We start from the raw sequence: 276,344 nt of genomic DNA on the forward strand, positions 1-276,344 counted from the left end.
CCGAGAGCGAGCACCGTGACATGCTGGGTCTCTGGGAAAGCAGAGATCCCCAGTGCTGCTGCGGCTAAAGATTGGCTGCAGAGGGATAGTGCAGACCTGCAAGATCTTTCAGGGCTGGCAGCTTCCTTGTGGGAGAAGGAGTCAGACGTTTGCCTTTTCAGAAAAAGTTTCTGCCGCGAACAAGCAGTGTGACATGCTGAGTCTCTGGGAAAGCAGAGATCCCCAGTGCTGTTGTGCCTGTGGATAGGCTGCATTGGGATAGTGCAGACCTGCAAGAGATTTCAGGGCTGGCAGCTTCCTTGTGGGAGAAGGAGCCAGACGTTTGCCTTTTTAAAAAAAGTTTCTGCCGAGAGCGAGCACCGTGACATGCTGGGTCTCTGGGAAAGCAGAGATCCCCAGTGCTGTTGTGCCTGTGGATAGGCTGCAGAGGGATAGTGAAGACCAGCGAGGTCTTTCAGGGCTGGCAGCTTCCTTGTGGGAGAAGGAGCCAGACGTTTGCCTTTTGAGAAAAAGTTTATGCCGCGGACAAGCACCGTGACATGCTGAGTCTCTGGGAAAGCAGAGATCCCCAGTGCTGTTGTGCCTGTGGATAGGCTGCAGTGGGATAATGAAGACCAGCAAGATCTTTCAGGGCTGGCAGCTTCCTTGTGGGAGAAGGAGCCAGACGTTTGCCTTTTTAAAAAAAGTTTCTGCCGCGAACAAGCAGTGTGACATGCTGAGTCTCTGGGAAAGCAGAGATCCCCAGTGCTGCTGCGGCTAAAGATAAGCTGCAGAGGGATAGTGAAGACCAGCAAGATCTTTCAGGGCTGTCAGCTTCCTTGTGGGAGAAGGAGCCAGATGTTTGCCTTTTCAGAAAAAGTTTCTGCTGCGAACAAGCAGTGTGACATGCTGAGTCTCTGGGAAAGCAGAGATCCCCAGTGCTGTTGTGCCTGTGGATAGGCTGCAGTGGGATAATGAAGACCAGCAAGATCTTTCAGGGCTGGCAGCTTCCTTGTGGGAGAAGGAGCCAGACGTTTGCCTTTTTAAAAAAAGTTTCTGCCGCGAACAAGCACCGTGACATGCTGAGTCTCTGGGAAAGCAGAGATCCCCAGTGCTGCTGCGGCTAAAGATAGGCTGCAGAGGGATTAGTGAAGACCTGCAAGAGATTTCAGGGCTGGCAGCTTCCTTGTGGGAGAAGGAGTCAGACGTTTGCCTATTCAGAAAAAGTTTCTGCCGCGAACAAGCAGTGTGACATGCTGAGTCTCTGGGAAAGCAGAGATCCCCAGTGCTGTTGTGCCTGTGGATAGGCTGCAGTGGGATAGTGAAGACCAGCAAGATCTTTCAGGGCTGGCAGCTTCCTTGTGGGAAAAGGAGCCAGACGTTTGCCTTTTTAAAAAAGTTTCTGCTGCGAACAAGCAGCGTGACATGCTGAGTCTTTGGGAAAGCAGAGATCCCCAGTGCTTCTGCTGCTAAAGATTGGCTGGAGTGGGATAGTGCAGACCTGCAAGAGATTTCAGGGCTGGCAGCTTCCTTGTGGGAGAAGGAGCCAGACGTTTGCCTTTTTAAAAAAAGTTTCTGCCGAGAGCGAGCACCGTGACATGCTGGGTCTCTGGGAAAGCAGAGATCCCCAGTGCTGTTGTGCCTGTGGATAGGAAGCAGAGGGATAGTGAAGACCAGCAAGATCTTTCAGGGCTGGCAGCTTCCTTGTGGGAGAAGGAGCCAGATGTTTGCCTTTTCAGAAAAAGTTTCTGCTGCGAAGAAGCAGTGTGACATGCTGAGTCTCTGGGAAAGCAGAGATCCCCAGTGCTGTTGTGCCTGTGGATAGGCTGCAGTGGGATAGTGCAGACCTGCAAGAGATTTCAGGGCTGGCAGCTTCCTTGTGGGAGAAGGAGCCGGACGTTTGCCTTTTCAGAAAAAGTTTCTGCCGAGAGCGAGCACCGTGACATGCTGGGTCTCTGGGAAAGCAGAGATCCCCAGTGCTGCTGCGGTTAAAGATTGGCTGCAGAGGGATAGTGCAGATCTGCAAGAGATTTCAGGGCTGGCAGCTTCCTTGTGGGAGAAGGAGTCAGACGTTTGCCTTTTCAGAAAAAGTTTCTTCTGCGAACAAGCAGTGTGACATGCTGAGTCTCTGGGAAAGCAGAGATCCCCAGTGCTGTTGTGCCTGTGGATAGGCTGCAGTGGGATAGTGAAGACCAGCAAGATCTTTCAGGGCTGGCAGCTTCCTTGTGGGAGAAGGAGCCGGACGTTTGCCTTTTCAGAAAAAGTTTCTGCCGAGAGCGAGCACCGTGACATGCTGGGTCTCTGGGAAAGCAGAGATCCCCAGTGCTGCTGCGGCTAAAGATTGGCTGCAGAGGGATAGTGCAGACCTGCAAGATCTTTCAGGGCTGGCAGCTTCCTTGTGGGAGAAGGAGTCAGACGTTTGCCTTTTCAGAAAAAGTTTCTGCCGCGAACAAGCAGTGTGACATGCTGAGTCTCTGGGAAAGCAGAGATCCCCAGTGCTGTTGTGCCTGTGGATAGGCTGCAGTGGGATAGTGCAGACCTGCAAGAGATTTCAGGGCTGGCAGCTTCCTTGTGGGAGAAGGAGCCAGACGTTTGCCTTTTTAAAAAAAGTTTCTGCCGAGAGCGAGCACCGTGACATGCTGGGTCTCTGGGAAAGCAGAGATCCCCAGTGCTGTTGCGGCTAAATATTGGCTGCAGAGGGATAGTGAAGACCAGCGAGGTCTTTCAGGGCTGGCAGCTTCCTTGTGGGAGAAGGAGTCAGACGTTTGCCTTTTCAGAAAAAGTTTCTGCCGCGAACAAGCAGTGTGACATGCTGAGTCTCTGGGAAAGCAGAGATCCCCAGTGCTGTTGTGCCTGTGGATAGGCTGCATTGGGATAGTGCAGACCTGCAAGAGATTTCAGGGCTGGCAGCTTCCTTGTGGGAGAAGGAGCCAGACGTTTGCCTTTTTAAAAAAAGTTTCTGCCGAGAGCGAGCACCGTGAAATGCTGGGTCTCTGGGAAAGCAGAGATCCCCAGTGCTGTTGTGCCTGTGGATAGGCTGCAGAGGGATAGTGAAGACCAGCGAGGTCTTTCAGGGCTGGCAGCTTCCTTGTGGGAGAAGGAGCCAGACGTTTGCCTTTTGAGAAAAAGTTTATGCCGCGAACAAGCACCGTGAAATGCTGTGTCTCTGGGAAAGCAGAGATCCCCAGTGCTGTTGTGCCTGTGGATAGGCTGCAGTGGGATAGTGCAGACCAGCAAGATCTTTCAGGGCTGGCAGCTTCCTTGTGGGAGAAGGAGTCAGATGTTTGCCTTTTCAGAAAAAGTTTCTGCCGCGAACAAGCAGTGTGACATGCTGAGTCTCTGGGAAAGCAGAGATCCCCAGAGCTGCTGCGGCTAAAGATAGGCTGCAGAGGGATAGTGAAGACCTGCAAGAGATTACAGGGTTGGCAGCTTCCTTGTGGGAGAAGGAGCCAGACGTTTGCCTTTTTAAAAAAGATTCTGCCGAGAGCGAGCACTGTGACATGCTGGGTCTCTGGGAAAGCAGAGATCCCCAGTGCTGCTGCGGCTAAAGATTGGCTGCAGAGGGAGAGTGCAGACCTGCAAGAGATTTCAGGGCTGGCAGCTTCCTTGTGGGAGAAGGAGCCAGACGTTTGCCTTTTCAGAAAAAGTTTCTGCCGCGAACAAGCAGTGTGACATGCTGAGTCTCTGGGAAAGCAGAGATCCCCAGAGCTGCTGCGGCTAAAGATTGGCTGCAGAGGGATAGTGAAGACCAGCGAGGTCTTTCAGGGCTGGCAGCTTCCTTGTGGGAGAAGGAGCCAGACGTTTGCCTTTTCAGAAAAAGTTTCTGCCGCGAACAAGCAGTGTGACATGCTGAGTCTCTGGGAAAGCAGAGATCCCCAGTGCTTCTGTGCCTGTGGATAGGCTGAAATGGGATAGTGCAGACCTGCAAGAGATTTCAGGGGTGGCAGCTTCCTTGTGGGAGAAGGAGCCGGACGTTTGCCTTTTCAGAAAAAGTTTCTGCCGAGAGCGAGCACCGTGACATGCTGTGTGTTTGGGAAAGCAGAGATCCCCAGTGCTGCTGCGGCTACAGATAGGCTGCAGAGGGATAGTGAAGACCAGCAAGATCTTTCAGGGCTGGCAGCTTCCTTGTGGGAGAAGGATCCTGACGTTTGTCTTTTCAGAAAAAGTTTCTGCCGCGAACAAGCAGTGTGACATGCTGAGTCTCTGGGAAAGCAGAGATCCCCAGTGCTGCTGCGGCTAAAGATAAGCTGCAGTGGGATAGTGAAGACCAGCAAGATCTTTCAGGGCTGGCAGCTTCCTTGTGGGAGAAGGAGCCAGATGTTTGCCTTTTCAGAAAAAGTTTCTGCTGCGAACAAGCAGTGTGACATGCTGAGTCTCTGGGAAAGCAGAGATCCCCAGTGCTGTTGTGCCTGTGGATAGGCTGCAGTGGGATAATGAAGACCAGCAAGATCTTTCAGGGCTGGCAGCTTCCTTGTGGGAGAAGGAGCCAGACGTTTGCCTTTTTAAAAAAAGTTTCTGCCGCGAACAAGCACCGTGACATGCTGAGTCTCTGGGAAAGCAGAGATCCCCAGTGCTGCTGCGGCTAAAGATAGGCTGCAGAGGGATTAGTGAAGACCTGCAAGAGATTACAGGGCTGGCAGCTTCCTTGTGGGGGAAGGAGTCAGACGTTTGCCTTTTCAGTAAAAGTTTCTGCTGCGAACAAGCAGTGTGACATGCTGAGTCTCTGGGAAAGCAGAGATCCCCAGTGCTGTTGTGCCTGTGGATAGGCTGCAGTGGGATAGTGAAGACCAGCAAGATCTTTCAGGGCTGGCAGCTTCCTTGTGGGAGAAGGAGCCGGACGTTTGCCTTTTCAGAAAAAGTTTCTGCCGAGAGCGAGCACCGTGACATGCTGGGTTTCTGGGAAAGCAGAGATCCCAAGTGCTGCTGCGGCTAAAGATTGGCTGCAGAGGGATAGTGCAGACCTGCAAGAGATTTCAGGGCTGGCAGCTTCCTTGTGGGAGAAGGAGCCAGACGTTTGCCTTTTCAGAAAAAGTTTCTGGCGCGAACAAGCAGTGTGACATGCTGAGTCTTTGGGAAAGCAGAGATCCCCAGTGCTGTTGTGCCTGTGGATAGGCTGCAGTGGGATAGTGAAGACCAGCAAGATCTTTCAGGGCTGGCAGCTTCCTTGTGGGAGAAGGAGCCGGACGTTTGCCTTTTTAAAAAAAGTTTCTGCCGCGAACAAGCACCGTGACATGCTGAGTCTCTGGGAAAGCAGAGATCCCCAGTGCTGCTGCGGCTAAAGATAGGCTGCAGAGGGATAGTGCAGACCTGCAAGAGATTTCAGGGCTGGCAGCTTCCTTGTGGGAGAAGGAGCCGGACGTTTGCCATTTAAGAAAAAGTTTCTGCCGAGAGCGAGCACCGTGACATGCTGGGTCTCTGGGAAAGCAGAGATTCCCACTGCTGCTGCGGCTAAAGATAGGCTGCAGAGGGATAGTGAAGACCAGCAAGATCTTTCAGGGCTGGCAGCTTCCTTGTGGGAGAAGGAGCCAGACGTTTGCCTTTTCAGAAAAAGTATCTGCTGCGAAAAAGCAGTGTGACATGCTGAGTCTCTGGGAAAGCAGAGATCCCCAGAGCTGCTGTGCCTGTGGATAGTCTGCGGTGGGATAGTGCAGACCAGCAAGATCTTTCAGGGCTGGCAGCTTCCTTGTGGGAGAAGGAGCCAGACGTTTGCCTTTTTAAAAAAAGTTTCTGCCGCGAACAAGCACCGTGACATGCTGAGTCTCTGGGAAAGCAGAGATCCCCAGTGCTGCTGCGGTTAAAGATTGGCTGCAGAGGGATAGTGCAGATCTGCAAGAGATTTCAGGGCTGGCAGCTTCCTTGTGGGAGAAGGAGTCAGACGTTTGCCTTTTCAGAAAAAGTTTCTTCTGCGAACAAGCAGTGTGACATGCTGAGTCTCTGGGAAAGCAGAGATCCCCAGTGCTGTTGTGCCTGTGGATAGGCTGCAGTGGGATAGTGAAGACCAGCAAGATCTTTCAGGGCTGGCAGCTTCCTTGTGGGAGAAGGAGCCGGACGTTTGCCTTTTCAGAAAAAGTTTCTGCCGAGAGCGAGCACCGTGACATGCTGGGTCTCTGGGAAAGCAGAGATCCCCAGTGCTGCTGCGGCTAAAGATTGGCTGCAGAGGGATAGTGCAGACCTGCAAGATCTTTCAGGGCTGGCAGCTTCCTTGTGGGAGAAGGAGTCAGACGTTTGCCTTTTCAGAAAAAGTTTCTGCCGCGAACAAGCAGTGTGACATGCTGAGTCTCTGGGAAAGCAGAGATCCCCAGTGCTGTTGTGCCTGTGGATAGGCTGCAGTGGGATAGTGCAGACCTGCAAGAGATTTCAGGGCTGGCAGCTTCCTTGTGGGAGAAGGAGCCAGACGTTTGCCTTTTTAAAAAAAGTTTCTGCCGAGAGCGAGCACCGTGACATGCTGGGTCTCTGGGAAAGCAGAGATCCCCAGTGCTGTTGCGGCTAAATATTGGCTGCAGAGGGATAGTGAAGACCAGCGAGGTCTTTCAGGGCTGGCAGCTTCCTTGTGGGAGAAGGAGTCAGACGTTTGCCTTTTCAGAAAAAGTTTCTGCCGCGAACAAGCAGTGTGACATGCTGAGTCTCTGGGAAAGCAGAGATCCCCAGTGCTGTTGTGCCTGTGGATAGGCTGCATTGGGATAGTGCAGACCTGCAAGAGATTTCAGGGCTGGCAGCTTCCTTGTGGGAGAAGGAGCCAGACGTTTGCCTTTTTAAAAAAAGTTTCTGCCGAGAGCGAGCACCGTGACATGCTGGGTCTCTGGGAAAGCAGAGATCCCCAGTGCTGTTGTGCCTGTGGATAGGCTGCAGAGGGATAGTGAAGACCAGCGAGGTCTTTCAGGGCTGGCAGCTTCCTTGTGGGAGAAGGAGCCAGACGTTTGCCTTTTGAGAAAAAGTTTATGCCGCGAACAAGCACCGTGACATGCTGAGTCTCTGGGAAAGCAGAGATCCCCAGTGCTGTTGTGCCTGTGGATAGGCTGCAGTGGGATAGTGCAGACCAGCAAGATCTTTCAGGGCTGGCAGCTTCCTTGTGGGAGAAGGAGTCAGATGTTTGCCTTTTCAGAAAAAGTTTCTGCCGCGAACAAGCAGTGTGACATGCTGAGTCTCTGGGAAAGCAGAGATCCCCAGAGCTGCTGCGGCTAAAGATAGGCTGCAGAGGGATAGTGAAGACCTGCAAGAGATTACAGGGTTGGCAGCTTCCTTGTGGGAGAAGGAGCCAGACGTTTGCCTTTTTAAAAAAGATTCTGCCGAGAGCGAGCACTGTGACATGCTGGGTCTCTGGGAAAGCAGAGATCCCCAGTGCTGCTGCGGCTAAAGATTGGCTGCAGAGGGAGAGTGCAGACCTGCAAGAGATTTCAGGGCTGGCAGCTTCCTTGTGGGAGAAGGAGCCAGACGTTTGCCTTTTCAGAAAAAGTTTCTGCCGCGAACAAGCAGTGTGACATGCTGAGTCTCTGGGAAAGCAGAGATCCCCAGAGCTGCTGCGGCTAAAGATTGGCTGCAGAGGGATAGTGAAGACCAGCGAGGTCTTTCAGGGCTGGCAGCTTCCTTGTGGGAGAAGGAGCCAGACGTTTGCCTTTTCAGAAAAAGTTTCTGCCGCGAACAAGCAGTGTGACATGCTGAGTCTCTGGGAAAGCAGAGATCCCCAGTGCTTCTGTGCCTGTGGATAGGCTGAAATGGGATAGTGCAGACCTGCAAGAGATTTCAGGGCTGGCAGCTTCCTTGTGGGAGAAGGAGCCGGACGTTTGCCTTTTCAGAAAAAGTTTCTGCCGAGAGCGAGCACCGTGACATGCTGTGTGTTTGGGAAAGCAGAGATCCCCAGTGCTGCTGCGGCTAAAGATAGGCTGCAGAGGGATAGTGAAGACCTGCAAGAGATTACAGGGCTGGCAGCTTCCTTGTGGGAGAAGGATCCTGACGTTTGTCTTTTCAGAAAAAGTTTCTGCCGCGAACAAGCAGTGTGACATGCTGAGTCTCTGGGAAAGCAGAGATCCCCAGTGCTGCTGCGGCTAAAGATAAGCTGCAGAGGGATAGTGAAGACCAGCAAGATCTTTCAGGGCTGGCAGCTTCCTTGTGGGAGAAGGAGCCAGATGTTTGCCTTTTCAGAAAAAGTTTCTGCTGCGAACAAGCAGTGTGACATGCTGAGTCTCTGGGAAAGCAGAGATCCCCAGTGCTGTTGTGCCTGTGGATAGGCTGCAGTGGGATAATGAAGACCAGCAAGATCTTTCAGGGCTGGCAGCTTCCTTGTGGGAGAAGGAGCCAGACGTTTGCCTTTTTAAAAAAAGTTTCTGCCGCTAACAAGCACCGTGACATGCTGAGTCTCTGGGAAAGCAGAGATCCCCAGTGCTGCTGCGGCTAAAGATAGGCTGCAGAGGGATTAGTGAAGACCTGCAAGAGATTACAGGGCTGGCAGCTTCCTTGTGGGGGAAGGAGTCAGACGTTTGCCTTTTCAGAAAAAGTTTCTGCTGCGAACAAGCAGTGTGACATGCTGAGTCTCTGGGAAAGCAGAGATCCCCAGTGCTGTTGTGCCTGTGGATAGGCTGCAGTGGGATAGTGAAGACCAGCAAGATCTTTCAGGGCTGGCAGCTTCCTTGTGGGAGAAGGAGCCGGACGTTTGCCTTTTCAGAAAAAGTTTCTGCCGAGAGCGAGCACCGTGACATGCTGGGTCTCTGGGAAAGCAGAGATCCCAAGTGCTGCTGCGGCTAAAATTGGCTGCAGAGGGATAGTGCAGACCTGCAAGAGATTTCAGGGCTGGCAGCTTCCTTGTGGGAGAAGGAGCCAGACGTTTGCCTTTTCAGAAAAAGTTTCTGGCGCGAACAAGCAGTGTGACATGCTGAGTCTTTGGGAAAGCAGAGATCCCCAGTGCTGTTGTGCCTGTGGATAGGCTGCAGTGGGATAGTGAAGACCAGCAAGATCTTTCAGGGCTGGCAGCTTCCTTGTGGGAGAAGGAGCCGGACGTTTGCCTTTTTAAAAAAAGTTTCTGCCGCGAACAAGCACCGTGACATGCTGAGTCTCTGGGAAAGCAGAGATCCCCAGTGCTGCTGCGGCTAAAGATAGGCTGCAGAGGGATAGTGCAGACCTGCAAGAGATTTCAGGGCTGGCAGCTTCCTTGTGGGAGAAGGAGCCGGACGTTTGCCATTTCAGAAAAAGTTTCTGCCGAGAGCGAGCACCGTGACATGCTGGGTCTCTGGGAAAGCAGAGATTCCCACTGCTGCTGCGGCTAAAGATAGGCTGCAGAGGGATAGTGAAGACCAGCAAGATCTTTCAGGGCTGGCAGCTTCCTTGTGGGAGAAGGAGCCAGACGTTTGCCTTTTCAGAAAAAGTATCTGCTGCGAAAAAGCAGTGTGACATGCTGAGTCTCTGGGAAAGCAGAGATCCCCAGAGCTGCTGTGCCTGTGGATAGTCTGCGGTGGGATAGTGCAGACCAGCAAGATCTTTCAGGGCTGGCAGCTTCCTTGTGGGAGAAGGAGCCAGACGTTTGCCTTTTTAAAAAAAGTTTCTGCCGCGAACAAGCACCGTGACATGCTGAGTCTCTGGGAAAGCAGAGATCCCCAGTGCTGCTGCGGCTAAAGATTGGCTGCAGAGGGATAGTGCAGATCTGCAAGAGATTTCAGGGCTGGCAGCTTCCTTGTGGGAGAAGGAGTCAGACGTTTGCCTTTTCAGAAAAAGTTTCTTCTGCGAACAAGCAGTGTGACATGCTGAGTCTCTGGGAAAGCAGAGATCCCCAGTGCTGTTGTGCCTGTGGATAGGCTGCAGTGGGATAGTGAAGACCAGCAAGATCTTTCAGGGCTGGCAGCTTCCTTGTGGGAGAAGGAGCCGGACGTTTGCCTTTTCAGAAAAAGTTTCTGCCGAGAGCGAGCACCGTGACATGCTGGGTCTCTGGGAAAGCAGAGATCCCCAGTGCTGCTGCGGCTAAAGATTGGCTGCAGAGGGATAGTGCAGACCTGCAAGATCTTTCAGGGCTGGCAGCTTCCTTGTGGGAGAAGGAGTCAGACGTTTGCCTTTTCAGAAAAAGTTTCTGCCGCGAACAAGCAGTGTGACATGCTGAGTCTCTGGGAAAGCAGAGATCCCCAGTGCTGTTGTGCCTGTGGATAGGCTGCAGTGGGATAGTGCAGACCTGCAAGAGATTTCAGGGCTGGCAGCTTCCTTGTGGGAGAAGGAGCCAGACGTTTGCCTTTTTAAAAAAAGTTTCTGCCGAGAGCGAGCACCGTGACATGCTGGGTCTCTGGGAAAGCAGAGATCCCCAGTGCTGTTGCGGCTAAATATTGGCTGCAGAGGGATAGTGAAGACCAGCGAGGTCTTTCAGGGCTGGCAGCTTCCTTGTGGGAGAAGGAGTCAGACGTTTGCCTTTTCAGAAAAAGTTTCTGCCGCGAACAAGCAGTGTGACATGCTGAGTCTCTGGGAAAGCAGAGATCCCCAGTGCTGTTGTGCCTGTGGATAGGCTGCATTGGGATAGTGCAGACCTGCAAGAGATTTCAGGGCTGGCAGCTTCCTTGTGGGAGAAGGAGCCAGACGTTTGCCTTTTTAAAAAAAGTTTCTGCCGAGAGCGAGCACCGTGACATGCTGGGTCTCTGGGAAAGCAGAGATCCCCAGTGCTGTTGTGCCTGTGGATAGGCTGCAGAGGGATAGTGAAGACCAGCGAGGTCTTTCAGGGCTGGCAGCTTCCTTGTGGGAGAAGGAGCCAGACGTTTGCCTTTTGAGAAAAAGTTTATGCCGCGAACAAGCACCGTGACATGCTGAGTCTCTGGGAAAGCAGAGATCCCCAGTGCTGTTGTGCCTGTGGATAGGCTGCAGTGGGATAGTGCAGACCAGCAAGATCTTTCAGGGCTGGCAGCTTCCTTGTGGGAGAAGGAGTCAGATGTTTGCCTTTTCAGAAAAAGTTTCTGCCGCGAACAAGCAGTGTGACATGCTGAGTCTCTGGGAAAGCAGAGATCCCCAGAGCTGCTGCGGCTAAAGATAGGCTGCAGAGGGATAGTGAAGACCTGCAAGAGATTACAGGGTTGGCAGCTTCCTTGTGGGAGAAGGAGCCAGACGTTTGCCTTTTTAAAAAAGATTCTGCCGAGAGCGAGCACTGTGACATGCTGGGTCTCTGGGAAAGCAGAGATCCCCAGTGCTGCTGCGGCTAAAGATTGGCTGCAGAGGGAGAGTGCAGACCTGCAAGAGATTTCAGGGCTGGCAGCTTCCTTGTGGGAGAAGGAGCCAGACGTTTGCCTTTTCAGAAAAAGTTTCTGCCGCGAACAAGCAGTGTGACATGCTGAGTCTCTGGGAAAGCAGAGATCCCCAGAGCTGCTGCGGCTAAAGATTGGCTGCAGAGGGATAGTGAAGACCAGCGAGGTCTTTCAGGGCTGGCAGCTTCCTTGTGGGAGAAGGAGCCAGACGTTTGCCTTTTCAGAAAAAGTTTCTGCCGCGAACAAGCAGTGTGACATGCTGAGTCTCTGGGAAAGCAGAGATCCCCAGTGCTTCTGTGCCTGTGGATAGGCTGAAATGGGATAGTGCAGACCTGCAAGAGATTTCAGGGCTGGCAGCTTCCTTGTGGGAGAAGGAGCCGGACGTTTGCCTTTTCAGAAAAAGTTTCTGCCGAGAGCGAGCACCGTGACATGCTGTGTGTTTGGGAAAGCAGAGATCCCCAGTGCTGCTGCGGCTAAAGATAGGCTGCAGAGGGATAGTGAAGACCTGCAAGAGATTACAGGGCTGGCAGCTTCCTTGTGGGAGAAGGATCCTGACGTTTGTCTTTTCAGAAAAAGTTTCTGCCGCGAACAAGCAGTGTGACATGCTGAGTCTCTGGGAAAGCAGAGATCCCCAGTGCTGCTGCGGCTAAAGATAAGCTGCAGAGGGATAGTGAAGACCAGCAAGATCTTTCAGGGCTGGCAGCTTCCTTGTGGGAGAAGGAGCCAGATGTTTGCCTTTTCAGAAAAAGTTTCTGCTGCGAACAAGCAGTGTGACATGCTGAGTCTCTGGGAAAGCAGAGATCCCCAGTGCTGTTGTGCCTGTGGATAGGCTGCAGTGGGATAATGAAGACCAGCAAGATCTTTCAGGGCTGGCAGCTTCCTTGTGGGAGAAGGAGCCAGACGTTTGCCTTTTTAAAAAAAGTTTCTGCCGCTAACAAGCACCGTGACATGCTGAGTCTCTGGGAAAGCAGAGATCCCCAGTGCTGCTGCGGCTAAAGATAGGCTGCAGAGGGATTAGTGAAGACCTGCAAGAGATTACAGGGCTGGCAGCTTCCTTGTGGGGGAAGGAGTCAGACGTTTGCCTTTTCAGAAAAAGTTTCTGCTGCGAACAAGCAGTGTGACATGCTGAGTCTCTGGGAAAGCAGAGATCCCCAGTGCTGTTGTGCCTGTGGATAGGCTGCAGTGGGATAGTGAAGACCAGCAAGATCTTTCAGGGCTGGCAGCTTCCTTGTGGGAGAAGGAGCCGGACGTTTGCCTTTTCAGAAAAAGTTTCTGCCGAGAGCGAGCACCGTGACATGCTGGGTCTCTGGGAAAGCAGAGATCCCAAGTGCTGCTGCGGCTAAAATTGGCTGCAGAGGGATAGTGCAGACCTGCAAGAGATTTCAGGGCTGGCAGCTTCCTTGTGGGAGAAGGAGCCAGACGTTTGCCTTTTCAGAAAAAGTTTCTGGCGCGAACAAGCAGTGTGACATGCTGAGTCTTTGGGAAAGCAGAGATCCCCAGTGCTGTTGTGCCTGTGGATAGGCTGCAGTGGGATAGTGAAGACCAGCAAGATCTTTCAGGGCTGGCAGCTTCCTTGTGGGAGAAGGAGCCAGACGTTTGCCTTTTCAGAAAAAGTTTCTGCCGCGAACAAGCAGTGTGACATGCTGAGTCTCTGGGAAAGCAGAGATCCCCAGTGCTGTTGTGCCTGTGGATAGGCTGCAGTGGGATAGTGAAGACCAGCAAGATCTTTCAGGGCTGGCAGCTTCCTTGTGGGAGAAGGAGCCGGACGTTTGCCTTTTTAAAAAAAGTTTCTGCCGCGAACAAGCACCGTGACATGCTGAGTCTCTGGGAAAGCAGAGATCCCCAGTGCTGCTGCGGCTAAAGATAGGCTGCAGAGGGATAGTGCAGACCTGCAAGAGATTTCAGGGCTGGCAGCTTCCTTGTGGGAGAAGGAGCCGGACGTTTGCCATTTCAGAAAAAGTTTCTGCCGAGAGCGAGCACCGTGACATGCTGGGTCTCTGGGAAAGCAGAGATTCCCACTGCTGCTGCGGCTAAAGATAGGCTGCAGAGGGATAGTGAAGACCAGCAAGATCTTTCAGGGCTGGCAGCTTCCTTGTGGGAGAAGGAGCCAGACGTTTGCCTTTTCAGAAAAAGTTTCTGCTGCGAAAAAGCAGTGTGACATGCTGAGTCTCTGGGAAAGCAGAGATCCCCAGTGCTGCTGTGCCTGTGGATAGTCTGCGGTGGGATAGTGCACACCAGCAAGATCTTTCAGGGCTGGCAGCTTCCTTGTGGGAGAAGGAGCCAGACGTTTGCATTTTTAAAAAAAGTTTCTGCCGCGAACAAGCACCGTGACATGCTGAGTCTCTGGGAAAGCAGAGATCCCCAGTGCTGCTGCGGCTAAAGATAGGCTGCAGAGGGATTAGTGAAGACCTGCAAGAGATTTCAGGGCTGGCAGCTTCCTTGTGGGAGAAGGAGCCAGACGTTTTCCTTTTCAGAAAAAGTTTCTGCCGCGAACAAGCAGTGTGACATGCTGAGTCTCTGGGAAAGCAGAGATCCCCAGTGCTGTTGTGCCTGTGGATAGGCTGCAGTGGGATAGTGAAGACCAGCAAGATCTTTCAGGGCTGGCAGCTTCCTTGTGGGAGAAGGATCCAGACGTTTGTCTTTTCAGAAAAAGTTTCTGGCGCGAACAAGCAGTGTGACATGCTGAGTCTCTGGGAAAGCAGAGATCCCCAGTTCTGTTGTGCCTGTGGATAGGCTGCAGTGGGATAGTGAAGACCAGCAAGATCTTTCAGGGCTGGCAGCTTCCTTGTGGGAGAAGGAGCCAGACGTTTGCCTTTTTAAAAAAAGTTTCTGCCGCGAACAAGCACCGTGACATGCTGAGTCTCTGGGAAAGCAGAGATCCCCAGTGCTGCTGCGGCTAAAGATAGGCTGCAGAGGGATAGTGAAGACCTGCAAGAGATTACAGGGCTGGCAGCTTCCTTGGGGGAGAAGGAGCCAGACGTTTGCCTTTTCAGAAAAAGTTTCTGCCGCGAACAAGCAGTGTGACATGCTGAGTCTTTGGGAAAGCAGAGATCCCCAGTGCTGTTGTGCCTGTGGATAGACTGCAGTGGGATAGTGCAGACCTGCAAGAGATTTCAGGGCTGGCAGCTTCCTTGTGGGAGAAGGAGCCAGACGTTTGCCTTTTCAGAAAAAGTTTCTACTGTGAACAAGCAGTGTGACATGCTGAGTCTCTGGGAAAGCAGAGATCCCCAGTGCTATTGTGCCTGTGGATAGGCTGCAGTGGGATAGTGAAGACCAGCAAGATCTTTCAGGGCTGGCAGCTTCCTTGTGGGAGAAGGAGCCAGACGTTTGCCTTTTTAAAAAAGTTTCTGCCGAGAGCGAGCACCGTGACATGCTGGGTCTCTGGGAAAGCAGAGATCCCCAGTGCTGCTGCGGCTAAAGATTGGCTGTAGAGGGATAGTGCAGACCTGCAAGAGATTTCAGGGCTGGCAGCTTCCATGTGGGAGAAGGAGCCAGACGTTTGCCTTTTCAGAAAAAGTTTCTGCCGCGAACAAGCACCGTGACATGCTGAGTCTCTGGGAAAGCAGAGATCCCCAGTGCTGCTGCGGCTAAAGATAGGCTGCAGAGGGATAGTGAAGACCTGCAAGAGAATACAGGGCTGGCAGCTTCCTTGTGGGAGAAGGAGCCGGACGTTTGCCTTTTCAGAAAAAGTTTCTGCCGAGAGCGAGCACCGTGACATGCTGAGTCTCTGGGAAAGCAGAGATCCCCAGTGCTGCTGCGGCTAAAGATAGGCTGCAGTGGGATAGTGAAGACCAGCAAGATCTTTCAGGGCTGGCAGCTTCCTTGTGGGAGAAGGAGCCAGACGTTTGCCTTTTGAGAAAAAGTTTCTGCCGAGAGCGAGCACTGTGACATGCTGGGTCTCTGGGAAAGCAGAGATCCCCAGTGCTGCTGCGGCTAAAGATTGGCTGCAGAGGGATAGTGCAGACCTGCAAGAGATTTCAGGGCTGGCAGCTTCCTTGTGGGAGAAGGAGCCAGACGTTTGCCTTTTCAGAAAAATTTTCTGCCGCGAACAAGCAGTGTGACATGCTGAGTCTCTGGGAAAGCAGAAATCCCCATTGCTGCTTCGGCTAAAGATAGGCTACAGAGGGATAGTGAAGACCTGCAAGAGATTACAGGGCTGGCAGCTTCCTTGTGAGAGAAGGAGCCGGACGTTTGCCTTTTCAGAAAAAGTTTCTGCCGCGAACAAGCAGTGTGACATGCTGAGTCTTTGGGAAAGCAGAGATCCCCAGTGCTGTTGTGCCTGTGGATAGACTGCAGTGGGATAGTGCAGACCTGCAAGAGATTTCAGGGCTGGCAGCTTCCTTGTGGGAGAAGGAGACAGACATTTGCCTTTTCAGAAAAAGTTTCTGCCGCGAGCAAGCAGTGTGACATGCTGAGTCTCTGGGAAAGCAGAAATCCCCAGTGCTGCTGCGGCTAAAGATAGGCTGCAGAGGGATAGTGAAGACCAGCAAGATCTTTCAGGGCTGGCAGCTTCCTTGTGGGAGAAGGAGCCAGACGTTTGCCTTTTTAAAAAAGTTTCTGCCGAGAGCGAGCACTGTGACATGCTGGGTCTCTGGGAAAGCAGAGATCCCCAGTGCTGCTGCGGCTAAAGATTGGCTGCAGAGGGATAGTGCAGACCTGCAAGAGATTTCAGGGCTGGCAGCTTCCTTGTGGGAGAAGGAGCCAGACGTTTGCCTTTTCAGAAAAAGTTTCTGCCGCGAACAAGCAGTGTGACATGCTGAGTCTCTGGGAAAGCAGAAATCCCCAGTGCTGCTGCGGCTAAAGATAGGCTGCAGAGGGATAGTGAAGACCAGCAAGATCTTTCAGGGCTGGCAGCTTCCTTGTGGGAGAAGGAGCCAGACGTTTGCCTTTTTAAAAAAGTTTCTGCCGAGAGCGAGCACTGTGACATGCTGGGTCTCTGGGAAAGCAGAGATCCCCAGTGCTGCTGCGGCTCAAGATTGGCTACAGGGGGATAGTGCAGACCTGCAAGAGATTTCAGGGCTGGCAGCTTCCTTCTGGGAGAAGGAGTCAGACGTTTGCCTTTTCAGAAAAAGTTTCTGCCGCGAACAAGCAGTGTGACATGCTGAGTCTCTGGGAAATCAGAGATCCCCAGTGCTGTTTTGCCTGTGGATAGGCTGCAGTGGGATAGTGAAGACCAGCAAGATCTTTCAGGGCTGGCAGCTTCCTTGTGGGAGAAGGAGCCAGACGTTTGCCTTTTTAAAAAAAGTTTCTGCCGCGAACAAGCACCGTGACATGCTGAGTCTCTGGGAAAGCAGAGATCCCCAGTGCTGCTGCGGCTAAAGATAGGCTGCAGAGGGATAGTGAAGACCTGCAAGAGATTACAGGGCTGGCAGCTTCCTTGGGGGAGAAGGAGCCAGACGTTTGCCTTTTCAGAAAAAGTTTCTACTGTGAACAAGCAGTGTGACATGCTGAGTCTCTGGGAAAGCAGAGATCCCCAGTGCTATTGTGCCTGTGGATAGGCTGCAGTGGGATAGTGAAGACCAGCAAGATCTTTCAGGGCTGGCAGCTTCCTTGTGGGAGAAGGAGCCAGACGTTTGCCTTTTTAAAATAGTTTCTGCCGAGAGCGAGCACTGTGACATGCTGGGTCTCTGGGAAAGCAGAGATCCCCAGTGCTGCTGCGGCTAAAGATTGGCTGTAGAGGGATAGTGCAGACCTGCAAGAGATTTCAGGGCTGGCAGCTTCCATGTGGGAGAAGGAGCCAGACGTTTGCCTTTTCAGAAAAAGTTTCTGCCGCGAACAAGCACCGTGACATGCTGAGTCTCTGGGAAAGCAGAGATCCCCAGTGCTGCTGCGGCTAAAGATAGGCTGCAGAGGGATAGTGAAGACCTGCAAGAGAATACAGGGCTGGCAGCTTCCTTGTGGGAGAAGGAGCCGGACGTTTGCCTTTTCAGAAAAAGTTTCTGCCGAGAGCGAGCACCGTGACATGCTGAGTCTCTGGGAAAGCAGAGATCCCCAGTGCTGCTGCGGCTAAAGATAGGCTGCAGTGGGATAGTGAAGACCAGCAAGATCTTTCAGGGCTGGCAGCTTCCTTGTGGGAGAAGGAGCCAGACGTTTGCCTTTTCAGAAAAAGTTTCTGCCGCGAACAAGCAGTGTGACATGCTGAGTCTCTGGGAAAGCAGAAATCCCCAGTGCTGCTGCGGCTAAAGATAGGCTGCAGAGGGATAGTGCAGACCTGCAAGAGATTACAGGGCTGGCAGCTTCCTTGTGAGAGAAGGAGCCGGACGTTTGCCTTTTCAGAAAAAGTTTCTGCCGCGAACAAGCAGTGTGACATGCTGAGTCTTTGGGAAAGCAGAGATCCCCAGTGCTGTTGTGCCTGTGGATAGACTGCAGTGGGATAGTGCAGACCTGCAAGAGATTTCAGGGCTGGCAGCTTCCTTGTGGGAGAAGGAGCCAGACGTTTGCCTTTTCAGAAAAAGTTTCTGCTGCGAACAAGCACTGTGACATGCTGAGTCTCTGGGAAAGCAGAGATCCCCAGTGCTGCTGCGGCTAAAGATTGGCTGTAGAGGGATAGTGCAGACCTGCAAGAGATTTCAGGGCTGGCAGCTTCCTTGTGGGAGAAGGAGTCAGACGTTTGCCTTTTCAGAAAAAGTTTCTGCCGCGAACAAGCAGTGTGACATGCTGAGTCTCTGGGAAAGCAGAGATCCCCAGTGCTGTTGTGCCTGTGGATAGGCTGCAGTGGGATAGTGAAGACCAGCAAGATCTTATAGGGCTGGCAGCTTCCTTGTGGGAGAAGGAGCCAAACGTTTGCCTTTTCAGAAAAAGTATCTGCTGCGAACAAGCAGTGTGACATGCTGAGTCTTTGGGAAAGCAGAGATCCCCAGTGCTTTTGTGCCTGTGGATAGGCTGCAGTGGGATAGTGCAGATCTGCAAGAGATTTCAGGGCTGGCAGCTTCCTTGGGGGAGAAGGAGCCAGACGTTTGCCTTTTCAGAAAAAGTTTCTGCTGTGAACAAGCAGTGTGACATGCTGAGTCTCTGGGAAAGCAGAGATCCCCAGTGCTGTTGTGCCTGTGGATAGGCTGCAGTGGGATAGTGAAGACCAGCAAGATCTTTCAGGGCTGGCAGCTTCCTTGTGGGAGAAGGAGCCAGACGTTTGCCTTTTTAAAAAAAGTTTCTGCCGAGAGCGAGCACCGTGACATGCTGAGTGTCTGGGAAAGCAGAGATCCCCAGTGCTGCTGCGGCTACAGATAGGCTGCAGAGGGATAGTGCAGACCTGCAAGAGATTTCAGGGCTGGCAGCTTCCTTGTGGGAGAAGGAGCCAGACGTTTGCCTTTTCAGAAAAAGTTTCTGCCGCGAACAAGCAGTGTGACATGCTGAGTCTCTGGGAAAGCAGAGATCCCCAGTGCTGTTGTGCCTGTGAATAGGCTGGAGGGGGACGGTGAATACCAGCGAGATCTTTCAGGGCTGGCAGCTTCCTTGTGGGAGAAGGAGCCAGACGTTTGCCTTTTTAAAAAAAGTTTCTGCCGAGAGCGAGCACCGTGACATGCTGGGTCTCTGGGAAAGCAGAGATCCCCAGTGCTGCTGCGGCTAAAGATAGGCTGCAGAGGGATAGTGAAGACCTGCAAGATCTTTCAGGGCTGGCAGCTTCCTTGTGGGAGAAGGAGCCGGACGTTTGCCTTTTTAAAAAAAGTTTCTGCCAAGAGCGAGCACCGTGACATGCTGGGTCTCTGGGAAAGCAGAGATCCCCAGTGCTGCTGCGGCTAAAGATAGGCTGCAGAGGGATAGTGAAGACCAGCAAGATCTTTCAGGGCTGGCAGCTTCCTTGTGGGAGAAGGAGCCAGACGTTTGCCTTTTTAAAAAAATATAGACAGATCTTTGGACTGATTTTTGTTATCTCCACGAACAACTGGAATGAAAATAAAGTAGCATTGCACTGACTGGAAATTTCTTGGTAAAACAAAGTTGGACTACACCATGAATAGATGAAAATTGGAATACTGGACAGAAAATGAGATGATGTGTAGGGCAAGAGCAGAAGAAACTGGTTGCAGTACCAATTGTAGCTTCGGTTGCTTCACCTCTGCAAAACCAGGCTTGTTTTACCATAGGATTCATCTCTCCCTAACCTTTAAATTTTTTAAAGCTAAGGTGTTGCCTACGGTCCCTCTGCAAGACATGGCAAAAAGACCTCTATGATGGTTCAGAGTCTGCTGGCGATAGAGGTAGCCTAACCTATTAGCAGAGGCTGATCTTTTCATATGGCTTAGAGCAAGGCAGATGAATCCAGCCCATTGGTACCCCATAGACCTTTCCGATTTTATACAACTGGACAGAGGAAGAAGCAGCAAATGCCTGCCATTCCACTCACCTGCGACATCCAGGTCAACCACCGCTTCATCATACCAATTCTCAAAAAAGACACTGCAGGTGTATTTCCCTTTGTCTGAGAGCGTGACATTTTTCAGGTGAAGAGACACGTTTCCCTTATTAAATTCAGACCAAAAAAAATTTGTCCTGCCCCAGTATGTCTCATCCTCGTGAACTGGATTGCGTGAGTTTTTTCCACCATAAGTGGTCACATCGATTTTTTTTGAGTGTCCAGTAAACACCCAGTGAACAAGTAGTCTCTCAGGGATTATCTTAATTTTCAGCTGACAGGGCAGGATGACTCCTTTTCCAATGACTCCAATGACAGGCTTGTCAGGAGTAATAATTTTATACTGGCCTGCAAGAAGATATAGATGTAAATCTTACCTGTCATAGAATCATAGAATAGTTTGGCTTAGAAGGGAACTTTCAAGGTCATCTAGTCCACCCTCCTTGCAATAAGCAGGGACATTTTCAATGAGATCAGGTTGCTCAGAGCCCCATCCAACCTGACCTTCAATGTTTCCAGGGATGGGGCATCTACCACCTCTACCAGGCAGAGACTGATGGGACAACAGGACTGGAGAGGAAGATACCCTGTAGTCACATCACATCTCTGTAGGTAATGAGCATATACAAGCACAGTTTTGTAACCGAAGGCCCCTGCCATCCTTCACCACTACCACTTATCCTAAGAACATAGCATAACTTCAAGCAGATGCTGCTGAAAATACTGAGCTCGGTCTGTAGACTGGCTCAGAGGTAGAAATGCCAGAAAGGCTAGCTCACTTTGTAAAGCTGGAGCTCACAAAGGCAGGACTTCACCTACCTAATTTCAGATGTCCATAATCTTTTCACCCGGACGGCCGCTTTCAGTGATGAAACACACCACCAGAAGTGTATTTCATTTCAAACGCAGGCGACTTGTTGCAAAATGGCCGTTAGTGAAAAAGGACAAGCTTAGTGTTGAGGTTTAACAGCAAAAATAGTAATGGCCCTTTACTGAGCTTATTTTGCCCTTCAGTTCAGTACTCTAAAGTGGGAGACCCAAAAAGAAACCTAGGCTTTCTCAGCATGACAAAGTGACAGGGTCAGCGAAGCTGAAAAATTACTTCAAAACAGAGAAAGGACGCTCCCTGAAAAACAGTTATGGGGGCCCTCTGAATCTATAATCCCATGTTGAAGGTTTAAGTGAGTCTTTTGTATTGCCTAGGCCTTCTGCCATCTGCGTGATTGAAGTGTATTGAGATTTCATATAGTACTACTGTTTCATTCCGGCTTCAGAAAATGAGTGGAGGGAATGGTGAGTGTATATAGAAAAAATATGTATATCTAGATATATTTTTTATATATATAAAAATCAGGTAATAATACAAATATGTTGCAAATAAAATATGTATTGCCAACCCCCCTCACCCTCCCCCCCCCCCCCCCAAAACTTCACTTCTTTTTTTTTTGCTTCTGTATCGGAAATTAGGTATCTTTTAAAATCAAATTGTGATTAGAACAGAACCTAGATTTACCTGTGACCAAACGAATTATCTGTAGGAAAAGAATGATGTGAAGAGTTGTTGCCTGCTGAAATCTGGAACCCATCACCTTGCAGTTTTGTAAGACATCAATAAGCAAAACTTCTAGGGCCAATCTTACCAGACTCCTGTAATCTTTTCAAGCACAGAACAGAAAATGGGAAGAGCAAATCAAACTAGAGCTGTATGTTTCTCTATATACTGCTGTATATGGAGTGACACAAGGACAAATCCGCAGAAGTGTTTAGGTACCTTCGAGTGAAATTAGGAAAATGACAGAATAAGCTGTTTTTAATGAAAGTCAGTCAATTAAGTTGTAGATTCTGAGACTTACACTTGGCCATCAGAGAAAAGAGAAGTATTTCTGAGAGACTTAGAACAGTATATTAGCGCTTAAGGGCCCCTCTCAGGCCTGGTCCCCAAGTGTCCATGAGACACACAGTGTTCAGGAAACTTCTAGCCAGGATAGCAACATTTTTCTAGATGACATAAGGCTAAACCTAAACCCAGTAGGATGTGTCTAACTTCAGACAGATGAGACCCTGAGGCAGACAGAAGTCTTTAAAAAGCTCCTTTATTTCCAAGTTCTGCTAGAAAGCATCTACTGTGCACTGAAACTCCATATGTTGTTTCTCTTATACTTGCTTGGTCAAAACTTCTGGTGGTCGTGGTGGTTGGAGGAAGAAGCTAGGATTTCTAGAAAGGATCTTCAAAAATGGCCAAAGACAAAAAAAAAAAAAAAAATCTACATCATTCCTGTTTTGAGTAAAATGCTTACATGTTTCTAAAATTAACAGATGCACGTGCCATTTGAAACCATGGATTGAACTTGGGAAATTCCTGACCTAAGTAACACACATTGGCATGTCAAATGATTATTCCGGGCCCATATCAGTCAGTACGAGCAGCAATGGGTGAAATTCACCTGCTGTACATGAGTTAAGTAAGTACGTTTGGATACTTGGAGAGAAATACGTACGTAAGGTGAAGTGACCTATTGATTGCTGTGAAGAAAGTCAGGGAGGCTACACTGGCATGTAGATTCTAGGGATGTAAATTTAGGCACGCAGAATCTCACCCAATGTTTCAACAGCTTTTTAGTATAAAATGTAAGTGATTCCCTCCGTCCAGAGACTGGTTTCCTTAGAGCCCAGCAGCATTTCTGTTCATATGTAAGATCTACAGAACACACTCGGTGCTCGCTTCCTTGTGGAGGCTAACCCACATGCATCTTTGCTTTCCTAAAAAAGGAGAAGCATGAAGCAGTAAAGAGTCAAAAAGGAAGCTAGGGATTGTGAGTGCAGAATACCAAGCCCACTGTCATAGTCTGCACTCATTCATTGCTATTTCCATTGAAAAATTAACTGTTTACTCAAATGCAAAGTTAGCTTTTCCAAGATCTAGAGTGAAAAAAGGATTAAAAACTGCAGCAAAGCTACAGGGCCTTTCCTGTCTTGCTTTGATTTATTTCTGTTTTACACTCCTCCAAATAAAGCTAAAAGCTCTCAGACACAGGCCAACTATTATTTTTAAAAAAGGAAAGACAGAAAATAAATGCCACACATTTGCACCATTCACCAGCTGGAAAATTTAGCCAAGATTTATTGCTTGCACATGCATGAACGCAAAAATCATTATCCTTTATATCAATTATCATCAGAATAATTTTATACCTGCATGATAATTCATTAATTAAGATTACCTACATCATGGTATGTATAATAAGTCATATTGGTATATACCTACCAGACAAGCACATAACAAGTCTATATTTCTGACATAAAAAGAGCAAATAAATTTGCTTTCATCAGTGCAAGTATGTTTCAGAATCAGCACATTGCAGTCCTCAAACCAACCCCATCCATTACAACAGTTTCAGCAAACTCTCTCTTTCAAGCAACCTACCAAAAAACAATTAGCATTTCAGTGACTAATTTCTTTAATAAAGGTTGCTAGCAGGTAGCATCTGATTCAAAATCAAAATCATAGATCAGATTCAGGCATTATGCACTCTTAAGCAAGCAGGCTGTTTTATTCATTACAGTAAGGCAGTAAATAAAGAGAAACTTAAATGATTTCTAACAAGTTCATTAAAATGGGACACGCAAATGACTACTGTATTCTCACTGATTCAGGCAAGAAAGAAGCCTTTTTAATTCCAAACTGGAATCATTCCCTGGGGACTGTAAACAGCAAACCACCAGCTCAATATTCATGCAAACTCTTCCAAAAACCTAATCGTGCACAATTCTGTTTCAGGCAGACTTTAATTCCTTACCTGAATAGCAAGATCCAAAGTATACACTTTAAATTCACAATGGATTATGGAAGTAAGGAACCTTTGGCTTGTATCGCCTGAACACACACACTTTCCTTTTCCATATCTATAGAGGGGATAGAATTCACTAAAGCTTCCAAGTATTGAAAACCGAACTTTCACCATGAGCAATATTTTGCCCTTGGGTGCAAGATTCCAGCCGTTACCAACACACCTAGATCCAAAGTACAGCAAGAGGATTATGATGTTTCAAATCCTTTGCAAGTCATTTTCTAGTATGGCTTTCAGACAATTAAATAAAACTGAGAAAACAGTGTGAATGGGAGGTAGATAAACCAAAATGGGGTGTTGCATGAGCCCATTTTACCCACTAGGATGATTTGAAGTTAGAAGAATGAATATACAAGACAGAGACCAGGTAGGAAACCACAGAAATTTTAAAACTGGGCAATTTAGAACTTTAAAGTGCAAGACCTTCTCATTCAATTACACCAGCTTGCTTTATGTGCTAGAGAGAGGGGAAGCTTAAGATCTGCTGTGAGCAGGAAAATAACTTGATTTACAAGACTCAGACCCTTCACAGAGGAAAAGACTAATGAACATCTAAATGGGGCTCAATTCCTCTTCACGTAAAGGTGGGATGTATCCTGCATACAAAAGTGTTGTAGGCATGAGGCCATACCTAGAGTTAAAACTCTGGGTTTTTTTATGGCCCCCAGGCAGGATCAATCATGTTGCAGAGCTGCCTGTCCCGAGGGAGAATAACCATTCAGCTGAGACCCGAAACGTCGTCTTCAAACAGCCAAGCTCACAGCAGCTTAATTGCACCCAGGAAATCCAGGACTGGGATTCCTTTAATCAAATATGGTAGTTTATGACACCGTGAGATGAATCATAACTCAAACTCCACTGTCTTTCACAGTCTATGGGAAATAAATGCTTGTTTCACGTGAAGATTATCTCTGAAAATGCAGGCACCTCTCTCCACAGACATGGTATTCAGGCATCCTGATAAATTAATGGAAAGCTAACCTTGACACATGGAGGTGGGCTCCCATTATCAAGCTTCTGACCAAAACCTGCAGTTTTTTGTGATTATTGCTTTGTCCCTCACACACTACATCCTCAAAAATATACCAGCAATGTTTTTAAAGTTACACGTACCCCACCTTTATGCAACAGAGAGATGGAAACTTAGAAAGAGATATTGCTTTCACTGGCTGTACTGTAAAAAAAAAAGCTGTAAATGACAACTTTTTTTCCTAAAGAGTAGCTCCTTTCCTGTGGAAAAGAAAGCACTGTCTTAACTGCCTCATTAACTTGAAGGGTTTGGTTATTTTCTAATTATGCTCCAGTATGCCGTTGCAGTTGTCTTACAAAACTAGCCAGCTCATATTTTCAGAAGCACTGCTAGATTAGGCTCATATTAGATGATACCAAAACAGCACTTTGTTACCTATCTCAGATAGCTTCTGATAAGTAACAATAAAATCTTCTCAGAAGTGACATGTTAGTTAGGCAGAAAAGACCTGCTGTCAATACTGACACTATGGTGATCTCAGGCAACCCTTCCTCCACCTGCATCCCTAACAAAGTTAATTCATGCTTTCTATGTGCCCATTTTCTAGATGGGCTCATCACTCATGAGGCTGCAAGATGGACCTGCAGAATTCTCCTCGTCAACCATGACTCCATCTAGGAAATGTCAAGATTCACATGAGAAAACATCACATTTTGCATTCTTGATGTCATCATAGGCTCCATCACTCAGCAGGTTCATTTTTGAGCAATCTCCTCTGTGCTTTCTTCAGTTTTGTCTCTGGAGAGACCATCTTGCAAAAATGTTTCATGCTCCTTCAGAAGTCTCCTTTCCTATGTGACTGTAGGATTTAACACAAATGCACTAGTCCCAGATGTCATGGTGTAAAAATAAAAGAAATTTTTTCTTTAGTTATCTTGGAGGGAGTTTGAGCTTAGGTCCAACTGAGTGTTCAGCAGAACTCAGCCTTGAGTGATGGGGACACTCTTTCTCTTTGTATCAAATGTGCCAGTGGAGGTTCCTAGGAGTTATTTTATTCTATTTTATTTTATTTTATTTTCCCAGACAGCATTTCAGCTAGTTTAAGAACTCCAGCTATGCAGTTACTACAGGGAAATAGATTGTGACTGTAGCCCTACTACAGAGGTTAATTCCCTTGGAATAGCACAAATACTTGACTTTCCCTAGACAAATAAGCAACTGTTTTCATAGCCCTTACAGAAACTTCGCAGCCCTGAGAAAATCCACTGCTCAATCAAATTCAGATCAAATTGATCAAATTAGCCTCAAGAGTTAGAAGTATAGAATCACAGAATCATAGAATGGTTTGGCATGGAAGGGGCCTTAAAGATCACCCAGTTCCAACCCCCCTGCCATGGGCAGGACACCTTCCACTAGACCAGGCTGGTCCAAGCCCCATCCAACCTGGCCTTGAACAGTGCCAGGGAGGAGGCATCCACAACTTCTCTGGGCAACCGCCTTCCAGTGCCTCACCACCCTCATAGTGAAGATTTGCTTCCTTATATCTAATCTAAATCTACCCTCTTTCAGTTTAAAGCCATTACCCCTTGCCCTATCACTACATGCCCTTGTAAAAAGTCCCTCTCTGGGTTTCTTGTAGGCGTCCTTTAGGTACTGAAACGCTGCTAGAAGGTCTCCCCAGAGCCTTGTCTTCTCCAGGCTGAACAACCCGAACTCTTTCAACATGTCTTCATAGGAGAGGTTCTCCATCCCTCTGATCATCTTCGTGGCCCTCCTCTGGACTCACTCCTACAGGTCCATGTCCTTCTTATGTTGGGGGCCCCAGAGCTGGATGCTGTACTCCAGGTGGGGTCTCACAAGAGTGGAGTAGAGGGGCAGAATCACCTCCCTTGACCTACTGGTCAGGCTTCTTTTGAGGCAGCCCAGGATATGGTTGGCTTTCTGGGCTGCAGACATATATTGCCAGGTGACATGGAGCTTCTCGTCAACCAACACCCCCACGTCCTTCTCTGCAGGCCCGCTCTCAATCCACTCATTCCAGCCTGTATTTGTTTTTGGGATTGCCCTGACCCATCTGCAGGACCTTGCACTTGGCCTTGTTGACGTTCGTGAAGTTTGCACGGGCCCACCTCTCAAGCCTGTCAGGGTCCCTCTGGATGGCATCCCTTCCCTCCACACAGCTTGGTGTCATCGTCAAACTTGCTAAGGGGGGGCACTCAATCCCACTGTCCATATCGCCAACAAAGATGTTAAAGAGCACCAGTCCCAGTACCTACCCCTGGGGAACACAACTCATATGAAAGAGATGGGTACAGTTTTCCTTTGTAGTCTTTGTTTCCACAATCATGCCTTTGTTTCAAGAAATAAAAAAAAATCTGGCAAAACACCTAATCAGTAGGTTTTGAATTTCCATGACAAAAAGAATGAAAACAGGACAAAAGATGCCCCCCCTCACCCCCCCAAAAAAAACCCCAAAAAAACGAAAAAAACCCCACCACAAACCAAAACAAATCCAAACCCCCAAAACAACAAAAAAAATCCCAAAGCAAAACATAGCATTATACTGCCACACACAAAAGCTCTGGGACATCCCTTTTTCAAGGATCTTCAGTGCAATCTGGATATAGAAGGAGAGACAGCAATCTCCTGAGAGCACTAAATGCTTCTTCACAGGATGGCCAGGAGTCAGAAAAACTGAAGGATAAAAATGAGAGGGAAGTTGACTGAAATTGTTTCTGATCTTCAACAGGACATAAAAAGAACAATATGGGGAAAAAATTGCAACACTACCAAGATCCAGATATATTTGCAAACAGAGGGAAACACCTGAGCATGCGATAGAAAAGTACCCTGCTAAGTTATCCATGACATACTTGTAAGTCTTCCTGCAGTGATTTCTGGTTAAATGCTGGTTGACCAGAGAATGATTTTGCACAGGAGGATGAGGAGGAACATCCCTACCTTTTTCCAGCTAGGAGTATAGAGAAATTGGGAAGCAAGAAGCTATTTTGGCCCTGCAACATGCATCTTGACAGCTACCTTTTCCCCAGTCATACTGTCCAATCCTCTCTAGCTCTATTGGATGTGGAAAATGCAATCACAATCTCCAGTGGTAATAAAGATATGAGGACAAAGGTTCACCACAACCATTTCCCATAAAGAAGTCTTAAGGTTCTTACTGTTCAGCTAAGAAATAATACTTTTGCTAAATCCAAGAAGAAAACCCATTGCATTTACTTGAATTAACAGGGATGGATTTAATCGGTTACACTGACAGGAATGAACCTGCCTGCTGTAGATGCATTTTCAGATGGGAATACCTTTCTCTGACAGCACTTGATTTTATCTGTGATTGGAGATGTGAGAAAAAGCACAGAAAATCAGAGGAAATCAGGAGCTCTTATATCTATAATAAAGTTGTGTTGTGCCCTTTCAGCTCACTAGTCAGTTTGAGTTACATACCTTTGCTGTGAGTATGGATTAGTTCAGCAGTGAGTTGAAAGCAAAGATCTTGGGAGGAAGTTGGAGGAGTCATATTTGTTAAATCACAAGTTTCTCTTTAAAATGCTGGTGTAAGTCAACAGAGAGATCAGTATAGTAACATTGCTCCTGGGACTTTATCCATGAAGTTGTTTGCAGCTTTTTACTATACAAAAGGCAGGAGGAAAAAAAAGAAAAGAAAAGAAAAAAAGACTAGTCTGCTAATATCAAAAGACAAGATGAAATTATTTAAACTCTTCACTGAAAGGAAAAAAGAATGCCAGTGAACATAATAAAGATTTTCTGGAAGACAAAGGTAAATATAGAGGAGGCAAAGGCTATATTTCTTTTGCACCATTTACGTAGTTAAACTTGACAGGGAGATGAGGAAGGAAAAGATGTCTTGCAATTCTCTTTGCCTTTGACAGCATCAAACCCATTATCTGTAAGTTCATTCTTATTTTTCCCTATCATTCTATCTCTGCAATTACGCTTGCTATTTTGCATTGAACATTTGAAGAGACTGAAGGAGTCATACGGGAATTTCAGCTGGAAGCTTTGCTTTTGGTCCTGTGGATGATTAGGAAGCCTGGATATTGATGGGTTCCCCCTTTTGGTGGCTGACAGCTATTCACATACTCACCTTTCAACACAGATCATGCCTCATTACAGGTAAAGATAGTTCCATTTTGAATATATTTTAATAAAACAGGTTATTTCTGCCTAGGTTCATAGAAATGTAGAAGTCAAAAATAATGAGTACACATCTTTTTTCTTTTTAACTTAGATGACATAAAACATCAAGTTAAAACACCAGATAAGACCCTGGTGCTGTCTGATATGTGTTAAGGTACCTGGGACATCTGCATAGGCTGGAAGATATGCTAGGGCTGCCGGACACCTATAACCCTCTAGACTGGTGAATGGAGGGCAGCTGGGAAGCTCCAAGGTAACTCAGCCCTAGACACCTAGGTGTAGCCAACTGAACTGTGCCCAAGGTTTTGGATTTGGCTCGTGGATTTAGCTGCTTACGTTTAGCTTCCTAGAGGCAGGTGTCTGCATGCAAGCTCAGCATCTAGGGTAAGACTCAGAGGCTCATGCATTGGCATCTACTGGTATTTCAGATGCTGTAGGGTCTTCTTGCTTCTTGATGTTCCAATATAGAACAGACCGGTATACCATGTAGCCTGTGTCACATTTGCCAATCCTGTGCCTATAGTATCTCAGGGCATCAAAGATGGATGTTGAAGGAACTCTGTCCTACCCAATGAAAAGACTCACTGCCTGCTGTAGAATGAACTGAACAGATTATTGGCTAGATCTCCGTTGACTGTAGCAGGAATGTAGTCAATTCAACAGTCGTTAACTGGAAGTGGCAGGTCAGTGGCATGTCTCTCTCTGTTTATTCAAAGGTGGAAGTTTTGTTTTTAGTCCTCTTGATGATTAGGAAGCCTGGACATCTGTTTTTAGGTTCCCAGTTTTGGACCTGAATCCCGCTCCCTGTGAGTTATTCAGTGCCTAACCACAGACGCCTGGTGCAATTCTAAATGCTTTAGTGTATCTGAGATTTCCTGTTAAATGGAGCTGGCAGATGTGATGGAAGATCAGCACAGACTGGGGCTCTTGGGGCTTGATCAGATGCAATCCCTTACAGCATATGAAGAGACATTATATTTAATATTAACTATTTCCTACATGTTTCATGGTAGATTTTTTAACTTGCTGTAGAATAAAGTCTAGTTGCTGTGATATGACTTCTTTGCAAGTGCATGTTGGTTGCTATTTATTTCGTTATTCCCAAGAGCCTTCTTTCCATTCTGGTATCCTCCTTGGAACTGAAACGAGAATGACCGCTATAAAATGTCCTGGTTTTCCCTTTTACTCCCTTTCAAAGATATACATTGTGGGTGGGATTCATCTCGTGTATCTTTAGAAATCTGAAAGCTGCACATCTGACTTGAGTATAGCATCACCAAGGGTCCCAACACACAGCCCTTCCCCGTGACAGCAAACCCCAAGTAAGATCAACCCGGACACACTAGCCGCGTTTTACCAGTGTCGTTCGTGGTTTAACGTCAGGCAGCAACTAAGCACCACGCAGCCACTCGCTCACTTGCCCCCCACCCAGTGGGATGGGGAGAGAATCAGGAGAAAAAAAAGAGAAACGCATGGGTTGACATAAGAACAGTTTAATAGGAGAGAAAGGAAGAAAATAATAATAACAGCAATAATAAAATGAGAATAATAATAATAAAAGAATTGGAATATACAAAACAAGTGATGCACAATGGAATTGCTCACCACTTGTCATCCGATGCCCAGTTAGTTCCTGAGCAGTGATCCACCCCCCTGCCCCTGTTCCCCCCAGCTTATATACTGGGCATGACATCACATGGCATGGAATACCCCATTGGCCAGTTTCCGTCAGCTGTCCTGTCTGTGTCCCCTCCCAACTCCTTGTGCCCCTCCAGCCTTCTTGCTGGCTGGGCAGGAGAAGCTGGAAAATCCTTGACTTTAGACGAAGCATTACTTAGCAACAACCGAAAACATCAGTGTGTTATCAACATTCTTCTCATACCTAACTCAAAAACATAGCGCCATACCAGCTACTAGAAAGAAAATTAACTCTATCCCAACCAAAACCAGGACAAAAGAAAAGATCTGGAAGAGAGAGTCATTTGCCCTTTAACAAAGGCTGGTTGATGTCTGAGGCTGCCTGTTTCTCCCCATTCATTGCAAAGGGAACCTAGGACATCTAGCTCAGATGTAGGTGACCAAACCATCATATATGTGATTCAGGTGTCAACACATAAATATCTAGTGTCCTTTCTAGGCACTGCTGTATTCTGGTCTGCTCTCCAGCTGGTCCTTCACATGAGTGCAGATCTGCTGCAGGTCGTACGCCACATCTACCAGCTCCATCGGGATGTCATGCATACCCTAACGACATTTCAAATGATACTAGGTACCAATGTTTGGGCAATTGAATCTCACCTTTACTTTTTTGTTCAATAGGTCCTGCATCCTGTGTTTGACCTTTTATGGACTTCTCAATATTCACCCATTTTCCATGATTTCTCAACAGCCATCACTTAATGGCCACGAAATTGCTTAAGTTAGTGTTCAAAGTACTGAAAGATAAACTCCATGAGCCTCACACAAAGTGGACATTACTCATCTAAGTAATCTGCCATGTTATTTTTTTTTTAGTTTTCTTCTCAATTCCTCTCCTACTGACAGTGATATTGGTGCTATTGGTTGCCTGATGTAATGCCATGAAAAATGAGATATGGACAAACAGAAACAACTGCCATTTTATTTTTACCCAGGTCAACTTATTAGCTCTCCTCCTATTAGTTCCATCATTGGAGTCATCGGAGAAAGTGTGGTTCTGCCCTGCCATGTTGTAGCAGATAACATTCCTGAGGTATTCTCTGTCCAGTGGATATTTCATGAGCAGCCTCAAAAAATAACTGTGAGCAGATATGATGGAAAGAATAAAATGGAGAAACAAGATGAGAGATATCAAGGCAGAACAGAATTCTTCCACAGTGAATTTAGAGCTGGCAACATGTCTCTGCACTTGAAGACTGTCAGGAGCTCTGACAAAGGTTCATACACTTGTGCGGTCTCTTTCAATGACACATATCATGATGTGTTGGTTGAACTGCAAGTGGCAGGTTAGTGGCAACTCTCTCTCTTTTTATTTAAAGATGGAGCTGAACAGAAACATGTATATCCATCACTGACTGAGGGAATTATAATTTTAATATAATTTGACACATAAACTGTCTTCATGGAGGGTTGTGTTTGATTTGAGTCAGTTTTCTCTAAATTAATGGCTATAGCCAATATTTGAGGTAAGTTTTAGTCCTAGTTTGATATACCTGTATTTAGGTAACCAAACACATGCAGCTGTGTGCGACCCGAGAGTACAATCTCCCTTCATACTCAATGAAAGCCCAGTCAGAAAGTTCAGGGAACCCTGCAATTATTCAGCTGATCAATGTAAAGTTGAATTTAGATTTCTACTGTGCAATCAACCATGACTGAGCTGATTGTCCAGAGTTTCTCTGTGGTCACCATAATCAATTGGTCCCATCCCAATACCTCGCCACTTAACATTGCTGCTTGCCCACAGCAGGAGAACAAAGCAGTGGGTAGGACTTCATTGCTCCTATTTCTATTTCAGTACGTTAATAGATACCATCTTCATGGGTTTCTTCAGTTAATGTAGTTGGCTTGGAAGTGGACAGTGTTCCTCCATGCTTTCCCTGCTTACACAGGAACCAATTTTTACTCGACAGGTATTGTGGCATCTCATATTGCAGCCAGATTCTGCTGAAGATGTCCTCTTAGCTTTAAAACTCCAGATGAAGCAAAGATGTAACATCTAAGTAACACTGTAGTTTAGTCTTCAGAGACCCTGAGTATAAACGATACAATTTTTTTGAACTGTAGACCAGGTGCATACCATGTCAGTAACAGTTTTACTTGAAATCATTAGCCTGAGACACTAATACATTCTGTTTTCACGGACAGATTGCACTAGTTGTTCATAGGCTTCCTGTAATCTGTTAATCATCGCAAGGATATGGATTTTTTTTTATTTCTTTTTTTACAAAATTCTAGGAAGTTCCACTGGCAACTTCATTCCAGACTAGCCATCCCCAGCTAGGTCTGTTTGCTGTAATTTCGATTAAATTGTTCCTTATTCTCAGTCTGATAGACTCTGAATTGCTGACCATTAAGAAACTTCAGGGCCTCAGTCTCTGTCACAGTTTAAATTCAGAAAAGTCTTTCTATGTATTTCCATACAAATATACATATAAAAAAAAAGTGTTGAATTCAAGCTAAGCCAGACAATTTCCCTTTCTCAGTACTGGTTGATATGGACAATACGCATTCTTTTTCTTAGCTAGAGGTGGTGTGCCTTCCATTTTCCTGAGGAGTCACATGAAGCAGGGCATTGGCCTCACCTGCCATGCAGTCGGATGGTTTCCTAAACCCGAGGTGATTTGGCTGGATGGCCAAGGACATGTCCGGAAGGAACTATCAACCACAAAGATGACAATGATGCCTGCAGGTCTATACAGTGTTGTAACTTCCATGAACCTAAAGCCGGGCTCTGACATGGAAGTCTCCTGCAGGATAGTCAACAATGTGCTAAATACAACGAGCGAGTCCCGAGTCCTGATCTCAGGTGGGTGAGCTCTGTAGTCACCTGCTTGTAAGATTGAAAAGACACTGTCTAAATGGGATGGGTCCAATTTTTATGTCATGAGCTGACCTGAAGATGTATTTCCAGAATCAGTGCTGGAAAAAAGTTCATGAGAACTGCAGTCTTCTTCCACGTTTATTTCTAGTTGACTGCACAGCCTTTGACAGTACCCAGTAAATCAGTTTTTCCTCTCAAAAAGCAGTCAGGTAGTATCAAGACTTTCTGTGTTCAAATTTACACAAATCTGTGTTCAAAGGCAGTCAACTTGTCAGAGCTGAATTAAAACAGATTAAGACTATAACTGTATGCACATACAAAAATTACATATTTCCTTAGCAATGGTCGAGCACTCCAAAAGCTTGCATTATCCAGAAACAGGTTACAAGGCCATTTAATAAGATGTGTGCTGATGGGTTTCATAGAGCATAGCTGAAAACAACAGTTATGGTCACAAGTGTTAAAGTGATAATTCCAACAGCTCGCAAATGTTTTTAGTCTGTGTTTTTATCTTCCTTCTTTTTAATATGTGCTTTACTGTGTGATCGTGGTGTGGATAATGTACTCTGTAGAACTTTACACATTTCTTTTTGCTAGGTATAGAGACAAGCATCAGGTAGTCTGAAACAAGCCTCATAGTGCTGGACCCCAAAAAGAACTTCAGCACCACAAAGCCAGTGTCTAGGTCTGGAATGGGAATTAAAGTGCCATGTAAAGCTCTTGGGGAAGTCCCTTTTGGGATGGCATCACGAAATCCCAGAACATTGAGTGTGGAAGTACTTGGAAAGAGGAAACAGGAAAAAGCCAACGTGGGGAATATCTTAAGTCTTATTCTCCTTCTTGACTTACACACTATACTCAGCAGGATGAATCAGACATTCATTGAATCAAATTAAACAAGGGTGAACATGTCTCTCTTGTCCAGTGGTGGTGGTTTCTTCCATCATCTGCTCAGTTTAGTATGAAATGAAACACATCTGTGAAAAAACTGAGAGCTGGCATTGCCGCCTTTCTTGTGATTCATGAACTGTGGAAACCTGTCTACTTCTATCTGACATATCTTTCATAATTCTGAATCTGATAGCCAGAGAAAGAGTGTCCCTGGATTAGTCCTGTTGGGGAGGGCTAGATCTCTTCTTCAGCAACTTTACTAGGAAACTTCAAGTAAAATACAAATTCACCATCTCCTCAGAATTATCGACTGTATCCTAAGATATAACTGTCATTATGTTTTAATCAGTAATAGAATATAACTCCCTTTGGTCATTTTTACAGATATTTTCTTTCCCTCCATTTCAAAATGGCTGATTATCTTCCTCGTAATTTTATGTCTCAGCATGGTCCTAATTTCCACTGTATTTTCTAAGCTGAGAAGTAAGTATTTCTTTGTATGTTCTTTCAGTCAACATATAGAAATATCAAAACAGTTCATATTGAAATCCATGACTGTAACAAAAGCTAACAAGCAAAATCACCAGTGATTGTTTAATGACCAAATTCAGGAAATGGAACAAAAAAGGGGTGGGAAAGTACATGGTCTGAACAAGGAGGAAGGCAAATTGCATGTGCTTACCTCAGATGGCTTTAAGTCTGACAAGAGGAGCTCTGTGACCTAAACTACGCATGTAGTTCCCTTCCTATAGTTATTGAGGAGATAACTCCATAGCGTTGTCAATAACACCAGAACCTAAATGACAAATCAGAGAGCTGATTTCTGTCAGTATTACTCTACAAAACCATGCAAAAAAGGGTGTTTTGCTCTTTTTTTAACCAGGTAACCACAAGAAAACAGTTAGATCGGGTAAGTAATGAGCAAGATGAATGTGAAGATTATGACAATTTGTAAGTTGGAAGGTTTATTTGTACAAAATTACAGAACTAAGTAGCAGTTCCAGTTGCATCCAAATGTTTTGTAGGTTTTAATTTTACTTTTGCACAGCACAATGTAATAAGTTCCTGTATGAGTTTTTTTTCTTTTGTGTCTTATAAACAGAATCTGTTTCCTTCTTTCATTAAGCTCTAGTCATTATTATATGCTGACTGACATACTCTACCATGTCATACATATTCAAGGTTTGTTTGCAATTGTTCAAGAGTTAATTAATTGATCAGAAGCATTCTTTGGATTCCTTAGACTAGGAAGAACTAAATGAATTAACCAAACAGTCAAGAGCAGTTCAAGGATCCTACCAGAACAGGCCATCTCAAGACTCTGAGAGCAGCTTACTCTTTGAATACATCTCTTTGGTACTCACCACCTATGTCTGTACTTGAAAATAAAATGGACCAGTTGTCATAGAATCATAGGATGGTTTGAGTTGGAAGGGACCTTTAAAGATCATCTACTCCAACACCACTGCAGTGGGGTGGGGGGACATGGCATAGCTCATGTGGATTTTGCTGAACTTTCCTGCTCACCAGGACAGCGTATTTACAGTTAAAACCATCTATTGGTAATGGCCCTCAGCTCATGTTGTCACCCAGATGCTTACCTGCTTATTGTTTGGGAGAGTACTAATTGACCCATGCCATAACCATAGCAGGGACAAATGAATTGCATGAATAATTTTATTCTGAGGCACATCTGGTTCTGTTCCCTGACCAGGTTTGGCAGTTGAGGATACACATATCCATAGGACCAGAAGGGATTTATGCCTGGACTATGAGCCTCAGTCAGGCTATGGTTGGGCAAGACTCAGCTAGGAAGGACTGGGTGTCTCAGAATGCTACCTCATTTTTTGTGAACTCCATTAGAGATGAGACATGTCTTGGTATAAAAAAAATAAGAATTCTTTGGACTAACAAGAAGCCTTGGGAAATTTATTAAGTTAAATTAAATTAAAATTTTAACCCTACTTATTTCTGTTTGTACATAAAGTACACTGTTGTATGACAAGGAAAGTTTACAAGAATAATTAACATTATGATTAATTTTCTTTATTTTTTCAGTGAAAGTGAAGATGGAGATGGAAGAAGGTAAAAGTCCTTTGAATTTGAAATGATGCTAAGATGTTCAGAGATCTCAAAGATGTAAATTCAGGGAAACAAGATTCGAATGTTGATTATCAGTATAGTAATTGCGAGAGTGGCAGCCCTTTTCAATATTAAGGAAACAGTGACAATGACACATCATATCCCACGCAAGGTCTATTCTCTAGTGAAGATTGCAGATGTTTACAAGGAAGTAACATGGGCCAGCAGTGATCTTTTTGAAAACTCAAACCAAATCCCTGCTGTTGGATGGAAAGCTCTTAGCAAGCTTCTAGCACTCCTTCTCTTTCTGGTGACTACTGTTCTGCCTTTTTCAAGATTATTCAGACCTATCTTTCATCAGCTATGAACTTTATTCATGGTCCCCTGGAGCATTTGTCATGTTCTTGGTCATCCCATTTTTTCCTAGGTGCCACCCTGGAAGGAAGCAGTTACCTCATTGATCTTTGTATCTGACAGATACAATTTGAACTAACAGAGCTTCTATGGGAGACCCTAGGTCTTTTAGAGACACCTACATGGCACTTGAGATACTCCAGGGCATCTCAAATGCACTAGGTGCCTATGCATCTGAATAGCTCTCTTAAATGTAGTTAGTTAAGGCATGTTTTAAACAGACTTTGAAAGAAGACCTCTACCAGCAATACATATAAGTCTTGTTCCCACCCTGCTTAATGAGTTTTTAAATAACTTAATGAGTTTTCTAAATATAATAAAGTTGAAATAGTGTGATACATTCATGCATTAAATTGTTGACTTGGATTTACTCAAAGCAGCTGACAGTGTAATCCAAGGATACACTTGCTATATGGTTATGCAATTTGTGTATCGGTGTTGAGTGCATTAAGCCACTCTATCAAAGAGCTAATACAGATATCTGTGTACTTTCTTTTCTAGAAAAAAAACGACTGAAGTCGATGTTAGGTAAGGTGCTCTTCTTGTTCATTGTGTTTAATTGTCTTTGTGTTAAAGTTGTGCCCACTTTGGGGTTTTTTTCTGGGTTGGTTTGTTTGTTTGTTCTGGGTTTGATGGCACCATTTAATGTGGTTAAGCATTTAAAATGAAATGCAAGGCTCAGCTGAATCAATGTGAAAAACTCCAGGCACAGTCCGAGATATTTATTTATTTTTTTTCTTCCAGAAAAGAAAGGCTTTAAGTATTGTAGAATTTGTGTGTGAATGCTTAGCTGTAAAATGAACTAACAGAAAGCGTGTTGGAATGATGTGTTTCCCACAGAAGTGACTCAAGTTTAAGGCTTTACAGAATGCAATGTGAAAGTCCACTAAGTAACATTTAACTTCCAGTATATATCCAATAAGTACTCCATTAATATTCTTTCTTTTATTCTACGTGCTGAATTTTCAGAAGGAGAGAAAACCAAAAACCAAGCAGGTAAATCTCGTTTTCTTAAAATATTCATTGAGAATAGATGCTGTCCAGCCTCAGTGAAAATAAGCTACTATGTTTAATTAGCTTACTTTTCTTTAAAATGACTTCTCAGTAATGTTATTTGCCATGTTAATTACCTGGCAAAAAGGTCAATGATATTTACTTCACACATGTGCAGGATGCAGTGTGCCTTAGACCCTGATTACGGTCCACTTACACATCTCAGGACTAGGCATTAGGTTTCTTCTCTCCCTTGTGGTTTCATAGAATCATTAAGATCAGTGAGTCCAACTGTTAACCTAACACTACCAAGTCCACCACTAAACCATGTCTCTAAGCAGCATATTTCACCTGGACACAACTGCAAATTTCACAGAACCAAAACTCTCAGTTCAGCTTTCTCATTCTCTCCTTCCCCTCTTCTCACATTACTAAGAAAAAACTGTAACTGCTTTTATCCTGCAAATTTAATGACAGAAATCTCCCACACTGCTCCCATAAGGAACAACTGGTGATGTAGTTCTTAATATCTCTCTCACAAATGTTTTTTCGTTTTTGCCTTGAGTTTCTACATCACTCATTTATGCTATTCCTTTTCAGCAAAGAGCAAACTCAAAAAACGCTTTGGTAAGAAAACACATTTTATGTAAATATGACAATCTTGTCAAGTTTAGAAACAGTACGACAAATCTTCAGGTTAGCATGTCTATGTTATCCCTGGATTTGAAGCCAAGTAATATAATCAAAGATCAGATCAACCTATGGAGAGGAATAGTCTCCTAATGCATGCTTGGGGGTTGTCCTATTTGGAAAAACTGGAACAAAAAACCAAAAAGCAAACAAATGTTACTGACTGGAATATCTATATCTTTCCTTTTCAGGTCAACTGAAAGCAGAGCTGGGTAAGTGGGTTAGAAATACTAGTGATTATACAAAACGCTAGTATTGGTGGCTTAAGAGAAGAAAGGCCAAAACAGATGCAGAATCACAGCAATGACAAAAATCGCACATTAGTAGTCCTCTCAGTCTGAGAAGTATCTAACTGCACTACTAAAATATAATACAGTAATGTCCATTTTCTTTCTCTAGATTTCTGGGAAGCCCGGAGCCACGCAGGTAAGCTGGCAGGAGGAAGGGTGAGAAAATGCAGTGGCCAATGTGTCCAAGTCACGTTGAAATGACAATGCCATGATGCTGGAGATAGACGGACTAGCTGGAGTCACAGGAATATGCCCGGCTCGGTTAACAGGCTAATTAATGAAGCTGGGATGTGGCTGTTGGGAAGACTGAGAAGAGGAGCTGCTGAAAGGCGTCGAGGTCTGGGGTGGGATGTGGACACAAATCTGGAGAGGATGGATGATCGTGTGGAAAAGAGATTTGTGGTGGAGTGTGTGGACTTGTGCCCCAAAAAGGACACGGCTGTGACAGCTCTGAGGTGCCTCCCAGTTCATCAGTGATTGCATGCCCTGTTCTGGGGAATGCTTAAATTCTTTGCTGAATCGCACCAGACCCTCAAACACTTCAACACATAGCCTCATGGGGAGAGAGATCCCTGGGCCACTCCGCTCACTGGATGATTCCCGTTTTCCCCTCCAGTTCCCATTACTGTGGATCCTGACTGCCGAGTCCTGGAGCTCCAGGTGCTGGGGACTCCAGATGTGGAGAGCAATGCGTCTGAACCTGCTGGCCCAAACGCTCCCTCCACAGTCCCTGTCCTGCTGGGGAAGGAAGGGTTTGTAGCTGGGAAACACTACTGGGAGGTGGAGGTGGGCCAGCAGCACGACTGGGTGCTGGGGGTGTTGAGGGAGAAAGGGAGAGAGGAGGAGGAAGGGACCCTTCCCGGGGAGGACTTCTGGGCTCTGCACAGGTCCCAGAGGGAGATTTTCTCTAGCGAAGGAGACCACAGGATGGCGAAGCAGCAGATGGGTAATTCAGTGATCGGCGTGCTGCTGGACTTGGAGGAAGGGCAAGTGAACTTTTATGATGCAGAGCAGATGGGCGTCATGGTGAGAATGCCTCTAAGGCTTGGGAAGGAACCTGCAGAAATGTTTTACCCATTTCTATCCAAAAGGAAAGGGACGCTCACACCTCTTATCCGCCCGGTCTTAACCCCTGTCCCATTAAAGCTTCTTGAAATATGACTGTGAGATCTAATGGCTTAGGGAAAGACAGTTCAGTGGAAAGAAGAAGGGAAAAGTTACATCTCAGACACCAGGAATGTAAAATTAAAAAGAAGAAACCTGAAGCTGAAACAGGGGAAAAAAACGAGAAAGGAAAAAAGAATCATCTAGTTGAAAGAAGATTGGGATCAGATTCAGAAAAACCTAGGCAGGAGTCTGAGTTCCCATTCCAGGTCATGAAAGTCTTATCAGTACAGCAATGGTTTCATTTGCTTAAAGATAGAATTGTAATTTAGGTGATGTCATATAGCCTGTCTTTCCTTCTCTAGGCAACATGACTCACTCCATGTTTGCTGTTTATGTTAGGTGGAATGCCATCCCTAAAGTTACGCAAGCTAACTGCTACCATTCTTGTATCAAGACATGAAATAAATGTGTTTTGAAGGCAGAGAGTGTTGTTTTGAAAACTTTCCAATTTTAAGCTCGTTGGAAAATTCAAGGTAGGAAAAAGAGTAAAAAGAGGCATTGTGTTTTCCAAGAAGGTGCTAACATTTGGCAGGGTACTGAGCATACCTTGGTTCTCTGCATCATTGTGGTGGGTTGACCCTGGCTACCAGCCAAGCCCCAGCAGAGATGTTCACTCCCTACTCCCCCAGGAAATCACTTACCAATTGCTGTCACGGGCAACAGAGATTAGACTTGGCAATTTAACTTAATTGACTGCCAGTTGGCAGAAGGATTCAATGACTGGTTTGGGAATTGGGAAATGAAAAATAGACAAACATTTCAATCACCTTTCGCTCTTTCCCAGGCTCAACTCCACTCCAGACACCTCTCCCCTCATGTTTCTATCACCAGGGGTTACACTCAGTCTCTCCTGTTGGACAACAAGCAGTGCAAGGGTTTGGAGTCATGACATAGTGGTTTCTCTTTGCCATTCCTTCCTTCTCACTCTTTTTCTGTGCTCCAGCATGGGTCCTCCATGGGCTGCAGTCCCTTCAGAGGTGTACCTGCTCCAGTGGGAGCCACAATCCCTTCGGGGGGGTGCCTGCTCACGGACCACCTCCTCCTCTTCTGACCTCCTGTGACTAAATGCCTGAAGGTCTCACCATGCATGAAAACGTTACACAAAACCTTCATAATAAATTGTACGCCAACTGATCTTAATACCATCTGCACTTTCTTTTCATTTTATTTCATGTTTTCACGCCTGTCTTGGTTAAATTTTAGCTGCCTGAGGGGAGAGTAAAACTTCTTTTCAATCTCTGAACTATTTAGTTTGAAAAATATTCAGAGCTGTTTGCGTCAAAATGGTCAGATTCCAGTTAGAAATTGTTTCGAGTTTACATGGCAAGGTTTTTTTAGCTGGAGGCGGTGAGGCTGCAGGGGTGGCCTCTGTGAGAAGAAGGTTCTGGGCTCCAGAGCAGAGACTCCCCTGCAGCCCATAGAAATTTTGGAAGAATCCACGACGGAGCAGGTATTTCCCTGCAGTCTGTGGAGACATCATGCTGGAGCAGGTATTCACACTGCAGCTTATGGAGAGCCCAACTCCGGAGCAGGTGGATATTCCCTGAAGGAGCTGTGGTCGCTGAAGAGCCCACACTGGAGCAGGTTTATCCTGAAGGGCTGCAGCCTGTGGAGAGCCCACCCTGGAGTAGGTTCTCCTGAAAGGAACTAAATCTAATGGATGATCCATACTAGAGCAGATTCATCCTGATGAACTGTAGCCCATGGAGAGAACCGATGCTGGAGCAGGAGACAAATGTGAGGAGGCGGGAGAGTGACAGAGCAGAATGATTATGAACTTTTCAGAAGACCAAAATGGGTTGTTATATGAGTTAATACATGAGGAGTAGACGATAATGAGTATATGATAATTAATATGAGCTATACATGGAGGAGTACTGTTCAGAATGTAGAGTGATACAGAGATGCTTTGGTTTAGGTGCCCTCAATTTTGCCTTTATTCAGTGTCTGTCCAGTAGAAATCTCCAGCTGAGCTGGTCACCTTAAGTTATTACCTTTGCCCAATGCATCCTGATTTTCCAGTGGGGCAGCAAGGAGCCTGCTCAATGGGATTCAGGTGTCCAATGGATATGTTCCCTTCTTGAAGAGGGTGCATCAGGCAAAACGTTGGTCCAGGAATAGAAGGGTAATGAACAGATTTACACCAGTGAAAGGAGCTTAGAGAATGCAGAGTGGATTCAAACCATGGCATGCCATGTCATTACCATGTGATGGCAGGATGTAGGCAAACTTTTGCATGATCAGCAAGACTGGAGGTATCCATAATCATTTCTCATAATCATATGAGAAAAGGGCAGCCTGTAGTGTGTAGCAAACCTCTTATACTCCACAAACTCTTTGATCTGGGTGGATGGCATGGAGCAGGCTCATGGAAAATGGTAACAGGATGCCTCCTACCATGCATGGGTCTTTACACCATCGCTAGTCAAAGGAGTCTCAAAAATCCATGGAAGAACCTGCCTCCTGGTCTTTTTCATGCCTTCAGAGTCTTTCTCCAGATGGTCAATTCTGATACCACTATGAGAAAAACAGACCTAACTTGGGGAAAATTAACTTAATCCAGTGCTATTTAGATTTGGATAGTAAGAAACAAAGACAAAACCTCAAACACCTTCTCCCCATGCTCCTTTCTCCCAGGCCCAACTTCACTCCTTCACTCCTGACTTCTCTACCTCCCCCCCCCCCCCCCCCCCACAAGTGGCACAGAGGGATAGAGAATGGGGGGGGGTCATGGTCAATCCATAATGGTTCCCCTCTGCCAGACCTTCCTCCTCACACTTTTCCCCTGCTCCAGTTTGGGAAACCTGCTCCCACGTGGGGTGTCCACAGGCTGCAGTTTCCTTCAGAGAATATCCACTCTGCTGCAGGATAGGGACCTGCTCCACCGCTGTCCACAGGCTGCAGGTGAATTTCTGCTCTGGCACCTGGAGCACCTCCTCCCCCTCCTCCTTCTCTGACCTTGGTGTTGGCAGGGTTGTTTCTGGCACATTTTTCTCCTTACTGTCGTGCTGCATTTTGCCCTGTCATAAATGTGTCTTCTCAGAGGTGCCGCCAGCTTGAGTCAGCTGTGTCCGACATGGGAGCAGCTCCTCACTTTTTACCACAGAGGCCACCCTTGCAACCCCCCTGCTCCCAAAACGTGGCCACAGACACGCAATACACCCCCAAAATAAGTCTCTCATATTTACCTATTGGCTTCTATCAGACTTCTTGAGTTCACCAACAGGTGAAAGACATTTTTTATCATTTTCTTAGTAGTGCAGAATTGGTCCTCCTACTTCAGTGGTAACTTGAGTCATCTTGTTCCTTCCTGTATTTTTAAAAATCTCTGGCCAAGACACTCCTTCCCATAGGTAAGAGCACAAGACTTTTTTAATGCTACATACACTTCATACACACAGTGAAAATAGCAAAAGAATATATTCTAGATGTCTTTTTGGGTAGGTATATCCTATTTACTACTTCACAAGTGAGATCTGAGGATTAATGAACGAGAAGGAATAAAGTGGAGGATACCTTAGCATTAGTAAGGAAGGAGTATTTTAATAATTAAACCTATGAGAATTTGTTAGTTAATCAGGTACTGCTCTGAGATTTGTACTGTGGGTTTAGTTACTTTATCCCATTGAACTGGTACTTTGTTGATATATAATGTTCTTCCAATGTGGTTGATTGAAAATGTAAAATATCCTCTGCTTTGGAATGGTAAATATCTACTAGAATGATCTTTGTAATATAGGTATAAATATTTAGCATAGCAGGGAATTAAGGGTTGTAGAAGAAGAGGGCAAACAGATACAAAACAGTGACAGCCAGATATACATTTTGCTGCTTTAATTCATTCACAATGTTGAATGGTTGAAACATAAATGTTAGTATTCTGTCCCTCAAATAGACTATTATGAAAAGATGTTGTAAATGCCAGTTGGTACTCAGAATGTGGGTAATTGTGCATTTTGATATGTAGTTGAGCTTCTGTGCCAAGCAGCTCAGTGTGACTCTGGGTTTCAGTAAAGCAAAGGGAGGGGGCTTCCCTGGGCATGCCTTATTGTCCTCTAACCTGCCTTTCAGGTGATTAGTATGATGTCTGGTGTTCTCCTGCACTGTGCTTGCATTGCCTCCCTCTGTGCATTTAGAGTAAACGCTAGACCCTTGCAAGCCATGGTGTACTCCCCAGATGCTTCCTTACAGCACTAACAGTTCCTCCAGTTTTATTGCCCTACCAAACAACTCTTTTTCTGCCCTTCAGCAGTTCACCAACATTTTCTGCTAAGAGAGGACAAGAGTGCAAGTTTGTTGGGAGTTAAGATAGGCTGCAGGTGCAAGATAATGCAGCCATAGAGATAGGGAATGGGGTGCGCTGATTGATTTAGCCAGGCTGTGTGGGGAACTGTAAAAGACAGAAGAGAGTGGCTGCTGGGAGTAAATTCACAATTGACCGGGCACAGATGAGCAGCAGTCTTGCACCTTTGTGGAATACGTTGCTTTTCTCAGGCCTTCTGAGGTGGGACCCTGGAAAAGTTTCCAAAGAGACTGGGAGAACCAGACCAGGCAATTCTCCCTCATTTATGCATGAGGATCACAGCTGCTCATCTGTAATGAAGCAAAAGCAACATTTTCTGTTATTCTTTGTCACATCCTCATCCAGGATAGTGTTCTTAGCCAAGTGATGCACTACTGCATAATCAAAGTAGGCTGGGAATTATGAAGCACAGCCCAGTTTCCTAGACACATCCAATAAGAGATTCATTGCATGAGCCGAGTAATACGCGCACAGGACTGGTACTGGGCATCCTGGACCTTCTGACCTGCCACCTAAATCAGTTTGAAGTCAAACGTTCCTGTGCTGAAGAGTAGGGACTGCCAGGGAACGGGAACGGGCAGCTTTTCCCTCAGAGAAAGGAGCCAAGAGCTGTGGGTGAACCCACCAATATGATGCAGTCCCACAGGAATCTGAACACAGCAAGCAGAGCCAGGTGCTGCCTTTGTGTTTGTCTTTAGCAAGATTCATTCCTTTCTGTTTCATTCCTCTTGGGAATTCTTTCTCATTTTCACAGCACATCATCCATTTCCAGGGGGAATAGAAGCAATTTGACTTGACCCACAGGATGTTTTTGGAGGATTTATGGAATAAGTGCTCAGGAAGGAAGCTCATACTAGTCCTGTTCTTTGCTCTTCCAACATGTGTTTTAATTGGAAAATGGTTTACAGGTAAGAAACTCCCTCCTGTATCCAGCTAGCCAGTGCACTTCAGCTCATAGTCCCTAAAGGAACAAACGCACTGTAGATCGTATGTGGTGTCTCACACCTCCAAGCCCAAGTTTGGGGTAACTTCAGCCATCTTGATGATGTGAGATATCCCAGTCCTGCTCTGGGGTGTCAGCTATTTCAGGGAAGCAGCGTAGGTGTAATATCTTTCTGCAGACAAAAGGGAGGCATGTTCAGTCTCTCCTGAGTCTCTCAGCCAGGGTCTGTGGAGAGCAAGAGCCTGTGCAGATTGCTTTGCAGGGTGTAAATCTGCGGAGTGCATAGATCGTTGCGCTTCATGTGTGGTGACTTGCTCCTAGCTCCGTGAGCTTTGGTTTGCAGTCCTCTCACCAGCGTACCTATTGTCTTCCTGAATAAAACACTGCCCACAGTGCTCATGGGTATGCTCCATGGGTACGTAACACAGCTGATGTATATAAACCCAGGAAATTTGGTAACTGTGAAGTGTTTCTGTGCCTGGAGGAGGTGGTAGCCATGACTCAAGACCCTGTCCTCACTGTTGTAAGGGTCTATGAGACTTTAACCTAGAGCTCAGCTTTCTGTTTTGGATTCAGCTAACACATGTGGCTTTCTCCTGTCCATGGAAGGATTACACTCGTGGGGAAAGCCAGTGCATTTGCTCCCACCTCTTCCTTGCAGGTGAAGTGCCTATCACCATCAGCATCGAACTGGTGGTTGTCCGTGTTGGAGACCAAGTGACTCTGTCCTGCCAGCTGACAGACAGTATCCCCTCTAAAACGAGAGTACTTTGGTAAAAAATGGAAAAGGGGAGGGATGATCCACTGTGGTCTTCCTCCATCCTGGGTGGGGTGGTGGAGCAGTGCCAGGATGAAGAACAGTGGAGGATCGTGCGACACTGGCAGAGAAGAACACTCCTTCTGGTTATCCGTTAAGTGCAAATAACTGACGAGGGGACATATGTTTGTGCAGTGAATGGCAGTGTTGTCACACAGGAGGCTACTACTCACCTTGATGTTACAGGTAAGCAGGGAGATTTTCACAGTGAAATGCAACCTGCTTGTGACCACGTTGAGTTCAGTTCCCATCACGACTCTGTGGCTTTGCCTGTTCCTTGCTGGACAGCTGAGGCTTTGTCATGGTTTAACCCCAGTAGGCAGCTAAGCATCACACAGCCACTAGTTCACTCCTTGCCCTGGTGGGATGGAGGAGAGAATCGGAAGGGTAAAAGTATGAAAACTCATGGGTTAAGATAAAGACAGTTAAACAGGTAGAGCAAAAGTTGTGCACACAATCAAAGCAAAATGAGGAATTCATTCACTACTTCCCATCAGCAGGCAGGTGTTTAGCCATCTCCAGGAAAGCAAGGCTCCATCAGGTGTAACGGTTACTTGGAAAAATGGGGAAATAAGCAAAGATGGAGGAAGTAGCTGGAAAGACTTGCTTCAATTCTGAATATCTAAAAGCTGGGCACTGAGGGGGACAGAGCACGTGGCTTGTCTTGTGGGAAATAGTGCAACAGGGAACTGTGTTACAATGCTGAATATCCCTAGATAAATCCCTATATAGGTGCTGAAAACCCTTATATAAACAACCTAGAGTTGTTTTCTCTTCTGGGATTATGAATTTTCAGCCTCTCCAGTTAGGGCTGTTTTGCTTTGTAAAATGAAAAAAACAATTACTCAGAGCTATTAGGGAGGGTATTCACCAATGTGCAGTGCACATAATGATATGGTAAAGGCCCCTTTCCCCTCCTCATTAGAAATCCTCCTTCTCAGAAGATCTGTCTGAAATGCAAAGGAAAAGTTTTGGAATGCGAACACATGCTTCCAAAAAACACCTTATCAGATCTGATCTCCCGTTGGACAAGTCACACTTTGGAGCTTAGTGTGAGTGTATGAGAACATCTAGCATCCACAAATCTGGCATCAGTCTATTCCGCAGATCAATGCTATGGGTGAAGGCCCTTTTAATTTCTTTTCAACCTATCATGACTTGATACCTCCTCTTTTGGTGTTGGACAAGACAGGGAACAATTAATTGCTGTTCTTCCTCTCCACCGTTCCTTTTTTATAGACCTGTATCATATCCCGCTCAGACAGGTGGAGAGTGGTCATCTATCTTGCAAACTCCCAGATGTCCTCCTGACCTTTGATCATCCACGCTCCCTGGGATTCACTGTATCTCTGTGATAAGATGCCTTAGTCCTCACCATTGTTGGAGTCCAGGTAAATGGCCCCTTTGATGTGACCACGTGTGGTTGGTTTTATGAGCTATGAATTTTTAGAGCAACATACTGAGCCTTTCTGAGTTTTGTTGGTTTATTTTGTTGTTGTTGTCATTGTTTTGCAATAACTCTAGCTCTGTTTCATACTCATTGACTAACTGTTACAGCAGTTGGGTATAAACTGACTTTGAACAGGGATCTGCAAGAGGAGAGTATGTGTTGCTTACACATGTGAGTCAAAACAATGGTACCCAAAGCCTGGAGTCATTTGGATGAACTATGGAGGAGATACAATAAATGTGGGGGCCAAGACCAACGTAACCTGGAGCGAGAGAGACCATTTCATGGTGCAAAGCATCATCACAGTGCCCCGTGATAATGTGTTCTAAGGTTTGGTTTTACTTCTCGGTATTCTTGTTTTGATTTGATTTGTAGTAAATTGAATTGATTTTGTTTCTTCCCCAAGTTGAGCCTGTCTTTTGCCCGTGACCATAAGTGGTGAGTGATCCCTCCCTGTCCTTGTCTCGACCCCCACCTTTTCTTCATATTTTCTCCTCATCCAACCAGGAGGAGTGAGCATGAGGCTTCATGGTGCTTTGTTACCGGCTGGCATTAAACCACCACAAGAGCCCATTTAGGAATGACTGTGAATGTCGTGTAGATCTGACTGCCTGGAAACCTATGGTGACTTCAGAAATAGTGTGTTAAAATATGGCATTTCAGGATATGGCTGAACTTTGGTATTAATAGAGTGATCTGTATCCAGAGTCATCCTGTAGTGCTACCAAGTACTGATTTCTAATCCATAGTACGTTTTATTTCTGTGCTTTTATCTTGTTTGGAAAGAGTTACAAAGTTGGTAAAGTCATTATTGTCTCTTAAGTCCCTTAAACCCATTGAAAGGGAAAGTCTGAAGAGAGAACGGGATGGTTCTTCTTTTACAGGACAACGAATTTAGAGCTTATAACATGAACTCCTGGGGCTTCAAAGCCTTTCCTGCACACAGCTCCAGGTGCACATCTCACACTTATCTGTTCACATGCTCAGAACTTCATCTACAATTTAAAGTTTTTCACATACATATGCTTGCCTATGAGGTAACCTCTTAAGCTGACATCCCATGACTTCATGATCCTACCCTGCTGGGTCATCTTTTCATCTCTCACACATGAAAGCACAGGCCCAGCTGATTCTGCCCTGGCAAATACTTAATATTTACTCGACTGATTTGACTCCTCAGCAACTTGGTTTGTACAGTAGATTCTCTGCCACATCTTCTCCGCTATCCTTCCCTGCCCGGTCACTGTTGCACAAAGCTGTCACAGTTGCACGGACCCAGAAACTCACCAGAAAGTGCACTCCCTCCTCCATTCGGAAGATTAGGGAAAATTCATGCAACCTGTTCCTTTGTATCCAGCCCCGCCTGAGAAATTCACAAAATGTGGCTGAAATTTATTTCCCTGAGTGTCACAAAGGTGCCTGTCTCTTTCTGTCTCCCTGAAAATGCTGGGGTGATGACCAAGGATCTCACATGCTTTGAAATGTGGTGTGTGGCTGGTGGGGCATCTGTGTAAAATGCTGGCAAGGCAACAAATTGGTACCTGAGACAGAAAGTACTTGCCAAAGAGGAAACTCATCCCAACTTCAGATCCTTCTTCAGACCTCTCAGGTAATCACAGGGCTTGAGAAAGCAAGAGGGAATTTGAGTATCAGTTGACCTGCACAGCTTAACCTTAAACTCAGTCTGAGATTTTCCAACTTGGAGTTGGAAAACTTTTTCAGTCAATGTTTGGAGTTTGGTTTTTCTTACCTATTCTTTTTTCTTTCTCCCCCCCCTGCCCCCTTATTTGCTCTCAGAATTCAGAATGGCTTATGACAGTGCAGGTAAAATAATGTATTTACTTATGTCTGTACTCGATGGCTTGCAATCTGTGAATATTACAGAAACAGTGCTGAGCATGGACTGAATTGTGAGTCTACAAATGCCTTTTATTCCAGGGATACGGAGATATTTCACTTGGCAGTGAAATATTAGAAAGTTAAAGTGTAATTTATATGTCAGTCCTTCTTCACTCCAGGCTTAGAGGTCCTTCTAGACTAGTTGTAGGGAGATTTTCAGAATGAAATGCAGTACAGTACAGTTTCCTTCTCTTTTTGTATATTTGTTTTAGAGGAGTGTTTATAAAGCTCCAAATATCTGTTTGTTGTAGATGACATCAAGGTTGATGAGAACACAGCCCATTCAAACTTATCTATTGCTGTGGACAAGAAGAGCTTTACGCATAAATCAGAGGCCCAGAAGGTGACTCAAAATGAAGGGAGTTTTGATTCGTTTGTCTGTGTGCTGGGCTCAGAAAGTTTCTCCTCTGGGAAGCATTACTGGGAAGTGGAAGTTGAAAAAAGCAATGACTGGGACCTGGGAGTAGCCAGAAAATCTGCTCCAAGGAAAGGAATAATGTCTCTGTCACCTGAAGAAGGATTTTGGGCTCTGGGCTTCAGTTTTAAATGTTACTGGGCAAGAACTGAGCCATGGACACGGCTAGCGGTGCAGAAAAATCCCAGGAAAGTTGGAGTTTACCTTAATTGTGAAGAGAAAATGTTGACTTTTTTTCGATGTTACTGACACGTCTGTGATGTTCATATTTAAAGACTGTGCATTCTCGGAAGAAGTTTATCTGCTCTTTAAAAACTCACACGAAGAATTAACCATGAGAATTTGTTCAGTTAAAGAGGAATAATATATTTTTTTTTAACATGGTAATTTTTGTTGTGTCATGAAAGATCTTATTATTTTCTTAGACAAATTTAATGCTTAATTGCAATTTATATATTACACATTCCTGTTCACATTCTATATTACACATAGTTTAATACCTTAGCATAAAATATTTTCCTTTCTGTACACATTTTGTCCAATACTTGCAGCATGCATGCAGAAGTGAGCCACCCCACGCCACGATTTGATAAATTATATGTTCACCTCAAGAACAATTTCTGTAGAGTCTTTTTTCTGAAAATAATTTCACTCCTTACAATGCATTTCAGTCATCATCATTCTCTAAGATTTTGTTCTGGACTGCTGCACTGTATACTTTGTACTTGCATACAAAGTCCAACTTCATACCATGAATTCAAATACACACACAACAAATGCACAGCACCCCATAAAGGTAGCCTCTCTCCATTACTCTTCTGGATGGAATTCTAGAATTTTGGAGGAAAAGAAAAAAGAGTTTTAAACCAGAGTAACTTAAAACATAGTGATGTGTCTACACTTCACTTCTTGGGTGGAGAACATGGCATCTGTGCTTGAAGAAGAGTCTGAGAGGCAACATAAATTGACTTAATGCAGTGCTACATCTCTCTTTGAGATGTAGCTTTGAACCCTTGTGGTATAGTAATATGCTCTTCTACTCCATAAATAGCCCTGACAGAGCCGTCTGCTCCACAAGATCTTTTGAATCCCAAACTCTTGCCAGGTAAAATGCAATTTAGTTGCCTAAACATAGACACCCATTGTTCTTTAAAATTCTTTAGGGCATCCAACACGTCTACATGGGTCTGTCATACAGCACAAAGCTTGTGGGACATACATGTCTTTTTCAAGTGGCAGCTGGAGACCTCCTGAGACAGAAACGACAGTGGATGCTGAAAGATCTTTGTTTCCATGCTGTCACGGTTATTTTCTGTGAACAGTCCTTTCTTCCGTGGAGTTTAAGCTTACCAGCTTTTGTCCTGTGCATCATGGAGGTGGAAGGTAATTTATTCCCTCATTTTTGCATCAGTGATCTCAGAGTTACGGTTACATTCATACAGGGGGTGTAGACCTCGGTGGAGCCTGATTCAATACCAATCTTGTTTTTTAATGACTGTCACTGGTTAATTTGGAGTCAGTTTTGAACCAGGATTTGACTTGCATTAATATTCCATCGCCACTTCTCTTTACACAAATGTCTCATGATACAAGTTCAGTCTTTTCATCAGGTGAGATTCAGTTTGAGACAAAGATCTAAATGTAGGTGTCCACGTATGATCTAGGTAGGTATGTTTAATTATAGTTAATGGAGTTCTAAATTGTGATTAAGTTTCCTAAACATAGTTGTCCAGTGCCAGTTCAGACCCGTCAATGTATCTGAGACTGGCAGGGTTGACACAAGACTCATGGAAGATCCATGTCCTTTTGAGTCCCCCGGCATTGTTTCCTGTACATCAGTTTTCAGCTGAAGTTTGTCATTTTGTTCCTACTGAACAGAACTGAACTTTGATTCACAAAATACCCATTGGACATAAAATGACTAATGAGCAGAGTGTTATCTAAGGAACACAGAACATGCTAATGACCTTGAACCAACAGACAAATCACTCGAAACCCATGGCATAACAGACAGAGGAAAAGCAACCTGATAGTCCAGCTATGCTGAGTCTTCATTCAACTCTCTAGTTATGAAAATGCCTCCAATTTCTTATTCTTTGTCATTAACTCCATAGCATTATTAGGAATGGGAGTCAGACAGCGCTGTAGTTTCCAAGATTCTTTCTAGAACCCTGTTTACAAATAAGATTTACAATGGCAGCTTGCCACTTCTCCAGCAATGTAGTTCTTTGTAGCAAGAGGTTATGCTGCTCTTCTTCTTGTGACAATGTAGCTTAATCCACCTCAGAAACAGCAAATACAGTGGGCCAGATTCTGATAAAAGCAAAGCTCCCTAATTCATGGAGTCACAGAGAAAATTAACTTTGAAGACATCTCTGGAGCACTCTACTCCAGTCCCCCACACAAAGAAAGACCAGATTGCTCAGGGGCTGTACTGAACTAGCAGCAAATCTGAGTCCTCTGAACTGTCCTTCTAGTAAGCCCCCATGAAGTATTCGGTGATTTTGTAGGTGCTGTTGTACTTCTGGCTGGTGTCCAGCTGCATTGCCAGAAGTGGAGAGTTCTCCATCGGTCCTGTATCCTCTGTCAGGCCTGAAGAGGCATTTCCAGGTCTCTAGGACATCTGGAATGCCTGTAAGGGTCTATGGTTAGGCAGCTAAATTCTGCTCATGCTCAACACAGTCAACTGAGTGTAGGGAGTGATTTATGACTTGCTTCATCTGCCTAAACCGAGGCATCACATTTCTTGTGTTTGAGATCACATACAGTGCCTTATGCCAAAAAGGGACAAAACAGCCTGAGATAACAGAGGGAGATAGCAACCTTATCATTGACTGATAAAACTGGTCTTCCTCAGCTCCTTAATGTTATATGTTACTGAAGTCTACACATGGATGTGCCCATGGGCTCATTCAGAACAAGCAACTAGCCTAACACTGTCAACTGTCCTTTGGAAAGGCCTCTCTCATCAGAAACATATTAAAAAAATTCTGTCCCTCCCCGCTACATACAGATGTTTCAATGAAAAATATTAATGAGATAGCTGAGTGTTGTGGTTTAATCCCAGTAGCCAGCTCAGCACTGCACAGGCATTCTCTCACTCCTCCACGGTGGGATGGGGAAGAGAATCGGAAGGGTAAAAGTGAGAAAACTCATGGGTAGAGATAAAGACAGTTTAACAGGTAAAACAAAAGCTGCATGCACAAGCAAAGCAAACCAAGGAATTCATTCACCACTTCCCATCGTCACACAGGCGTTCAGCCATCTCCAGGAAAGCAGGGCTCCATCACGTGTAATGGTATCTTGGGAAGACAAACAACCTAATGCCGAATGTACTGCCCTTCCTTCCTTCTTTTATTCCTAAGCATGACATCATGTGGTCTGGAATATCCCTTTGGTCAGTTGGGGTCAGCTGTCCAGCTATCCAACTTCTCTTGTTGGTCAGGCGGTGTGAGAAGCAGAAAACATCTTGATGCTGTGTAAGCACTGCTCAGCAATAACTAAAACAACCCCGTGTTACCAACACTGTTCTCATCACAAATCCAAACCATAGTCCCATACATGCTACTATGAAGAAATTTAACTCTATCCCAGCCAAAACAAGGACCCTGAGTGGGCAGGGACACTGGAAATGGAGAAGTCATAAATCATAGCTGTTCAAAAGAGCTACATAGCCTTGCTAATGTGGGTTCCCATGACTTTGCGGACCATGTCAGCTCTGTCCATTGTCCCAGTCATATGTAAGCAAAATAATGAATGACTTAAAGCAGTTACCACCTACAAAGTTAATCTAAACAGACCTTGCAGTGAACTTTCACGTTGACCATGCTCAGATATTGTTTAGTGTTGATACGGATACATTTTATTCGGCTTAGGGTATAAACAAATGAGTTTGTGCAGAGAATTTCTAGTTTGATTCACCTTGCAGGCATCCCTAAAGAAAACCTCACTTCTTCCTCAGCACTCCTCTTCGTGGATATTTGCTTGTGGTCTTGGCTGTTCTTTACTTTTCAAGGTTTTTTTACTGTTCAATGGTCCTTCCCTGTAACCATCAGGAAGGTAACAATGACCCTCAAAACTGATTTAGTCACATACCCTAACTTTGGGGTGCTTCTCTTGTGCATTTGAATCTAGGAAAGCTGGAGATATCTGGTCTTGGAACACAGACCATACGTAGAACATAGAATGGTTTGAGTTGTAAGGGGCCTTGAAGACCATCTAGCCATGGGCAGGGATAAAGGGATATCTGCTTGGAAAAGAAAAAAGAACAGCAAGGTGCTGAGCTGAGCTGAGCTGCCGCTGAAGGTATTAAGCTAGAGCAAATCACCTGGTGTTTCAAAGGTGGTAATAATAGCATCCATGGGAAACAAACAGGAATGTAACTGTTACCTCTGTGGCTAGCTAGAGGTCAGGCAGAAGCAAGCAGCAGCCTTTACATCTTCTGTTTTCTGCAGATGAGGAACGTGAGAGTTTATCTGAGACAGAAGAACTAATCAATGAGAACTAACCAAGACAATTTCATATCACATCCAGTTCAAAGGCTTCCTCATGTCGTTTTTTCCCAGAAGACACCAGGCAGATATAAATTCCTGCATCAGACAGCTGGATGTCTTTTAGTAGTAAAGACAAGACCCCTCTGCTTGGGACCCATTGAAGAAGCTGTTTTTGTCCCCAGTGCCTTTTGCTTTGAATCTTTTTCCCAGTGCTTCCATTGTAGGAGATGATCTGTATCAGTTCTGAGGGTCTGGAAAAAAACCATTCCATAGAAATGTTTGCCAGAATGCCGGTGGCTGGCAGCCTGCAGTCCAGGAGCACATCATTTCCAACAGCTCCAGCAATGTATGTGGAAGTAAGAATGTTTGGAATAGCAACTGCACACAAAATATAAAACAAGACATGTCAAGCCACAGTGATCCTGAGGAATACATGAAGCTGTGCAGGGAATGAATTAATTTCATGCTTAGAAAAGTCTCAGGTTCTGACGGTACAAACACATTACCACAAGAGAAGCGACAATGCCACCTTGTAGGGCTTGGATTATTGTCAGGACTTGTATTCTAGTCAAAGAGACCTCAGCTGTCCCTCTCCCTTGCTGATCCAATATATGGTTTTGTATCTTGGCCTATACCATGAAGTTGCATTCCTCTTTGGAAAGTATGTAAACCTGCAGGTAATTAAGTTGTTTAACTAAACCTTCAGGTAGTTAAGTTGCTTAACTACATTTGTGCTTCCTGACAGCTGGTTCATGGAAACTGCCTATGAGGGTGCACTTACTACAAGACTACAAGATATAGTATAGATAGTTAAGTACCCTGGCCTTCCTACTCCTCCATGTTGATATCCTCATCCTATTTGCAGCTATCATTCTTAACCGGGGTGTAACCAAGCACAATGCAGCTCTGAATAAGCAGCGTTAATTGTTCCCCCAGCCATGCCATAGCAACACACTTGCCTTAAAGTGTCTAACTCCGTAAGCGGCTTCTTTGAGTGACTCTTTCTTTTCCCCCTCAAAAATTCCCTCCCACTGCCAGTCCATCAGCTGTGGGCCTCTTGACCAACCCTTGCACTCCTGATGAAAGAAGAGGTGACACTGACCTGTCACTTCCAATTCAATGGCCACCTGGTCATGCCATTGTCCTGCTGTCACTCTGCAAATGTATTTCCCTTTGTCAGGGACCTGGGCGTTCTTCAGTTTTAGGGACAAGTTGCCTGTGCTCCACTGGCTGAGGAAGAGCTCTGTGCCTCCCCAGCTTCGCTCCTCTAGCCAGCTATCTTTGACTGCTTCATTATAGGAGATCTTCAGTGTCCTGAAATGCTGTAGGGCAACCCACTGAACCGTGATGCTCCTGGGTAAAACGGTGAGTGACAACTGGCAAGGCAAAATGACATCTTCCCCAATGAAGCCGATGATTGGGTTGTTTGGAGGAAGGATGTGGAACTGGCCTGTTTGAAGACAGCAACATTTAGAGGAACTGTTCAAGAAGGCTTAGAGAGGGCATCCGAGTCACTCAGTCTGGGGAGAGGACATTCTTCCCTAAGGGACCTCCAGAAGCTGGAGGCTTCTGGGCTGCAGCCCCTAGAGATGTCTGGACACAAGGCGTGTCCATACTGTGCAGTGGAGCTAAGTGCAGAAACACTGAGCCTGATCCACAGAGTTATGAAGTGAGACAAGGTTGATCAGACCAAAACCAGTTCAGCAGTGAGTAGCAGGTGAATGCAGTGATGACATGTAAACCTACTCTGCAAATCAGCCTTTATTGGATGCCTTGTAGGCACTGGGTGGCTGAAGGTGTTTATGTCCCAGACCAGTTCAAAATTAATTCTTTTTTCTAGCTGTTCTGCTCCCAGCGGTTCTGGTGTTGTTTGCCTTGTGTCTGGTCCTTCAAGGGTCCCATACTCAGGCAGGACACAGTTCACACGAACTCAGAAAACATTTCACTGACCTGTCACATCCAGCTCCACCACAGTTTCATCACGCCAGCTCTCAGAGTCCAGGCTGCAGACGTACTCTCCTTTGTCAGTGTACGTGACATTTTTCAGCACTAGAGACAAGTTCCCATGTTTTAGTTCAACAGAAGACAGTTCTGTTCGGCCCTTATACCTCCTACCTCTTATTTCTGACTGGATTCCCCCATTACAGAAAACCTTGTGGATTAATTCTGAAGAATGAAGCAACGTCCACTGCACTACAAAATTTCCAGTAAAATTAGTGAAGAACAGGCAGGGCAAGAGAATATCTCTTCCAATTACTCCAGTAACAGGAGAAGTCAAAGGCAGGCTTCTGTATGGAGCTGTCAAGACACAGAGAAAATGTATTTATACACTTAGGAGATCAGGATCCAGTGGAAAGACAAAGGTAAGCACTTTTATGGAGCATAGCAAGACCAGTGTCATAGTTCTCCAGCCCCTGAACAAGTCAGCATCCCATAAAACACCTCAAGTGACCTTATAGGTAGACATTTATCCGGAGGCAACTGAAAAGACTCTTAGGTGTGCTCTGAAGAGCACTTGAGGCTCAACTGTCTCTATCGACTAGATTTCTGTTGGCTACCATGGCAGCTTGGACACTGTTCGCTTAAATTTAGATGCAGTAACTGTAGCCAAATCTCACCCTGGTTTAGGAAAAGAGAAATCCTTCTCTTTCTCTGCTGATTTTATTGGTTACATCTCCACTGATCATAAAGCGTGAAATTGTAGTTAAATGTCAGATGAATCCTCCACTGGACAGCTCACACAGGTGCTGATGTCCATAAACCCTATGTGGCTTTGCCTTTCCTTAGGAGCAAATTATTCTTTTCCATGTGCTTTCTTCTCCTAAGAAGGAGATACAAGCAGATGGGGATAACCTGGTTCATAGCTTAGCTGCCCAAACTTTCTGCCTAGAATATTTTCTTTATCATATTCGTTTGACTGATTTTCAAAATCTGGTTGCATTTCACATGGGCACTCGGCCTACTGCCTGAAGTAATGTTCCAGTCAACCCATTTTCACATTGCTGTTGGAATGAAAAGAAGCATCTTGAAAGATAACAGATCATTCTGGAATTCACCTTAATGTGGCATGGAGAGACTACTTTCATCTTACTTACAAGAAATGATACTCAGGCACTGACCTGTCACATCCAGTTCCATGTAGGTCTCCCTGTACCAATTGGAATAGGCAACCTTACAGATGTATTTCCCTTTGTCAGAGACTCGGATGTTCCTAAGCTTCAAGGAGAGGTTTCCCCTCCTCACCTGGGGTATGAAAAATGCAGTTCGACCCTTGTAGCTTTTCCCTTGCCTCTCCACCTCAGTTCTTCCATTGAAGGAACTAATTTCTATTCTCTTCAGAGCTCTAATAAGCATCCATTGGACAGTGAGGCTGACAGGGATGCTAGGGGCAGAGATGTAGCAAGGCAGGATGGCATCTTCTCCAACAGCTTGGATAACAACATTGTTAGGGGAATGGACTGTAAACTGACCTGAGGAAAACAGATATGCACATGTTATGAGTTAGTGCTGACTCAGTGTGGGAATTGGTTTCAAAAGAGAAGTGGTTTTTTTACAGAGCTTCTGCCATTTCTGCAGTGAACCCCTTAGGCAAGGGGCCAAAGCATGTACTTCGTGATGTATCCAGGATAGTGGCACTTGAACTGCTCACCAGAGAGATGCATGCACTTCAGTAAGATTTAACTCCAAATTCAGACACCTGAGCTTGGGTCTCTGTATGTAGGGGGCTGCATGCACGCTGGGAACCAGAACGGATTCCCTAAGCTTAGGCGTTTGGTATCACTGGAATCACCCTAGCAGAACCACAAGATCCACGTACAGCTGAAGGAGATGGTACAGCACAAATGGGAGCCCTTTCAAGGAAATGCATTGGAGACCAGACTGGATACTTTATGCTGTCTTAAGTGGCACCAGATGTATGCCTTTGGATAACTGAATAAGACTGTAAACGTCTACATTAACGTGATGTAAATGGATCTTTGTTGACGAGATCTCCAGTGCCATACTGCTCCAATGATGAGCGGCTGAGGACACTGGATTTGTCTAGTTTGGAGAAAAAGAGGCTGAGGGATGACTTCATTGTTCTCTACAGCTTCCTGAGGAGACAAAGTGGAGAGGGAGGTGCTGATCTCACCTCCCTGGTACCCAGTGACAGGGTGCGTGGGAATGGTTCAAAGCTGCATCAGGGGAGGTTCAGGCTTGACATTAGGAAACATTTATTTCCTGAGAGGTGGCAAACACTGGAACGGGCTTCCTAGAGATGTGGTCGATGCCCCAAGCCTATTAGTGTTTAAGAGGCATTTGGACAATGCCCTTCATAATGGGCTTTAACTTTTGGTCAGCCAAGAAGGGGTCAGGCCGTTGGACTAGATGATTGTTCTAGGTACTTTCCAAATGGAACTCTACTCTACTCTACCCTACCCTAGTCTACTTTACACCTGTTCTTTTTATTCTATTCTATTCCTAGGCATGTATAGGCATCTACACTTAAGTATTTTAACCTGGAGCAGAGTGAAATGGTGTCAAGCTTACTGTATACACTCTTCTCATTCTTACCACAGATGCACGGGAAGTCCAACATGGTCTGTGCTTATGAGCTGTGGACACCTCCCATTTGGCCATGTGTGTTCAACTCCTGGATATACTAAAAGTCAGATTCAGGGCTTTTGGGTTTGATTTGGTTTTGTCTGAGAAAAGGGATATCTCTCTTGGTACTTTCATGACAAATAAGTAACTGTTTTTAACAAATACATAGGGATGTGTGTATAAATCTTTATGAATATTTCCATATGGATGCCAGATGTCTGAGGGAATGTGAGATATCCATAGGGGGCTAGCAACAGAACGTATGGAATACCTTTGGCCTTATGAAAAGGCAGCTGGAAGACAGTTATGATCTCCTGAGACATTTGAGGTGGTTCTAGATAACAACATTAGGAATTAAATCCCTACTTGAGGGGAGTCAGGGAGCTTAGATACCTCAGATGCTTAATTGACTGAATATAGTTGTCTCCAGTATGATTTGAGCTAGTCTAGGGCATGCGTTCTCTCAGAGGACTCCCAAAGGTCTTCCTCAGGGCCTGGGTTGTTTATGCTTGTCCTCTGATAATGCATGAAGTATTCTAGGCTTTCTCAAACAGGAAGAGAAATGTCTAGGTAGGTACCTTTATCAAGTCCCTCTAATCAATGCAAGTACTTCAAGTGACACATCTCACCCTACAGCAAGAAATACAAAATATGGAATATAGTAGAATATAGTATATGTCTTCCACATAGACTTCATCAGTAAACTTCCATCTGAGCTTAATGAGGCAGATAACTTCCTATACATTAAGTTATGTTTTCCAGAATTTGGAAGTCTACAATTTTTGCTATCTATATATATTTATATGCATCTACATACATATTAAAAAATATATAATTACAGATTACTTGTTTTATATAACCCTATGGCATAAATTCTGCTTACCACTAGCTTTCTGAAGTATTTGCAGAACAATCAGGATATGTATCAGTGCCTGCCACATGATGAAGAAAGCCATTGTTCAAGAGCGGCAGAAGTTCAGACTCTTCAGACAACTGCACAACAGCCAGGAAAAGACCTTGGGGGCTTTTCCTAAATGAAAAGAAGAAGGTGAAAGCAGGAAGTTTACATATTAGCTTAGCTTATTAGAAAGGACACCAAGGTAACTTCTGAAAAGGGTTATGTGAATTGTTACAACACCAGTGACCAGAAACAAGCTATGTCTTTACAGGACTAGTCACTAGGTGTAGCAGAGAGAACTTCCAGTCAATGAGCATTGATGCTAACTTAAATTACCTAAATGCCTTAGGGTATGAACCCATTCAGTGATGTTGCATATCTTTTCCCCTAAAGTCTTGTCCTTTCAAAAATCTTTACATACATTTGCTTTTATCTAATGCCTACCAGGGAGACTTACAAATAATTTTCCAGGGAGAGAATGATGGGGAAGGGATCTGTTCAAAGTACAATGGCATTAACTCAAGACACAATTTTATGGAACAGGATGTTTAAGAAAAAGCTCGGCTCTTTCAGGCATGCATATATCACACCCATTCCTAGAGGTTATTGAGCTTCAGCAGGAGTCTGTTTTTCCATTTTCAAGTTCATTTAAAAGTAGCAGACCAAGCATGCATGAGATAAAGAAAAGGAGGTTATAAGGTCATTAACTTTTCAAATATGCATAAATACTCACATCACAGTGAAAAAAGAAACAGAGGAATGACTAACCCTGAGAGCTTTCATCTTACAAGTATTTAAATGGCTATTTATGGCATTCAAACTACAAGATAGTAGTGAAACAGTAACAATAAAATGGAATACATATTCCTAATACTCACGTTCTCCAAATTATTGGCAGATGTAAAAAAGAGAATTAAAATTAAAAAATTATTTCAGATGCCCTGAGTCTTTTGAACCAGAAAATTGCATGTTCCCCACTCAAAGCTGTTATCACTTGGTGGTTTGTGTTTACCACGCCAAACATGCAGAGAAACAAGTTGGCCTCATGGCTACAAGCCAGCACAGGCTGGAGAGTTTTAGCAGCTCAGGAAGAGCAATGAGGTTTTCAGGCACTGACTGGGATCAGAAGCAATGAAACTACTTTTGTATGATACGGCCCTTCAAGAAACAGGTTCTGTGAAGACATAGGGTGGATTTCACTGGGCCTATTTCAGACGAATGTGATGAATGGTATCATTTGGATAATTTTTTTCTTGCCATTCACTGTAAAGAAAACCAAAATTACTCCCCATCACTGTGCATGTCTAAGACTAGGTAAAAAGAATCCTCCATCCCTGGTCCCTGGTGAGCACTGGTGTCAGGAAACCACTTGTGGTATAGCTTGTCTTCAGGGGTTCAAGGAAGTCCAAAACCAGCTCCGATTGATTGCCTGACAATGATGAGCAGACAACTTCTCCAAAGCCAAAAACTCCCTGTGGACATTGCAAAGCCTTGCTGAAGGTTGGTCTCTACACCGGCTCTGCTGCTATAACAGCTTTTGAGGAGAAAAAACATCTCTGCAGCTCATGACTGGGTTCATATTTCTCACCATGGTCTGCGGTTGCCAGCCATACTGATTCTCAAGCCTCACTTAACCTTAAGAAGCTTCACACGGAAAAATGACATTAAGAGCTTGTAGCACACATGAGATGGATCTGGCTATTTCTGGAGATTGATCCTGACACCTTAACATAGTGGAGAAGCATTTTCATATCTTACTCTTGCATTATGATGAACATTTTCCATTTTCCAAAAAGAAAGAAGTCATTCTGTGAGCATTTGGGTTTTTTTAAATGGTCAACATTATTGATGAAACAGGAGCAATTCAACTCAGGCCAGTACGTTAAATAGGCATAATGCCACTAGCGTTCCCAAGGAGCAAATGGGCATAGCTATGCCTTTTGGATGTTGAAAGACAACTGTTGGTACAAACCACAGCTTTAGCTAGAAGAAAACTTCATTTTCTCACTTTTCTACTAAAGGCATGGCCTTTTGAGAGACGACAACATCCCGTTCTATGTCCTATAAATCAAAACAGTTTCAAGGTAACATTGGCGCAGCAGAACAAAGGAAGGAAATTCTCCCTTGTTCTGTTTCAGGTAAGGCAGAATCATATAAAATTATCATACTTGCAGACCAGAAATATGTCCATATCTTGCTGAAAATATGATCGATTTAATTTCTTAGCTTGAAGGTGGTTTCTTACCTGGAGAGCAGAAAGGAAAACAGCCATCACAAGTTTTCCTTGGGTTTGGGAGAACTGGACTTTTGTACTGAGAAATAGATTGACATTATTACCATTTGCTCCTTTTGCTTTCATACCTTGCACAGTCATAGAGTCGTTTATTAACCAGGGACTTGGGTAAACAGATATTACTCCAATAAAAGCAATACCTTTGTTGTCACAACCGTGACACAGGGCTCCGTTCATCCCAGCTGAAATCTCAGGCTACGAGGTAACACAATTGCATCCTTTCATACTATGATCTTCCCCCATACCTCAAGACATGGACTATTGCTGCATGAACATGTGGCTTCAACCAGAGTGAACAATACCATGCTTTGTGTGAAAGGCATATTATGAAAGGCAAGCCTAAAAATACAACTTCGAATTTGGTGGCTGGAGGGAGAGCTGAACTTCATCTCCCCTGTCCGAGGTGTATGTCTTGACTGTTGAGCTACCTTCTACCTAAAAGTGTGTCATTGTCAGTCAGCTTTTTGGTGATTCTCAAATAGCAGAAGGAAGTTTTCTTGGTTCTTTGAGACAAAGGGCAAAGGACACAGATAAAGGAGGACGGATTTTTATATCCCCTTCTTTCCATGCTGAAGCTACAAGCCTACTTTCCACAGAGCCCTGCCTTTATTATTTATTTACTGTGTAGTGTTGCATGGAAGAGCGAGTTGTCTTGTTTCCCTCTGGAGCTGATGGAGAAAGACAGGCTTCTCCAGAGCATGATTCATCCCAACAGGCTGAACAGGGAACTCCTGGCTCAGTTTGAGCACAAGGAACAAGTGTATAGCAGGTGGAGAGTAGTCGGGCAAACCAGGAGGAATGAAGCAGCATTGTCTGGGCTTGTACAGATGGAATTAGGAAGGTCAGAACTCACCTGAAGTTAAAACTGCTGTAGAACAAGGCCCCTTGGCAGCAAAAGGAAGACTCAGAATAGTGTAGGGTCACTGCCAAAAGGGGTGGGAGATTTCCAGGCCCTGAAAGGACCTTTTCCCCAGTTCTGAGACAATCTATGCCAGACTGTGGTGTGAACCTTGTCAAAGACTGGGTGTGTTGGTGGTGGGTTTTTTTGTTTGTTTGTTTTTGTTTTTTTTTTTAAATCCATGTGCATTCTACCCACTGGATTACTTTTATCCACATGCTCATTGATAATTTACAGGAACTCCAGGCAGCACAGAGAGGTGGGATTTCCCTTTTTACAGGACCTGAGCAACTCTTCTCCGACAGATTGCATTTGTCCCTGCACCAAGAGTTCTTGTTTTTAAAACAGCCTCTATAACCTCATTGAGGCTAGAGTAAGATGGCACTATAGTTTCCAATATCTTATCCAGAGCCTTATTTATAAACAGAAATTATATAGACAGCCCACCAGTCCTCCAGTGCATGGTTGTTAAGTAAATACTTGGCTGGCGGTTCTGCAGTTTCCTTCAGGACTTGTGTGTGACACTATATAATTCTAGTGGCTTAGTGATATCTTATTTGCCCCAGTCCCTTGCCAGCTGATGGAATTTTCACTGTAGTCTTGAACATCCTTTGCAAGGTTGTCTTGGTATTACTGCTTTTTTGAATCTTAGTTTTTTGATATACATTTGACCTTACAGCCTTTCCTCTTATTCTGATTTTCCACTTCTTTTACGCTGATCTTTTCTGTGTGACATGCTCTTAGTTTTCCTACTGAATCAGGGACTTTTTTTAAACAAGGTTTCTTTCTGTCTGAGTTGAGGCACACACTTTACGAGAGCTTCTAAAGCAATGTACCTCTTAGAGTCTCCGGGCAGCCTGTGGGCTCTTCCTTTCTGCCCTGTACCTTTAAGGGTTTATTTGCTTGTTTTTTAAAGACATATGACTCACTTTTACATGGTTCCCTTCCTTCAAATGGAATATCTGTGTGCTGAACTTACCTGACTTGCTTTTCAACTACAGCATTAAATCTAATTGCTTCGTGGTCACAGCTTCGGAGCAGCTCACAGGGTAGCACTTCTCCAGTTAGGTCCTGTTCATCAGCCACGTGCAGTCTCATTTGTTTTGTGGTGGATTCTTATAATATCCATACAGACTCCAGTGACAGGGTAAACACCTCACTCAAATAGAGACACCCTCGCAGGCAATTGCTGAAGGGTCATAATCCAAAGCTGAAAACTTTGGGAAAAAAAGCTGAAACTCACTTTCCAGGGTGAGCTGCTGTCTCTCCCCTTTGAGCTAGGTTGCTAAGAAGTAATCTGAATAAATTCTTTTGAGATTTTCCATCTCCACCTCTCAGTTCCATCTCCTTGATATAAAGAGTAAGATCATCCAATTAACAGTGCTTTCTTCCCATTGGAACAGGTTTGTGAATCAGTTTTTAACTGGAAGTTTTTTAGAGAAAATTTGCTACGGGTGTAGTTAATTGACTATTGTTGTCCACCCCTGATTTGTCCCCAGAAGTTCACTTTTATTAAAAAATAATTGGGAAACTGGGCTTCATGAATCAACAAAACAAACCCAGAAAAATAAAGGTTGTTCTTTCTTTTTCTAAGACTCCTAATCATCATAGAAATTCTTAGATTTTTTCTCCAACATCACCTTCACCGGCAGAGAAAGTTTCAGAGAAGTTAAACCAGATTGCAACTGAGAGTCCAGCTACACAAATGAGTTAGAAGTTTATAGCAGAAGTTAATGACCACCTTTTACTCACAGACCAGGGTTTCAGGTGTCTGTGACTGAAGGTAAAGACCAAGCTTCCTTTCTCTCTAAGAAGTACTCATCTAAGTTTAAACTAGCTGTCTGCAGGCAATAAATCTGTAATTGCTCTCTCATTCCCAACGTCCATCCTTTGGGGTGTAACGAACATGGAAACGTGCCAATCCACAGCAAGAGTGCATTGAGAAAAGACATGGTTTTTCAACTGCTGCCACAGCGGAGAACTGATCTCAGGAAACTGTGGCTCCCAAAGGGATGAGGAGGATCACAGGGCTAACAAGCAGATGTTAACTGATCCTTTTAATCTGCTTCCTGGAAAATTGACAGAGAGGGATGATTGCCTGGTCTGCCACTCTGGAGATATCCCTGGAAACATTCCCAGGCTCCTGTCTCAGGAGACTTCAGACAAGCAATGCATCCCACAGATCTGCAGCACTCCAGCTCCTCCGTGCATGTGGTCCCAGTCATGACTTTCTGTCCCTGGCCATTGTGTTTCTTCTGTTATAGTACTTCTCATGGCTGGGCTAAATCCAGACCTTTGTGTCCTGGCATGTACTGAGACAAGGGGAGTCAAAAGAATCTCAGCAGATATAATAAAGGGGGATGAAAGATGATGTTTAGCACTTACATTGTTGAAATTAGCTGAGGCTGAGACAGTCCTTGATAAGAACTGGCCCCAAGAACCAGCCAATGAGGCAGAGACGGTTCCTGATAAAAAGCAGGAGCTGGTCCCAAAAACCAGCCAAGACTGGTCTTGTGGCTTGGGTGAATACCAAGAAACCACTGAGCCTGCACAAGAAAAGAGGTTAATAACGGTGATGAAGAGGAGTCATCTATCTTCATCTCTGCGACCACCAGATGACCACCATAAGGAGGCACTGAGCAAGTGCAGTTGAGAGCAGACTATGGAAATGACTTCTTGAAGCTAATTTTAATATGAAGCTAACCTAACTTAATTGCTAACTTAATTGCTAATGGTGGCTTCAGCTCACCCTGAATTAGAGGTGATATTCAGCTTGTGAATTAAGTCACTTAATTGTAGGGTGGCAAGGTTTTGGCAGTGGGGGGGGGGGGGGGGGGCTACAAGGGTGGCTTCTGTGAGAAGCTGCTAGAAGCCTTCCCTATGATCAATAGATCAAATGCCAGTTGGCTCTGAGATGGACCTGCTGCTGGCCGAAGATGAGCCAATAGCAAAGTTGGTAGCACCCCTGTGATAACAAATTTAAGAAAGGTTAAAAAAAAGTTGCTGCACAACAGAAACTGCAGCTGGAGAGAGGAGTGAGAACATGTAAGAGAAACAGGCCTGCAGACCCCCAGGCCAGTGAAGAAGGAGGGGAGGAGATGCTCCAGGCACCGGAGCAGAGATTCCCCTGCAGCCTGTGGTGATGAAGACCCTGGTGAAGCAGGCTGTCCCCCTGCAGCCCATGGAAGTCCACGGTGGAGCAGATCTCCACCTGCAGCCCATGGCAGACCCCACGCCGGAGCACGTGGATGCCTGAAGGAGGCTGTGACCCCGTGGGAAGCCCACACTGGAGCAGGCTCCTGGCAGGACCTGTGGACCCCACGCTGGAGCAAGTTTTCTGGCAAGACCTGTGTCCCTGTGGGGGACGCACGCTGGAGCAGTGTGCTCCTCAAGGACTGCTGTTCATGGAAGGGACCCACGCTGAAGCAGTTTGTGAAGAAGTGCAGCCCATGGGAAGGACTCACGTTGGAGAAGTTTGTGGAGGACTGTTTCCCATGGGAGGGACCCGAAGCTGGAGCAGGGGAAGAGCATGAGGAAGACGGAGCAGCAGAGACAATGCATTATGAACTGACCACAACACCCATTTCCCGTCCTTATGCGCTGCTTGAGGAGAGGAGGTAGAGAAGCCAAGAGTGAAGTTGAGCCCAGGAAGAAGGGAGGGGTGGAGGAAATCTTGTTCTAAGATTTGGGTTTATTTCCCATAATCCTACTCTGATGTGATGGGTAATAAATTAAATTAATTTCCCCTAGCTGAGCTTGTTTTGCCCATGATGGTAATTGGTGAGTGATCTCTCCCTGTCCTTATCTCGACCCATGAGCCTTTTGTCATCTCTTCTCTCCCCTGTCCAGTTGAGGAGGAGGAGTGATAGAGCAGCTTGGTGGGCAACTGGCAGGCAGCCATGGTCAACCCAGCACACTGCCTACATGTGAGCATGAGTTTTATGCTCCAGTTACAGACAGTAGAGAACAGGATGGCATTCAGTTGCCTGAAGACAGACATCTATTGCCACTTGAGGTGCCATGTCACATCTTCCTTCATCTTCATCTTCTGCTTCAGGAGGCTGTGAGAATCCTGTAAATCCCATGCCCCGATAGCCCCGTGGGAGCTCAAATTGCATTAGGCTTCCACATCTGGGCAGCAGAATCTAACTCTTGACTCCCATTCCTTAAGTCAAACTAACTTAACCAACTGCTTACAAATAAGCAATTGTCCCTGGGTTTTATCACATCCAGTATGTGACCTATGGATTTCACCCTTATCACTTAATAACTCTTAGAAGCAGACTTCCAGAAAGACTACTTGCATTTCATAGTTCACAATCTGATTAATAGTTTTCCGACTTTGTATAAAATTTGAAATTCACATTCATACTCTTCTTGGTAAACCATTCCAATGGGTTTATTAGTCAAAAATGAATACACAACAAATGCAACAAATACTGAAATAAATCCATGTTTCTTTAGTCCAGGCAAAATTAAAGAAAATCGCAATATTTGTCAGGTCTGGGTTTTCACAAAATTATTTCTTAGTACAAGACGGATCCCTAAGAAGTAATTAAGAGACTATTTCTTTCTTGACCATGGTTTTAAAAGTTGAAATTACTTTTTTCCTTCCTCTCTGCTTTCACATCCTCTGTGATTCATATTATTAATTTATTAGTCTCCTCCTGGCCTTGTGAAGGATGTCACAGAGAGGGTAATGTGTTTTAAATGTATACATTGGTTGGGCGTACTCCCAACCATTTGCCGTCAGAGCCAGGACTGAAGAATGGGTACAGATTCCCAGAAAACTCAAAAGAGAGAGACTCGAGAACGCACTTTTCTTCAGCATCAAAGAATGAAAGCTTATGAAGTTCCTGATCCAGGAAAACACCTACCACGCTGCAGGGCTTGCAAGTTCTTACACCCTTCCCACCAGTTAAGCTGTATTCTCCCTGAGAAAACTGCAGGCTGAATAAATTCCCCTTTGGGAAAGTATTCATCGTGTTGCTCCTCAGTGTATTTCTAATCTCCTCACACACCACACCCAGCTCCCATTCTGATTTGTCCCCCACCTCCACTTCCCAGTAATGTTTCTTTTCTGAAAACCCTTCAGTAGCTACCACTACTGCTTTGGGCAGGATCTCTTTCTGGGTGGAGGACATGACTCTGTTTTTCTCCTTAATGGTGAGGCTGGGATGTTTGTAGTTCTCATCCAGAGTGATATTAACTTGAGAAAGAAGGCAGGGGGGGGGGAGAAAAAAAACACAAAGCAGCAAGTTATTTCTGATTTTCAGGAAAATAAACAATTATCTGAAAGGAAGTGAATAAAGGAGAGAAATTATTAAAAAAAAACCACAAAACAAACCAAACAAACAACTCACGAATATACAGTGTGGATTTGTCAGACAAAAACTCAATAACAGAAACAATATCCAGCAGGGCATGCCTGTTCTCTGGCTTCACTGTGCCTTTATTAATTCATCCTTACTCTGACTGAGGAGATCCAGGCTCTCTGATCAGACCCATCTGGCAGTCTGTTTTTTTGGAATAAAACACAAAGCTGAGTCTCTGCAAGCCAAATAACATGTAAAAAGGTCCTGGTTGGTCCAGAAACGATCCACCCCAACTCATGACTCCAAGAACTGTGTAAATGGGAGAAGCCTAAGAAAACCTCTGTGCCTGTTTCAACCAATGGGCTGCAAATTTTTCCCAAATTCTGACAGCCTTTGAGTTTTTTGTAATACAAGGGATAGACTCTGGTATGTGCATGGAACAACATGAGGTTAACGGCAGGAGAAACTTGGCTTACCTGCATTTCTATGAGCTCTCCTGAACTCTGCAAGAAAAGAAATGAATGATTAATTAAAATTACTGCAGAGTGTTAATTTACCCAATTTCAGTACAGTATGGGGCTGGAGGGGTGTAGATTTGATAAAATTGTTTTCAGCTTTCAACTCACCCAGTTCGTTCTGGATTTTTTCTGAAAAGGACAGGAAGTTACATTATCTTAATGCATGGCAAGGCTCTTCTGTAGGGTATCTGTGCTAATAAGAGTATTTCCAATACTACGTTACGTCAGTATGACTTGGCCTAGGACTAAGGAAAGGATGCCAGCTTAACTCTGGAGAGCTAGAGGTTATCTAAACCCAAGCTAGTCAACTGGGTTCTGTGTAGAGTCAGGAGAAAAAGAATGGCACATCGGAAAGTGTTTCTTCACTGCTGTTTCAACCACCTATCTGAAACTACTCTTGGATGCCTTCATCTCTCAACAAGGGAACCAAGAACTCTGCCTTAGCCTCAATGCCCAAAATTTAGTTAATTAGTTAGGTGAGCTGAATCACCTGTAGGTACATACAGGAGCTGTTGCCATGTCTCCTGTTAGGTGACAAACAGGAGCTTCACATGGCCAAAAGTCAAAATGCCTATAAAAGTTTGGGGTTTTTTTCTTGCTTTCAAAAATATCGGTTTGTTAGTAGGAAAGGAAATCTGTTTTCTACTCAGCTACAGCAAAAATTAAATCCTTAAATGATTGAAATGATGTACCCTTGTTATTGAAACAGACATTCTGGAGTTCAAGATTGTGTCAGAAAAACACTTTTTTTAGGGACAACTAAGTCTCAGTGTGGAAGGGAATGTAGTGCTGCAACAGCCGACACATGGTGACACAGTTCAGTTCCAAAATGGTGTTTCTAATCACAAATAATATAAATTAATTTTAAGGACCAAAGTTAACTAAATATCCTTACCAATTTTGATTGACATATCCAGATTTTCTACAGGGGAAAAAAAATTAAATTAAAATTTTATACTCACTATTCATTTTGGAATACTAATATATAGGTTATTTATATATACAGGCTTAATCTGTTTATATATATTAATAGGTCTAGGATTAATCTGTTTATCTTTGTAGAATGATATGCATTACATAAGTTTTCTCTGGTATTAAATAATGTGTTGCACAAATATTCCTGAGCACAAGACATGACAAAATAAATAAAGGAAACTATCAGAAACAATGAGGAAGTGATTCAGAACAAATAGCTCCCAAGGATGTTTACAGTTCATAGAGCATCATAAGAGAAGGAGAGTAAAACCTTTCTCAGTAACACAAAGCTTGAGATTATATTTGTCTCTTGTACACAAATAAACCCCAATGTAACCTTTTTATGGTTCTTAGCTTCACCTGGGGACACAGATTGTCACAGCTGCTTTTTGAGAACTCTTTTATTCTCAAAGTTCAAGAGGAATTGCGCTGGGGTTTTTTCCCATTATATTCATTTTAATGCTGTGATCAGATGCTTTAGTCATTATTTTGTTCTGAGATGCAATAAATAAAATGTTCCACTTAAATATTTTCTAGCAGTGGAAAAATAACTTTATATACATATATACTCTCTATCTGTAGATATATAGTTATGTAACTATAGCTAGAGAGACTGTGTGTACACAGACACATAACATAACTTTTCAATTATCTTTCTGGTTAGAATCGGGGAGTTAATCTTTGCAAATGTGAAGTTCTGAGAATGTTTTTCCAACTCTAGTATTCAAAATTGCATAAAACACCATTGTGTTATTAGAATGGTCACCTGCAAAATGTCTTTCAGGGTATGGTTAAAAGAATAGTGTGCGGTACTAAATGCAGGGTAGAAAAAAAATAGTTAGTTTACCCTTCTGAAATCTGTCCTGCTCCTCAGCTGAAAAACAAAGACACAAACTGAGAAATAGCAGAGGATGTTACATTATTCAAGACAAAAACTTACAAAATGTGACTGAGAATTTCAGTGTTAAAGAATGTGTTCATTTAGGGAACTGAGGCTTGCCATTAAGTTCAGAATATGATTTCAAAATAGGTGGGAGATACATTGTCCTCTGAAGATACCCATGCTGTAGAAGGAGTCTAGATTATTAGCTTAGACTAGATGTGTAACATCCACTGGCTAAAACCAGGTGACATTGAAGATAATAATACCAGATACCATTAATGCAATTGAAAACTCTACCTTTATAATAGAAGGACATTTTCAATACGGGCCCTCTTTCATGATACTATAACTTTTGGAAATATAGAGGCTTCTTCTAACCAAGGGATACTCCAAACCAACATAACAAGGAAGTCAAAATATGCTCTTACCCAGTTCATCCTTGAGTTGGCTTATCTCTGAAAAAGATTATGTTTAGATATTAAAACACGATTTCCTTTCCTTTTTTTTTTTTTGTTTTTTAAACACAAATACGTTGAATTTTCCATGTGTTCCACTGTGTTCTGTATAGCAAGAGCGAAGATAAAATGAAATTATCTGAGCTTCATAAAAATGACCAGATGTGTATAAAGCATAGTCTTCATTGTGCTGGTACTTTCCCTTAACGTGGGAATAAAAAGACTGGTCAGGAAATTCACCTTAGTAAAATGAAGTACTTCAGGTGACTAAACTAAGGGGAAAACCCCAAATGACTACTTTGATGAGGGTGTGCCTGAATGGCATTAGCACACCCATCTGCTGATGGTTCTTAGTACTTACATTGAAACAAGAGAACTGTGTCCAGATAATCTCAAACAAGGCTTTATAAAAGCTATAACTGATGTTTCTCCACGGTGCCATAAGGGCTATTAAAAAGGACTTCAAAAAGTTTTACTGTATTTACTACATCTCTGGCATAATTTCCATACCCAGCACACTTGCTCTTCACAGTAAAAGCAATCTTCTTGTTCTACTTTTGTACAAGGCAGTCCTAACCAGTCTTTAGAAAAAGATCAGAAAAATGATTTTTTAAATTATTTTTCAGACTCTAGAGCTTAATTCTTTTTTTTCTTACAGACTGAAATTCATCACGAACCATGATCCCAAATTAAGAACACATTAACTTACCCAAATTAAGCAACAGAACAATTTGCAGGCTCAAATACTGAGCAAAAAATACCAGCCATAGATCAGACTTCTCCATGGAGTTAGTCATCATCTTTGCAATGGGCATTGATTATCTTTAAGTGGTCAATATAAAAGGTATTGCAAAGATTTCTTTTTTAATTTTATTTTGCAAAAGCAAAACATTCACTAGTATTTCCTGAGCTCAGCTTTTATCTGGTTCTAAAGGGCTAGAGAGATTTGTAGATAGAAATCAATGAAAAAAAAAAAGCTGTTACACTTACTTTTTTCAATTTCCTTTTGTGCATTTTCTGTGAACAGAGAAATATTTTAATATCCTAAAAATAATTCTTCAAGCACGTCACATTCCATTTTAAAGACTACAGAAATGATTAAGCCACAACGATTTATATGTATAGTTGTATGTACATATTTGCATGTATATATACATACACATAAATTATTGAAGAAGGGGACCTCTGGAGATCCAACAAATCCACCCACCCTGCTCAAACAGTGTTGACCCAGGGCTGTGTCCAGTTGTGTTTTGAATGTCTCCAAGGTGGAGACTCCACAAGCTCTCCAGGGCAACCTGTGCCAGTATTCAAAGATCTTCACAGTAAAAAAGACTTTTTTCTGTTCTCTGATAATTTAGTATATACTCAGTTTTATTTCACAAGTCATACTGACATATCAGCTGAGAGGTGGCAAGATTCTGCAAAATGGATAAGTGGATGATTGGATGTGAATTTTAATAAAAGTCTCCATAGATTTGTTCCCACATACACTTTTTTTTTTTTTTAATTCCAAACCATTTTTATTTGTATACAAATTGCTGAGTTTAATTCCTTGGGCAGCAGTTGACTCCCTCAATTATTGCAAAAGGGTATTTTCTTTCCTTTAGAGTTACCATCAGTATAAAACAGCCACTAGATACATTCTGCTTCTCTTCTGTAAGTCAGAAGTCCTAAAAAAAAATAATAAAATCTCATCCTAAAGATTAAACTGTTCAGAAATTGATGTAAATATTCGGACAGATAATCAGATTTTTATTTAAAAAAATGAAAATAACTTCCTAGCCTGTGGTATTTTTCAAACAGAGTATGTTGAATTCTCCAGAAGTTTACAAAAGCTACCTTTAGGCCAGGAAGCTTATTTTCTTTTAATTATTTCTGTAGTCATTAGAGAGTAAAAAAAATAAAAATCCATGTACAATTCAGAGGAATAAGTTGAGTTTCTGCTCTAGAACTGGATCATGATTTCTTTCATTGCTGGTGAGAGATGAAAGATGCAAGCTATCTAAAAGAAGCGATATAGTTGTCTCTTTTTCCTAAGACTGTTTTTAAAATTAAAAAAAAAAAACCTAGAAAAAATGTTTTATAAGTACTTCCAGTTTTCACATGAAACAAAATTTTGTATTGAAAATTTTGCACCTACTGAAAGGTGGAGTGGGTCTTGGCAGGGAAAAACTGGTCTGTGGACACACCTTCCAGCCAGAACATGCTGTCACTTCTGTGCCCTGCTCAATCACATCAGTGTGGTGGTTTTAACCACGTTCTAACATGGTATTCAGGGTGTCCAAAGAGTCTTTCTATCACATTTTTGCATAACGGCATTAGAAAATATTCTACTGCTTTACGGATCCTGGATATGACAGCTTGGAGAATTGTCAAAAAGTCATTTTTCTGGAAATGGTAAATTTTTAGAGAGATAGTGGGTCAGGGGACAGAAAACCTATCAAAGTTTTTGCACAAAAGATGACTCGTACCAAAAGTATTTTACTACTTCTTTCAACATCTGCAGGCAGAAAAGCCTATATTAAGGGGGATGCAAGAATTTCCTCGTTTCTCTTCAGGAACAAGAATCAGCAGTGGTCCTGTCTTTCTGTATTGGCTGCGTGTAAGGTGATGTACTCCCCAAAGGCACCCTACCTGGAGCCTCCAGGAAGATAGGGTCAGCTAAAGTCCCAATCTTTGAAGTCTTTGTCATAAAACAACTTCAGGAATACAACTAATTCACCCCAAGGGCCACTGGCCAGCATTTATACTGTTGCACATATCTTCCAAGATGTTCATGATGAAATATAATATTAATAAGACTTTTAAATATGGTATTAATGTGACTTACTTTCACGAGTAGTTGTCTTATTGTCCTCTGAGAGAAAAAGAAAGCAGAGAGAGGCAGGGAGAAGGAAAATGTTATCTTATTTTCTTCTTACTTGTAGGTTTTCAAATGAAAAATTTCATATTTCATGGTGGTCACGTTTGGTAAGGAAGCAATTTAATTTCAAAATGTCTTGATTTGCATATACTTATATCTTCCATTAAAATAATGAGAAATCACACAGGATTTAAGGAATAAAACTAGGGATGCTGAAAGCAGAAAAAATGCAGACTTGGCATGCTGTCTTGGCAACAGATTTGTGTTGTAGAACTGTCTTAGAAACTAGTTTATAAAGCAATAAAATTACTTGCAAATAAATTAAGCCAGTGGACACATTTGGGTACACTAACATATTTCAGTTATTTGCAAGAATTGCTTTCTTTCAAAAATGGGATTAAGTTCCAACAATAATTTCACTGTAGTAATATGTCAAATCATATTGGCAAATGTGATTGTATAGGTTTATACCCAAAGTGTTGGAGTAGTTAAGAGATGCTTAAAAATGAATATGCAAGGAAAGCAAACACAGAGTAAAAAGCCATGGTTGAAGAATCACGAGGGTGATTGTTCATAATCCTGTACACTCCCCAGATAACTCTGGACATGGTGGCATTTTCTTTCCAGTAGGTTGTATGAAGCATTCATCACTTCAGCATTAAGAGTGGAACTTACTTCTGAGTTTATGAATTGCAGTGATAACCAGGAATATGCTCAAGAGCAGGATCACGACAAAAGCCGCCAGCCAAGGAGAAGTGTTGGGAAAGAAGACATCTGCAAATTATTTCAGATGACCAGTTATAACTTTCCTTAACTATCAACTTTACACTTTGATTACACGCCTAAAGTGAAACAAAATGAATTTGGATCTAAAGCTCTTTCCTAGACACCTGTAGGAGCAGGTCACTGTGACTGTTACATCCCTAGACTATTTTACAAAGCACCATCAGCGATTTGTGTAAACCACTGCGTTAGGTGTTATAGCAATAGAAACAGAAGCAGAAGAAAATGAGAGAGAAAGATGGAACAGCATCCTCCGTCCTTGCAAGTGAGAATAGGCAACACCCAATAACAAGATTTCATTTTCCCCAGATGGCATCACACCCATAGAGAAGTATTTCTACTATTAATAATTTGACAACATTTGGGAGTTGCCCACAGTGGTTCAGTGTAAAGACCAAGAAGTATTACAGAAGAAAACGTCCTGTGAAAACTGATTATTCTATTCCACTAGAAATAGGAGGTTCTGGGGCAATCTGCTTTGTATGTATCAGCTCACTATTTTTTCTCCCAGGCCACAAGGACACAAGCTCATACTCACCTGCAATGACAACTGAAGATTCTGTTGATGTTTTCAACAATTTATCAATTATTTTGCAGGTCACAGAGCTTCCAGATCCTGGTTTTAGAATGATAGAGCTGCTGGCATTAGCAGTGGTAGTGCCAGTGGTGAGAGGAGTCCCAGTGACATTGTCTCCTCTACCATCTGTCCACAACACCTGGACTTCAGCAAACGACCTCTCAGACAAACATTTGAGATGAATACCATCAGCCTCATAACCATCCAAGACAAGCAACGGATCGTGGCCACCACCTACAGAAGAGGAAGACAAACAGGTGAGCTGTGCTCAGCAGTCACAGTGGTTTTAAAGGCTAAGGGGGAAGAAGTCCATGAGAAATTTTGCATTTGTGGTGCCCTATAAGTGCTTTCCCCACTGATCCTATGACATTAGCACATCCTCCGACAGCTCTGATCAGAAGCAGCAGCTGCAAATTCCAGGATGAAGAAAAGTACGTAGATGCATTTGAAACACAAGTTGTTAAAAGTCATCCCCGTTTTAAATGAGCAGCATCCAATACATCATGCAAGTCAAAATTACCTATCACCTCCCTTTGTAGCGTTGACAACATTGAGTTATCTAGGTGTGTTCATCTCACAAAATTTTAGCCACCTAAAAGATAAGTATTTGTAGAGAAACTATGGAGAAACTGCATTCAGCGATTCATTCCCTGGGGTGATGGGAATCTGAGATAAAGGAGCTATGGTCTGGGAGGGCCCATCTTCTCCTATTGACTGTACACATACCTTAGCTCTCAGATGCTCAATTTTAATGCTTACAGTTGAGCACACTGAACCCAAGAACATACATCCGTGTTCACATGAAATCCAAAGAAATAATCTAAATCTGGACCTCCTTCAGTGGAGAAGAAAGCCATAGGGGGCATCAGTTCAAATCTAGCCATGGGCAGAGCAAACCTAATCCATTACAGAGCAAAATTACCTGCAGCGGGATGGTGTGTAGATACCACTACCAAGATGAAGGTGACTCCTCTCAGCTGGACCAAGAACCCCATACCTCTGTGGAAGACAAAAGTCTATGTTTGAATGCAAAATAAATGACACGGGGTCCTGCACAGGTGAGTTATGTCATAGCCAGGTTAACAGGACTTGAGATGGCTCCTTGGAGTTAAAAGACAAAGACAATTTTGATACAAAAGCCGAGAACATAAATTCTACCTTAAAAAAAAAAAAAAAAAGGACACATAGGTATTTTCTAAATTAAATATTTCACTTTGGAAACACTATAACCATTGTATTCCTCAAATATTTTTAATGAAAGTAGAAATAAAAGTTTCTAAATTAACCAGGATTTTAAAGCAGAAGTTTCCGAGATTCATATAACTAAACCCACTTTTTTTCTCTCTCTCTCTCTCCATGTATAGATATAAAACCATATAAAAATATATTTTATACTATAATAAACATAACTCAAATAGAAAAAAAAAGGTAAGATCTTCATTTGACTTTGACCTAGCAAACCAAAATAAGCCATGCTTTGAAGTGCACCACATGTCCAGGTGGGTCATGGATTTGCTTCTCTCCTCCCCACCTCACATTTTTGTGATACAAAATGGAACCTCCCAATAGTTATGGCTCATCCAAACTTCCCTAAGGATTTTCAGAGTTTTCACTGGTTATAATAACTGAGACAACTGATGATAAACTCTCAACATGTACTTTCACAGGAGGAGAAAATATATCCAGAGGTGGCTGTTTTTCTTCACTGCTAGTAAAGGGAGACCACGAAACTAAAATTTGTTAGAAGCCTAACACTTAGCTAGCTAATGATACATAGTGTGCATCTTACTTCTTTTATCTCTTTGAGGCACAATATAGTCCATTCCTATAGCCATTAAGAATGTCAGATTTTGACATATTTTTTAGTTGTTTTCATAATTTTCCTCTCTTTTTGAGCCTTCATACACCATCTTCAGGTCTTCCTCTGCTGCCAAGATAACTAGAGAAATGGTTTCACTTTAGTTTTGTATCATAGCTGAGTCTGATAGAGCTACAAGAACTGAGACGCAGAGGCAGAGAGAAGGATGAACAACTAAAATGAAAGTAATGCATTACACCATAGGAAAAAACCACACCAAACCCCCCCAAAAAAAAACAAAAAGGAGAAGTGGAGCAAGGGATCTGTGCCCATTACATGCTATCGGTGCCCATCTGGGGCTTCCCAAAGGGTCTGTACATGCACATCTCACTGTCAGAGCATGGATTTCTCTCCACTAAATCCAGCCCTGCTCGACCCCAAAGCCAAATCTAACAGTAAGCATGGCTTCAGGATAGATAGATATAAAGGTATTTTGGTTTTTTTTCTCTCTCTCCCAAGCAGCAGTTCACCATGCAAAAACACACACAAAGCAGAGCTCAGCAAAGATGGTTCCCAGATCTTTCAGGATAACACCCAAAACATCTACCAACCAACACAACACAACACAAAACAACACAAAGCCTGCGGGAAACAGAGGGCTAAGAAAACATTCAGAGCTCTTCCCTAGAGAAGCAGCCAAATAAATCATTGCTTTAACAAACACAAACCTGCTTTTCAGTAACACCACCCTGGATTTCCAGAAACGCCGTTGCTCCTTAAAGAAATCTGCATGCGGGTGCTTACATCTGTTGGTGATGCTCAGAAGACTGCTCGTACCTTTGGACCCTGTCAGCCACTGCAATCCTGACCATAAAAATAACCCTTTTATTTCCAAAGGTTAGCTATTAACCTTTGCAATGCAGTACAGTGAGAGTGAAAGAAAATAAAAATGGGTGGGACTGGGGATTTATACTGTTTGTGGTCAAATACTCTATAATAAGTAAAAAGAAGTGTAAAGAGCCCTTAGAAACTTCAGACAGCGGAAGCTTTCTGTAATGCTGTGGAAAATGGACCCCAAGAAACTAGTAGGGCTGGCCAATAAATTACAGTTAATCTAAAAGCAGAATAATTTCTGGGAAAAGGAATTACTATTATTGATTAGGTTGTAAAAAATGCATTGTTTTACCATCCTAGTAGTTACCTGATGTTTGCCTTAGCCCTGTTCCAAAGTGTTTGTGCAGGAACAGTTTTAGAAGACCTGGAGGTAAAGCAGGTGGGTGGACTGTCTCCCATCCTGAACTACTTTTAATAGAAAGAAGAATCAGGGTGAGGTAGGAGGAGAAAAGGTGACGGGGGATAGTAGGTTCTGCTAGGTGACAATGTGTGCTTGACACTGGATGTGCTGGAATAGGTCTCTTTGGGAAGGAAAAAAATCCTTCCTACTTGTAGTCTGGTATCTATGTATTCACTTGCTGTGATATCAGAAGATAAAATATGTGCCCTCCCCAAACTAACATTCTCTGTCTATCTGTAAATCAATGTTAAATATTTTGCATAAAACCTCGTCCCTCTGGAAGTCTTGCATTCTTCTGAGGCTATTTCCATGAACCAAAAAAAAAAAAAATCCCTTCAATGAAAACATGGACACACTGCAGAGGGGGAGTTTTAGCAAGTGAAAAGGCATGGGGAAGGGAAGTCGAACAGAATAAGCTCATGCTGTTGTGTCTGATGAAATACTCCATGCAAGGATAGTGTCATCCCACCAGAGGGAGTTGCGACCTCGGCGGACCTGCATGGAGTTCGGTGTGAGCCAAAAGGCAAGCTCTACTTCTTCCAGTACTTCTCCTTTCTGTAGATTTGGAAACCAAGAATAGCCTCCCTTTCCTTCTACAGGTCATGGGAAGCTTTTGGATTATCTCTGACAAATGGCTTATTTTCCCTAGAAATGTGCAGTTCCCTTTATGAACTGTTCACTTTCATCCCCCAGCCGCTATGACTGTCCATCCCTGATGACAAAGACAGTAAATATTACCCTCTATAAAGCATGAATTTTGTATAGTGTCTATTGTTCTGTGATCACATTTGCTTTTGGAATTATGTCACCTGCCCAAAAAAAGGCCTTAGTACCCAAAAGTATGACACCATTAAATGTCTTACCATTAATTTTTTCTTTTTTCTTTTTTCTTTTTTTTTTCTTTCTTTTTTAATGCTACAAAACACATACATGTGTAAATATGTTGACAAGGGAAGTTGGAAAAATAAGCTGTACCTGGACATCTGGCAAAATACCTGGTGAAATGAAGGTCCAGAGCTTGAACACCTCCAGGTCTCTGATCCAACAGGATTTGGAGCTTGTGTCCGTAGCCACTCATCCCTGGGTTTCTGTCCTGGTAATTCCAGCCTGTGGTGGGCTATCTGCAAGCAGGACTTTTGCAGTAAGAGTGTGGAGAAGCATCTGAGGAGCTTCTTGCTCTTCAGCTCGAAGAAACTCTTTGGCTTCTTTTCAGGGCAGAACTTCTGTGTGAAGGACTCCATTCATTCTGCATACAAGTCAGCCTAATCACAGATTCCCATTCACATAGAAAAGACACGGGGACTTCCTAGAAAGTGTCTGCAGCCTTAGAAAAGCTCACCTCATCCACGACCAGACTAGATATACATATGCATACCAAAGACCTTACCTTTGGGTGTTGCATCAGCCAAGAGTTGGAGCACCCTGGCCTCCATCACCACTATCCTACAACTTCACCTCTTGTGTGCCTGCTGTGACCTCCTCCCATGACTATTTTTGGATATCGGTCCAGTTGTGCCTCTCAGAGAAGAGAGTGATCACAATTTGATCTGATGTAGAAAAAGAGGCAGAGACCTATTAACGGAGTCTGGGAATTAATGAGCTGGTGGATAACAAAAACACAATGTTGATGTGTTGGATGGTCTAGACACACCCCAGGCAAACATTATGCCTTACTGTTTATCTAGGGCCTTTCTTCAGTCATGGCTAAATGTTTCACCACATCCCAGTACCAACATACCTTCCTGGTATCGTCCTCCATCAGAGACTGAGAATGGGCTGTTGTTTGCAGACAGGTATTTCTAAATGTTTGGCAAGATCTTTACAGATGTCTCTTCCCTCACCCCTTTTGCAGCTTGCAGATGAGTCCTCACTCTCTCCATCTACACATAGATGTCATCCAGGAGGTGTAACATGGCGTAACAGCTACAACATGGAACATCTCATTGCTGGTCTAGTGCAGGACAATGGAGATGAGAGTGACACCATGCTGGTCAGGATGGCCCTCCAGGTGCTCAGAGGAAAAAAAAAAAAAAAAAAAAAACAAAACAGACTGTGTGGCTACAATTATGTTCTTGAACAGCTCCTTCTTGGCAACTTTCTTCTTCGTGCCCCAATTTAGCTTTGGCCTCTTTTTGCTGTCATCTCAACACATAGAATCATAGAATCATTTATGTTGGAAAAGACCTTCAAGATCATCGAGTCCAACCATCATCCATCCCCACTAAACCATGTCCTGTGGTACCTTGTCTACATGCTTTTTGAACACCTCCAGGGATGGTGACTCAACCACTTCCCTGGGCAGCCTATTGCAATGTTTGACAACCCTCTCAGTAAAGAAATTTTTCCTACTATCCAGCCTAAATCTCCCTTGCAGCAACTTGAGGCCATTTCCTCTTGTCCCATCTCCAGCCACCTGACAGAAGGGACCAGCATCCACCTCACTACAACCCCCCTTCAGGTAGTTGTAGAGAGCGATAAGGTCTCCCCTCAGCCTCCTCTTTCCTAGACTAAACAGCCCCAATTCTCTCAGCCGCTCCTCATAAGACTTGTGCTTCAGGCCCCTCACCAACTTGGTTGCCCTCCTCTGAACATGCTCCAGCACCTCCATGTCTTTCCTGTAGTGAGGGGCCCAAAACTGAACACAGGACTCGAGGTGCGGCCTCACCAGGGCCAAGTACAGGGGAACAACCACCTCCCTGCTCCTGCTGGCCACACTATTTCTGATACAGGCCAGGATGCCGTTGGCCTTCTTGGCCACCTGGGCACACTGCTGGCTCATATTCAGCTGGCTGTCAACCAGCACACCCAGGTCTTTCTCTGCTGGGCAGCTTTCCAGCCACTCTCCCCCAAGCCTGTAGCGTTGCCTGGGGTTGTTGTGACCAAAGTGCAGGACCCGGCACTTGGCCTTGTTGAACTTCATCCAGCTGGCCTTGGCCCATCGATCCAGCCTGTCCAGATCCCTCTGTAGAGCCTTCCCACCCTCAAGCAGATCAACCCTGCCTCCCAACTTGGTGTCATCTGCAAACTTGCTGAGGGTGCACTCGATCCCCTTGTCCAGATCATTAATAAAGATATTAAACAGAATGGGGCCCAACACCGAGCCCTGAGGAACACCACTTGTGACCCGCCGCCAACTAGATTTCACCCCATTCACCACTACCCTCTGGGCTCAGCCATCCAGCCAGTTTTTCACCCAGCAAAGAGTACACTTGTCCAAGCCATGAGATGCCAGCTTCTCAAGGAGTATGCCATGTGAGACAGTGTCAAAGGCCTTGCTGAAGTCGAGGTAGATAACATCCACAGCCTTTCCCTCATCCACTAGGTGGGTCACCTGGTCATACAAGGAGATCAGGTTGGTCAAGCAGGACCTGCCTTTCGTAAACCCATGCGGACTGGACCTGATGCCCTGGTTGTCCTGCACATGCCATGTGAGTGCACTGAAGATGAACCATTCCATAATCTTCCCTGGTACCGAGGTCAAGCTGACAGGGCTGTAGATCCCCAGATTCTCCCTCCGACCCTTCTTGTAAATGGGCATCACGTTGGCAAGCCTCCAGTCCTCTGGGACCTCCCCTGTTGACCAGGATTCCTGATAGATGATGGAGAGTGGCTTGGCAAGCACCTCTGCCAGTTCCCTCAGTTCTCTTGGATGGATCCCATCAAGTCCCATAGATCTGAGTGTCCAGATGGCATAGCGGGTCACTAACTATTTCCTCCTGGATTAAGTGGGGTATATTCTGCTCTTCATCTTCACCTTCCAGCTCAGGGGGCAGAGCACCCTGAGGATAAGTGTTCTCTCTATTAAAGACTGAGGCAAAGGCGGCATTAAGTACCTCAGCCTTTTCCTCATCACTGGTGGCAATGTTCCCTTCTGTATCCAATAAAGGATAGATATTCTCCTTGGCTCTCTTTTTATTGTTAACAAATCTGTAAAAACATTTTTTTGTTGTCTCTTACAATAGTGGCCAGATTGCATTCTAGCTGAGCTTTTGCCTTTCTAATTTCCTCTCTGCATGATCTAACAAGATCCCTGTACTCCTCCAGAGTTGCCCGCCCTTTCTTCCAAAGATGATAAACTCTCTTTTTTTCTTGAGTCCTAGTAAAAGCTCCGTGTTCAGCCAGGCTGGTCGTTTTCCTTGGCAGTTCGTCTTGCAGCACATGGGAATAGCCTCATCCTGAGCCATTAAGATTTCCTTCTTGTAGAATGTCCATCCCTCCTGGACCCCTTTGCCCTTCAGGACTGTCTCCCAAGGGACTTTTTCAATCAGTGCCTTGAAGAGGCCAAAGTTAGCCCTCCGGAAGTCCATAGTGGTGGTTTTGCTAACCTCCTTCCTTGCCTCACCAAGAATTGAGAATTCTATGATTTCATGGTCTCTAAGCCCAAGACGGCCTCCGACCATCACACCTCCCACCAGTCCTTCCCTCTTTTTAAACAGTAGATCTAGCAAGGCTCCTCCCCTGGTTGGCTCTCCTACCAGCTGTGTCAGGAAGTTATCTTCCACACACTCCAGGAACCTCCTAGATTGTTTACTCTCTGCTGTGTTGTATTTCCAGCAGACATCCAGAAAGTTGAAGTCCCCCACAAGAACAAGGGCATACGATTGAGAGACTACTGCCAGCCGCTTGTAGAATGATTCATCTGTCTCTTCAACCTGGTTGGGTGATCTATAACAGACTCCCAGCACAAGATCTGCCCTATTGGCCTTCACTCTCATCCTTATCCATAAGCACTCCACCTTGTCATCACAATCGTGTAGCTCTGTAGAGTCCAAACACTCCCTAACATAGAGAGCCACCCCACCACCTCTTCTACCTTGCCCATTCCTTCTGAAGAGCTTGTAGCCATCCATTGCAGCACTCCAGTCATGGGAGTTGTCCCACCATGTTTCCATGACGGCAACTAAGTCATATTGACATGCGCAAAACAGACTCCACAATCAGTGAGATTGTAAAGTAGGTATGTTCATTCAGCGCTGGGCGGCACGGGGGGTAGTCCCACCAAAGTTGCGTGCACGCGACTCGGCAGTTCGCCTCAAGTTTCTACAGTCAGGTATTACATATTTACAATACGCCTATACATATGCATGACCTATCCCCCGCTTCATATTAAAATTAGCTCCGAGAGGTCATTTCCATAGTCCCCTCCCAACTGCGCCTGTGCAGAGCCTCTTTATGGTGGTCGTCTGGTGGTCGCAGAGATGAAGATAGATGACTCCTCTTCGTCACTGCTAGTAACCTCTTTCTTTGCGCAGGCTCAGTGATTTCTTGGTATTCACCCAAGCCGCAAGACCAGTCTTAGCTGGCTCTTGGAGCCTGCTCCTGCTTCTTATCAAGGACTGTCTCTACCTCAGCTAATTTCAACAATGTAAGCACTAAACATCATCTTTCACCCCCCTTTATTATGTCTACTAAGATTCTTTTGACTCCCCGTGTCTCAGTATCTATCCTGCTGCACAATGGCTTCCAGCTCCTCCCGTTTATTGCCCATGCTGCGTGTGTTGGCATAGATGCATTTGAGCTGGCCTATCGAATCCACCCCTAACATTGGCACGCTGCCCCCAGGCTCATCTCTGGTGCACTTAGTTTTATCCCATTCCCCCTTCAAACCTAGTTTAAAGCCCTTTCTATGAGCCCCGCCATCTCATAAGCGAGGATTCTTGTACCCCTTTGAGATAGCTGGACACCATCTGTCACTAGCCGTGTAAACTTCCCCATGATCCCCAGGAAGAGGGTGAGTATAAATGTGCACTAGCTATTCCTTTGAGGATTAAACCTCTCTGAGCAGAAAGGGAGAGGGGGGTTTGCTGTCACTACTGCAGGCCTAAGCAATGGGACCCCCAGAGCCTTGCCCAAAGCAAGATGCTCATGGAAAGGATGTGGCACTGTTGATTTCTCCCCAGATATGCTTCAAGAATGAGGAACCCATCTTGTTTCTGCAGAGCTGTTCTGTATGTGACTAGTGAGCTGGAAGCTTTCCAAGAGCTGTAATGAATAATGAGGAGTCTGTTCTGCAACAGAGAAAGCCTGAGGCACCTCACCAGACTGATGCTGGGAGAATAGGGAGGAATTCACAAGATAGTCACCTTGACAAAGAAAACATTTACTTCTTGGAGCACCTGAAATGACCCTCTCCACTGCAGTTCTACCCTTAGGAACTTAAGGCAGCAGGAAGATACCTCAAGCACATCAAGAAGAGGAAAGGTCATCTCATCTGAAAGAATGATGAGCTTTTGGGTAAATGTGTATTTTGTTGAAGGGAACTAGGTGGCATAGAGACATTTAAAGCAAATTCAGTAGCAGAACTGGTGGGAAAATGAATTTCAAACAAAAGAACACACTAAGAGGCTTCAGGAATTAGAGTTAACAGTTAAAGAAATTAAAACTTATGTATTTGAAGTGAGAAGGAAATTCATTAATTGAAATTAATATCTTATACTAGAGACCTTTTTAAAAAAGGTGAGCAATTTGTTCAATAGGTAACTTCCTCAAATAGAAGATAAGATGAAATATTAACACAATACTATTTTCCTGCATAGTCATCTAGCACATTATTTTGTATGCAAGGAGATGATTGCACCTGAACTTAAAGAAAGAAGCCTGTCATCAAAACCTGGCTGAAAATATCACTCAACAAATGTTTACAACTGAAAAAGCAAATGAACTTTACAGCCCTAAGGAAAAAAAGTCATAACTATTGATACCAAACTTAAAGAAGTGATAAGAGTTGGGCCATTGTTAGCCCTTGGCAAAGTTGTACGAAGTTGCCTTATCTCAGTCAGCAATTGGACAGCCTCATCAAAATCTAGTCATCAGTAAACAGCACATACCCCCAACAGTTGTAACTTTTGATGATCAGTTCCATCACCCTTACAAACTGATGTTTATAGAAAAAAATCCTTTTCTATTTTGCCTGAGGGATATAATGTTTGCAATGACTAATTTCAAACAAAAATATGCATGCCTTAGACCATGATGTTTTTATATGAAGGATCAAGCATTTTGCACTGATCAACCCCCTTTCTGTGTGCAAAGCCATGTCTTGTAAACAAATTAATGTCTGCTTAAGGCTACTTTTACAATTACGCTTGTCCTGGGTTCAGCTGGGATAGAGTTAATTTTTACAGGAACCTGGGAGGTGGGGGCATAGCCGGGGCAGCTGACCTGAACTAGCCAAGGAGCTATTCCATACCATGTGACATCCTGCCCAGTATATAAATGGGGAGCGGGCCAGGGGGTGGTCTCTGTTTTCGGTGGGGGAAGTGGTGGAGCGTTGGGTCCCGGGTGGTGAGCAGTTGCACTGTGCATCACTCTTTTTGTATACTTTTTTTCATTAGTGCCGTTGTTGTTGTTGTAATCTCTTTGTGTTTGTCCCAGTAAACTGCCTTTATCTCAACCCTCGAGGTTCCAGTTTCTTTTTCTTTTCTCTCCTCCGTCTCCTCCCCATCCCACCGGAGGGGGGCGGAGGAGTGAGCGAGCGGCTGCGTGGTCCTTTGTTACCAGCCGGGTTGAAACCACGACAGTCCTTTTTGGAGCCCAACGTGGGGCAGAAGGGTTGAGATAACGACAGATCTGGCCAGAGCGTGTTGAAACAAATTTGCCAAACGCATCTCTTAGATATATAGATGTTAGTCACAATGTTGTTTCATTTGTTTACATGGTGGCGTTTTGTAAGCTCTTATATGCTCTATGTATTGCCTGTAGTTGCGTATCTCATCTCTGGGAGAGTGATTGGGATTATCATTTTGCTGTACTGGGCAATGTCGACTTATGAAATGATTACATCACTGGTCATGAGGTTAAGCTGGTATCTGTATGAGGCAGTGATATCATTTCCATACTTTGGGCGCCTTCTGTCGGATTTTATTGGTAATTACACCCAATCCATGGGGAAATTAGGGGGGGATACCTCCCCCTGTTCGTTCACCTCCCTCTTCTCCTTCCGACTAATTACAACAGCTTTTGAGAATTTTGAATATCCTTGGGATGCGCAAGCCAGTGTGCTGTTAGTGCTATGCCTCCTGAATATGTTTCAGGTCTTCTTTAGGGCAACAAAAAGGCTTTTTAAGAGTACCACTCAGAGATCTCCCCCAAAGCTGGATACTCATGGGTGGCACGGCATGTGGGAGCATATGGGCAAGTATCTAGAGAACTTCTCACCGCCAGTGACTTGGAAGTTCACTCCCGAACAACTACAGAACCCTTATGAAGTGACAGAATATTTGAAAGAAAAATGCTGTGGCTATTCCAAAGACATACAACTCGTTGCACTGTGCTGGGCCCTGGCCAGTATCTACCAAACACTGCTTGATATTATGCAGCACCCTCGGGGGGAAAAGGGGGAAAAGATGGAAAACAGGACAACATGTACCGTGGCTACCCAAACCCTGACAACAGACACCGTGGCTGCCCCTACCCCGACAACAAGCACCATGGCTGCCCCTACCACGACAACAGGTACCATGACTACCCCTACCCCGGTGACAGACACTGCAGCTGAACCAGAGAACCAGCCTGTGCCAGTATGTCCTGGGTTCAGCTGGGATAGAGTTAATTTTTACAGGAACCTGGGAGGTGGGGGCATAGCCGGGGCAGCTGACCTGAACTAGCCAAGGAGCTATTCCATACCATGTGACATCCTGCCCAGTATATAAATGGGGAGCGGGCAGGGGGGTGGTCTCTGTTTTCGGTGGGGGAAGTGGCGGAGCGTCGGGTCCCGGGTGGTGAGCAGTTGCACTGTGCATCACTCTTTTTGTATACTTTTTTTCATTAGTCCCGTTGTTGTTGTTGTAATCTCTTTTGTGTTTGTCCCAGTAAACTGCCTTTATCTCAACCCTCGAGGTTCCAGTTTCTTTTTCTTTTCTCTCTTCCGTCTCCTCCCCATCCCACCGGAGGGGGGCGGAGGAGTGAGCGAGCGGCTGCGTGGTCCTTTGTTACCGGCCGGGCTGAAACCACGACACAGTATCAGTCGCCCCTGTACAGAAAAAGAAACACACAAAGAAATCAGTTCGCTTAGCGAGAGATGAAGATGAACCAGGGTCATCGCGAGAACAGGAGGTAGAGGCAGAACCTGAAATAATTACCCGATCTCTATCCATGAGTGAGTTGCGTGACATGCGAAAAGATTTTAGCCGCCACCCAGGTGAGCACATTGTTACCTGGCTGCTCCGATGCTGGGATAGCGGGGCTAGTAGTGTGGAATTAGAGGGTAAGGAAGCCAAGCAGTTGGGATCTCTGTCTAGGGAAGGGGGCATCGACAAGGCGATTGGGAGAAAAACACAAGTCCTCAGCCTCTGGAGGCAACTTCTGTTAGGTGTAAAGGAAAGATACCCCTTCAGGGATGAAGTTACATGTCACCAAGGCAAGTGGACCACCATGGAGAGAGGTATTCAGTACCTGAGAGAATTAGCCATGCTGGAGGTGATTTACAATGATCCAGAAAATGCGCAGTCACCCACAGATCCAGATGAAGTCCAATGCACACAACCCATGTGGCGGAAGTTTCTACGAAGTGCACCACCAACCTATGCCAACTCATTGGCAGTAATGTCCTGGAGAGAAGGCTATGGACAAACGGTGGATGAATTGGCTGTCCAACTCCGGCAATACGAAGGGAGTCTCTCTTCCTCCCTACGGGCCTGTGTCTCAGCTGTAGAGGAGTTGTCCCGAGAGTTCCAGCAATTCAAAGTGGATCTGTCCTCCTCCTCACCTGTACAGGCCCGCATCGCAGTTATTGGGAGTAAGCGTTCCTCTGCCCAAGAGAGAGGAGAGAGAAAGTACACTCGACGGGCTAACCTGTGGTTTTACCTGCGTGACCATGGAGAGGACATGAGGAAGTGGGATGGAAAACCCACTTCAGTCTTGGATGCACGGGTACAGGAGTTGCGAGAAAAAGCAACCAGAAAAGAGAATTCTTGGAAAACTGCTGCTCCAGTTTCCCGTGAGCAGTCCCCCAGACGCAGTAGATGGGCTGATCTCATTTCTGATCCCCTTGAAGGGACTTCTGATTTACGTGTGCAGAAAGTGAGTAACGGATGTTCTAACCAGGATTAGAGGGGCCCTGCCTCCAGCCAGGTGGAGGAGAGGGACAACCGAGTCTACTGGACAGTGTGGATTCGATGGCCTGGCACATCAGACCCACAGGAATATAAGGCTCTAGTGGACACTGGTGCACAATGTACCCTAATGCCATCTAGTTATAAAGGGGCAGAACCCATCTGTATCTCTGGTGTGACAGGGGGATCCCAAGAGCTAACCGTATTGGAAGCTGAAATGAGTCTAACCGGGAATGAGTGGCATAAACACCCCATTGCGACTGGCCTGGAGGCCCCGTGCATCCTTGGTATAGATTATCTCAGGAGGGGGTATTTCAAGGACCCAAAAGGGTACCGTTGGGCCTTTGGTATAGCTGCACTGGAGACGGAGGAGATTGAACAGCTGTCTACCCTGCCGGGTCTCTCCCAAGACCCTTCGGTTGTGGGGTTGCTGAAGGTTGAAGAACAACAGGTGCCAATTGCTACCACGACGGTGCACCGGCAACAATATCGCACCAACCGAGACTCCCTGATCCCAATCCATAAGCTGATTTGCCAACTGGAGAGCCAAGGAGTGATCAGCAAGACTCACTCACCCTTTAATAGTCCCATATGGCCCGTGCAGAAATCCAATGGGGAATGGCGACTAACAGTAGATTATCGTGGGCTGAATGAAGTCACGCCACCGCTGAGCACTGCTGTGCCAGATATGTTAGAGCTTCAATATGAACTGGAATCAAAGGCAGCTAAGTGGTATGCCACAATTGACATTGCTAATGCATTTTTCTCCATTCCCTTGGCAGCGGAGTGCAGGCCTCAGTTTGCTTTCACTTGGAGGGGTGTCCAGTACACCTGGAATCGACTGCCCCAGGGGTGGAAACACAGCCCCACCATTTGTCATGGACTGATCCAGGCTGCACTAGAAAAAGGTGAAGCTCCAGAGCACCTGCAATATATTGATGACATCATCGTATGGGGCAACACGGCAGAAGAAGTTTTTGAGAAAGGGAAGAAAATAATCCAAATCCTTTTGAAGGCTGGTTTTGCCATAAAAGAAAGTAAGGTCAAGGGACCTGCGCAGGAGATCCAGTTCTTAGGAGTAAAATGGCAAGATGGGCGTCGTCAGATCCCTGTGGACGTCATCAACAAAATAGCAGCTATGTCCTCACCGACTAATAAAAAGGAAACACAGGCTTTCTTAGGTGTTGTGGGTTTTTGGAGAATGCATATTCCAAATTACAGTCAAATTGTAAGCCCTCTCTACCAAGTTACTCGGAAGAAGAACGATTTTAAATGGGGGCCTGAGCAACGACAAGCCTTTGAACAGATTAAGCAGGAGATTGTTCACGCAGTAGCTCTTGGGCCAGTCCGGACAGGACAAGATATTAAAAATATGCTCTACACTGCAGCTGGGGAGAATGGCCCTACCTGGAGCCTTTGGCAGAAAGCACCTGGGGAGACCCGTGGCCGACCTCTGGGGTTTTGGAGTCGGGGATATCGAGGATCCGAGGCTCGCTATACTCCAACTGAAAAAGAGATCTTGGCAGCATATGAAGGAGTTCGAGCCGCCTCAGAAGTGGTTGGTACTGAAACACAGCTCTTCTTAGCACCTCGACTGCCAGTGCTGGGCTGGATGTTCAAAGGGAAAGTTTCCTCTACGCATCACGCGACTGACGCCACGTGGAGTAAGTGGATCGCACTGATCACACAGCGAGCTCGCATAGGAAACCCCGGTCGCCCAGGAATGTTAGAAGTGATCACGGACTGGCCAGAAGGCAAAGATTTTGGAATGTCGCCAGAGAAAGAGGTGACACGGGCCGAAGAAGCCCCGCTGTATAATAAACTGCCAGAAAATGAGAGGCAATATGCCCTGTTCACTGATGGGTCCTGTCGCATTGTGGGAAAACATCGAAGGTGGAAGGCTGCTGTATGGAGTCCTACACGACTAGTCGCAGAAACTGCTGAAGGAGAAGGTGAATCGAGTCAGTTTGCAGAGGTGAAAGCCATCCAGCTAGCGTTAGACATTGCTGAAAGAGAAAAGTGGCCAGTGCTCTATCTCTATACTGACTCATGGATGGTGGCAAATGCCCTATGGGGGTGGCTACAGCAATGGAAGAAGGGCAATTGGCAGCGCAGAGGTAAACCCATCTGGGCTGCCGCACTGTGGCAAGATATCGCTGTTCGGATAGAGAAGCTAGTGGTAAAAGTACGTCACGTAGATGCTCATGTACCCAAGAGTCGAGCCACTGAAGAACATCGAAACAACCACCAGGCAGATCAGGCCGCCAAGATTGAAGTGTCTCAGGTGGACCTGGACTGGCAACGTAGGGGTGAGCTATTTATGGCTCAGTGGGCCCACGATACCTCAGGCCGTCAGGGAAGAGATGCAACATATAGATGGGCTCGAGATCGAGGGGTGGACTTGACCATGGACACTATCGCACAGGTCATCCATGAATGTGAAACATGTGCTGCAATTAAGCAAGCCAAGCGGCAAAAACCCCTGTCGCATGGAGGGCGATGGCTGAAATATAAACAGTGGGAGGCCTGGCAGATTGACTATATCACACTCCCACGAACACGCCAAGGCAAGTGCCATGTGCTTACAATGGTGGAAGCAACCACTGGGTGGCTGGAAACATACCCTGTGTCCCATGCCACTGCCCAGAACACTATCCTGGGCCTTGAAAAGAAAATTTTATGGCAACATGGCACCCCAGAAAGAATCGAGTCGGACAACGGGACTCACTTCCGAAACAACCTCGTAGACACCTGGGCCAAAGAACATGGCATTGAGTGGGTGTATCACATCCCTTATCACGCACCAGCCTCCGGAAAAATTGAACGGTACAATGGACTGCTGAAAACTACATTGAGAGCGATGGGGGGTGGAACTTTCAAGCATTGGGATACACATTTAACAAAAGCCACCTGGTTAGTTAATACTAGAGGATCCGCCAATCGGGCTGGCCCCGCCCAACCAAGAGTTCCACATACTGTAGAAGGGGATAAAGTCCCTGTAGTGCGCATGAGGAGTATGTTAGGAAAGACAGTCTGGGTTAGTCCTCCCTCAAGCAGAGGCAAACCCATTCAAGGGGTTGTTTTTGCTCAAGGACCTGGGTACACCTGGTGGGTGATGCAGAAGGATGGGGAGGTTCGATGTGTACCTCAGGGAGATTTGATTTTGGGAGAGAATAGCCAGTGAATTGGGCTGTATGATATTTAACTGCTAAATAACCTGCCAATGCATGTCATTGTATCTATAGTGTCTATATGCCATATCAAGGGTATTATTGTGAGAATTATCCAAATGACTACAGGATGGACTTTTGAAACTGAGCCAAGTACAACAGTGATAGAACTTGAACTGGCACCCACCAATTTCCTCAAGATCAACATCTTCGACCTGCAGACCAGGGGCATGAGTTACACCAAATGTACTAGCGACAAGTTCCAGAGGCAGCGTACAACAACCCAACATCTCACACCATCTCTCTCTTATCCTGAAGAACTGTTACAACAGATAGAGCCCCAAAATCGATGGACACATTAGAGAGATAGCCCATAGGCTAAAGGAACACCGTGTGTGTGTGTGCGAGGTCAGGGGGTGGAGTCCATATACTTATATATAAGACAAGGAAAGTTGTAGTGGTTGATTGGAAAAAAAAAAAAAAAAAGTAAGATCTGGGCATGATGTAGATGGTATAGAATAAGGGGTGGATAATGTCCTGGGTTCAGCTGGGATAGAGTTAATTTTTACAGGAACCTGGGAGGTGGGGGCATAGCCGGGGCAGCTGACCTGAACTAGCCAAGGAGCTATTCCATACCATGTGACATCCTGCCCAGTATATAAATGGAGAGCGGGCAGGGGGGTGGTCTCTGTTTTCGGTGGGGGAAGTGGCGGAGCGTCGGGTCCCGGGTGGTGAGCAGTTGCACTGTGCATCACTCTTTTTGTATACTTTTTTTCATTAGTGCCGTTGTTGTTGTTGTAATCTCTTTGTGTTTGTCCCAGTAAACTGCCTTTATCTCAACCCTCGAGGTTCCAGTTTCTTTTTCTTTTCTCTCCTCCGTCTCCTCCCCATCCCACCGGAGGGGGGCGGAGGAGTGAGCGAGCGGCTGCGTGGTCCTTTGTTACCGGCCGGGTTGAAACCACGACAACGCTATACAACTTACCCTTTCATGAACTATTTAATGCCTCAAACTGCCAATGTTGCAGAACAAGTAAAAGTCTTGACTATCACACAGCATGTCCAACTTAAGGTAGCTAAAGCCTTCAATGAAACAAATTTACAGCCATTTGTTCCTAATGAAAAGGGGTTTGGGGGGTTTGTTTTCTTTAAACAGTCCCAGAAGCTCCAGGATTTTTCCATGCAATGCTCCTGTTTGATGCAGGTTAAGTGTTGCAATTGGTAATCATTGTATCATACACCTTTCTTCTATACATGGCAGAAAAATATTGCAGCTTGAGGCCCCTGATGCACTGTTTGACGTGACTGTCTCTCTTGAATGAGAGCATCACTGAGCTCCCACGCAGCTCACAAACAAAACCCAAAGAGAGAAGAAAGGTGGAAGCAGAAAGATGCAAAATTGTTGAGACAAGAATGATGGAGAACCTGCAAAATTAGAGCTGGTTTGACTCACATATGTCCTTAGCAGGGCTGTGGCACACCACTTAAGGACTTAACAGCATAACTATCTTATTATCTCAATGACTTGCTTTCAAACATGTTCTTTGAGGGTGTTAAAAATAATTATAAATATTTCTGGGTGATTTGGCCCTGTATTACACTATGCACAATTATGAGGCCTGAGAAACAAAGATAATTTCATTTGCTTTAAAATACAGGCAAGTATGAATGCAATCTTTGCAAGATTTTTGTGAACTATTATTGCATTTAATTGCCGCCTTTATTATGGGCAAAGAGGGAGAACATACCTTATAGAGAGAGCTGAGAATTTACGGTTAGCTTAATTCATGTTTTAACACTCCAAGGATTACTGGCAACAATTATTGGTGACAATTATTGACCTAGTCAATAATTGGCAAAAAATATAGACCAACAATTTTTCTCTATATGGGCAACAAATATAGACCAACAATTACTGGTCTAATTGCAATTATATTCACACTTATAGCCCTAATTATATGATTATTACAGGAAAATTAGTAGTAACAAGTGGTCTACTACATAAACTTCACAACGCATGTACACGTTCAGCACCAATAAATTACACAGTAGCCCCTCAGCTTCAGTGAACATACAGTGTTAATATTTCTCAAAGGCTACAGAGTTTGGTGTTTGGTGGGGTTTCTTTGTTGTTGGGGTTTTTTTTAATGCATTTCCTATTTGTTTATAGCTTAGCTGCACAAATACCACTAGACAAAATTTAAGTGAGCATTAGAAAATCACCGCCACAGCTAAAACAAGCTAAAATCTGCTTGCGTCAAGGCAAATCCTGTGCCCTACATTGGTCTATTAATGCAAACCCCATGGTTTTTACTAGCAAGTGCAAGGCTCTATCTACCGGATCTACAAGGCTGCAGCGTGCAAATATCACAGCTGGGTGGACCGTATAGACACATCAGGTGTTTCCAGTCTCCCTGCTGCAGACGCTGAGCTTCTTGTAGAGCTTGGGTAAGCCAGCAAGAGCAGGCAGGCTGAGCCCTGCCTCCCATAGTGTCCCACTGACAAACATCCCTGTCAGCTTGTGACCATAAAGCCATGCATTAAATCAGCAAAAGCCACAAAGAGCCTGAATTTATACAAACAAAAAGTATTTCAGTGAAAGGTCAGGGTGGCCTCAGCAAGAGAAAAGCTGGCTAAGCCAAGTCTGAGCAGCCACCTCAAGTTTGGCTGAAAAGTTGGGAAGCAAAAGGCACAAACAGCAATGCAAGACAGAAAAGTTGAGGAAAAGCAACACTTGCCCTGAAAGTCTGGGATTCCCAAGGGGCCAGGAGGGACAGCTAAAATGGGAAGGGGTCAGCAAGCGTTTCTGAATGTGCTGGTCACCCTGAGCTGTGCCACAATTACCTGTGCATGGAGGAACAGTCTGGGAGCTTGTCTAGATGAGAGGCAGAAGAGATCTCAGGCAGCCTTGACAGCACTCCTGGGTGGAAGCAAGGGAGCCAAGACCACCAGAACAAGCAGAAGAGATCATGGACCTGTAAGAAGAGCACTTGTCAGAGAAGCTCCTTAGAGATTCCACAAAAGAAAAAAATATCAGATAGGATACCTCAGACAATAAAAATCAGTGGTGCGGTATCCCCCTAAGGTCAAGTGACTAGGTGCCTTTATTTTTCATAAAAATAAGAAAGAGGTGTTCTCTACTTTGGTGATGAATACTATAAAAAAAGATAGGATTAGAAAAGCCTCCTGCAGTCTCAAAGCTACACCCCCCCCACCCCACCCTCCTCCCTGGCTCCAACCTGCAAAACACAAATACCCACTGATATGACTACTAGCACTACTGGAATATCCCCTCTGCTTTCCAAGCCAAGACTGGGAACTCTTCAAATGCATAGGACATGTCCAAGACAGACATGCACAGTCAGTTCTAGGGCCAGGGATGCTGTACAAGAGTTTAGGAAAGGGTGTGCAGCCAAGACAGCGTTGCCATTGTACTTCTCTTGATCCAGCCTGATAGAGCCTAAACCTAAACCAGGTGATGGGTTTCAGTGAAGCAAGGCCACTTGTGCAAGATGTGGTGGGATTTAGAAGCATAGCCTTGTCCTTGTGCTGAAAGAGGCGTAGTGCAGGATGGGACCTCCATGGGGACCACAGCCAAAAGCATCCCAGATAATCAGCCTTCTACAAGATTTAGATGATTATGCCCACAGCGGGACTTTGGGGAATCAAGAAGGGGATGGACCTTTGTGAATCTTGGCCAAGAGATGGCTCTGTGGTTTGTGCTCCACAGAGCTCTCAGGGAAGACCAGCTCCTTCAGCTGCCAAAATACTGCTTGTAATTAATGACAGCCTTATTTCCTGATAGAGGCAGCCAGAGACACCTGGATGGCTCCAGGCTTGGCAAGACACTGTCCAGAGAGGGAAAGCTGTCCCAGGGACAGGGAGCAGTGCCATGGTTGGCACGTCTGTGTTGAGGTCTTGAGCAACGTCCCAGCCAGAAGGTGACCTGACTTAGAGAAAGCATTCTAGCCCTGTTGGCAGTGAAGGCCAGGCCATCTTTATTGTACACCCATTCATGGCCAAGCTCCCTAGAGACGATGCTGAGCAATGGTCCTGTGGGCCAAGCTTGCCCAGATAGCTAGTGCAAATGCAAAGAGGGGGTCGAGGATTTTGCTGAGTGGTGGAGGGTGCAGTGCTATTCTCCCAGCATCACATCACCTACCCTTCAGGATGTCCACCTCCTCAGCCAGCCCTGGGGAATCTTCCCCCTTAGACATCTCCAGTGCGGGTGTCTGAATCTGACACCTGACTGCAACTGCTGCCTAGGAGTGCCTGATGATCTCTGCTGAGCATACAAGGTATCTAAATGCATTTTCCAGATAGAGAAGTTGGCACGAGGTAGATCCCACCCACGATAGCAGCAGCATCATATCCCTGCTCAGCAGTGTGACTATTGCATGGTTCAGCCTTGTAGGGGACCTGGGAGCCTGGCTGTGCCATCCAGGGACAGAGCATCCTGCCACTTGCACATCTGGCTTTGTTAAGACCGGGAGGAGGTCTCACACCAACCAAAATAAACAACTGGATTGTGAACACACACAAAGCTTGCAACCAAAAAACTTTCCCTGTTTGAAGACGCTGCTTTCAGCAGTGGGAAAAGGTTTCTTACGTCTACTCATGCTGCATTACCAGCATGGGATCATACCCATTTTCCCAGCTAAGCCTGGGCACTGATGCCCTATTCCTGCAGCTGCAAGAAGCCAGTCGTGGAAGGCAACTTGCAAACCCCTGTCTCCCCCCATCGCTGCCACTGATGGTCCAGAACCGGCTGTCCCGAGAGGACTTGTTTGCTCTGCAGATTCCCGAAACAGCCCATTTTCACAATCATGCAGCTTACGTGAAGCTCATGGCACAAGAGTCACTTCCTGGCAGAGGCTTGGCTTTTCATACTTGTTGAGCACCTGCCACGGGGCGCAGAGGGAGTTTTTTGAGGTGGAGGGGAGGAGCTGTGACAAGGGGGACTTCTCAAATAGCCAGTGCCTTGGGCGCATGTCCTGCCTCCACCCTGCCCTGCTCTCCTGTGGAGACAAGGAGCGCACAGTATCTTTGCCACCAACATGAGGCTTGTCCTCCTGGCATGTCTCTGGGGTAAGTGAGGTGGGATTTTGTTTCTCTGCTTTTGTCTTGGCATCTCTTTGTCAGTGGTTCTCCTCTTCCACTATTGCTTCTTCTACAGCCCGCAGCACAAAGCAAATGGGACATTGCGAGGAACTGAAATGCAATTGGTGGCATTTGATAGCTGAGTGTGGACACTCAGATCCCCTCAGATGTCACTGCCCCACCTTGGCACCAATACCTAGACACCTTGAGAAGTGTCTCATTCGGGAACTGAATCCCAGTACTCGTGAGCAAAGACAGCAGCACACAAGGTGGGCTTCCCTGCCCCTGTTTATCTGCTGTGGGTTCCTAGCCTCTGTGGGTTCATAGAATCATAGAGTGGTTTGGGTGGGAAGGGACCTTTCAAGGTCAGCTAGTCCAAGCCCCCTGCAATGAGCAGGGACATCTTCAACTAGAACAGGTTGCTCAGAGCCCCATCCAAGCTGCCCTTGAATGTTTCCAGGGATGGGGCATCTACCACCTCTCTGGGCAATCTGTGCCAGTCCTTCACCACCCTCATCATAAAAATTGTCTTCCTTGTATCTTCCTTCGTTCCTGTGCATCAAGGATGAGACCAGACCTGGTGGCAATGGGCAGAGGCACTGAGCGTGCTCAGTGGCTACGGTACGTGGGTAGGCACTTCAGGCTCCCAAGAGGATATGTTATCTGAATGCCACTGGAATTTACAGAGAAGGGGGATAACCATTAGGTACCTCAGCCCATAAACCTTAGAAGGAGCTAAACCCCCCCCCCCCCCAAACAGGCAGATGGGTAAATGACTTGTCAGCAGTTCTGCCCTTGCCCGAAGCTGTTGGTCAATGCTTGGGATCTTGCCAGATCGCTGCATTTGGGAACAGAAATTGTTGTTTGTCAGCTCTTCTTTGCTGTTGACCTTTTACAGTGGGCACAAAGTCCCCTTCTCCTGAGTTTCCAGGAAAAACATGTCCTAGCAAGTTTTTCCTCAGGCTTTCCCTCCCAGGGTTTGCCTCCACCTCTAGTTAATCCTCAGGGAAATCTGCTGAATGGGAATAGCCTTTTTGCACAAGTCTCCAGACACATTCCACCTTGAAGCTGCTTCTTTGCACAACCCCACTAGCAGGCCCATAGCTGTTCCCATGGCATTTCATTGCTGCCATTAATGTCTGCAGGACTGACAGCAGTCCTGGGGTTAATTTTGTCTGGTGCCTGCCTGAAGTTCAGAGACAGCAATGCTTCTTCATGGTCTGGCCCTGACCAACAGGCAAGAATAAAAATGCTGTGCTGCTTGCAACTCATCGCATTTTCAGCAGTTTCATTCAGTGGTGTACCTCTTGCCTGGCTGTTGATGAGAGCTGGGTGTCAGTCACACCGAGAGTCTCTAGGCAGAGACAAGCACCTCCAGCCCCAGTTCGACCCCCTGCTGCTCTGGACACCAGCCCTAGGATGAGATTGGTATGCATCAGCCATGACTCAACTCTTTCCACTGGCTGTCACAGGAGTCTAGATAATCTAATCCTAATCTAATCTAATCTAATCTAATCATCTAACCTGTCTGGACACTGACTTTCAGGTGACTGAATGTGGACAAGAGAAACCCCAAGTGCTCTGAAGCGCAGCCTCATCCTTGTGCTGGAACGGTACAGTGCAGGATGGAATCTCCCTGGCGACCACAGCCAAAAGCACCTCAGACAATCAGCCTTCTACAAGATTTAGATGATTGTCCCCACAAAGTGGCTCTGGGGAATCAAAGAAAGGGAAGAACCTTTGTGGACCTTGGCCAAGAGATAGCTCTGTGATTTGTGTACCCCTGAGCCTCCACAGAGCCTGCAGGGAGGACCAGCTCCTTGCAGTGGTGCACCTGCCAAAGTACTGCTTGTAATTAATGACAGCCTTGCTTCCTGATAGAGGAAGCCAGAGACACCAAGGAATGGCTCCAGGCTTGGCAAGACACTGTCCAGAGAAGGAAAGTTTTCCTGGGGCAGGCAGCAATGCCTTCCCTCCTTGCCAGTGTGGTTGACACATCCATGTTGAGGTCTTGAGCAATGTCACAGCTAGAAGATGACCTGACTAAAAGGAAGTCTACTAGCCCTCTTGGCAGTGAAGACCAGGCCTCCTTTATTGCACACCCGCTCATGGCCAACAGATTCTGCCCAATGAACACCAGGTCAGGAGCTAAGACATAAAAGGAGAGATATAAAACTGCAAGATATTCTCTAAACCCACTAAAATTAGGACCAATTTTTATTCCCTCTTTTATTGTCAGGATGCTGAGTGCATCAATAGGTTTTAATTGTTTGAGCCTGGATTCAACACCCACACCCTCTGGCCAGGGGGTCAAGCTCAGGGTTGGAAATTCAACCCTTACTTGAGCTGTGATGTGGGTATGCCTGTTTTCAGCCTTGTTCCTGAGCTCAGGATTGTTGTCCTGGATTGACCTTGGTGCTGGCTCACTACCTTGTCTTCACCTGATGATTATTGTACTGTTGGGAGGTCCCATTGCTCTCATTGTCCTTCTCTGCTCTTCTGGTGCTGTGGGACCATTCCCTGTGGGTGAGCTCATTGGTTTGCCTGTGTGGTGGCTGCCCTTAGCTCCTGTCTTTTATTTCTTTAGAGAACAACTCTGTTCTAATAGGCGATAGTCAAATGCCTTCACTCACATGCTGTGCTCCAAATGTCTGTCTGCCCTGTTCAAACACTTGCATTCAAGCCACATGTGGCTTATCCTGCACCTAGCACAATGTTCCTTTCCTTCCCATCCTGTTAACGCCACAGATTTATGCCAATGCTGCAGCACAGCTTTGCATGAACAAATTATGTTACATGCTTCTGAGAAGACTTCAGGAAAGAGCAATGCAGCAGACTCCCTTCCTCCAAATACAGGGAGGGGAAATAAGCCAAGGCAGAATGTTTTCAAAAGCAGAGGGAGATGTAGGAGCAGAGGAATGCAGAGCTGCTCCACTACTTGGCCAAAGGCCTATTGTTTCCAGTAAGTGGGGACAAAGAAGATATATAGGGTTATATTAAAGGTCAATAGGAATAGGATTGAAGGGTAAACAAGGAACTACAAAGCCAATTGAAGTTGAAGCAAATAGTAAATAGTAGGCTGAAGGAACAACGGCTACTTGAGAAAGACATATCTCAATTGAAAATGTGAAATATGAAGGCAGAGCAGGGAGACTAATTGGCACCTCTGCCAAAGATCTGGGCATGAGGACTCAGTGGTTCCCTTCAGAGGCATAGAAGGTGTTGCTGATATTTTATCCACAGCAGATAAGATTTGTTCATTGTTGCTCCGATATCTCATGGGGTCTCTCCTCTTGGCATATGGTCTCTGTCCCTCTTGCAGCCTGCTCTGTTCGTTTCAGTTGCTGGCTCATCTGCTCAATTTTCTTCATGGCATGTGATTCAGTAAGATTCACCTCTTGATACTTTTACCGTGCAAATATGACTCAAAATGTGCTTCCTCTTCCATCTAGGAGTCTTCCACATTTGCATAATGCGGGGGCGGGGGGCGAGGGGGGAGAAGTATGAAAGACCAAATAAATTAAACAACCTGAGTACCTGAGTATCTGGTATGATCTAAAGGGTTTCTGCATTTAGCCTTGGTCTGTGCCATGGTTTGGCTCAAAGGTAAGAGCTACCAAGATGGCCAGGGACCTAGAGCACATGATCAATAAGGAGAAGCCAAAAGAGTTGGGTTTGTTTCTTCTGAAGAAGAGAAAGCAAAGGATGATGAATTAGAAGCTTAGGATCACTTGAAGGTCAGCAGTAAAGATGAAAAAGCCAAAAGCTTCTTGACAGGGGCAGGACAGATAACAAGGCAATCAGACAAGCCCTGCAGCTTATATTGTTTCTCATGACTCTGAATGTTCATCCTGGACATCTTCTAGAGTCAAGGCCAATCATACCATCACAGATGTCCAAGAATTCATCCATAATCTGTGGCCATGAAAACAACTGGTCCATGGCATAGAAAGCATCTTCATCAGGCTGAATATGAACTGATGACTGAGAGTTTGGCGCTGTAGGTCTCAGAAAGTCTGCTTTTCCCCAGGAGTGCACCAGTGAAAACCACTTCTCTAAGGGAAGACTTAGTCCTGAAAATAAACAAACTGCAGGCTAACTTAAAGTTTTTCTGAAAACAAACATTATTTTAATCACCAGTATTAAATATCAGAAGTGTAGGTTCACCAGTGTTATTTATCCAAGCCGACATTAAGCAGACTCCTTGCAAGCCATATCTCCAGGGGCCATGTTTATCTTCTGCTCCCTACTTCAACCTCTTACTTGCCCATGCTGCGTCCCTGTCCTGGGACAATGTCTCTCATGGTACACTTTGATCCTGAAGTTCTCATTATTGAAAGTGGTTTACAGTGACTTCATGAATGTGGGCCCCATCCAGTTCCTGACACCCTTCCCCGTCACCACTATATGGAGACTGTGTTTCGCTGTCCGCCAGTTCAGGCAGGAGTTATCCACAGAGTCAATGAGGTAGGAAGGGACCTTTTCTTGTCCAGCCCCCTGCTCAAGCAGGGTCAGCTAGAGCAGGTTGTCATGGACAATATTAAGTCAGGTTTTGGATATCTCCAAGGATGGAGACTCTATAACCACTGTGGGCAGCCTGTTCCTGTGTTTGAGCACCCTCACCGTAAAAAAAAAGTGTTTTCTTGTTTTCCATATGCTCTCCATTCCTAGAGAGCATTTAAGAGTCAGAGGAACAGGCAGACACAGAGATCACTCCTGTCTTCTCCAAGAAGACTTCCTAGGGCACTGCCAGGAGAATGGCAGTTTTAGAAGTGCCAGAAATGGTTTACTTTTTGCCAAAACAACAGAGGAAGAAAGATACAGTGCTTTATAGCAGGGCCTATTTTTCCTTAATATGTTGATGAACAGAAGAGCGTGAGAGGATGGAAGTAGCATAGGGAGATGCAAGGAACAGGAGAGAGGGGGCCAGCATTGGAGGTTGAAGGGGGAGAGGCCAATTAAGGGGAGAAGTCAGGGTAAGAAATATTTGTCATCTACCTCCCATCTTGGTCCTTACTGTCTTCTCTCCTGCTTCCCCAGCCAGCCACTGAGTCTGTCTCTCCAGAAGGACGATCCTCCTGCTCTACCCTGCCAACCAGGTCTTCAGAAGCTGGACTGTAGAAAGTCTCTGCTGGTACCATGGGACCACTGGGAAATCTTCTCCCACCCAGGGTTACCCACAGTGGAAGCCTGGCTGCCTTTGCTGGAACCAGGATGGAAACTGTGCTCTTCCTCTTGGCATGTCTTTGGGGTAAGTTTTCTCCTTTGCTCCTGGAGAACAGGGTTCTGGATACAGCCCGATAAATGGGACTCGTGATGGATTGACCCCTCTTGTATCCCCAGCCTTGGCAAGGAAATGGGTTTTGTGTCTGGAATAAGTGACTGAAGATCCAGAAAGCTTGAGTTTTAACCCCTGGCACTGGAAAAGGGGTTGACGTTTCTGAGACAAGAGAAGACTTTAGTAGAGCTGATAGTTTGGCTTCTGAAGGTCACCTAGAGATTTAGAGGCATTAACAATGCAAACATGCAGAGGCAAACCCTGGGAACAAACAAATGCAAGCATAAAGACAGAGCTTCCTTTGACTGATCTGTGTAATCCAGAATGTAGTCCTGTTTTTTTCCTCCACCCTAGAGTCACAGTCTGTGCTGGAGCCAGGACCTAAGAGTGAATAAGCATAGCAGACCTCTGTTGCCTCCCTGTGAGAGTCAGTGCTTAGTGCAGCTGCCTTTGTGTCCTGCAAATCAGCATAATCCAATAATTTAAACTAAAAAAGTAGTAAAAGAATTGGATAGGGATTATCCTAAGACAGTGATGTTGGTTTTTAACAAAATCTGTTACAAGTTGAGGCTGTTTTAGGGGCTACGATGAAGTAAAGGCTGTGCCAGATCTGCAAATGATGAAGGAGGATGATCTGGGAAGTTAAAGCTTGTTAGAAAAATATCCATGCTTTCCAGCAGCATAGAAGGGTGGACCTGGCAAGCCTTAGATGGCAGCCCTTTCTCTAAAGCCTCTGATATAAGCGTATAAAGGCCGTGGGGAGCAGCACCCAGGATGAAAGATTTAGACACAGTTTAAGCATCTGACAGGGCCTTTCTGAGTAAGGAGGGATCTTCAGCATCTTCTGCCAGGCTTAGATCCCAACAGTAGCCTGGATTTTCCTTATACTCATAACGGGAAAGAGGCCTTTCTCTACCTCAAGTCTTCCTCCCTTATGGATGGATGTTGATTGGAAATTCTTTTCTGCATTGTATGGGAGTCCAGTTGTTTAGCACGGACAACACTGCAACTGTCAGCAGCTGGGAGGTGAATCCTACCCTATGGACTGTAGGTAGTTGCCTCAATGTAGGTGCCTAGAGCCATTGGAGTTGCCCTAGTTTCTCCATCCTGGACTCCAACTACTGCTCTGGAGGCTGCAAGCCTACAAATGGCACTAGAAACCTTCATTTAGGTGAACAAACTACGCTCCACATAGCACCAGGTGAGCTAGCTCTGGATAGCAAAGTTCTGACAAGCATCTTGGACAAGGATGCGGATACCCTAATTTGTCCCCAGAGAAGTGACCTGAAAGCTTCCTTCGATAACTTGCACAATACAGGGAGAGTGGCAGAACTCAGGAGGAATGGCCACAGTCTTGTGCATGGAGCAGGGAGCTGCACAATGAGGGTGGGGAGGGATGATCTCAGCCCCATGGTGCCACAATAAGCTCAGGTTGTGTGGAGGCATATACTCCAGGACCTCCACCATCTTCCTAAGGACCATAATCTGAGGTTTTCCTCTTGTCTTCCGTGCAGGGTAGAGTCTAGTGTCTCCGTGGTGTGGAGCTGTCACACATCATGTCGGAGGGCATGTTGGGACTGCTGCGTGGCTGGCAATGATTGGTTCTCATTCAAGGTTTTGAATATCTGGCAGAGACATATTAGTAGGAATCCCATGATTGGATCTGTTGTAGGTGACTAAGATCTTGCAGCTGCTTATAGAGATGCAGAGATGTGTTAGATGTCCTAATACCATCTGTGCAAGAAATTTACACCACTAATTAGCCATCAAGCTTTTCTTATAATGTTCCTGCTGGAAAAAAAAGTGGTGAGCATTTCAGCAGTCCTTCTCCAGACAGACCCAAAATGTCATTATTCCTGCAAGACCAAGATGTTACATTCTCCACTATCAGCCAAAACCTGGCTTATGCCCATTTTCCACCTTGGCTTCTTTTGGGATTCAGGTGTTGCCAACTCAGCTCCCATCAGACTTGCAAGTGGCCCCAGCCGCTGCGCAGGGCGGCTCGAGGTGCTTTGGAAACAGCAGTGGGGAACCATGTGTGATGATAGCTGGGATCTGTCTGATGCCATGGTCGTATGCAGGCAGTTGGACTGTGGGGAAGCACTGTCAGCCCCTGGCTTGGCTCACTTTGGTCAAGGAACTGGTGATATCTGGCTGGATGACGTGAACTGCACCGGTACAGAAGCTGACCTTACTGCCTGCAGGACCAGACCCTGGAGAGAGCATAACTGCAATCATAAAGAAGACGCAGGCGTTGTGTGCTCAGGTAATTCATGTTTCCACCCCTCCCCTTGTGACCCCAGGAGGCTGTGTAGAGGGATGTTTTTAAGCCTGTTTGCAGAATTTTATTTCTCCATCAGTGCTACCCTCAGGGGTCAGGATGGGGATGGCTGCTTCAGGGAGTGGTCTGTACCATGCCAAGGACAACGTTATCCAGCTTGGTTAAACAGTGTGTGTGTGGGCGGTGGTGTTTGTGCTCATCCTGTTACTGGGACAGAACAGAAATCGTAGGTTTTTTTCCCCAATCCACATTATTCTTGCCTCTTATGCCATCACCATGAATTTAACAGGTAAGGAGACTGAAGAATCCCCACAGGGACGCACATGTTTTCCATGCACATATTTCATGGCTGAAGTATGCCAGAGAAGTTGAGCATTTATGTGGCCTCTTTCCATTTGTATTTTGTGACAATACTCTCTCCCTGTGGATGTGTTTATTCTCCAGACTGGGACTGGGATGACAGATTTAATTGTGGGTCACTTGCCTGTGAGCCAGTCCTAACTTGGATGTCACAGCACGATGCTGATGAATGCTGAGCTCCAGAAATTGGTTGGGGAAGGCTTGAAGTTGTGCCCTACCCCTCTACATCATGGTTAACTGGGGAGTAAAGCTTAATCAAGCGGGTCATGAACCCCAGGAGGTAGAAAGGGGATTGGGAGGTTGACGGGCCGCCCATTGCCCTCTTTCATGTCAGTATTTCCCAAATGCTGCTCCACTCAGCACTGAACAACAAACCAAATTTCCAAACTGGAAATCCCCTACTTGGATCTGGCATGGGATTCAGGGCCATATTAAGACCCAGACATATATATGTCTAAATGCAGGTGTCACCACTAGGGCTGGGCATCCTCCTGTTGCAAGCAATGGAAACCTAGGGTGGAGTCAGCTCCCCACACAGAGTTGCCAAGTGCAATTAGAGATGCCCTGGGTCATCTCACAACCTAGCAGATGAGATACAGGTCCTAAGGGAGACTCTAAAGGGGAATACCTATGGCATCACAAATGCTGCTGGATGCTTATTTGGGCAATTGAATCACATGCCAATATTTGGCCAGCTGAGCAGCTCCAGAGATGTCACTGACTAACTAGAATTTCAAGATCCATCTCACATGAAGACACCAACAGGTCTACAAGACATGTGGGTGCCTTGATCTGTAGCGAGCCCCACCCCTGGAGTAACATCACAGTGGGAATCGCACAGTCCTATTTCATAAGGGATTCCCAATCTATGTTGTTTATCTCTCTAATTCTGAACTCTGAAACCACAGAGAAAGATACTGAACTTGATCCTCATCAGCCTTTACCTTGAACAGTCCTGGGCAGTGCTAGTGGAGGTCTTTCCTTCCCTTTGATCTCTAGGCAATCTTTCCATATGCAATCCCATATCATGTTCTTGTTGTTTTTTTCCTTTTTTTAATGCAGAAAGTAAAAAACCAGTTAAGCTGCAATTAGTGAATGGTTCAAGTCGCTGTGCTGGGAGAGTGGAGGTGCTTTATGGCCAGCAATGGGGAACTGTCTGTGATGACAACTGGGATATAATTGATGCTGAAGTAGTATGCCAGCAGCTGGGCTGCAGGACCGCTCTATCTGCTCCTTCCTCAGCTTACTTTGGGCAAGGCCCTGACCCCATTTGGCTTGATGATGTGAACTGCAAAGGTACCGAAGCTGCCCTCTCTGAATGCAGTGCAAAACCTTGGGGAAGCCATAACTGTGTGCATGGAGAAGATGCTGGTGTTGTATGCTCAGGTAAATGCCACTCTGCGTGACATGAGTGGGTTTTGCGGGGTGTGGAGAGATGCTGGAGGTGCTGTTGGAGGCCCTGTTCCCTTTGGAGCAGCGCTGACCCCAACACTCAAGAGAATTGTAAGATAAAAAGTGATTCATACTGTTAAGCCCTAAAGTCGTCTTGCCTCTTCTTAATTAAAATCCACCACCACAGTAGCCACTGGTAAAAGACAGCGGTGCTGCAGGAGTTATTTGTAGGGCTCCCCATGCACATGGCCAGTGGGTGCCTTGGTAAAGCATCCTCTCTCACTGCAGACATCAGTGGCTTTGGCAGTCCCACCATCCCACCCTCATGGCAGTAGACTTAGTTCCTTCTGAAGTTTCCCAAAAACTCTTGCAATAAGTGAGGTTCTTCCCATGGCCCACAGCGTATTAGTATCAGTTCCTCCCATGCAACCAGAGCCCCGAGGTTACACCTCCAAGTCTCCCTTCATGATTCCCAGAGCCACCTACTCCTTCCTAGTTCACCAGCTGTCTGTTCAAGCAAGACGCAGCATATACCACAGCTGCTTTACCATTAGGCCTTTGCTGGTGGTCCAGTTATTATGAATACGCTGATTGCTTGGACAACATTGGAAGAAGAGTTGGTTTCCATCTGCCTTTCCTGTAATGAGGTACTAATTAATGTCTTTCTTCTGTAGCCACGTACAGACTTTTGCAAAGTTTGTAGGGTCTTCATATATTGTGAAATCCACATTTTGTTCATTGACTTGTGGATAAAAACAGCATTAACATGAGGTTGAAGAGAGAGTAGGAGAGTGATTCTGGCACCTCTAGGTATCTAGCAATTTCTGGGGCCTGTTAAGGTTCACAAGACATCTATAAGGGGCTGGCAGCAAGACACACGGCAGACCTGAAACCCCTTGCAATGGCAGACAGAGGCTAGAGCATCTTAAAAGCACTGGACATCCACATTTAAGAAAGGGTGGGGCTTGCCCTCTTCAATCCCAAGTAAATTTAAGCTTGTAAAATCCGTTGATGAACATTGAATGCTGTGATGGTGGAGCAAGTGCTTGTGTTGCCTCTTTTTGCAAGGTTTTCCCATGCAAAACTGTGAGAGATGCTATGTTCATTGCCAGGTGGAGGACAGACACGCTAGACTCGGCACCAGCTACTTTCCTGATTTTCTTATTTTTCCTTTTTTTTTCCCTGTAGGCTTTGCAGAACCCGCCCCACTTCGATTAGTGAATGGCTTGACCCACTGCTCTGGGAGAGTCGAGGTGTTTTATGGCCAGCGCTGGGGAACTGTGTGTGACGATGGCTGGGACTTGGTCGAGGCAGAAGTGGTGTGCAAGCAGCTGGGCTGTGGGGAGGCCTTGTTGGCTCCCCATGGGGCTTACTTTGGGCAAGGATCTGGTCCCATTTGGCTGGATGATGTCAGCTGCACAGGCACAGAAGCTGCTCTTTCCCAGTGCAGAGACCCTTCTTGGGGAAGCCGTAACTGTGGGCATGGAGAAGATGCTGGTGTGGTTTGTACAGGTACCCATCACTCATGGCATGTCATGGGGGAAGCTGTTAGTGGGTGACCCTTTCCGACAGATCCTGAGGCCCAGGTCCCTCAGGACAAATAGGTCTTCCAAAGAAAGTGACACAGAGTGCTTCAAAAGTGCTTTGGAAAATGATGTGTCTAAACCTATAGACAATTCTGACCTCTCTTTCCTCATTGAAGCCTTTTCCATGAATTGCTTCTGGAGGCCAGCTTGCTATAGCAGACAGAAGAAACACTCATTTTGGGGTGTTTTTCTCAGTTCAGCTACTCTTCAACTCAATAATTTTGCACTTCTTTCTCATAGTGCAACAGAGAAGAGCACGTGGAGTAGGAGGGATCTTCTTGCTGGTTAAGTCAACTACTGCCCAGGCCATCCATGGCTGGCAGTTCTGGGTCTCTACCATCATTCTTTCTCTTGTTCCTCTTCCTTCACACAGATTCACAAAAATACATCTGTCAGGGATGTCCACTGCTCTGGCCAGCCAGTCCTGAGCAGTTCCCATCAGCAGTTGCATAGTCTGGGGAGGAGGGATTCATATCTCAGACCTTAGATGTGAAAAATGCAGATGATAAATCTAACAATGTGGGTTAACCTCACACCTGTGAAGAAAACAGGCACCTCCAGTGAGATTTGTCTGACCTGTGTCATAGTCCCCAGCACCACATACCTGATGTTCACCAACACCAGAGCTAGAAAATTTCAGCATCTGATATTAGCAGTCCTAAATGAACTCTTTCTGCTTTACCAGAATTCTGATTCCAGAGGCTAAGAGTCCTTAACACAGCCTAGACCATAAGGCAACCTGGTGCTCCTGGACCAGTGTTAGTCCACAGGTCCCTGTCCCTTCCCAACTCAACTAGCCAGCCCAGTGATACTCCCCCTAGCCTCATCCACCACAATAACAGGCTGCAGGCATAACTGTCATCTTCTGATGATGGTTCAAACAGAGCTGGCTGATTTTAGTAGGTGCTAGTCAACAAGAGACGTCCACAGAGACCACCGCTCTAAGGGACTGAAATTGCTGCAAGGGTCTACTGAGCTGATATGAAAAAATGAGCAATGCCTGTCTATGCCAGACTGATGCAACCCAGAAGTGAGCAGCACAGTGCAGTGCTCTACCCTGTCAGCACAGACCAAAATACAACAGAGAATTGAGGTCTTAATTTTTCTCACCACAGGGTTTGCTGAGCTGCTTCCAGTCCGGCTGGTGAATGGTTCGAGCCACTGCTCTGGTAGAGTCGAGGTGTTTCATGAGCAGCAGTGGGGAACCGTCTGTGATGACAGCTGGGATTTGACAGATGCTCAAGTGGTGTGCAGGCAGCTGGGCTGTGGTACAGCCGTCTCAGCCCCCGGCTCTGCTTGGTTTGGACAAGGAACCGACCAAATTTGGCTGGATGATGTGAACTGTGCTGGGGCTGAAACCATCCTCCATGAGTGCTGGGCCAAGCCTTGGGGAGATCACAACTGTAACCACGGAGAGGATGCTGGTGTGGAATGCTCAGGTACCACTAATGCATGTCATGAATGCGGGGTATGAGAGATGGCCTGTATTTGTAGGAAGAGTGCCAACGGCCCTGGACATCTCATGGGGACTAGGGTGCTGCCAACTTTGTTAGCCAGTCCTGATGGCCAGGCTTGTAGAGGCTCACAAGTGAGGACTCAGCACTCTCAAATGCACTGTTTCCACCAGTGCTCCGTTCTCTCCTCCCTATTTCAGTGCTCTGCTGTTAGGGAAGTAACCTGGGTACTCATTTATGATCACCCTGCAGGTGATTGATTTATTGCAAAAGCTCCAGTCAAGGAATGTTGGATCAAGCTGTGAGGCCATAGACATCTAGTGCCAGTTTAGAGATCATGGACCCAAGCCCTGTTGGCTTCCAGAGCCCTGAAAGGAGGGATTTTTGCCCTCTGCACAGAGCTCTGAAGCATGCAAGGCTCCCCAAACACTTTGCAACTGTGTTTTGGTCCAGGTGTTACGGAACCAGCTCCTGTCTGGCTCGTGAACGGTCTGAATCATTGTGCTGGGAGAGTTGAGGTGTTTCATGAGCAGCAGTGGGGAACCGTCTGTGATGACGACTGGGATAGAGCTGAAGCCAGTGTTGTGTGCAGGCAGCTGGGCTGTGGGGCAGCGCTGTCAGCCCCGGGTTCAGCTCATTTTGGGCAAGGGTCTGACCCCATCTGGCTGGACAATGTGAATTGTGCAGGGAATGAAGCTGCCCTCTCTGAGTGTAAGGCCGAGACTTGGGGGTCCCATAACCGCAAGCATGGAGAAGATGCCGGTGTTGTGTGCTCAGGTAACCACCGTCTGTGTCCGTCTGCATGACAGGGAAGGTTTTCTATTACCAAGAGGGGTATTTATGTACCACCCCAGCAGCAGGCTATCTTGAAGTGCCCTGAATCTGGGTCATGAGGTCTCTTTCATCACAGTGGAGATCTCTTAAAAATTCCTCTGTGTTTTGTTTTTCCTTTTGGCGTGTGTGTAGCTGTTCTTGTAAACAGAAGCTGCGTGCTTTTCTTGACTTGGATTTCTTACTTATATACTGCAGAATATGGTACACAGTCTGTTGTCCACTTAGCTCTGAATACAAGAACTGGAGAAGATATCCCAACATTAGGAAATTGGATAAATGCATCATGGATGTCTTTAGGCTCACATAGATTTTGTCTTATTTTTAATCAGGCAAATGGCAACTTAATGTATACCTATTCCTGCCCTTGTTTTTTAATTCAGATATCCCAAGAATAGCTCCACTGAGGTTAGTGAATGGACCAAATCGTTGCAGTGGGAGAGTTGAAGTTTTTTATGGCCAGCAGTGGGGAACAGTATGTGATGACTACTGGGATATAAGCAATGCTGAAGTTGTTTGCTGGCAGCTGGGCTGTGGGACAGCACTATCCATTGCAGCTTCTGCTCATTTTGGAGAAGGATCTGGCCCTATCTGGATGGATGACGTGAACTGCACAGGGAGTGAAATTGCCCTCTCCAAATGTGAAACCACTCTATGGGGAGTCCATAACTGTAGTCATGGAGAAGATGCTGGTGTTGTGTGCTTGGGTAAGTCTCACCTGTGTCACCACTTGCTTGACTTCTGTGGTATGTGGAGGGATGTTTGAAATGCCATATGGTACCCTCTTCCTGTCTTGTGACTCTAAAACCATAGTACTGTTCTTCAAACAGGGATGTGGGTGAATCTACCTGTGTACCCCTCTCCTTCCCATTCAAAAGCTAATCATAACATTGTGGTGCTGTAGTCCAGCCTGCCACTGGCTGTGCAGAAGAATTTAAATTTGGGACTCTTTCTCACATGAATTACCAGTAAACCTGGTGGCATTGCAGGACTGGTGTGATTTGACCCATTAGAGAGGGTGTAGGGTCACTTGGACTTTTCTACTGCTGCCAGTGACAACCTCAATGAACATAGCCCATTTGAAAAATCAAGATATGCTCCACATTTTTCTCTCTCTTTCCTCTTCCAGATAAGAATATTAAAAAATTTTGCAGAAATCCACTTACTCTACCTCTCCTCCTCCCTTACTTGGTAGAACCACTTTCATGAGACCTTTTTTCACCAATGTTTTTCTAGCATTTTCTCTGAAACCTCCACAGTTGAGACAAATTTCCTCAAAGTATTGCAGCATTGCATTTTGTTGCCACTAGAAGGAAACCTTGAACTCATTGTCATTACCTGGAATTTATTCTACAGCCTCTTGCCTCTTTGCAGGGCATAACTACCATTTATTTTTTGCATCTGCCTTTTGAGACTGTTACATCCCTCAGCCTCTTCCCAGTTCCCTCTTGGGACACTTTTTTAAGCTTCTCCTCATTCCTGTCATTCTTCTCTGGTTTCTCCTTAACTGTTGGGCATATTTCTTTTAGTCTGTTATGCCAGCTGAGGCTTTGCCAGTGCTGAGTAGCTCTGAAGGCTTGGTTTGTATAACTCGTAGCACTCCCATTTATACGTGTTCATGTCTTTCTCAGAACAGCCTGATATGGTGGAGTGTCACTCTCACTCCTTTATATCCCTTAAATCCCTCCGAGAAGACTGGTTGCTTAATTCATTCTTCTTCATCCTCTATATGATCATTTTACCTTCCAGAAGTCGTGAACTTTTGCCTTGCCCTTGCAGGAGACAAATTGTTTTCATCTGGTTGCTTGCCCACATCTTGAAAACAACCTGTGGATTCACTGACAAAACACAGGTGCCTGTCTCAGAATTAAACATCCTGATGTCCCTTTGTAGCCAGTGAGGACTGAGTCAGTGCAGTCAATGGCAGGATTTGGCCCATCCTGATGCAGATGTCCAAAGCAGATTAAAGAAATTGCAACCCAACAGTGGTCCTTTCATTCCATTCACTATAAAGGGTATTGAGGGTCCTCAGCAGAGTTGTAAAAGTGAGGTTCAGCTGCCTAAACATAGGTGCCTAGTGTCATCTGTGATGTCCCACTATATCCCACCCAGTCTCTAATTGCAGGTCCAGAAGGGCACCAATCTCCCTTGAGTCCTGCATCAAGTCTCCCAATCCCATCGGGATGTCTGGGATTCCCTGGGCATCTCAGATGGCACCAGGTACCAGCGCTCAGGGAAGCCAATCAGCCCCTGGAACTTTATGCTTAAGGGCTCCAAGTCTAGCTGAGGTGAATCGTACCCCAGTTTTCTTGACCTTTAAAGAGGTCTTTCTTGCTAATTCCTTTGCCTTAGTCCGTGGGGTTTCTTGCACTTGCTGTTTGGGCGCAGGTGTCTTTCTAGTCAAAGACAGAGGGGGAAAGAAGGCTTTAAGGACTTCAGATTTTGGGGGTGAGATCCATCAATACATCTCCTTTCTTCAGTTTTGGACAGCATCTTTCCTTGACTTTTGGGGCAAGAAGAGGGAAAACAATGACACTGAACTTTCTTCCTCCGTGCTGCTTGTCCCTGTAGGTCATACTAAGCCAATGGGTACACACTGTGTTGGCTGATGTGGCTAGCAGGAACTTGTTTGCCAGAATAAAACTTACCTGGTCTTACCTTTTTGGTTCAGGTGTTCCAGAACCAGCCCCGATCCGACTAGTGAACGGTTCAAATATCTGCTCTGGTAGAATCGAGGTGTTTCATGAGCAGCAGTGGGGAACCATCTGTGATGACAGCTGGGATTTGACAGATGCTCAAGTGGTGTGCAGGCAGCTGGGCTGTGGGACAGCCGTCTCAGCCCCCGGCTCTGCTCGGTTTGGACCAGGAACCAAGCGAATTTGGCTGGATGATGTGAACTGTGCAGGGGCTGAAAATGCCCTCTCTGATTGCCAGGCAAGGTCTTGGGGAGACCACAACTGTAACCATGGAGAGGATGCTGGTGTGGTCTGCTCAGGTACTGTTATGCCATGCATGGGGACTATGTTTCAGGAAGAGGTGCCTGTGGCCCTGGGGGACATGTTTTACCATGATATTGCTTTTAGATGAGATACAGAAGGAGTGAATCCAATCCTGGTTTAGATTTCTTAGGGGATCCAAGACACCTGTACAGTGCTTGGGAATACAAGAGAGGACCTGGTGCTCCTCTGGAGCATCAGATGCAAACCAGGCAGAATAAACTGGCTCCCAAAATGGGCATGTGTATTTAGTAGCTAAAATCTTACCTGCAGTATGGGCTAAGTGGGGAGAAGGCAGGTGCTGTGGGGTGTCATCAGTGGGTGATGTGTGGGAGGGTTGTGTTGAGTAATTAGGTAAAGGGCACTTTCCACTCCACATCACAGTGGCACAGCATTGTGACAGAGAGACCTGTGACACAGTTGCTGGGGAATATTCCTGGGAAGATGATTTGGGGAGGAAAAACAAGAGGGAGAGGCTGCCCTGGCCATCCTTGACGTATGCAGAAAATGGGAGTGCTGTGTAGCCAGTGATGGCACTGGTGGAATCTGCAGTTTACCCTGAGGTCCCAAGCCAAGGGTTCAGCTCCTTGAAGCTCTCGCCAGCAGTAATCTGCCACAGGTACAAATGGGCTCTGAGACAGTGCCACCTCATCAAGGTAGCAAAGCTGACTGATGCTCTGGTGATCATCATCCATGTCCACAGGTTTTTTTGGCACAAGACACCTGTGAGGAGGGGTTTTTGCCCTCTGCACAGAGCTCTGAAGCATGCAAGGCTCCCCAAACACTTTGCAATTGTGTTTTGGTCCAGGTGTTATGGAACCAGCTCCCGTCCGGCTCGTGAACGGTCCGAATCGTTGTGCTGGGAGAGTCGAGGTGTTTCATGAGCAGCAGTGGGGAACCGTCTGTGATGACGACTGGGATAGAGCTGAAGCCAGTGTTGTGTGCAGGCAGCTGGGCTGTGGGGCAGCGCTGTCAGCCCCGGGTTCAGCTCATTTTGGGCAAGGGTCTGACCCCATCTGGCTGGACAATGTGAATTGTGCAGGGAATGAAGCTGCCCTCTCTGAGTGTAAGGCCGAGACTTGGGGGTCCCATAACTGCAAGCATGGAGAAGATGCTGGTGTTGTGTGCTCAGGTAACCCCTGTCTGTGTCTCAGTCTTGATGGAGTTGGGGAAGTGTGCTGGGGAAATGTCTTCATCCTCAACAGAAGGTCTTCTCTGAGCTCATGATGCTCCTAGTGTGTGCTATTAATCACCATGGTGTATAAATGAATAGCTGTGTAATTTATACAGCACTCATGGCCCTGGCCATGGTCAGCGGTCCCCACTGATTAAGAATTAGGGAGTTACCATCAGCAAGCCCCAGGCTCATAGCTGTGTCAAGGTTTGTATTCCATACCTCAGCTCCTAAAGGCTCCGAGACTTTTCCAGGGCTGGACAGGTCCCAGAAATATCCCATTCCTGCTGAGGTACAGGCTTGTGGTGTCATATAGACAGAGTCACCACTAAGTCTACACTTTTACATGAAGATCACAGGTAAAACTAAGCAGTGTTGTCAGCAAGTCTTGGTGTCTGGCTGATTGGGAAATTTACTTCATGTCATCAGGTAAAGCAATAAAACGTCCCATTTCAGGATTCATAGAGAAGTTTAGAAACCTGAAACCACTGAATGTGTCTTTGCAGCACTTGTATCTAAGTGTTTTTTCAGTTTTCTCTCCAGTGTCTCTTGCAACCTGCAGTCCTGAAGAAACCTCTTGCTTTGCTAAAGCAATTGGGAGGCTCATAGGATAGTTCAGGTTAACGGGACTACGGGAGTTCTCTACACCAGTGTCCTGCTCAAAGCAAGGTCAGCTATGAGGTCAGACCAGCAGACCTTTATCCAGGCTCAAAAACCTAGTCTGACAATCTTTCAGAGCAATCCTAAACAATTCCAATATTTTCTTTAAAATCAGGCATCCTGTTTTCTCAAATTTTAGCTCTTCTTTTCTACATTTCTGGGATGTCTGAGTGAGAAGCTAGCAGAGCTTTCCTGGCGTCCCTCCTTCCTTCTATGAAAAGCTTTGGGAAACTTCAGGAGAACTCAGTGCTCTTTCAAGCGGCATCATCTCCCCTACCATGAACATAGCAAAGTACATGCCAGCAGTTGAGCTGGTTGAAATGCTGTCACCCAGTGCTGGGTTCTCAGCTATGGACAGGACAGACCCTTTGTTAAACACCTAATTTTAACCTCCCCTTTTGACTAACTTGATTTGGCACACTGCTTCAGTGCAGGAAAGTGTTGGCTGATGCTTTTTAAGAGCATTTATTGTCCAATTCAGATGGCTTTACCAGCCATGAGAGTTTTCGAGGAAGATTAAGCTTCTATTAATATACATTACCATAATCTGCTTTCTCCTAGCCAATTATTCAGAACACATATGGTGAATATTGCAGTAACTGGAGTAAAAGGTGTAAGACCAAAAGAAAGTTTCAGGAATATGGGCACTGTACAGTCTGTTCCCTGATGGGCATTATGAAGCTTCACTTACTTGACCCAGTTTATCTGAGCATGCGTCATGTTCCTGGACATAGGTACCTAATGCTATATAAGACACCTAACAGTATGCAGACATCTATGTGGGGCTGGCTGATGTGATCCTGAAGCTGAGACCCACACCCTTCCAACATGACAGCTGGAGGATGGCAAGGATGCCCCAGCGCATCTCAAATGGGAAAAGACACCTAATTGGAGGCTCTTGAATTGCTCCCATTACACGGGTTTTGCCTGTAGATTACATTACTTTTTTTACTTCAGAGCTCAGCCTAGCAGATTGCTATTTATTCAGAGCAGGCACAGCATCCCATGTCACCGTAGCATTGGCAGCGATTCAAACAAACCATCTGAAACCTGCCTGCTTGGAAGGGATGTATTAGCATGTCTTACTGGGTGGGAGACTCAAATACCGCTCCCAGACCTAACTGGGACATTTCTGCCAGTCTGCAGGCAGTGCAGAACCACACAGACTTTGGGGTAACCTTGAATGGACACCTAAAGTGTCCTCTTTAGCCATCTGTTCATCTGTGGGACAGCCTGGTTAGCATTCGTCCCCTACAATGTGTCAGGTGCAGTGTATTTGTGTGCATTTATCCTTTTTGGTTGTTTTTGTGCAGGTACTCCAGAAGTGCCTCCGGTCCGGCTGGTGAATGGCCCCACTTGTTGTGCTGGGAGAGTTGAGGTCCTTCATAGCCAGCAGTGGGGGATGATCTGTGATGACACCTGGGACTTGAGCGATGCTGCAGTGGTGTGCCAGCAGCTGGGCTGTGGGAAGGCCATGTCCGCCCCAGGTTCAGCTTATTTTGGGCAAGGTTTTGGCCGTATCTGGCTGGATGATGTGAAATGCTCTGGTAAAGAATCAGCCCTCTCTGAGTGTACAGCAAGGCCTTGGGGAGTCCATAATTGTAATCATGGAGAAGATGCGGGCATCGTATGCTCAGGTAACTTTCATCCATGTCTTGTCTTACTAGGCATTAGTTGATACTAAGCTTCTAGGCTGGATGTTGAGGCTGGTGGCTCTTTGTCCCTTCCCAGTCTAAACTTCTTGTCTTAGACAAGTACCACGGGGTGACATTGGAGGTGTGGACTTGGAGCATGGTCTTTTGAGGGATAATTCCCATGCCTTCATGTGACTTTTTTCCTATTTGCATTTTTTAAATATCACTAAAGACTATATCCACACTAGTAAATTTCAGTGGCTTGTTAAGCTAAAGCAAGCTGCTTTTACAGGTCTGGATTGCTTACGTTTCCTTCCAGGTGGGATCTAAACCTCACAGATTGCTCCAGAGTGGAGAAGAGAGATGATATTGCCAGCCAACACGAGTATGACATTCATTTAACCCAAACAAAAGTGATGTCTGAAGTCCAAAGAGCATGCAGTACAGAAGCAAACAACTGAGACTCTGTTCTATCACACTCAAATGCAAGCACCAAACTGATGCACCCAAATCAGGGGCATCTTTGCCCTGGGAACCTATTCAGTTAATGAAGAGAGAGAGGCAACTGCATGGGGCAAGACAGCCCAGCTACCCTCTGAATCACCTCAGATGCCGCTCACTCCCCTGGCTATAGAAGGAACTTTGGGTCACATTGTGACTAATTTGGGTACCTCTGTGCTTGCCTGCACATGGTCCCACTGGCCACAATTCCTGCCACAAGACAAGTTTCCAGGCATCTTCTCTCAGGGGTGGAGGGAATATTTGCAGAACATTGTTGGGCACTTGAAGTCAACTTGAATCCTTGCACAGTCTCACATTAGCATCCCTTCCCTGCCCAATAGGACATACAGTTCCCATGCCAATTCATCCTCTTCTGCTGATATTGCCTCTAATCCATAAAAGTTGTCTTGTGCTGATGGTAGGGATAGAGTATATAAACATTTGGCTCTTGATGCATGGGCTTGGACAGCCAGCACCCTTCCCCCAGAAGTGTTCAGGTATAGACATTCCCTCCAAGCTTTAAACCATTTCTGTGCCTCTTCCCACCTTCTGTTTAAAAAAAAAAAAAGAAAAGAAAAGAAAAAAAAAAAAGACATGTACCTGAACTTCCTGTTCCTGTGAGTCTGTGTGATGCTTTGTGTTGTGGTCAGATCACCACCAGCTTCACGTCATTTCTGCCCTCCCCAGAGCCACACTAAACTAGGGCACCTCCCAAAAGCATGATGATATGGACAAGCTTTAGACCTGCTTTGGAATGAGGTGAACTGGTCTGGGGGAGGTGGATGAGAGAACACAGTCATCTGTCCTTCCCATAAAACTAGCTTGAGTTGGCCAGCTAACTTGGAGACACCCGATGTCAATATTGAGCTGAAGACCTTTGCTCTTTGCTTCATTGGGATTAAAGTGTTTATGTTGTGCTGACAGGTACAAAGCACCTTGCTTTTTGGAAAGCAACAAATCACAAAAAATTTGTTTTGAAGGCTAGGTCTTGCTTGGACATCCCTGAAAGGGGAAATTATCCACTTGTTAAGTGCCAGCTTTGGTCCGTGGGAAAAGTGAAGGAGGAAATGGGGTGAATTGTTCCCTATGGGGGGCAGTCCCCGTCCCCCGTCCGTCCCCCCCCGCCCCCGAGGAGGGACAGAGAAACCTTCAGAGATGAGCTTGTGTTGTGCAATGTTCAGTACCCTACCCAAGGCTCCTATGGCTGCCCTTGTTACTGATCTGAATGTTAGTGGAGGCAAATGTTTCTCTGCAGACCTGAGAAATGGTATGCTGTCATACCATTGGTATAAATATTCATCATATTCATTTATCACATAAATATTCATCATGTTGGACCAACTGCACCCTGCCAGATAACGTGCTTAGGCAGCAGAGATCCACAAGCAATTTATGATACAACCAGTTCAGTTTTAGGGGAACTTTATTGTCACTTTATGATATTTGCTTTTCAGTGGGAATAATGTGTTGAGCTGGGTTTTTCATAAGTGCAGTTATTACTGAGTTTATAGAACCTTCAAAGAATGAGAGAGAATGGTTTTGCCAAACCCTGGATCCTGTTGTGGCACACAGATGGTTCTGCAACATCCCTAGCCTTCACCTTCCCAGCTGAATCTTGCTGGCCCATCTTGCTGCAGCGAGATGAGCATGGACCAGTGGGGCCTGTCTGGCACTCATGGTGCTTCTGTCTCCTCCAGGATCTTGTTAACTGCAGAGAAAGGGAGCAAGGTAAAGCAAAATCTTCTCTTAGGAACTGTCTGACACCAGAATTGCCTGCTAGAAATGACAAAGACTCTGCTCCTGAAGAAGGTCTGCGGATTGGGTTATAGCCTTATATTTCGGGCTCTTGGGAACCCAACCCCTGAGCTTTGGACAGGGCCCTGCGGGAGCCAGGACGGGACTGTATGAAGTGCTGAATGCAATGACTGATCTAGAGGACTGCAGCAAATGGTCCTGACAGCATGACCCTGTGCAGCATCCAAGTGAAATCCAAGCCCCTACAGCCCTGCTCCTCCATAACGAAACCAGCCTAAGACCCCCAGGGATTCCTCCCTTCACCCATGCAGGGCCTATCCAAGATTCTCTCCCAAGAAACAGGGCATGGGAAGTCAGGAACTCAGCTCCCAAGAGCTTCAGAGAGTACAACTCAAATATTTACTGAGTATTGATGATGTACCAACACAGAGTCATCTCGCCCTAGACACTGTTGACCCTGCAGATGCTCATCATTGCATCCTGCCCCAGAAACTGCCCTACCTTCCCGCTTTCTGCCCCTTAGGAGCCTTGCCCTATATAAAATCCCCTTGACAGCATCTCCCCAGCAGGATCCATCCCATAGTCAGACTGTCACCGGTGTGTTTGCCTCTGCTGTGCTGATGCCTCTTTCCCACCAGCTGGTCCCACCACATCCATCCTAACCAGATGCTCTATATTCCTTACAGCCCCCTGCTGTTTTTTTCCCTGCCTCCACCAGCATTATCCTGAGCTGGCGGAAGCCTTCCTGCCCTGTGATTCCCCTTCTGTACCCTGCAGTTGAGCCTGCTGGCTCTGCTAAAAGTGTTTGACCCTGTCCCCACATCATTTCAGATGCCACAGTGATGGGCAGTTACCTGCACAAACAACATCAGCGTCCTCTCCGTGATAGCAGTTGTGTTCACCCCATGGCCTGGCCGGACAGTCAGAGATGCTCTCTTCCGTCCCGTTGCATTCAACATCGTCCAGCCAGATAATGTCTGACCCTCGCCCATAGCGGGCACCTCCCAGAGCCGACAGTGGTGACCCGCAGCCCACCTGCTTGCACACCACCTTGGCATCCTTCATGTCCCACTGGTCATCACACACACTGCCCCACCGGTTCTCGTGAAGCACCTCGACTCTCCCAGCACACTTGTTTGGGCCATCCACGAGTCGGACTGGCCCCTGCTCAGGAATGTCCACCTCTGCACCAATACCCAGAAAATAAATGTTAAGAGAGCATCCTACACACCCCACCACCTGTGGAAGGCTTGCCTGCTCGGCAGAGGCTCAGGTGTCTCTGAGCACACCGGTGATATGGCAAGGGCCAGGCTTCTCCAAAGTGGGAAGGAAGACAGAAAAGCCAGGGAGAGGGGCTGTGGGAAAAGGGCAGGAGGAAGCTTTCCTGGTCTTCATGGATGGTTGCAGGCTCTACTGTGTGTCTGCTTCAAGGAGTCTGCTGATGCTAGTCACCCTGCAGCCCAGAGGTGGGACAAGGGACCAGAGCAGTTTCAGGTAAGAGAGGATTTAATGCTGCTCCTGTGTCAGCTATATCCATGGGTGATCCCTACGTCATTGGGCAAGCACTGCACCCAGTGATGGGATGAGTTAATCAGCTGCATCCCTCTCTTGTTCCTACCAGCAGATATCCACAGAGCTGCACTGGGGCTCAGGACCAGCCCTGATTCAGGCAGGGGGCATGTGTGTGGTGGAATCTGCCCATCCTACTGCCCAGCACGCGCAGGATGCGGGATGGGGGGGAGGTACCTGAGCACTCCACGCTGGCATCTTCTACATGATTGCAGATGTTGTCTCCCCACAGCTTTGCCTCGCATTCAGTAAGGGATGCTTCTGTCCCTGTGCAGTTCACGTCACTCAGCCAGATTTGGTCTTTCCCTTCCCCGTATTTAGACTCCCGAGGGGCTGATAGCGCTGGCCCACAGCCCAGCTGCCTGCACACAACCTTTGCCTCCCGTAAATCCCACTGGTCATCACAGACGGTCCCCCAGACGCCATTGTGAAGCACCTCGACTCTGCCGGAGCAGCGGTTGGGGCCACCCACCAGGCGGACTGTAGTGGAGACGGTGATCCCTGAGTCTGCAAACACATCCAGAGAGGGCATGCTCAGGCTGTGCATTGGTGTGTGTCCCCCCTCTTCCCTGAGTATCCCCGCCCTGCCCTCCACACAGCAGCCTCTCCTCCATAGCTTTCTCCACATATAAAATGCAACTGTCCAAGCAAGAAGAACAATGGCAGTCTTAACCTCAAGCCTGAGCTGAAGAAAAAAGACCACAGCGCACCCCAGTAAGCAGAGAGGAGAGAACCTCCCAGACTGAAGCCCTCTTCCATGGTGTAAGGACCCCAGGCCACCAGCAGGACTATTAGATGAGCACCAACCCAGTAGGAGAGTGCCTCATAGGAAGCCCTTGTTCCTGTCCAAGGTTGGGCCCATGTTGACAGTGTAGGCACCCTAATGCATGGCTGGCAAAAGCAGGAGAACGGAAGGATTACCTGAACAAATTGCACTGGCATCTTCCCCGTGGTAACAGTTGTGGTCTCCCCACGGCCTCGCCGGGCACTCAGAGAGAGCAGCTTCCACTCCTGTGCAGTTCACGTCATCCAGCCAGATGGTGTCAAATCCTCGTCCAAACTTGGCTCCAATGGGGGCCAGCACCGCATCCCCACAGCCCAGTTGCTTGCACACGACTTGGGCATCGTTTAGATCCCAGTTGTCATGGCACACACTGCCCCACTGTTCCTCGTGAAGCACCTCAACCCTCCCAGCACATCGGTTCGGGCCTCCCACCAGCCGGATTGGTCCTGGCTCAGGTATTTCTGTTTCTGCCAAAAACAAATGAGGGAAAAGTTTTGGGACATGTCTCTGCATCCCTGATCACCTGGAGAAAGCAGAATCTCCCATGATGCACCAAAACTGTCTCTGCTTATCCCAAGTGCCTGTCAAAGGCTCCTTTCCTAACTTCTGGCTTAAGAAGAAAAGTTGAAGGGAAAATAGTATCAGCATGGAGGCCATCAGGGAAGGGATGGGACTATTTGTGTCCTCTCCCATCTCTGCAGGTTGTTCCAGGTCCAGGAGTTGTGATGCAACTTCTCTGGGTCAAGCGGGGTAAGAAGCTGGAGCTGAACAAAGTCATTCTACATCCCTGACCTCCTAACTGGATGGGTCAGAAATTGCACCCTGGCTTATTTGAGGCAGAAGGCCCAATGTGGCACAAAGTAGAAAACACCTGGGGGTTACCTGAGCACTCCACGCTGGCATCTTCTACGTGGTTGCAGATGTTGTCTCCCCATGGCTTCGCCTTGCATTCAGCAAGGGATGCTTCTGTCCCTTTGCAGTTCACGTCACTCAGCCAGATTTGGTCTTTCCCTTCCCCGTATTTAGACTCCCGAGGGGCTGATAGCGCTGTCCCACAGCCCAGCTGCCTGCACACAACCTTCGCCTCCCGTAAATCCCACTGGTCATCGCAGACGGTCCCCCAGACGCCATTGTGAAGCACCTCGACTCTCCCGGAGCAGGCGTTGGGGCCACCCACGAGGCGGATCTCATGTTTGCTTGCGTCTACATCTTCTGGAGAGACCAGACACCCCAGGGTGAAGGCAGGGAATGAGAAAGAGGTCTTTTCCTCCCCAGTGAGACTGTCTTTATTGCCAAACCAGGAGCAAGAAAAGCCCAGGATATTCTAGCATCCCAAATCTTTGGTGGTTGGGAACCGATTTATGAGCTCGGAATGGCCAAAAGCTGCAGGTGTTTGTGGGACCATAAGTCTGTTTTGAGATACAAATCACAGGGCTCATTTTCAGCTGTAGAGGGAGACGTGTAGTGCCCCCAAAACCTACCCCAGCATTCAGGTTCTGGGTAAGTGTCCCCAGAGTTAAGGCCTGTGTCTCCTAGCAAATGCTGCTACAAGGATTGGAAGCAGGGAGGAGAGAATGAAAACATTTCTACCCATTCCCCAAGGGAAGGGTTGGGTTTTCTCAGCTATTGGCAGTGATTGCTGGGTGCAGTTGTGGACCTACAGCCAGTCAGCACTTGGGAGCGGAAAGGACCTACTCACTCCTGTTCCTGCTGTTGAACCCACCAGGACACACAATCACTCTGAAAACCTGGCCCCAGTTGCCAAACCTCTGATCACAACACTGTTTGCCACCTAATATCAAGAACCAAATCTCTCTGGATACCGTTGTCCCTTTGCACAGATCTGGGGCGTTGTAGTGGGAGAAATTCAGGGACTGAAAAGTGCCAGGGACTGAAACCCTGAAGCACCTCCACACTGGCTCATGGAGCCAAGGGGACACCAGGCATTCTTCCATCTCATAGAGATCAGACCCCAGCATTGAGGGTATCTCAACTTCTGTTTTAACTTCACTAAAATGAGCAGCTGTTTTGTCAATGTTTTGGATCAGTACTGCCCCTTTCACCCAGAAATCTCCATCCAGCTGCATCTCACAGAGCATACAGGAGCTAGAGTCAGGTCTTCTCCATCAGCTAATCAGGAGAATGTGGTTTACAGAAAGATCATTGGCCACAGAAGCAGGTTTCAGACCAAGGTCTCTTAGCCCCAAGCACCATATTTAAATCTCCAGATGAGACATAGCATCATTTTCTGCATGACATTTTATGATAGCTGTGTGTGCTGACTCATGCTCCACTTTACTACAAATACTGACCTGCCAGCAGGACTCCTGCAAGGGAAGCTGAAATAGAAAAAACACAGGGTATTAGTCTAAGTCTTATGAGCTCTGCAGAGTGCAGAGATTCAGGACAGCAAAACACAGGCAAGAGACAAGACTCTGTGAGTTCTTTTAGGGCCCGTCATTGCTGTCTGTCGTCCTAACCCAGCTGTCAATTGGCTTTGCCTATCCCAGTGCATGTCCACAGGAGTTTCTTGATGAAGAGATCATATAAGGAGAGAAAACCTAAAAAAAACCCCAAAACCAACCTATTGGGGGAAAAAAAAAATTGGTTTGGGCAGATAATAGCAGAGTAGTTGGGGTTTCTCTTGTCCACATTCAGTCACCTGAAAGTCAGTGTCCAGACAGGTTAGATGATTAGATTAGATTAGATTAGATTAGGATTAGATTATCTAGACTCCTGTGACAGCCAGTGGAAAGAGTTGAGTCATGGCTGATGCATACCAATCTCATCCTAGGGCTGGTGTCCAGAGCAGCAGGGGGTCGAACTGGGGCTGGAGGTGCTTGTCTCTGCCTAGAGACTCTCGGTGTGACTGACACCCAGCTCTCATCAACAGCCAGGCAAGAGGTACACCACTGAATGAAACTGCTGAAAATGCGATGAGTTGCAAGCAGCACAGCATTTTTATTCTTGCCTGTTGGTCAGGGCCAGACCATGAAGAAGCATTGCTGTCTCTGAACTTCAGGCAGGCACCAGACAAAATTAACCCCAGGACTGCTGTCAGTCCTGCAGACATTAATGGCAGCAATGAAATGCCATGGGAACAGCTATGGGCCTGCTAGTGGGGTTGTGCAAAGAAGCAGCTTCAAGGTGGAATGTGTCTGGAGACTTGTGCAAAAAGGCTATTCCCATTCAGCAGATTTCCCTGAGGATTAACTAGAGGTGGAGGCAAACCCTGGGAGGGAAAGCCTGAGGAAAAACTTGCTAGGACATGTTTTTCCTGGAAACTCAGGAGAAGGGGACTTTGTGCCCACTGTAAAAGGTCAACAGCAAAGAAGAGCTGACAAACAACAATTTCTGTTCCCAAATGCAGCGATCTGGCAAGATCCCAAGCATTGACCAACAGCTTCGGGCAAGGGCAGAACTGCTGACAAGTCATTTACCCATCTGCCTGTTTGGGGGGGGGGAGGGTTTAGCTCCTTCTAAGGTTTATGGGCTGAGGTACCTAATGGTTATCCCCCTTCTCTGTAAATTCCAGTGGCATTCAGATAACATATCCTCTTGGGAGCCTGAAGTGCCTACCCACGTACCGTAGCCACTGAGCACGCTCAGTGCCTCTGCCCATTGCCACCAGGTCTGGTCTCATCCTTGATGCACAGGAACGAAGGAAGATACAAGGAAGACAATTTTTATGATGAGGGTGGTGAAGGACTGGCACAGATTGCCCAGAGAGGTGGTAGATGCCCCATCCCTGGAAACATTCAAGGGCAGCTTGGATGGGGCTCTGAGCAACCTGTTCTAGTTGAAGATGTCCCTGCTCATTGCAGGGGGCTTGGACTAGCTGACCTTGAAAGGTCCCTTCCCACCCAAACCACTCTATGATTCTATGAACCCACAGAGGCTAGGAACCCACAGCAGATAAACAGGGGCAGGGAAGCCCACCTTGTGTGCTGCTGTCTTTGCTCACGAGTACTGGGATTCAGTTCCCGAATGAGACACTTCTCAAGGTGTCTAGGTATTGGTGCCAAGGTGGGGCAGTGACATCTGAGGGGATCTGAGTGTCCACACTCAGCTATCAAATGCCACCAATTGCATTTCAGTTCCTCGCAATGTCCCATTTGCTTTGTGCTGCGGGCTGTAGAAGAAGCAATAGTGGAAGAGGAGAACCACTGACAAAGAGATGCCAAGACAAAAGCAGAGAAACAAAATCCCACCTCACTTACCCCAGAGACATGCCAGGAGGACAAGCCTCATGTTGGTGGCAAAGATACTGTGCGCTCCTTGTCTCCACAGGAGAGCAGGGCAGGGTGGAGGCAGGACATGCGCCCAAGGCACTGGCTATTTGAGAAGTCCCCCTTGTCACAGCTCCTCCCCTCCACCTCAAAAAACTCCCTCTGCGCCCCGTGGCAGGTGCTCAACAAGTATGAAAAGCCAAGCCTCTGCCAGGAAGTGACTCTTGTGCCATGAGCTTCACGTAAGCTGCATGATTGTGAAAATGGGCTGTTTCGGGAATCTGCAGAGCAAACAAGTCCTCTCGGGACAGCCGGTTCTGGACCATCAGTGGCAGCGATGGGGGGAGACAGGGGTTTGCAAGTTGCCTTCCACGACTGGCTTCTTGCAGCTGCAGGAATAGGGCATCAGTGCCCAGGCTTAGCTGGGAAAATGGGTATGATCCCATGCTGGTAATGCAGCATGAGTAGACGTAAGAAACCTTTTCCCACTGCTGAAAGCAGCGTCTTCAAACAGGGAAAGTTTTTTGGTTGCAAGCTTTGTGTGTGTTCACAATCCAGTTGTTTATTTTGGTTGGTGTGAGACCTCCTCCCGGTCTTAACAAAGCCAGATGTGCAAGTGGCAGGATGCTCTGTCCCTGGATGGCACAGCCAGGCTCCCAGGTCCCCTACAAGGCTGAACCACGCAATAGTCACACTGCTGAGCAGGGATATGATGCTGCTGCTATCGTGGGTGGGATCTACCTCGTGCCAACTTCTCTATCTGGAAAATGCATTTAGATACCTTGTATGCTCAGCAGAGATCATCAGGCACTCCTAGGCAGCAGTTGCAGTCAGGTGTCAGATTCAGACACCCGCACTGGAGATGTCTAAGGGGGAAGATTCCCCAGGGCTGGCTGAGGAGGTGGACATCCTGAAGGGTAGGTGATGTGATGCTGGGAGAATTGCACTGCACCCTCCACCACTCAGCAAAATCCTTGACCCCCTCTTTGCATTTGCACTAGCTATCTGGGCAAGCTTGGCCCACAGGACCATTGCTCAGCATCGTCTCTAGGGAGCTCAGAGGCAGGTGCAAAATAGCTCAGCTGAACATACAGAAAATACGCTTCACCGCTGAAGACATGCAGGAATATCTTTCATGCCAGGGACTCTCCATTGGACAGATAAGTGTTTGTGCAGCTCTGAGGTGCTCCTCTGCTTAGACTGTACAACCCAGGGAGTGCTTACAACACCTCCTTTGTCTTCTCCATGCCAAGGAAGAGTGTGAAGATACCCTCTGGAGATGACAGACGAGAGAACGTCCCTGGCAGAAATGGAGGGTAGGAGTGGGTGACCACTCACAGGGAAGATGAAGGAGGGTAGAGGTAGCAAGTCTTTTCCTTGCAACAGCCGCTCCAGCAGATGAAAGGTGAAGGTGATAGGCCAGAAAAGCAGTCCTGAATAAATACAAATCTCAGGCTACCAAGGACCATGGCCTTCTCAAAGACATGCATCAGTACAAGTTTAAGTCAGGTCCATATGTAATTCAGTATCAAAGCTGTGTGTGGTGGAGAAGAGCATTGCATCCAGCTGAGAGCAGATGTATCATAGAATCATAGAATACTTTGGGTTGGAAGGGATCTTTCAAGGTCAGCTAGTCCAAGTCCCCTGCAATAAGTAGGGACATCTTCAACGAGATCAGGTTGCTCAGAGCCCCATCCAACCTTGAATGTTTCCAGGGATGGGGCATCTACCACCTCTCTGGGCAACCTGTTCCGGTGTTTCACCACCTTCCATCATAAGTAAGTTCTTCCTTACATCTAGCCTGAATCTGCCCTCTTTTAGTTTAAAACCATTACCCCTTGTCCTATCACAACAAGCCCTACTAAAAAGTTTGTCCCCATCTTTCTCATAAGCTCCCTTTAGGTATTGAAAGGCTGTAAGAAGGTCTCCCCCGAGCCTTCTCTTCTCCAGGCTGAACAACCCCAGCCTTTCTTCAGAGGAGAGAACACAGATGAGCTCTGTATCTTAGCATTTGAAGACTGTTCTCATCTGTTTGCTTAGTTTTGCTCATTGAGGACATTTTCAATCTCTCCATCTCTGTCCTGTTTTCTATGCTTAGATAGCTGCTACTGCCTCCCTTCTGGACAGTCTCCAGCAGTTGGCCAACACCCTTCTTGAAAGCTGATGCACACACCCAGCCACTGACGAGCACCAGAGACTTCAGCTCTGCTGGGAAAGGACAACAGTCACACAGACATCTCGTGTGTGGGAGGACCCACTGTTCCAGAAGCCTCAGGTGAGGTTTGCTTTTGTCGCAATACCCATAGGTTGTTGAGCCATAGCCTGTTGTGCTTTGACACTGATCCTTAGGTTCTTCCCACTTGCAGGGAGTCTGGCCAGTGATTCCTGGTTTGTATGTGTACTGTCGATTGCTCACTTGATAGTTAACCCCAACAAACCTGTGTTTGTTGATGACACTTGGCATGTTATCTTCTAGGTGGCTACAAATAGAAGTATTGGCTTTGTGCTCAGTGTTTTTCCAGGAACTGGATTTAGACTGAATCCTCTAAAATTCACCAGAGTTCCTTCCTCCCCCCTTCCTTCTTCCCTCCCTCGTTCCCTCTCCCTTCCTCACGTCCTTCCTCTTTTCCTTCCTTCCCTCCTTTATTCTTCTCTTCCTCTCTTTCTGTCTTCCTCTTTCATTCATTTATTTGTTCATTCATTTCTCTTAAGACCCAAGTGGATCGAAATGTAATTTTAACTACGTAGGGAGGCTTGGACCAACTGACTGTGCATGAGGATCCTTGCGTGGAGTGGTGTCCATTGCACTGTATGACAAGTCTTGACATCTGCTGTGGCTTTCCTGAAATGTTCTGCAGTTTCCCAGCATCTTTTACTTGGAGTACCCAAAAATTCAAACAGAAATTCCTCTTTTCTCCCTGCTGACCTGTTGAAAACACAGTCCTACCCAGCCCTGACACCTCTCCTCAGGACAGTCTGAAGATAACCTAAATTTCCCGATTTTTCTTCAGCCATACACTGGTCCTGTGCATGCAAACCAGGGAACACAGTGACTTTGGCTGCTTTAGCATCATTGCTGTCAGTCAGTTCTCAACATGGAGCAGCAGAGACCTGCTGTTTATTTAACCAGGCACTCAATCTCTTCCAAGGCAAGCAGTGACCATGCTGTCATTATCACATTCTCGGGCAGCCTGGGATCAAGATTTAATATCACTGGCATTCGTAGGGTAAAAACTCAACCATTTGTTGAGTTTCACCATCAGACCTGCTGTTTTGATCAAGCTTTAATATCACCGGCATTCTTAGGGTGAACACTCAACCATTTATCCCTTCATCGTCAGACCTGCTATGCTGAAGGTGGCTCAGTGGACCACTCCATGCAGCCAAGGCATGGACCAGCTCACATCCACACCGCTGAGAGTTAGTGCCACACGAAGCAGACTAGCTATGCTCATTCTGCACAGTGCTTGGTTTGGATGGGCTCTTTGTTCCACACCTGAGGATATATTTGCATTGTTTCTCAGCTCAAAATGATTGAGGTAGTAGGATTTATTTTTTTTTTTTTTAAGCCTGCCAGAGAGTTGTTTTCTGTAGAATGAAGACGAGATGTGTTGGGTACGCGGAGGAGCGGCAGGGAAGTGTGTGCATGGGGAGGGCAAAGCTGGCTACAAAGAGCTGGAGCAGAGAGAGGCAAAAGCAGTCTGATACATCTCTACACTGGGGTGGGCTCTGGTGTGAACTGCCCCTCAACTGGACTCTGGCTTTCCCTGGGGAAAATATGTGCTTTGGTCTAGAAGAGAGGGTGGGATGGGATTAGCACGTGTGCCGTGTAAACACAGAGGGAACAGGCAAGAAACGAGTTCACAAAGAGATACCGTGTTTGGGACCTGATGCCTATGCCCTGTGGCAAGGTAAAATTTAAAGCTGCAGCTGGTTGATCTGAGGTGAGAAGGTATAAGTGTGTAAAGATGAGAAGGATGCTCTCCATGTATCTGAGGAGACACATCCGAAGAGAACTGAAGGGTGCTCTGGTTGCATTCTCCTTCTGGAAGCCATGAAAACACATTCCCTGAGGACAGCGACTACTTTCTATGGCTTAACAAGGGCTCTGCTTATTAAGAGTGAGCTAGGAGGAGGAAGGGTAATCAGGAACTGAACTCTTTTTTTGCTAGGACAGCTGTACTTGTATTTTCTTTGGGCTTGTCTCCTGCTGTAAAGTAGTTTGAGTAACTCTGGATGTACAAGGCACATTGTTTCCCAAAGCCAGCAAAACCCTTCAGTGGTCTCATCTTTGATGGAACATCTTTGCATGCACCATAGCACATCCTACCTGGCCTCTATCTGATACCCTGATGTCTATAAAGGCAAGGTGGGTGGGATATGTGCACTGACTGGTGCTGGAGTCACTCTGTAGCATCCAAGACATCTTCATCAGGTTATAAATATGGCACAAGAATAAACAGAGAATAGAAATTTTATGTAGCGGAAGACTGCCTATATTTAGACAAATGAGCCCTTTCCTGGGTGTCTGCAGTGTCAACACCTACATCCAATTAGTAGAAATTCAGGGTTCCTCTTATAATTACTGATGATTTAGTTGATACACATAGTTCAAAGTAGTATTTGGCCTCTGCAAGACATTGAACACGGCCCAGCCCTTTGTCAAAAAGTGCTGTGCCAGGGTCCTTGGGGACCTGACAGCTCTCCATGTCCATTCCCACATCCCACTCTCCTTTTACGTTGGCTTTTTCCCCTCCCCATACTTAGGATTGGGGCAGAGGGGGCTGTTGCACCAAGGCTCCACAGTATTGGCTCTTACAAAGCCTTGCTGAGGCATTGACCCAAACCTCAGCTTTTAGTGGGATGACATGGACAAAAATTTTGTGCTGGGTGTAGATTGAGACACATATAGCTTGAAGGCAAACATTTCAATAAGGGACCCAGACATCCAGAGCATAACACACGAATGGGGTCATTTGACTGTACTTTATATAAGAGGAAACAATTTTGACTGTGGTTTTGGGGGGCACCTTCCAATGCTGTGTCACAAACTCTTTCTCTTTATTTCTCAACTCGTGACCTGGTGGTCCTTGGGCACAATGTGTTGGCCATGAGTGGGTGTGCAATAAAGGTAGCCTGGCCTTCACTGCCAACAGGGCTAGAACGCTTTCTCTAAGTCAGGTCATCTTCTGGCTGGGATGTTGCTCAAGACCTCAACACAGACGTGCCAAGCATGGCACTGCTCCCTGTCCCTGGGACAACCTTCCCTCTCTGGACAGTGTCTTGCCAAGCCTGGAGCCATCCAGGTGTCTCTGGCTGCCTCTATCAGGAAATAAGGCTGTCATTAATTACAAGCAGTACTTTGGCAGCTGAAGGAGCTGGTCTTCCCTGAGAGCTCTGTGGAGCACAAACCACAGAGCCATCTCTTGGCCAAGATTCACAAAGGTCCATCCCCTTCTTGATTCCCCAAAGTCCCGCTGTGGGCATAATCATCTAAATCTTGTAGAAGGCTGATTATCTGGGATGCTTTTGGCTGTGGTCCCCATGGAGTTCCCACCCTGCACTACGCCTCTTTCAGCACAAGGACAAGGCTATGCTTCTAAATCCCACCACATCTTGCACAAGTGGCCTTGCTTCACTGAAACCCATCACCTGGTTTAGGTTTAGGCTTTATCAGGCTGGATCAAGAGAATTACAATGGCAACGCTGTCTTGGCTGCACACCCTTTCCTAAACTCTTGTACAGCACCCCGGCCCTAAAGTTGACCGTGCATGTCTGTCTTGGACATGTCCTATGCTGGGTGATGAGTTGATTGAAAGCAGCCCTGCAGAGAAGGACTTGGGGGTGTTGGTTGATGAGAAGCCCAACATGATCTGGCAATGTACGTTTGCAGCCCAGAAAGCCAACCATATCCTGGGCTGCATCAAAAGAAGCGTGACCAGCAGGTCAAGGGAGGTGATTCTGCCCCTCTACTCCACTCTTGTGAGACTCCACCTGGAGTACAGCATCCAGCTCTGGGGCCCACAACATAAGAAGGACATGGACCTGTTGCAGTGAGTTCAGAGGAGGGCCACAAAGAGGATCAGAGGGCTGGAGCATCTCTCCTGTGGGGAAAGGCTGAGAGAGTTGGGGTTGTTCAGCCTGGAGAAGGCTCTGGGGATACCTTATAGCAGGCTTCCAGTACCTAAAGGGGGCCTGCAAGAAAGCCAGAGAGGGACTTTTTACAAGGGCATGTAGCGATAGGGCAAGGGGTAATGGCTTTAAACTGAAAGAGGGTAGATTTAGATTAGATGTAAGGAAGTTCTTTACTGTGAGGTTCATGAGGCACTGGTGCAGGTTGCCCAGAGAGGTTGTGGCTGCCCCATCCCTGGCAGTGTTCAAGGCCAGGTTGGATGGGGCTTGGAGCAACCTCGTCTAGTGGAAGGTGTCCCTGCCCATGGCAGGGGGGTTGGAACTAGATGATCTTTAAGGTCCCTTCCAACCCAAACCATTCCATGATTCTATGATTCTATGATTTGAAGAGTTCCCATTCTTGGCTTGGAAAGTGGAGGGGATATTTTGCCATCCTGCTGTTCAACCCACCCCATGCAAAGGGTTTACCCTGCTGCTCTCCTGTTTGATAAGCAGCTCCAAGAGAACATTTCAGATGACTGCAGCTCCCAATCAAGATGCCCTGGCCAGTGGATGTGACAGGCAGGACAAGTTTCATCTGTGTGCTACTCTCCTCTGCCTGCAGAAGAGGAATGTGTTGCAGGGCAGGGAGGTGGGTCCTACCCTGGGAGACCCTAGAGCCTGCTTCAGGGGATAAAGGGTTGAGGGATGGGACAGAGAGGACAGGCACAACCCATGAGAAAAAGCTCTCCCAAGGAGAAAGGGAGCCGATTAATGGTGTGCATGCTGAGGTTCAGTACCATTTGCAGCCCTGAATACAACGCCCTCTGTCCAACAGCAGCCAGTTACCCCAGTGGTTGGTGGCTAGTTTATACCCAGTGCTTAGCTGGCTTCAGATAGGGACAAATCCTAATGCCTGTCCCAAGGAAAGGTCACGTTCAGGCCTTGCATCCTGTCCTGGTAGATCCTGTTGAAGGTCTCGCTCTGCGCCACTGTGAAGTGGTTCTTCCAGTCCCCGCAGATGCCTGAGGAAGAAGCGTGTGTGGCTCAGAGTCCACCATAGCACACAGCCCCCTCTCTGCTCTTTAGGCACAAGAGGCTCAGCTCTTGGGTCCAGCTACCACCCCAAGGGGGTTGTCCAAAATGAGAGACCATCCCCATCCCTGGGAACATTCAAGGTCAGGTTGGATGGGGCTCTAAGCAACCTGATCTAGTTGAAGATGTCCCTACTCAGGAGACTAGATGACTTCTAAAGGTCCCTTCCAACCCAAACCATTCTATGATTCTCTCCTATGATTCTGTGATTATATAGACCCAAATGGACTGTGATACAGCTCTCCAAGACAGCTCTGGCTGTCCTCATGGGGGAGGACACCTGACAGGAGGCTCTCCCCGAGGTGTTGTGATGCGGCTCCTCTGTGCTCACCCTTCCTCAGGAACTGGCCCTTCGTCTGGTCCATGATGTCTGCAGGAAGCAGGATGGAGCTGCACATTGGGTTCTCCTGCATGGCCGTGAAGGAGGCATTTTGCACCACTGAGGAGACGGCATCATCATCCAAATCCTGGCCCAGGAACTGGCAGAGACATCTCACGCTGCTGTGCAGGTCCTGGAGGGACAGACAGAGCCTGTTAGCACTGAGTGGCTTGTGACACCAGCATGTTTGGAGCTGGAGGGTCTGCCTAGGTGTCTACCTGCTTTAGCTCTTCATAGGTGATGAAGAAAAAATTCTCTGCATCCTTCATCTCCATCCAGCCTCAGACGTGTTCGAACCAGGAGCCATGGGGCACTGATGGGAGGCAAAAGGCAGTAAGGCAGGGCAGAGGATGTGCAAGACTGAGGAGGGTTCACACAAGGTTGGGAGCAGGGCAGCCACGATGCAGGACAGAGCAATGGTTTCCAGGGAGCAGGTGGGACTGGGAGGTTCAGCTGCAATTACAGCTGAGCAATGGGTTCTTCTCCAGCCATGTCCATGATGGGAAGAGGCTGAGGCTAGAGGTATGCAAGGCTCATGGGTAAGGTCCTGCCAGGGCTTTACAGGGTTTCTTGGCCAAGACTTCCTGAAGACATCTGAACTCTGCAGGAAAAGGCAGGGAAGTCTACTTTCCGTCTGCTTTAAAGAACAACAGGGCTTTGTGGACCTGTGTGTCTCTCCAGAAGTGCTTTGCTTTCCTCCTGAGCCATTGAGGTCTCTCCTGTGGGAAGCCTGGCTTCACAGCCATCATCAGTGGACAAAAACAAAAGACTCTTGAGCCAGAGGCGATGCAAGACACCACCCACCCAACCCTGTGCACTGAGTAAGCCTGCAACCACACTCACGCTCTCCATTCAGAAAGTCCCTCAGGAACTGCTCAAAGGACGTGGGATCCTCATAGCTGTTGCACATCTTGGAGAAGTAGTAGTAGGAGACGACAACATCTCGAGGATTCCATACGGTGTAAATAACCTGGGGTAGAGGGCGTACAGGAGTGATATACTCCCGGTAGGGGAAGGGGAGTTGCAGGCACTGGCACTGGGGTAGATCTGAAAATGGAGGGGTCTGCCCACACAAGGACCAACCTTGGGCTAGACTCCATCATGCAGACCTTGGGTGGAGGTCTCCATGAACACACAAGTCCCCTAGAGCCATTGTGACTCTCTAAAGCATCCAAGAGGGGCAGGATGTGAGATGGGGCTCTGCATATTTCCATCTGGAAGGCATGGAGGACACTCGCCACTCTCCTAGGCCAATGCCAAGGTCCTTGCCCAATGCCCCCTCACTCCAAGGTTCCCCAGATCCCAGGCAATGGTCTTCCCCACTCCCCTGTCCCCCTTGAAGCTCTGCATGGGTGCTTGTCCCACCTTGGCGCTGGAATGGGAGAAGGACTTGGGGAAGATGTGCCTGGGGAGATGGCAGGTCAGCAGGCGAGGTGGTGGGTAGCTGAGGGCTGACTCCAGACCCAGACGGGTTGAAAACCAGGGCATGTGGTCAGAATTGAGGACCGCTCGGCTCCAGCTGGGGCAGCCGTGGCTGCGAATGAGGCTCAGGATCTCAGTCATCCACACGGTGCCTGTCAGGGAAAACAGAGATGCAGGGCAGGGGACCTTGCCTGGGGGGTGAGGATGGAAGGACCTCACTGTGTCATAGCTCCATGGTCAGCAGCACCCTCAGCACTGAGTCTGTGTCCTTCCAAGAGACAGTGCTGCCCTGCCCTTGCACAACCACTGTGGTAACCCCCCCCAAAACATTCCTGTTCCCCACCACAAGAGAAGATTCACAAGACCAACACCTGAAGATGTTTCCAAAGCCCTCACCCCTCTCCTGCCCCTCTCCACCCTTGGCCAACCCCTCTGTCCACCCCTCGTACCTGACTTGGGGTAGGTGACATTGAAGACGTCATCGTCACGCACCAGGAAGTCATTGTGGGTGAAACTCAAGCTGTGCTTGGAGTTGTAGGCAGGGGGGAACTTAATGCCTTCATACGTCACATACTGGACCGGCATCGCACCTGGGTGGGGATGGGGATGAGATGCCGCAGCTATGTGTCACCATTATTGGTAGGGAGAGAGACAGGGTAAGGGTGCTGACTTCCAAGCCAAGAAACCTCTTCCCCGCCATAGCAGGTCCCAAACAGGAGCCCAGCCATCCCATATCCCCAACATCTGGGGATACTGGGGATATGGGATGTGTATTATGGGATAACCCACCTGGATACTCGCTGGTCCTTCCTCATGGGGACCGTACCTCAACAGCAAATTGTGTGGATGGGGGACAGCTGGCTCGCAGGGCATTTAAGGAGCTCTAGGGCTAAATTCCTGCTGATGGACCAACCTCCCATCTCCCCTTGCTGCCCCATGTGTTTACCTGCCCTCACAGCCATTGTTGCAGGATCTTTGGCCAGCCAGAGGGAGAGGAGGTAGAACTTCCCTGTCTGGTACCCAAAACCCAGCTTTGCTCTGCTCCAGGTCCTTGGAGGTGCCAGGAACTGGAGGGAGAATAAAAAGGGGAGGGAAAAGTTTTCTGGACCAATGATTAACAACATCCAAAGTCCAGCGGGCATCCCTTTCCCAAGGCGGGGTGGGTGGGCTGGGATGCAGGGAGTAGACCAGTGGAGGTCCTTTTGGGAGCAGGGTGGGGTGGGAAGCTGGTGTCCTGTGTCCTCTGACCTGAACCGCAAGAATCCCACTTTTCTCCCGTGCCGCTTTGAATTCCCACCTAACCCTCTCCCTTTTACTCAAAATACACTATTAAACAATTTCCCTGAACTGAAGATCCTTTGCCAGTAAATTTCCCAGTAAATCCTGGAAAATTTAACAAATCCATTAAAAAAATTATGAAAATGGCTTATTAAAAAAAAAAAAAAAGCCTTTTTAGGAAAGACAGAGATGCTACTACAGCAATAAGGGATGGGGCAGATCTTCTCCATTAAAAACCTTCAAGGTTGCACTAGAGGATGAAGAAGAGGAGAAGTTCTTCCTCCAGTGAGGCACTATATGTTCTGCTGTAGATCCAAGGACAGGGATGTTTAATCCTGTTAATTAGAAGCAACCAACGCTTCTTGTAAAAAAGGCAGCCATGCAGTCATCTGCGAAATTAAAAGTATTTTCTAAATGTTCCCGCAGGAGTGCAGGAAGTATTCCGCTTTCTTGCAAAAGGCCTGCTCTTTTGAAAATTTTATGTAACGCGATGTGCTGATAAAAGTAGACCAAAAAATAAGTCCATGGGGTATGTGCAAAGTGTTTGAGAAGTAAATATTGGCTTTGGGTGCATAGGGCAGTTGGTTTTTTAAGAAGACCAACTAAAGCAGCAATCTCCCTTTGGATCCTGCTTTGTTTTCAAAGCAAACAGGGAGAAAATGGGATTAAGAAATGTTTAAACACTTCAAAGAGGAATGTTAACCCACCCGCCCCCGGGTAGGAAGTTAACACTGGAAGCAGGAAATTAAATTAACCCATCACCTCCCCTGCTTCAAGTTAAGAAATAAGCTAAGCAAACCTAAAAACTACAGACAAAACTTCAAAGTATTACCAAATATGTTTTTTTTATTTGCAATCCGAGCAGGTGTCTACATTTTTCAGAAGAGACCTAAAAGAAATCTACCTGGTGTTTTATAATCAACAGTTAATAAATAACTGCAGGCTTGCCTACCTCCAAAAAGTAAGTATACTAGCCTAAATAATTATTAAAAATTAGATAACAAATACATTTGTAAACACCTTGGTATGGATGAATTGGTAGTTAAAAAATGGCATCATCTGTATTTTAGAAATACATATTTCATCATATTTAAAAGGCATTAAAACATTATAAGCAGTGTTTGGTTAGTTAGGATATAGAGAAACCTCAAAATGAATATATTACGTTTTAGATACTTTTAAGGTTTCTTATTAAAAAAACCCCATCCATGCTACTGGGGAAAAAAGAAAAAGAAAAAAAAAGGAAAAAAAGAAAACATAAGGAAAAAAAAAAAGAAAAGATTTTAAACTGCAGCCAGAGCATTTAAGTTAAACTTTAAGGAAGAGCCTGTAATTATAAAGATTGTCAAGTATTAAAAATATTAACATGCAACAATTCCAAATCAAACTTGTCATGCCAGAATTAATAGCAAGTAAACAATACTTAAAAGCTAAGAATGAGTGAATGCACGCTGGCCTTTTAAAACACAGCAGTGAGGTATGAATAGAATAAATTAATTTCTTCACCACTAAGATTTTAGAAAGAAACCCCAAACTTACCCAAACCGGAATCCACAGCAATTTAGAATGAATTACAATTAGTTAATTACTTACAGTTATCACTTTAAAATGAATTAAAGTAGTAATAGAGGAGTGAAGTCTCATTAAAGAAAACCCATTTGTGCTGAAGTGGAACAGAAATCAAACTCATCACGCTTTCCAGGAGCCCAGGCAATTCCCCTGCTGTTGCATCTCCAACAGGATATTGGCCCCATTTGGGTGGGAAATTAGAAATAAATAAATAAAGCAGCAAAAATATCAGTGTCCGTTTTGGAACAGTGTTTTTTCAGATCTGGATGGGATGCACTGGTTAGACACTGTGTAGGCATGGCCAAAGGTGGTTTGTCTTGGGATCAGTCAAGCTCTGGTTCTTCTCTGGAGGTACCTGGTGGTGCTCATAGATGACGCTGAGCACCAAGACATCCAGATGGGATTATGAGGAGCATCAGGTCCCTTGGGGGTGTGATTCCTGTCCTTCCCCATTGAACATAAAAGGAATGTGGCAACTTTGAGGTGCCTAAAAGGGGCAGCCCTCGAGGCTGGTTGGCATGATGGTCCTTCATTGGGATGTGTCTCAAAGAGGACCGCGTCACCATGGCATCGTGCCTCTAACCTCTACCAGTTGCCCCAAACCAAGTCCTTCCCGGGTTCCCAAGGAGGCAGCAGATGAAGGTCCAAGCAACCCGGGGAGACGTGGAGACATTGCTCATCTGGGTTGATGGCACAGAGCACCTCCAAGGACCTCCTCCACCTCCTCTGACAGTGGTTATTTGCAACCTTGCTTTGGGGTTTTTTTTCTATTTTGATTTTCTTTTTTGAAATATGGTGTGGCTTTTCAACCAGCTCCTGTGTTTCTTTTATTTCCCTGCTTGGTGCAGTTTGTATTTCCTTGTTTGCTTTGCCTCTTGGCAAACTCAGGTCAAAGAACCGCATCATCCGTGGGTCCTTTGAATTACTCAGAGCCCTTTGAAACCAAGGACAAGTATTTGAGCTCTTTGAAAATGTTTGCCTAAAGGCTGATGGTGGTTGTCTGTGTTATTGGGTTATCTTGAGTCCTCTTGTATTGTGTGGCTTTGGCATGTGGACATAGGGTTGGGTGGGAGGAACATCTCAGAGCTTCCCCATAGCGAATCCCAAAGGACCACTTTGGTTAGCAGGGTGGTGACCCAACAACATGAACCCTTTGAGTCCCGCAGCTGGATGCAGCAGGGTTATGCGTTTCCCTTTAACGATGAGGGTGGTGAAACACTGGAACAGGTTGCCCAGAGAGGTGGTAGATCCCCCATCCCTGGAAACATTCCAGGTCAGGTTGGATGGGGCTCTGAGCAACCCAATCCTGCCATGCACAGTCATATCCCTACATGCACACACACATGCTCCAGGCATGTCCCTGCATTGTACACACGTGTCACCATGCCCACACCCGTGCTCCAGGCATGTCCCTGTATTGCACATGCATGTCCCCATGCACACACATGTGATCCAGGCACATCCCCGCATTGCACATGTGTGTTTCCATACACACACACGTGTTCCAGGCACATCACCATACTGCACGTGTGTCCCCATGCAAACGCTTGTGCCCCAGGCAGGTCACCACGTCACACAAGTGTGTCCCCATGCACACAAATGTGCTCCACACACCTCTCTTCATTGCACACGCATATCCACATGCACACACATGTGCTCCAGGCATGTCCCTGCATTGCACAGGCATGTCCTGATGCTCAAACACATGCTCCAGGCACGTCATCGCACTGCACATGTGTGTCCCTATGCACACGCAAATGGTCCAGGCACCGCCCTAAATAGCACATGGGAGTTGCCAGGCACACACGTGTGCTCCAGGCATGTTGCTGCATTGCACACGCATGTCCCCATGCACACACATGTGCTCCAAGCATGTCCCCACATTGCATATGTGTGTCCTCCCCCCACACACATGCTGCAAGCATGTCCCCTCGTTGCACAGACATGTCCACACACACACATGCTCCAGGCGTGTCCCCTCACTGCAAATGCGTGTTTCCATGCACACACATGTGCTCTAGGCACGTCGCCACATTGCGCACATGTCCTCATGCACACACACACATGCTCCAGGCACCTTCCCGCACTGCACAAACGTGTCCCCAAGCACACACACAAGCTCCGCGCACATCACTACATTGCACACGCCTGTCCCCATGCACACACACATGCTCCAGGCACATCCCACAACATGCTTGTCCCCATGCACACACACGTGCTCCAACCAAGTTGCTGCATTGCACATGCATCTCCCTATCCGTACACACGTGCTCTAAGCACCTCCATGCATTGCACACGTGTGTCCCTATGCAAACAGAAGTGCTCCAGGCATGTCCCCTCATTGCACAAACGTGTCTGCATGCACACACACGCTCCAGATATGTCCCTCCATTGCAGATGTGTGTCCCCACGCACATGCACATGCTGCAGGCACCTGCTGCATTGCACACACATGTCCCCATGCACACACAAACATTCCAGGCATATCCCTGCATTATATACGCATATCCCCATGCACACACAAGTGCTCCAGGCATGTCCCCTAATTACACATACGTGTCCCAAAGCACACAAGTGTGCTTCAGGCATGCCACCGCATTGCACACACAAGTCCCCATGCACACATACATGCTCCAGCCATGGCCCTGCATTGCACACGCGTGTCACAATGGACACACACGTGTTCCTGCCAGGTCCCTACATTGCACACACATGTCCCCATGCACACAAATGCTCCAGTCACCTCCCTGCATAGCATACGCGAGTCGCCATGCACACACACGTGCTCCAAGCATGAACCCTCATTGCACACGATGTACGCATGCACACACATGCTCCAGGAAACTTCCCACATTGCACAGGCGTGTCCCCATACCTAAACACATGCTCCAGCCAGATCCCGGCATTACACACGCGTGTCCCCATGCACACACACGTGCTCCTGCCATGTCCACGCATTACACACACGTGTCCCTATACCCAAACACGTGCTCCAGCCATGTCCCCGCTTACACACGCGTGTGCCCATACCCACACACGTGCTCCAGCCATGTCCCCGCTTACACACACGTGTCCCCATACTCACACACGTGCTCCAGCCATGTCCCTGCATTACACACGTGTTTCCCCATGCACACACATGCTCCAGCCATGTCCCCGCATTACACACGCATGTCCCCATACTCACACACGTGCTCCAGCCATGTCCCCGCATTACAGACGCGTGTCCCCATACCCACACACGTGCTCCAGCCATGTCCCCGCTTACACACGCATGTCCCCATACTCACACACGTGCTCCAGACACGTCCCCGCATTACACACGTGTGTCCCCATACACACACATGTGATCCAGCCATGTCCCCGCATTACACACGCGTGTCCGCATACCCACACACGTGCTCCAGCCATGTCCCCACTTACACACGCATGTCCCCATACTCACAGACGTGCTCCAGCCATGTCCCCACATTACACACGTGTGTCCCCATGCACACACACATGCTCCAGCCATGTCCCTGCATTACACACGCATGTCCCCAAACTCACACACGTGCTCCAGCCATGTCCCTGCATTACACACGCGTGTCCCCATACCCACACACGTGCTCCAGCCATGTCCCCGCATTACAGATGCGTGTCCCCATACACACACACGTGCTCCAGCCATGTCCCCGCATTACACACGCGTGTCCCCATACCCACACACGTGCTCCAGCCATGTCCCTGCTTACACATGCGTGTGCCCATACCCACAGACATGCTCCAGCCATGTCTCCGCTTACACATGCGTGTGCCCATACCCACACACGTGCTCCAGCCATATCCCCGCTTACACACGCGTGTCCCCATACCCACACACGTGCTCCAGCCATGTCCCCGCATTACAGATGCGTGTCCCCATACACACACGTACTCCAGCCATGTCCCCGCATTACACACGCGTGTCCCCATACCCACACACTTGCTCCAGCCATGTCACTGCTTACACATGCGTGTGCCCATACCCATAGACATGCTCCAGCCATGTCCCCGCTTACACATGCGTGTGCCCATACCCACACACGTGCTCCAGCCATGTCCCTGCTTACACACGCATGTCCCCATACCCACACATGTGCTCCAGCCATGTCCCCGCTTACACACGCGTGTGCCCATACCCACACACGTGCTCCAGCCATGTCCCTGCACTACAAACGTGTGTTCCCATACCCACACGTGCTCCAGCCATGTCCCCGCATTACAGATGCGTGTCCCCCTACCCACACACGTGCTCCAGCCATTTTACTGCATTACACACACGTGTCCCCATACCCACACACGTGCTCCAGCCATGTCCCCGCTTACACATGCGTGTCCCCATACACACACACGTGCTCCAGCCATGTCCCTGCATTACACACGCATGTCCCCATACCCACACACGTGCTCCAGCCATGTCCCCGCTTACACATGCGTGTCCCCATACACACACACGTGCTCCAGCCATGTCCCCGCATTACACACGTGTGTCCCCATACCGACACATGTGCTCCAGCCATGTCCCCACTTACACACGCGTGTCCCCATACCCACACATGTGCTCCAGACATGTGCCCGCATTAAACATGCGTGTCCCCATACCCACACACGTGCTCCAGCCATGTCCCTGCATTACACATGCGTGTCTCCATGCACACACACGTGCTCCAGCCATGTCCCCGCATTACACACGTGTGTCCCCATACCCACACACGTGCTCCAGCCATTTCCCCGCTTACACACGCATGTCCCCATACCCACACACGTGCTCCAGCCATGTCCCCGCATTACACACACGTGTCCCCATACCCACACACGTGCTCCAGCCATGTCTCCTCTAACACACGCGTGTTGCTATACCCACACACGTGCTCCTGCCATGTCCACGCATTACACACACGTGTCCCTATACCCACACACGTGCTCCAGCCATGTCCCCGCTTACACACGCGTGTGCCCATGCCCACACACGTGCTCCAGCCATGTCCCCGCTTACACACACGTGTGCCCATACCCACACACGTGCTCCAGCCATGTCCCCGCTTACACACACGTGTCCCCATACTCACACACGTGCTCCAGCTATGTCCCCACATTACACACGTGTTTCCCCATGCACACACACATGCTCCAGCCATGTCCCTGCATTACACACGCATGTCCCCATACTCACACACGTGCTCCAGCTATGTCCCCGCATTACACACGTGTGTCCCCATACCGACACACGTCCTCCAGCCATGTCCCCGCTTACACACGCGTGTCCCCATACTCACACATGTGCTCCAGCCATGTCCCTGCTTACAGATGCGTGTCCCCATACACACACACGTGCTCCAGCCATGTCCCTGCATTACACACGTGTGTCCCCATACCGACACACGTGCTCCAGCCATGTCACCGCATTACACACGCGTGTCCCCATACCCACACATGTGCTCCAGCCATGTGCCCGCATTACACATGTGTGTGCCCATACCGACACACGTGCTCCAGCCATGTCCCCGCTTACACACATGTGTCCCCATACCCACACACGTGCTCCAGCCATATCCCCGCATTACACGCATGTCCCCATACCCACACACGTGCTCCAGCCATGTCCCCGCTTACACACGCGTGTCCCCATACCCACACATGTGCTCCACCCATTTCACTGCATTACACACATGTGTCCCCATACCCACACACGTGCTCCAGCCGTGTCCCCACATTACACACACGTGTCTCCATGCACACACATGCTCCAGCCATATCACCGCATTACACATGCGTGTCCCCATACCCACACACGTGCTCCAGCCATGTCCCTGCATTACACACACGTGTCCCCATACCCACACACGTGCTCCAGCCATGTCCCCGCATTACAGATGCGTGTCCCCATGCACACACACGTGCTCCAGCCATGTCCCCGCATTACACACGCGTGTCCCCATGCACACACACGTGCTCCAGCCATGTCCCTGCTTACACATGCGTGTGCCCATACCCACAGACATGCTCCAGCGATGTCCCCGCTTACACACGCATGTCCCCATACCCACACACGTGCTCCAGCCATGTCCCCGCTTACACACGCGTGTGCCCATACCCACACACGTGCTCCAGCCATGTGCCTGCATTACACACGTGTGTTCCCATACCCACACACGTGCTCCAGCCATGTCCCCGCATTACAGATGCGTGTCTCCATGCACACACACGTGCTCCAGCCATGTCCCCGCATTACACATGCGTGTCTCCATGCACACACACGTGCTCCAGCCATGTCCTTGCATTACACACACGTGTCCCCATACCCACAGACGTGCTCCAGCCATGTCCCCGCTTACACACGCGTGTCCCCATACCCACACACGTGCTCCAGCCATGTCCCCGCATTACAGATGCATGTCCCCATGCACACACACGTGCTCCAGCCATGTCCCCGCATTACACACGCGTGTCCCCATGCACACACACGTGCTCCAGCCATGTCCCTGCTTACACATGCGTGTGCCCATACCCACAGACATGCTCCAGCGATGTCCCCGCTTACACACGCATGTCCCCATACCCACACACGTGCTCCAGCCATGTCCCCGCTTACACACGCGTGTCCCCATACCCACACACGTGCTCCAGCCATGTGCCTGCATTTACACACGTGTGTTCCCATACCCACACACGTGCTCCAGCCATGTCCCCGCATTACACATGCGTGTCTCCATGCACACACACGTGCTCCAGCCATGTCCTTGCATTACACACACGTGTCCCCATACCCACAGACGTGCTCCAGCCATGTCCCCGCTTACACACGCGTGTCCCCATACCCACACACGTGCTCCAGCCATGTCCCTGCATTACACACGCGTGTCCCCATGCACACACACGTGCTCCAGCCATGTCCCCGCATTACACTCGCGTGTCCCCATACCCACACACGTGCTCCAGCCATGTCCCTGCTTACACATGCGTGTGCCCATACCCACAGACATGCTCCAGCGATGTCCCCGCTTACACACGCTTGTCCCCATACTCACAGACGTGCTCCAGCCATGTCCCCGCATTACACACGTGTGTCCCCATACCGACACACGTGCTCCAGCCATGTCCCCGCTTACACACGCGTCTGCCCATACACAGACACGTGCTCATGCATTTCCCCGCATTACACACGCGTGTCCCCCATTCACCCGCACGCGCTGCCCCTCCCACTCCCCCTCCCATCTCCGCGCATGCGCATACCCCTCCCCTTCGCGCCGATCTCCCCCTTTCCTCCCCGTCCTGCGCATGCGCCGCCTGACAGCCGCGCCCCTTCTGGCCTTGTCGCGCTTCGCGCATGCGCCCTCCTCCACTACTCTCCCCCTTCGCCCCGCCCCCGGAATTAGCGTTGCGGCGCAGCGCGCGAGCGCGGCCGGAAGCGGCTCTGAGAGGAGGCGGTGGGTTGCGGTACCGGAGGGGGCCCGGTGAGTCTGGTGAGGGGCTGCGGCTTATCGACGGACTGGAGAGGGTGGAACGGGTCTCCCCGTGTCGCCCCAAGCCGTGACATCCCCCACGAGGGGGTGGGTGGGTTGGGAGGATCCACCGCGATACTGGACCGGGGGCCCACGGTGGTTCCCGGTGGGACGGGGAGGCCTTGAGGGGCTTAGGGGGGAGGTTGGTGGTACCGGGTGGAGCGGGGGGGCGTTGGGGAATGGTTAGGGGTCCGCGGTGATAGCGGGGAGGGTTTGGTGGATACTGGGGGGGAGTGGGACGCGCTGGGGGGAGGGTGGTTGTGATGGGGTGGGGGAGGGGATGAGATTCGAGGGCCCGTGTTGATACTGGGAGGGGACTGGGGCATACTGGGGGAGTCTGGTTGTGATTGCAGGGGGGAGGGCAGTGAGATGAGGGGGTCTGGCTCATACTGGGAGGGACTGGGGCATACTGGGGGACTCTGGTTGTAATTGCAGGGGGAGGGCGGTGAGATGAGAGGGTCTGGTTGATACTGGGGGGGGGGGCTGGGACGTGCTGGGAGGGTGTGCTTGTAATGGGGGAAGGGAGCATGTGAGATGAGGGTCTGGTTGATACTGGCCAGGGACTGGGGCATATTGGGAGAGTGTGGTTGAAATAGCAGGGAGGAGGGCAGTGAGATGAGAGGATCTGGTTGATACTGGGGGGGACTGGGGCATGCTTGGAGGGTGTGGTTATAATGATGTTGGAGCCCAGAGAGATGAGGGGGTCTGATACTGGAGGGGATTGGGGTGTGCTGGTGTGGTCAGGTTGCAGTGAGGTGGAGGAGGGCAGTGAGATGAGAGGGTCTGATACTGGGGGGAACTGGAGCGTGCTGGGAGGGTGTGGTTGTAATGGGGTGGGGGAAGGCAGTGAGATGAGAAGGTCTGTTTGATACTGGGGAGGGACCAGGGCATACTGGGGCGCTCTGCTTTTAATGGGTTTTGGGAGGGGGATGTGATGGGAGTGTCTGGGTGATACCAGGGTAGACTGGGACATACTGGGAGGGCTTGTCGTGTTCTTGAGGGTGGGGGGATATCAGGATATGCAGGGAGGATCCTTGTTGATACTGGGGGAAAACTGGGCCATGCTGGGAGTATCTGGGGTGTTCTGGGGAGTGGAAAAGGGGTGAGGGGCTGGGCTGCGGGGGAGTTCCTGGCCATCCCACGGACACTGGGGATTCTGGGCAAGCAGGGGGGTGTCACTGATGCTATGGGGGGTGAAAAAAAATCATGTATTTTTGGCCTGGCAGCTCCTACGCGGCTGCGGTTGGAGCCTTTTTCTCTGCTGTGAATTCCTCTATCTCTGCCTCTTTGCTCCCACACAGGCCCCATCCTTCATTCCACTGAAATTATTCTTTTTCCCTTCCCAATGTATTTTCTTGCTCTTGTTTAGAGCCCAGGGGGCAGCAATTCCTTCGTGGCTACGCTTGATACCCCCAGCTCTTGCTCCGTGGGTAGGACTGGTCACCCCGAGCAGTCCCATGACTCTCTCCAAAATGGCAACTCGCCGTCACCCTGTCTTCACCAAAGCTATTTTCACCTGGGTTCGGCTCAGCCGCAGCACTGCCTGCCCAGGGAGTACCTCTCCTGCTGTGTGTTAGGAGCATGTAAGGTTTTTTGGGACCCTTGTGGTTGCTTGTCTTGGGCTGAACCCACCAAATCTTCTCTGCTTTGGCACATAGAAGCTCCACTGTGGCAGATGCTTGCTGGTTTTTCCCCCAAGTATGTCACCTTGCCACCCTTGTGATTCTCTCGCTTTGCCCCTTGCTGTTCCTCTGGCTCATGAGGTCCACAGGTGCTGCCTGTACACTTTAATCCCTTCCGCAAGGGCAGACTCCTCCGAAACCCCTCAGTTTAAACCAGCCAGCGGTAGTGGATCCTTCCTGGCCCCCAGTAAGTCCAGCATCTCATTCCGTTTCTCTCCTGATTAACATTCCCCTACTGTGGTGGGCCTCAAGGGGCTCCCACATAGCTGTACTCAGTGCTGCAGCAACTAGGGAAACCCTAAAACCTCTCAGTGTGACTTTGCCATAGTTGTCCCATGGTGCAAGAAAACACTTAATTTATTATCCTGCCTGAATTCATAGTGGCAAGTCAGCCAGGGTGTGCTGGATGTCTGGGTGGCAGCAGAGGCAGCCCTAATATCTGGCTTTTTCGGAGCTGGGGGTAGCATGTTTCCAATGAAAGGCCGGGCATGGGACTCTTCACCACCGTCATGGTTTAACCCCAGCCAGCAACTAAGCACCACACTGCTGCTCTATCACTCCTCCTCAACTGGACAGGGGAGAGAAGAATATAACAACAGGCTCGTGGGTCGAGATAAGGACAGGGAGAGATCACTCACCAATTACCGTCACGGGCAAAACAGACCTGACTTGGGGAAAATTAACTTAATTTATTGCCAATCAGACCAGAGTAGAGTAATGAGAAATAAAACCAAATCTTAAAACACCTTCCCCCCACCCCTCCTTTCTTCCTGGGCACAGCTTTACTCCCGAATTCTCTACCTACCTTCCCCCCGCTGCAGCGCAGGGGGACGGGGAATGGGGGTTACGGTCAGTTCATCACACCTTGTCTCTGCTGCTCCTTCCTCCTCAGGGGGAAGACTCCTCACTCTTCCCCTACTCCAGTGCAGGGTTCCTCCCATGGGAGACAGTTCTCCATGAACTTCTCCAGCATGGGTCCTTTCCATGGGCTGCAGTCCTTCAGGAGCACACTGCTCCAGCGTGGGTCCCCCACGGGGTCACAAGTCCTGCCAGAAAACCTGCTCCGTGGGCTCCTCTCTCCACAGATCCACAGGTCCTGCCAGGAGCCTGCTCAAGTGGAGGCTTCTTGTGGGGTCACAGCCTCCTTCAGGCATCCCCCTGCTCCGGTGTGGGGTCTGCCACAGGCTGCAGGTGAATATCTGCTCCACTGTGGACTTCCCTGGGCTGCAGGGGGACAGCCTGCCTCACCATGGTCTTCCCCACAGGGTGCAGGGGAATCTCTGCTCTGGCACCTGGAGCACCTCCTCCCTTCCTTCTTCACTGACCTTGGTGTCTGCAGGGTTGTTTCTCTTACATGTTCTCACTCCTCTCTCCAGCTGCAGCCTCTGTTGTACAGCAACTTTTTTTTTTCCTTCTTAAATTTGTTATTCTAGAGGCACTATCACCGTCGCTGATGGCCTTGGCCTTGGCCAGCAGCGGGTCCGTCTCAGAGCCAGCTGGCATTGGCTGTGCCGGGAAGCTTCTAGCAGCTTCTCACAGAAGTCACCCCTGTAGCCCCCCCGCCCCACTACCATAACCTTGCCATGCAAACCCAATACAACCATTTGCTCATGCAAGTCTCCCCCTCTGTGTCAATGTCCCGCTCCCAGCCTACTCTGTACTGTCCTTTTCGGCCCATGCAGGTGACCCCTTTTTTAATACCTGCATTTGAGAGCAGGGTGACCTGAGATAGCAGGTTTCGTTCTCCCTTCTGCTTGGGGAGAGCTTTCTGATCCCCCCCCACCCAGTGTCACCCTGATGTCTCAACTCAAAGGGAAGGGCGGGCTCTGCAGCCTCCGGGTGAGAGTCCTGGCCAAGAAATGGTCTAAATCCATCCCAGAAAGGTGAGCGTGACCCAGGAGAGGGTAACTGTGAGCCTTCATCTCTGCTTCCAGCGTTATGCATGCGGTAAATACTCAGGGCTAGGCTGTTTAAACAACAATGGGAGCGTCTCATGAGTGCCTGCCTCAGCAGGGGACAAAAAGTGGTCATCTCCGTTCATCTAAATGAGGATTTCTGCTGGTTTGGTGTTTTTATTGGCTTTCTCTACTTCTGGCCTTCTCATTTATTCAACCTGCTGTCCCCTTCACCCTTTTCTGTTTGTAATATATTCAACTGTCACCTTCATCTCCTCCCTTTTCGATATCAGATTCCTCAGTTTTGCTTTATCAGGATGTCCCATCCCAGTGCTCCTGCATTATTACCCTTTGGGCTGATGTTACTTGCTCTGTGCCAGCGAGACCAAATCACATCTGGAAACCTTCTCGCTTTGGCTGTGAATTCTCTTCTCTGCACCATGAGACCTGGCCAGGGGTGGGAGGTGCAGGTGAGGAGCAGGGTTTCTTGGAGCACTTTTTACTCGTTATGCTTTAATGGGCTCAAAATGGTTATAAATAGTGTTTAGCTTATTCACTCATAGCTCACCCCCTTGCCTTCCCTTGCAGTTGCCTGGTTGAAGCTGCATCCCCAGCTATGGCAGGCTCCCACTGATAATGGTGTGCTGGGGGGGTTTGGAAAATCCCTTGGAAGGACCCCATCACATCACTGGCTGTCCGTAATCCTGCGGGCTCCCATCTGTTCATAGCAGCCACCGAGTTTTACCAAATTACACCCCACATTGCAGATGCCAGCGTGGGCCAGTGGCCTCAGGCAGACTCGGCGGTGTCGTGGTTTAACCTCAGCCAGCAACTAAGCACCACGCAGCCGCTTGCTCACTTCCCGCCCACCCAGTGGGATGGGGGAGAGAATCAGGGGAAAAAAAGTCATACTTGTGGGTTGAGATAAGAAGAGTTTAATAGAACATAAAGGAAGAAACTAACAATGATAGTAGTAACAATACTAAAATGACAATTATAATACTAAAAGGATTGGAATATACAGAACAAGTGATGCACAATGCAATTGCTCACCACTTGCTGACCGATGCCTAGTTAGTTCCCAAGCAGCAATCCTCCCCCTGAGGCCAACTTCCCCCAGTTTATATACTGGACATGACGTCTCATGGTATGGAATATCCCTTTGGCCAGTTTGGCTTAGCTGTCCTGGCTGTGTCACTTCCCAACTTCTTGTGCCCCTCCAGCCTTCTTGCTGGCCGGGCATGAGAAGCTGAAAAATCCTTGACTCAGTCTAAACGCTCCTTGGCAACAACTGAAAACATCAGTGTTCTCAACATTCTTCTCGTACTGAACCCAAAACATAGCACTGTGCCAGCTACTAGGAAGAAAATTCACTCTGTCCCAGCCAAAACCAGGACAGGCAGGGTCTTTGTGCCCAGAGTTTATCGGTTCTTGGGGGTCTGACCGCACCAGCAGGTCTCCAGCACTTACCAGTCTTTGGAAGGCTTTGGCATGCTGTCTTCCCAGCCTGTACCTTTCCTCTCTTCTGCCTTTTTTTTTCTGGCAGCCGTTTCCCTGCTCACATGCACGGCAGTCCCTTCTTAGGCACCTTTAGGGCAGTTTTACGTCTGGCTTTGTGGCAGCTTCCTCACCGTGTTGGTGTCGTGTCCATGGGAGCACTCTCCTTTGTGCAACATGGTGCTTGGAGGCCCTTAAAATATCTGCTGCTCCTTATGTCCCCTCCACCCTGCTGCCTCTCACCAGCATGTCTGTGGACATGGAAGGCAAGACTGAACTACCTGAATTTAGCTGTTTGTGATGAAGACCTCCTTGTTTTAGCTGGTTGCTCTTGTCTGTGCATTGGCTCTCATGGGGTGTGATTTCACGCAGGGTTTTGAGAGACAGATTGTGCTTCTTACTGTCCCTTGGCTAAACCAATCCATGCGTGGTGTCCCAAATGGGGAATGCAAATCCAGCCCAGGGGATCCCCACGGTGGATATCAGAGCCTGATGTCTCTTGTCGAGCTGTGCAACCAGTGCACGGGCTCCAGAGGTATCAGTGGGCTTGGATGGAGCTTGGAAAAACACTGGCCTAAAAGAGGAGCATTTGTTGAGAAGGTGATGTGAAAAACCACCCCGATATGCTCTGGAGCTGAGTTGTGGTATTGAATCCCCAGGAGCTGGGGGCTGAATCCCTCTGTGCATCCACTGCCTGTGCACAAGGCAGGGCTGACAGCTCCTTGTCCCAGACAAGGGGAGACCAAGCACCCTCCGAGGAGCTTTTCAAAGCCCTGCCTGGAAGCTGCCGGCCAGCCAGTATGGCCCTTGATGGTTGCAGACACAGTCGAGGTTGGTCCCTCAGCTGTTGCTCTGACCAGGTAATTATGAGCAGGCCCTGTGAGGAAGTGAATCGCTCACTGCTATGAATAGCAGCTGCTTGTGGGTGCTAGTAACAGGCTTATGGGTAAAAAGGCTTTTAAGTGTTGATCAGGGCCGTTTCTCTGGTGCTAGGTCTGCCTGTCACCTTGATCCCCCAAAGGGGAAAGGGATCGGTGACGCCAGGTTTTACAAACTATCTGTAGTGTCTGTCTTTATGCCTCCTTCTCTTCCTCCCTAGAGTCTCCCTCCTTTCCTATGTCTCTGTATCTTTCTGTGATCTCTCTGTGTGCTGCTGCCACCCATGTCTTCATCTTCATGCCTCTTCTTTTACCGTCTTGCTCCAGCCTGTTGCTCTTCTCACACTCTCTCCTTTCTCATTTTTGCAGGGGCTGCCATGGAAGGTCAGCTGGGTCCGCCAGCCTGCGAGCCCCCCTTTTCCCAGAGGCTCTCCCCACTTTCCGAAGGAGGTGGGCCTGAAGGTGAAGAAGAGCAGGAGGAGGCTCAGGAGGAGGACACAGCCGGGACACAACCGAGAGAAGAGCCGGGAGAAGGCTCCCCAGAGCGGCTAGGACAAGCTTCTCCACGCCGCTTAGGACGGTGCTGCCGTGGGCAGGGCTCTCTCGCCCCTCGGGGTGCAGGCAGGCCCTGCCAGAACACTGATGAGGATGAGGGAGCTTCCCCATGCCACCAGGTGCCAGGTGAGCTACGGCCATGCCGGCGGAAGCACCGGCTGTGCCTGAAGCCCGAGACAAGCCGGGCCCCCACATCCCCAGGACGAGGGGAGAGCGCTGAAGAGCCGGGACCCTCCCGGGAGAAGAGGCTGCGGTTGATCTGGGGCCGGACAGGTGACTTCAGACAGAGGGCGATGGAGAATGGGCTGGAGGAGGTGCCGCGGAGCAGCGAGGAAGAGGAGGAGGAGAGAGGGTCTCGGTCCTGCTCCCCTGAGCTGCCCCTTTCCGGTGATGCCCGTCCCAAGCCAGACTTTGTGCAACTGATTGACGAGCATGGCATCTACTCCACCGCCAAGCTGGTGCTGGGGAGCACGGTGGGTGAGCTGGAGGAGGCAGCAGCAGTGGGGCTGCCGGCCCATCCAAAACGGGGAGCAAGTGGCATCAGTGAGCTGGAGATCCGCGAGGTGATCGTGGACGAGAAACCCTTCCAGTGTGGGGTCTGCGAGAAGGCTTTCAAGCGGGCCTGGGAGCTCTTCAGCCACGAGGTGGTACACAACGAGGAGCGTCCCTTCCGCTGTGACCTCTGCCAGGCCTCCTTCAAGCGCCACTCGGACTTCAAAAGCCACCGGCTGGTCCATACAGAGGAACGACCCTTCCGCTGTGAGCTCTGCGGGAAGCGCTTCAAGCGTTCCTCCAACCTCCAAGAGCACCGGCGCATCCACAGCGGTGAGCGTCCCTTCCGCTGCCCCCGCTGCGCCAAGAGCTTCAAGACCCCCTACGAGCTGCAGCGTCACGCGCTTACCCACTGCGCCGAGAAGCCCTTCAAGTGCGCTGACTGCGGGAAGGACTTCCCCACCTCCAACGCCCTCCTCCTCCACCAGCGCCAGCACTGCGATGACAAACCCCACGTCTGCGGGGTCTGCGGTAAGAAGTTCACCTACGGGCACAGTCTCAAGGTGCACGAGCGGGTGCACACGGGTGACCGCCCCTTCGTCTGCCCGCTCTGCGGCAAGGGCTTCAAGCAATCCAACGCCCTCTCCTCCCACGAGCGAGTGCACACCGGCGAGCGTCCCTTCGTTTGCAAAACCTGCGGGAAGGCCTTCAAGCAGTCATCATACCTGGTGATCCACGAGCGGGCACACACAGGGGAACGTCCTTACAAGTGCGAGGTGTGCGGGAAGGCCTTTGCCCGGCCCTCCTTGCTCCTCCAGCACCACCGTGTGCACAGCCAGGAGCGGCCCTACAAGTGTAGCTTCTGCCACAAGTTCTTCAAGGACCTGGCCTACCTGGCCGTGCATGAGAAGGTGCACACGGGTGAGACCCCCTACAAGTGCAGTGTTTGCGACAAGGGCTTTGCTCATCCCTCCAACCTGCTGCAGCACCAGCGCGTTCACCGTGACGGCTGAGCCCCGGCGCGGCAAGCGCAGCCACGGTGTCGTCAGGCCACAGTGGCCGTAAGCACGCCGCCACCGACAGCAGATGAGCCCCAGGCTGGGGGACCCTGTACGTGCGCCTGAGGGCCGGCGTGGACCCCCAAAAAGCTGCGGCACTTCTCCTGAGCCCTAGCTTTTTGCCGAACCTGGACTCACGCCGTGCTTTCCTCTTCCCTCCGAGGGATCCCAGCAGGACCCTCCCCAAGCCCGTGGGCCAGGATGGCTGCAAGCTCCTGGTGGGCATGCTGTGGCTCATGGCACACCACCAGTGGGCAGGAAGGAGCCCTCTTCTTTGCCCTTGTGTGGGGAGGAGGGTTGAGACCCCCTCTAAGTCATCCCAAGATCCCCCTCCCCAGTCATCCCAGTGAGCATGGCTCAGCCTGGGCTGGGGGCTCCCAGGGAGTTGGGGCACACTGTTGCCTGCAGTAGGGGACAGACTTGCCTGCCTTTTTGGGAGGGAGATACGACAACGGTACGGGTAGCGGAAAGGATCACGGGGAAGAGCGAGGAGCAGGCACCTCCCTTTCCCCCAAAGCCTTTTTGGGTTCAAGTGTCCCGTCCATATCTCATGCTGCTGCTAATGACCCAGTTAATCACCTCCTTTTTTTCTGCCCCAGGGTGCTGGCGGGGCTGGTAGGGAGCAGAAGAATGGGGGGGACATGCTGCTGCCGTCTATTTTGGGAGCCTCAGCAAGTTACACCTGGCTCTGTAAGTTCTTCAACCACTCCTGGGACTTTCCAGGCAGGAATCTGGATGGGGTATGGGCAAGCGAGACATGACCAGCTCCCTGCATCATCATCCTCTTCCTCCTCTCTCACTTCCCAGAACTACCCCTGCGCTGCTGCTGGAGCCTGGATTTGTGTCCCCTTGGCTGATGGCTGCCAAGCAGAGGGTGGCACATGGACCTTTGCTCACGAGGGTGAGACAGGAGCCCTGTCCTCACCTGCGCTGATGCCCTCGGACTCCTGGATATCCCAGGTCCCACCCTGTCCCCCCTTTTCATACGGTCCCTGTAGCGCTGGGAACGGGGGTGGGGGGGTGGGATGTGTGCGTTCCTTGATGCTCTGCACACTAATTACAGGATGGTTATTTAATGATGGCTCTGTCTCATCACCTCCTTCAGCTTGTGGCTGTGTCTAGCTGGGTCTTGACACGAGCTTTTGGTGGTGGTAAAGTCCTTGGTGGTCTTACCTCCTTCCCACCCAGTACCTTCTCCCAGTGCCCTTCAGCCATGCGTGGGAAGTCACCTGGCATGTGTTGCCAGCAGATGTGGTAAGGAGAGACCTGCAAAATCGCAGGTGTGGGGTGGATCCCACTTGGCGCTGCTGAGCCTGCACTCCACAGATGCGTGCAAGATGGGCCAGCAAGCCATCTTTGGGATTTGGGCTGGTGGATCCCCCTGCAAGGGTGGTTGTGGGCCTCCTGGTCATGTTGGTCTCCCCTGCCCCCCAGCTTCCCAACTTCCCCCCATTTCAGCTTTTGAGACAGCACTGGGGCAGCTCTGGCCTCTTCATAAGGCTGTTCCAGGCTGCAGGTTGTGAGGTTGTGATTTGATTTCGGGGTTGAGCCTGTCCCTGAACATCCTCTGTAGCCCAGCTGGTGGTGGACACATCTCAGCAGGTTCCCATCCTGGGATCTGCTTTGTCCACATGTCGCTGTGGTGGTGGGCAGGGGCTGTCCAAGCAATTGATGGAGATCTGGGGTTACATTCAACTGCTGAGACAATCAGAGATGATCTGGTGTATGCAGTTGACCTTCAGCTCATCTTCCAGGAGAGCCTACATCTCTTATAGTCCCAATATCCTATATGTCAGCACTGCTGTGAGTGTCTGGGGTGACTGAGGGCATCTCAGGTGGCACTAAGTAGGTAGTAGCTAGACTCTGTGTGCTCTCGTGGTTGGACAAGCTCTAGCCTTTGATGGGCATCCTGCCCTGTGGGATCTGCAGCCTTTGGGATCCTGGAGGCCAAAGGGAGGTTTACCTTCCTGATCTGCTGCATTTCAGATGTGGGGAGAGGACCATCTCTGGTGGTTCAAGCCTCAGAGTGGCTGCTCCCAGAGATGCCTGTCTTGGAATTGAGGCTTTTTTCATGTGCTGGGATCATGTGTTGTGTGATCACCAAGCAATGGTGGTCACCAAGCAATGGATAAGATAACCAAATTATGGCCTTATGGCCAACACCAGCTTGGTAGTTGGCAAGGAAAGGGATATCTCATTGCTGGAGGAAATTATTTCAGGTTTTGTGCTGCTTGGCTGTCCTGCAGACCCTCTGCTCCCCTCTCAGCTGGGGCCTGCGGGGGTGTGATCTCATGCTGGCACTGCCCAGCTTTTCCAATCCATCTTGAGATGTTTGCTCCAGCACCTGGTGAGCTCCTGGAGTTTTTCAGGTGGGATTTAGGAGACAGCTTCATGTGGGTTAAGGAGCACGGGGGTTCGTGTGGAGGTCTTTCAATTTATTTCTGAACGTGATGGGCCCCAAGCAGCCCTGACTCTGATTTTGCTTCTAATTTGGGGACAGTGCTCTCCAGCCCCTCTGAAGCGTCACAGGAAAAAGGAGAAGCATGGCGAAACATGGAAAAACCTTTGGTTCTGTGCCTTTTCCAGTTTGGGGATGTCATGTTTGGGGAAGCTGGAGAGAGGACCGAGCACAATGCACCCACATTTACTTCAGTCTCTGGCAAGGAAGGCATCGGTTGCCTTGGTAGATACCATCTCCTGCTGTTGGGACCTCTGCTTATTGGGCCTCCTGGCCTCCCTCCCATCATCCCAGGTCCTTTGGGGGCACAGCCCTCAGTTTGCGAGCCTGACAGACCCTGAGGTGAGGCTGAAAGTGGGGTCCTGCTGCACTGGGATGGTTTTAGGCATGGGGTGCCAGGCAAGAGCATGTCTTGTGCCCCCATGAACCTCAGCAGGGAGGTTCCCCACGGTTGGGTCCCCAAGGGATGGTGGCAGGCTGGGGGCACAGGGCAAGGAAAATGGGGCTCTGTGGCTATCCCAAAATGCATCCAGGGAGGATGGCTGAGTATTCAGGGTTGTGGGGTAATGCACTTCGCAGTTCTGGCACCTGGCATGGTCAACAAAAGGGGGGAGTTGCCTCCATCCAAGGTCTGGGGGAAGCTGTGGCAGAGAAGCACAAAAGCAGCTCATGTTCCACCCCCCCAGCACTCATGCCCATCACACCTAGAGGGTTGGGGACCCCCTTTTAATTCGTTTGCACCCCTCCTTCTGCTCCCCTGCTCTTTTAGCTCAGCCTTGCACTGGCTGCCAGGTTCATTGGGCTCCTCCTGAGCCACGGGGGCTGCTCAGAGGGTGTGAAGGTGGGTTAAATAAACATCACCACACTGGGCAACACCTCCCCCCCCCCCCCCCCCTTGGTCAGCTATTTCAGGGCTCCTGATATAAGTCATTTGTACTGGCTGCTTTTGAGATGTCCTGCCCATCAGCTGCTGCTTTGCAGTCTTCAGGAAGGCAGATTAGGGAAAAGGACGGAGGCGGGAGCCTAGTGTGACCCCCGGGGGACGAGCTTGGGGGGGGCTGGCATCATGGGGCAGTGTCTTCTGTCATGAGCTGCGTTGTCTCAGTGTCAGGGTCCTCGGAGGCTTCTGCCTTGGTGGGGAGGTAGATGGCCCCCATGGGCTGGAAGGACATTGCCGAAGTGCTCTGGTCCCTAGGGTGCTGACGGGCTGTGAGATGGAGGGGACACCGGGCTGTCACCATGGTCTAGCAGACGCTGAGCTGATCCCCATCTCCCTGTCCCCCTGGATTCTGGGGTGGCCGGAGTGGGGATCTTGAGTTTGAGGGGAACACATAGGGATGGGACCGTCACCTCCAGCCTTGGCTGCTGTCGTGCACCTCCTCTTCAGGTTGAGCCACAGCAGGACCCCGCTCAGCAGCATCATCAGGGCCAGCAGTGCTATCAGCACCGAGCAGGATTGTGAAGCACCTGGGGTTGGGAGAACAGACTTGGGATCCCATTTCCAGCCAAGACCAGTAACAGCATGCAAGAAAACCTAACACTGAACACAGCCTGACCTCCCCCAGCAGCTCAGCTGGTGGTAGAGATGGGCTTTCCTTAATTAGTCTTCACATTAAGACCCATTTCCCTGTGTGGACGATGGGATGGAAGGGTCAAAGCGACCTTCCATGTTCCTGCTGCTGTTACAACCTCCATCAGTTCTCTGGTGCCTTGTCCCATTTAGGATTTGGGGTGCTACATCTCACACAGGCCTTTTTCTGACCCTCCTCCATCCTTCAGAGTTGTCCCAGCTCTACCACAACCTATCTGAGAAACAAGGGCTGGTCCTGGGTTTGGGGTGGGGGGGAGTAAGGAAATTTGGGCTCTAAGAAGAAATGGGAGGGGTGAGTGTGTTTTGGACTCAGGAAAGCATCTCCGATGCTCCCAAGGGTGACAGAAAATGAGGTGCATCCCCCAGGAAAGGCCCTCAAGAGCTTTTGGGAATGAACATGTGCCACCTTTGCACTTTCTTCTCTCCTTGGGACCTTCTCCCCCCACCCAGCACAGACACCACAGAGCATCCCGGTGCTCACCCTTTGGCTTTATGCACACCACGCCAGCTGCCGAGCCCTCCCTGCACGGCCCCACCCCTGTCTCTCTCTGCTGGCACTCCAGGAGCAGCGACTCAGTGCCCCGGCAGCTCAGCCCCTCCAGCAAGCCGTGGCCGTCCCCCCAGCCTTGCCGGGCTCCGACAGGCACCGACAAGGCTGGCCCGCAGCCCAGCTGCCTGCAGACCACCCCGGCTTCCAGCAGGCTCCAGCCAATGCTGCACACCCCATGCCAGGTAGCGTTGTAAAGCACCTCCACCTGTCCCGCGCAGGGACCGGAGCCATCCTGCAGCCGTACCTGCAAGGGGTTTGTGCCTGCAAGAGGATGCAAAGGGGGTGAGACGGCCCCTCCAGCCCCGCAGGCAGATGGGAGAGGGGCATACAAGGCACACACGCATGCAGGGATGGGCGTGCATGCCATGATGTGTCTCATACCTGCTGCACCATTCCCCCCCACCCTCCCAGCTCCTGACGTCCCACCAGTGTTGCCAGCTTCCCAATCCCAGATAAAACCCTTTTTTGGGGGGCATCTGAGCATCCCCTCCTTCCCGGGGACCACCTGAGCACACGACTCCTGCGTCTTCATCATGATTGCAGTTATGGAGTCCCCAGTTGCTAAGGCCACACTGGGAGAGGGTGGTCTCCATGCCAGTGCACTCCACGTTGTCCAGCCAGATGGGGTCCAACCCATGCCCGAAGTGAGCTTGGTCTGGGACTGACACGGCTGTCCCGCAGCCCAGCTGCCGGCAGATCACCTTGGCATCCTTCAAATCCCAGCTGTCGTCACAGATGGTCCCCCACTGGTGTTCATGAAACACCTCGACTCTTCCAGCGCAGCGGTTTGGGCCGTTGGCCAAGCGGACTTGCACCTCTGTGAAGTTGGCATCTGCCAGGAGAAATCTGGTTAGGAAGGGAGAACAGGGCACCCATCACCTCACAAAAAAAAAAAAATAAAAATCCCTAAACCAGAAGCCAGAGTGCAAATACAGAGTCATTATGGTCCACCCCAGCAAGGGATGCAATCACACCTCCCCCCCCCCCCAACCCTTCCAGGGGAGCATGGCTGTAGTTATGGACTTCAGTTGCACCTTCATATCCTAAAATGGTGATGTCTCCTCCATGCAAGCATGTGGACCAGACAATGGAGACCAGGCTGGGAATTTAGGGTTGGGTGGTCCCCTCAAGACAGGGCTTGGCTCTCTTAGTGCCGTGGGGAGGGGGGGGGAGTGCGAAAGTTTCAATGAGATGTTGGTTATGAATGGGGTGGGAACCTGTTGCTGGGTTGGGGGCAAGCCTAGCCAAAAAGACGCTACGACCCTTTGCCAGCTCCTCTCCCCCAAAAACATGCCTTCCCAGGGCTAGCATCATCCCAGAGGCAGCCAGATGCAGGATAGACCCTCCTCTGTGTGTATGTGTGTGTCCCCAGATGCCCTGTGTCACAGGATGGGACCTACCTGAGCACACCACGCCAGCATCTTCTCCGTGGTGGCAGTTACTTTGCCCCCAAGGACGGGCTCGGCACTGAGCGAGGGCATCCTCGCTCCCGGTGCAGGTCACATCATCCAGCCAGATGCGCCCCGTCCCCTGCCCGAAGCGAGCTCGACCGGGGGCTGCCTCAGCTGTGCCGCAGCCCACCTGCCTGCACACCACCGCTGCGTTGTTCAGGTTCCAGCTGTCATCGCAGACCGTCCCCCACTGCCCGGCGTAGAGCACCTCCACCCTCCCGGCGCAGCGGTTTGGTCCTGCCAGACGGACCTCTACCCTGACCTCATCTGCAGGCAGAGAAGCAGGCGATGCAGCGTTGCGGACAAGAGGACCACATGTCCAGGGAGGGGGCTTTCTGCTGGCAGCAGCCGGGTTGCAAACCTAGGGCAGATGCCCAACCATGCTGGGATGGGAGGACAGATCCTGCCCCAAGCCCTGCCTGCAGAGACGTGCAGGCAGGCATGGCCCTTGGGGCTTTGTAAGCACCACCAGGCACTTATGTTCGGCTTTCAGACTCAGTCCCTGATGGGGAAGGGGAGAAATAAATCCCCCTCTCCCCCTTTCAGACACTCGCTGGGACCCAGCAGAGTCTCAGTGCAGCCCACATCCCAAACCAGGTGTCATTGTCCATTTTACCCCCCCTTCCCTACTCAGCTGGGCCAAGGGCAGTTGGATCAGGGCAGCTCCACGGGCTACTGGGGTGTGGGGATGGGGACCAACACTGTCTGCCAAGGGGACAAGCACCCATGCCCTTGAAATCTCCATCCTGCAGGCAAAGCTTCTGGGGTTAGATTGGAGAGGAAAAGGCTTTTTGGGGGGGGGAGTGGAGAGAGCAGCTCCAAGCTGTGCTTTTAGGACCCTTCAAAAATGAGCATCACCTGAGCAGATCACACCGGCATCCTCTTCGTGGGTGCAGCTGTTGATTCCCCAGGGCCTGGCCTGACAATCCGCGAGGGCGTTCTCCCCCCCGACGCAGGCGACCCTGTCCAGCCAGATGGGATCCAGCCCCCTCCCAAAAGAAGCCCCTGTTGGGGCCGCGGTGGCCGTCCCACAGCCCAGCTGCCGGCAGACCACTGCCGCGTCACTCAGGTCCCAACCGCCATGGCAGACCGTCCCCCATTGCTGGTTGTGAAAGACCTCCACTCTCCCGGCACAGCGATGCGGGCCGTCCATGAGCCGGACAGTCAATGTGTTCGTTATGCTGGTGACTGGAAGCATCGCAGAAATGTCACGATGGGTTGGGGACACATGTGGTGCCGGTGGCAGTGCCCAGGGCTGGGGCAAAAGGAACCACCATCCCAGGAAGGGCTTGACCATCCCCCTGTAGCATCACCCCAGAGGCAGCAAGATGCAGGATGGACACCCCCGGTCCCACCGGGACACCCTGTGTTGTAGGAGCAGGACCTACCTGAGCACATCACGCCGGCATCTTCTCCGTGGTGGCAGTTAGTCTGGCCCCAGGGACGGGCTCGGCACTGAGCGAGGGCATCCTCGCTCCCGGTGCAGGTCACGTCATCCAACCAGATGCGCCCCGTCCCCTGCCCAAAGTGAGCTCGACCGGGGGCTGCCTCAGCTCTACCGCAGCCCACCTGCCTGCACACCACCGCTGCATCGTTCAGGTCCCAGCCGTCATCGCAGACCGTCCCCCACTGCCCGGCGTTGAGCACCTCCACCCTCCCGGCGCAATTATGTGGCCCGTCCACCAGCCGCACGTAGGATGAGCTGGAGTTGCCTGCTTTTGTGGACAGAGAGAGAAATAGGTGGACACATGGCTGGAGGGCACCCCCACATCCCTGGACCACCCCCTGCCTTCATCCATGGACTACCCCCACCATCAGCACCCCATGTGCCTCCAGGAAGGAGCAGGGCGGGGTCAGCATTCGGGTATTGATAGCATTGATTAAAAAAGGCATTGACATGACCAGGTGCTGCCATTTTACTGGGGGGGGACAAAACCCTGGGCCTGATGCCTGGCTGCAGGGTTTGGGTTGGAAGGGACCTTTAAAGACCATCTAGTCCAACTCCCATTCCACAGGCAGGGACACCTTGCACTAGATCAGGTTGCTCAAGGCCCTGTCCAACCTGACCATGACCACTTCCAATATAGACTCATAGAATGGTTTGAGTTGGAAGGGATCTTTAAAGATCCCCTAGTCCAACCCCCCCTGCAATGAGCAGGGTCATCTTCCACTAGATGAGGTTGCTCAAAGCCCCATCCTACCTGGCCTTGAACACTTCCAGGGATGCAGCATCTACAGTTGCTCTGGGCAACCTGTGCCAGTGTCTCGCCACCCCCATTGTAAAAAATTTCTTCTTTATGTCCAATCTAAATTTACACTCTTTCAGTTTAAAACCCTTGCTCATTGTCCTGTCACTACAGGCCCTGGTAAAAAGTCACTCTCCGCCTTTCTTATAAGCCCCCTTTATATAACGAGAGGCTGCAAGAAGGCCTTCTCCAGGCTGAACAACCTCAGCGCTCTCAGCCTTTCTCCACAGGAGAGGTATTTCATCCCTCTGACCATTTTTGTGGCTCTCCTCTGGACCGGCTCTAACAAGTCCACATCTTTCTTGTGCAGAGGACCCCAGATCTGGACGCTGGGCTGGGGTCTTACTAGAGCGGAGCAGAGGGGCAGAATCACCTCCCTTGACCTGCTGGCCATGATATGGCTGACTTTCTGGGTTGCAAACGCACGTTGCTGGCTCACCTCCAGCTTTTCATCCACCAGTACCCCCAAGTCCTTCTCTGAAGGGCTGCTCTCAATCCCTTCATCCCCCAATCTATACCAATACTGGGGGTTGCCCCAACCCGGGTGCAGGACCTTGCACTTGGCCTTGAGGTGAAGGTGCAGGAGATACACATGGGTGAGAGCTGCAAGAAGCTCCTACACCAACCCCGCACATGCAGCATCTCCTCCAGAGGGGACCAGCTGCCTGCCCCTGGGTACCGGCAGGAGCTCTGCCTCTGGCCAGCCCCATCCCCGCTCTCACCTGCGCACACCACGCCAGCGTCCTCCCCGTGGTGGCAGTTGTGGATGCCCCGCGTCTTGGCTTGACAGTTGTCCAAGTTGGTTTCCTCCCCCGTGCAGCTCACATCGTCCAGCCAGATGGGGCCGGCTCCCCACCCAAACCGAGCCGAGCTGGGGGCCGAGACAGCCAACCCACAGCCCAGCTGCCGGCAGACCACCATCGCGTCACTCAGGTCCCAGTTGTCATCGCAGACTGTCCCCCACTCGTTGTTATAAAACACCTCGACCCTCCCGGCGCACTTGCTTAAACCACCCACCAGGCGAAGCCTGGGGCTGTTGGCAATTCCCGAGCCTGAAAAATACCCAAAAATGAGCATTATATTAGGGACATGCTTGTGCATCAACACCTGCTGGGTTGGAGAGGGCAGGACATCCCCGTGGCAGGTCTGGGTGGTCTTGGTGCAGAGACCTTGCCCTTTATCAGGGACTTGCCGGAAAGTGAGCATAGGGGTTTTTGCAGGGTGGAAGGAGTTACAGAAGATCCCTTCCACCAGCTGCGCCCTGAGGGTGGTTGCACCCTGGTTCAGAGGTCGGGACAGGAGAAAGCACACGCCTCCACCTGAGGGACACCATGCTGGGAAGAATGGATGTACAAGGGTCCTTCCCAGTGTTTCTCCATGCTTTCCTTCCCCCTTGCTTGGAAGCTGCATCACCTAGGTTCACCTGGCACTACCCACTTCTTTCCCTAGGGCAGATGGCAAGGGATCTTTTTGTGATTGTCCCTGTCCCAACTGCTTCTGACTGCTGCATTGACCTGTCTGTGGAGGTTGACCTTCCAAGGCCAAGACTGGTAGAGCTAGTTCAAAAGTGGTATATGACATGAGAGCAGCTGGTTCCAGTGCATCTTTCTGCATTTACCTGCACATCTTTGCATTTTACAGTGGCGGTAGCACAAGTCACTCTGCCTGCTCTTGAGCACCCATGCACGTTCCAGCTACCGTCCCCAAAGGGTGCAGGTGCTTCACACCATGGAAACATCTTGGACACCTCCAACGGTACCAGACACTGAGGCATGTTTTAAGCCATGCTGCTTTTTTTGCCAGCATATCGTATTTTTCCATGTCTCTGAACACTGTTATTTTAACATGGTGTCTACTGATCTGGGCAATTTTTTGGCCAACTTGTTCCCAAACTGTTCCCAGCCTGCAGAAGGATAGGGCTTGGTCCGTCTCACAGAGAAAGCATGTGGTGAGTTACCTGAGCACACAACGCTAGCGTCTTCCACGTGGTTACATGCATGGTGTCCCCAAGGTTTGACCGGGCATTCAGCAAGGGTGGCTTCTGTCCCGAGGCAACTCACCCCATCTAGCCAGATGGGGCCAGATCCTTGCCCAAAACCAGATAAACCTGGGGCTGACACGGCGGTCCCGCAGCCCAGCTGCCGGCACACCACAGCTGCATCATTCAGGTCCCAGCCATCGTCACAGACAGTCCCCCACTGCTGGCTGTGAAAGACCTCCACCCTCCCGGCGCAGGGGTGCGGACCATTCACCAGCCGCAGGGCTTCTGAACTCCCCAGGTCCAGGTCTAAAAACAGAATCGGAGGACAATAAATCCTTGCCAGAAATGCCTGCCTGTACTGTGATTGGCAATGCGGTGGCCCTCCCCTTGCAAGGGGTCTTGCAAGGTCTCCACCAGCATGTAGCATTTCTACTACTGCTGCACCCTGGGTGTGCATGCCTGAACACCTTTTGGGACAAGCCTGTGAGGACCATGCCCAGTAGATTGTGAATTTGGCTAAATTACCAAGGAGCTCCCATGATGTGAGTATCCCCATGGGGACAAGCAGGCAAGGAAGCACCAGGTGCATCATGCACCTGAGCGAGTAATAGCTTGGTGAGGAGGAGAGACTCTCCAAGGACTAGAGGCTGTGTGGTATTATGTATCAAAAAAAACCCCACGGGGCAGCTACAACCCTGGTATGCCAGGGCAATTTGTGCTTGATGGAAAGCCTCCGTTTTACAGGCTTGGGATTTCTGGGAATCCTGGGCTTGGGATTTCCAAGCACTTTGCCTGAGGGAAGCCAGGGACTGGTAGACCTCGAAACAGAAAACACCTTGTGCTTCCTGATAGGACCACAGGAACAAGGGGTGGTTGAGCCAGGACAAGGAGGAGGTGGATGGGCAAATTTGGTCAGAATGCACGGCCTCCCCCAGGGGAGGACTGATCCCCGACTCACTGCCACTGACCTGTGGCCACAGAGCAGGAGACGCTTGCATGCCCACTCGACTTGCAGCTTTCAGCGCCCCAGAACTTGACCTTGCATTCGAAGAGGGCCCTCTCTGTCCCGGTGCACTCCACGGCATCCACCCAGATCAGGCCATCTCCTGTCCCAAACTGGGTAGACCCCACGGCCGAGCGTGCCTCCCCACAGCCCAGCTGCTGACACACCACGTGGGCTTCGGCCAGGTCCCATCCGTCAGTGCAGATGCCCCCCCAGCGCTGATCATGAAACACTTCAACTTTGCCAGAGCATGGGTCTGAGCCGTTTACCAGGCGGAGGTTTCCGAGGTCAGAAATGCCCGATCCTACAACATCGGAAAGCGTACACATGATAAGGAGATGATACCTTCTGCCCTGTGAAGCCTCTGGCTGCCAGCAATGGATTTCCATCAGAGGGTCAGGACCCTTGGGGGTCAAGGATGCTCTTGCGACAACAGAAAGGGCAGACCTTTGAGGTGTGATGTGAACTGGCCCAAGTGGTGCCCAAGGCTTGATTAGCATGGGCTTGACTAGACTATAGTCAATGGACCTTATATAGTTTGCCTTCCCAAAGCAGACACATAGGGCAGGGTCAAGTCGCCAAGATATAGGCGTCCTTGTGCTATTTGGGACTCCTGGAATACCTCACCTGCCCTCCAGCTGCTGCTCCTGAAGGGCACAGGTTTTCCTGGAGGATCTCTTAGCCCAACTAGGGTGAGATGCTACCTTCCCATGCTGGGGCAACTGAATTCAATGCTGGCTGTCTCAGTCAGTGTCCATCCTGATATTAAGTGACCTGGTTGCAATCCAGTGGCCCCAGCTTCTTAAAAGGCACTAAAATGGGCTGAGGGGTTCCTCTGGCAGAAAGTCAGAGCTGGAGAGGAGAGAGAAGGATGGGAGATGGGCTTTCATGGGCTCATGCAGCTCTGAGCATCATGGGGTACATCTACCATGGATCAGCTGAAGGTGTCAGAGGGTCCTCCCTGACCGTGATGGGAGAAGACCCATTTGTACTGTCGTCTGCCCTGCTGTGAAGAAGGAGGTGGCTGTGTTTTAATTTGCCTGATGAGAATAGTCTCTGGCCCATGCTAACTGCCAGGATTTGTGATAAATAACATCAGCCAAAAGCATGCCAGGGACCGTATTTTTAGCCATAGCCGTGCAAATGGGCAAGGCATTTGTTTTTCTCAGACTTTAATGTCTGCATACAGCTGCCCTGTTCCACCGGAATGGACCACAGGGGGCTGACTTCAAAGCAAAGGGTCTCCAGGCTGGCTGCAATCTGTTCCTGCGTCGCAAGATCTTGCATCCATATGGGAAAGCAGAGTCAAACCCCAGAGCAAGTGGACTATGGTAAGGTTTGCCATGGTGCTCCTGGTGCCACGACAGGCGGTGGTTACCTGAGCACACCACGCTGGCATCTTCGCCATGCTCGCATCCATGGACACCCCAGGCCTTGGCTCTGCATTCGGAGAGGGCTGCCTCGGTCCCCACGCAGTGCACGTCATCCAGCCAGATGGGTCCCTGTCCCTGCCCGAAGTGAGCCCGCCGCGGAGCCGATACCACCTTTCCACAGTCCAGCTGCTGGCACACCACTTTGGCATCCGCAAAGTCCCAGCTGTCATCGCACACTGTCCCCCATTTCTCATCGTGAAACACCTCGACCCTCCCAGCGCAGCGACCTGGCCCATCCACCAGCCGGATTGGGGTGAAGCTGGAAACAGCAGAGCCTGCAAACAGGCAGGGAGATGCTGAGAGCATCCAGCCCCTTCATAAGAGGAGGGACACTGTGTTTTGGCACGTAGCTGGTGCTGTGTGGTTACATCGTGTCTGAATGCACAGCATCTCATTCCCACCTCACGGAGGAACATCTCAATGGGTTTAGGGGTACTTGACCCAGCAGCAAGTGGAGTGAAGCTGGCATCTTGCTCCCAACTAGGATGGAGGAAATTACCAGTGCATCCTGACTCACTGCTGGTGCTGGAGTGAAACCCACCTGAGCATACCACGCTGGCGTGCTTTCCGTGGCTGCAGCTGCTTTCTCCCCACAGGCTTGCCTGGCATTTCGTAAGGGCTGGCTCTGTCCCCTGGCAGTTCACATTGTCCAGCCAGATGCGTGAGGGTCCGGAGCCGAAATCCACCCCCTCCAATACTGGCAGTGCCGTCCCGCAGCCCAGCTGCCGGCACACGACCTCGGCGTCCTGCTTATCCCAGCCATGGTCACAGATGGCTCCCCACTCCTCCTGGTGAAGCACCTCAACTGTGCCAGCACAGCGGTGCGAGCCATTTGCCAGCCGCAGATGAACCGGCTCAGGGATGATTGAGTCTGCAAACACCCAAGGGAGTTATTGATGCCTTCAGACAGCCACCAGTTTCCCTCCGTGCTTATCCTATTGTAATTAAGCTCCCAGCCCCTATTCAAGCTGCCAAAAGGCACAGACGAGGGGAGAACAGGAGGGATGAAACCCAAAACTCCCATCAGGAGCACCCTGCACCAGAGCATCTCCCTGCAGAGGGTAGTCCACGCTGGCCCCAGCCCCACTCCCTGCAAGAACTGCTTGCCAGGTGGGTCACTTTTGACGAGCTTCCCTGCAATGAGTTGGTCCTGTTGTTGGAGCTGGAGGGTTCCCGGTGGGGTGGGAAATAAGGATCCCTGCAGGAACGCCTCCCACCACCTTAAATAAACATCTTGGGATGGGAAGAGCAGCCCTCCAATGGGACCATCAGGTGCACGGATGGTCTGGGAAAACCCCACTGGTTACTGATGCTGACCCCCAGTCTTACCTGGGGGTGTAGACCCGCCATCATGACACACCACCACCCCACACACACACCTTGCGTGGAGCAATGCCAAAGGAGCATTGGTCACCTGAGCAAACCACACCAGCATCTTCCCCATGGTAGCAATTATTGATGCCCCATGGCCGGGCCCGGCAGGCGGACAATGTGCTCTCCCTCCCTGTGCAATTCGTCTCGTCCATCCAGATGATGCCATTCCCACGCCCGAACTGACCCCCCCTGGGGGCCGACAGTGCTCGTCCACAATCCAGCTGCCGGCAGACAACCTCAGCATCCAGCAGGTCCCAGTTGTCATCACACACGGTCCCCCACTGCTTGTTATGGAAGATCTCGACCCTGCCAGCGCAGCGGCTGCCATAGTTCACCAGCCGGACCTGGTCGCCCTCCGAGTTACCTAAAAGAGCAAAATATGGGAACAGGCCAGCACGCTGTGACCCATGGGTAAGGAAAAGTGCCCTGGCACCTTCCCAGGTTGCTGAGTGTTGCACCAAGTACTGCAGGCTCGTGTGATCACCACAAAAAGAAGCTGGCTGATCCCCAGTGCCTGCTGGCTAAGGGGCGAGAGGTTGCAAGCTGCACTGCAGCAGCATCCCACCCACTGGCATCGGCACCAACCCCTCCAGGAGGACACCCAAAATTCCTCCAGCCGCCCAAGATACCCCATGACACTCTGCGATGGAAACGCCCACAAAAAGGACACGTTGTCCAGGGCCACTTGCAGAACTGGAAAATCAAGGTGATGGACCCAAGACCCACCACTTCTCATGCCGTGTAGCTCCCGAGGGGGTTACCTGCGCACACCACACCAGCTGCTCTCCCATGGTGACAAGTGCTGTTGCTCCAGGGCTTTGCCTTGCAAGCAGAGAGGGCGGTCTCTGTACCCATGCAGCTCACGCTGTCAGGCCACATTTGCCCGGGTCCTTGCCCAAAATGTGACCCGCCAGGTGCCAACAGCGCTCTCCCACAGCCCAGCTGCCTGCACACTACTCGAGCTTCGGCCAGACCCCAGCCCTCATCACACAGGGCTGCCCAGGTGCCATCGTGAGTGATCTCCACCCTGCCTTCGCAGCGCGTCGAACCGTTGGCCAGGCGGACCTCAGTGGCCATGGACACCCCTGAAGCTGCCAACAACATGCAAGGGTAAATGCACCAGGAGAGTCACAGATGCTTCTGCTCCAGCCTGGCATCCTCTGTGTGCAGTGAGCACCCAAACAGGAGACCAAGTGCCCAAAATGCTCAGCATCCTCTTAAAAGTGACTTTTGAGGGGTGGCTTTGCAAAGGGGCTTTATTGCAAAGACACTTATTGCAAAGTCACCTTATCATAGAGTCATAGAATAGTTTGGGTTGGAAGGGACCTTTCAAGGTCAGCTAGTCCAACCCCCCTGCAGTGAGCAGGGACACCTTCAACAAGATTGAGTTGCTCAGAGCCCCGTCCAACCTGACCTGGAATGTTTCCAGGGATGGGGCATCTACCACCTCTCTGGGCAACCTGTTCCAGTGTTTCACCACCCTCATCATAAAACATTTCTTCCTTCTATCTAATCTGAATCTACCCTCTTTTAGTTTCAAACCATTACCCCTTGTCCTATCACTACAGACCCTATGAAAAAGTCTGTCCCCATCTTTCTTATAAGCCCCCTTGAAGTACTGAAAGGCCACAAGAAGGTCTCCCCAGAGCCTTCTCTTCTCCAGGCTGAACAACTCCAATGCTCTTAGCCTTTCCTCACAGGAGAGGTGTTCCAGCCCTCTGGTAATTTTTGTGGCTCTCCTCTGGACCTGCTCCAACAGGTCCATGTCTTTCCTGTACTGAGGACCCCAGAGCTGGATGCTGTACTCCAGGTGGGGTCTCACCAGAGTGGAGTAGAGGGGCAGAATCACCTTCCTTGACCTGCTGGCCATGCTTCTTTTGATGCAGCCCACGATACGGTTGGCTTTCTGGGCTGCAAACACACATTGCTGGCTCATGTCCAGCTTTTCATCAACCAGTACCCCCAAGTCCTTCTCTGCAGGGCTGCAGTCAATCCTGTCATCCCCCACCCTCTACTGATACTGGGGGTTGTCCCGGCCCAGGTGCAGGACCTCATAGCAAAGACACTTTATTGTGAAGTCACCTTATTGCAAAGGCGCTTTCCTGTGCCCTGCTGCACAGCTCAAATAAAAGAGCTGAGCTACACATGCATCAAAAACTCCATCAAAAGCCCTGCATCATGGGCAATGGGCAAGACAGATTGGGTAGATGGGCAGGAACTGGGGAGAGTGAGTTATGCCTGCAGAAAGCTTTACATGGTACAGCCTACTTGCTCCCAAGCAAACCAGGCTTTGAGGTAGGTCTTTGGTAATTCATGCACAGAACTGCAGACGAACGGCCCTTTGCTGTTCCTGCAGCTTAGCACTGGATCCATGGCAGCAGGAGGCAGGTGAAGGCTTTGCAGGGTGACTTGCCCGCCTATGTGCTGCAGGTCCTCCCCAGAGCTGCAGAGGGCATGCCGCAGGCGAGCACCCTTGGGGGGGATGCAGGAACCATCCAGTGATCACTTAGGAAACCCTGAAAGTCTGATATTAACCCCTTTTGCACCTCAAGGTGTGTCACCTGAACATATCACTCCAGCATCCTCCCCATGGAAGCAGTTGTTGTCTCCCCACGCGCTGGCCTGGCAGTCAAAGAGGGTGTCCTCGGTGCCAGTGCAGTTCACCTCATCCAACCAGATGGGATCGTGGCCCCTCCCAAAATGAGCCCCTCTGGTGGCCGACAGCGCTGTGCCACAGCCCAGCTGCCGGCAGACCACTGTCGCATCCACCAGGTCCCAGCCATCGTCACAGACTGTCCCCCACATGTGGTGGTGGAGCACCTCCACCCTCCCGGCGCAGCGGTTCGGGCCGTTAAGCAGCTGGAGGGTGCCCAGGGCGGTGATGCTGGATTCTGCGGGTATCCCAAGAGGGACAGTTGGAGAACAGTTGTGCATCACCGCCGGTACAGCAGGAAGGGATGCAGGGGTGCACAGCCAGATGGCTGCTGTCCCGGGCTACCTGAGCACTCAACGCTGGCGTCCTCCACGTGGTTACAGTTGTGTTCCCCCCATGGCTTGGCTTGGCATTCAGAGAGATTCCTTTCCTCCCCAGTGCAGTTGACCTCATCCAACCAGATCTGTCCCGTCCCTTCTCCGTACCGAGCTCCTGGTGCCACCGACAGCAATGTCCCGCAGCCCAACTGCTGGCACACGACTCGGCCCTCGGGGGAACCCCAGCCATCGTCGCACACTGTGCCCCACGTCCCGTTGTAGAGCACCTCCACCCGCCCGGCACAGCGGCCGGGGCCACCCACCAGGCGAAGGAACCCCCCTGGGCTCTCAGCGGCTGCGCCTGCAAAGCCAGGAGGGGAAAGAAGAAGGGATGTGAAAACCTGGGAGTGGATGGGGCTCGGCTGCTCACACGTTTGAGATGGCTCCTGTGCCCCAAAAAGGTTTTCAGAGGTTGTGTTGACCATCCCACACCTGCCCTGGGCATCTCAGATGGCCCTGGGCATCTGTAGTCAACTGAGCCCCATCTCTGCATCTAAACTCTGAATTTAACCACCTTATCCTCAGCGTGGATCCCACATCCCAGGAGCCCTTTTCTTGCTCATGTAACAGGCAGAAAAAAAATAAAATGGGTATTTCAGCTTATGTGTTTTTTTGTGCACGTGGTTGGCAGCAAAGATGTAGCTTCACTGTCAAGAGTGGGTAATTTCTTGGGGTCCAGCTGCATGGCAAGCTTGTGGGGATGAGTGGAAAAGTGCTTGAGCTAAAGGTCTTGGCAATGTGCAAGACCCATGGAGTGAGATTGCCACTGGTCCCGTAGGAATGCTTTTGCAAAAGCACTAACTGAAGGGAGCTGGTGCAGAAAGGAGCCGTAACTGGATGTTAGTCATGTGGAGAGCTCAACTGGGTCAGCAGAAAAAAAAGTTCAAGAGGGATACGATTGCGTTGTGTAAATAAGCTTTTTGACCGTGGATAATGATTTCTGAAGCGCTCAGGCACTGATCTGTGCGTGAGTCTGACCACCCGCAAGCGAGAGGCTAGACATAGCACATGGGAAGTCACAAAAGCCAGAAAGAAGACAAAACAGGTTCAAAATCAAATCCCGGAGTCATTCAAATATGAACAACATCTGGGCAGCTGTGGCACGCTGCATGCAGGAGTGCCTAGCTCAGCTTTCATTCAGGCTGCATAACAGGGAGCAGGAAAGCGTCTTTGCAATAGAGCGTCCTGGCAATAAAGTTTATTTGCAATAAAGCCCCTTTGCAAAGCCGGCCCTCAAAATTTACTTCTGCAAGGAGGCTGAACCACATGCATTGCAGGCACTCGGTCTCCAGTTTGCAAGCTCTCCTGTCCCCAGGCTAAGAGCAGAGTTCTGATGAAGGCTGGCTGTTCTGTTTCATCCTTTCCCTGTGCGCCTTTTGCTCTCCTTCCTTATTTTTACTAGGAGCAATGAGGCTACCCTGTGATAAGCAATAAAACAATCCTGCAGCTGAGACTTAGCAGAGCTGATGGATTTCTTGTCCACCCAAGCAGACTCAATGCATGTGCAACCGAGCAGTGCTTGCAAGAAACATGCCAAGTCCCAGCTCAGATGTCTCCAGCCAGCCAGCAGATACTAACTGTCAAAGAGGCAAATGCCATACTGAATATTCCAGGAGGAGGATTTTAAAAAAAAAAAAGGTGGGAAGATTGTACTGTTCCTCAGTAGGTCACCAAAGAAGGAGGAAACCCAAGCAAGTTAAAGCAAAATTTTAGTTGCAAGAGGTATTGGTACAAACTGACCTTAGCAACTAATCAGCATGGAAATTAAAACAAAATCTCTACCAGCAGGGAAAGCATATTCCTAATTTTGCTCACTCCAAACCTGATCAGAAGATGTTTCTGCTTGTGCCCTTTGTAAATGTCAAACAGCAGTAGGAAGGTTGCTAGAATCAAATAACCAGCTTCTGCTCTGACCTGGGGCAGCTTGGGCAAAGCCCTGAGCCCTTTCTTAACCATTTCCAAAGAAACGCTGCCGTTGAACCATCAGCGTGATATTGCTCTTGCAGCAGAGATCTTCCCCATCCTCATTCTTCCCCCACCACTCTCTGAGAGCAAACCGTGGCTGTGGATAAGGGACCTGTAGGGTCTGCAGCTTCCTTATAGCTCTGCCTGAGCACAAGGAGGGATGTGTCTCTTGCCAGCATCTTGCCTGTCTGCCCCATTAGCCCAAAAACCTATTCAGTTCCTTGTGCTGAACATCCACAAGCCACCCAGCCTTGTCCTGGCAATGTGGGTCCCTACTTGCTCACCTCTCCATCGTATGGGGATCCACCTCTGTTAATGCACAGTGCTGTTGGATTTGGCCAAGCCCCCTCAGTGCTGCAATACCATGAGTTTGCCATGTATGGTCCAGGGTAAGCCAAGGTTAAAGCAGGGCAGGAGACTGTGGCCACCTGTGAGACAGCTTCAGGATCGGGCATGCTTCCCTCCACTCTTGTAATGCTCACAAGCCTTTAATTATGGGGCATAAGCCTTTGATTATGGGGCAAAAGCATGTGTGCAGAAGGACACCTGCAATGCATGGCTCTTGGAGTGCAGCGGAGATAGCTGAGCTCCTGACTTCATGTAAAAACCCCTTTCACCCACCTCCAAAGCCATCACAAGCCATCACATCCCCCCTGGCCCGGAACACCAAGTGAAACCCAGGACCCCCGACCAGCCTCTGCTGTGCTCCATGAAGTGCTAGCTGAGAGCGGGCTGGAGAAGCCGACATGGCCAAAAAGCTCCTTGCAGTCAGCAGCAAAGGTGAACGCCACTCACCCCAAAGGAATGCCATCAGGACGAGGGTCCCCATGCTCTTGGCCCCTCCATGGGTGGGTTGGTTTCTGCCCCCAGGGCAGCTGGACGAGGAATGGAGACTGCTCAACATCCTGAAGTTTGCAGCCTGGCCACGGGCTGGAGGTTGGCATGGACTATCCTTGAGGTGCCAGCTGAGCCCGGTGTCCCACTGGCCAACTGGGAGGGATTGCTGCAGCGAGCCCTCTTCTTCCTCTGCCGTGCTTCCCCCCTGGGAGTTTCACTACCTGTGAAGCTCTGCCAGGAGGTGACCTGCTGCCCCATGCAGCGGCCAGTCTTGTCATCGGCTTGCGAAATGGCGAGCCGTTCCAGGAAAACACGGAGCAAACAAAACCCTCTCGACACTCAGGCCTGTTTCATATGTGCCAGCCCCTGCGGGCACCTCGACTGCCCTGACGTGTCCTGGTACTAGATACCTACTTTTGACAAGATAAATCAAGTCTTTATGCACAGAACTAGGAAAATATAGCTACGTTAGCTTCATTACAAAGCGTCTGGTTCGGTTTTGGGGGGTGAGGAACCATCCACTGCAAGAAAACAGTTTACTAAAGGCTGGAAATGGCTTTATTGTGGAGGCTGGAGCCAGTGCCTGCACTGTAGCTGTCTGCCATCAGGTGAGCCTGGACACCATCCGTGATGAGAAAGGGTCTCACACCCACCTTGCGATGCTTTGAATGGCTACGTTGGATTTGGAAAATAAGGGGAACTGCCATTTTCTTATCCTATTGTGGCTGCACTTGCAAGACCCCAGGGGTCCCTTTGGATTAGCAGTTTGCTTCCTGGTGGTTGTTATGCAGATGATGCTCCAGGCATGTCCCTTGCGAATTGCCACCTCAGGCATGTCCTAAGATGCTCAGAGGATGGAAGAGTTTCCTGTTGTCCCATCCCTTTGTGGTGGCACACTGAAACTGTGCAAGGAAAGAGCCTGAAGCAAGAGCAGCATGCCACTGAAAAAAAATGAGTTTTGCAAAAGGGTGATCAAATTAACATCACTGGTTGCTCTGAAGGGGAGCGTTCAGATGGAGGTGGGTGCTGTGCTGGTGGTGCATTGAAGATGGTGTTTGCATTGGGCAAGGATGTGACCCCTGCCAGAAACAGGGTGGATGGTTCTGCCCGTGTCTGTGCAAAAATAAGAAGCAAAACTGGAGCGTGTAATAGGAAGAGGACAGCATGGCCAGGATGGTCTCAGGCTGAGTTTAACCTGTTCAGCCTGGCAAAACCTGAGATGGGTAGTAGAGTGGAGAGTAGATTGCTGCCTGTAGAAAGATCAAACAGGAGAAATCCAAGCCCCAGAGGCATGCAGAGCTAGGGCCGCAGAACAAAAGGAAAAAAAAGAGGTGTACTAAACAAAAGTAAAAGAATAAGCAGGTGAAAATTAGGCTGGAAGCAAGTCAAAACTCATCTCATAAAAAGTCAAGCAGTTGGGAAAGGTGACTGTATGCATTTGTACCGAGGATCAGTAAGCCCAAGGACTTTGCTCCCCATCTTTGCAAACAAACAGGCCAACAGCAAAGAGATTCCCGACACTGACCAGCATGGAAATGCTGTGAACGTGCCTGATGTGGCTGACACAGCTCTGGGCAAGGGTGTTTCTGCTGGGGCTGTTTTCAGAGTTTGGACAAACAGCCACCCTGGAAGTGAGTCATGGTCCTGCGTCTCTTCTTCTCCTTTTGAATTTGGGTGTTGTTGCCCCCCAGGAAGTCTGAAACCCCTTCTTGAGATGCTGCAGTCGCTGCAGAGCATCTCTTCAGAGTAACCCATGGCTCGAGCTGGGATCTAGCAGGTGCTGGTCCTCCATGTTGGAGCCCCGAAGAGCATCAACTCATCCCAGCTTTATTACAAAGACCTTCTCCAAATGGTGCATATATTTTATTGCACAAAACTGGGTCCAAGCTCTTGTTTTCCCCTATTCTGAGGACACTGTCCAGAGCTAGAAGGAGCCCTGGGCTTTTGATGTAAACTTTGGGACAGGTAAGGCTGGAGGACCAAGTCTGCTGGGGCAGCCAGCAGGAAAAGGAGAAGGCTTGGGTGCCAGCAGGGGGATAAAAACCCCTAAAGTCTGAGGAGTGATGGATGTCCATGGAGGATCAGATGACCTTGTGGCCACACGTTGATAGGAGACACCCTGCCAGAGGGGTGCTCTATGGCTGGGGCTTAGGGCAAGTAGCAAGACACAAATTGGTCAGAGCTGCAAGCTTCTGGCTGGGAGGGAAGGAGAGGTGGGAGGCTAGACCTGAAGCGCGTTGAAATACACACTGTGACTCTTTCATTACATGTGTCTTCTCCCTGCTGCCTCTTGTACCAACTCTTCCCTTCCATGCCCTTGTGCAGAGTTCAGCTTGGCTTGCAAGGCAAACCTTCATCACAGCCTAGTCAAGATTGTGGTCCCTTCGTTCCCTCCCCATGACACTGGGACATTTCTCTGACTATGGCCGCTCCTGGCTTCACCAATGTGGTAGATGGTTTGAGTTTAGACCTGACTCCATGGGTTGCTTCATTAGGAATGTGACCCTTCCTTGTTGGTGGCCAGGGCAATATCTCACCCAACATTAGCAATCTTGAGTCTCCTGTATCTGACCTGATCATCTACAATCCCTCTATAGCCAAGGGGCCTGTTCTTCTACCACTTCCACCTCGCCAACTCATTCCATAGCCCTTAATCTGTATAATGCTGCATTCTTGTTCTTTTGAGTTTCAGAGTTTTTACTGGTATTCAAAAGTGAATTGAATAAATACAATGGTTGAGGCACTTCTTATCCTGTAGGGTTCAGTTATATGGAACTTAGTTATTGGGCCTGAAAATAGCTCATGGTCACAAGTCTGTTCCAGGTGCCTTTAGAAGGCCTTGAACACAATAAATAAGAAGTTAGAGGAAGAAAGATCCCAGTTAGGAAAACACAGGTGCACATTCCACGATAAAGGGAACTTGGCACAAACAACCTCAATTCAGGGGCTTATCTTGACCAATTGGACTAAGACAAGTCTTGTATGCTTTAATTAACACAACCAATTATGTCTTGTGTTTGTGCGTGTGGACAGCACCGATGTAACCAATCACCGCTTATGCTTGTGTGTGTGGACACCAAGTGCTTGCATGTAGTAGCCAATCAAAGTCTCTCAACAACTTAGAGAATTGTATAAAAATGATTAGCTAAGCTCAATAAACTGGCGACTTTAATCATCACATTGGTGTTCTGTCGTCCGGGCCCCGCACGGATTAATCCCTAAACCCTACATTTGGTGACCTCCGACGTGATCCGAAGAGGAACAAGAGGCAACGCTACTGAAAAGGCGGGGGAATTGCCGCGGACCACGGTGGCTTGAAGACAGCACCGGCACTGCTTGAGAGAGGCAGGACACTGCTTGGGAAAAGCAGGTAAAATCATAAGCTTACGTTGATAAAAAGGGCGGCAAGGGTTTCGCAGCATCTGTGAGGGAAAAGACAGCCAGAAAGATATTTATGAGGCTGGTTGAAAAAACAGAGAAAAATATTAAAAAGGACATAAACCTTTCAATTAGTGTGGGTACAGCTTTTGAGCTTAGTACCTGGAAAGCTATCGGAACCTCCCTATGGGATGAAATTAGTGACAGGTCTAAAGAAGTTAAAGGTCTTGCAACTTTATGGAAATTGATTAAGATAACTTTGCAAGAAATGAAAGCAGATCATAAAGCATCTGCGTCTGCTTTTGCTGCTCTCTCTCTCCAACCGCAAGCGAAAGGGAAAAGCGGGGAGAAAAACATAATGCAGCAAGAGAGACTTTTTGGAGCTTGTCCGCCTGCTCCTGTGCTCTTGACTTCTGCTCCACTCCCTGGGACTGCCGATATTAATCAGCCATCCGACAGTTCCCAAGCCTCCCTAACTGTACGATTAAAGGAAAGTCTACAGAATCAGGGAGTGAGCAAAAATCCGCCTATGAGAAAACAGTCCCCAGATACCACCGTTCAACATGAACAAATTATACCTAGCATATACCCTGATTCAAATAATGCAAATGAGGATTTGGCTACTATAATACAAGAACAAGAGAAAGCTAAAATACATGCTGAAGCTCACGCTGTAGCACTCACGGTAGCATTACGACTGATGGTGCGACAGGGAAAAGGAGACTACGGCCCATACAAAGACCCCCCCGCATGTCATCGGTGCGGTCAACCAGGGCATTTGAGACGTGCGTGCCCTCAACACATAGCAATGCAGCCTCGATCTGTGCCGGCACGGACTAACAGCAGCCGGTCAAACTTTCCTGGGGTCTGTGAGAGGTTGCAGAAGCCTCTGTACATCCACAAAAGCTATCGCTACACAAAGACATACGAAATGTACATGATGTACAAAAACTTGTCAGAGACCTACAGTGGATCTGGCCTTATTGTGGTATCACAAATACAGACTTACAACCACTGTTGGACTTATTGCGGGGCAGCAATACCCTAACTTCTGTACTACATCTAAGTGCACCCGGGCAGCAAGCCTTGACAGCAATTGAGCAGAAAATCACATCATCTATGTCTGGCAGATATATCCCTGATTTGCCCATAAATTTGTATGTATATAACTCAGATAAGGAAGTTGCGGGAATTTTGGGTCAGTGGGGTGAGCAACAAAAACAAAACCCATTGGTAATACTAGAATGGATATTCTTGCCTGCTAGCATGTCAAAAATGGTAGTCACTAGAATTGAAGCTCTGGGGATGTGCATTCAAAAAGCAGGGGTAAGGGCGATACAAATTTCAGGGAGGCAAATGGACAAAATCATTTTACCTATGTCACTTGATATTGTGAGTAATGCCATGATGAAAAATGACTGTCTTGCAGTAGCTCTGCTGGACTTCAAGGGGGAAGTGGATAATCACTACCCCCCTCACCCATTATTTAAAACAATGTTAACAATGGAACCACACTCTATTTGCAGCAATAAGCCGCTGGAGGCCATTACCGTTTTTACTGATGCTAGCAGCAAGACAGGTAAAGCAGGATTTGTATATTTACAGGATGGATCCTGGAAATCCGAAGTCATTCTGTCAGAGGGGTCAGTACAAGTGCTCGAGTTATTAGCCATATGCTCTGTTTTTAAAAAATGGGATAAAACACCTGTCAACATTATTTCAGATTCTCAATATGTCATGGGGATAGTCAAATGTATACATAGGTCCCTACTAAAAACTGTAAACAATAAGCAGCTGTTTATGACACTTTTAAAATTATGGATGTTACTAGAAAAACGGACAGACTTATTTTTTATCAATCATGTTCGTAGCCATACAACGCTGCCGGGATTCATTGTGGAAGGTAATGCGCGCGCAGATCAACTGGTAGTAGCCAATGCAAACATCTATTTTAATACACCCAAACCTGATTTGTTTGGACAAGCACTGCTATCCCATAAATTTTATCATCAGTCGGCAAAAGCACTGAGTAAACAATTTAATCTTCCATTGCAGCAAACCAGAGCTATTCTTGCTGCTTGCCCAGACTGTGCGAATATTCCAAGCTTACAACCACAAGGGGTGAACCTCCGGGGATTATCACCATTGCAAATTTGGCAAACAGATGTTACGGAATATCCCAGTTTTGGGAGATATAAATTTATTAATGTATCTGTTGACACATATTCGAACCTTATGTGGGCTACTGTTCATATATCAACCAATGCTAAAGCCGTAATTAAGCACCTTTTGGCAGCATTTGCCGCCATGGGAGTGCCAACAGAAATTAAAACAGACAATGGCCTGGGATATCGCGCACAGTCATTAGAAACATTTTTACAGATGTGGGGGGTAGCTCATAATTTTGGCGTACCCCATAATTCCACTGGTCAAGCTATTGTTGAAGGTGCACATCGGACCTTAAAGGATCATTTAAACATTTTAAAAACGGGGGAAGACATGCGGCATTGTAACCCCCAAGAGTTAATAAGCAAAGCACTGTATGTTTTGAATTGGCTACAGCCACGTGGTACTGAGGATCAGATCCCAATTAATAGGCATATGTGTGGGAGCAAAAATGTTGATAAAAATCAGCCGCAAGTTTCAGTATTCGATCCAGATTTACAGCAGTGGCAAGGACCTTGCAAATTATTTACGTGGGGAAGAGGGTATGCTTGTGTTTCCACAGGTGATGAACAACCCCATTGGATACTGGCGAAATGGGTCAAGCCGTGGATTGAGCGACCAGATGCCACAGACAACTCAGAAGAGCAAGAGCAAGAGGCAGCGGAGACGTCAGCAGGTCCTGAAGCCCTAGATAGACCGACTAGACAAATCACGATGGAGACCAGCAGTCAATGTGGAGATTAAGAATGCGTGTAAAAAACATGGAGTATGATATCATTTTTGGATATGTATTTTAGTGCAAGTGGGTAGAAAAGAGAGTTAATCATCAAAAAAAAAACAACAAAAAATTTTTTTTTTTAACCATTGTAACAGACATTCAACTAATCAACTAACCTACTAACCTATAACTAATTGTATAGAGAATAAGCAGTTTAGAATAAGTGCTTTAGAGAATAAGCAAATATATATATGGTTTAATGTTAATCAGCACTCAGCGAAACATTACTCATAGAAGCCAAGTGTGGAAGTAGTTTTAAGATACCTGATATGTAGTCATTCATTCATAAAAAAAAAAAAAAAAAATTTTTTTTTTTTTTTGCTAACAGTTAGTTAAAACTGAAATTAGAAGTAAGGTCATAGACTCAGTTAAGAATCTAGAAATAGGGCGATGGGATGGTCCATTTTTCATTAATAACCTCGGGGTGAGATTATGCTTATGTTTTCACAGGTGCAAGCCCATGATGGACTTCCGTTTGATTTATACGACCATCATCATCTGAAGCATCATAGATGGTGTGGCAATACGAATACCACCTCAGCCAAAAATTAATGTGTAGGATATCTTAGCTAACATAACAGGTTAAAATTCTCAGTGCATTACAACCGCATCACAAAGCCCATGAACCAATTGATAAGATAACTATGACTTGTGCAGTGCGCCTGGCCAGCGAGTGCATGCGTCATAGGTTTTCAGTTGAGGTGGATTTTGGCACCCGCTGGCCACGTGTGCTAAAACCCATTCCTCTGCAAATGTATAAATATGGGGATTTTCCGAAGAGCATCAGGCTGGTGTGCAGCAAAACCATACTTGCCTCCGTAGGGACACCCACATAAAACTGACACCTACTGATTGCTGGGCTAAGTTTGCGGAACAAGACAGCAATATGTTTTCAAAAAAAAAAAAAAAAAGAGAGAGGGGGAGATGTAGGGTTCAGTTATATGGAACTTAGTTATTGGGCCTGAAAATAGCTCATGGTCACAAGTCTGTTCCAGGTGCCTTTAGAAGGCCTTGAACACAATAAATAAGAAGATAGAAGAAGAAAGATCCCAGTTAGGAAAACACAGGTGCACATTCCACGATAAAGGGAACTTGGCACAAACAACCTCAATTCAGGGGCTTATCTTGACCAATTGGACTAAGACAAGTCTTGTATGCTTTAATTAACACAACCAATTATGTCTTGTGTTTGTGCGCGTGGATAGTACCGATGTAACCAATCACCACTTATGCTTGTGTGTGTGGACACCAAGTGCTTGCATGTAGTAAAGTCTCTCAACAACTTAGAGAATTGTATAAAAATGATTAGCTAAGCTCAATAAACTGGCGACTTTAATCATCACATTGGTGTTCCGTCGTCCGGGCCCCGCACGGATTAATCCCTAAACCCTACATTATCCCATTGTGGATGGGCTTTTAAGTGCCATCCTCATTTTGCAAAGGTGGTTCTGTACAGTGCAGGAGAGCCCCCTGCTCGCTTGCTCCTGGATCAGGAAGTAATCCTCACTTCCATGGGAGATTAGGGGAAAAAGTATGGTCCTGTTGGGAATGCAGTGGGTGTGATGGCACTGGGTGCCACTGCAGATGACTCTGCAGGAGGTTATAGGGATTATAGGGGCTATAGGGCTAGGAATAGGGATTGTAGCGGTTATAGGGCTGGGAATAAGAGGAGTCTGTGCAGATGGGGTTAGGATTCTGGAGCCTACCCAGAGGACCAGATAGGGGTTATTCTGGGAAGACCTTGCTTGGAGACTGAGGGACTTCGTGGTGCTGCATGGATGAACTGGGACCCACAGAGGCTCAGTGGAGTGAGTTGGGGGCTATGGGGCACACAGGACAGGAGTCTCCGCTCTGCCAGAGGGGATTCTCTCTGTTGACCATCACAGCAACTGCTCTGCTCTCCTGGCTCCACAGAACGGGGTCTTGTGGGGTCCTGAGGGAGCCTTGACTTCAACAAGCCTAAGCCTCAGATGACATCCCGGTGTCCTCTGTCTTCTTTATAAGAGGTGGTTTGGCTGCAAAATGAAGGAGCAGGGTGATGCATGGAGGGTACATTCCCCAGCCCCAGGTTGGCGTGCATCCACACCAGCCAGCAGTGCAGCCAGCTCCACATACACCATGTTCTGCAGTCCTGCTCTTACCTGGGGAGCGTCCAGCCCATCTTCCATACCTCGCCCACAGGTACAGGACCAACAGGGTCCCGCAGAGCATTGCCCCCATGCCGAGGAGGCCTGCCAGCACCGAGCAGGACTGTATGACATCTGCAGGAAGAGTGAAGCTCAGAGGGAGTTGGTTGGATGGCCTGATCCTCTCTGCCCCTCTCACCCTTCCGTTCTGCTGCACGTTTCTGGGGACTTGCAATCACTGCCCTTCTGGGTGCTGGGGCTGACCCTCAGCAGCAGGAGTGACAGCTTACCCTCTGCTTCAGGAGGGTGAGTGCACCCTCACTGGGCTAATGCAAACAGAGTGTGTCCACCAGGGATGCTAGGATCTCCATGCCCACTGAGATGCCTTCATCCAGTTGGTCCCACTCCGCTGCCTTCAGGTGCCTCTACCCTGCCTACCTAATGTCTCCTGGCAAAAAGGTTTATGGCAATGCTTCTGCCTGCCTGCCAGGCTGAGACGGATGGAGGTAGGAGCCTCTACCCCACCATGTGTCTGCACCGGGTTGGCCCTGATGCAGACGAAGTGGGTGATGGGGGTTTCAGCACTCACCTTTCTTCTCTGTACACACCACAGCGGCTGCTGAGCCCTGCTTGCACGGCCCCAGACCCATCTCTCTCTGCTGGCACTCCAGGAGCAGCGACTCAGTCCCCCGGCAGCTCAGTCCCTCCAGCAAGGCATGGCCGTCCCCCCGGCTTTGCCGGGCTCCGATGGGTGCCGACAAAGCTGGCCCGCAGCCCAGTTGCCTGCAGACCACCCCAGCTTCCAGCAGGGTCCAGCCAGTGCTGCACACCCCGTGCCAGGTAGCTTCGTAGAGCACTTCCACCCATCCCGCGCAGGGACCAGGACCATTTTTCACCCGCACCTGCAAGGGGTTTGTGCCTGCAAGGAAGAGCACAAGGGGTAAGGTCACCTCTCTGACTCCATATGGTGATGAGAGCTTCTGATTTTCTCCCGGGCATTTTTTTTCCTGTGCCCTGCTGAAGGCAAGCCGCCAGCACCTGCGACTAGCTATGAGGCATGGATTGCCTTACTCCGTCGCCTTGTACGAGATGCCTTAATAAGCAACGTCACTGCAGGGATGATATCTGTGAGGTGGGGCTCATGGGAGACCCACACCCACCTCCCCAGTGGCACTGGACTTCTGTGTCTAGGAAAGGTGTCCCTGGATTATTATTATTTTTTTTTTTAAGCAAGGCTCTGCCCATCCCAGGATGCTGTCATTAATGAGCTAGAGGGACATAGTCTAGATTAAATCAATATGAGTTTGGTGCACAACTCCTGTCTAAGGCAGGGTGGCATTTTTTTGCTCAACTCCAGGGCAAGTGGCTGGGTGAAAGCTGACTTTTGCTCTGATGCTGGGGATGGGGAAGAGTGAAAAGACAACAGAGAGCTTGGTACAGCCCTGGAGTAGAACAGCAGCTCAAGCACCCGTCAAGCCCCACCTTGGGTGGACACCAACCATCCTGGCTCACCCGTCCCGGTCCCTGCAGGCTGGTGTTACCTGAGCACACCACACCAGCATCCTCGCTGTGGGCACAGTTGTGCTCTCCCCAGTTTTTCAGCTCACACTCAGTGAGCGTGGACTCGGTCCCAGTGCAGTGAATGTTATCCAGCCAGATGGGATCTGACCCTGGCCCGAAATGAGCTGAGCCTGGTGCTGACAGCACCATCCCGCAGCCCAGCTGCCTGCACACGACGGCAGCGTCTTGGAGGTCCCAGGTGTCGTCACACACGGTCCCCCACTTCTGGTTGTGAAAGACCTCAACTCTCCCCAGGCAGCTGTTCGAGCCGTTCACCAGCCGCAGTGGGCGCTGCTCCAAAGTGTCCGTGTCTGTGAAGGGAGCAAGGGGCATGTTCATGCCTGACTGTCATCCACAGCTCCAGCTGGGCTTTGCGACATACTAAGCTGCAGGAAAATCAGAGCATCCTTCCGCGTATCCAGCCTCTGGCTGCCTGGGAAAGGTGCTACAGCAACAGAGCTGGCTTGGGATTTGCTTCTCATTGGGGTGAATAAGGAGGAGTCACAGCTCCAGAGCTTGGGGCTTGGAGTCTGACAAAGGGTTCTGGGGTCAATAGTGACTATGGGAGGGTCCTGGGATCAACAATGACTATGGGGGTGGTTCCTGGGGTCAACAATGACTATGGGGGGGTTCCTGGGGTCAGTAGTGAGTATGGGAGGTGGTAGGAGGCATTGCCCAATGAATTTGTGCAGCTAGAGCTATTGGAAAGGGGAAAGGTAAGAGAAGGGTTTGCTCTTCCTACACAAAATCATCCTAACAGCATGCTGAGATCTCACAGCCTGCACTGACACAGGGAAGAGCATCACCCACTGCGGCATTCACACCCTTCTCTCAATTTAATTTTATTTTTTTAAACGAGGGTGGAGTAAAGGCATCTATCCCTGGCTACCTGGGATGTGATTGAGCTGATCTTGCACCCCAACCTGCACAGTACTTATCCCAACCAATGTGGATCACCTGAGCACACCACGCCAGCATCTTTCTGGTGGTCACAGCTGTTGGATCCCCATGGCCTGGTCTGGCATTCAGAGAGGGCAGCTTCTCTCCCTGTGCAGTTCACGTTATCCAGCCAGATGCGGCCAGACCCTTGCCCAAAGTGAGCTGAGCCCGGGGCTGAAGTGGCTGTCCCGCAGCCCAGCTGCCGGCAGACCACCACCGCCTCGGCCATGCTCCAGCCGTTGTCGCACACCGTCCCCCATTGATGGTTGTGGAGCACCTCCACGCGTCCTGCACAGCGGCTGGGGCCATTCTCCAGGCGCAGATGAGCTGGTGTGCTGGTGGCTGTGGCTGTGGCTGTGGCTGTGGCTGTGGCTGTACCTGTGCCTGTGACATGAGACACAACAGGAGCATCAGACCAGGTGTCCCCCAAGGTGCTTCTTCTTGCCACTATGGGGGAAGTTCCCATGTCCACAAAGAACAGCTGAGGAATATCTAAAGTTTGGGGCTAAACATCCTAGGTGCGGGCAAAAACCAGCTGTGCAACCGCAGAGCCTGTGCACATTCAACATAAGCACAAGCAAACCATAAATGGTTGTTTTAGTCCTCCCTGGTGGCTGTCCATGAACCCTTCACATGGCCACAGCAGCCCACCGAAGGGAGGGACTTTCTGCGGACCCCCATTGCCACTGCTCCTTCTTCAAAAGGACTTCGGAGCCCCCCCACCTCATCTTTGCACAGCCTGTGGGCTACTGGTCCCCATAGTGTGGTGGGATGGGACCTTGCTAGGAGCATCTAGCACCCAGGTCAGTGCTTCCCCTCTCTCCTTGGTGCCCATGCAAGCACACTTTTTGTGTGCTGCCCAAAGGGCATCATTCCCTTCCTATTATACCTGCTGCTCCTTACTTTCATGGACCTGTGTGCTAATGAGTGCCAGCATGACATGTTGTCAGAGATGGGACAAGGTCACCCACCCAGGTGTCTGCTGCCCAGCTCTTGGCTGCAGCCGTGAAACTGGTATGAATCCCTGGAGCAGAGCATCCTCCGCTGAACTTCTCCTCCTGGTCTACAAGCATGATGTTACCTGTGCATACGACGCTGGCATCTTCTGTATGGTCACAGTTGTTGGCACCCCAAGGACTGGCCAGGCATTCGGACAGGGCAGCTTCAGTCCCTCTGCACTGAACGTTGTCCAGCCAAATGTGGCCCGAGCCCTGGCCAAAGTGAGCTGTGCCGTAGGCTGAGACCGCCATCCCACAGCCCAGCTGCCGGCACACCACTCTGGCATTGGGAAAGCTCCAGTCGTCATCACACACGGTTCCCCACTGGTTGTCATGCATCACCTCTACTCTTCCAGAGCAGCGGTTTGGGCCATTTACCAGGCGGAGATCTGTAGGACCAATGTGGACGGACCTAGGGTAGCTGGATGAGTCTGCGGAGGGCACAAGAATTGCACCATGAAAACCCCCTTGCCCCTCATTTCTGGAGGACCATTCTGCACTCCACTACGGTTGCTGACTGCACCCAGTGGTTATCAAAGTGCAGCCACTTTGGGACTGGGACAGGGGTGATGCCACATGGTCCCAGCAACCCGTGGTCTTTCCAGCTGTGGCTGGAGATCCTGAGGATGGGTGGGACAGGAGAAGGCAGAAAGCTTTTTTTCCTGGTGTTCATGGGGCACCATGTCCTCTTTGCAGGAGGAGGTGACAACGGAGGGGGCTCAGCACACCTATGTGCCAACATCTATTGGGACAATTCTGGCACCAGTGGCTCCAGCACCTACCAATTGCCATGAGTGCCTGCACCTCAATCAGCCACCAAAGCTCCAAGCTTTTGGAGCCTCACAGTTTGTGGTCATAAAAGAGTGTTCTTTAGGTGATTGCAGCTTGCCAGAGGCAAGGGCATGGAAACCATCCTGTCTCTCATGTTGGTGATGGGGAGGAGGAATGTGGGTGTCTCCTCCCGGCTGTTTTCTCCCCTGCTTAAGGCTGCGTCTCACAGTGTCTGCCTGCAAAATACAATAGGTGTCTAGCCCTCCCCGTGCTCCCAAAACATGCAGCCAAAGCAAGTTGTGTGTGGGTCCTGCTCACCACGGAGGTGCGTGATGTGCAAGGGGTACCTACGCATCTCCCAGAGGTGATTCAGCATCTCAGGAAGGTGGAGTTAGCAGACAGTTTCCAAGCCTGATTCCGAAATTGTTCCCTAGCCTGCAGTCCCTTGTATGGGGCAAACCACAAAACCATCCCTTGCTGGGGCCATGGGTGCTCTGTGCCACAGGGAGCTTTTGGAAAACCGGGGGGCAACACTCCTTGTGAGGGAATTACTTTGCAGACCACATTTTGTCATGTCCCCCTGCACCATCATTTCCATGGGGCATTACCTGAGCACACCACACCAGCATCTTCGCCGTGGTGGCAGTTGTTCTTTCCCCAGCCCTTCGTCCTGCAGTAAGACAGGGCGACCTCCGTCCCCGTGCAATTCACATCATCCAGCCAGATGCGACCGGACCCTGCCCTGAAATGCCCGGCCCTGGAGGCTGACAGCACCACGCCGCAACCCAGCTGCCGGCACACCACACCAGCATCCTTCAGGTCCCAGTGGTCATCGCACACCGTTCCCCACTGGTTCTCATAGAAGACCTCGACCCTGCCGGCACAGCGGTGCGGGCCATCTGACAGGCGGACAGGAGCCCGCTGGGAAGCAACCAGGTCTGCAAGAGGGATACAGAGAGGGTCTTCTGCGGAAAAGCAGCACTGGGAAAGGCTGTGTTGCTTGCATGAGCTTGACAGAGACTCTGCAAATGGCTGCGGCTTGTGTCAACCACGGATGTGATTCTCCTTTGGCTCAAAGACAAACCAAACAACCCAAGTCCAGGAGAGAAAATGCTCTGCAAAACCCCTTTTTGAAAGACAATTATCTTTAAAGGGGCTTCAGATACTTTTTTGCTTAGTATTCCCAATCAATGAAAAGGAAACCACTGCCAGCTGGACTGAAAACTCCAGGAAACTCTATGTAGGGAGTAGCTGTCAGGCATCTGATGGAAAGGGGGGACTGTCTGTGTGCAACCTGGTGCTTTAATTAGTGATTTGCATGAAGTGATAGGGAGTCTGCACAGCAAATGAGCCCATGGCCCCTAGCCAAGTGGAGCTGTGTCTTAGAGGGCATTACACTGGCTGAAACTATAGCAAGGAAGGAAAATATGAGGTGTTTAATGGCTGAGGCAGTAAGCACTGGAGGGGCTGAGCTGCGGTGGGATGCCCAGGTTGGGGTTTGGGTAGAGGCTGCAGCACCCCCTGGAGAAGGGGATGCAAAATGAGGCAGGCAGAGGCAGGAAAAAATAAGAAAAGCACCTTGGCATCCCACTTGCAGCACAATTGGTCCCCTCCTGGAAAGCCTTCATGTCTGTAGGGCACAGAGCAGAATAAATGCTCCTGTTTGCACTGAGGGGAAGAGGACTTTGTGCCCTTTGTAAACAAACCAGCCGGCCCTGAAGATGCGGCCAACACAAATAAGCAATTTCTGGTTTTGACTGTCACCGATTGGTAAGGCTCCAAGCATTTCCCAACCACTCTGTGCAAGGGCAGCAGCGCAGACGCCAGGATAATTACGTGGCTAACGAGGTCTCCTTCCCCATCTGCTGCTTTCTCTTCCTTTTTAAAGGCTGATGAGTCAAAGGAAGCTTTGCCCCATCCACCTGCAAGCCCAGTCCCCCCCATTGCTGCAGATCACTGACCCCCTCTTTCTCCTAGGATGCTCCTTCCCCCCGTGCAAGATCCACTCACCACAGAGGCACGCCAGGTAGATGAGGAGCCCTGCTGTGGCGAAGCCAGCCCAGTTGCTGTGCAGGGACAGGAGGCAATGTCCCGAAAACCCCATGCCCATTGCATGTGCCTTAGGACAGGTGACCATCCCAGTATGAGCTGCAAGCTGAGCTGGGTGCTGTGGGTGCTGACAGCAGGTTTGTCCCCTCCTCTGCAGCAACGTGCCTCGTGTTTGCCCGGCACTCATCCCTCCTCCTGCACTGACCCCTCCTCCTGCTGTCTCTGGGATTTTGCCCTCTGGTTTTAAGTGATTTAAGTGTCCCCCACAGCACCCAAGTCTGCTAGGAGGCTCCCCCCATTCCCAGCTGCGTCTGCCCCATTTCATCCCCACATCCCCAGTCCCCAGCCAGCTCCAGGCTGCAGATCCAGCAGAAGGAGGGTTTGCAATGCTCACTTACAGAGGTTTGCATCCTCAGGAAAAGCTGAGTCTTATCTTGCAAGTATCCAAAGGTGAACCCCTGCTATACAGAGATATCCCCAGGGTGCTTGCAGAGGGCAATAAGCCTCCTTTCTGCTCCCAAAATAGTTTCGAGGGGTTGTGTCCATTGAATAGTATGCTCTGGCTGGAGTCTGTCCCAAGGTCTCATCGCTGAAGTCATCGCGTGTATAAAATGCACAGTCTGTATTCTGGGAGTATCACATAATATAAAGAGTAAGGGGATGGTGGTCCAGAAACCGTGCTGTAGCTGCTGACATTAAGCTGCACACATACTCAGGTTTGGGGCACTGCCTATTGTGTTGATTCTCATCCTTAGTTTAAGGGAATTCGGGGAATATACAGACTGATCTCTGAGGTGGGCAGTGGTTTACCACAAACCCCCAGGTTTGTGCTAAACATCCCCATGCTTGTACTATAATTTGGGTTTTCAGTGAATGGTCTTGTTACCTGCAAGGAGCGGGATGGGCTGTGATGGGACGCCTGGGATGACCTGCGGGCTTTTGCATTCCTGTTGCGGAGGATCCACAGGGGACATCACACACAGACCAATGTGATCAAGTGAAGCCCATTTACTACAACTTTTAGCACAGTTATATACCTTATGCGCTTGTGCACGTGCCTTATACAATACTCTAACTGGTACAATACCCCGTTTCACGCGACACTATCTTATCCTCTATTGGCTGCTCAAGCTTCTTCATGAGGTGTCCAGCAGTTACTCATCTCATTCTTCGGCATCCAGGAGTTGTTTGTCAGGCTCTTCTTATCTTCCTTTTTCCCAGTGTACAAGGACACAGCATCCTTGTCTGCTTCAGCACTTTGTAAACTTATGCTTCGTTCCCAGCTAACGGCTGGATTGCTCACATGCCCTCACCCAGCCAAGAAATCCTCAACACATTCCCAAGGCTGGGGTTGGAGGCATGGAGCCTGCCCAGTCCCTGGGGCTGGTGCAAGCAAAGCAGAGCATCGCCGAGCCCTGGGACCAGGACACTGGACTGGTTGGGCTCCTGGCTGTTCCATCATCAGAGATGATGGCTCCATCATGGTCATGCCTGGCAGAGGGAGCAAAGAGGGGAGCTCAGCACCTCCCCACGCCACAGCCAAGGACCCTGCAGCCCCTTTCCCTTCTCAGTTCCTAGCCAGTGAGGAAGGTCATCCATCCTCCAGAGATGAGTCCTCTCCTCAACCCCCCTCCCTGGGCTGTCTCCACTCAAACCCAGCCTGCAGCCTCCATGACACCAGGCACAATGGACAGCAGGCATCAACATTTCTGAGACAACCCCGTGGGGCACACCACCCCTCTTTATGACCATGAGATGGGAAAAGGCTACATCCCATTCAGTTCATGCTGGGCTGCTGGCTCCCCAGGGCCAGAGGCTCCCACGGCTGTGCAAGGTGAGCTGAACCAAATATAAAGAGTCTCAGCAAAAAAGCAGTCCTGAAAGGATGCTCCATGTGGTGAACGTGGCCTGGGGAAGGGTTGCCTGAGTACACAGCACTGTCATCTTCCCTGCTGTGGCTGAGCTGGGCACTTGGAAAGGGCAGTTTCTGGCCCCATGCAGCCCACGTTGCTCAGCTGAATACCGCCTGGCACCTATATAAAAATCTTACTGCCCTGTGGTGGAAGATAACCATTAATTTTCAGCCTTTTGTGGCTGCAAAGTTTAAGCCTTTCCTAAAGAGAGCTCCCTCATCTTTTCAATTCACTGCTGTCACCGTGGGAGGCTCATGCCAAGAAGAGGAGCCCCAATGGCTTCCCTGCCCACCTCTAGCTCCCTGGAGTCTGAACATCATCTTAGGGGCTGCAGAAAGGTTTGTTACCCCACCGGTAACTAAGGTTCAGCCCCTGGCATGACACAGCATGGAGGCACGACATCTTGCCCCTGTGATTTGCCTGCACAGCTACTAGTACCCTTCAACCTGGAAAACATGAGCCTGGATGGTCCAATACCTCCTTGTGAAGCCACGTAAGCACGATGTAATAACTGTGAAACCAGAAAAACAGAGTGAGATTGCATTCCCTGTAGGCTTGTCGTGGGAGGATTTAAAAATGAGAGAGAGGGGTTTGGATCGTTTAAAGAATCACCTCCAATTGTATTGGTAATAAAAAAAAGATTTAATAGAAATCTATATGAAAGTGTGACTTCACAGAATTCAATGGCAAGGTTCAGTCTATTAGTACATGGATAAAATGGACTAAGGACAAGTAAGTTAGAATCAGACTAAACTTAGGTATATAGAGACCAAAAACATAATAGGGTAAAAGGGAATGTTACAAAGAATTAATTTCTTGTGATTTGTGCAAAGATGGGGAATGTGGGAAAGGGTAAGGGAGACTCTTCTGTTGAGTCACTAGGTTCAGAGAAGAACCCCTTGCTTTCTTAACTCCTGTCAGAGTCTAAGTGCAGCTGGATCGACTCCTAGTCCCAGACTTGGGCAACTGTTTATATCTAAAGGGATTATAATAGCATATACGTATATGCTATTATAATCCTATCTATATATGCTATTATAATGCTATGTATATGTATATACATAATAGCATATACATATAATAGTATATAACATACTTAATATACTTGATATAACGTACTTGATATAGACTATTCAGGTTAGTGCATGCACACATGTCTATGCACACACATGCATAAAGACACTAAGAGATATACGTAAGAGAGTAAAAGAGAATAAGAGAGAGAGAGAAAAGAGGTATCCCTCTCAAAAATTCCCCTCGAGGTCAGTGAAAATATTCACATCAAATACTTTGGCACCTTTCGCAATGGGCGAAGGGTCAAGCCTCAAGGAGTGAAGAGAATCAGCCCAGGTCGTGTCAGCTTTTGGTGACAGACCTCTGATTTTCGCAAACAGGAAAGTTTGTGAGCTCTGAGAGGAGATGCTGGTTGCAGCCAGCTGCGGTCCAGGAGAGCTTAAAAGGTCTCAGTACCACTGTTCATGGGTTCAAGAGATGATTGACTTCCATCATTAACAAATTTCTAGAATCCCAGCTGCGTTGGAAAATTTCAAGACTATTGGAGAATAACTCAAAACATAGATAAGGGATGCTCCCAGATTGTCAGGGGAGGATTGTAATGTCTCAAGATTGTTATGAGAAAGAACCGGGTGCGGGTTGTTATGAGAACCATCTACCTCTACTCCTGTCCCCTGCCTCCGCCGGGCAGGAGGAGTCCTTGAGATGCACAGCATATCTCCCTGTCTTATCTGTGTAAGAGTTCCTGGCACAGTCAAGGGTCACTTAACTGCCCAACTCATTGCATTTATGCTAAGGGCCAGCAAGCCTTCCCAAGTTTGTAAATCAGCCTGGAGAGGGGGCAAGAAATGCACCACCACAAGCAAGGTGTGAAATGCATGATGTAAAAGTGGAAATCACTGATGTTCAGGGTAAACAAATCATTTTTGGCTAGTAAGTGTCATGGTTTAACCCCAGCCAGGAACTGAGTACCACTCAGCCACTCACACACTTCCCCCCCCCACCCAGTGGGATAGGGCAGAGAATCAGGAAAAAAAAAGGTAAAACTCATGGGTTGAGATAAGAAGAGTTTAATAGAACAGAAAGGAAGAAAACAATAATGATAATAACAATAATAAAACAAAAATTATACTAATAAAAGGATTGGAATATACAAAACAAGTGATGCACAGTACAATTGCTCACCACCTGCTGACCGATGCCCAGTTAGTTCCTGAGCAGTAATCCCCCACCAGGCCAACTCCCCCCACTTTATATACTAGGCATGACATCACACAGTATGGAATACCCCTTTGGCCAGTTTGGGACAGATGTCCTGGCTGTGTCCCCTCTCAACTTGTGCCCCTCCGGTCTTCTTGCTGGCTGGGCATGAGAAGCTGAAAAATCCTTGACAATGTAAACGTTCCTTGGCAACAACTGAAAACCTCAGTGTGTTCCCAATGTTCTTCTCATCCTGAACCCAAACATAACACTATACCAGCTACTAGAAAGAAAATTAATTATCCCAGCTGAAACCAGGACAGTAAGACAGTACGCAAAGGGGAAAAAAAAAACCAACCATGTTCCATTTTCAGCACTGCTATCCCAGCAGCTGCATTTTGAAATGTAACCCTCACTGCATTTGTGTGCAAGTGAAAAGGGAGGGTTTGTATGTTCATGGTCTCAGTGGTGGGAGGGTGCAAGAGTTTTGCAGGCATCACTGCTTGGACAGTCTTGGACTGCAAGCCCTGCTGATATCTTCCACAGACCCATTTTTAAGGGTTCTGTGAAGCAGAGACACAGAAGGAAGTCTGGGGTTGGGCCATACCCATCTTGACTAAGTATTTGACCAAGAGATCACTGTATAACTGACCTTTAACTCTTACTTTAACTCCGAAGTAAGAGCTAAAGATAAGTTATACAATATTTCCCACTGGATCTGAGAAGTGTTCAATCCAATCCATACCATAAGTGGCACAGGAGACAGGGTCAACTTGCAAACCAGGCCACTTCTGATGGCCTCCAACCTCCCAGCATCTAGACTACTTGTGTTAAGCATGTTCCCTTTAGCATCTACTTTTAGATGCATAATTCATGCTTTCGCTTATTTTCTCTTTGAACTAGGTGACAGCATCAGCCTCCGCAACCCTCCCTGGGGCAGCAGCTTCCAGAAGCTCCCAGCCCTTTCTGCACTCTCTGGACCTGCTCTATGTGCAGTACACCCTTCCTGAGATGTGGTGACCAGCACTACACACACTGCAAAAGGCGTGGAAGAATGAGGATTGTATGTTGCAACAAAATTATACCCCCTGTCTTGTTGTCAGTGCTCTTCTTAGGATATGCAATGTTTTGTTGGGTTTTTTTTGGCTGCTGCAGCACACAGAGATGATGATTTCAGAGTACTTGTTTGCAGCTGCCTACTGGAAAATGAAAACACTCAAAGCCAGACACGGTGCACCATGAATTTCCTTGCATTGCATTGCATGGATGTGTAGCTAGATGGCAGAATATCACCTTATTATTCGAGGGCAAGCAGTTGGAAACACTATCCTGTGACTGCCTTACAGTCTCCAAACTTGCTTGCACCTTCCAGGGAGAGCAAAGAGATCACGTATGTGCCAAGAGCTGTGTGTTGCGAACTGTTCTCTGCAAGGCAGCGATGAAAGATGAGAGAAGCCATCAGGATCTTCTCATGCGGCTTGTTTTAATCTGCTGACTGCTCCCAGTGACTGTAATGGCAGCCCAGCACAGATATCTGCGCTTCAGCATTCTGGGTCTTTTGCAAATGACTGAGGTCTGCACATGCCAGCATCTCCATGGTTCAGCCCACCACGTCTGATGCAATGCAGACTCATCTTGTGCTACCCCTCGGACTTCACATCTCAGTATCTTCTGCTGAACTGAAGCATCCAAAATCTCTCATCCTCCCCTCCAACAATAAATTAATTTGTTGCAAACTCTGTCTAGATAAAGGTAAAGAAGAGATCCCACAGAATAACTTCAGCTGGTGAAAATCCATCATCCCCAACAGGGATGGAGGAAGCTCACAGCTTGAAAATTTTTATCCAAAACACCTGATCCCCCTCTTGTAGGATTCCCCTGCACCATCCCTGGATATCTGGGCTGCCAGTTGCCCTGGAAGTCCTTCGGATCCACTCCAGAGCCCCTGAGGATCCTCGCGGTTCTGGATCTGGCACAGGCAGCCAAGCAGTCCTAGCTGCTCTTGCAGACCCTCCAGGGACAGAGTCCAGCCCCACCAGGGCTGACAGCAGGGAGGAGGTGGTACTGGAGAGGGACCCAAGCTGTGCTCAGTGTCGTGGTCGTGACTGGGGAGAAGGATACGAAGCAAATCACTGCCTGCCCAGACACTGATACCCCTCACCGTACCTTCATCTTCCCATCCTTTGGTGTCCTCCATAATGAACCTCCCACAGGGGCCTCCCAAAGGAGCTCCCTCCTGGGGGATCATCACTGCAATGATACTCAAGAGACACAAAAATGAATAGCCCATGAAGAATTAGCAAGGGCCATTGCCTTATTTATCACCACATGAAGGCAGCGTGACTGATGGGTCAGAAGTGTCAGTGTCCTGGGGCTGCAGGGCATGGACTGGAGTTACCCCCAGGGCTCATTTGCAGAGGACGCTGAAAGGGACTGCAGGGACAGACTGGAAAATGCATGTAGGACCATCACAACCCAACCTTGGATGTTTCAGAGACTTGTGCATGGGTGTCAGTTCCTTTTTGCAAGGGTGCCCTACGTCCCTCATTGCCGTTAGACACATGTGCTCAGCTACCCAGATCCCTTTTATACCCTTAAAAAGAGCTTTACCCCACTCCTAATGCTTTCTTGCTGCCTACATGGGCTTTAAACACAACCTGAAGAACGGACAGGTTTTGGAGTCAAAATTAGTGCCCAAGGAGATGTTGGGTGGTGGGTGCACTGCCTGTCCCACCACATTGGTGGCTGGATCTCCCGTCTCACCTCCCAGCCCTCCACAAAGAGCCAACCAAGCATCCCTGATTGAATATCCAAGTTGTATCAAACTGAAGCAACCCAGGGACGTGTCCAGAACAGCTCATCTGCAGAAAAGATGAAGGAGCAGGAGGCTCTGCAGTAGCCTGAGATGACCACCCAGCCATGCAAGGGAGGACCCTGGAGCTGAACTCCTCTAAATGATGCCAGGAAAAGGCTGAAAAGGGAACTGTACTTCTGCGGTAGATCATAACCCTGGGCCACAGCTTTAGGAATGAGAAGAAAGAAAAGCTAACTCTGCAAAACCTGCTGTGTGTATCTCTGTTACCCTCATTAGGGTCAATAGGGGAATGACTGTTGCCCTGTTCTTTAGTAGAGAGCAGGACCAAGGCAGTCAGGCGTCAGCACAGGATGTCCTTGTGGCCTAAGGCAGAACTATTAATCTGATGTATGTTTTCATCTCAAAGTGCCTGAAGTAAGGTATATTTCAGCTGACTAAGGGATGTTCCTGTAGCACGAAAGGGATCATGTGTTGCATACCCCAGGTCATGGTGCCAGGACCTGGGTGCCTGGTGGGACAAGACCTGCTGAGATAGCTTTGGGAGACTGGATAAGGGGTGAAGGATCCAGCCCTGCTGTAGCCCCTACCACTCTCCAGAAGCAGCCCTTGGAGTGTATCTAGGGGTATCTGGGGGCCCTCAAACCCAGGGAGAAATATAAAGATGATATTACAGCAGAAGCCTTGAGAAGTGGAAATACACAAGTCAGTGTAGGGGACAGGCATGGGATGATGACAGATGGGGCCCACTGGAAAGCCCAAGGCTATTAGCAGCTCACCGATTGTCAGCTTGCAGGCCTGTATCTGGACAAAAACAGTTTTAGGAGTACAAAGAAAAAGTACCCAACACAGAGAAAAAGCCCCATATATAGCTGGTTTGGGTGCAAAATTGTTTTGCGGGCAGATAAGGGAAAAACAAAGTGCGAAGGTATGTCAGAAAACATGTCAATCTGAAAATAGAAGGTGAGGAGGATGAAGAAATCCCATCAACATCACACTCTTCCCAGGAAAAAGCTTGGATCCCTGATAACCCACTGCCAAGCCCCCTTGCATGAGGAAGACTGGTGCCGTTGACCTTCAGACTGAGGGAACAGCAGAAAAGTAAGCATAGGACCTGGAAAAGTGGCAGAAACTAAGGAGTGTGTGCCCCAGGCAACTCCTTTTTAGTGCAATAGAGCCCAGGACCAACCCACATCCATGCAGGTATTAAATGAAAATTCCCAACATCACCATCAACTGGACTACGAAATGTTCACACAAGGCTTACTATGAGTTTAACGCAAAGAGTTACTACTCAGAGAATACCTCTGCAAGCCTTAAACACTCCTCCATACGTACCACAGCCATGGACTTGGCCATAGTCTTGTCTGGTCCTCCTTTGCAATTGTCCTGCGTACTGTAGGATCAGCTTTTACTCATTAGTTCTCCAAGCTTTTGGCCCATTTGGGCTCTTTGTGCACTCCTCATTTTGCTTGGCAGATGCTTTCCACACATTGTGCAAATCATCTTCTGTTGTCCAGCTTGGTCAATCCTCTCAGAGCACTCCAAACCTTCATCTTCTAAGCCCCTGTGACCCAGCGTGCATCCCCTGTTTCCTCTCTTCCCCCTGCCTTGCAGATGTTCACACTTTTCCCCCACCACAGCCACCGTATTTATCACATCGCTGTCTGTTTCCCTTTGGTTGACTACCTTTCTATTTTCCTGGTCCTTCCTGAGCAGGACCATCCTCTCAACACAGGGGGCTGCTCAGCTGCTCATAGTTCCATACCACTTGGGTTGGCATGAGCCGCGGTGGCACCCAGTGCTTATTTCTATGACCAGAGCTTCTTAAACCTCCTGCCAGCATTCCTCTACATGACTGACTTGCACCTCCATGCCCTCCAAGCCCTTCACAAGAAGCCTCTGACCTCTGAGAAGACCCAGGAGACTGATATCCAAGAATATAAGGCACAGGAGCGTGTTTGGGAATACAGCAGATGAAAGAGATCAGCGAAATCTACTAGCCACCATACAGATACATCTACTGAGCTGGAGGTCCTTTGTCACATTTGCCAGTCCCATATCAATGTCCTAAAACTAGGACATCTCACATGGCTCTATAAATATCTGCGTGAGGCCTAAACTGAGTTTTCAGGTGCAGTTTGCAAAACTGCTCAACTTAACCACTGTAGGGAAACAAGCCCCTGGCATATACTTTGGGGTAAACTTTGCAGCCTCTGCTGACTGGCTATAAAAAAAAAAAGAAAAAACCCCTCCAAGATTAAAACACTGCTCAAGTCTTACAGAACGTTTTTATTTTCAAAAATGCACCAAAAAAAAGTTTGAAAGAGAAATTTGAAAAAAAAAAAAAAAATTTAAATTTCTACGCATCAAATGTCTTCTGCAGGCAGGTCACTGGTGCCGCGCAGTATGTGTCATGCCTTGTATCGCTCAGGTTAACTGACCAAGGTGGGCACAGAGATGGGTGGTGGATGTAGTGACCTAGCACTGTAGAGACGAAGTGGTCCTGGGCCCTTGGTGAAAGAGTTGTGTGCTGGGACGGAGCTGCATCACTGGAGTTTTAGGTCTGGGCTTGTCACAGGCTGTGCTGAGCTCTCTTGTTGTCAGCATCTCCAGGAGGAGCCACCTTGGCTGCTGCTTGCTCTTCTCCCGGCATCAAGAGGTACGTGTCAGAGACAACCAGCTCCTCCATGCGCACAGCACCTGCAGAGCTTGGTGATTCAGTCAACAGTTTGCTCCACACAGCCTGAATTTTCCCCCTTTTAACAACACTGAGGATGCTTGCTCCATTGGAGACAGCACAAATCACTTTGGCTTGGCCAACAACAGTGGCAGCACAGGGCATAAAACCATCGTCCCTGCCAGCACTCAGACATGAAGCCTGCTTTGCAGAAACCACCCTTGATCCAGCATTTGGTCTACACAGTACTTTTCATCAACATGATAGACATTCAACAAGACAACATGGAGATGTTTGACACAGGCAATCCCAACCACTCAACCCCACTTTCCAAGAGTCTCTACCACAGCCCTGAAACTTCTGGAACAGACAAAATTCCTGGTCTTTTGTCACCCCTCGGGCTAAAGGTGGAACATCCCTTGCCAACAGTGAGCTAGGAACCCATAGAGCCATTCTCTGCTCAGAGCTCCTGTCTGATGTACAGGCAGCATAGGCAGCAGAAGGAAGCGCAGGCAGTGTTAGAGGAGGCTTCAAGGGCTGTCCCACCTCCCAGTGTGTCTGTAACCCAGCAGGGAAGATGGTGTCAAAGTGAAAGGGGAAGAGTGGAAAGAAAGAAAGAAAGGGGAAAAGGACAGGGAGAGAAGAGGTCAAACCAGAAAAGGAAGTTCCTTCCAACACAAGCCACGGGGAAAAAAAAACCCCTTCTGTCCCAACTCTGCTGACATCAATGTTTTGAATAAAACTCATTTACAACATGCACTACTTCTACAAGCTCCCTTGCCCTCTTCACCCGCAGCAGAGCTCACCTTGGGGGAAATTAAAAGATGTGTTTTGCCTTCGCCTCCTTCTCTGGTACAGGAGAGCCCCGCAGACCAGCATCAAGACTGAAAGGATGATTGACACCAGCAATGGGAGCCGCAGCAGAGGCTGCAGAGGTCTGGCGGTAACATAGCCTGTGGAGAGAAAGCAAACATCTCTTCATCCAGAGCTAATTCAGGAGATAAACGGACATAATGAGGACATGAGGAAATGGGCACAGTGTGCACCGTGGCAAATTCCCATTAGGCAACAGAAAATACTCTTTTCTCCCATGAGGCTGGTTAAATATTGTAACAGAGATGAGGAGGGCATTTGGATCTTGATCCTTGGGGACTTTCACATCTTCACTGGTCAAAGCCATGAACAACATGGTCTAGTTGGTCTAATAGAGAGTGGAAAATTAGACGAGAGCTCTCCAGAGATCCTTCCGGTCTACATTGTTTTGTGATCGTGTGATTCAGGAAAGGAGATACAAAGAAAGCTTCTGCTAAGACCCTGTCACCATAAGGCATGGTCCCCTCAGTGCTGTAGCACCTTTGCACCAGTCGTGGCCATTCAACATCCACATCCATGCATCATCTGGTGTATCATGACTGTCTGTGCTTCCAGGGTGGACCGCTGGGAAAGCCAAGGCCATTCAAGGTGCCACCACTCTTGACTGCAGCAACCAGGGCAATTTGCAGAGCGGCTTATTCCTGGTGGGCCCTACCAGGGCTGGACGATTGCAGAATGGTCCCTTCTGTAAACCACATCCCATGGTTACCCATTTCTCTCCTCAAAGAAGCCTGGGTGACCAGTTAAGACAGAGATGCCTGTGGGATTTACCACCCATGTGGTACTCTCCCCAAGGAGACTGCATTTGAGTCCAGGTGGCTCCTAAGCAAGTACATCCAGTCCTGGATAACTCACTGGATGCAGACATCCTTCTTAGAAGGACATGGAGATACCTCTATCTTCCCACTGGCCTTGAGGAGACCACAGAAGCTTTGAGGTTTGTCCGAAGTTAGGTGGGAAAAGAAGGGCAAGGCTAGATGCTGGGACAAGTCTTTCCAACACTAACCATGGCCCTCATCTTCCCAGATCAGCCATGAGGATACTCCCCATGCTGTAGCTTTTCCTCCTGAAAGGTTTTTATCATAATATTTCCTACGGTCAGGATCACTCCCCTCCAACTTCTGCTGCACGCATACTTGGGAACGCCCATCCTGAGATGACATTGTTGGCTGTGGTGCTCAAGATGATTCCAGCAGGGTCTACAAACATAGGACCCAGCTTGGGCTGAATGAAAGCCCATCTTCGCTCTCCAGTGTGCACGTCCTTGTCTCTGCCTCCTGAGCCACTCATAGGTGTGCACCCTCTGAGCTGGAGCAAGGAGATCACACCAGCATAGAATGGTTTGGGTTGGAAGGGACCTTTAAAGGTCATAGAATCATTTAGGTTGGAAAAGACCGTTAAGATCGTAGAATCCAACCATTACCCAACACTGCCAAGGCCACCACTAAACCATGTCCCTAAGCACCACATCTTTTAAATAACTCCAAGGATGGTGACTCAACCACTTCCCTGGGCAGCCTGTTCCAATGCTTGACAACCCTTTCAGTGAAGAAATTTTTCCTGATATCCAATCTAAACCTCCCCTGGTGCAACTTGAAGCCATTTCCTGTTGTCCTATCACTTGTTACTTGGGAGAAGAGACCAACACCCACCCCATTACAGCCTCCTTTCAGGTAGTTGTAGAGAGCGATAAGGTCTCCCATCAGCCTCCTTTTCTCCAGGCTAAACAACCCCAGTTGCCTCAGCCACTCCTCATAAGACTTGTTCTCTAGACCCTAGGTCATCTAGTCCAACCCCTTGCAATAAGCAGGGACATCTTCAACTAGATCAAGTTGCTCAGAACCCCATCCAACCCGACCTTGATTTTTTTCCAGGGTTGGGGCATGCCCAGACCCTTTTACAAACCAATAGTGGCCACATTACCTGAGCACACCACACTGGCGTCTTCCCCATGGTCACAGTTGTGTGTACCCATGGCCTGGCCAGGCACTCCGAGAGGGTGTCCTCCTTCCCTGTGCAGTTCACATCGTCCAGCCAGATGGCATTGTGCCCTTTCCCAAACTGAGCTGCACCAGGGGCCGACACCACCATCCCGCAGCCCAGCTGCCGGCACACGACCGCAGCATCCTCTTCATCCCAGCTGTCATCGCACACGGTCCCCCACTGATGCTTGTGGAGCACTTCAACTCTCCCAGCACAGAGGCTTGAGCCATTCACCAGTCACAATGCCGGGGGGTCTGAAACGGGACAAGGCAGACACCCTTTTTGGAGGTCTCCTTCCACATCTGCACTGCTCATAGTGGCTAATGCACATTGCCCAACACCAGAGCGATGCTGGATATTTAAAGCTAGACTTTAATTAACATCAACTAAAATAAGAAAACTGCTGAAATAGAGAAAATTCAGACATGTTTGCTGGAAAAGGACAAAAGCAGTGGAATTTGTAAAACTCTTCCCTTCCTGACCACTGGTATCTTTGTACGATGGGTCCCTTCTTCCTACCCTGCTCTCAGTCCACCAGCTTTTGGTGGTTTTCTGGATTGCAACAAATTCTACATCTCACCCTCTAGGTCCCTAAGTAAAGCCTCTTTCTTCCCATCCCCTTGAAGACTTGATTGTGCGTCTCTCATTGCTTTGCTCAGATTCTTGTGCTTAGCATTTCTCAGGTTGCTTGGGTCCTCCACACCCCTAGGGTTTCATCAGCAAGACCAGTCACTGAACAAGGCGGTCATAATCTCTGCAGAAGAGTGACCTGAGCTCTTCCATGGGGTTTGGTGCTACCCAGGCTCAGAGGAGACCATGCCACCAGCAAAGTCACCCTCCACCTTTCCAGCCACACAGCCCAACACTCCCCTGAATAATGTCATTCGAATAATAATAATAAAAAAATTACCTGAGCACACAACACCAGCATCTTCCCCATGGTGGCAATTAATGGGTTCCTCCATCCTGGACCTGCATTCGGAGAGGGTAACTTCTGCCCCCGTGCACTCAACTTCACCCAGCCAGATATGGTTGGACCCTGGCCCAAAATGAGCTGAGCCTGGAGCTGACACAGCCACTCCGCAGCCCATCTGCTGGCACATCACCTCAGCATCATTTAGGTCCCAGCCGTTGTCACACACCGTTCCCCACTGCTGGTTACGAAGCACCTCAACCCTCCCGGAGCAGCGGCTGGAGCCATTCACCAGCCGGAGCTGAGCTAGACCTGGAATTATGAAAGACACATGGAGGTCAAACACATATATGTTTCTTGCCCATGCATTGGAATACGGGTCCTCAAATGGTGGCCACCTGCAAGGTAATGTGGAGACTGTCACTGGCATAAACATAGGCATCTGATCCCATTTTATGTGCCCTCAGGCACCCAAGAAACCCATGAGGAGGGGGCAGCCATGACGCAGGGCTGAATGGGAGACCCACCTCCAATTGGAGTGGTGGCAGGAGGCCAGTGCATCGCAAGTGGCACGAGATGCTGGTGTACTGGCAGTCCAACCAGACAAGATGGACCCAAGGTAGAGGGGAGGTTCAAGGGACTTTACAGTACGGTGACAAAACATGCTACATTAGCAGCATGCACATATGAAGAAGGAAAGGATGCTCATAGCAGAGTCAAGGGACCAGCTAAGCCATTATAGGGGAGAGCAAGGTGGTGGTTGGGGACGGACACTTGTTCTTCTGGCAGCAAGTCCTCAGGGTGGCCAAGGGGAGCTGCTGCTCTCAGACAACCTGAAATTGGTTCCTATACAGAGGCAAGAAGCTTAATGTGAGCAAAGTGGAGGTGTTTAACCACTGAGTTATTCATGTGCCCATTTTGCTCCTTCCAGAGCTGCACCACGATGGGGTATGGGGTGGCTTACCCTGGCATACCACGCTGGCATCTTCTTGATGGTTGCAGTTACTCTCTTCCCATGGTCCGGCCCTGCACTCAGAGAGGGTAGCCTCAGTGCCGGTGCAGTTCACATCGTCCAGCCAGATGGGCTCATGCCCCACCCCAAACTGAGCTCTGGGTGGAGTGGCTACAGCCATCCCACAGCTCAGCTGTCGGCACACTACTTCTGCATCATCTAGGTCCCAGTTGTCATCACGCACGCTTCCCCATCGCTGGTTGTGCAGCACCTCAACTCTCCCAGAGCAGCGATTTGAGCCATTCACCAGCCGGACCTCAGTAGGGTCTGAAATGGGAAGATAGAGAGGTGTCACCTTGTGGTGGTAGACCTAGTGATGGAGAAAGCAAGTGTTGGATGTGAGCTGGAGGATGAATCCCCACATGTTCAGCATTTGTCTTGGCTCAGAGATTTGAGGATTCCCATGTGGAAAGAACATCATCAGAGAAAAACAAGGAAAACCGGTCCTGGAGCTCCTGCAGTGTTGGTACCCACCCAGGAGCTCATCAGCAGAGGAACAGCAACTACCTGAGCACACTGCACCAGCGTCTTCTCCGTGGTGGCACTTGTGAACTCCTTTCGGCTTGGCCCTGCATTCAGAAAGGGTGGACTCGGTCCCTGTGCAGTTCACTTCATCCAGCCAGATGGGATCACTTCCCCGGCCAAAGTGAGCGAAGCCCGGGGCTGCCACTGCTGCCCCACAGCCCAGCTGCCAGCACACCACCTCGGCATCCTGCAGGTCCCAGCCATTGTCACACACTGTCCCCCACTCCTCCTGATGAAGCACCTTGACCCTCCCAGCGCAGCGGTGTGGGCCATCTACCAACTGAAGTGCCATCGGGTCTGGAATGAAGAAGGACAGCCAACAACCCTTCAGGAAGAGCTGGTGGAAGTGGTCCTGGGCATGGGATCTCACGCAGGACTGTGGCCCCCACTACTCTCGGCTCCCTGACGTGACACCTTCATGAAACAGGGATTCCTGTGGGACCCAGCATGGTCATTCACACCATGGAGATGCTCAGTGTTTGTCCACTTGGGATGAAAATGAGCCAGGGAACATGGGAAAAGCAGCAGTGATGGGATCCCCCTTGCATCCCCTGCCCTTATTACGATTATTATCATGATTATCACTAGTATCAAGGGAATTATCATTCCCTTGCCCTCTGAAGGAAAGGGATGTATGGTTCAGTGGTGGCACAGCTCTTCCTACAGACACGCGGCAGGAATGTGGTTGGGGGATCACCTGAGCACACCACACTGGCGTCTTCCCCGTGGTGGCAGCTGTGGGTGCCCCACATCTGGGTTCTGCACTCAGTAAGGGCAGCCTCCGTCCCCTGGCAGCTGACCGTCTCCAACCAGATGGGGTCATAGCCCCTGCCAAACCTAGCCCAGCCTGGAGCAGAGATTGGAGCGCCGCAGCCCAGGTGCCGGCACACCACTTTGGCATCCTCCATGTCCCAGTCGTTGTCACACACGGACCCCCACTGCTGGTCATGAAGCACCTCGAGGCGCCCAGTGCAGCGATTTGGGCCGTTCACCAGCCGTAGCTCCGTGGGGTCTAAAAGGGGGAATGAGACAAATGAATAAACGGGGGCATGGTACACCTCAGCCCTCTGAAGTAGACACCCTGCTGGTGTTGGTGACGACATGCAGGCATACAAGGTAGGAGTGTGTAATCGTGCTTCCCCCATCCACATCAGCGTCTTCAGCTGGAAGCAACAGAAAGACCTGGTTGTATTAAGGAGAAGCTAAAAACACTGTGGGATGCCTCGCAGAGAGTGCTTCCCTTAGGCAATGCCAAGAAGACTCTTGGACATCCATGTCCAAACCATGAGTGTGCTTCAGAGGTCTCCTAGAGTGACTACATCTCCCTTGGAGAATACATCTAAAGAGGAAACGCTTTAAAAACCTGTGTTTATTTACTCTACTCAAATGAAGGCTGGACTGGCTTGGCTCTGTCAAGGAGGAGAGTCTTTCCATGGTGCTTCTCTGTTTGCTCTGCTCTACTGCAGCTCCTTGCAAATATTCCCTGAACTCACCCAGTTTTGTCTTCTGGGTAGACAGAGCTGGCATCCCACTGCAAGCTGGAGGAATTGGGGGGATGTCTTTCCATCTTGGACTACCTCTAGAGATCCAGAAGCTTGAGACACAAAGATGGAGAAGCCTCTAGCCACACATGGCAAACATTGATGCCCAAATGCCTCCTCCAAAATGCACTTCAACATCCAGAGCAGGTGTGCAGGATGGATGTGGCAAGCCACTTGAGAACTGACATTTTAAGGTGTCAGATAGAGGACTACCACAAATGGGCAGCAATACATCTAGATAATCTATTGATATGATGCCTACAGAAGCAGAGCTATCTCACCTCCTGAGTATTTTTGACTGTTGCTTGCAATGGCATTATACCCAAAGGAAAACAATGCGCACGGAGGGAAGCAAACTGAAATTAGATACAAGTGTACCTACAGAAAAACTTCTCCTAGAAGCCACGACCTGGACGAGGCTTACCTGAGCATATGACACCCGCATCTTCACTGTGGTTGCAGTTATGGGCTCCCCAGGGCCTGAAGCTGCATTCAGTGATGGCACCTTCCATCCCAGCGCAGCTCACCTCATCCAGCCAGATGGGACTGTGTCCTTGCCCAAACAGAGCCCTGCCAAGGGCTGACATAGCCAGCCCACAGCCCAGCTGCCGGCACACCACCTCAACATCGTTCAGGTCCCAGTTGTCATCGCATACTGTCCCCCACTGCTGGTTGTGGTGGACCTCAGCTCGCCCTGAGCAGCGGCTGGAGCCATCCACCAGCCGGACCTGAGTCGGTTCTGAAAAGAGACAAGTGCCAAAAACATCTGGATGTCCCAGGAGGTGACAGGGCTGGAGCTGATCAGTCCTTCAATCATCCCAGAACCTCACAGCTGGAGGGTGAGGAGGCTGCCCACCCAAAATGAGAAGAGCAGGCTCCCCTCAGGTGCTCACCACCTCTCCAAACTCATCACCCTCCCTGGCAGGTGACATTTGGATGGATGTCCCCTCTGAAGCTCCCTCTTCCCTTCCCCAGCACACACCCACCCATCAGGGGATTCTTCCTGCTTCCGTTGGCAGGGCTGCAATAGGGACATCTACATCCAGGACCATTTCAAAGGTCTTCTGCTCTTTTCTCCACCCCTCCCTCAAAAAAAACCCACAACAAACCCAACAAAAAAAACCCCACACCAACCAAAAAAACCTATGATAGCCTGGGTGCCAGCCCTGATGGGGCAGCAGTGAAGAGATACCTGTGCATTCAACACCAGCATCCTCTCTGTGGTTGCAGTTATGGCTTCCCCAGGACCCGTCCCAGCACTGAGAAAGGGCAGCCTCCAACCCAGCACAGGTCACTTCGTCCAGCCAGATGGGCCCCGACCCTTGCCCGAAGGCAGCCCTGGACAGAGCTGACAGTTCTTGGCCACAGCCCACCTCCCTGCACACCACTTTGGCATCCACCAGGCTCCAGTTGTCATCACACACGGTACCCCATTCACCATTGTGGAAGACTTCAACTCTGCCAGAGCAGAAACTTGAGCCGTTCACCAGCCTGGTATGGGTCGAACCTGGAACGGGTGCCCCTGCAAACACCCCTGGGGAGCAAACAGTCAGAGACTTTGCTGGGCATGCCATCGCCAGCAATACTTAGGAGTAGGGTCTCCTGCCCAGCAAACCCAGATGGCATCTGACAGGCTGTGCCCATGAAGGGGTTAATCCCTGTGAAGCCAAGAGGTAGTTGGGCTGAGAAATGGCCAGGGATCTGCAGCCTCAATGCCAATGTGAAGAGCTTTGGAAGGCGAGACCAACATTTGGAAATTGCCTGGAGCAATGGTGTGAAGAGGCTAATTCTTCACAAAATTAGGTAGGGAGGGAGTAATTCTGCCTACCTGTAGGGGCCTGATCCAGCTCAAAATTAAGGGTCCTACCTGCCAGTGGCCATAATTACGTGTCTATCTGTGAGCTGGGTGCCTACACTCACTGTACAATCAGAGGACACCCAGTCAACAACAAGGGGCAACCAGCCAACAAGAAGGGACGACCAGTCAACGAGAATTGGCCACCAGTCAACAGCAAGGGGAAAACACTCAACAAGGACTAACTACCAGTTAAAAAGAAGGGGCAACCACTCAACAAGGAGTGGCTATCAGTCAAAAAGAAGGGGCAACCAATCAATAGCAAGAGGCACAACAGCTGTCCTGCCTGCTGTTTAACCCTTTGGTTGTCCACAGCAGCTGATGCAAGCCATGGTGGGTGCCTGCTCCTCACCTGAGCACACAACGCTGGTGTCTTCCCCGTGCCCGCAGTTGTGGGCTCCCCAGGGCCATGCCTGGCACTCGGAAAGGGCAGCCTCCATCCCAGTGCACCGTACATTGTCCAGCCAGATGGGGTCTGCTCCTCACCCGTAGCGAGCCCCACCAACGGCAGACAGCGCCATCCCGCAGCCCAGCTGCCGGCAGACCATGCGGGCGCCATTGAGGTCCCAGTGGTCATCACACACCGTCCCCCAGGTACCATTGTAAAACACCTCCAGCCGGCCCGTGCAGGAGTCAGGGCCATTCACCAGCCTTACGTTGGCAGGACCTGATGCTGGTGACAATGGAGAGCAAAGGGAAGGAGATGTTAATGGGAAATCATGCAAGAGGCTAGAGAGCAGCTGGGAAAGCATATTGACACTTTTTGGCCTAAAGGAATGCAGGAGAACCAGCAAGAGAGAGAGAAAGAGATGAACAATTCTAATTTTATTATAATATTTTTAGGGGGACAAATGGCAGCTGGCCCTTGAGTAACCTCCAGGCTTTTTCAGCTGAGAATAGTGTCCCTCAAAACCATGAAGGCCAAAATACATTAAAAAGCAGTTAGCAAAACGTCTTAAGTGCTTGACTCTGCACAGGTTGCAGGATGAACTCCCTAAGCACAACACCAGCACGGGCAACTGAGTCGCAGGCTTTTTGTGGGAGTGATTTTGAGCAAGACTGTGCAGCCGGAGCACAAGGTGCCAGGGACTCTGACCCACAGCTCTAACCTGGCTTTGCTGGATGAACAGCCTTGACCCAAGGGTAGGGAATGGAGCTGAGCAAAGGGCTCCCTTACTTTCTGCAAGCATGCATCCTGCTTCTTCAGAGCAGCCCAACCCAAGCACATCAACACTGTGATATGGCCTTCCCCATCACAGGGCACGTAAATCCCATTCCTCCTCATTTTTTGGCCATTCAAGCTCCATAGCCCATCGTCAGTGCTACTGAAATGGCAGCAACACACTCAGTGCACTTAGTTTCTACACCTTTCCCACTTTTCACTGCTCATTCCTAATGTGCTGTGCAACTCTACCACCATAAAAATTTCTCCTCTCTTCATAGCATGTACCTTCTAGAAGATACTGGCAGTTTTGAGGGAGCCTCAAGTCTTTTGCAGCCATCAGCTGGAGGAGAGCTGCCCAGTGCAGGTGGGCTTGGCAGGTCTGTGTCTACCCTACTTGCAGAAGCACCCGTTGCTCTACACGCGCACCTTATGAAGCCATGAAACCATGGGTGTTGCTCTAAGCATGCAATTTAAGAAACCATGAAACCATGGGTGTTGGTCTACACATGCACCTTAACCACGAAACCATGGGTGTTGCTCTAAGTGTGCACCCGACAAATTTGCAGCAACCACAATCAAACCGCCCAGAAACGAAGAGGAGCAGCAGCACTCTGGCATGCCACATCCCAAAATGCGGTGTTCAACCAGCACCGGGGAGGAGGGGATATGGGGGGAAATGTGAGAGCACTCACCGCACAGCCCTGCTAGGATGAGGAGGATCTCTGCAGCCCCAAGACCAGCATGGATGGATAGTCTGTCGCCCATAGGGTGTCCAGCGGACAGCAAAGGACTTTTGGAGAAGCTGCTCCCAGCCTGGCAGGGGTGCAGGAAGAGGTAGACGTGGCAGGGGCTGAGATCAGGTCCACCATCACCAGCTAGAGAAGAAATATGCTGAAGACGTGATGAAGGCAACTGGGAGAGGACGTTTTCCACACTCCATCCCCCAGCTCCTCAGTGGCTCTTGCATCACGTGGAGTCCAGTGGATGAAGGGGAACTGAATCTTCTACTTTCAGCTTGATCCTTGGTGACCAGCAAGCATCCTCTGGCCGCCGCTGCTGTGGGTGACATCGCATAGGTCCACTGTGCAAGAGGACATCAGAAGGGGGACAGGGAGGGCTGGGGGAGTTGCAGGGCTTGGTTGTAGTGTCTTAGCTTCGCCCCAGCAAGTGTGTCTGCTCATACACAATGCAGACTCCATAGCCAACAGACAAGAAAATGGATGAGCATCAAATAGCCCATCACCTTGATGGGGAGCAGACTCTGGTATGGCCCCACCAAAGGGGCTGAGACCAGCAGATCAGGTGTGGGCACCAGCATGGCAACCCTTCAGGAGCATCTCAGAAGCTTGGGACAGGCAGCAAGTGCTCTTGGCAGGGAAGGAGAGCAGTCTCTTCCACTTTCAGGTACTATCTCATTCAGATCTGAAGCAGGAATTCAGCCCAAACCTGCTGAGTCCATCTGCAAGAGATCCTTTTCTCCATCCCCACTGGCAAATGTGGGTGGTGAGGCTGCAGACATGCCCATGGGACCACAACTGGCAGCAGGTCAGCCAAGGATCTCCCAGTTATTAATTGCTGAGCAGAGGACACCGGACACCATGTCCTCCTGCCTAGCTCTTATTCTCCTTTCTTGCTTGGCTTAAGCTGCCGTCTTTGTCATGACTCTTCCCTCCCCTTCAGCTCACCCAGGTCTGGGATGGGGTCTCCGTGGTTGACCTGAGAACTTCAACCATCTCATCGGTCAAAAACAGCTGGGGCAGGCATCGATTTGGCGTTGCTTTTAAGATTCAACCTCAGGAACAAACCTTGAGTTCACCACAACAAAGTTCTGACTAAGCTACGAATTCAGTTTCGGGCTTTGTTGAAGGTGAGCTGGAGCCCACAGCCAGCCAATGGAGATTGGTGTGGCTGCTTGGTATCAACCACCCCCAGAAATGCTTGCCTCAGGGCAAATGTCTGGAGAGACCTTTGTATGGAGGGTGAAAGGCAAAGCAAGCTCCTTTTGCCACTTATTTTTTTTCCTGCAGTTGTTCAAATAAAATAAAATAAGGTTAAATAAGTTAGAAATGGTCACCAAGGTATGAAGAAATGAAGCCGTAACTTGCTGTAGCCACTTTGCTTGGGTTTCAAACCACTTCCTGCACTGCCCCTCCGCATGGGACACTGATTTTAGGTGAGCATCCTCTTGCAAACATTGGACCAAGAGCAGTAGCCACTGTTGGAGGCAGGGAAAGCCTCGTGGGGAAGGGAAAGGGCTTGTCAGATGCCTCTGTTGCTCAGAGAAGCCTCCTGCTCCAGGGAAGGTGGCACAGGGAGTCATGGAAGAGCAAGGGTAAGAGCAAGCATTTCAGACGGCCCACTGAATCAGCTGGTGCAGCCAATGCCGCGTGTACATGGGCAGGGAGACTTGTGTTGGAGCACCTCCAGCATCACAGGTGGGGTGGGTGTTTTGCATCCTACATGAGGTCCCCAAGGGTGCAGATGGAGATGGCTGGGGGACGGGGACACCTGGCATGCTCCACGCGTGTAGGGAAGGCAGGCAGAAGAAGCATGTTCTCATCCCGAGGTCTGGCCACGTGAAGGACCTTGCTGTCTACCTGGGTTCCTCCTCTGCTGGGATGAGATCCTGGCTGCTGGGAAGAAGCAGGAGAAGATCCAGGCTACTGGGGTAGGAAGGGGCTTTTCAGGGATCTCCAGAGCACAGCTGGGGACACACAGGCTATAGGAAAGTGCTGGGGAGCTTTTCAGGAATCTATAGGGCATAGCGGGGGATATTTGCTGCTACCAAAGCCAGGGTGGGCATAAAAATGGACAATATAAGGATGGACAATATAAGGGCAGATGATAGAAAGACTATATAAAGATGGATAATATAAGGACAGAGAAGGTGCACATGGCTATGCAGCAACAGGAGATGTGGGGCAAGAAGGGGGAGCGCAGGAGGAGATGTGGGGCAGGGAGAGGTACAAGAGCAACAGAGATGTGGGGCAGGGAGGGGGTGCAGGAGCAAAAGGGGAGATGTGGGGCAGCCCCCCTGTACTGGTGGCCCAGGCCAGCACCCACAGGAGGGTCCCCTGTCCCATGCCCAGCTCCAGCCCCCCAGTGGAATATGTGGCACCCTGGGCACAGGGACATGTGGGCCACCAGGTCCCCAGAGACATGCCAACCCCCCTCAAGCAGCCCCCACCCCCGTCACCCACCTGCACCCGGAGAGGTCACGACACGCTGGTGGCTCAAGGGTGGCAACATCCTTGGTCCCAGTCCTGGGGGCTGCGAGCAAGTGGGAGCAACAACAGGAGGGAAAAGGGGAGGATGAAGTGGGGGGAGTAAGCAGGGGGCAACAAGGGGGGGTAAAATGGGGAAGCAATCAGGGGACCCTCACCCCCTTTCTTACGGTGACCCTGCCCAAGTCACAAGCCTCTCCCAAGGGATGTGGGGGGGGCAGTCCCCAGGTTGGGGGGGATCGCTGACCCCCCCAACCATCCTTACCAGGGTTGCAGCTGTCCCCCTCCAGGGGCCCCTTGTGGGGGGGCTCCTGTCCTGCGCCCATCACTGTGTCCTCGGTGTCGTGGCCCAGGGAGGGGGTGGCCTGCAGGAGAGGGGACAAAGGAGATGGGGTGACAGGGGTCCTGGGATCCTGCCTGTTCCCCTCCCCGCCCCATATCCCAGTGGCACCGGTTCCTCTGGGAGGTCCTGGAGGTGTCCTGCGGGACACCCCAACACCCCCCCAATCACTTCCAGCCCCTCAATTCCCCACAAACCCCCTCATAGTGCACTAGTTGCTCAAACCACCTCTGAGGCCCCAAGATTCATCCAACCCCTTTCTCCTGGCACCCCCCAACCCTCCCCAAGCCTCCCAAGCCCCCCAGCTCCCCCAACCCCTCTGACCCCCCCAATCCCTCCAAGCCCCCAAATCCCCAGGAGCCCTCCCAACCTCCTGCCCCCCAGTTCCCCAACCCCTCTGAGCCCCCCAAATCCCCATCAGCCCCCCAACCTCCTGCCCTCCAGTTCCCACAACCCTTCCAAGACCTCCAACCCCTCCGATCCCCCCCAAATCCCCATCAGCCCCCCCAACCGCCTGCCCCCCAGTTCCCCCAACCCCTCCGAGCCCTCCAAATCCCCATCAGCTCCCCAACCTCCTGCCCCCAGTTCCCCAACTCTTCCAAGCCCTCCAACCCCTCCGATCCCCCCCAAAGCCCCATCAGCCCCCCCAACCTCCTGCCTCCCAGTTCCCCAACCCCTCTGATCCCCCCCAAATCCCCATCACCCCCCCAACTGCCTGCCCCCCAGTTCCCCCAACCCCTCTGAGCCCCCGGATCCCCATGAGCCCCCCAATCTCCTGCCCCCAGTTCCCCAACCCCTCCGATCCCCCCAAATCCCCATCACCCCCCCAACCTCCTGCCCCCCAGTTCCCACAACCCTTCCGAGCCTCCCACCTGCACCGAGCCCCCCAGATCCCCATCACCCCCCCAACCTCCTGTCCCCCAGTTCCTCAACCCCTCTGAGCCCCCCAGATCCCCATCACCCCCCCAACCTCCTGCCCCCTCCCCTCGACCCCTTCCCCCCCCCGGAGCCTCCCCAGGCCCCCAATCCCTCCGACTCCCCCCCCGCGGACTCCCCCCCAAATCCCCTGAGTCCCCTGTGGGGATTAACGGGGGCACCGACACGCGGCCCGCCGGGCACCCGATCCCGTTATCGGTACCCGTTACGGCGGGGACAGGGGGTTCGCCCCTCACCACGTCCCTCCGTCCCCGCTCCAAGATGGCGGCACCGCGGACTCCATTTCCCAGGAGCTCCCCGCGCGGGCCCGGCCCGGCCACTGGGTGCGCGCGGCGCGCCGGGGGGGGCGTGGCTCCGCGCGCGGCGCGGCCCAGTCGGGTGCGCGGCGGCGGCGGCGGCGGCGGCGGGCGGGCTTGCGGCGGCGGGCGGCTGGAGCGGGCCCTGCCCTGCCTTGCCCTGCCCTGCCCTGCCCCGCCGCGGCGGCGCCTTCCCCCGCCCCTTCCCGGCAGGTGAGCGGGCAGCGGGGGGCGGCGGCGACGGCGGCGGGGCCGGGGCGGTGGCGGCGGCGGCGCCTGCGCGGGGCTGGGCGGAGAGGGCGGGGCCTGGGGGCGGGGCGTGAGGGGAGGGCAGAGGCCGGCGGGGGCGGGGCCTGGAAGGGAGCAGGGCTCGGCGGGGGCGGGGCCTGAAGGGGAAAGGGGGCGGGGCCTGAGGGGGGCTTGAGGGCCGACGGAGGGGGGCGTGGTCTGGAGGGGCGGTGGGGGCGGGGCCTGAAAGGCTTTCAGGTACGGTGGGGGCGTGGCCTGGTAGGGGAAAGTTGGCTGTTGGGGGCGTGGCCCGGAGGGGGATCGCGGCCCCGGCGGGGGCGGGGCCTGAAAGGCTTTCAGGTACTGTCCCGGCAGGGGGCGGGGCGTGAAGGAGTAAAGTGGCTGGTGGGGGCGGGCCTTCCTCGGAGTGGCCCCGCCCTTCGCAGGCCAGGCCACGCCCCCGAAGCGCTGCCAACGCCCCACGGCCGACTCCTCCCTAGCCGGTGAGGCCACGCCTCCTCGTGGAGGCCACGCCCCCTCACCCCTGCTCTCAGCAGCTCCACGTGTCCGGGCCGGGTCCCTCTGATGGGGGGGCGGGGGGCGAGGTTGTCGCCCCCTGCCCACTTTCCCCTTTTGTCCCCCCCCAGGGCTGTCAGCATGGCAGGAGCGACACCACCAGCGGGGCCAACTGGGTCTCGGACCGGTGCTCCGGGCACGGCCGACCAGCCGTACGCCTGCCGGGAATGCGGGAAGGCCTTCAGGTGGTCATCCCGCCTGGCCCACCACCAACGCAGCCACACCGGCGAACGGCCCTACAAGTGCCCCGAGTGCCCCAAGGCCTTCAAGGGCTCCTCCGCCCTCCTCTACCACCAGCGGGGCCATACGGGTGAGCGACCCTACGCCTGCCCCCAGTGTGGCAAGGCCTTCAAGCGTTCCTCCCTCCTCCAGACGCACCAGCGGGTTCACACGGGGCTGCGGGCTTTCGAGTGCGCCCAGTGCGGTCTCACCTTCAAGTGGGCATCCCACTACCAGTACCACCTCCGACAACACACCGGCGAGCGGCCCTACCGCTGCCCCGCTTGCCCCAAGGCCTTCAAGAACTCTTCCAGCCTCCGCCGTCACCGTCACACCCACACCGGCGAGCGGCCCCATGCCTGCCCCGTCTGCGGCAAAGCCTTCGCCCAAGCCACCAACCTCCGGCAACACCAGCGGGTCCACACCGGTGAGCGGCCCTACGCCTGCTCCCAGTGTGGTAAGACCTTCACCCACTCTTCCAACCTCCTCCTCCACCGCCGTACCCACACCGGCACCCGGCCCCACGAGTGCCCGACCTGCGCCAAGGCCTTCGTCTCCGACGCCTGCTTGCAGAAACACCTCCAGAGCCATGCCGGCCATGCTGCCATGCCGCCGCTCCTCCCGGCTCCCGTCGCAGCGCCGGAGACGCTCTGGAGGTGCTCCGCCTGCCCGCTGAGCTTCACCAGCGAGGAGGAGCTGCTGGGTCACCAAGGCAGCCACTCGGTGACAGCGGTGACCCCCCCGGCTGCATCCCACCGCTGCCCCACCTGTGGCAAGACCTTCAAGAACAGCTCGGGGCTGGCCCGGCACCGGCACGGCCACGCTGCCGAGCGGCCCTTCAAGTGCGCCGTCTGCCCCAAGACCTTCACCCAACTGGCCGGGCTGCTGGGCCACCAACGCAGCCACCCCGCTGCTGTCCCACCTCGTCCCCCCTCCGAGGATCCTCACCCCCCGGCGGTGCCCCAGCCTTCCCCGGAGCGCCCTTACCAATGCACTGAGTGCGGCAAAGCCTTCAAGGGCTCCTCGGGGCTGCGTTACCACATGCGGGACCACACGGGCGAGCGACCCTACGCCTGCCGCGAGTGCGGCAAGGCCTTCAAGCGTTCTTCCCTCCTCCAGATTCACCAGCGGGTTCACACGGGGCTGCGGGCTTTCGAGTGCGCCCAGTGCGGTCTCACCTTCAAGTGGGCATCCCACTACCAGTACCACCTCCGACAACACACCGGCGAGCGGCCCTACCGCTGCCCCGACTGCCCCAAAGCCTTCAAGAACACCTCCTGCCTCCGCCGCCATCGCCAGCTCCACACCGGCGAGCGGCCCCATGCCTGCCCCGTCTGCGGCAAAGCCTTCGCCCAAACCTCCAACCTCCGGCAACACCAGCGGGTCCACACCGGCGAGCGGCCCTATGCCTGCCCCCAGTGCGGCAAGACCTTCACTCACTCCTCCAACCTCCAGCTCCACCGCCGTACCCACTCTGCCGCCCGCCCCTACCGCTGCCCGCTGTGTCCCAAGGCCTTCGTCATGGCTTCCTACCTCCAGCGTCACCTCCGCACCCACGCTCCCGGCCCCCGCGGGACCCCCCGCCGACCCCCTCCGACCCCTTCTGAAGCCCAGACCTTCCTGCTGGTGCAGACCCCGCAGGGCCTGCAGCTCATCCCCAGCCCCCCGGCCCCCCCGCGGAAGCTCCTCCTGCTACCCAGCCCCCCGGCCGAGCCCCCTGCTTTCACCCTCCTGCCTGCCGAGGGTCCCCCATCCCGGACGGGGAAGGGTCCCCGGGCATCGGGGTCCCCCACTGCCGGGCAGAGCATCCTGTTGGTACCCAGCACGGGGCAGGCGCTGCCCAGCGTCCAGCTCCAGGCAGTGGCGGGGACCCCGGCGGGGGCCAGCGTCATCGTCCTGAGAGGTGGCGTTGGTGGTGTCCTCCCGCCGCGGGGACCGCAGGCCCCTGAGGTCACTGGCGTCCAGCTGCAGGCGGCCGAGGTGACCAACGTCCAGCTCCAAGCCCTGCCGCAACCTTTGGAGGTCACCAATATCCAGCTCCAAGCCACCGAGGTGGCAAATGTCCAGCTCCAAGCCACGGAGGTGACGAGTGTCCAGCTCCAAGCCCTGCCGCAGCCCTTGGATGTCGCCAACATCCAGCTCCAAGCTGCCGAGATGACGAATGTCCAGCTCCAAGCCCTGCCGCAGGCCCCCAAGGTGACCAACATCCAGCTCCAAGCCAGTGAGGTGACCAACGTCCAGCTCCAAGCCCTGCCGCAGCCCTTGGACATCACCAACATCCAGCTCCAAGCTGCTGAGGTGACCAACGTCCAGCTCCAAGCCCTGCCGCAGCCCTTGGATGTCACCAACATCCAGCTCCAAGCCGGTGAGGTGACAAATGTCCAGCTGCAAGCCCTGCCACAGCCCTCCAAGGTGGCCAACATCCAGCTCCGTGCTCTGCCACAACCCTCGGATGTCACCAACATCCAGCTCCAAGCTCTGCCACAACCCTCGGACGTCACCAACATCCAACTGCAGGCCGCAGAGGTGACAAATGTCCAGCTGCAAGCCCTGCCACAACCCTTGGATGTCACCAATATCCAGCTCCGAGCCCTGCCACAACCCTCTGAGGTCACCAACATCCAGCTGCAGGCCACTGAGGTGACAAATGTCCAGCTCCAAGCCCTGCCACAATCCTCCAAGGTGACCAACATCCAGCTGCAAGCCCTGCCACAACCCTTGGATGTCACCAACATCCAGCTGCAGGCCACCGAGGTCACAAATGTCCAGCTCCAAGCCCTGCCACAGCCCTCTGAGATCACCAACATCCAGCTCCAAGCCCTGCCACAGCCCTCAGAGCTGCCCGGCATCCATCTCCAGGCCACGGAGGTGCCCAGTGTCCATCTCCAGGCCACGGAGGTGACAGATGTCCATCTCCAGGCCACGGAGGTGCCCAACGTCCAGCTGCAGACCACCAAGGTACCCGACATCCATCTCCAAGCCACAGAGATGTCCAATGTCCCTCTCCAAGCCGCTGAGGTCCCCAGTGTCCCTCTCCAAACCACGGAAGTCCCCAGTGTCCATCTCGAGGCCACAGAGGTGCCTGACATCCATCTCCCGGCTACGGAGTTGCCCAGCATCCATCTCCAAGCCACAGAGGTGCCCGACATCCAGCTACAGGCCATGGAGGTGGCCAACATCCAGCTGCAGACCACAGAGGTGCCCAATGTCCATCTTGACACCAGTGAGGTGCCCGATGTCCATCTCGAAACCACTGAGGTGCCCGACGTCCATCTTGAAGCCACAAAGGTGACCAATGTCCACCTGCAGGCCACTGAGGTGCCCAACGTCCATCACCAAACCGTGGAGGTGCCCAGTGTCCATCTCCAGGCCGCAGAGGTGCCCAGCGTCCATGTCCAGGATGCAGAGGTAACCACTGTCCAGCTGCAAGCCACTGAGGTGCCCAGCATCCATCCCCAAACCACAGAGGTGACAAATGTCCATCTCCAGGCTGCAGAGGTGCCCAATGTGTGTCACCAAACCACTGAGGTGCCCAGTGTCCATCTCCAAGTCACAGAGGTGCCCAGTGTCCATCTCCAGACCACGGAGATGACCAATGTCCATCTCCAAGACACCGAGGTGTCCAGTGTCCATCACCAAATGATGGAGGTGCCCAACATCCATCTCAAGATCACAGAGGTGCCCAACATCCAACTGAAGACGATGGAGGTGACAAACGTCCATCTCCAGGCCACTGAGGTGCCCAGCGCCTGTCACCAAATGTTGGAGGTGCCCAGCGTCCAACTCAAGACCACAGAGGGGCCTAACATGCATCTCAAGACCACGGAGGAGGTACCCAACGTCCAACTCAAGACCTTGGAGGTGCCCAACGTCCAACTCAAGCCCACGGAAGTGACCAATGTCCATCTCCAGGCCGCAGAGGTGCCCAACGTCCAGCCGCAGCCCCCCGAGGTGCTTGTGGCGGGGGGGGATCAGTCCCCCTCCCCGTCCCCGCAGCTGACGGTGGTGGGGGCAGCCGGGGGGCTGCCCCCCGTACTGCTGCTACGGGGGAGTGGGGGGGGACCTGCTCGCCTCTGCCTGCAGGCTCTGGCCCAACTGCCCTCCCCCGGCCCCCCCCGAATCCTCCTGGTCCGGGGTGACCCAGTGCCGACGAGCAGCGGTGGGGGGCAGCCCCCCACCCCAGCCCGGGGTGTGCCCGGGGGTGGCAGTAGTGGGGGGGGGACAGGGACGGGACCCCCTGCCCCGGAGCTGCCCAATGTCCCTCTGGTTCACACCTTCTGAAGGGGGGGAGGAACCCCTGGGACCCCCCCAAGACCCCCCTCCTGCAGAGTCAGAGCTGGGGGGGGGCGCTCAGCCTGGGGGTCTCACTGATGCACATCTTATGGGGGGAGGGGGCCGGACCCCCGGGACCCCCAGGATGCCACAGGACCCCTCAGGGCCCCCCCAAAGGCACCCAGGACCCCCCACCCAGGATGCCCTGTGGCCCCCCCAGCCACCCCTGTGGAGCCGGTGCTGGGGGGGGTGGGTCGTAGCCTTGGAGTCCCGGGGAGGGGGGAGGGTCGGCCCCCCCCCCGATGCCTGGTCCGCCATGGGCGTGGTCAATAAACGGTGCCCCGCCCCGCGCCGTACGGCTCTTCCTTACTGGGCTGGGGGGAGGGGCACTGAGGGGCGGAGCCGTCGCTGGGGGCGGAGCTGTCGCTTTGGGAAGGTGTCGTCGCTAGGGGCGGGACGTTGCTAGGGGCGGGGGTCGGTGGTTAGGGGCGGGGTTGTTGCCAGGTGGTCATGGAGGGGGCGTGGCCAGGGGCGTGGCCTCTGCGATGCAGCGTGGCCTGGGCGGGTCCATGGGCGGAGGGAGGGGGGGCGCGGGAGGGACCATGGGGGAGCACTGCGGCGGGGGGGGGTGGGGGGGTTACTGGTATCACTGGAGAGGTGGGGTGGGGGGGGAAGGGAGGCAATGGGAGGCGGGGGGGTGGGTCTGTGAGGGACATTTGGGGACAATTGGGGGAACAGGAGTCTGGGGGGGACAGGGGTACCCCAAATCCTGCCCCCCCCCAGCCTAGTGGGCCTGTGGCATCCCCCCCCAGTACAGCCCAGCTGACCCCCAGTATGGCCCTGCTGGCACCCACTATCACCCCAGTATCCCCCCCCAATGTGGCCCCACTGACCCCCCAGTATGACCCCCAGTACCCCCGCCAGTATGGCCCCCAGTACCCCCCCCCCCCCCGTATGGCCCCAATATCCCTCCCAGTATGGCCCCACTGACTCCCAGTATGTGTTTGCGTGCGCCCATGTGTGCAGGTGTGCATGTGTGCACGGGTGCAGGTGTGTGCACACACGTGTGCCTGTGTGCATTTGTACATGTGTGTGCACACGTGTGTGGGTGTACGTGTGTGCATGTGTATACGTGTGTGCATGTTTTTTGCACATGTGTGTCAATCTGCACACGTGTGCATGTGTGCACATGCATGTGTGAGTGTACGTGCATGTGTCTGCAGATGTGTGCATGTGTGTGCATTTGTGCATCTGAGTGCATGTGTGCATGCACAAGTATGTGCTTGCATGCGTGCCGGTGTGTGCACATGTGTTCATATTATGTGTGTGCTTGTGCCTATGTGTGCATGTGTGGGTGTATGTGGGCACATGTGTGCATTTGTACACGTGTGTGCATGCGTGCACATTTGTGCATCTCAGCGTGCGTGTGCGTGCGCATGCGTAAGTATATCTGCATGTGTGCATATGTGTGCATGTGCACACGTGCGTGAGCATGCACGTCTGTGCATGAGTGTGGATGTCGGTGCATAGGTGCGTGAGTACATGCGTGCGTGTGTTTGCGAGTGAGTGCGCCCACGTGTGCGCCCATCTCTGTGGCACACGCATGTCGGGGCATGCGGGACGCCACTTGCACACACACGTGTCGGGGTGGCAGGAGGCCGCGTGCACACACGTGGCAAGGTGACAGAAAATTGTGTGCACCACACGTGGTGGGAAGCCCCACGCACATGCGTGTCGAGGTGGTCGGAGGCCCCCGTGCACACACGTGTCAGGGTGGCGGGAGGCCACTTGCACACGTGTGTCGGGGCGGCGGGAGGCCGCGTGCAGACGTGTGGGCGCTGCACGTGTGTCCCCTGGGCGCCGCGTGGCTCTGGCGTTAACCCCCACCTGCCCTGACCCAAGCCCCACCGGCTTGGGGGGGGACACGGACACACACACACAAAACAAGGAGGACACCCTGCCCACCCACCCCTCTGCCCCCCAGTCCCAGGGTCGCCCTCTCTTCCCCCAGCCCAGCCCAGCCCCCCCCAGTCCCCTGGACGGCTGGCTGGACGGACGGATGGACGGACTGAGTCATCCTTGGCCCAGCAGCCCCATCTCGTCCTCCCCTCCCGCCGGCCGGCCCCACCGCCACCACCACCGCCCGCCATGGCCCTCGCCCTCCTGCTCCTGGGTGAGCCCAGCGGCACCGCCGGCGCTGCGCGGGCGCTGCGCTGCACTGGCGCTGCGCTGGCACTGGCACGGGTGCTGCACGGGGTTGGCGTGCGTATGGCGCGGGTATGGCGTGGGTGCTGGGTGGTGGTGGTGGGGGGGGTGGTGGGGGGGGGTGGGTTGAATACAGCACTGGGGGCTGCACAAGCACTGGCGCCACACTGGAACGGGCACTGGCGCTGGCACGGCACTGCACCGGGTTGGCATGCGTATGGCGCGGGTATGGTGTGGGTGCTGGGTGGAAAGTTGAGCGCAGCGCTGGGCACCACACGAGCATGGGGGCTGCACTGGCACGGGCACCGCAGTGGCACTGCGCTGGCACTGGCACGGGCGCCGCACGAGGTTAGTGTGCGTATGGCACGGGTATGGTTGTGGGTGCTGGGAGAGGGGTTGAATACGGCACTGGGCACTGCGCTGGCACTGCACTGCATGGGCACTGCAGAGGCACTGGCACAGGCACTGCGTGGGGTTGGCGTGCATATGGCACAGTTATGGTATAGCTATGGTTGTGGCTGCTGGGAGGGGAGGTTGAATATAGCACTGGGCACTGCGCTGGCACTACGCTGCATGGGCACTGCAGCGGCACTGGCACTGCATGGGCACTGCATGAGGTCAGCTTGTGCATGGCACGGGTACAGCTGGAGCATGGGGGGGGGCTGGGAGGGAGAGGCTGGATATGCCGCTGGGCACTGCACTGGCACTGCGCTGCACTGGCATTGGCACTGCGCAGGGTTGGGTGCATGTATGGCACAGCTATGGCATGCATATGGTGTGGGGGCTGGGAGCGGAGGCTGAATACAGCGTTGGGCGCTGCACTGGCACTGCACTGCGTGGGCACAGTGCTGGACGTGGCACTAGCACTGCACGGGCACTGCATGGGGGGGGGGGTCGTCTGGGCACTGTCCTGGGCACTGCAGAGTACTGGGTGCTGCACTGGGCACTGGAAGGGAAGGACACTGCTGGGGGAGGGCACTGGGCAGGACGCTGCAAAGGGGCTGAGCACAGCACTGGGTGCTGCAGGGGATACTGGGCGCTGCATGGGACACTGCACCCAGCTGGGGCTGTGGGACACTGCGGGGGTAGGGGGGGCAGGTGCTGGGCACTGGGCACTATGGGTGGTGCTGGGCACTGGGCAGGGCATAGGGCACTGGGAACTGGGCACTGGGAATTGCACTGGGCGCTGTGGACCATGATGGGCACTGGGAAGTGGGCATGGGGCACTGGGAACTGGGCATGGGGAAGGGCACTGGGAATTGCACTGGGCGCTGTGGACCATGCTGGGCGCTGTGGACCATGCTGGGCACTGGGAACTGGGCATGGAGAAGGGCACTAGGAATTGCACTGGGCTCTGTGGACCATGCTGGGCACTGGGAAGTGGGCATGGGGCACTGGGAAGTGGGCATGGGGAAGGGCACTGGGAATTGCACTGGGCGCTGTGGACCACGCTGGGCACTGGGAAGTGGGCATGGGGAAGGGCACTGGGAATTGCACTGGGCGCTGTGGACCATGCTGGGCACTGGGAACTGGGCATGGAGAAGGGCACTGGGAATTGCACTGGGTGCTGTGGACCATGCTGGGCACTGGGAAGTGGGCATGGGGCACTGGGAACTGGGCATGGGGAAGGGCACTGGGAATTGCACTGGGCGCTGTGGACCATGCTGGGCACTGGGAACTGGGCATGGGGAAGGGTACTGGGAATTGCACTGGGCGCTGTGGACCATGCTGGGCACTGGGAACTGGGCACTGGATGTGGGGCACTAAAGGCTGGGCTGGTAACTGGGCACTGGGCTGTGTGGGATACTGGGAAAACTGTGAGGCACTGGGCAGGGCACTGGATGTTCTGGGCTGTCCTGGGCACTGGTCAATGGGAGGGGAACTGGGTAGGGTGGGCTGTCATGGGCAGTGGGCGTGGGAGGAACTGGGGACTGGGAAGGGCACAGGACACTGGGCATGGGGCACTGGGCAGTGGTCTCTGGTCAGAAGGCTGGGCACTGGGAAGGGCACTGGGCACTGGTACTGGTATCTGGATACTGAGCACTGTGCACTGGGTGTGGGGAAGGGCACCGGTTGCTGGACATGGGGGACTGGGAAGGGCACTGGGCATGGGGCACTGGGCACTGCGCAGCACACTGGGAAGGGCACTGCATACTGGTCGTGGGGTACTGGGCACTTGAAAGGGCACTGGTAACTGGTCACAGGGCACTGGTTGCTGGTCATGGGGCACTGGGAAGGGCACTGGTCCCCGCTGCTGAGTACCCCAGGGACCCCCGGCCCTCGGGGATCCTGGGACAGGGTTGGGGTGCCTGGATGCCTGGGTGCCCCCACTCATCCTCTCTCCTCGGTTTCCAGTGGGGCTGCTGGGACCCCACAGCACAGGTACTGGGGTGGGGGGGAAGGGAGGTGGGGCAGGAGGGGGAGGTGGGAAAGGGGGCTGGCCCAGTGCCTCCCAGTGAGGGGGAGCTCCCAGGGGGTCCCAGTGACTGCAAAGGATCCCAGTGGGTCCCATTGTGGGTAGGGGTCCATGGAGCATGCAGGGGTCCCAGCAGGTCCCAGTGTGTACAGGGGTCCCAGGGGATTCCAGTGGGTCCTGATAGCTCCCAGCAGGCCCCAGCATGTGCAAGGAGCCCAGTAGGTCCCAGTTTGTTCAATGGATCCCAGTGAGTCCCAGTGAGGGGGAGCTCCCAGGGGTCCCAGTGAATGCAAAAGATCCCAGTGGGTCCCAGTGTGTGCAGGGCTCCTAGTACATCCCAATAGGTCCCAGTGCATGCAGGGGTCCCAGTACGTGCCGATAGGCCCCAGTATGTGCAGGGCTCCCAGTACACCCCAATAGGTCCCAGTGTCTACGGGGCTCCCAGTACACCCCGATAGGTCCCAGTGTCTACGGGGCTCCCAGTACAACCAGACAGGTCCCGGTGTGTGCAGGGCTCCCAGTACGTCCCGATAGGTCCCAGTATGTGCAGGGCTCACAGTACATCCAAATAGGTCCCAGTGCGTGCAGAGCTCCCAGTACATCCCGATAGGTCCCAGGGTGTGTGGGGCTCCCAGTATGTCCCAGTAGGTCCCAGTGTGTGCAGGGCTCCCAGTACATCCCAATACATGCCAGTGCGTGCAGGGCTCCTAGTACATCCCAATAGGTCCCAGTCTGTGCAGGGCTTCCAGTACATCCCGATAGGTCCCAGTGCATGCAGGGCTCCCAGTACATCCTGGTACGTCCCAGTGTGTGCAGGGCTCTCAGTAGATCCCAATAGGTCCCAGTGCGTGCAGGGCTCCCGCTACATCCTGATAGGTCCCAGTGTGTGCGGGGGTCCCAGTATGTCCCATTACGTCCCAGTGTGTGCAGAGGTCCCAGTATGTCCCATTAGGTCCCAGTGCGTGCAGGGCTCCTAGTACATCCCGATAGGTCCCAGTGTGTGCAGGGCTCCCAGTACGTCCCGATAGGTCCCAGTGCATGCAGGGGTCCCAGTATGTCCCATTAGGTCCCAGTGTGTGCAGGGCTCCCAGTACGTCCCAATAGGTCCCAGTGCATGCAGGGGTCCCAGTATGTCCCATTAGGTCCCAGTGTGTGCAGGGCTCCCAGTACATCCCGGTACGTCCCAATGCATGCAGGGCTCCCGGTACATCCCGATAGGTCCCAGTGTGTGCAGGGCTCCCACTACATCCCAGTAGGTCACAGTGCTCACAGGGCTCCCAGTACGTCCCGATAGGTCCCAGTCTGTGCATGGCTCCCAGTACCTCCCAATAGGTCCCAGTCTGTGCAGGGGGCCCACTACATCCCCGTAGGTCCCAGTGTGTGCCAGGGTCCCGGTACGTCCCTATAGGTCCCAGTATGTGCAGGGCTCCCAGTACTTCCTGATAGGTCCCAGTGTGTGGAGGGCTCCCAGTACCTCCCGCTAGGTCCCAGTGTGTGCAGGGTTCCCACTACATCCCAGTAGGTCCCAGTGCGCACAGGGCTCCCAGTACGTCCCGATAGGTCCCAGTGCATGCAGGGCTCCCAGGGGGTCCCAGTGTGTCCTGGTGGGTGCTGGCAGGTGCTGTTGGCCCTGGTCCCTGACCGCAGTCTGTCCCCAGGTCCTTTCCCAGTTCGTCTGGCCGGTGGCCCTGGGCGCTGCGCCGGGCGGGTGGAGGTGCAGCACGGCGGGCAGTGGGGCACCATCTGTGACGACGACTGGGGGCTGCCGGACGCGGCGGTGGTCTGCAGGCAGCTGGGCTGCGGGGACGCCTTGGCCGCCCCGCCGGGAGCTTGGTTTGGAGAGGGCTTGGGTCCCATCTGGCTCAACGGGTTACGGTGCCGGGGCACGGAGGAACGCCTGGTCCTGTGCCGGCACCGGGGTTGGCGTCCCCACGTCTGCGCCCACGAAGAGGATGCCAGCGCCGTCTGCTCAGGTGGGCTGCGGCGGGCGGGTGGGTGGGTGGGTGGGTGAGCAGGGAGGCAGAGCTGGGGACCCCTCTGCCTGACCGCCGCTCCCCACAGCTCACCGTTTCCAGCCCCTCGGCACCAACGAGCACCCCTGGACTCCCACACTGCCGCCCACCGACACCCAACCACCCGTTACGGCATGCACAGGTGCAGCCTGCACCGGTGCGGTGTGCACGGGTAAAGCATGCACAGGTACGGTGTGCACAGGTAGAGCATGCACAGCAATAATGTGTGCAAGTACAGCGCAGGCAGGTTACGGCATGCGCTGGTGCAGGGGGATGCTGTGCACAGATAGAGCATGCACAGATGCAGCATGTGCAAGTACAGCATGCCCAGGCATGGTGTGCACGGGCACAGGCATGCACAGGTACGGTGTGCACAGTCACAGCTGCACGGGTACACTGTGCATGGGCAAGGTGTGCATGGGCAAAGCGTGCATGGATATGGTGTGCACGGGTGCAGCACGCACAGGTACGGTGTGCACAGCTACGAGTGCATGGGCAAGGTGTGCACAGATACAGTGTGAACAGTCACAGTGTGCATGGGCACAGCCTGCACTGGGACGGTGTGAACAGGTACACTGTGCGCGGGCAAGGTGTGCAGGGGCACAGCATGCACAGGTAGAGTGTGCACAGTCACAGCATGCACAGGTACATTGTGAACAGCTACGTGTGCACCGGCAAGGTGTGCACAGGCATGGCATGCACAGCTATGGTGTGCACAGGCAAGGTATGCACTGGCACAGCATGCACAGGTACAGTGTGCAGTCATGGTGTGCGCTGGCACAGCATGCATGGATATGCTGTGCACCAGCAAGGTGTGCATGGACACGGGTACGCTGTGCACGGTCACAGCGTGCACAGGTACGGTGTGCACCAGCAAGGTGTGCACAGTCATGGTGCGCACAGGCACAGCACGCAAAGGTATGGTGTGAAGAGCTACGTGTGCACCGGCAAGGTGTGCACAGGCACGGCGTGAACAGCTACACTGTGCACGGGCAAGGTGTGTATGGGCACAGCATGCACAGGTACGCTGTGCACAGGCACAGCGTGCACAAGTATGGCGTGCACAGTGATGTGCACAGGCAAGGTGTGCACAGGTACAGTATGCACAGTCATGGTGTGCACGGGCACAGCGTGCACGGGTATGGTGGGCACAGCTATGGTGTGCACAGGTACCCCCCCCCCCCCGACGCTGACCCCAGCCTCTCTCAGCCACAGGGGGTCCAACCGTGCGGCTGGTGGGGGCCACGGGGCGCTGCGCCGGCCGGCTGGAGATCTTCCACGCCGGCCACTGGGGCACAGTCTGCGATGATCTGTGGGGGCTGCAGGACGCAGCGGTGGTCTGCCGGCAACTGGGCTGTGGGGCCGCCCTCGACGCACCCCGGGCAGCTTTTTTTGGCGAGGGCACTGGGCCCATCTGGCTGGATGATGTGAGGTGCCAAGGGAACGAATCGTCCCTGCTGGGGTGCCCGGCTTCTCCCTGGGGTGTCACCAACTGCCAGCACCGGGAGGATGCGGCCGTTGTCTGCGCAGGTACCCGCGATGCTGGGAGCTGGGGGGCCGTGACTCCGCAGGGGTGATGCAGTGGGCACATGGTCCCCATACCCGTGCGGTGGTCCTGGGGCAGCGGGTGAGCACGGGGACACCGCAGCTGAATTGCAAACTCCGTGGGTGTGCAGCCTGCAGGGCGCAGCGTAGCCATGCTGCAAGCAGCAGCGGTGAGCGAGCAGTGCATGTGCAGTGTGTGTGGGCAGGGCGCAGCGCGTGTGCGCGGTGCGCAGGGACACCAAGTCTGTGCAGTGTACACCTGTGCAGTGCTCGCACGTGTGCAGCGCATGCGTGGGCAGGGTGCATCACGTGCGTGGGCAGGGTGCATTGCGTGCGTGGGCAGGGTGCATCACATGCGTGCAGTGTGTGTGTGCAGTGCACAGGGACACAGAGTCTGTGCAGTGCGTGTGTGGGCAGGGCGCAGAGCATTTGTGCAGCACATGTGTGCAGTGCATGCGTGCAGTGCATGTGTGCAGTGCGTGTGTGGGCAGGGAGCAGCGTGTCTGTGCAGTGTGTGCCTGCGAAGGGTGCAGTGCGTGTGTGCAGTGCACGGGGACACAGGGGCTGTGCAGTGTGTGTGTGTGCAGGGCGCAGTGCATGTGTGCAGTGTGTGTGTGCGGGGACACAGGGGCTGTGCAGCGTGTGTGCGTGCAGGGCGCAGTGCATGCGTGCAGTGCGTGTGCACAGGGTGTAGCACGTGTGCAGTGCGTGTGTGTGGTGCGTGGGGACACAGGGTCTGTGCAGTGTGTGCGCACGCAGGGCGCAGTGCGTGTGCCATGCATGTGTGTGCAGGGCGCAGCACATGTGCAGTGCATGCACTGCAGGGCTCATGCTGCTCTCCTCTGCCCGCAGATGAGCTGGCCAACCTGGATGTCCGCCCTGCAGAGCCCACTCCCCACCAGCCACAGATGAAACCAGCCCGGGTGCCCCCTTCCGCACGTCCCCGCGTCCCCAGCTCTCCCCGGAGCACCGCAGCCAGCCAGCCCACCGCAAGGACAACCCGCAAGGGTAGGAGGAACCGGAATGGGGGTCCCCATCCCCCTCTGCAAGGTCCCAGGGAGCCGACGGGTGGCTGGTCACAATGTGGGACCCCAAGTTTTGCTACCCTAGCCTGGCTGCAGGGCTGGGGGCCAGAGGAGATTTGGACCGACCCTGCCTGCTGGGGCCCCTTCTCATGTTCCAGAGACCCTGTTCCCAAGGGATGTCCCCACCTCTGGCCCTGGGTGCCCCCCCAGAGCTGAGTGACCCTCTCGTTGCTGCAGGGCAAGGGGACCTGCTGTCACCGACGAGGACCTCTCTGCTAACCAGCAGCACCCAGCATGCTGCAGGACAGGGTCTGGCCAGCACCACCCCTGCTACCCAGCACCCTACACAATGGGATGCAACTGCTGCCACCACCAGCACCCAGCACCCTGCAGGACAGGGTCTGGCCAGCACCACTCCTGCCACCCAGCACCCCACACGATGGGATGTAACTGGTGCCACCACCAGCACCCAGCACCCCACAGGACAGGGTCTGGCCAGCACCACTCCTGCCACCCGGCACCCCACACAATGGGATGTAACTGGTGCCACCGCCACCACCCAGCGCCCCACAGGACAGGGTCTGGCCAGCACCACCCCTGCCACCCAGCACCCCACACGATGGGATGTAACTGGTGCCACCGCCACCACCCAGCACCCTGCAGGACAGGGTCAAATTGGTGCCACCCAAGCCAAAGCAGGGCGAGATCCCATTCGTATCATCAGGATTACCCGACTCAAAGCAGAACAGTATCCAGCCCGCATCATCCAGAGCACCAAGCCCAAGGCAGGACAGAACCCAGCTGGTGCCACCAGGTCTAAAGTGGGACGAGATCCGGCTGATACCACCAGGTCCAAGGTGGGATGGGATACAGCTGGCACCAACAGGTCCAAGGAAGGACGGTATCCAGTGGGAACCAGCAGGTCCAAGGCAGGACGGGATCCAGCTGGCACCAACAGGTCCAAGGCAGGGTGGCATCCAGCTGGCGCCAACAGGTCCAAGGCAGGGTGGCATCCAGCTGGCACCAACAGGTCCAAGGCAGGATGGGATCCAGCAGGAACCAACAGGTCCAAGACAGGGTGGCATCCAGCTGGCACCAACAGGTCCAAAGTGGGATGGGATCCAGTAGGAACCAACAGGTCCAAGGCAGGGTGGCATCCAGCTGGCACCAACAGGTCCAAGGCAGGGTGGCATCCAGCTGGCACCAACAGGTCCAAGGCAGGATTGGATCCATCGGGAACCAACAGGTCCAAGGCAGGATTGGATCCATTGGGAACCAACAGGTCTAATGCAGGGTGGCATCCAGCTGGCACCAACAGGTCCAAGGCGGGATGGGATCCAGCAGGAACCAACAGGTCCAAGGCAGGGTGGCATCCAGCTGGCACCAACAGGTCCAAGGCGGGATGGGATCCAGCAGGAACCAACAGCTCCAAGGCAGGGTGGCATCCAGCTGGCACCAACAGGTCCAAGGCAGGATGGGATCCAGCTGGCACCAACAGGTCCAAGGCAGGATGGGATCCATTGCGAACCAACAGGTCCAAGGCAGGACGGGATCCAGCTGGCACCAGCAGGTCCAAGGCAGGATTGGATCCATTGGGAGCCAACAGGTCCAAGGCAGGATTGGATCCATTGCGAACCAACAGGTCTAAGGCAGGGTGGCATCCAGCTGGCACCAACAGGTCCAAGGCAGGATGGGATCCATTGGGAACCAACAGGTCCAAGGCAGGATGGGATCCATTGGGAACTAACAGGTCCAAGGCAGGGTGGCATCCAGCTGGCACCAACAGGTCCAAGGCAGGGTGGCACCCAGCTGGCACCAACAGGTCTAAGGCAGGGTGGCATCCAGCTGGCACCAACAGGTCCAAGGCAGGATGGGATCCATTGGGAACCAACAGGTCCAAGGCAGGGTGGCATCCAGCTGGCACCAACAGGTCCAAGGCAGGACGGGATCCAGCTGGCACCAACAGGTCCAAGGCAGGGTGGCATCCAGCTGGCACTAACAGGTCCAGGGCAGGATGGGATCCAGCTGGCACCAACAGGTCCAAGTCAGGACGGGATCCAGTCAGTACCATCCACGTCACCCAGCCCAAAGCAGGGCGGGATCCAACCAGTACCGTATGGATCACCCGGCCCAAAGCTGGACAGGTCCTGGCAGGTGCCAACCAGACCACCAGGGAACCACCAGGACGGGGTTTGGCTGGGACCATGCAAGGTACCAAGCCCAAGGCAGGGCGGGATCCAGTTGATGCCACCCAGCCGCAAACAGGGCAAGATATGGCAGTTGCCATCCAGTTCACCCAACGACCAACAGGACAGGATCCCATTGATGCCACTCAAGTCAAAGTGGGGCAGGATCTGATTGGTAACACACAAGGCACCAGGCCCAAAGCGAGGCAGGACTTGGCCCCCACCATGGTGGTCCCAGCAGGTGATACCATGTGGAGCAACCAGAACATGGGAGAACCCGGTCCCGAAGGTACCCTGAAGAGCACACATCCACCAGCAGAAGTGGATGCAGATGGTACCAAATGGACAACACGTTCTTCAGTAGATTTTGGTCTAGATGATACCCTGAGTAGCACAAGTCCTTCAGCAGAACCAGGTCCTGAAGGTACCATGAGTAGTACACATCTTGCAGTGAAATGGGACCCAGATGGTACCCCATTGAGCACACATCCTGCAGCCAAACCAGGTCTTGAAAGTACCACAAGTAGTACACGTCCTACAGCAGAACCAGATCTAGAAGGTACCATATGGACTGCACATCCTGCAGCCAAACCAGGTCCTGAAAGTACCATGAGTAGTACACGTCCTACAGCAGAACCAGATCTAGAAGGTACCACATGGACCGCACATCCTGCAGCCAAACCAGGTCCTGAAGGTACCATGAGTACACGTCCTTCAGTGGAACGGGACCTAGATGATACTACATGGAGCACACGTCCTACAGCAGAACCAGATCTAGAAGGTACCATGAGGAGCACGCGTCCTGCAGCAGAACAGGGTCCTGAAGGTACCATGAGTAGTACACGTCCTGCAGTGGAACCAGATCTAGAAGGTACCACATGGCGCACACAACCTGCAGCTGAACCAGGTCCTGAAGGTACCACGAGTAGTACACGTCCTTCAGTGGAATGGGACGCAGATGATACTACATGGAGCACACGTCCTGCAACTGAACGAGGTCCTGAAGGTACCACATGGAGCAGACGTCCTGCAGCAGAGCAAGATCTTGAAGGTACCATGAGTAGTACACATCCTATAGCAGAACCAGATCTAGAAGGTACCACATGGACCGCACATCCTGCAGCCAAACCAGGTCCTGAAGGTACCATGAGTACACGTCCTTCAGTGGAACGGGACCTAGATGATACTACATGGAGCACACGTCCTACAGCAGAACCAGATCTAGAAGGTACCATGAGGAGCATGCGTCCTGCAGCAGAACAGGGTCCTGAAGGTACCATGAGTAGTACACGTCCTGCAGCGGAACCAGATCTAGAAGGTACCACATGGCGCACACAACCTGCAGCTGAACCAGGTCCTGAAGGTACCACGAGTAGTACACGTCCTTCAGTGGAATGGGACGCAGATGATACTACATGGAGCACACATCCTGCAACTGAACGAGGTCCTGAAGGTACCACATGGAGCACACATCCTGCAGCTGAACCAGGTCCTGGAGGTACCATGAGTAGTACACGTCCTTCAGTGGAATGGGACCCAGGTGATACTACGTGGAGCAGACGTCCTGCAGCAGAACAAGATCTTAAAGGTACTGTGAGTAGTACACATCCTGCAGCAGAACCAAATCTACAAGGTACCACATGGAGCACACATCCTGCAGCCAAATCAGGTCCAGAAGGTACCACATGGAGTACACGTCCTGCAGCAGAACCAGGTCCTGAAGGTACCATGAGTAGTACGCATCTTTCAGCGAAACGGGACCTAGATGGTACCCCATTGAGCACACATCCTGCAGCCAAACCAAGTCCAGAAAGTACCACATGGAGCACACAACCTGCAGCTGAACCAGGTCCTGAAGGTACCATGAGTAGTACACGTCCTACAGCAGAACCAGATCTAGAAGGTATCACATGGAGCGCACATCCTGCAGCCAAACCAGGTCCTGAAGGTTCCATGAGGAGCACATATCCTCCAGTGGAACTGATTCCAGATGGTACCACACATTCTCCACCACAGCCAGGTCCTGAAGGTTCCATGAGGAGCACACAACCTGCAGCAGAACCAGGTCCAGCAGGTACCATGAGTAGTACACATCTTGCAGCAGAACCAGGCCCTGAAGTTACCATGACAAGCACACATCCTGCAGCTGAACCAGGTCCAGAAGGTACCATGAGGAGCACACATCCTCCAGTGGAACTGGTTCCAGATGGTACCATATGGAGCACGCATTCTCTACCAGAACCAGTTCCTGAAGGTACCATGAGGAGCAAACATCCTCCAGTGAAACTAGGTCCAGATGGTACGATGCAGAGCACACATTCTTCAGCAGAAACAGGTCTGGATGATACCATGTGGAGTGCACATCCCACAGCAGAACCTGGTCCCAGTGGTGCCACACCGTATGCACGTCCTTCAGCAGAACTGGACGCCGATGGTACCACATGGAGCACAGCTGCTTTAGCAGATTTTGGTCTGGATGATAGCCTGAGGAGCACACATCCTGCAGCAGAACCAGGTCCAGATGGTACCATGATGGGCACACGTCCTGCAGCAGAACTGGGGTCAGATGTTACCACATGGAGCACACATCCTGGAGCCAAACCTGGTCTGGAAGCTACCATGAGGAGCACACGTTCTCCAGCACATCTGGATCCAGATGGTACCAAGCAAGGAATTTCTTGGAAAAAAATTTTCAGGAAAAGGATGAAATGTTGGAGGGCTGGGGTGGGTGGAGGCAGCAGGCGATAGGCATGGATAGACCGAGAGGGGAAGGGGTGATCGAATGGACAGAAAGATGGAGGGAGGGAAGGACAGAAAGTTAGGAGAAAGGGTAGGTGGATTAATGGATGGATGGCAAGGAAGGATTTGTAGGAGAATGGATGCACGGATGCAAGGAAAGAGGAATGGGTGGGTAGATGGATGGATGGACAGGTGGGTGGATGGATGGATGGATGGATGGGGTGTTCTTCATCCAGCACACAGGGCAGGGGACCTGGAGGCATTGGGACAGGGGCCTCACAGACCTCTGTGTCCCTTCCCTCCCCAGGTGCAGACCTGGATCCAGGCTCTGCTGGGGTCTCTGCTCCCCCCACAGAGCACCCATTACCTCCTCCATCGCAGAACCCCACCCTGACGCCAGGAACCCTTCCTGTCCTTGCAGTCCAACTGGATCCAGGCTCCAGCATCCCCTCCCAGGGCTCCCCAGAGGTCCCCAGCACCCAGAACCCCGCAGTGCCCACCCAGTCCCCCACGGAGATCCCCAGCACCCTGAGCCCCCCAGCACCCATGCAGCACCCCAAGGAAACCCCCAGTGCACAGAGCCCCTCAACACTCGCTCAGCACCCCATGGAACCCACAAGCACCCATAGCCTCCCAACACCCCCCCTGCACCCCATGGAGACCCCCAGCCCCCAGATACCCCCAGCACTCCCTCAGCACCCCACAGAGACCCTCAGCACCCCAGTCCCCCCAGAACTCCCCCAGGACCACATGGAGATCCTCAGCACGCAGACCCCCCCAGCACTCTCCCAGCACCCTATGGAGACTCTTAGCATCCAGCCCCCCCCAGCACCCCTGCAGCACCCCACAGAGACCCTTGGCACCCAGGCAACCCCTGAACCCCAGGAACACCCCATATTGCTCCTCAGCACCCAGACCCCCCTAGCACCCCGTCAGTACCCCACAGAGACCCTTGCAACCCAGACCCCCCCAGCTCAGCCTCAGCACCCCGTGGAGCCCCTTGGAATCCAGACACCCCCAGCACCCCTTCAGACTCTCCCAGAGCCCCTCGGCACCCAGACAACCCCAGCACCCCCTCAGCACCCCACAGAGCCCCTCGGCACCCAGACCCCCCCAGCACTCCCCCAGCACCCCACTGAGCCCCTTGGCACCCAGACCCCCCCAGCACTTCCCCAGCACCCCACTGAGCCCCTTGGCACCCAGACCCCCCCAGCACTCCCACAGCACTCCATGGAGCCCCTCAGCACCCAGACAACCCCAGCACCCCCACAGCCCCCCTCAGAGCCCCTCAGCCCCCAGACCCCCCTAGCACCCCCTCAGCACCCCGTGGAGCCCCTTGGCACCCAGACCCCCCCAGCACTTCCCCAGCACCCCACTGAGCCCCTTGGCACCCAGACCCCCCCAGCACTCCCACAGCACTCCATGGAGCCCCTCAGCACCCAGACAACCCCAGCACCCCCACAGCCCCCCTCAGAGCCCCTCAGCCCCCAGACCCCCCTAGCACCCCCTCAGCACCCCGTGGAGCCCCTCGGCACCCATCCTGCTCGCACCCTGACAGACCCTATGCTCCCTGGGGCCCCGTGCACAGGTAAGCTGGGCGGGGGGGGGGGGGGGGGCACCGTGGCAGAGGGGGAAGTCCCGCCAGCAGACCCACAATTTCTGAAGTGACACCCCTGGGACCCCAGGTCTCTGGGGCAACATGGGGGTGGGTGCTGGTGGTGGGGGAGATGCAGGGCTCCCTCTGCACCCCAAAATCTGGGTTTTTTTTTGGCGGGGGGGACACATTTGGGGGGAGGGCATCTCTGCTGGCTGTGGTTTAGGGGGTCTTAATGTCTCACCCCACAGGTCCAGCTCCACCAGCAGCGCCGCTGCCAGCCCACCCCGGAGCTGGGGGGCAGTGGGGAGGGGTGTCTGGCAGCTGCCCCCCCTGCCCAGCCCCCCAGCTGCAGGCCCTTCTGCAGGAGGTGCGGGGGCTGCGGGGGGACCTGCGGGCACTGGCCTTCACCCTTCAGCACCTCCTGGGGGGCTTTTCACGGACCACCCCTGCCACTGGCTCTCAGCCATGATGGGGTTGTGACCCCTCCAATTAGGTGACTCGGGGGGGGGGGGGGGGTGCAGTGTCCCCCAGATGAAATAAAGTGGGACTTCACCCCCCCAACCTCCCAATCCTAGAGCATCATAAGGTTGTGGGGTGATGGGGTGGGAAGCACCAATTTGGGGAGGGGATCAGCCCCTTCTTGGGCCCACCCTTGGGTGGGGAGGGTGACCTGGGGGTACACTCGGGGGGGGGGCACAGCTGGGGGTGAACATGGGGGGCACAGACCTGGGGGTGCACTTGGGATGCTGAGCTGGGGTGTCAACTTGGGGACACATGTCTGGGGGTGCACGTTGGGGTTTTTACTGGGGTGTGCAGGGTGTGAGATGTCCCTGGGGTGGGTCTTGGGAGTCAATGGGGTGTGTGGGGCGTGGGGTATCTGTGGGGTGTATATTGGGGGTCAGTGGGGTGTGTGGGGGTGTCCGTGGGGTGAGGGCTGGGTCCCTGCTCCCAGCTGTTCCCTCTCTTCCCCCAGCTCTGTGCTGCAGCGTTGTGGCTGGATCCAGTACGTAGGGGGTCCCCTGGTGACCCATGTGTCCCCCTGGTGACATGTGGGAGCCGTGGGATCAGTCACCATGGGATGTGGCAGGTACTGGGCCATGGACCAAATGTAGGAGGGCTTGTACTGGGTGGACTGGGTTTATGCTGGGCAGACTGGGTTTATGCTGGGCAGGCTAGGCTTGTACTGAGAAGATGGGATGAGTTGGGTAGACTGGGGCTATGCTATGCTGGTCATACTGGTGCCATACAACTTCCCCCTGCCTCCCTTGCAGCACTGTGTCCTCCAGCCAGGGCACCCATCATCCTGCCCTACAGATCGGGTGGCCGCCGTCGAGTGTGAGGGTGACTGTGCAACAAGTTGGGGTGATGCTAACTTAGGTGGGGGGTCCCATGGAGCTGGCGTCACCCTGGTGTTCTTACAGAGCCCTTCCAGCTGCAGTTGGTGGGTGGCCCTGGGCAGTGCGCCGGGTGGTTGGAAGTGAACAGTGCCAGACAGTGGGGTACGGTCTGCGATGACAGCTGAAGTGGGACCAACACGGCAGTGGTTTGCTGGGAGTTGGGCTGCAGGGTGGTGGGGACAGTTGGTCCAGGGACAGCCCCCTGCTTCAGCTCTGGCACTGGGCACATCTGGCTGGACAATGTCCGGTGCTGGGGTCAGGAGGGGACCCTGCGGAATTGCGCCCACTGCGCCTGGCGATGCCACGACTACACCCATCAGGAGGACGTTGGTGTGGTCTGCCAGGTCTGGGACCCCCCCACTGCCGTTGGACACCTGGGGTGGCCTGGCAGGGCAGGATCAAGCCACAGTCATCCTTCTGCCCTTGCAGGATGCCCGAGTGCTGCAGCTCTACCCTCAGATGGTCCCCAGTACCAACAGCCACTGTGTCCCCCTGCGGAGCATCCCTCCTGTATCCGTCCCCAGGCAACCCCCGGCCCCATGCACAATACCCCACAGGAAGCCGTGGGTGGCAGTAGGGGGGTCCTGCCCCAGCCCCTTGTCCCCCTCCCCAGTCACTTAATGTGGAGAACTGAGCACCTGCCTACACCATGCCCGTACCCAGGGATGTGGGCACCCAGCCCCACAGGGCAGCGTGGGGTGCTGGTACCCAGGGATGCAGGCACCCAGCCCCACGGGGCACCATGGGGTGCTGGTACCCAGGGATGTGGGCACCCAGCCCCACAGGGCAGCACAGGGTGCCGGTACCCAGGGATGCGGGCACCCAGCCCCACAGGGCACCATGGAGTGCTGGTACCCAGGGATGTGGGCACCCAGCCCCACAGGGAAGCGTGGGGTGCCAGTACCCAGGGATGCAGGCACCCAGCCCCACAGGGCACCATGGAGTGCTGGTACCCAGGGATGTGGGCACCCAGCCCCACAGGGAAGCGTGGGGTGCCAGTACCCAGGGATGCAGGCACCCAGCCCCACGGGGCACCATGGGGTGCTGGCACCCAGCCCCACAGGGCAGCACAGGGTGCTGGTACCCAGGGATGGGGGCACCCAGCCCCACAGGGCAGCACGGGGTGCTGGTACCAAGGGATGTGGGCACACAGCCCCACGGGGCACCATGGCGTGGTGGTACCCAGGGAAGGGGCACCCAGCCCCACAGAGCAGCACAGGGTGCCAGTACCCAGGTCTTTGGGCACCCAGCCCCACAGGGCAGGACAGAGTGCTGGTACCCAGGGATGTGGGCACCCAGCCCCATGGGGCAGCATGTGGTTCTGGTACCCAGGGATTTGGGCACCCAGCCCCATGGGGCACCATGGGGTGCTGGTACCCAGGGATGCGGGCACTCAGCCCCACGGGGCAGTGTGGGGTGCTAGTACCCAGCTGTGACCATGCCATGGGGCAGCAGTGGGGTAAGCACAGGGGCACGACTGTCCCAGGTGTGGGGCTGAGCCAAGCCTGGCCCCCTGCCCACGCTCCCCCCGTGGCCTCTCGACCCCGTTATGAAACAGCTCGTTAATGCTAATCCCGCTGCCACCTGTCCCACTCCCAGCACCCTGTTTGCCCGGGGGAGGGGACCTGCTCGCAGCTCTGCCCGATGGTGTGGGGCAGGGGCCAGACTGGGCCCTACTGGGAGGCGGGTGGGGGGGTCTGGGGCAGGTGGGGCATGAGGGCAAGAAGTGGGGTAATGGGGTTTGAGGGTCAGAGGGGCAGGGTGTGGGGCAGTGGGACTCAGAGGGGCCGAGGGGTAGAACGTGGGGCAATGGTGTTGGGGGGCAGAGGGTCAATGCATGGGGCAATGGGGGCCGGGGCTTGCAGAGGGGCAGGCTGTGGGGCAATGGGACCTATGGGTGCAGAGAGTGTGGGTGCAGCGGGGCCATGGTCTGCACAGGGGCAAGGTGTGTAGCAATGGGACCTACGGGTGCAGAGGGGTGGGGAGTGGGGCAATAGGGGCCAGTGGGGCAGGGTGTGGGGCAATGGGGGCCATGGACTGCAGAGGGGCAGGGCGTGGGGCAATGGGACACCAAGGGGGGGTACATCTCCCCCCCCCCCGCATTGACAGAAGGGGGACGGGGGGTTGTGATTAGGGACAGCGAGGACGGGGCCAGTGGGGGGGTGGGGGTGGCTTGTGGGGCTCAACACCATGCTGTGCCCCCCCCCCCCCCCATGCTCCCCCTCTAGCCCCAGCCCTGGGGACGAGGACGGGGACAAGCTGGTGCCACCTGGCCCCGGCTGCCCGCCAGCTATTTCGGTGCCCCCGCAGCTGTCCGTCCCTCCGCCCCCGTGGCCCTGCCACCGCGTTCCCTCCCACGCTCCTGGGATGCTGGCCAGAAAAAGGCCCCCCCCCCCCGCACCCCCCCCCCAGAGCGGGGGACAGACAGGGACAGGGACAGGCGCCTGCATCCTCTGCGTGCCACTGAGGCCAGAGACGTGCCAGTGGGACTGGATGGCCAGACCCTGGGGATGGTCCCCAGTGGGGCCAGAGGGGACACAGCCCCCCCCCACCTGATTCCTGCCCCATGGTGGGGGCTGGGGGACACCCCCCCTGGGAGCAGCCTCTGCTCCCCAAGGGGGTAATGGGGGGGGCCATGACTTCCCCCCCTTGGGCCACCCGCCAAGCGGGTCCCACTAATGTGCTGTCAAGTATTAATTACCTTCCAGGGGTCAGGGCCTTGCGAGCAGATGGGATGGGGGGGAAGAGCAGATGGGGAGGGAGAGGGAAAGGGAGGGATATGGCCCTGGGAGCTGGGAAGAGGGAGGGAGACGGTCATGGGAAGAGGGGTGATGGTCATGGGAACTGGGGAAAGGGAGGGAGATGGTGATGGGAAGAGGGGAGAGGGAGGGGTGATGGTCATGGGAACTGGGGAGAGGGAGGGGTGATGGTCATGGGAACTGGGGAGAAGGAGGGAGATGGTCATGGGAACTGGGGAGAAGGAGGGAGATGGTTGTGGGAAATGGGGAGAAGGAGGGGTATGACTAGGAGCTGGGGAGAGGGAGGGGTATTATTGTGGGAAGACGGGGGAGAGAGGGGTGATGGTGATGAGAAGTGGGGAGAGGGAGGGAGGTGGTCATGGGAAGTGGGGAGAGGGAAGGGTATGGCCCTGAAAACTGGGAGAGAGAGAGGGATCCAGCCTGAGAACTGGGGAAGAGGGAGGATGCTGGGGCAGGCACAGCCCTCAGTGCAGGCAGAGGGATGAGCAGGGTGCCCAACACTCATGTGCTGTCCTCCCCCCACTCCAATCTGGGGAGACCCTCCCCATCCCTCCCATCTCCCCCCCCACACACACTCTGGCTCACCCTTATGGCCGACCTCTGCATTTCAGCACGGCTGGTACTTCCTTGGCAGAACACCGGGCGTGTGTGCCGCCAGCCGGACTCTGCCAGCCCCATCCCAAAATAGACCCCCAGGAACGCACCCTGCCAAGGGGGCCCAGATGTGAGTCAGAGCTTGGGGCGGGGGGGGGGGGGGGGGGGAGGCAGAGACAAGGGGCAGGGGTGGCGTGGCTGGGACTGGGGACACTGGGGACGGTGGCAGAGGGGGACAGCGTCTCCTGGGGTTGGTGCCAGCCCCATGGGATGATGCTCCGGTCCTAGGGATCACTGCAGTGCTGTTGTTCCCAAACCATCCTGCCCCACATGTGGGGGTCTGGCACCCACAGCTTGCTCCCGGTCCCTGCCCCACAGCCCCCTGGGAGCCAGGTGACACATAGGTGGGTGAAGCTGGAGCTGTGAGATGCTGTGTGACTTGGTGGGGACACACACAACAAAACCGGACTCCCTGTCCTCTCAGGGAGATGGCACCAGGGAGGAGAAATTGAGGCAGGTGGAGGGATGCCCATGACTTGCTGCATCCTCCCAGGATGCCACTGCAGCAGGATGAGGGGTCATGGCCAGACTGGGTTGAGGCTGTGCTGGGACGTGGCAGTGGTGGTGGGGCTGTGCTGGGACGTGGTGGTGGTGGTGGGGCTGTGGCAATGAGCTGGGGCAGGTGGCATGTGGTTGTGGCATTGCTGGGCTGTGTCGTGACATGACCGGGTTGTGTCGTGACATGACCGGGTTGTGTCGTGGCAAGACCCAGTTGTGTTGTGGCATGACCAAGCTGCGTCATGGCATGACTGGACTGTGGCATGGCATGGCTGGACTGTGTCATGGCATTGCTTAGCTGTGTCATGGCATGACTGGGCTGTGTTGTGGCATTTCTGGGCTGTGCCAAGGAATGACTGGACTGTGTTGTGGCATTGCTGGCCTGTGTCACAGCATGACCGAGCTGTGTCATGACATTGTTGGGCTGTGTCATGACATGGTTAGAGTTGTGTTGTGGGATGACATTGTGATGGCATTCCATGGGGGACAGGCAGACAGGATGGGGTTAGACATGGGGGACGGATGGGGCATTGCACATGGGGACAGACAGACATCAAAGAGCATGGCTTGGTGAAGCAGAGCAGACTGGTCTGATGGAGAGGCAGCACTTTGAGGAAGGACAGGTTGGAGCATTGCATGGAGGGAGAAACAAAGGTGGCACAGGACAGCTATCATAGAGAAATACGGGCATGGACAGACAGACAGCATGACGCATGGCATGGTGGGATGGACAGAACAGGGTGCACGGGTGGATGGACAGACGGCACAGGCAGAGACAGCCAAGATAATAAGCTAGGCATGTGGGGACAGGTGGACCAAGTGCTGTCTGAGATGGATGGATGGGTGGATGGGTGGATGGATGGATGGACGGATAGACAGACAGTGTGGAGGACAGCTTGCAGGGATGGATGGATCAGACTGTGGTGCTGGGGACAGACCCCCTCTCTGGGTGGACAAGCTGAATAGGGACAGACAGACAGTGCAGAGCAGCACACTGAGGGACAGCCAAGAGGCCTGCACCCTCATTCCCCATCCTGCATTGGGTGCACCAAGCCTGCCAGACCCAGCACGGCTCAGCCCCCATCCCTAGCTCCATCCTGTCCATCTGTCCCCCCATGCAATGCCGCCTGTCCCTTCATATCCATCTCCATTCTGTCTGTCCCCCCATGCAATGCCCTGTCTTGTCCCCCATCTCCAGCTCCATGCTGTCCATCTGTCCCCCCATGCAATGCCCTGTCTTGTCCCCCATCTCCAGCTCCATGCTGTCCATCTGTCCCCCCATGCAATGCCCTGTCTTGTCCCCCATCTCCAGCTCCACGCTGTCCGTCTGTCCCCCCATGCAATGCCCTGTCTTGTCCCCCATCTCCAGCTCCATGCTGTCCGTCTGTCCCCCCATGCAATGCCCTGTCTTGTCCCCCATCTCCAGCTCCATGCTGTCCGTCTGTCCTCCCATGCAATGCCCTGTCTTGTGCCCCATCTCCAGCTCCACGCTGTCCGTCTGTCCCCCCATGCAATGCCCTGTCTTGTCCCCCATCTCCAGCTCCATGCTGTCCGTCTGTCCCCCCATGCAATGCCCTGTCTTGTCCCCCATCTCCAGCTCCATGCTGTCCGTCTGTCCCCCCATGCAATGCCCTGTCTTGTCCCCCATCTCCAGCTCTATGCTGTCCGTCTGTCCCCCCATGCAATGCCCTGTCTTGTCCCCCATCTCCAGCTCCATGCTGTCCGTCTGTCCCCCCATGCAATGCCCTGTCTTGTCCCCCATCTCCAGCTCCATGCTGTCCGTCTGTCCCCCCATGCAATGCCCTGTCTTGTCCCCCATCTCCAGCTCCATGCTGTCCGTCTGTCCCCCCATGCAATGCCCTGTCTTGTCCCCCATCTCCAGCTCCATGCTGTCCGTCTGTCCCCCCATGCAATGCCCTGTCTTGTCCCTCATCTCCAGCTCCATGCTGTCCGTCTGTCCCCCCATGCAATGCCCTGTCTTGTCCCCCATCTCCAGCTCCATGCTGTCCATCCATCCCCCCATGCAATGCCCTGCCTGTCCTGCCTCCTGCCTATCTTTGGCCCTCGGCACGCATTGGGGCTGACACATGCTCCCGGCGCGCGAGCGGCAGAGATTAGCACGGGCCGGCGGCATGGGAGCGGGCAGGAAAGTCTGAGTCACAGCTCCCAGTGCTGGGGGCGGCTGGGGGGGCTGAGGGCACCCAGCCGTGCCCCAGGAGCACCTGACCCTGCTGGGACACACGGCGGGGGACGCAGGTGAGGCATGCACTGCTCCTGGGCTGCTCGGCTGTCCCCATGCAACCCTGAGGGACACTCGACCCTGCCTTTTGCTTCTGGCTTGCTTGCATGGCCCTCTTGGCTCAGCCCCACGGCAGAGCATGTGTGGGACGGTGTGTGTTGGGGGGGGGGGGGGGACGGGACAGGTTGGTTGTCCAAGCCCTGCACACCTAGAGGTGCTGGTGGTGGCCATGACCTCACCGCGGCTGTAACGGTGCAGGTGGTTGCAGGTGGTGGGATGGGAAAAGGGTCCAGGGTCCTGTTTCAGGGCTGGGGATGGAGGAGAGAGGAGTCATCTCTGACTCCTTGCAAATGGGGGGATGCTGGGAGGGACAGAGCCAGTTCGTACCCCCTGCCGTGGGAAGATGTGGGGAGAGGGTGAGCCATGACCCCTGGCAAAGGGGAGGGTGTGGGGTGGGACAGAGCCAGCCATGACCCCTTGCAATGGGGAGGATGTGGGGAGGGGCAAAGCCAGCCTGTAGCCCTTGCAATGGGGGATGTGGGGTGAGAGAGGGCCAGCCCTGACCCCTTGCAATTTTGGGGGGGGGTATGTAGGGTGGAGGGAGGGAGCCCTGACTGCTGCCGTGGGGTGATGTGGGCTGCGATGCACAGCAGGTTACAGGGCTCACTGCCTCTACTGTGGAGTGTGATGTGGGGCTGACCCTCCCTCCCACATGAGGACATGGGGGCTCAATGGAGTGAGTGTCCCAGGGGCCCGTTGGGAGTGCTTGGCCCCACTGGACAGGGGCATTTTGGGGTCCCCATCACCTCTTGGCATGGGGCTGCACCTTCCCACCAGCCAGGACCCCCATGTCTATGCAGTGCCTCGGGGAGAGGAGCAGGGCTTGATCCTGGCCAGGAACACTGTGCAGAGAGCTGCTGGGGTGGGACTGGGCTGTACTGGGCTGAGCTGGGCTGCATTGGACTGGATGGGGCTAAACTGGGCTGGACTGGACCAGGCTAGAATGGGTTGGGCTGGGCGGGGCTGAATTGGACTGGACTGGGCTGGACTGGGCTGGATTATAGAAGACTGGACCAGGCTTTTCAGGGCTCCACTAGGCTGGGCTGGGAGATTGAGCTTGGGTGGGTTGGACAGGACTGAACTGAACTGGGCTAGACCAGGATGCTTCAGACCAAGCTGATCTGGGCTAAACCGGACTGGGCTGGGCTAGATTGGGCCACACTGGGCTGTCCCAGCTGGCTGCCCTGGGGCCACGAAGCTGATGCTGCCGCTGTCTCCCCATGCGAGGGGCTGGGGATGGTGGGGCTTTGCAGCAGTGAGCGGGGCTTGGCTCTCCCCAGGGCCCATGGAGGAGTCGGACGAGGATGGGGAGGACAACGAGGAGTTCCTGGAGCGGCTGATGGTGCAGACGGGCCGGGAGATACCGCAACGGGAGCTGGAGGAGCACTATGCTGTGCTGGAGGAGCTGGGCAGCGGGAGCTATGGCCGTGTGGTGCTGACGGAGCCCCGGGATGGTGGTGAGGGGCTCTGGGAGGAGGGGAGCAGGAAGGGTCACACTGCTGCTGGCTCGGGCAAACTGCTCTCCAGATGTGCACAGATGTGCACAGCCCCACCACTGTGCCCGACCCACTCAAGCCAAACCCCAGCTCTGCCCAAACCGCTCTACACCAGACCCTGTCTCTGCCCCCCTCAGTGCCCCAGCTGGTGCTGACCCCCTCCCCTCTTTGGTTCCCCCTCCCCTGTTTCCCAGGCTCACCGGTGGTCCTCAAGTTGATGTTGAAGGAGAAGACGGAGCGGCGGGCGTTCCTGCGGGAGTATTGCATTGCCCTGTGCCTCTCCAGCCACACTGCCTGCCTGCGCGCCCTGCCCGTCGCCTTCGAGAGTGCCACGCACTTCGCTTTTGGGCAGGAGCTCGCTCCTGCTGGGGATCTGTGTGCCCTCCTCAACCCGGGGGTGCGTGCTGCCCCGGGGCTCTGCGGGAGTGGGGTGGGAGCCAGGAGGGGTGGGAGGAGGGAGGAGAAGGTGCCGGGACAGCTTTGCAGTGGGTGCAGTGATGCTGTGTGTGGGGAGACCCTTTGCAGTAGGGTGCACGGTCATGCTTTTTGCAGGGGACGCTCTGCAGTGGGTGCAGTGATGGTGTGTGCGGGGAGACCCTTTGCAGTGAGCACCCACTCATGCTCTGTGGGCAGACCCTTTGCCATGGGGTGCATGTCCACACCGTGCATGGGAGGAGACCCTTTGCAGCGGATGCAGTGACGCCATGCATGGGAGGAGACCCTTTGCAGCGGGTGCAGTGACACTGTGTGTGTGGATGCCCTTTGCAGTGGGGCAAACGGTCATGCTTTTTGTGGGCAGACCTTTTGCAGTGGGGTGCAGTGACACTGTGCGTGGCCGGAGACTCTTTGCAGCAGGTGCAGTGACGCCGTGCATGGGAGGAGACCCTTTGCAGTGAGGTGCATACTCATGCTGTGCACGGGGAGACCCTTTGCAGTGCAGGCATGTGGCTACAGGCTGCTGTGGGGCAAAGCACAGCGGTGCTGGGCAGGGGTATGGGTGCTGTAGCAGCCCCTTTGGGTAAGGGGCTGTATGGTGGGTGATGGTACCACCCTGCGTGCAGGAGGGCCTGGCAGAGGAGCTGGTGAAGCGCTGCGCGTCTCAGCTGGCCGAGGCACTGGACTTCATGCACAACCGGGCCCTGGTGCACCGGGATGTCAAGCTGGACAACGTGCTGCTCTTCGACCACGAGTGCCGGCGGGTGAAGCTGGGAGACTTCGGGCTCACCCGCGTGCAGGGCTCGGCAGTGGGTGCCATGTCTGGCACCCTGCCCTACGCCCCACCAGAGCTCTGCCTGCTCCAGGGCTCCGACACACTGGAGCTGGACTCCAGCCTGGACGTCTGGGCCTTCGCCATCCTCCTCTTCTGCCTCTGCACTGGCTGCTTCCCCTGGGCCGTGGCTGCCAGCTCTGACCCCCAGTTTGAGGACTTCAGTGCCTGGCAGGGTGGTGTGGAGGGGCGGGGGGTGCCAGCATCTTGGCAAGGCTTCAGCTCTGGGGCACTGGAGATGCTCCGGCGCCTGCTGACACTGGACCCTGACCGCCGAAGCCCAGCCATCGAGGTGCAGAAATACCTGTCCCTGCCCTGGGTGATGGCTCCCAGCACTGGGGAGCCAGCACCAAGCAACTCCCAGTCCCCCCTTACCAGTGGCACAGGGGACACGGGGCAACAGGATGCTGCTGGTGGGGGAGACGGGGTTCCCATGCCCCCCGCTAATGCACTGGCCCCGTGCCGGTAGCCAGTACCTCCCCTCCATCCCAGGGCTGGTATTGCAGCGGGTGCTCCCCAGGGATCTGGGGTCCCTGTCCGATGCCCGAGGCTTGCAGGGCTAGAAATGGGTCGCAAGAGTGGGAAGGAGAAGCAACATCTCAGGCAGCACCTTGGAGACCCCAGCCCTGCAGCTCGATGCCTGGCACCTTGCAAACCCATGTCACTTGGCGGTGGTGACAACAGTCCACCCGAGCAACCGTTGCATGGCTCTGAGATGCACAAGGGAAACCCAGAGCAGAAGCCCCTCACGGGACAACAGAAAAAAACAGGAGGAGAGCAGTTAATTAGAAAGAAATCCCATTAAGACCAATGCAAAACGTTGGCAGAGATGGACATTGAAACTGCTCAGCAGAAGAACCCAGAAACGCATCTGACCTTGACCTCCTTCCTGCACCTTAGGGTTGAGGAGGTTGTCAAGGGCTGCTGTTAATTAGGGAAGATGCTAAACAGCCTCCTGGGGGGGGGGTTAAGGAGCTGGGGAAAGTGTAAGACCTCAAGGCATGCAGCTGAACTGGGGTGTGATGGGGCTGGGAGGAGCTGCCAGTTGGATCTCCAGGACTCAAGTTAAAACGGGACAAACCTGGGATCAGGCTCTGTCTGGACAAAGCAATGGGCAGGGTGATTTGCATGGTTAAGGGCTGAACGTGGGTTGGTTGATAGTGCAAAAGGGTAAAGAGACACAGCGAGACAGCAAATTGGGATGGCTCTGGGTGTTGCAGGAGGTAACATACATGAGAACTGGCTTCAATGGCTGCAAATATTCTCCTTCTCTAGACTCCAGAGGGGAATTTGTGGGTTTGGAGGCTGGACAAACACCTACCCAGGCTCAACCAGACATCTGGTCCCTGCTGGCATTCCCACTGGGGGCTGCTGGCAGCTGGGAGGAGAGCAGCAGGGTCTTGGCACCTAACCTTGGTCCCCTACCACGCGTGGGTACCCCTTTGAGTAATCTGCACCTCTGTTTTGGGACATGGGGCATCTAGAGCCTCTGCCTGGGAAGTCTGTGCCCACCCCTCCCCAGGGATCCCCAACAGGCTGGGGGACACTGTGCTCTGCCATCAGCAGAGGAATCATCTCCTGTACTACCAACCCTGATGCAAAGTGGAAGGGGAGGAGGAAAACTAGCTGAGATGCTGAAGCTTAATAAAATTCTCTGTTGTTTTGCCCTTTTTTAAACTGTGTTTTCCCATGAATCCGCTGCTTAAGCCCTAAATCCTGCTTTTTCTCTTCCTCGGGGCAGGCAGGCTCTGAGCAAAGGGGGTCCAGCCCCCACACCCCTCCGTGGTGGTGGGAAGTTTCCAGAGAGGAGAGGGCACATGGGCAGCTGAGAGGCACGCCAAATCCCTGGCTTTGGCAATGGGGAGGCTTTTCCTTTGTACCTGACCTTCCCAAATATGAAATATAGGTTACTGTCAGGGCCAGGGATTTAATCTCATTTCTCTTGATTATTTTTGATTAATTGGTATTTCTCCTCAGCTGCCTTCCTCCTCAAATGTGGCAGAGAAAAAATAGCATAATGCTTCCTATAAGCTGGAGTTTTTTCTCAAGAATCACAGCAGGTTACTGCAAAATCCTAAAATTATGTTAAGGATCTGGCAGTTCAGGACTTTAGGATCACTTTATGGGAAATGACTGCTTGTTGCGCTGAAACCAACCCTGCTTTGACAGTCATGCTAGTGGTTTTCAGATTCTGAAATCTCCTTTCAACTCAGCTGTGAGCCCATCCTGAATTTAAAGTGAAGTACCTGCCTATCCTCTGTGACCATCAGGAATGGGTTTTTTAAAAATGTAAAAATTTATTAAAATATTCATCACAATATTTACTTTATTATTATTTTTTTAACACTTGAGGGGGGAGTTGGATGAAGGCACTGTCCTTTCACTATATTTCCCTCCAAGAAAGGCTCCTCCAAGAAACAATGTCCCAGGGAGTGCTCAGAAAAGGACCTGCTTTGCTTCTAAGAACCCTCAACTTTTACAGTAATTTTGTTTCGTAAAGTTACGAATTGCAAAGGCCAGCACGTTCCCCTTACAGCTGCACTCTCCACCACATACATTTGTTTCCTTTCCACCTCTACGCAAGACAGCAACCCATAACCGGCACCTGATGAGCTTTTTTCTGGTTCAGACCAGGCTGATTCCTGCTTCTTCTGGACATCTTTCCTTGGGAAGGGCTGTACGCCCTCCAGAATCTTTTGTGGGTGCACAGCTTGGACCTCTATCCCTCCTCATGACCACCTCATCCAGTGCATGTGCTTTGCTCAGCTCTGCTCTCCATGATGTAAAGCAGGTGCAGGGTTTTGGTGACAAGAGGAAATCTCCCTGGGGTGTGGGAAGATGGTGGGGCAGCCTCTTAAATCTCCCATTGCAGCTCCATGCCCAACATGGGGTATAAAAATCTCGGAATATGTGCCTCCAAAACCCTGAAGTCCATAGCACAGTACATACCTGCTTTTTTAATACCTGGGGATGTGTAACTGCTGGATTTCCTGTGGCACCACAGCTGGGGCCATTTTTCTCCCACCTTTCCATCTGATGCCCCAAAAGCTTCCATCCTGAACGGGTCCCTCTTTCTCTTCTTCAAGCACCTTTACCTCACCAAGCTGGACATGTGTGATAACCTTGGCCAAAGCCCGTGTCGCAGGATCTGCAGCACCTGTGAGGACATCATCCATCGGCTGCGCAGCAGTGACCTCCTCTGGTAATTTTAATGTTCGTAGCTCTTTAGTCAAAACAGCCTGAGGCCATGGAGAACTGTGGGTGGGATGAGAGTTAACAGTGCTGATAGGTTTGGGTGTCTCCCCGGGATCACATCCCTAACACCATCTGGCTCTTAAGTCATTACTTTCTTAAATCACCCAGCATCACCCCCATAACCTGATACAGATTCCACAGGACTATCACGAGGAGTTAGTGAGGGAAACCCAGCCAACTGCTGTAAAACCGGAGTTGGCAGCCCATTTAAGTGACTCAGAGCGAGCTATTTATGTAAACACATTTTTCCATCATCTCTTAGGCTCGGCAGTGTCTGAGGGTGCTGCCTGTTTTCCCCCTTTTGCACAGAGACAGGCTGACTTTTTCCCATTGCATTTCCTTTAGCTGAAGTTCTCCTCTTGTTTTCATCTTTTGCGATGTGTAGTGGTAAGTCTGCAAGCAGACATTGGAGGGCCTCATGGAAAGTAATGATGTTTAAGACTCAGGACAGTCCGAAAAGGTGGCAGCTATCCCCCATAGCCTGCTCCGAGACACCTCGATGGGTCTGACCATGAGGTACCTGATGAGTCAGGAGCACAGAGCAGAGCTTTGGCAGAAGATGGGAAAACCAAAGCCCAGCGCTAACACCCCCAACCCATTCCTCTCCCACCCAGGGAGGTTGCATGGTTGGGTTTGGCTGTTCCCCAGGCACGCGGAGATGCACCAGGTACACCCGCCTGGCTGGCTGGGGTAGCCAGCAGAAGTCAAGTGGTTGTATTTCAGTTAAGACTGTTGAAACATTAATTAGATTTAATTAGACCCTGCAGAGAAGGGGATTCAGTTCTGGTTGCCGATACTGAAATCTTTGGTCCAAGTGCACGGCGTGCAACGCTAAAGGATTAAAAAAGACAGAAATACCGCACCCCTGGTTCAGTTCAGGGGTTGCTGGAGCTGCTGCTCAACCTCTGCGGCTTTTGTGATCCTCTACGGACCCCTTGTGTCCAAAACCGGGAACTTCTGCACTTTTCGTTTAGCCGTTTTTATTTATAGAATAGTTCAGTTGGAAGGGACATACAACGATCATCTAGTCCAACTGGCCGACTGTTAACCTCAGCTAACAAGTGAGAAAATGAACTGTGAGCTGTGCTGCATCTACAGAGATAAGGGGGCGGGGGGGGGGGGGGGGGGAACCAAACTATTTTAGTTAAACAGGGCTTCATGCCTGGATCTGAATACACACAGGGAACAGATTTTTTGAGTCCCATTTTTACATACCAATGAATAGTAATAACACACTCTAAACATGTTTTATAGGATATTATTGTGAGAGGCAGAATTAGTTTGGAAGCTTTGCCTTTTGAAGACCACGGCAATCACTAGAAGGGTGAAAAACCGTCTCCCTGGGTCATTTCTGTGGAGGTTTCTGATAGTAGCTTGGCTGATGCTCACTTCTCTGCATGGAAGTAGAACTACTGACTTTGCTGGGAATAGCCAAGACTAAGTTATGACAAATTACTGTAAATTCTAGTGCTGGCCATAAATTGTATTAAAATCTTTGAGATTTTAAGGACCAGAGAAAGAATTTGGAAGACTGGAATGGAAGTTGTCCCCTGTTGACCCATTTCTCTGTGAATTCCATACAGATGCCTTGATTCTTGGACCTCTCCATTCTCTAAATGGGAATATGTGAAGGTCTGATTCCAGCTATCTCCAGCTATTAAATGTCCTTCTGTGACTGCACAGCAAATCACCTCAGTCTATTCTGAGTGGAAGTTAATCAGCCTGGATCTATGTGTGGCAGGGGCTGAGATCATGGGACAAACAGGTACTGAACCCCAGGACAAAGCCTCTTGACTAAGACTTTCCTTCAGAGAAACAGCAAACTCTGCCTTAACAGGGGAGAGCCAAGTAGCTCATTATTCCTTTAATCTTGAGCCACATAAGGCTTTTTTTCCCTAGATTTAGATGTCATTCTTAAGTCTTATTCCCAACAGTTCCCCTGTCGATGAAAAGGATGCCTGAGTTGATGTCATACTTAAAAACCTTGCAAAAGCGGTGTCCGGAGAGGACCCTCCTGCTGATTGCAGGGAAGGACATTGCAGGGGATGGGGGAAAGCCTCAGGTGTGTTTGCAGATATTTACTGGACAGTCTGATGCTCCCCAGTGATTTTTCTCTTTTATCAAGGATCCTCTTCTGCAGTTGTGTCTACAGAAACCTTTGTGAGCTTCGTCAGACGCATAATCATGGCCATAGCTGTAATACTGCAGGCTCTGCTTGTCTCGTAACTGTGACGTTAATTTGGGGACAAGGATCAGGCGTCCCAGCTGCAGGCTGATGCGCAGGTCTGGGGGATGCTTGCAGCAGCCCAGATCCCTGGCTGTTAAAACTGATTCCATGGCCACAATTTCCTGCGAGAGGTACAGGTGGAGGAGCACTGCAAAGACAAATGTTGGAAACGCAGACTATGCTACGAACAAATCCGTAACATAAACCAGCAACAGTGCGGCATGCCCGTGATGGAAAGTCCAGAAGCAGGATGGAACTGTATCTCCTGGAAGGAGAGAAATATGCCCAAAAGGTGATATGTTATTGCACTCATACCCACAGATGACTATCATCTCCCACCCACTAGCCACTTTTAAAGTCAGCAAGAGAATAGTTCCTTGGATGGAGAAGGTCCACCTCTGCAGCTGACATGAAACAGCATCAGGGTTGCATGCTGCACACTTGCACTGAACATCTCAGCCTTGGCAACCCGACCAACACAATGGCTCTGCAGAGTCTAACTGAGTTAGTCTAATTAACATTTCAATAGTCTTAATCTGCAGTGTCTTTACCTCCTGCATCCAAATCTGGAAGAGGACTGAAAGCTCTTGGGACAGATGCAGGAGGTCACACATTAGTCAAAGGACTCTCATAACACTCTTCTTAGACATTTTATCCCCAACCCACTATTTTCCTGCCCTAAGAAGGACCTTTCAACCCAGAATAAATAGTTTTCTAAAGCTCAGACAACCAGGCTGGGAGCCCGCACGCATTTCCATTCTTAAAAGTGAAAAGTGGTCACCTGATGTAAAAATCCCACAGACTGACTTCAGCAGGTTGGTAATTCTTTCAGGCAGCATGGTTCCCCTGCTCTTCATTCAAACTAAAAAGTGGCAATTTTTACAACCCCAGTGGTCTCAGCCTTTCCTCACAGGAGAGGTGTTCCAGCCCTCGGATCATTTTTGTGGCTCTCCTCTGGACCCGCTCCAACAGGTCCATGTCTTTCCTGTGCTGAGGACCCCAGAGCTGGATGCTGTGCTCCAGATGTGGACTCAAGAAGGGCAGAATTACCTCCCTTTTGCTGGCTACACTTCTTTTAATGCTGCCCAGGATATGGCTGGCTTTCTGGGCTGTGAGATCCAAGCAGTCAGGAGACTCCACAACCTCTTGGAGAGACCAAGAGGGCTCAGAAATGATCCTGAAGTACTTAATGAAATAGCTTTCTACATGTAACAGTTTGGGTGGCAGGAAACTGGCCAAAGCAGGTCTGTCAGAGCAGAGTACATTCTTGTATTCCCATGGGAACCCTCCTCCCTCCAGAAGGGAATACAAAAAACCCAACATGAACACCTTGTGAAAGAACATACTGTTTTGGGGAATCTCCTGCTCCAGGAAGAGAAAGTTGCCCTCCAGTGGCATACATACCTTGCTGATCTTCCCGCCAGTGAAATCTTCAAACTTTTTCAGGTCTCGCACCATGAGAACCTTGGGCGCATGATGGTCTGGGTGCTATCAAGAAATGCCCCAGAATTGACTCTAGGTTGGTCAGCACATCAACATTCAGGGATGGAGCATGTCCTGGTTTCAGCTGGGATAGAGTTAATTGTCTTCCTAGTAGCTGGTACAGTGCTATGTTTTTGAATGAGGTGTGGGAAGAACGTTGATAACACACTGATGTTTTCAGTTGTTGCTAAGCAACATTTAGTCTAAAGTTGAAGATTTTTCAGCTTCTCATGCCCAGCCACTCAGAAGGGCACAAGAAGTTGGGAGGGGACACAGCCAGGGCAGCTGACCCAAAGTGCCCAACGGGGTATTCCATACCATGGGATGTCATGCCCAGTATATAAACTGGGGGGAGTGGGGGTGGGGGAATCACTGCTCGGGGACTAACGGGGCATCGATCAGTGGGTGGTGAGCAATTGCATTGTGTGTCATTTGTATATTCCAATCCTTTTATTATTACTATTGTCATTTGATTAGTGTTACCATTATCATTATTAGTTTCTTCTTTTCTGTTCTATTAAACCGTTCTTATCTCAACCCATGAGCTTTACTTCTTTTCCTGATTTTCTCCCCCATCCCACTGGGCGAGGGGGGAAGTGAGTGAGCAGCTGCGTGGTTCTAGTTGCTGGCTGGGGTTAAACCATGACAGAGGATCAGCCACATCCATTGCCGTTGGGGATTCACAAAGTCCAAGCCTACTGGTGAAGCCATTACTTACAGGAGTCATTCCCCATTGTGGCACCTCCTCCTCCCTACTGAGGGTTCATAGTCCATGTGCTCCATGAACTGGCTGCGGAGATCATAGCCTTGCTGCGGGGATCTGCTCCACTCTCTCTCCCTCAGCAGGATTTGCTCCCGAGCAGCACTGGGTGTAGGAGCTCACTGGGAGCTGGCATTGGAGGGCCGTGGTGCTGCATCATCTCTGTGGACTTGGTCACGACTTGGACGACTTGTTCTCCTCCTCCTTCTCCTCCCTGCTGAGGGGTCATAGACCATGTGCTCCACACCAGCCAGCTGTGGAGATCATAGCCCTGCCATGGGGATCTGCCGGAGATGCCTGGGAAGAGTCCTGGTGTGTTACCAGGCATGGACCTGCCTCCCATATGAACAAAACTCTTCAGGTAACTGCCCAGGAGTCACACGTGGCTTCTACCCAGGACTTCAGCTGTGTCCAGGGAAGGGCAAAACACTCCAAAGCTCATGGGAGAAGTCCAGAGGAGCTTCTGGGCATGGACCTGCCCTTAACATCATCAAAACCCCTCGGTTTTGGAGGAGACTTGGAGGAGTCTGGGGCTGCTACCTGTGAAATCCAGCTCTCTCCAGAGGAGACCAAAACACTCCTGGAGATGCCTGTGAGGAGTCCTGGGGAGCTAACACAAATGGACCTGCCTCTAACATCATCAAAACCCCTCGCTTATCTACCTTGGAGGAGTGTGGGGCTGCTATCTGGGAATTCATCCATCTCCAGATGAGGCCAACACACACCTGGAGATGCCTGGGAGAATTCCTGGAGATCTACTGTTGGGGATCCTGATTTAGGATCCTGCTGACTACACCAGTTTGTCACAAATGGGCGATTTAGACTGCTTAAAGAACTACCAGCAAAGGTATTAGCAAAAGTGTTTTTACAGAAACATGATGTTGTAGAAGTGCAGCTTAACACAGTTCAATGGCAAAGTTCACTCCATTTTTTACTGCACAAAGGATGTAACAATGTAACAATGATTCAAAACTACCAAGATAAAATCAAAGTTACCAATACAGAATCTTAGTGCACTGTAATACAAGATGATGCAAGATATCGGTCACTTACCAAAGATCTGCAGTGTGTGAGAGGTCTCTCTGCTTCGAGGAGTAGCCTTGAGAGGTGTCCCAGCTCAAGGGGAGGTCACCACCATGCAGCCAGCTGCTTAGCAAGGAGAGCTCAAAGAAGGCTCATTAGGCTGTCATATTTATGGAATAAATTGGTTGGCTTGTAGTCAAATTACATGCAACGGAAAAGGTATGCATGAGACTCCCTGTACCCACTACTTTGTTCTTTGATAAATGAGTCTTGGAAAAGCCGCCTGCTATTCCTGTGTTAATCGCATGATCGGTGTTCCAAGCTCATAGGCATTGATGCTTACTGTGTCACTCTGCTCCTTTGTGGGTTTCCAGAGAACAGACTGGAACTAGAAAGATTCTTGGCCCGGTTACAGCTCAGACCTTTACCTCCTTTGGAGCCTGTACCAAACTGCTGCTGGTTTGGTTAAGGGGAGGGGTCGAGTGCATCTGTCGCAAGTGGCAACCAAAATTGTATCATTAACTTTAAATTGATTATGGCTTCCTGCAGAATACCAGATTAATCTATCTGTGAATATCCACATTGTCTCAGGTCTGCAGGGCCTGAGAAACTCCATCCAGGAAAAAACTCTACAGCATGATGGCTTGTTAGAATAGGTTTTATGTACAGGCTTCTGGAGAAACTCCCTTCCATATTCAGTGGATGTGGTATATAGTAAGGTTTTGGAAGAATCTGTGGAGGAATACCAATTGCCTTCCAGCCGAGGAACAGATCTATGGAACATTCCAGGCATAAGACTCCTCTTTTCATCTGTATGGTCCTAAGATGTGAATTGTGAATTGTGAATTGGATCTCCATCCACTCTATTAATTTCAAGGCTCTGTTGGCATTTCCAGTTCCTACCTGCTACAGAGTGGGTAAGCTTGACAATAGGTTTGCTCTCCAGGCATACCCAGGGGTCTTCTTTGAGACTAGTGACAAAACCAGGGCGGTATGCTCACTTTCTTTGGTGAAAATTCATAACGTAGATGCCTGTCTTCGTACCACTGAGAATTCAATGGGACAGATACCCAGGAGAGCTGATTTCTGGTAGAGGATGGGCTTTTAGTGCATATCCAACAGTCGGGCTCGTTTGCCTCCGCTGCCATACTGTGGCTATGGCCAAATTATGGAATGAATAGGTATAATCCATATTCCACCACAGACTTATAAGCAAGGCTACCATATTAAAACCTAGGCTTCCAAATCACTAGTAACAGGCAGAACAAACAGACGTAAATAGCAAAAATAACTATCCCTTGGATATAGAGGACAGCACTGAAATCAAAAGGGTTTCCTGACTCTGGAAACCCAGAAGGCATTGAAAGATCTAAAGGAAGCAGTTATGGAAGCTCCCTCATTAGCCCTGCCAGACTACAACAAGCCTTACATGAACAGAAAGGAATAGCCAGGTAGCCCAGAAACATCTGCAAGCCATAGCATACTACTCAGCAGAACTAGACCTCATAATTCAAGGCATGATTTCATGTGCTGGGGCTGTTGCAGCAGCAGCTGTGATGACTGAGAGAGCAAGAAATATTGTCCTGTGGCACCTCCTAACGCTGATAGTGCCCCATGCAGTGAAAGCTGTGTTAACTGAGAGGGGTAATTCCTTATTTACCCGTGAATGTCGGCATCATTATGGATTGATACTACCAACTGAAACAAATATTACATTAGAACCACGTGACCTGTTAAATCCAGCAACCCTACTGCCAGAAATATTACAGCTGGAACAGGGATCTCATCACGACTGCCTAGAAACTCTGGAATTGAAACCAATAGTGTTGACAAATGTAAAGGAACAGCCCCTCGACAACTTGGACTTGGTGTTACTCTGCGATGGATCATCCTACTATGAAAAGGGATGACAAGTTACAGGGTACAATGTCACCATGCAATTTATAGTGCTGGAAGCAAGAGCTCTTCCAGGACACAAGCTGCATAATGAATAGCATTAGCTTGAGCATGTGTTTTAGCAGAAAATCAAACTGCTAACACCTACATAGACTTCAAATATGCTCTGGGAGTAGTGTTTGCAGCAGAGCTGATCTGGAAAGAAAGTTTCTAATATCAGCACAACACAAAATAGCATGTCGAGAACAAAGTTTGGGCCTTCTACATGCTCTAGAAAAAACAGTAGTAGCAGCAGTATTATACCATAAAGCTCACCAGCAAGCTACTTCTGATCTGACTGAAGGAAACAATCTTGCCGACGGTGCAGCTAAGGCAGCAGCCTTACAACCCTTACAGGACCAACCAAAGATACAAGGAGAAATGCTGTTGACCATAACTAAGGAAAACTGAAAAAAGATAACATGAAACCTTACCCACAGAAGAAACTGAAAAGTGGAAATCCTTTAGGAGCAAAACAAGTAAATGGAATCTGGACATCAGAAGGAAACCCTTTTTTCCCCAGGATTATGTTGATAGTTTTGGTGAGAGAACTCCACCATCAGACACACAGAGGAGCATCTTCCCTAGAAAATCAGGTCTCTCACTCATGGATGGCACCTGGATTGACCCAAGCAATATTACAAGTCACAAAAGGGTGTTTGAGATGTGCAGAATATAAAGCAAACTCCAAAATAGAGACAAAACTGGAAGGAGGATGCCCTTGGGCCTGGATACAGTTCCAGAAACTACAAATTGACTTTGCAGATACCCCTCCAAAAGATGGGCAAACCCACCTACAGATTCTAATAGATCAATTATCCCATTGGGTAGAAGCTTTCCCTACCCGAAAAGCAAATGTTCAAGTGGTGATTAAAGCTTTATTGAAAGATGGCATAACACGTTTTGGCATGCCTGAAGAAACAGACTCCCATAAAGGATCACATTTTACAGCTGATGTATTAGAAAACCTGCATAAAGCTTTAGGGATTTGACAAAGACTGCATATACCTTACTACCCCCAATCCTTGGGACAGGTAGAGAAAATGAACTAAAGAGTAAGCTGGCAAAAATTTGTAGAGAAACTCAATTAAAATTGACAGAAGCTTTACCATTAGCACTATGGTAATTAAGGTGATGCCCAAACCCAGGTCATAAATTAAATCTTTTTGAGACTCTTTGGAAGATCAGATAGAATTCCAGGAACCTTTGCTCCAGCACACACAAGCTTTCTGGCAGGGGATGAAGTGGTTACCCAATATGTCTTATATCTACAAGACAGTTTTAAGGAGAAATGGTAGGAAGCTGTAATTACACAAACTTTACCTTTAGGAAACTATTTCCATCTGTATTGAGCTGGAGGTTATGGCATGATAAAGGTCTATAAAACTAAAGATACATTATGACCCAAGTGGGAGGGTCCTGTGCAAGTATCGCTATGTATTTATTCTGCTCTTAAAGTTGCAGGTAAAGACACAGGGTTCCACCACTCTCAGGTGAAAGCAGCACCAAGTTCCTGGCCATGATCCTCTTTTTGCTGCTGTTGAACACAATCAGAGGAATTCCACTACAACACGTAACTCCGAGTTCAAACTGGTAGCTATTATTAGCAAAGACTAACTTAAATAATTTGGATTAATTTTGTGTAGAGAATGGGTCAGGTATCGCAGAAGTTGCAAGTACGTTCCATAGGCATGAGCACACCCCAGTCATTAATACATAATGACTCAAACTTGTCCAGCTTTGAGGTGAATCTAACCTATAGTCAGCTTCCCAATATAGGAAAAGTCTCAACACTGGCTGCATGGACAACTCAGCATGCTATGTGATTCCAACTTTTCAGTGTTACTCCAGCAGAATTTTGCATGTATATGGTTAATGCTACTGCACCATCAGTAAACTTGAACAACAGTGATTTAATCTATAACATGACAACAAAGATTTCCTATTACTCTGCTGATCTCTATGTCCCAAAAGGATGGTTTCTATTATGTGGACTCCAGGCCTGTATTTATGTACCCCAAAATGCAACTGGAAGACTGTGCACTTGGAAGACTCAAAGTCTCCCTACTAACAAGACATACCTTATCCAAATATTACACAAAAAGAAGCAGAAGGAGCCTACCTCAGGCTCTGCCGTTGGATTGTGGCTCAGATATGTCTGTTAAGGAAAGTAGAAGCAGTAGCATTAAGCATCTCATTAATGGGAGTCCTTGCACTTGCACTAGATGCCAACCTCCAACTAACGCATGTGGCCTGGATGCTAGCAAAAACTCTGAAAGCCACCTCCACTTTGATTGCATTATTACAGGAGGAACAGCAGTCAAACAGGGAAGCAATCTTACAAAACAGAGCAGCCATAGGCTACTTGTTACTTACGGCCAACCACTGGTGTGAAAATTTTGAAGGACTTCTTTGTTGTTTTGATCTCATAGGTAACAGTAAACCTATAGAAGCCCAACTGTAAAACTTTGAAACTTTGGTACAAAATGTAAGACAGGACCCGAAAGAAATAGAGCGATGGAACTGGTTGTCAAATCTATTTCCTTCTATTACCCCAATATTGAAACAATTTTTCAGTTTAGTATTAACGATATTAGGAGTTTTAATTATTTTAGGGATTACGTTCTGCTGGTTTACTCAAGTATGCCCAACTTGCCTTGCTCAAATTAGTGGATACAAATAGTATTCTGCTCCAATTTAAGGTGTGCAGGTGTGCACAAAACAAAAGGAAGGAATGTTACATCAGAAAAAGCTACGATGTTAAGATGGCTTCCAAGACATGCACAATTGAACTTGACTGACAATGACCTCGCCTGTAGAAGTGGTTTTGCTGCTAGAAGAAACCAGACCAAACTGGCTGAAAGCAGCAGAGTTGCAACAAAGTCTTGCAAACTTGGCTAATAAATAGGCATTAAGCACACTTGCACAGAGGAGGTTCACATGTTCATATTCAAAGTGGATGGTAACAGACAATATTGTGGCTAAAGCCACATAATGGTAAAAATGAGTATCTGAATAGTCTTAAGATTGCATATAGAGGTTTTTTTGAGTTTTGCTCTTCTCCTTCAGGAACCATGTTCCACACCAAGAACACCCTGAGCTGAGCCTGTGCCAGGAGAAGACTTCCAGTACAGCCGGGGCTGATGGTGACAGTTCCCACTAGTTGACCAGGTCAGATGCCAGAGAGGGGACACGGACTGTTTACCACTTCTCTTGCAGGAACAGGGTTTAACAGCAGGAGGGAGCCAGGGCACAAAGACCTATGAGGTGAAAAAAAGCATCAAACAGCCAGAGCACAAAGCAGAGAGAGAAGAGAAATAGGTGCAGGTCATATGGCTGTGTTGAAGGACAAGTCTGACTGTTTTGTGCAAGAAGTATTTTGTATATATCAAATTAACAAGTAAGGCTGTAATCAGAAAGGCACACAGTTGGCATTCATAGGGTAAGGACACCCTGGAACAATTAGGCCTTGATGCTTTAAGGATGCTTTGTGTGCATTGCCAACTTGGCAAAAATACTCAAGGTCCATCAGAGAGAAAACATTAAGGATAATTGGACCTAAGAAATGTCAGACGTGACTGACAGAAGAAAACATCCTGCTCCAGAAGGTGCCAAAAGCTGGATGATTGCCAAAAATGCATGAGCTGGGGGAAAGTTAAAGCTGGCAGGGGGAGATCATGACCTCCGACTCAATTCCAGGCTGGAAGAACTTGCCCCCCCTACACATGCAAGGAGCATGCATGCTAATCTACATAGCAAGAGAGGCTAATTTGAATATAACTGACCAATAGTAAATGAAATGATAACTACTAACCAATGAATGTAAATTTAGGTGGGTTTTTACTAATCAGGTAACAGAATAAATACATTGTTTTTCTTTGGTGTGGTATGCTAGCTTTGTGGAATTACCACCTAGTATCCATCTTTGCGCAAATATGAAATAAATAATGTCTCTCCTGAGCGTGTGATTATTGGCTCGTTGCACAGCGGGAAATGAATCCACTTTTCGGACAACAGCTGGGACGGTGCTTTCAAGGCACCATCTCCCACAGAAACCCATTAACAGTAAAAGGCATTGGGAGGTCATGGACTGACTGAGAAAAGTGCCTGACAGAGTTGAAGAGCACAGAGAGACAGGAGACAAGAAAGATAGAGAAGGAGGTGAAAAAGATGGCATGTTGAAACTGAGGATGCTCGGACTGTGCAGGTTCTTGTGAAGACACCAGTGGCTGAGCAGCTGATGGGGAGGAGCAGGAGTTTTTAATACTACTTGTGCAGATGCTAGCGATGTCACTTGTGAGTGAGTAGCAGATAGATGGGAAAAGACGCATGGCCTGCTTAGGTGTCTGTGACATCATTCGTGGCAGGAACTAGCCTGTTGCTTTCTCAGGTGCCTGTGATGTTGTTACTGGTGGCTGAGCAGCTGATAGGGCAGGAGTTTCTATGGGATTTGTCAAGGTGGTTTTTGATGTCATATGTGCCTGAAAAGGTGATAGGGCAGGCATAGAGAACTGTTTTATGCAGGTGTTATACGCATAGCTAAATAAAAAAAAAAAAAGTAAATTCCCTTGGTAACTCTGTGCTAAAGTGTCCTTGCCTCTCTCCTAGGCCAGTGAAGAACTAACTTTTACACAGGTCGCCAGAGAACGACTACTGTCAAGAAAGGTCCCTGCGCTTGGCTGCTCACCTGGACCCTGTCCCTGCTCACGTCCCCCTTCCCAATGCCTCTCTCGCTGGGTTCGATGTTGTCCTGGTTTTGGCTGGGATAGAGATAATTTTCTTCCTAGTAGCTGGTATAATGATGTGTTTTGGATTTCAGATGAGAAGAATGTTGATAACACACTGATGTTGCAGCTGTTACTAAGCAGTGTTTACACCAAGTCAAGGACTTTTCAGCTTCTCACCCCATCCCACCAGTGAGTAGGCCGGGGGGGGGTCACAAAAAGTTGGGAGGCAACACAGCCAGGACGGCTGATCCAAAGGGATATTCCATACCATGTGACATCATGCCCAGTGTATAAACCAGGAGGAAAGCTGACCAGGGACTGCTGCTCGGGAACTGGCTGGGCATCAGTCAGCAGGTGGTGAGCAATTGCATTGTGTATCACTTGTTTGTTTATTCTAATTCTTTATTATTATCTCTTCCTTTTCTGTCCTATTAAACTTTCTTTATCTCAACCCACAAATCTTACTTTTGTTTTCTTCCAATTCTCTCCCCCAGCCTGCTGGCAGGGTGGGGAGTGAGCGAGCAGCTGCGTGGTGTTTATCTGCCAGCCGGGTTAAACTACGACAGATGTGTAGAGGGCACAGCCGTCCCAAGTGCTGGCATTTGGAGATGAAAGAGGATGCCGATGGAGAATCACCTTTGCTCATTTTGTTGTGAGTTTCATGGCTGGCTTGCGAGCTGTGTGTTTTATACTTTCTGTAAGTAGAAATACCTACACATTTCTGCCCTGGTTTTGCCTCTGTCCTGGTTTCAGCTGGGATAGAATTAATTTTCATTGTAGTAGGTGGTATAGTGCTATGTTTTGGATTCAGGATGAGAAGAATGTTGAAAACACACTGATGTTTTCAGTTGTTGCTAAGTAGTGTTGAGTCTAAAGTCAAGGATTTTTCTTCATCATCCTCCTCCTCTTCCTCCTCCCAGGTGCTGGTGGGGGTGAGGGAGGGTGGCAGTGGGAAGCTGGGGTGGGTGACGGGGTGGCCCAGCCATGGGGCCAGGCCCTACAGTGTGCCTCATAGCCACCGTACAGCGAGCTGGCATCCCTGGGGACTGGGGGAAAGCTGGTGATAGGATACGCCATGGGGCAGGGATTGTAAGATGAGGATGGGATGGGGGGCAAGTTGTTGTGCTGTGGGTCGTGCCCCATAGATGTGGGGTGGGAGTCAGAGATGTAAGGGTGGATGCACGGGGATGGGGGATGGCTGTAGGGGGAAGGGAGAAAGAGACGTAAGGGTGGGAATCGGACTATAGATGTGGGGTGGCCCCATAGATGTGGGGGGCAGCCCCCATAGATGTGTGGGTCAGACCCCCAGTACCTGATAGAGCTCCCTGAAGGAGCCGCGGCCCAGGCGCCCCAGCACCTGGATGCACCCACGGACAAAGCTCTGGGGATGGGAAGGGTCGTAGAGGCAGCTGGGGGGGGGGGGTACATGACCCCCCAGCTCCCCTCCCCCCCCATACCCCTCCCCTTCCATGGGGATTCTGGGGGGAGGGGGAGTGTAGGGGGGAGAAGTCATTAGTGATGGGGGTCTGCCCCACGGAGAACTGGGGCTTCACAAGGGGTCCCTCCAGCTCCGCCTCCCTCCCATGGCTCCTGCTCAACCACCGTGCCTGGCCATGCCCCCTTTTGCCGCCCCCCCACCCGCGGCAACCAATGGGGAGTGAGCCCTGCCCCCTTTCCCAGCATCCCCCTCTGCCCCTGAATCCGCCGGGTTTTCCCCCACTTTTCCTTTTCTCCCCTTTTCCTCCACAGGGGGAGGGGCGGTTTAGGGACCCTGGGAAGGGTCAGAGGTCGTGATAGGGGGCAGAGGTGTCAATAGGGGTGTGGGGGGCCCTTGTGGGGGTTTTGGGGTCCCCTACGGGGGTACAGAGACACGGGGACTGGGGTGGCCCTAAAGAGAGAGGGCCCAGAGCAGATCCCCGCCATGGGGGAGAGATGTCCACAGCTGGCTGGTGGACACCACAGACTATGACCTCCTTGGTAGGGAGGAGGAGGGTTTCAGCACCCTGGAGATGCACATCAGGCTTGCTTGCTTCCCTCCTCCCTTCCTTCCTTCTTTCCCTTCATGTTCAGGTGCAGAAGAAGGCTTCTGCATGATGTGCACGATGGTAGCACACATTGAGGAGGTCCTGTCTTGTTTGGGCAGTGCCATCGAACCTACGTCTCTCATCAATGAGCTTCCACGTAAGTCATTTCAGATGGTTTCATCTGGAGATATTCTTGATTTCTGAAGCACCCAGTGTGTCACTGTTCTTGCTGTGTTCGTGTTAAGGAGGAGAGCTTTTTTAGAAAGGTAAGTTTTCTTCCCTTTTTCTCTGAGATCACTGTGAAAACCTTCTTCTTTCTTAGGAATAGGAGAACATTTCCATCCTGGCAGCCAGGAAGATGCACATGAATTCTTCTGCTATGCTGTGGGTGCCATGCAGAGAGCTTTTTTAAGCAGAAACAGCAAGAAAGCATAAGCATGTGACCGTTGAAATACTCCCTAGCCCTTTTTACGACCGTCAGTGAAAACCTCTGTCCGGGGCTTTCCTAACAAGGAAAGTTCTTGCAAGACCTAACTCTGCCTTCCACCTCGTGAGCTCTGATTACCATTTCTTTCCAGCTGGGACACATCTTCTCAGGCTAGCACGCTCATTCATCAGGTCTCTGGAGGATCTCTGAGATCCAGAGGTACTTTTAAAAACTATTCCTGCCCTTAGAATCATCTGTGGCTCTTTCTCTGTTTGTGGTAAACAGCTTCTGGGATGCAGCAGTATGTCCAGTGTGTTGAAAGCAGTATGTCTTGGTCACTGAAATGGGCAGAATTAATCTCCTTCCCAACCTGCGAAGCATTTCTCTTTGCCTTCCAGTAACATGCTTCAGCTGCAAAGCCGTTTCTGACACCTACGAGGCATTCCTTGATATTCCCTTGGATATCAAGGTAAGATGTTTTGAAATTGTGGTGGAAAATGTTTCCAGGCCCCTGCAGGGCACCTAGTTTATCTCCAGGAAGCTCCGTGGAATTCAACCTGTGGCTGTTACCACACAAGAGCTTGGTGCTAGATGGGAAGGGAACTGTGCTTGTGTGCTTCTGCTGTGGAAGCTCTGTAAATGGTCTCCCTGTGCTGGGTGTCAGCTGGGCAGAGCAAGGATGGTATCTACAGCCGTGATGACACTGTCATACCACTCTGCTTTGGACTCCCTCAGTGCGCCTCTGGTTGCTGTGCAGACGGCTTGGATTGCTTTTGCTCTTTTGGACCATGTGTCCCACAGGCAAATCTGGTACCGCCCAGGGGTAGCTGTTTATTGGGAGGTCATATAGTTTTATTTTAATGTATTGTTCTGTATCCGGGTGCTGTTGCTTAATTTAGGTTTATCTATAGAATATAATTATGCTGTTTCCGCCCTTATATGTATAGACACCCAAACACACACATGCACACACAAAAAATATGCCTATATCTGTATACACACATGGGTCCTTTCAAATATGTATTATTATTTTCAAGGTATTTACTGTGTACTTAAAACTGTCAGCTAACAATTCAGCTATAGCTGAAGTAAAATCGCTCACATTTTTTCCATGAAATAATCTCTTAGAATTTTATGGTTTGGTTTCCAATAGGTCAGTTACAATTTAGAAAATACAGAATCATGGGGAAAACAAATTTAAAATAGAAATAGAGTCTTAAAAATAAGTATTTATTTCCAGTTTTTTGTTGTTGTTAACTGCCTATTTTTATACAAAGCCTAAAGCTTTCTTACCAACTCTGATGAATGTGGAGGAGAGACTCTAACTGCAGACTGATAAGCTTTTTTTCAGGAGCTGGTTATTATACTTGTTAGAGTCTTGATGAGAATATCATACTTAGGTGTATGTTAAGACTCCAGGATATACACTTCCTATGTTTATGAATATTTTATAGACATCAAGGTTTTAAGTCTCTATACTCATGTGTAAGTATACTATTGAAATATAGTGTAGTAGAGTGCAGTAAATGTGCGTTATCAGGAGGAGAAGTGTTTTTATTTAGAAGAAACATATTTTCAAGCCCAAATCGTGTCTTTGTTTAGAGAAGCTTTCCTAATTTTTAGCTGGCCGACTCACCATATGGTCAAATCACGGTGTCTACTCTAGCTGATGCGGATGAATAGCAGGCTGAGTTGACCTAACTTTGCGTCCTCTCACTTAAAACATTGTATTGCATCGTCTGTCATTTCACAGCATAAAAGTTGATAAAGATATGCATGAAGCAGAAGTAATTGACTTAACCTTCCTTTTATTAATCTGATACCTTTAAGTAGTTTTCCAGGTCTTTATTCCCAGATGTGCACAGACTGAAGTACATGCGTGATTATAACTTGTTCCATAGTTTGTTCCATAACTAAATGTGACTGTTCACAAATGTACCTTTAGATACACTCAGAGGCCTTTGTGGTAGTGCCAATGAATCAATTGCCTATGCTCTGCTAACTCCGATGCCAAAGTTGGGGTCTCTTTCTCTCCTGCTCCTACCCGCTTGCTTCATCTTCGTCCGTCTTTAATAAATGTTTTATTCCAAGTGGAGAAGTGAGACCTGAGTCACCTCTCTCACACTTGCTCATTTCATCTGAGTCAGAAGTGTTTCACAGTTACCTTATTCTTTTTCTCAATTTGTCCCAAACTGTGAAGTGTAACATAATGCAACTCTCTGCTTTAAATCGAAAAAAGATGCTTTTAGTAGACCATGATCACAAAAAACTCGGATGATCTGTACTTGAAGTGCAGTTCTCTGCCTCAACCCTCCAGGTGATAGTTTCATAGAAAATATGGCAAATGAGGAACACTGGATGCAACTCCCTGTATTCCCCATTTGTGTTTTTATGGCAAAAGGCTGTTTAACTTTGTTAGAAAGGAAAGTGTAAATGAATCAATTAAAACTCTTCCTTCTAATCCAGCAGAGTGCCTTGATTTTTCAGCACGATACTCCTGACCCTGTCAGGCCTCATATTTATGATTGGCAATGAGCATTGGCAGAAGCAAAGCATTAGAGAAAATGTCTTCCTGAAAGCCTGGAAACTTTAACTTAAAGAATAGTTCAACTGTCATACCATGCTAGTTTGAATGGCCTTAGGAATAAATTGCAAGTGTTTTATATGGCCTATAAATGACAACCTATAAAGATAGGGAGAGCAATAAACAAACATGTATTACTGTTGCAGAAGTACTTCCTATGTCACAGTTATCTTCCACATCACATACAAAAGCTTTTTTCACTCTGCTGTAGTAAGATGCTGGCAGTCTCCAATGTGAAAAATCATGAGTCCAGCAAAGCAAAATAATGAGACTTTAAGCTCATGATACTTGAAACAAAACCGTGATTTGCCTTCTAGTAATTAAGACGGAATATACTTGTTACAGAGATAGAAGACTATCTGTGTAACAGTTACATAGACAGTTACATAGATAGAAGAGGTAAAGAACTTCTAGTGTGAGTCTTAAAGAGTTGCAGATCAAAAGATGACTGGAAAAAGCATGTAGAAATCTTTGGAAAAGAGAAAATGTAACACGGTAAAAGGCATAGCAGAAATTAAAAATTGAAGTCGAAGAAATTGGCTTTCTGGGTTTTTTTCTTCCTTTGAACTGTGGGAGTGACTAAGCTTTGGAATAAACTGTCAAAGAAAAAGATGACTGTAGCATCTATTCTGACTGTCAAGTCTAGATGCTCTCAGGCGTGAGCTTTTATGATTCCAAGACGTTCAATTTGGTGCTGAGATACATAGACGAAAATGGCCATTGCGTGCAGAAGGTTGGAGTAGATGATCTTCCTTTGGTGTACCTGACCCTCCAAGCAGCATACCTTTGTACAGGCACATACAGTATGGTGTCAGGGTTTAACCCCAGCCAGCAACTAAGCACCACACAGCCACTCGCTTACTTCCCCTCCCCCCCCCCCCCCTTAGTGGGATGGGGGAGAGAATTGGGGGGAAAAGTCAAACTTGTGGGTTGAGATAAAGACAGTTTAATAGGGCAGAAAAAGAAGAAAATAATAATAATGATGACAATAACAAAAGAATTAGAATATGCAAAATAAGTGATGCAGAGTGCAATTCCTCACCACTCGCTGACCAATGCACAGACAGTTCCCGAGCAGTGATTCCCCCCCAGGCCAACTCCCCCCAGTTTATATACTGGGCATGACATCACATGGTATGGAATACCCTGTTGGCCGGTTTGGGTCAGCTGTCCTGGCTGTGTCCCCTCCCAACTCCTTGTGCGCCTCCAGCCTTCTTGCTGGTTGAGCACGAGAAGCTGAAAAGTCCTTGACTGAGTATAAATACTACTTAGCAACAACTGAAAACGTCAGTGTGTTATCAACATTCTTCTCATACTGAACCCAAAACACAGCACTATGCCAGCTACTAGAAAGAAAATTAACTCTATTCTGGCTGAAACTAGGACATGTGGCATGCCAAAATCCTCTTCAGTCTGACTACAAGTACAAACAAGCATTAGAAATACCATGCTTAAGTCCCTCTGGATTAGTATTTCATCTGCTTGAGTTGTGAATACTGAAGGACTGCATCTGAAGGGGAGAGATGCTTTTTCCCAGTTTTATTCTTTTGCTTTGTATTGGTTTTGTGTGGCAAGGTTTTGGTAGCCGGGGCGGGGGGGGGGGTTACAGGGGTGGCTTCTATAAGAAGCTGCTGGAAGCTTCCCCTGTGTTCGAGAGAGCCCATACCAGCCAGCTCTAAGACAGACCTGCTGCCAGCCAAGGCTGAGCCAATCAGCGATAGTGGTAACGCCTCTGTGATAACATTTTTAAGAAGGAAAAAAAAGTTGGGACAGAGGGAAAATGGCAGCCAGAGAGAGGAGTGAGAACATGTAAGAGAAACAGGCCTGCGGACACCAAGGTCAGTGGAGAAGGAGGGGAAGGAGATGTTCCAGGCGCCGGAGCAGAGATCCCCTGCAGCCCGTGGTGAAGACCCTGGTGAGGCAGGCTGTCCCCCTGCAGTCCAGGGAGGTCCACGGTGGAGCAGATCTCCACCTGCAGCCCGTGGAGGACCCCACGCCAGAGCAGGTGGATTCCCGAAGGAGGCTGTGACCCCGTGGGAACCCTGCGCTGGAGCAGGCTTCTGGCAGGACCTGCGGATCTGTGGAGAGAGGAGCCCACGGAGCAGGTTTTCTGGCAGGACTTGTGACCCCGTGGGGGACCCACGCTGGAGCAGTGTGCTCCTGAAGGACTGCACACCGTGGAATGGACCCATGCTGGAGCAGTTCGTGAAGAACTGCAGCCCGTGGGAATGGCCCACGTTGGAGGAGTTCGTGGAGGACTGTCTCCCGTGGGTGGGACCCCACGCTGGAGCAGGGGAAGAGTGTGATCAGCCCTCGTCCTGAGGAGGTGAAGCGGCAGAAAATAACGTGTGATGACCATAAACCCCATCCCTGTCCCCCTGTGCCGCTGGGGGGGGCTTGGTGGAGAAATCCGGGAGTGAAGTTGTGCCCGGGAAGAAGGGAGGGGTGGAGGGAAGGTGTTCTGAGATTTCGTTTTATTTCTCATTACCTTACTCTGGTTGATTGGTAATAAATTGAGATAATTTTCTCAAATTGAGTCTGTTTTGCCCGTGACAGTAATTAGAGAATGATCTCTCCTATCCTTATCTCAACCTGCAAGCTTTTTGTTATATTTTTCTCTCCCCTGTCCAGCTGAGGATGGGGGAGTGATAGAATGGCTTTGGTGGGCACCTGGCGTCCAGCCAGGGTCAACCCATCACATGCTTCCACCAGGCAGCAGATTAGGGCTGAGACAGGGCAACTCTAGCCCACCAAGTTTATTATCCAGTTATATACTCACCCACCCCAAGTTTGCCAAATTCCTTTGTTATGGCTATTTATAGCTCCTGCCTCCACAGTCTTCCATGGCAATGAGTTTGACTTGCACCGCGTAATTGAGTCTTGGCAGGGAAGTGGAACTCTTCCCCCCCTCCAACCCCACTCCCACCTTTTCTTTATTTTAAACCTGTTATTTGATTGTTTCTTTAGGTTTCAACAAGTTCTTGTCTTGTAAGAAATAGTGTATAATCATTGGGGTATTGCTATGCATAATTTCACATTTATTTTACAGCTCTCATACAGAAAGAGTTTGGCATTGTGGGTTGTTATTCTTGCCTTTGACTGTCGGCTCATCAGATCCTCTTCATTTTGAGGTGGGGTGATCTGGTTCATGCATGATGCGAGAGAACATGGGGAATTAATGATGTATAATCATACAAGACCAAAACTTAGTTATTCCCTGTCAAATCAGCTGATAAGAGCAGTCTGTTTTTTTCAAGTGATGTATCCAAACATGACTTCATCCTGAGACATGCTCATCAGCGAGTGTCTCTCTTCACTGTAATGGCTATATATATCATCACGTGATGGGAGACTGTGTGCAGCCTCTTACGTGTCCTTCCTCGTCCTCTTACAAGCACAAATGCCACTTTTATGTTGAGCGGACATTCATCCATCGTACATCGGTAAACTAGAGCAGGCATCATCATTGTATGCCTGTTTCTAGGTAAGTGAAGAGAGAAGAGCTGTGATCAGTCCGTAAACATTATGACAGGGAGCAAGATGTGTGAATAATTCATGCAGCACCAGCTTGCCTTTATCTCTGAAAAAGAGGACAAGAGGGAGGAAGCTGTAGCTACGTGCAGAAGGACTTATTCCAGGGAGCCAAATCCAGTACGTAATTTGGGGCACCTCCGTACCAAATGACCTTTCTGCCTTGGAAGAAGTATTACATTGTTTAAAGTTTTTTTTGTCATTGCTGTGTTTTGTATCGGAGCATAGGTAAAAGTTTGAATTGTGATTGCTTCCAGGAGTTTTAAGTAAAACAGTAAAAGCTCTACTTGAAGACGAAAATAAGATTTGGCAATATTGCTGACAGAAAAAAATTAAGCTTTCAACAGTGTATGTAGGCAACAAAGAGAAATTATTTCTAATTAAATATAAACACACCACTTTTCCTAAACTTAGTGTGCTAAACAACCTGGAATACTCTTTGCATATCAAAAAAATGTGACTGTTCTGATTTGTTAAGGAGTTTAAGAACCATAAACTAAAGAAGTTAAATTTGTAAATCTAAGAGTTCTTTTGGCTTATGTTCTTTTATTTACTCAGTTGTATATCCCAAATAAACGTATTAAGTCAGTAGTGACTCTGGGTTTTAGGCACTGAGACCCTGGGTAACAGCAGCCTAGTGCAAAGCAAGACCGCGTGCTGCATCGGGCATCTGGTAAAACTTGCGGGGGGGCTTTGAACTCCTGGTAGAAACTGTGCTGAAATAACGGATCCCCATTTCCTAGGCAAGCATTCAGGATACTAAACCACTAAGTGGATTTTTTAGATGGAAGCACCTGTTGCACCTGGCACAAAACTCAAGCTTGTCAGGCTGTGTGAAATGCCTTCAGAGCGTGACAGCATAATCAGCTTCTTGGGGAGATTCCCCTTGGCCACCCTTCTTCGTGGGTCCCGGAGAGTGGTACATGTGCAGTGGGTGCCAGGACGCGCTACTTTTTCAAACTGGTAAGCGAGCGTAGTTACGTATAGTGAAACGTCCTGGCTGAGGGGAGTGAGCATGGTTAGACAGAAGATGCAACTCCAGCTTGTTTTGTCATCCAGGTTAACGTGGCCAGATCAAGTGCTGGTTTGTGTGGCATGAGAAAAAAGTATGTTAGATGTGTCTTTGGTGTACATCCGATGCTTCCTATTCTAGGTCAGAAAACACCTATTAGAATAGTCCCTTACTTACAGCACTGATAGAGTTAATGAAGCCATGGGTGGCTGAAAGTACGAGGACCCACTTTACATTCGTTGGAGCTCATGCTGGTGGGGTCCTGGCTCACGGCCGCTGCTCTGAGGTCTCCCATCTGACCTCGCTGTAATTCCTACTTGGGGTGCAGGCTACTGACAGTACTGAAGGGGTATTATTTTGCATAGCAGTGTTGGATCTAGTAACATTGTGTCCAAAACCACTGGGCAAGTCCCTGGTCCAAACAGATCAATGATTTTTTACTTTTTCCTTCCCTAAGAAGTTGAGGCCCTGCTTTAAAACATCTTTAAAAGATCCTGACCTCAAAATGGCAACAATTTGGGCACAGGCGACGGGTCAGGTCATTTATTTTAGTGTTCTCCTAAAACCCAAGGCAGGTGTTTTCTCTATTACAAACCTATTTTTCTCTTCTCTTCACATTCCTCCCCCAAAAGAGAAAAAAAAAAAAAAGCCAGGAATAGTCCCATTCCTTGTCCGAAAGCTGCTCTGCGCCTGCCTGACACCAGACACAATCCACACAGAGAGCAGCAATCAGAGCCAAACCCTGCACTTCCATTGGGATAGCAGCCTTGGAAAACTTCTTTGCTGGGTTGCTTGAAGACCTGTAACTGCAACAAAGCCTCCCTGACGGGTAGACTAGAACACCAATCTGTTGCCAATTAAAAAGGGAGCAGGACAGCAGCAACAAACCCAAACGAGAACAGCTTCCCCCAGCCCCGCTCTTCCCAGGCTCAGCCTCACTCCTCCCTTCCCAACTCCTCCACCCCCTCTCCCCCCCAAGCAGTGCAGGAGCACGGGGAATGGGGCTGCTGGACAGCCCAGAGCACCTCGTCTCTGCCGCGCTGTCCTCACACTGTTCCCCTGCTCCCGCCTGGACCCCACGGGCCACAGCTCTGGCCAGAGAACCTGCTGCTGCCTGGGCTCCTCTCCAGGGGCTGCTGCTTCCTGGTGGAGCTGTCAAAGGCTGCCTGAGGGCGACAGGGGTGGTGGCTGGATCCTCCTCCAGGCACCCATTTCACAGAATCACAGGCTACTTGAGGCTGCCCAGGAGGTCACCTGGAGGGTGAAGTCACCTGGTCCCAGCCCCCTGCTCAAGCAGGGCCACCTGCAGCCGGTTGGCCATGAGCATGTCCAGAGGGCTGTGGAACATCTCCAAGGATGGAGACTCCACAGGCTCATCACCCGCACAGCACCCTTTGCTGAACTGCGTGAGGTCTCTGTCAGCCCATCTCTCCGGCCTGCCCAGGCCCCTCGGGATGGCAGCACGACCCCCTGGCTGAAGCACCTCTCCTCCCAGCCTGCTGTCATCTGCCAATTTGCTGAGGGTGCACTCTGCCCATCACCCAGACCATTAGTTAAGGAAAATGTTAAACAGGATCGGACCCGGTACTGACGCCCAGGAGACACCGCTAGCTCCTGGCTTCACACTAGGCTTGGTGCCACTGAGCAGCACCCTCAGGGCCCGGCCGTTCAGCCTGATGCAGTCCCGCTTGCTGTCAGCTCATCCAGCCCACGTCCATTCGAGTGACTTGAACTCCATCTTTAAAAAGAAGAGGTTGCAAGATGGGCACACACAAACACACTGCTTTCAAAATCCCACAATGTAAACTTCTCGGACTGGGTATTTCCACCAATTGCCGCAACACCTACAGAGAAAGAAACGCCCTCTAAATTCAACAGGGAAGGCCAACGAGTCTTTTTAATTCTGGCTTTGGCTTTTCTGCCTGCTGGGTGCAAACGAGTGTTGTTTCTGCAAGGCAATCCCAAAAGCTGAACACGGATTAAAGCTCTTCCTGGAGGGACCTGTGGGCAGGCAGGCCAGCCGGCAGAGCTGTCCGAGTCTCTGGAAGGTCTCTCTGAGCTCTTCCTGGCCAGAGGCAGCACTGGGAGGAGAGACAGGGTGGGCGGCTGGTGCCCTTTGTGCAGCTTGGTCCCTGCTGGGGGAAGTTTTGATGCTTCCTGGATTCCTGGATTCCTCAATTCCTCTCTAGCACTGCAGCAGTCAGATGCCGTGCTCATCCCTCATCCAGGTCAACAATCTGCCCCCGTCACGATCTCAACACCCTGAGTGATTGCCTGATGTGCATTTCCGGGGTGCTGAAACCCTCCTCCTCCCTGCTGAGGGGTCACACTTGGTGGTGTCCACAAACTGGCTGCAGAGGTCAGAGCCCCGATGTGGGGATCTGCTCTGCTCTCTCGGCCGCAGCTGAGCGTGCTCCCGAGCGGCCCTGGGTGTGGGAGCCTGCTTGGAGCTGGCATTGGAGGACCCTGCAGCCGCATCATCCCTTGGGGCTCGGTCATGACGTGGAGGACTTGCTCTCCGCCTTCCCTTCCTCCTCGCTGAGTGGTGGTAGTCTGTGGTCTCCAAAAACCGGCTGCGGAGAGCGTAGCCCTGCTGCAGGGATCTGCTCTGCTTCTGCATTGGCAGGGTTTGCTCCTGAGCAGCACTGGGTGCAGGAGCCGACTGGGAGGTGCTGTTGGAGGGCCCTGGAGCAGCAGCATCCCTGGGAGTGTCATCACGACTTAGAGGACTACTTCTCCTCCTCCTCCTCCTCCCTGTTGAGTGGTCGTAGTCTGTGGTGTCCACCAACTAGCTGCGGACTTCTCTTCCCCACTGTGGGGATCTGCTCCGGGCCCTCTCCCTGGCACCGTTCCTCTGGCAGCAGGAAGAAGGGCTGAATCCGTGCTCCTCTTTGTTGCTGTCTTCTTGCACAGTGTGCAGAGGGGCAAATGGTGGAGAGCGGACCGGGCATGCAGCTTTCCTTCTGGACACCAGCCTTAGGCAGCCGCAGAAGAAGCGATGCAAGCAGGAGCCCACGTAGGAGGCGATGCTGATCCTGCCTGGCCAGCCTGCAGATGCCTCCCGTGCACCTGCCTGGGTTAGCTGGCTGGTGCTGGCTGGTGCAGAGGAGCTGCTGTCCTCTGGACAGTCCTCCATGCCCACCGCCATGTCCTGCAAAGAGAGCTGTGCAAAGGTCCTGCCCTTTCCTGCTGAAAGGACCTGAACAGTGGGGAAACCCCAGAAGCTGTGGGAGGGGACAGCTAAGGGCCTCCCAAAGGCTCTCCTGGAGGGCTGCAAAGGCAGAAGGGCCAAAGGCAGACAAATGGGGTGGATCGAGGTGGGATGCTTTGAGAGGGAGGAGTGGCTATGAAGAAAGCGGCAGCGTGGGTGGGAGAAGAGAGCAATGCCAAGATCCCAGAAAGAAACCTGCTGTCCATCTGGTGCCCTGACCCACCTCCCCAGGTTACCTTAGTCCTAGGAGGCAGACCCTCTGGTCCCACAGAATCCTCCTGCTTGCTGTCGGCCCCGCATTGACTGAGGGAGGAACAGGCATATGCTGGTGCCAGTGAGGAAGGCACCCTTTCTCCCATTTTCAAATCAGAGCACCTGGAGAAAAAAAGAGTGATCTGCATTTAGGGCTGTTCTTGCAGCTTTGTCTGGGGTTCAGTCATTTTCTTGGAGCGGTTTCTACAACAGACAGAAGATGTAACCAAGACTACAAATGGGAAAATTGATTGGGGTCTAACCCACCAGGTCTGCCCCTGTCAGAGCAAGTCCTCGTCTTTATCATCCCTACGGCCTCCATTTCATAGAATCATAGAATCATCGAATGGTGTGGGTTGGAAGGGACCTTAAAGATCATCTAGTTCCAAGCCCCCTGCCATGGGCAGGGACACCTTCCACTAGACAAGGTTGCTCAAAGCCCCATCCAACCTGGCCTTGAACACCTCCAGGGAGAGGGCATCCACAACCCCTCTGGGAAAACTCTCCCAGTGTTTCACCACCCTCACCGTAAAGAATTTCTTCCTAATATCTAATCTAAATCTTCCCTCTTTCACTTTAAAACTGTTACCCCTCGTCCTATCACTACACTCCCTGATAGAGAGTCCCTCCCCATCTTGCCTGTAAGTCCCCTTTAACTACTCTTCTCTACATTAGCCAGCTTCAGACAGCAGACAAGTAGCACTTTACACCAGGGCAGCAGCCTGAAGCCCGGCAAGGGAAGATAAGGACTGACGTGGGGTAGTTCAGATTCAACAGCACTGAAGGAGGCAGGTAGTAATTGTCTCCTATGACAGAAAGAGAAACAGGCAGGAGGAGAAGAAAAATAGCAAAGCCAGGAAAAGGAAACGTATTCTGAACACATTTTAATACTTGTCATCACCTGACATAAAACAGTAAATAGGCTTGCTGCCTGAGAACTGTCTCGATGCCACAACCATCCACAGCCATGTCGTTCATCTTGTACCACAGTCCATTGCTGGCCTGCAAAGGAAGGCATCAGTCTCTGGAGATGAACCGCATGGTTTCTCCACAAAAACACGGGCGGAAAACTACAGAACCAAGAGTACGCCAACACCCATCCAATCCAGCCCCTAAGGAGACCTTCTCCCTCCAAACCTTGGCCGCCAGTTACACTGCCAGGAAGGTTTGTCTTGCCCAGCACACATTTTTCCCCTGCTAGGAAGGAAGTTGCTCTTTACCTTTGTGTAGCACAAATAGTGTCCTTCACCACAGCTGTCACCATGATGCACCAGGACAGCATATAAGGAGTAGAGGAGCACTTCTCCAGCTGTCTGGGACATGTATGGCTGAAGATCCAAGTACTCGGGATACCCCACAACCTACAGGGAGAGCAGGAGGGCTCAGAAATGATCCTGAAGTACTACATGAAATAGCCTTCAACATGGCATGGTTTGGCTGGCAGGAAACTGTTCCCGGCCAAAGCAGCTCTGTTGGAGCAGAGTACATGCTTGTCTTCCCACCGGAACTCTCCTCTCCTCGGAAGGGAATACGAAAAACCCCACAGGAACAGCTTGTGAAAGAGCGTACTGCTTTGGGAAATCTCCTGCTCCGGGAAGAGAAAATTGCCCTCCAGTGGCATACAAACCTTGCTGATCTTCCTGCCGGTGCAATCTTCAAACCTTTTCAGACACACTGTGAGAACCCTGGGCGCGCAATGGACTGTAAACCCCTTGGAGGCAGCAACCATCTTGTCACACCTTGAAAGCAAGCACGGAGCCAAGTGCTGAAATGCACCCAATTTTCCCCCAAGAAGACCAGACAAGCTTTCATGTCTCACACAGCCTTACACTATTTTAAGGCTATTCAGTACCATAAGGCCATATTAAAAAAAAGCTGCGTCTCATTATCATGCATTAAGCCTATGTGAAACGATGACTTCTGCTCAATGACATGCAGCACCTTCCCGCAGGATCTAGTACTACTAGGTCGCTAGTAATCATCTTACTTGCTACATTTAAAGCAGTTTTCACCATCCAGCTGCTCCGGTTTCACAAAGTCCTCCAGAGCTGCAGTGACAGAAGAGGCTGCCTGGAGGAGTGAGAAAGGAGAGCAGTGAGCTGCGGGCAATGCCCTTGCCCGAACACTCACTAGGACTTGACAAGAAGACCCAGGTAGCTGATGCTGAGGAGACGCACTTCGAGCCCGCAAGCAGTGTCCAGAAGGAGGCAGAAAGAGGGTATGATGCTGAACATTTCCCTCAGGGAACTGAAATCCTGAGGGATTCCCGGGGCTATCGGGAGCTACTTCCCTGTGGCACTGCAGGGTCATCAATAATGAAAACGATACAACCCATCAGCCTGGGAGCCAGATGGGGTGCTGAGGGAGGGCAAAAGGAAGAAGGATGAGAGTACGTCAAGGGTGCAGAGAGGATAATTCGTACTTGTCCAGCTTTAAGCCAGCACCTACAAGGAGACCACTGCCATGGCCTCCCCAGAAGAACTCAGCCCATTCCACTTCCGACCCTCCACCAAGCTCTCTTGTGTTCGCAGTATACGTTTTTAAGTCGACCGCATGGATTCTGGAAAGCTACAGGGGCCTTGGGATGTCTTGAAGCACAGCTATAAACCCTCTTACCTTTATATCCAAAGGGACATCCAGGAAAGCCTCGTATGAATCAGAAACTGCTTTGCAGCTCAAGCACGTGACTGGAAGGCAAATCAAAATGCTCAGCGATAGGGGAAGTCACTGGCTGTGCCAGTTTCCGTCCTTCATACCTACTATGCCAGTCACACGATTGGCTGTTTATCACAGGCCAACAGAAGGGCACAGACAATTCCAAGTTGAGCAATAGTTGCGGAAAAGTACCTCTGGATCTCAGAAAGCCCCCAAATATTTGATGGATGACGGTAGTTGCTTGAGAAGACATGTCCAATCTGGAAATAAATGGTAAGGCAGAGGGTGATCTCCTCCAAGAGTCTTGTTTTGTCAGAAAGCCCTGGGCATAAGTTTTCCTTGGTGCGAATACATCAAGGAGTCCAAAGGGCTCGGGAACATTGAAAAGGTAATTTGCTTGTGCTTACTTGCTGCTTCCACTCAGACAAGCTCTCTGCATGCATCGACAGTATAGCGTAGGAACTCGTGGGCATCTTCCTGCCTGCCAAGCTGGAAATGTTCTCCTATTCCTAAGAAGGAAGAAGCTAGTAATTCTCTCCTGCAAGAAGGGGAGAAAACCTGTAAAAGCACCTGAAATGACTTACGTGTGAGGACACTGATGACAGCGCTAGGCTGGATGGCACTGACCAAGGAATGCAGGACCTTGTTAACGTGCGCTTCCATTATGCACATCATGCAGAAGTCTTGCTGACGACTTGAAGAGGGAGAGAGGGAGGGAGGGAAGCAAGCCCCTCAGGTTAGCAAAATAGCCATAGCGATGGTAAGCCTCATGGAGATCCTGAAGTTTTAAGAACAGTCTCCACTCCTCCCAAGGTGCCAACGTCCCAACCAGCTCGGGACATTTTAGTGTGTAGAAAACTTTCTTCAGAGGGATGCTTAACTGACAGAAGTTTTCTGCGCAATAAGCAAAGAGAGGTTGACTTGCAGGAATAGGGACCAAGACCCGGGGCTACAAAGAAGTGCCTATCTGAAGGTGAACACACCTAGATATGACAAGCGGCTGCTAGGCCTGAGCGTTCAAAGAACAACTCCTCGTGGGGTCGACAAAGAAGGGCTGCTTTTCTCCTGAATCAAATTCCAGATTCTGGGAATCCTGGGGAAGTGCCCCACAGATGTACAAGGAAATGTTCCTCAAAGTACTCACACGACTGGCTGTGCTCACGAGAGAGCAGGTAGTTGGCCAGAGGGGCTGTGTACGTCAGGCACTGCAGGACGGAGTTGACGAAGCACGTATTGCCCAGGTTGTGCAGTCCCGCTCCAGCTCTCTGTCTTTGCTGCCAATCCATGCAAATCTTCTCCGGGGGAAAGAGGATCCTTTGTTGTGGAGCCATTTCCTTGGCAATGACTGCAGGGAAATGACATTTGAAAAGAGATGACACAATTTTGTTGCACAAAAGCATTTTTAAAAGTCGAGTTCTGTACAGGAGCACTCAGGACAACCAGCTCTAACCTCCAACCCAGAAACACTGGGGGAAGCCTAATGCTGCCGTTGATACTTACTGGTCAAGAAACAGCTTTGGAAAATAGGCTGTTACCCTGTTTATTGTGCCAAAAGTCCAACAAGCCCACACTCCGATTTCTGTGCCCAGGGCTACCTTCCTTTCCCTCTCGAGACTTGAATTGGATTATCAGGTCAAGTCTCCCCTGTTCCTGACTGTAAATTGATGACAACGAGCAAGTATCTAGCACAGAAGGTAACCCAACTGATGTCAGATCTTTCTACGAGCAAGGTCATCTTTCAAAGTCTTGTACTAGTGGCAGAGGAGTGACAGAGGAGCGTTTTCCTGCGTCTAATCGGAAGCACCTGGATAAGTCTGGCTGCTATCAGGAAATGCCCCAGAATTCACTCTAGGCTGTCAGCGCATTCAAGGATGGAGCACCAGCCACGTCCGTTGCCTTTGGGGATTCACAAAGCCCAAGCCTGCTGGCGAAGCCGTTACTTACGGGAGTCGTTCCCCATTGCGGCCATCACTCCTCTCAGGAACAGAGGGGAAAGCTTTGGATGACAAAGGAGGTCAGGACGTGCTCCAGAAAGAGAAGATCAGCGCCAATCCCGTCTCCTGATCACAAAGAAATAATTGTAGCTCAACAAGATGCTTAAAAAAAAACCCCAAATGCAACCCACAGAACAGCATCCACCATCAACAGTGTTTCAGTGGCTCTTGTAACCGCTGTCGAGCTGCAGGCTGATGGCCCCACTGTCCCTGTCACAGGACTCCAGTTGACAGCAATTACCGAGGCCCTTTTGAAAGACTGCATTGCGTGTCACCTTCTCGGAAGAGGACCTGCTGCTTACCTGTGGCTAGCCTTAGCAGCAGAGCCCTCGGGCTCTCCAGCCCACACTTGCTCACCTTGGATGCAGGAGTGACCGGCTTTCGGCCGCTATTTTAACGTCTGCCTTTGCCGTGCTCCTTTTCTGTCTCCCTTCCTACCGCCTCAGTCAGGGCAGGCTTCTTGTCATTCTAGGCTGAGCCCAACACCTCAGACTACACTGCCACCCCCTCCTTACCTATCCTAGGATATGGTAAGGAAATAGCAAACAGGAACTCTACCCATAGCCCATCTCTGGCCAGCCTATCAAGGTGTAATAGCTCAGCCTGCAGCTCAGAAGGC

At 50.2% G+C, this 276,344-nt stretch overlaps 12 protein-coding genes and 1 pseudogene across 25 annotated transcripts; 6 read left to right on the top strand and 7 right to left on the bottom strand.

Moving 5' to 3' along the window:
* The first annotated feature begins 28,430 nt into the window (after window positions 1–28,430).
* On the top strand, window positions 28,431–39,570 carry LOC126037417 (butyrophilin subfamily 2 member A1-like). The gene is made up of 11 exons (XM_049797716.1): window positions 28,431–28,503; window positions 31,161–31,511; window positions 32,750–33,034; window positions 34,325–34,423; window positions 34,824–34,850; window positions 35,999–36,025; window positions 36,938–36,964; window positions 38,030–38,056; window positions 38,311–38,331; window positions 38,519–38,545; window positions 39,026–39,570. Exons 1-11 carry the CDS (start codon window positions 28,431–28,433, stop codon window positions 39,568–39,570), a joined length of 1,509 nt encoding a protein of 502 aa, XP_049653673.1.
* A 5,114-nt stretch (window positions 39,571–44,684) lies between these two features.
* LOC126037418 (butyrophilin subfamily 1 member A1-like) lies at window positions 44,685–49,652 on the top strand (annotated as a pseudogene).
* A 17,623-nt stretch (window positions 49,653–67,275) lies between these two features.
* LOC126037419 (butyrophilin subfamily 3 member A3-like) lies at window positions 67,276–79,111 on the bottom strand. The gene is made up of 11 exons (XM_049797717.1): window positions 79,009–79,111; window positions 74,903–75,175; window positions 74,257–74,355; window positions 73,549–73,575; window positions 71,706–71,732; window positions 70,689–70,715; window positions 70,225–70,251; window positions 69,298–69,324; window positions 68,511–68,531; window positions 68,361–68,387; window positions 67,276–67,778 (listed from the first exon to the last, which is right to left on the bottom strand). Exons 1-11 carry the CDS (start codon window positions 79,109–79,111, stop codon window positions 67,276–67,278), a joined length of 1,161 nt encoding a protein of 386 aa, XP_049653674.1.
* A 17,041-nt stretch (window positions 79,112–96,152) lies between these two features.
* On the top strand, window positions 96,153–223,685 carry LOC126037420 (deleted in malignant brain tumors 1 protein-like). Its single transcript, XM_049797718.1, has 14 exons — window positions 96,153–96,340; window positions 101,393–101,603; window positions 103,573–103,896; window positions 105,334–105,657; window positions 106,852–107,175; window positions 108,365–108,688; window positions 109,157–109,480; window positions 109,918–110,241; window positions 112,206–112,529; window positions 113,339–113,662; window positions 115,678–116,016; window positions 222,811–223,125; window positions 223,214–223,351; window positions 223,576–223,685. Exons 2-14 carry the CDS (start codon window positions 101,492–101,494, stop codon window positions 223,683–223,685), a joined length of 3,606 nt encoding a protein of 1,201 aa, XP_049653675.1. The 5' UTR covers window positions 96,153–96,340; window positions 101,393–101,491.
* On the bottom strand, window positions 117,905–124,931 carry LOC126037439 (soluble scavenger receptor cysteine-rich domain-containing protein SSC5D-like). The gene is made up of 7 exons (XM_049797755.1): window positions 124,828–124,931; window positions 122,920–122,946; window positions 121,490–121,819; window positions 120,745–121,074; window positions 120,001–120,330; window positions 119,109–119,438; window positions 117,905–118,207 (listed from the first exon to the last, which is right to left on the bottom strand). The coding sequence occupies exons 1-7, from the start codon at window positions 124,856–124,858 to the stop codon at window positions 118,173–118,175; spliced, it is 1,413 nt and encodes a 470-aa protein (XP_049653712.1). The 5' UTR covers window positions 124,859–124,931; the 3' UTR covers window positions 117,905–118,172.
* LOC126037443 (sulfotransferase 2B1-like) lies at window positions 131,257–136,683 on the bottom strand. The gene is given in 8 exon segments (XM_049797760.1): window positions 131,257–131,972; window positions 132,374–132,554; window positions 132,640–132,734; window positions 133,265–133,391; window positions 133,787–133,995; window positions 134,293–134,433; window positions 134,790–134,910; window positions 136,661–136,683. Coding segments are annotated over 7 exon segments (885 nt in total). The 5' UTR covers window positions 134,806–134,910; window positions 136,661–136,683; the 3' UTR covers window positions 131,257–131,856.
* Window positions 159,114–172,345, bottom strand: LOC126037433 (deleted in malignant brain tumors 1 protein-like). Its single transcript, XM_049797747.1, has 12 exons — window positions 172,148–172,345; window positions 169,356–169,688; window positions 168,919–169,248; window positions 167,119–167,448; window positions 166,398–166,721; window positions 165,525–165,854; window positions 164,929–165,258; window positions 163,516–163,854; window positions 162,524–162,853; window positions 161,289–161,618; window positions 159,709–160,035; window positions 159,114–159,508 (listed from the first exon to the last, which is right to left on the bottom strand). The coding sequence occupies exons 1-12, from the start codon at window positions 172,254–172,256 to the stop codon at window positions 159,162–159,164; spliced, it is 3,759 nt and encodes a 1,252-aa protein (XP_049653704.1). The 5' UTR covers window positions 172,257–172,345; the 3' UTR covers window positions 159,114–159,161.
* Window positions 174,844–187,109, bottom strand: LOC126037436 (deleted in malignant brain tumors 1 protein-like). The gene is made up of 8 exons (XM_049797751.1): window positions 186,916–187,109; window positions 184,218–184,565; window positions 183,155–183,520; window positions 182,179–182,508; window positions 181,227–181,556; window positions 180,653–180,772; window positions 179,905–180,526; window positions 174,844–174,935 (listed from the first exon to the last, which is right to left on the bottom strand). The coding sequence occupies exons 1-7, from the start codon at window positions 187,040–187,042 to the stop codon at window positions 180,471–180,473; spliced, it is 1,677 nt and encodes a 558-aa protein (XP_049653708.1). The 5' UTR covers window positions 187,043–187,109; the 3' UTR covers window positions 174,844–174,935; window positions 179,905–180,470.
* LOC126037434 (deleted in malignant brain tumors 1 protein-like) lies at window positions 196,171–209,790 on the bottom strand. Its single transcript, XM_049797748.1, is given in 12 exon segments — window positions 196,171–196,596; window positions 197,380–197,526; window positions 199,370–199,683; window positions 200,340–200,654; window positions 201,307–201,621; window positions 201,862–202,176; window positions 202,577–202,891; window positions 203,845–204,159; window positions 204,613–204,942; window positions 205,628–205,948; window positions 207,133–209,070; window positions 209,641–209,790. Coding segments are annotated over 9 exon segments (2,316 nt in total). The 5' UTR covers window positions 207,206–209,070; window positions 209,641–209,790; the 3' UTR covers window positions 196,171–196,596; window positions 197,380–197,526; window positions 199,370–199,666.
* LOC126037432 (zinc finger protein 628-like) lies at window positions 211,337–216,675 on the top strand. 14 transcript variants are annotated; one of them, XM_049797737.1, is made up of 3 exons: window positions 211,337–211,449; window positions 212,112–215,637; window positions 215,758–216,675. In XM_049797737.1, exons 2-3 carry the CDS (start codon window positions 212,122–212,124, stop codon window positions 216,538–216,540), a joined length of 4,299 nt encoding a protein of 1,432 aa, XP_049653694.1. In that variant the 5' UTR covers window positions 211,337–211,449; window positions 212,112–212,121; the 3' UTR covers window positions 216,541–216,675. The 14 variants fall into 14 exon arrangements, with proteins under 14 accessions (XP_049653694.1, XP_049653697.1, XP_049653703.1 ...); XM_049797740.1 differs by having other exon boundaries at window positions 212,112–215,607; window positions 216,091–216,675; XM_049797746.1 differs by having other exon boundaries at window positions 212,112–215,217; window positions 216,091–216,675.
* Window positions 223,686–223,928: 243 nt separating the features above from the next.
* Window positions 223,929–232,038, top strand: LOC126037421 (soluble scavenger receptor cysteine-rich domain-containing protein SSC5D-like). Its single transcript, XM_049797719.1, has 8 exons — window positions 223,929–224,022; window positions 224,380–224,694; window positions 225,562–225,717; window positions 225,972–226,656; window positions 227,629–228,479; window positions 230,160–230,579; window positions 230,967–231,854; window positions 232,007–232,038. The coding sequence occupies exons 1-8, from the start codon at window positions 223,929–223,931 to the stop codon at window positions 232,036–232,038; spliced, it is 3,441 nt and encodes a 1,146-aa protein (XP_049653676.1).
* A 9,024-nt stretch (window positions 232,039–241,062) lies between these two features.
* On the top strand, window positions 241,063–243,558 carry LOC126037446 (uncharacterized serine/threonine-protein kinase SBK3-like). Its single transcript, XM_049797763.1, has 3 exons — window positions 241,063–241,320; window positions 241,554–241,756; window positions 242,421–243,558. Exons 1-3 carry the CDS (start codon window positions 241,065–241,067, stop codon window positions 243,093–243,095), a joined length of 1,134 nt encoding a protein of 377 aa, XP_049653720.1. The 5' UTR covers window positions 241,063–241,064; the 3' UTR covers window positions 243,096–243,558.
* A 26,843-nt stretch (window positions 243,559–270,401) lies between these two features.
* Window positions 270,402–275,776, bottom strand: LOC126037422 (ubiquitin carboxyl-terminal hydrolase 42-like). Its single transcript, XM_049797720.1, is given in 13 exon segments — window positions 270,402–270,812; window positions 271,061–271,199; window positions 271,978–272,078; window positions 272,297–272,437; window positions 272,704–272,815; window positions 273,064–273,146; window positions 273,693–273,763; window positions 273,924–273,991; window positions 274,139–274,172; window positions 274,175–274,234; window positions 274,328–274,425; window positions 274,872–275,076; window positions 275,676–275,776. Coding segments are annotated over 13 exon segments (1,548 nt in total). The 5' UTR covers window positions 275,701–275,776.
* Window positions 275,777–276,344: the final 568 nt, after the last annotated feature.

Source organism: Accipiter gentilis, unplaced genomic scaffold (assembly GCF_929443795.1).
Source record: "Accipiter gentilis unplaced genomic scaffold, bAccGen1.1, whole genome shotgun sequence".
Lineage (NCBI taxonomy): Eukaryota > Metazoa > Chordata > Aves > Accipitriformes > Accipitridae > Astur > Astur gentilis.

Bases quoted from the DNA above. Each gene is read 5' to 3' on its own strand.
- LOC126037417 (XM_049797716.1), top strand. From the start codon at position 28,431: ATGGGTTCCCCCTTTTGGTGGCTGACAGCTATTCACATACTCACCTTT. The intron at 28,504-31,160 runs GTAAAGATAGTT...ATTTTTACCCAG, and splicing joins CAGATCATGCCTCATTACAG to GTCAACTTATTAGCTCTCCT. The intron at 38,546-39,025 runs GTAAGCTGGCAG...TTTCCCCTCCAG, and splicing joins GGAAGCCCGGAGCCACGCAG to TTCCCATTACTGTGGATCCT.
- LOC126037419 (XM_049797717.1), bottom strand. From the start codon at position 79,111: ATGAGTGGCTACGGACACAAGCTCCAAATCCTGTTGGATCAGAGACCT. The intron at 68,388-68,510 runs GTGAGTTGAAAG...CTTTTCTTGCAG, and splicing joins AAAAATCCAGAACGAACTGG to AGTTCAGGAGAGCTCATAGA. The intron at 67,779-68,360 runs GTAAGCCAAGTT...TTCTTTCTCAAG, and splicing joins GAGAGCTCATAGAAATGCAG to TTAATATCACTCTGGATGAG.
- LOC126037420 (XM_049797718.1), top strand. From the start codon at position 101,492: ATGGGACCACTGGGAAATCTTCTCCCACCCAGGGTTACCCACAGTGGA. The intron at 110,242-112,205 runs GTAAGTCTCACC...TTTTTGGTTCAG, and splicing joins TGCTGGTGTTGTGTGCTTGG to GTGTTCCAGAACCAGCCCCG. The intron at 223,352-223,575 runs GTACGGTGTGCA...TGCATGGGCAAG, and splicing joins CACGGGTAAAGCATGCACAG to GTGTGCATGGGCAAAGCGTG.
- LOC126037439 (XM_049797755.1), bottom strand. From the start codon at position 124,858: ATGAGGCTTGTCCTCCTGGCATGTCTCTGGG. The intron at 122,947-124,827 runs GTAAGTGAGGTG...TTTCTATTTCAG, and splicing joins CCTCCTGGCATGTCTCTGGG to CTTCCCTTGCAGGAGTCCTG. The intron at 121,075-121,489 runs GTAACCCCCAGG...TGTTTTTGGCAG, and splicing joins TGCCAGCGTGGAGTGCTCAG to AAACAGAAATACCTGAGCCA.
- LOC126037433 (XM_049797747.1), bottom strand. From the start codon at position 172,256: ATGTTGAGCAGTCTCCATTCCTCGTCCAGCTGCCCTGGGGGCAGAAAC. The intron at 165,259-165,524 runs GTGGGTTTCACT...GCCTGTTTGCAG, and splicing joins CGCCAGCGTGGTATGCTCAG to GCTCTGCTGTTTCCAGCTTC. The intron at 161,619-162,523 runs GTAACTCACCAC...GGTATTTTTCAG, and splicing joins CGCTAGCGTTGTGTGCTCAG to GCTCGGGAATTGCCAACAGC.
- LOC126037436 (XM_049797751.1), bottom strand. From the start codon at position 187,042: ATGGTCACCTGTCCTAAGGCACATGCAATGGGCATGGGGTTTTCGGGA. The intron at 182,509-183,154 runs GTGATCCACATT...CTCCCTTCACAG, and splicing joins TGCTGGCGTGGTGTGCTCAG to ACACGGACACTTTGGAGCAG. The intron at 181,557-182,178 runs GTAACACCAGCC...TCTTCCTTGCAG, and splicing joins TGCTGGTGTGGTGTGCTCAG to GCACAAACCCCTTGCAGGTG.
- LOC126037432 (XM_049797732.1), top strand. From the start codon at position 212,122: ATGGCAGGAGCGACACCACCAGCGGGGCCAACTGGGTCTCGGACCGGT.
- LOC126037421 (XM_049797719.1), top strand. From the start codon at position 223,929: ATGGTGTGCGCTGGCACAGCATGCATGGATATGCTGTGCACCAGCAAG. The intron at 228,480-230,159 runs GTACCATATGGA...ATTCTCTACCAG, and splicing joins AGCAGAACCAGATCTAGAAG to AACCAGTTCCTGAAGGTACC. The intron at 230,580-230,966 runs GTACCAAGCAAG...TTCCCTCCCCAG, and splicing joins AGCACATCTGGATCCAGATG to GTGCAGACCTGGATCCAGGC.
- LOC126037446 (XM_049797763.1), top strand. From the start codon at position 241,065: ATGCTGCCGCTGTCTCCCCATGCGAGGGGCTGGGGATGGTGGGGCTTT. The intron at 241,321-241,553 runs GTGAGGGGCTCT...CCTGTTTCCCAG, and splicing joins GACGGAGCCCCGGGATGGTG to GCTCACCGGTGGTCCTCAAG. The intron at 241,757-242,420 runs GTGCGTGCTGCC...CCCTGCGTGCAG, and splicing joins GTGCCCTCCTCAACCCGGGG to GAGGGCCTGGCAGAGGAGCT.